General features: G+C 35.1%; 3 protein-coding genes and 2 pseudogenes across 4 annotated transcripts; 4 read left to right on the top strand and 1 right to left on the bottom strand.

Annotated features, from left to right (window-relative positions):
- Positions 1-7,702: 7,702 nt before the first annotated feature.
- Positions 7,703-142,773, bottom strand: GABRR3 (gamma-aminobutyric acid type A receptor subunit rho3). The gene is given in 10 exon segments (XM_074192787.1): positions 7,703-8,043; positions 8,046-8,252; positions 9,402-9,540; positions 9,542-9,600; positions 18,585-18,657; positions 18,659-18,741; positions 26,626-26,676; positions 26,838-26,930; positions 29,394-29,590; positions 142,742-142,773. Coding segments are annotated over 10 exon segments (1,275 nt in total).
- A 981-nt stretch (positions 142,774-143,754) lies between these two features.
- On the top strand, positions 143,755-144,723 carry LOC141492342 (olfactory receptor 5AC1-like; annotated as a pseudogene).
- A 36,555-nt stretch (positions 144,724-181,278) lies between these two features.
- Positions 181,279-182,193, top strand: LOC141492023 (olfactory receptor 5AC1-like; annotated as a pseudogene).
- A 25,008-nt stretch (positions 182,194-207,201) lies between these two features.
- On the top strand, positions 207,202-208,125 carry LOC141492024 (olfactory receptor 5AC1-like). Its single transcript, XM_074192688.1, has one exon. The coding sequence runs from the start codon at positions 207,202-207,204 to the stop codon at positions 208,123-208,125; it is 924 nt and encodes a 307-aa protein (XP_074048789.1).
- Positions 208,126-214,523: 6,398 nt separating this feature from the next.
- On the top strand, positions 214,524-216,636 carry LOC141492026 (olfactory receptor 5AC1-like). 2 transcript variants are annotated; one of them, XM_074192689.1, is made up of 2 exons: positions 214,524-214,533; positions 215,708-216,636. In XM_074192689.1, exons 1-2 carry the CDS (start codon positions 214,524-214,526, stop codon positions 216,634-216,636), a joined length of 939 nt encoding a protein of 312 aa, XP_074048790.1. The 2 variants fall into 2 exon arrangements, with proteins under 2 accessions (XP_074048790.1, XP_074048791.1); XM_074192690.1 differs by lacking the exon at positions 214,524-214,533 and having other exon boundaries at positions 215,698-216,636.
- The last annotated feature ends 33,672 nt before the right edge of the window (positions 216,637-250,308 follow it).

Genomic DNA, 250,308 nt, shown 5'->3' on the forward strand with positions numbered 1-250,308 from the left:
GGTTCCAAAATGGATTCTAGGTGCCATCAATCTCTTCTTCTCAGATAACTCCCATGAATTCCCATGTCTCCTCTTTAGCCTGGGATGGGAAATTACATCATTGCTGCTGCTGTTATGATACAACTTCCAGTTTCTTCGGGCCATCTGCTCTCCCTACACTGTTATTTGTGATGATTCCAAGAAAGTTAAAATTAAACATCCCAGGGGTTGTGTATTTAGTCCCTAGAGGGAAAGCTCATCCTATGGGAATGGATTCCAACAAATTCTATAATTGATAATGATTGAAAAAATAGTGTACCCTTTTAAAAGCCAGATTTAATCTTCCTGTTAAGATAGTGATGAAGGGGGGCAGGTAGGTGGCCCATTGGACAGAGCACTGGTCCTGGAGTCAGGAAGACCTGAGTTCAAATCCAACTTCAGATGTTTAATAATTACCTAGCTGTAAAACAAACAAAAAAAGATGGTGATGTAAAAGTTTGAAAAGAAGTACACACGTGCCCTAATGAACCCACATAGAACAATGACAAAGCAAACTAACATGGAACAGAAGGAAACTATTCCACCTAGCCTAGAATTGAACAAAGAGATGGTAATGTTGCCAAGTTATGGTTTTAAAAAAAGGCAAATTAGGATTGTTTAAGGAACTAACTTTAGAACAAGGTAAAAAAAAGGTAGAAAAATAATGTTGATTTAAAAAATTCCCTATAGTACATTCCTAGACTCGACATTGTTTGACTTTAAATGGATACACAATAGAATCAAAATATAGACTTAATCCAATTGAAATAGGAGACTACTAAGAGGAATTTTCCAAAGGACCCCCCCCCCAGTATATTATTCTGGTCCAAAATTTTAAAATCAGAATCCAAATAAATTTCTATCCTCATCAAATCTAGTTTTAAAAAAATTAAAAAATTATCAAACCACAATAAAATGAGAGGTTTTTTGTTCACTTTTTAAATGATTTTCTAAATTTGCCAATGTCTGTAATACATTTTCGTAAATTAAGAGATGTTAAAAGTCGATTGTAGATCATCATAATGGTCCAGGAAAAAGGAAGAAGTGTAGGACAAAGTAGGAGTTTGTTTCACATTTTCACCCAGATACGTGAGTTGCTGATCCTCTCATTTATTGAAAGGCAAAAACAAGAGCTATTATTAGGAAGTTAAACATGAGTGTGGATCATAGGAGAGGATAGTCATATTTTGATTAATTTCATGGTCATTCTTTGAAATGATCACATGAAAACAAAAACCCAAATTGAAAATGATTCATACTTTTCTGGAGAGAAATTTGGAACTATGCCCAAAGGGCAACAAAAATGTGCATACCCTTTGATCCAGCAATACCAGTACTGGGTCTATACCCTGAAGAGATGATGAAAAAGGGTAAAAATATCACTTGTACAAAAATATTTATAGCAGCCCTGTTTGTGGTGGCAAAGAATTAGAAATCAAGTAAATATCCTTCAATTGGGGAATGGTTTAGAAACTGCGATATATGTATGTCACAGAACACTATTTTTCTATTAGAAACCACGAGGGATGGGAATTCAGGAAAGCCTGGAGGGATTTGCAAGAACTGATGCTGAGTGACATGAGCAGAACCAGAAAAACATTGTACACCCTAACAGCAGCATAGGGGTGATGATCAACCTTGATGGACTAGCTCATTCCATCAGTGCAACAATCAGGAACAATTTGAGGCTCTCTGCATTGGAGAATACCATCTGTATCCAGAGAAACAACTATGGAGTTTGAACAAAGACCAAGGACTATTACTTTAAATTTAGGGGAAAAAACTGATATCTTATTGTCTGATCTTGCTATCTCTTATACTTTATGTTTCTTCCTTAAGGATATGATTTCTCTCCCATCACACTCAATTTGGATCAATGTATATCATGGAAACAATGTAAAGACTGACAAATTGCCTTCTGTGGGGGATGCGGGAGGGAAGTAAGATTAGGGGAAAAATTGTAAAACTCAAAATAAATAAAATCTTAAATTTAAAAAAGTTATCACAGGAAAGGAGAACATCTTCAATTTGGGAAATAAATGTTGATCATTTGAGATTTTCTAAATGAAAATTTCATTAATACCCTGTTGCCCTGATTTACTTGATTCTACCAAAGAGACTAAGGTTTTGAAAAAAAGGCAATCACAGACATCATAGACATTTTTCTAGGATGATTACTTCAAATAATTTTTTGAGCTCCATCTTAGTAACATATTCAGTAGTTTGATATGAAACATTACTATTAGAGGTACACTTTGTCCAGACTATTGATGTATCTTCCAAGATTTGCATGGTGTAATAAACCCTTTGCTTAGCTATTTAAAAGAAGACAGTGAAGTAAGAAGAGACTTTTAAATGGATTTGAGGTAGTTTTGGCATCTAAGGTCTCTCTTTATTTTTTTAATATTTATTTGTTTTCCAATTATATACAATAGTAGTTTCTACCTGTCATTTTTGTAAGGTTTTGAATTTTATACTTTTTTCCCCAACCCTCCCTTTCTACCCTCTACCCCCACCCAAGAAGGCTGTCTGATAATCTTTACATTGCTTTTCCTGCTATATATTGATTGAAATTGAATGTGTTGAAAGAGAAATAATATCCTTGAGGAAAAAATAAAATAGTAGATATAGCAAAATTATGTAGTATATTAAGATATATATATATATATATATATATATATATATATATATATATATATATATATATATATTTAAATTGAAGGTAATAGGCTTTGGTCTTTGAACTCCACAGTTCTTTCTCTAGATGCAGGTACTCTAAAATTGTCCCTGATTATTGTATTGATGAAATTGCAAGTCCTTTTTTTTAGGTTTTTGAAAGGCAAATGGGGTTAAGTGGCTTGCTCATGGTCACACAGCTAGGTAATTATTAAATGTCTGAGGCCATATTTGAACTCAGGTAGTCCTAACTCCAGGGCCGGTGCTCTATCCACTGCATAACCTAGCTGTCCCTCAAGTCCTTTTTTTAATGGTTGATCATCACCCCCAGATTGCTGTTAGGGTACACAATATTCTTCTGAATCTGCTCCTCTTGCCCAACATCACCTCATGCAAGTCTTTCCAAGACTTCTCTGAAATCCCATCCCTCCTGGTTTCTTAATAGAACAATAGTGTTCCATAATATATACCACAATTTGTTTAGCCATTCCCTAATTGATGGACATTCACTAGATTTCCAATTCTTTTCTACCCAAATATGGTTGCTATGAATATTTTTGTACAAGTGATTTTCATAATGTCTTCAGGGTATAGACCAAGTAGTGGTATCAAAGGGTATGTATATTTTTATTACTCTTTGGGCATAATTCCAGAAAGGTTGGATGAGTTCACAGCTCCATTAACAATGTATTAGTGTCCCAGATTTCTCACATCTCTTCCAACATTGAACATTGTCCTTTCTGGTCATATTGGCCAATCTGATAGGTGTGAGATTGTACCTCAGAGATGCTTTAATTTGCATTTCTCTAATCAGTAATGATTTAGAGCAATTTTTCATAGGACTATGGATAGCTTTGATGTCCTCATATGTAAATTGCCTTTGCATATCTTTTGACCATTTGTCAATTGGGGAATGGATTGGTTTTTTTTTTATGAATTTGACTCAGTTCTCTATATAGTTTAGAAATTAATCTTTTGTCAGAAATGCTAGTTGTAAAAATTGTTTCCCAATTTATTATATTTCTTTTGATCTTGGTTACAGTGGTTTTGTCTGTGCAAAAGCTTTTTAATTTAATGTAATCAAAATTATCTAATTAGTTTTTAATGATGTTCTCCATCTCTTCCTTGGTCACAAAATGTTTCCCTTTCCATTGATCTGACAGGTAAACTATTCCCTGATTTCCTACTTTTCTTATAATGTCTTTTATGTCTAAATCCTGTACCCATTTTGATATTATCCTGGTATAGAGTGTGAGATGTTGGTCTAATCCAAGTTTCTTCCATACTAACTGCCAATTTCCCCAGCAGTTTTTTTTTTTTTTTATCAAAGAGAGAGTTGTTATCCCAGAAGCTGGATTTTGGGGGTTTATCAAACAGCAGATTACTATAATCATTTCCTGCTGTTTCTTTTGCATCTAATCTATTCCACTGATCCACCACTCTGTTTGTTAGACAATACCAAACAGTTTTGATGACTGATGCCTTATAATATAATTTTAGATCTGGTAAGGCTAAGCCAACATGGTCTCTCTATATATACTCACCACATTACTGGAACAAAACTGCTTCATGTCTACAATTCTGAGAAGAGGAAGGTGGGCAAACTGATATGCTCACTAGACTGAGAAATAAGTATCTTTATTTGCAGCATTTGGCATTGCTGGATCCCTCATTAGCTATAGAACTTAAACTTAGGAAGTATGGAGAGTTAGTGTTTGAATCCAGAGGGAATTAAAATATATTTGCTCCCCAGAAATTTATTTCTAATTGTTAAGCCAAATTCTCTCCATATCCAGATTATTTTCTTTCATTAAGTTTGGTAACTTTCCAAACTATTCCTTCAGGTTTCTGGTAAGGTTGTTTAAGTGACACCGAGTGTTTCTGTTTTGGCCAGAATTCCTGAAGGTCTTCCCCTCCCAGATTGATTTTTTGGGGGACTAGGTAAATAAGAGGTCTTTCTTCATTTTATTGCTTACCTAATTTTTTTTATCACTGAACAGGTATTGCCTCAAAACTTACCTGGGAAAGACTTCAACTTAAAGGCCAAATTCTTCTACTGTATCTGGGGTCATCTCCAATAGTCCTGGTATATAGGTTTCCACTGGACCCAGATGACTCTGGAGGAGAGAGGGAGTGACTTTGCACAGCCCTCCTTCACTTAAATCCAATTCACTTGCACATCATGGCATCACCTTCCTGATTTCATGGTATACTTGATGAAGTCTATTCCTCCCATCCCATTGGCAACTAGAAAGCTCAGTAGATAAAGATCTAGGCCTAGAAAATTAGTTTAGCCTCAGATATTTATTAGCCATATGCCCTGAGAAAATCATTTAACCTTGGTATGCCTCAGTTTCCTCAACTGTAAAAAATGAGATATTAGCCCCTAATTCATATACTAATATTTGTGTATCTCAAATGAGATATTAGGAAAGCTCTTAGTATTTAGTAGATGCTTAATGCCTACATGTTCCCTTCCCTTATTCCCTTCCCCTCAGGGCATTCCTTCAGTTCTGTTTTTACAATAATTTAGATTTTAGGACAATCTCATGTTATGAATCAGATTAACAGACATCTGCAGAAGTGCTTACTACTGGTAGAAAAAAAAATAAAAGTAGCAACCCAGTGTCAAGGGGACTCCTGTAAATATAATTGAAAATTACATGAAGTAAGGAGAAGGTAAGTAATAGAGAACAGAGTACCCCAAATGCCAGGTCAAATGTCTTGTCATTAGGAAGAAAGTGACTCACCTGAAAAACCAGGCTAGGAGCCCCTCAATTTTACTCTTATCATATGAGTTGTATGTCTAGTGAAGTTGAGTTGGAAAGAAAGGAAAGATGTGAATGAGGGAAATGTAAATTTGTGACCTGAGATTTAAAACATGCCACTCTACCCTTGTGAAGAGGAGGGCAGTAATGACAATGTCTGAGGGACTATGGACATGCTGGCTTTCTGTCCCTCTAACCCTAACTCAAGTCTCCTACTCCTAGGTTTACTCTCTCCCTCTCTATTTCTCCTCCCTTCTCCACACATGCACAAAACACACACACATCTCTCTCGATGCATATATACCTCCACACATAATATCTCTATGTATATATACACACACACACACACACAGATATACACCTTTTATACTAGGCTATGATTTGTTGTTGAGGAATGTGGGATAAAGTCCTCAACCAATCTAGCCCTTGTGATTTATAAAGAACAGAGGTGCATGGGTGGGTGAGGATGGGGATGGAATTGAAAACAGTTTCTTTCTCAACAGTTCTCCTATGTTTTTTTCCCATCTGAGAAATATAGTCTTGTTAATACTTGCCCAACCAAAAGAATGTGAAAATAGTAAAGAGCTAAAGTGGGCTTCTGGTCAACCTAAGGCAAATGAAAGATGAAATATTAATGTCAGAGGAGATATAGTGGTAATAATAAAAAGAGGAGATTTATATCCTCAGTGCTTAACACAGTGTCTGCCACATAGGAGGTATTTAATACATATTTATTGATTGGCAGACTGATCAGATGTATTTCTATCCAAGATATCTGCTATGTGATACAATGTGATGGAGAGGGAAGTGGTTTATGCTTGATTAAGAGGGAAATGAATGGTTCATACCATTAACTGAAAGATCTGGCTGAAAAATTTTACCTCTTTCCTTCAGAGAAAGAGGCTTACTAATCCTTGATAACCCCAGTAGGTAGTGAAAATAGTGTTAGGTGATTCTGAAGATAGCTTAACTCTCTCTTTTTTGTTTTCGTAGGTTTTTTTTTTAAGATTTTTTTTTTGCAAGGCAATGGGGTTAAGTGGCTTGCCCAAGGCCACACGGCTGGGTAATTATTAAGTGTCTGAGACTGGATTTGAACCAAGGTACGCCTGACTCCAGGTCCGGTGCTTTATCCACTACGCCACCTAGCCGCCTGTTTTCTTAGGTTTTTTGCAAGGCAAATGGGGTTAAGTGGCTTGCCCAAGGCCACACGGCTGGGTAATTATTAAGTGTCTGAGACCACATTTGAACCCAGGTACTCCTGACTCCAGGGCCGGTGCTTTATCTACTGCACCACCTAGCTACCCCATCTTAACTCATAAGAACTGGTGAGTTGACTGAATTAGTGAGGGTGGCAGGTCCCTTTTTTACTTTAGGCTTATGACTTAGAGGTGTTTTTGAGCCTTTGTTTCATTTGTCTGAGTTCCAGATACAGGTGGTAATCCTTACTGCTAGTCAGCTTGACAGGGAAACCCTGAGAAGCCAAGAGTGCCTGAGACCCAAGTTTCAGGTGGGCTTTGGACTTGGAAATGGGACTGTGCTATATAAGAAGTGAAATAAAGGGGGCGACTAGGTGGCGCAGTGAAAAGAGCACCGGCCCTGGAGTCAGGCGTACCTGGGTTCAAATCCGACCTCAGACACTTAATAATTACCCAGCCGTGTGGCCTTGGGCAAGCCACTCAACCCCATTTCCTTGAAAAAAATCTAAAAAAAAAAAAAGAAGTGAAATAAGTTTTAAATTGAATTCTCTTGTCCCCATAGACTGTGGAGGTATGGGGGAGAAGGGGAAAGGGGTTATAGATTATGTCCCACAAGTTAAAGACAATGTCTATGTATTTGTTGTCATACCTTTAAAGTAAATATTGTTCTGTAAAAAATCTAATCCAGCTATTAGTGGTTAAATGTTCAGGGAACCCCTCTACACTTGAAGAAACAGCATTAGCAGTGACTGGAGCCAATGACAGAATCTGAATTCCCTCAAAACTCCTTAAAGAAGTACCCCCAAAGAACCTTGGGACACTAGTGAAATGTAACATGCCTGACCTTTTTGCAGTGGGGCCCTGGGTAGTCATTATTGCAAATACTTCCTATCCCTGTTTACTCTTCTCTTTAAGTGTATATGATTTTCTGGGAGAGTGAGATTTACATCTGAGAAGAAAATTATTTTATTACTATGTTATTTCCTTAAATGTCTTTGCTTTGAATGAAGCATGTCCTATGGCAAACTATTAAAAGGAAATACATTACTGGGGACTTATGGGCAATAGTATAGAAAGGATTCTGATCCACAAAGTGCCTAGAACCTGGAGTAGCTCTCTTGAGGTAAGGGGGTTCCTGAGTGTTACAGATGCATATCCATTACACACTCCGGATATAAAGTTGGGGTTTCTCCAATCCAGGGGTACTAGGGCAACTACATCTTTTCCAATTCTGTTAATTCTCTGTTGAACAGAGGGATAACTTTTATACAACCTGACTCCTGGTAATAATCTCTCTTCATATACAGCAGCCCCAAATAAAAAAAAATTAAATACAATAAACATGGCAGGAAAAACAATTCTAGAATATGTGTCAATGAAATGTTGTTCTTAAGAATGATTTTGCCACCATGGCCTCTCAAAGACTTCTTCCTCTTCAGCCCAGATGAATCAGTGGTGGGGATGCTAGGGTTTTTGATGTTCACTGAGTACTCTTCTGAATGTATAGAAAAGGGGGGCAGGCCAAAATCAGGCTTGCTGTCTTGGTAACAATCATCAAATACCATTGCTTATACTGCTTCAATATTATATATTCCAGAAAACTGATTTAAAAAAAGTTACTCTTGTATCATGAGTTATAAAATGGAGCAAACAGATACATGGGACAGTTCTGTGGATTAAAAAAAAGTGACAGATTTTTAATCAATCATTGAGGATTTATTGACTTGCCATTTATTTCATCCAATAAATTTTGCTTAATTTAAAGAAGTCTGGGATCTTTTTAAAGGTCTCTGCTTCAGTTATTGATTTTTTTGTGTGTGTGTGACATAAATAAGTTATTGCACTTTTCTGGGGCCAATTTTCCTTTCCTGTCAAATAGGAATAGTCATAACTGATATTCTCACAGAAATTTTTTGAGAAGCAAATTGTCATTGCTATGAAGAATTTTTATGACTTTTAAAGAAATACTATTTGAGTACTGCCATTTGACATTGACCTAATATAGCCACCTGCTAACTTTATATAGTTAATTCCCATTATCTTTCTCATCTCAAAATGTAAGAGTCTATTATTTATCAAATTTGTAGATGACAGAACTTCAAGGATAGTAAATACTTTGGATAACTGAATGAGGATCCAAAGAAATCTTGACAGGTTACAAAATTGGACTGGATCCAGTAAGGTGAAATTTAATTGGGATAAAGTTAAGTATTCTACTGGGATTCAAAAAGTAAACTTCACATACAAAACTCTGTTTTACAACATCTTTTGAAAAGGATCTCAGGATTTTAATGTAATTAGTACTGAATTGAATCCTGGATCCTTGAAGGAGACTATAGAGTTAGAAGCACTGGGTTTGGAATCAGGAAGATTCATCTTCAGGAATTCAGATCTGGCCTCAGATGTTTATTAGCCGTATGATCCCGGGCAATTCACTTAACCCTGTTTGCCTCAGTTTCCTCATTTGAAAATGAGCTGGAGAAGGAAATGACAAACAATTCCAGTATCTTTGCCAAGATGAAGGAAGAGTAATCCTTCCTGATCAAACCAAGATGCTAAAGGACTTTTAGTGTATTCTCACAACAGTCATGAGCATCAAATTATTGTCCTAATTCCATAAATTTGTACCTTATGAAGGAATATGAGAAAGGAAAGACAATATATTGGGCTTATGACATTGTCAGTTAGGGTTTGGACATGAGACTAGACTTTTTAAAAAAATGACACAGGAAAAATATGTACAGTTGTATCTTCCCTCTCCTTTTAAATTGCTTCCTTTCTTCCACTGTGGTGAGGCAGTTCATTGTTGTATACTCAATGACAGACAGGAACACAAAGAGGAAACTGATTCCTAAGTAAAACTCTTTCACAGCTTTGATGTTAAGAAACCTGATGTATTGAGGCACTGTGGATAGTGGACACTGTCAGCACAGTAGTTATACCTGCCAAGTCAAGGAGAATGAATTATAAATCCAGTGAAGCAAGGTCATAGCATCACAGCCAACTAGGTAGTGCAGGTGATAGAGTGCTAGGCCTGTAGTCAGGAGGAGCTGAATTTGCCTCAGACACTAGTTGCATGACTCTGGGCAAATCTCTTAACCTTTCTCACCTTAATTTCCTCAACCATAAAATGGAATAATAATAGGACCTGCTTTGCTGGGAAAATTAATATTTTAAAAATGCCTGGCACTCCATATTTTCAGATGAGGAAACTCAGGTAGAAGAAGGTATAGTAACATGTTTACAGATAGTAACTGGCAGGGCCAATTTTTAAATCCAGGTGTTCTTACCCTAAATTCAGCACTTTTCCATAGTAAGAAATAATAGAATCTCTTGAACATTATATAGGATAATAGCACATTATACCAAGCAACAAATTTCTTGTTCCCAGCCCAACAATTTTAACATCAAAGCAATAATAGCTGAGTAAAGTTTAAAACATGTATTTATTAACTCTAAATTCAACCTTTTTGTCTTTCTTTAGTTATCTTATATTTCTCTTTCTCCAACCTTTTTCCTTACTTCCCTTGATCAGGGATGATTAGCTTGGTGTTAAGGAGGAAGGAATAGTTACCATAGGAAAGTAATTTGTTATTAAAGGAATAGATGGGGGTGAGGGTAAGGCAAGAAGACACCTACCTACACAAATAACGATGATAGGAGTGAGGATTTGAAAAGTGTGAAAGAGATTAGATAAAATGTGAAGAGAAATTTAGAGATGGGAAAAAGTCAGTCACTGGGGTTTAGGGGATATCAGGGAAGGCTTGATTAAGGAAATGAACATGAATAAAGGAAAGGGATAAGCAAGTTCTATTGAAGACTTCAAGGGAGAGTATGAAAAAAGTTATAAAGTAGATGTCAGTATGAGAATGAAGAGATGTAATTAATGTCTTCTAATTTGGTTGTTCCACAAACTTTATAAAAAAAGAGTAGTAGGAGATAGAGGCAACTAGATGACTCTGTGCTGGCCCTGGAGCCAGTAATAGCTAAGTTCAACTATGACCTCAGAAAGTTACTAGATGTGTGGCTCTGGATAAGTCACTTAATCTCTGTTTTCCTTAATCCACTGGAGAAGGAAAATGCAAACTACTTTAGTATCATTGGAGTGTTATGGTACATAGAATCACAAAGAATCGGATATGACTGAACAACAACAGGAGATAAGACTGAAAAGGTAGAGTAGATGAGATTGTGTGTGGGGGTTATATGTATGGGGAGTGAGGGAATTGTAAGAAATGAGTGAACCACACTGATATCATCTGTGACTAAATTCTGGATATAGCTCAGTTTACTTTCTATTTAGTTATGAGTCTAATCTAATTTCTATCTTATGAGAAAATTTTGTTCAGTAATGGGAATTGTGAGAAAACTTTATTTGTATTCTTTGAACCTCACTAAACCTACACTCCCCTTGCCAAAGATTCCGAGGCTAATGTTGGTCCTCACACCACCACTCACCAAAGCCTCCAGGGCCTTAGGTCCTCTGGCTTCACCCCGCTGCTGTCCCTGTGTTCGCACTCTGCTCTCTGTTACCATTTGACTCACAGTCCCCTGAAACAGACCTTGTTGGTAGGTGTTCTTCTGTTAGTTTCTTTTTCTGGATTTTGTCCATTGAATTCCTTTTAAGAGTCTTCTTTCATGTTATTTTTGAGGGGAACCAGTAGCACTTAGCACAATGCCTGTCTTCTCTCCACCACCTTGGCCAGAAGACTGTACTAATCTTTCTTGAACATACTTTACATCCTTGGAGACTGCTCTAGTGAGGCATGTGTTTTTTTGGATTCTATCAAGGTGTAAAGACTTTTCAAGTGATTTGTCTGTTGTTCAAGGATAAGCCCAACTAAGTATCCCATCACCAATTAATTGACTGTTATGTGACATATCTTTTGGCTGTAGCATCTCAGTCAAGTCAACAACCATTTATTAAACATCTATTACATACCAAGAACCATTAACCAAATAGGGGGGAAAACCTATGTATAATAATGGTAAGAAATTATGTAGAACTTTTAAGATTTGCAAAGCATTTCACATGTAATTTATTTCATTTGGATCTCACAACAACCCTGGGAAATAAGTGCTCATTTTCCAGACAAAGAAGTTAAGTGACTTGCCTAGCTCCCAAAGGCAGTTAAGTATAAGAGACAGGATTTGAACTCAGGTCTTCCTAACTCCCAGTCTAGTTCCCTATCTACCATGCCATTTAACTATCTCAACATAACTTTTACAACACAACACTATTTATATAACATAATATAACATTTATATAACATTATATAACATTTATATAACATTATATAACAGAAAACTGACAAATGGCCTTGGTGATTTTCCCAAGATTCTATTTCACTAACATGCTCTGAGCAACACTCCAATATCTGCTATTAAGCAATAGCTTAGGCTTAGCTTCCATCTGGATCTTATTTTCCTTCTTTCAGATAGGAATAACCATTACAAGGCAACTAAATCCTTTGCTTCATGATGTTTGTTACACATTCACATACACACACACACACACACACACACACACACACATACACACACAATTTTGTTTGTATTGCCCAGATCTATGATTTCATTGGTGAAAGAAGCTTAAGATGAGGAAACTTCTGTCAGTATGATCAGCACCTATTTCACAAGAGACTTCTAAAGAGTTTCTTGGGAGTATTGAGAGACTAAGAGACTTTCTCCACATTTATTAGGGGCAGAATTTGAAGATAGGCCTTCCTAATTCCAAGGAGTACTCTCTAGTCACATCATACTGCCTCTTCGTTTTTAATGGCTAGTAATATAATTCTCAATGGGAAAATAAATGGTTTATCATATAGAAGCTTCTATGATAAAGAAGTCTTGTCTCATATGTTATAAAATTAATGAGAGTTGATCCAATAAAAAATGCATTATCTACATCTCTCAGAGTTCAATGAAGCTATAGTCATTTTCTTTTGTAGGGTGCTTAAAGCAACTCATTTACTTTGGCTTAAATTTATATATTTATTTTAAATCAGCATTCAAGGTCTCAGTCCCCTTTCATTTTTTCAACAGTACAATAAAAATGAATTAGATTAGCAGGGAGGAGAAAATAGGGTGGTTGTGGTGGGGTGACCCTGATAGGAAATAATGAATTATGAGAACACTCATATAAATTCCTAGAACAATAGGTCTAGAGCTTGAGAACATTATAGCTCCATTAGACATACTTATGGGTCTCTAGCTACTTCTTAGAGATAAATTAATCTTTAAAAATAGTATTTCTTTCAAAATCATTGTACTTAATATCTCATCAAAAGAGTTTTGAATGATCCAAACTGACCATTTATTGAAGAAAGGTTTTTCTCTTGGTATCAGAAACATCTTTCCTTATCCACTGACAATACTACAAAGTTGTAGTAATACTAATAAAATGCGTTTGGTAAAAGTATTTTATAGAATTCAAATCATTTGGGTCATTGCTTTGTCTTCTCCAGTGAATGGAATATTGTAGTAAAAAAAAGACCTGGATTCTAATCCTATCTTCCCAGCCATTTGACCATAATCTATTTGTATCTTAGTTTCCACTTCCATAAAATAGTGTAATAATACCTATAAATATCACTTCAAAGGCTTATTGTGAGGTACAAGTGAGAGAATGTGTGAAATGCATTTTACAAATCTCAAAGAGCTAAATGTCAGTCACTACTGCTGCTGCTGATACTACTTCTATTACTACTGCTGCCTTATAACTAATACTACTCTACAGCAATCACTTTCATGCCTACTACTATTATTACTACTACTACTATTCAACTTCTACTACCACCACTACTACTTTTACTACTCTTACTACTACTGCTCTAATACTGTTACTATAACTATGTTGTTGTTATCATTCAGTCATTTTTCAGTTGTGCCCCCTTTAGGAGTTTTCTTGTCAAAGATACTGGGATAGTTTGCTATTTCCTTCTCTGGCTCATTTTACAGAAAAAGAAACTGAGGCAAACAGGGTTAAAGTGACTGTCTAGGATCACACAGCTAGCAAGTATCAAGGTCAGATTTGAACTCTGAAAGAGGAGCATTCCTGACTCTTTGCCACCTAATACTACTTTACTACTATCATTTTCACTATTCTCACAAATCCATGTAACATTATTAGAGACTTTAGTTTACTTCACATACTCTTTTTTTTAGGTTTTTGCTAGGCAATGGGGTTAAGTGGCTTGCTCAAGACCACACAGCTAGGTAATTATTAAGTGTCTGAGGCCGGATTTGAACCCAAGTACTCCTGACTCCAGAGCCGGAGCTTTATCCATTGTGCTACCTAGCCGTCCCTCACATACTCTTTTAAGTAGAGTAATCTTTTATGTCTTTGAGATGAGAGTATATTACCTGGAAATGAAAATTAGTGAAGAAAATGAAGTATAAATTCCCTAGTCATACAAAATTCAAATGGACAGAATTTAGAGTATGATTGAATAGTGTCTGTGTTATTTCCCTGCTTATTACCTCTGTGAGCAAATAGAAACTTTTCCATTTGGCAAGCTTTTCACAACCTGGGCCTTAACTTATCTTTGCAGTCTCATTATACATTATTTTATTGTATATACTTTATGACCTAGTCAAATTTGTTTTTCTACTCTGCATATATGGTACTGCATTTCCAATCTCAATACTTTTTGCTGTAGGTGTTTTTTGCTGAAAGCTAAAAACATTTCCAGGTATCTCTTCTACTTGGTGGGTTTAGGGTCATGGTGCCCCCACCATCTGGGAAATCCATGTAAACTTTTTTGGCTCTCCTTTTGTACCAGAGAAGTCTGAATTATTATAGTATTAAAAGATAAAATATGTTAATATTATTCAACTATATATATATATATATATATATATATATATATTATGCATTTCTGAGTTTCTAAACTTTTTCTGTGTCATCTACTGAACTTCAAGTGTTGTCTATAGCTTCTGCAAACTCCAGGAAAATCTTATTTAATTTTTTTTGATATATCAAAACTGCAATGGGGAAAGTTGTAATGTGGAAGGGATAACTGTACCTATTTAAATCTGAGATCACTTTGTTCCTTAAAAGCCTCAGTCTAATGTCTCTCTCGGGGAGAAATCAGGAACCAAGAAGAGACCTGTGATATGGAAGAAGCAGAATTAAAGGCACAGAGGTGAAAATTATGTTGATTTTTTTTTTTTTTAGTTTTTGCAAAGCAATGGGGTTAAGTGGCTTGCCCAAGGCCACATAGCTAGGTTATTATTAAATGTTGAGGCCAGATTTGAACTCAGGTACTCCTGACTCCAGGGCCGGTACTCTATCCACTGTGCCACCTAGCTGCCCCAAGTTGATTTTTAAATTCACAAGATTTCAAGAAAAAAGGACCTTTAGTAGAAAAAGATTTCTAGTCTGATAAAAATTTGCTCCAGTCTATTGTGTTAGTTGGAAAACATTTCTAATGATCCACCTCCCCTAGAGATTTACTTCAAACACAGACTTCAACCATCAGAGGGGAAAAAGACAAAATAATACAAAAAAAATCAATGCTCTCATGGAAATGAATATAACCTTTTCCCCCTATAGGCTTGGAAGGAAGAGAGAACCATATATGTATGTGGAAAGGAAAGTGAGCTAGACATCCCTCTCCTGTCTTTACAAAACCCTACATCATTCTGTCCACAAAGTGGTTGCCCAAAACCTTATTGAATATCTGTGCACAATTGAGCTTATTGATTCCTTTCAGTTGTATGTCTAAGTGCATATGAAGGTTGAATAAAAAGCCCAGTTCCAGCTTCCCAAATATTATTTCCTCAAGTCATAAATATGGCTAGATGGAGGGGAGATAAACTGGATGCCAGCTGAGGGAAAGAATTATATCCGTTAGACAAGATGCATGCTTTAGTGAAAAACTTCTATTGCTATGTTATACACAACCTAGTCTTGATAGTTATTGTGAAGCAGTGGATAGAAAACTGGGTTTAGAATCAGGAAGACCTGAGTTCAAATATGGCCTCATACTCTTATTAACTGTGTGACCCTGGGCAAGTTACTTAAACTGTTTGCCTCAGTTTCCTCATCTATAAAATTGGCACATCTGTAAAATGTAATAATAATACTTACCTTCAAGGGCTGTTTTGAGGATCAAATGTGGTATTATTTGTAAAGACGATAGTAAATGTAAATGTTATGATATGTTGATGATGATGTCCCTGATACAATAAAACAGTTGACATAACAGTGAACAACATGTACTGTGAAGGTAGGAAGTATAATCCTTTCCAGATCACAAGGGTATTTAGGCTATAAGGGTCATAGATTTAAAGTCTGAAAGCTTTAGGTGCCTACCTAGTCTAATTCTATCTTTTTTTTTTTATTGGGCGGGACTGGACAAGATTAACATCCTTAAGCAGTTGTCGATAGTCCAGAAAACTCATACATATTTATGGAAGGAAGAATATAATTCCAAATTAATTATAACAGTTTTTAAACTACATATTCATGAGTGTAGCTAATATATTTTAAGAAAAGTTGCTTGGGGCAGCTAGGTAGGAATTAAACTATGACCTCAGACACTTTCTAGTTGTGTGACCCTGAACAAGTCACTTAACTCTTAACCCTGATTGTCTCAAAAAAGAATATAAAAGTTTTATCACATAAATCAGATTTGATAGTGTTAATCCTGAGTTTACATCCAGCCCCAGACACTTATTGATTGACTGATCATGGGCCAAGTTCCTTAACCTGTCTGTTCATCTCAGTTTCCTCCACTGTAAAATGGAGATAATAAAAGGTACCCACCTTGCAGGGCTGATGTGAGGACCAAATGAAATAATATTCGTAAAGCATTTAACACAGTGCTTGGTAGAAGGTAGGTAGTATATAAAAGCTTTGCCCTTCTGCATTCTTTCTTCCTTACATAGACATACTAAAGATGACCTCTGAGAGTTGCTGGAGCTGACAAATTCATCCCATTGAAGCTAACTTGAAGAGCCTTTGCAAACTTAGCTTAATTGTACCTCAGATAGAGAACACAGACATAATAGTCTATAGTCAGCTACATACCTGAAGTCAGCGATCTAGTAGGGTTTGCCAGAGTTTTTGCTCTGAGGCATAGCCCTCAAGGACCCAGGATCATTTGGCTGTCACAAAGAGGTATTGGAGTGATTCTATATTGGAGGAACAACAATAATAAAGAAAAATTAATAATAATAATACCTGCATACCTCATTTTATTGTGCTGGACAGATACTATCTTAAGGTATATACGTTGGTTTTTTTGACACAATATTATTGCATATTTAACAGCCTACACTGTTGTATAAATGTAACTTTTAAATGCATTTGGAAACAAAAAAAATTTCATTACCTTCTTCTGAGAGTAATTTTATTGTAGTGTTCTAGAACCAAATTCACAATGTTGCTGAAGTATCCCTATATAACCTAGTAATCTTTTGAAAAAATGCCAACAATTCATGAACATTTAATTTATAAGACAATTTTTCTGGCATATTAGACATAAATTTGATGATTGTGAACCATTAATTTTGCCTGACTACTATTATATGAGAAAGAATAAAATTGATAGAAATGAGATGATTTTTTTGGTACAATGGAAACAGTACTGGATTCAGAGAGATTTGAGTTTGAATTTCTGCTCTTCTATTTACTACCTACATAACTTCGGGTAAATTACTTAACTTTTCTGGGTCTTAGTTCCTTCTTCTATGCACTGTAAAATGAGAAGAGTTTAATTAGATGATGTCTAAACCAATTTTTATTTCTTATTCTATGATCTTAGGATCTTCTACTCCTGGTTTTACAAGTCTGTGAATTACAATGAATTTTAGTTTCTATTTTTTTCATAATTAGATATGTTTAAGAGTAGCAAGTAGCAAATTCAATAGAATAATTAATTATTTATTTGGTATCCTGCTCTGAAAAGCATTGAGAAAGTCCCTTTTGTCTCAACTGACTCCCAACTCAGACATCAAGTATCTGAAATTATACCATTTGAAATAAATGTCTTTGTGTTCAATATTGTGTCTTTGTATTAAACATGTGTGTCTCCCTGTGACACACCCTTTCAAAACTTAAACGCATTGGGGAAGGGTGTCAGAAATCCCTTAGCATTAAATAATTGATCAGATAAGTTTTCTCCTTGTGTGGGGGAACCAGACCCAGGCAGTATGAACTGGAAGAAGAAAAGGAGGATGAAGAAAGGAGAAAGATAAAAATGGGATTTCCCAAATTAAATTTGGCTTACTTCTCAGTTTTGCTCAAGGTATGCCTGATTATATGGGAATAACTCAGTATATCACCTCTTTACTATGCTAGAGCTTTCATGCTTCTAGTCAGATTATCACCTTCACTTCCTTCCCACTCATAACCTGGATTCTATTTCTGGATCTGATGGCTCACACAGGTAAATTTCAGCACAATCTTTCTGAGTTTCAGGTATCTTCCTAGCTACTTCCTGCCTGCTCAAGGTCATGTTGCTTCATCTGTTCCTCTCTCCCTTTCTAGTTCTCTATGCTTTGTCTTCTCCCACAAGCCTCCTTGAGGCAGGGGCTAACTTGATTTCTTGTATCTCTAGTAATTAGCATGGTGCTTGGAACATGTCATACTTATGCTTTCTTTTTTAATCCCACTTTCTTCATATATATTTATATGTATAAATATTTGGATATATATTCATTTAACTATATATGTATATATTCCTATAAACGAATAAATGAACAAATGAATAAAAGCATCTCCAAACATCACTCAACCCCTGTGGCTAATGGATTATTTCAATCTCATTCAGTCATTATTATTGTCTAGACTAGAGGAAGGAGCCACACAGAAACCATTTAAACAACATCTATATTCCAAACTAAATCACTCCTGTCTTCATTTCTCTCAATTGTCTATACAGTTATTAACATTGTACAAAGGTTCATGAAGATTTACCCAATGAAAATGTAGTAGGAACAGCTCTTGCATCAATCCAAAGTGAAACCCATGACAGCATCACCATCAACATTGGCTAGGAAATAGGATTGCAGGACAAAAAAGAAAATATTCCTTCTTAGCACAAAATTAATGAAAAGTCTGTTGTACCAACTTGCTGGGGAAAGGTAAGGAATTTTCATTAGTATAAGTACTTAAGCCCTTCTTTCCCCCTCACAATTATCAATAAAGTATTTAAGTGCTTACTATGTATCAGACTCTGTCGGAGAAGCTGAGGATACAAATACACAGAATAAAACAATTCCTACTTGCAATGAGCTTACATTGTTGCAATAAGCAACAAGACATACTAACATGATCAAGAACATAGTAAATTTTTTCTAAGAAGAAAATAATGAATTAAATGAAAGTATGAACTTTTAATTTCTAGGCCAAAAGATCTCAAGAAATTTTGCTACTGTAATTCAGATAGCGTATTCTGCAGACTTTCCTTTGTAGACAATCCTTACCGACACTTCATAGTTAAATTTTTCAAAACTATTTGCAAGTTTTCTACAAACAATTTAGCTTGCTCCAATACTTCAATGTAACTATTGGATAGGGGCAATCTAATCTATAAGGTCTTTGCTTTCAGGGATGCTTCTCCAATTTCTTCCTATCCTTCAATGCTTAGCTCAATTTTCCCTCTCCATTGTTAGTACTTTTTGTCATCTCTGGATGATGTCAACACTTTGTAGTTCTCTTGTATTTTCACTTTTTACCTTGATCAGAATATTCCCAATAAAACCTTCTTAGGGTTAATATTCCTAATGAAATCATCTCAGGGTAAAGAAATATTAAGAAAATTTCTTAATTTTTTTAAATTCTTAATTCTTAGATTATTCTTAGAAGAAAGACCTTGCATTCCAAATGAGACTTGTAATGCCACCTGTTTTCTTGATAAGGATATTTTTTACTAACTGGGAGGATAATAGACTGTTCCTAGACCTTGTGTTCCAAGACAAATTACATTACTTCAATAAGATAGTTATTATCCTGGAATATTATTCCCACCATCTGGATGGTGAGGTAATATTTTATGAAAACCTTTCATTCTTTTCTTTGTTGCTGGGGTAGATTTTTGCGTATAGAATGTAACTCTGAAGACTAACCACTGAATCGACAGAGAGAGAGGATAGGGAGGAGGAGGGGATTGAGTTAGGCCATATAATCTTGCTTGACTGTCAGTTTGGAGGCACTCCTTGATCTTCACTACCTTTGTGAGACATGGAGTGTGCCCTTCTCTCAAGAAAAGCAAATAAAAACTTTCTTTTACTCAGACTAGTCCCTGAAGATTTTGTTTAGTGTATTTTTATCACACACAACCTTATTTTAGAGTCATATACATGTATGCCTCCTGTTTCATTATTTTGTTTGTATTCCTAGCAGAACCTAACAGAGTACCTGGAAAATAGTGGACATTTATTGATGATGATGATGATGAAGATGATGATGATGAAGATGTTTGTCCTTCATCCTTCATTTTTGAAGAGGACCATGACATCAGAGAGGTGAAGCCATGAGAAGCATTTTTTATTATTATTTTTGAGATGACAAGGTACTGTGGTATGTCATCAGCTTCACTTTCTCCTCCAGAGCCATCTGGATCCAATGCCATTTCTGCTTTTTAAAGCATTCTTCTCTTCAATAACTTTTTGAAGTGTTTTATCCATTTGACCTAAACTGGTTTTTAACATGTTATTTTCTTCAGCATTTTTTTGGATCTCCTTGACCAACTTGTTTTCATGTTTTTCTTACATCTCTCTCATTTCTTTTCCCAAATTTTCTTCTATCTCCCTTATTTGATTTTCAAAATCTTTTTTGAGCTCTGTCATTGCCTGAGCCCAACTTCTATATTTCTTGGAGTCTTTAGATGCAGAAGCTTGGACTTTCTCATCTTCAGATTGAGTATTTTGGTCCTCCATGGGACCAAAGTAATTGTCTATGGTCAGGTTCCTTTTTTCCCCCCTGTTCACTCATTTCCCCAGTCTGTGCCTGGTTTTGGGATTATTGGGATACCCCCACAAGGACCTCAGTGTGTGAGACTCTGACTGCTCTCCTGGTCTGTGAATGACTACAAGCTCACCCCTCTGCCACAGGGCTGTGTGTGTGGGGGTGGTGGTGGGGTGGTGGTCCCTGTTCTATGGGGGGCCTAGACTGCAACCATGGTCTGAATGTGGTCAAAGCCCCAGAGTCCTGTTCCAGGGACAGAGGACAGACCTTGGCAGTCTCTCTCTACTCCCTGACCTTCTGTAGGTTGAGCACTCAGGGAGCAGCTGCCTGGAGACTCCTGCTGGGTGACTCCACTTGCCTGATTGCATTTCTTGGATATGGGCTACTCTGAGTGCCAGCCAAGCTGAGAGCCTGGGCTTTGCACGTACTCTGGCAGAGGTCTCCCTGCTGATTTTCCAAGTTGTGCTTGGTGCTCCCTGGTCGGGAAACTGTTTCTGCTGCTGGGAGCCGGCATTCCCAGGTGGCCTGGTGCTATTCCCAGGAATCTGAAGTTCCTCACCCCTCCAACCATGTGGAACAGAGTTTTTCCACTATTTTCCACATTACCTTGGGCTAGAGAATTGCCTCACTTGATCTTTCTGTGGGTTCTGTCTCTTGGACATTTAGAGTCATACTTTTAAGGTTTTTTGAAATATTTTGGAGAGAGCACCTAAGAGAGGCTCTTCTCCTACAGCCATCTTGGCTCTACCCCTGGTAGCAGTAATTTCTAAAGGAACATAACTTCTGAGCTTTTATTGCTTCTTCTTAATTCTGCCCTGATTTATTTTTGCCTCTCTGGGTAATTGCTTAGCAGTAATTGTATCAACTCTTTTCCTTTTCCTTTAAGTCTTCAAAAACAACTTTATATCCCTGTGCTTATAGCAGGTAATTTATGTATCCATCAAAAGTCCTCAACCCAGTGCCTTGCATTAGTAAGTGCTATATAAAAACTCATCCCCTGTCCTTCAATGAGAAACTGTAGTTCTCTGCATCATTACCCATTTTCTCTTCAGTCCCTTCTGTCACAGAAGAAAAACTTAATTCTCTAATAGGTATCTAAAATATCCTTATCCCTTCCTACTCTTATACCTCCATGACTCTGGTTTTAACAATTATCCTTTATCATGCATTTTCTTTTTTTTTCTTTTTTCTTTTGTCTTTTTTTTTAGTTTTTGCAAGGCAATGGGGTTAAGTGGCTTGCCCAAGGCCACACAGCTAGGTAATTATTAAGTGTCTGAGGTTGGATTTGAACTCAGGTACTCCTGACTCTAGGGCTGGTGCTCTATCCATTGTGCCACCTAGCCGCCCCTATCATGCATTTTCAATGTCTCCCTGACTACTGCCATTATCTTTCCAACTATTTACAAATAGGTTCTTGTCTCCCAAGTCCTAAAGACTCCCCTCTATCCTTCCACTCCATTCATATTCCATTTTATCTCCCTTCATAGTCAAGCAGACTATACACAATGTTTCAGCTTTGTCACCATATACTTCTCTTCAACTCTTTAAAATCTAACTTATAGCCATGCACCACCATCAGTACTAAAGAGATGAAAGAAATTTAGCATTATTAAAAGAACTCTGAAATATCCCAAGGGTAATTCTGTTCTCTTCTATTTAACTCTGAATTCAACTTATTTTCCATTTATTCTGTCAAAGATGTAGATAAACAGAGATAAGCCCTTTGTAATATCCATCTATTATGCATGTATTCCATGATATTCTTTATCTACTTGATATTTTCTTGTGTGGATGATAGCCCAAACTCTTTTGTGTAGTAACACACATCTTATGGGAGGTTCTACAATACTCCAGGACTTAATACCATTGACAAATAGAAGCAATTGAAAAATCTCAGCATCTGTAGGAATCATACAATTCTAGAGAGATAGATTTAGAGTTGGAAAGGACCTCAAAAGTCACCTTGTTTTTATAATCTCTCTAGAATTGTATGATTCCATATTTTATAAAAGAAGACCAAGTCATCATTCAAATTATATTAACTTATTAACTACAGAGCCAGCAATTATAGCCCAAATAATGGATTAGGAATCATAAAGAACTGTACTTAAATCCCACTTCAGACATTAATTTGATCCCAAGGAAAGTCACAACATCACAATAAGAGCAGAAATTATAAAAGTTGCTTAATTTTTTGTTACATATATATTTTGTTCATAGGAAGCTCTGTATATACCAGTAAAATCAAAATTCTGCACCAAAAGAAAACTTTTTAAAAATTAAAACTAGCAAAGCTCTTAAAATATGAAGAATCTTTTTAAAAAACACAAAAATTTCTTCATTTTTCTTAGAAATCACATTTTTTCTCTTTTTGATGATAAGATTTTGAAGTTCATTTTGAAATAACTAAAACATATCTTTTAATGAAACAATTGGCACATTCAAGCACATGGTCAGAAAAAAAATGGAAAATCCAAATGAAATACATTATCTAAGTTCAACATGGCAGACTAGGACAGGTAAAGAGAATATTATATAACTGGCATGAGTTATCTGGGAGGTTAGGAATCGATCTTTCTTCTTTCAGTTCCTGGAGGGGATCTATGTTGGCTAGATTTGGAGAACAATTATTCTGTGCTTATTTTATACAACAGTGATATTAAACTCAAACAGAAATGGAGGCCACTAAACCATACATAAGGAGTGCTGACTGAATATATATCTTAGAAAACCACATAACATTATATAGTCCATTATTTGGAATTGATTATCTGTACCCCAAGAAGATTTATTGAAGGTCTGATATCCTTGAAAGGATATCTACAATGAAGTGTCTCCAAGTATCTATACATGAATCTCTGACAATATTTTTTATCAATGACTTGGATGAACAAATAGAAGTCATACTCTTTAAATTTTTGCAGATGACTAAAATCTGGCAGGAATAGTTAGCATGCTGGTTGATACTGTCAGAATTCAAAATAGTCTCAACAGACAGGAACCTTGGTCTAAATGTAATGAACATATAATTCATTTAAAAATAACTTTACAAATTCAAAATGGACAAGGGGTGGTTAGTAAATCATCTGGGAAAAAGCTTAAAAAGTTAATTGTAAGCTTAATAATGTGTCAGTGATTTAGTATGGCAGCCAAGAAATCTTTGGCAGCATTAAAGGAGACATAATAAAGTTCATATGAGTGGAGCTGATACTTCTATTGTATTAAGTATGTCATGAAGAATGAGATGTGGGAGAGGATGGAATAGATAAAAATGGGAGGTATTCTAGAGCAATATTTTTCAAACTGCTGCAAGGAACCTTAAACACCCCCAAGTTTTTTTAAATTAACTTTATGCCATTAATAGAAAATAAAAATAATAATTTTAGATAGTTTTACTTTAAGGGTTTTGCCAAGGTTTTTGGTTAAACTAAAGGGGTTTTATGTGAGTTTGAGAATTTTGAGAATCACTGCTTTAAAAGATGATGTTATCACAGGTGTTGCTGTTATTGCTAATATGGAAGCCACAAAAAAGCTTTGGTAGAAAGCTCTAGGTTGGCTAAAAACAAAATAATCTTTTCCTTTCCCTATTTTTTTTCTACATTGCACCCTCTTCAAAAGCATATAGCAACTCCAATGTCCATCTTTGTTTCATTAAAGTTGATATTTTACATTGTTGTTTACCTAAGTTTTAGAAACTAGAACCAAAATAAAACTGATAAATCCAAGGTATTATTGATTTGGAGTATTTTGTACACTTAAGGGCAGTTAAGGGAAAGGTTATAGTCATCTTTGTAGAAAAGACAAAGGAAGCTCTCTTTTTGAATGTAGACTGATTCCTTTTCTAGGGTCTCAAAACAAACCAAAGGATTTTTTTTAAATTAATAAATAGTTATAAATACTTCAAAGCAGGGTAAACCAATGGGTAAAGAATGAGTTAAGCAATGGTGTTACAGGGAAGAAGAGTTAGTAATTAAGACAGAATACATATGTAAAATTTATGTAAGTATATGTGTACTTTATTAACCTTAAAGCATATATAAATATCTATCATTCTTATTTTTTTCTTCATAGTAGTAGTAGTTTGTAGAAGGTTGGCGTTGTTTTCCTCAGGTGCCTTAAGTGGTCTCAAGAAATCAGATTTTCTTCCTATCCTTTTATTATTCAGGACTCCCTCCACTCATTAATTCCATTTCTATGGTTAGATTAAAGGCCTTGACTAAGAGAAAGTCATGCTCTTGGAAATGCCTTGAAAGAGCAACACCACCCAATAAGGATGGAGACCATTCAAGAAGTAGTTAGCTTTTCTTCTAAACCTGGCAACTCCCATCCTCAACCAGTCACTTTAACAACTTTTTTTTTTGTAAAAAATCAGAACTGAGCTTATGATTTTAATGGTTGAGGAAATTTCCACTGAGGAAGTTGCATATACACTGACTGATCTGTAGCTATTCTAGAGTCTCAGAAAATTGCCTGGACACTCTCATAGATTAAATGATTTACTCTCATAGATTTAAGTGATGGCCACACAGTAAATCTATGTCAGAGACAGGGTTTGAAACTAAGTCTACCACATTGTGCTCTCACCTAAAAATAAGAACTATCTAAAATCAAATTATATTGCCTCAGGAGTTAGTGGTTCTTTCTTGGACATCTTCAAGAAGACATTTGGTGACTAGTTGTTTGGTATGATGTGGAACTAGATAACTCAGTGGATAGAATTCTGAGCCTGGAGTTAGAAATTATTCTATTTGCCCAACTCTTCATGACCCCATTTGGGGGTTTTCTTGGAAAAGATACAAAAGTGGTTTGCCTTTTCCTTCTCCAGTTCATTTTACAGATGAGGAAATTGAGATAAATAGGGTTAAGTGACTTGTCCAAGTGTCTAAGGCCTAATTTGTACTCAGGTCTTCCTGATGCCAAGTTGGGCATTCTATCCACTGCACTAACTGCCTCCTGGAGTTAGCCTTAATTCATTGAAGGAAATGGCAAACCACTTCAGTATTCTTGCTAAAAACAAACAAACAAACAAACTCTATAGATAGGATTGGAGTGCTATGGTTCACTGGGTCACAGAGTTAGAAATGATTGAACAACAAATGATATAGAGAAGAGGTACAGAATTTGTAGCTGCAAAACTTCAAAGGACTCCCAGAGTAAAACTGCAAATGTTTACATATGTAATGTTAATTTATAGTTTTTTCCATATCACCACATGGCCCATAGTAATCTGTTGCTATTTGAATTTGACTCCATCAATGCAGAAAGATACTTGTTCAGTTTTGGCTTGGATTTAATGGCATCTGAGGTCTTTTCCAACTCCAAGATTTGATAATTCCTGATGGTAAGTAGGCAGGGTTCTGAGGACCAGCAACAATGCAAGCATTTCTCTGAATTCCAAAAGAACTATGGCTATTACCAGATATAAGAATCATGTAAGTATCAAAGATTCTTAGATAAATGTGGAACCAGAAAGTATAATCTCTTACTAATAAATAGTGATGATAGTTGTCCTTCTTTCCCTAAGAAAACCATGACATTGGGGAGTGATGCCATGACAAGCACATGAACTGGATTTGAGTGAGGGGGTCCTTTGCTAAGCCACCAGCCTTATTTTCTCTTCTGTAGCCATCTGGGTCCAGTGGCCAAAGATGAATCAGAATGATTGGAATCAGAATGACTGGAGATGACCCTGGATGCAAGGCAATCTGGGTTACATGACTTGCCCAAGTTTTCACAGATAATAAGTATCAAGTATCCAAGGCTAGCTTTGAACTCAGGTCCGTCTGAGTCTAGGGCTGGTGCTCTATCCACCTCACCACCTAGCTGTCCCAGTTCACAAAAATTCTAAAATTCATAATAAACAATAAACAAAAACAAAAACTCTACAAAACAGTTTTGGATAAATCATTAATTTAGCCAATGAGAGATTAGCAACTTTGTTACTGCTATATGTCAGTTGGCTGACTAGATAAAAATAAGCCAGTTTAAACCAGAAGGTGTATAGAGCATAGTAGATGTTTAATAAACACTTCTTAGTAGTTTAAGTAACAGACTATGCCAGTGCTACTCTAGAAGGCTAGTTCACTAGATGAACTGAACTCTTTTTTTTTTTTAGATTTTTGCAAGGCAATGGGGTTAAGTGGCTTGCCCAAGGCCACACAGGTAGGTAATTATTAAGTGTCTGAGGCTGGATTTGAACTCAGGTACCCCTGACTCCAGGGCTAGTGCTCTATCCACTGTTCCACCTAACCTCTCCTGAACTCTTTAATAAGGAAAGGGAAATATGCTCATCTGAGTTTTAGGCCTTATTTCCAGCATATGCATATAAAAAAGAAAGGAAAATAAAATAAAATACTTAGAACTACATTGTAAAATTTGTGGGGCTGATCCATAGACTCTGAGGACTTTGAACAACTGATACAGGGTAGGGACTCCATATATGCTTCTTGTCTGATTAATTCTTGTGTTCAAAAGAAATCCAAGTTTTTCAATAATTACACTTGTATATATGGCATCTTATAGACAGCTTTCACAAGCTTAGCATAGTAAACTAAAGATTATTTGACATGTTTGCCAAACCTTTGCCTTTAGATCTTTTACCCACTCCTTACATTCAATAGCTTCACTAGAATGAAGACCTTCTTTGGGATTCATGTAAAGAACCTTGGATTAGTGGAGGGATATGACTATGATCATAGGGCCTTGAAATGGTTTTAGATTCAGAGCTTGAAATGACCTTAAGGGTCATTAAGTCATAGGATTATATGAAATCACAGCTCATAGATCTGGTTAGAAGAGGCTTTAGAGCCATCCACATTTTACAGATGAGAAAACTGAGGTCCAGTGAGATGAAATGATTTGCCTAATATCCCATTAGATAGTTAAGTGGCAGATCAGGAATTAGAAGCCAAGTTCTTGAATTCAAAACCTAGGACTTTACCTCAGAGTAACTTTATTTTCCAAAGATGGTTTTGAAGTATTTTATTATAATTAGAAATTCTCATAAGACACTGAAAAAAATGGAACAAAATTGGAATTTATAGACAAATATTGTAAATATAGCAAGCCTTGACCTGTACAATTCCATGTAATACCATGTAATAGAATGAATACTAGACTTTACTGATATGTTTTAATGTACCCTAAATCAAATACTTACCTGGTTATTAATACTTTTCAAAGGGAGCAACTTTATAAGAAGCAATTAGTTCAATAGGAAAAATGCTGGGTATGTAGAATATGTACCTTGGTAGCCAGAATGCAAACTAAAATCATCAAAAGGTATTTATAGATACCTGAGACAATTTAATCTCTGATTTCATTGATTTAATGTCAGTAAACATTTTTGTGGGTAGCTAGTGGTGCAGTGTCTTGAGTTCTGGCCCTAGAGTCAGGAAGACCTAAGTTCAAATCTAGCCTTGCAATACATATTAGCTGTGTGACCCCTGGAAAATCATTTAACCCTCTTTGCCTCATCTGTAAAGAGCTGGAGAAGGAAATGGCAAACCACTCCAGTATCTTTGCCAAGGAAATCCCAATGGAATCATGAAGAGTTTGATAGAACTGAAATGCTTGAACAAAAATTTCAAAAATGAAACGCTACCTGCTCTCAAGAGCCTTATAAATCTACTAGCAAGGATAGAACATGTACAAAGAATATATAAACTAATTTCAGGAGAAGGTGACTATGGGTGGGTGAAGGTACCAGGAAAGACCTTACTTACAATAGGAGATAGCACCTGAGAAATAGAGGGATAGGGACTGGATTTGAAATTTCATTGATATAAAGAATTCTCAGGTGAGGAAAACTGTTTACCAATGCACACCTTCCCAGAAATGCAATCTGGGGTAATGAGACATTGAGTGATTTGCCCAGAATAACATACAACCAGTATATTTCAGAAGCAGGACTTGAGTCCAGAATTTTCTGACCTCAAGACCAGGTCTCTTGTGATCCATTATTCCCTCACTGGAGTTATGTTTTATATAGGAACAATGAAAAATTATTCCTTTTCAAATATATAAGGACTTTAGTAGGTCTGTCAACAGCTTAAGTATGAATCATTGTCAATGTGATACTGGTAAACACAGTACTAACTAACTCAGGGTATCTTTGACCATCTGATTCATATCTTGAGTGGTGACCAAGTGATCTAACAACGGGGCTTCATGAGAAGATGGCAGAGGGGACAGCTAGGTGGCGCAGTGGATAGAGCACTGGCCCTGGAGTCAGGAGTACCTGAGTTCAAATCCTGCCTCAGACACTTAATAATTACAGCTGTGTGCCCTTGGGCAAGCCACTTAACCCCATTTGCCTTGAAAAAAAACTAAAAAAAAGAAGGCATAGAAGTGATAGACTTAGGGAATGAGACATATTGAACAGGACCAATAAGGGAAATTGTTTTCTTCAATTTTATTAATTAGTTACAAGAACCTTATTTTTCTTTTCCCTCCAATGAGATGAAAATTGGGAGGGAGAGAAAAATAAATTTCTGTTAGTTAAAAGCTTAAAATTTTGTTAAAGAAGAAATGTTTAGGACTTCCGGCCAAGATGATGGAGAGAAGACAGGCACAGTTATAAAGTCTCCTGATCTTTCCCCATCTATCATATGAAACAAACCTCTTAACAGAAATCCAACCCACAAAACCCAGAAAGAAAAGCCAGGAGAAAGAACATCTACCTCAGGATTTGTCTCCCTCAGCAGCATTGGGTGAATTCAGGAGGGTGAGTCTGGGTGCAGAGGGTGGATCAGCCCTGGATAAGCCAGATTAGTGGATGAATTGGAGCCAGGGAGCCTGGAGGCCTGAGCTCTGGACCTGCTGGATAAGCAGTGGGGCTAGACAGCGGGGGCTTGAGACAATTAGTGAGCAGAGACTGGTTGGTGCTGACCTGCTGGAGCTTGTCCACAGGGCTGGGGGGGGAGAGTTCTGGTGCAGGAGAGCTGTGGACAGTATCTCTGGGCTCCTCTAGTCTGAGGAACTCTGAGTCAATGCCTCCATTACAGCTGAGACCTCTTCACAGAACAAACAATTAGAGACTACTTCTGCCTCAGGCACAGGTGTGTGAGCAGAAGAACCAGCCCAGCTGATAATAGGGAGAGGAATGACCTCACCCCAGGGTAAAGACCAGCATTGATTGAAGGCAAAAGGATTCAATGGCTTTAATCATTCCCTTTGAGCTAAGGGAGAAGGCCTCAATCAAGGTCACAGACACTCCAGAGAAGGCAACCAGCACCTCCTACTAGCCACCAAGAGAAATTGCACTCAGGGTATAAAGCCTCTAGCAATCCCAAGCCCCGTGAACCAGCCCCTCCCCAACTCAAGGTCTTAGCAAAATGAAGAAGGGTCAGCAGAAAGGTGGATCCATAGAAAAAATCTTGGAAGGAAAAGACCCTAACTCAGAGAGAACTAAAACCTCTGAGGAGAATACAATCTGGTCTTCAGCACAGAAAGACTTCCTTGAAGAAATAAGGAAGGAGTTAAAAAATCAACTGGAAAATTTGGGAGAGACAATTACTACCTTGCAACAAGAAAAAAAATCCTTAGAAAATACAATTGGACAAATACAAAATGAGAATAAATCTCTCAGATCATCAATTGGACAAATACAAAATGAGAATAATTCTCTCATCCTCAATTGGGCAAGTACAAAAAGAAAATAATTCTCTCAAAACCTCAAGTGGTCAAATCGAAAACTCTTTCAAAAGTAGAATTGACCAATTGGACAAGGAGTTGGAAAAGGTTAATAAGGAAAACTCCTCCCTAAAAAAAGAATGGAGTCTACAGAAACTAAAGACTCCATGACACAGCAAGAGGCAGTTAAACAAAATTAAAAAATAGAAAAAATAGAAGAAAATGTAAAATACCTCATCAGCAAAACCACTGACCTTGAGAATAGGTCAAGGAGGGGCAACCTGAGAATTATTGGACTTCATGAAAACATTGAAGAGAAAACAATCCTGGACTTAATATTATAGAATCTAGTGATGGAAAACTGCCCTGATATCATGGAACCAGAGGGCAAAGTAGTTATTGAAAGAATACATAGATCCCCTCCAGAAAAAGATCCTAAAATGAAAACACCAAGGAATGTTGTGGCCAAATTCCAGAACTATCAGATAAAAGAGAAAATCCTGCAAGCAGCAAGAAAGAAACAATTTAAATATCAAGGAGCCACAGTAAGGATTATGCAGGACCTGGCTGCATCAACATTAAAAGATCTAAGGGCCTGGAATGAGATATTTCAAATAGCAAGGGAACTTGGAATGCAACCAAGAATCCACTATCCCACAAAGCTGAGCCTTCTCTTCCAAGGGGAAAAGATGGACATTTAATGAAATGGAAGAATTCAGAAAATTCCTGATGTAAATACCAGAGCTAAATAGAAAATTTGGACATCAAACAGGAGGTTCAAGAGACACATGAAAAGGTAAAAAAATGGGGGGGAATGGTAAAAGAAAAAAAAACTTCTATCCAATAAGTTGAAACTGGCTATATCCCAGCATGGGGAAAAAGATTCTCATAAATCTTGAGAATTGTAACTCTAACAGGGAATATACCTAACCAGAAGTGATGGACATTCAGGACCTATCAATAAGACTTCTATCCAATGGGATGTAACTGGCTTTAACCCCACTTGGGAGAAAGACTCTAATACTCTCAAGAATTTTAACTCTATTAGATAGAATGTACTTAGCTAGAAGTGGCAAATACTCAAAATTTTCTGACTCAGAATGATCTAAAAAACACTACCTCCTTAAAAAGGCAGACAGGAAGGAAACAGGAGGAGGGAGGGGATTGAATGGGGGTAAATCTCATTACACTAAGAGGTACAAAAAAACCTATGGTAATAGAGGGAAAGAAGGGACCAGATGAGAAACACCTGAATCTTCTTCTCATCAGACTTGGCTTAAAGTCAACTTATACATAATTAGCTAACTTAAAAAACATCCAACCTTTCAAGGATTAAAAGGGGAAAAGGGGAGGGGGGGATGGAGAAAGGGAGGGGGAGTGGGTAAAAAGGGGGAACTAACAAAAGGAAGGTAATGGAAAAGGGGAAAAGGGAAAGGGGAAAGAAAGGGGAGGGGTGATGTAGGAGGGCAAACACACTGAAGGGGGTGGTATTCAGAAACAAAATACTAGGGAACACAGATAAGGGGGAAAGGGGGGAAATTACAAACAGAGGGAAGATAGCATGGAGGGCAATAAAGAATTAGTAATCATAACTTTCAATGTGAATGGGATGAATTCCCCCTTAAAACGTAAGTGAATAGCAGAGTAGATAAAAAAAAACCAGTTCTATAATATGCTGCTTACAAGAAACTCATTTGAAGCAGAAAGATACATATAGAGTAAAGGTAAAAGGTTGGAGCAAAATATATTTTGCTTCAGCTGAAGTAAAAAAATCAGGGGTAGCAATGCTTATCTCAGACAAAGCAGCAGCAAAAATAGATAGCGTTAAAGGAGATAAGGAAGGAAACTTTATCTTTGCAAAAGGTACCATAGAGAATAAATTTATTTCAATACTGAATATATATGCACCCAATGGGACAGCATCCAAACTCTTAGAGGAGAAGCTGAAAGAACTACAGGAAGACATAGACAACAAAACTCTACTAGTGGAAGACCTCAACTTCCCACTGTCAGATCTAGATAAATAGAATCATAAAATAAACAAGAAATAAGTTAAGGAGGTGATTGTTAGAAAAACTAGATATGGTAGACTTATGGAGGAAATTGAATGGGAATAGAAAGGAATATACCTTTTTCTCTACAGTACATGGAACTTATACAAAAATTGACCAGGTACTAGGACATAAAAACCTAATGATTAACTGCAGAAAGGTAGAAATAGTGAATACATCTTTCTCATATCACAATGCAATAAAAGTCATATGCAATATTGGACCAAATAGATATAGACCTAGAACCAATTGGAAACTGAATAACCTCATTTTAAAGAATGAGTGGACCAAAAAACAAATTATAGAAAGAATTAACCATTTTATCCTAGAAAATAACAATAATGAAGCAACATTTCAAAACCTATGGAATTCACTCAAAGAGGCTCTCAGGGGATATATTATAGATTTAAATGCTTACATGAATAAATTGGAGAAAGAGGAAATCAATGAACTAAACATGCAACTAAAACATTAGAGAAAGAACAAATTAAAAATCCCCAATTAAATACCAAATTAGAATTTCTAAAAATTAAAGGAGAAATTAATAAAAGCAAAAACAAAAAACTATTGAATTAATAAATAAAACCAAAAGTTGGTTTTATGAAAAAACCAATAAAATTGATAAACCTGTGGTCAATTTGATTTAAAAAAAGAAAACCAAATTGCTAGTATAATAAATGAAAAAGGTGAACTCACCACCAATGAGGAGGAAATTAAAGTAATAATTTGAAATTATTTTGCCCAACTCTATGCCAATAACTTTGATAATCTAAGTGAAATGGATGAATATTTAAAAAAATATAAGTTTCCCAGGTTAAATGAAGAAGATATTAAATACCTAAACAACCCTATCTCAGAAAAAGAAATTGAAAAAGCCAACATTGAACTCCCTAAGAAAAAAATCTCCAGGGCCTGAAGGATTCACAAGTGAATTCTACCAAACATTTAAGGAACAATTGGTTCCAATTCTATATAAACTCTTTGGAAAAATTGGGAAAGATGGAACTTTGCCTAACTCTTTCTATGAAACCAATATGGTGCTGTTACCTAAACCAGGAAGAGTTAAAACAGAGAAAGAAAATTATAGACCTATCTCCCTGATGAATATAGATGCAAAAATCTTAAATAAAATCTTAGCAAAATGATTACAACAAGTTATCACTAGGATAATACATTATGATCAAGTAGGATTTATCCCAGGATTGCAGGGTTGGTTCAATATTAGGACAACTGTTAGTATACTCAATTATATCAACAACAAACCTATCAGAAATTATAGGATCATATTAATAGATGCTGAAAAAGCTTTTGACAAAATACAGCATCTATTCCTCCTAAAAACACTAGAGAGTGTAGGAATAAATGGACTGTTCCTTGGAATAATTAGCAGTATCTATTTGAAACCATCAACAAGAATTGTATTCAATGGGGAGAGGCTAGAGGTATTCCCAATAAGATCAGAGGTGAAACAAGGGTGCCCATTATCACCACTACTATTCAATATCCTATTAGAAATGTTAGCTTCAGTAATTAGAGAAGAAAAAGAAATTGAAGGAATTAGAATTGGGAAGGAAGAGACAAAATTCTCATTCATTGCAGATAACATGATGGTCTACCTAGAGAATCCCAAGAAATCATCCAAAAATCTACTGGAAACAATTAGCAATTTTAGCAAAGTTGTAGGTTATAAAATAAACCCTCATAAATCCTCAACTTTTCTATATATGTCTAGCAAGATACAGCAGGAAGAGCTAGAAAGAGAAATCCCATTCAAAGTACCCTCAGACAATATAAAATACCTGGGAGTCTATTTGCCAAGACAGACTCAGAAACTTTTTGAAAGCAATTATAAAACACTTCTCATACAATCAGATTTAAATAACTGGGCAAATATCAACTGCTCATGGATAGGTAGAGCTAATATAATAAAAATGACAATTCTATCAAAACTAAACTATATGTTTAGTGCCCTACCAATCAAAATTCTAAAAAAATTACTTTAATGATTTAGAAAAAATTGTAAATAAATTCATATGGAGAAATAAAAAGTCAAGAATTTCCATGAATTTAATGAAAAAAAGTGCAAAAGAAGGTGGCTTAGCCCTACCTGATCTAAAATTATATTATAAAGCATCAGTCATCAAAACTGGTATTGGCTAAGAAATTGAGTGGTGGACCAGTGGAATAAACTATGTGCAAAAGCAGGAGATGATTATAGTAATCTGCTGTTTGATAAACCGAAAGAAGCCAACTATTTGGATAAAAACTCTTCGATAAAAAAAATGCTGGGAAAATTGGAAGTTAGTATGGAAGAAACTTAGATTAGAGCAACACCTAACACCCTTTACCAAGATAAGATCCAAATGGTTATAGGATTTAGACATAAAAAACATACTATAAGCAAATTAGAAGATCAAGGACTAGTTTACCTTTCAGATCTATGGAAAGGGGAGCAGTTTTTAACTAAGGAAGAGTTGGAGAACATCACCAAAAACCAACTAGATGATTTCCATTACATTAAATTAAAAAGCTTTTGCACAGATAAAACCACTGTAACCAAGATCAAAAGAAACATAGTAAATTGGGAATCAATCTTTACAACTAATGATTCTGACAAAGGACTCATTTCTAAAATATACAGGGAACTGAGTCATATTTTTAAAACAAAAAACCATTCCCCAATTGACAAATGGTCAAAGAACATGCAAAGGCAATTTACAGATGAGGAGATGAAAGTAATCCATAGCCATATGAAAAATTGCTCTAAATCATCAATTATTAGAGAAATGCAAATTAAAGCTTCTCTGAGGTACCACCTCACACCTGTCAGACTGGCCAATATGACCAGAAAAGATAATCATCATTGTTGGAAGGGTTGTGGGAAATCTGGGACACTATTACACTGTTGGTGGAGCTGTGAACTCATCCAACCTTTCTGGAGAGAAATTTGGAACTATGCCCAAAGGGCAACAAAAATGAGCATACCCTTTGCCCCAGCAATACCACTACTGGGTCTATACCCTGAAGAGATGATGAAAAAGGGTAAAAACATCACTTGTACAAATATATTTATAGCAGCCCTGTTTGTGGTGGCAAAGAATTGGAAATCAAGTAAATATCCTTCAACTGGGGAATGGCTTAGCAAACTGTGGTATATGTATGTCATGGAACACTATTATTCTATTAGAAACCAGGAGGGATGTGATTTTAGGGAAGCCTGGAGGGATTTGCATGAACTGATGCTGAATGAGATGAGCAGAACCAGAAAAACACTGTATATCCTAACAGCAACATGGGGGTGATGTTCAACCTTGAAGGACTCGCTCATTCCATCACTGCAACCATCAGGAACAATTTTGGGCTGTCTGCAAAGGTGAGTGTCATTGGTATCCAGATAAAGAGCCATGGAGTTTGAACAAAGTTCAAGGACTATTCCCTTTAATTTAGAAAAGAACTGGTATCTTATTGTCTGATCTTGTTATCTTTTAGACTTTTTGTCTCTTCCTTAAGGATATGATTTCTCTCTCATCACACTCAATTTGGGTCAATGTACAACATGGAAACAAAGTATAGACTGACAGATTGCTTTCTGTGGGGGCTGGGGGCATGGGGGAGGGAAGTAAGATTTGGGGGGATATTGTAAAGCTCAAAAAATATCTATAATAAAAAAAAGAAAAAGAAAGAAATGTTTATCCAGGAGTATGTTTGTGCAGACATTATGAAAATATTGGAAGCAGAATTTCAAGTTGAAGTTGTAACTGATGGTTGTTTAAGGTAATGGACAAGGATTCTTCAACATTTGTTTCTGTGGCTTTGTCTTTTTGGGGTCTGATAATTTTTATAGGTCCTGTGCACATGCAATATGGGTAGGCAACATGGCACAGTAAAAAGACATACTGAATTTAGAATCAGAGAACTTGGATTCCCAACCTAGTTATATGTTGCTTAAAATCTCTATAACCTTGAACAAGTTACCTAACCTCTGTAGACCTTAGTTTAACATCCTATAATAAAGGGATTGGACTAGATGTTTTTGAAGATCCCTCTCAATTCTTCCACTTGGCTTCTATGATTCTAATGCAGAATTGGTTACTAGATGTAGTATTTGGCTAATGAAACTTTCCCCTCCACCCCCCCAATTTTGGGGGCTGGCCTTCATAAAGGTTATTGGTTCATAGTGAATGTGTTAATTCTAAACTTGTTAAGTGTTAAATGGGAAGAGGATGATGATGTTTGGGCATCAGAGGCTCTTTACTCAACTAGGTTAAATGCCCTTTTAGAAGCTCTATATTTTGAAAAAGTTTCATAAAATATAATAGAAATTGAAGCATTTATAATTATGTTAAACTATACCTTTCTGAAAGTAGTGCTTGAAAAAGACTATGATTTACCTTTATAACTAAATAACCCTGTTTAAAAAATAAATTCATTTGGCCTGTAGCACTGATCCAACATGGTTAGTAATGATATGATTCTCAACCAGTATATTTAAATATGCTTTAAGTACAGAGACTTAGACATTAAAATTAGATAGACTTACAGCTTTGAGTGTCAAGAGGAAACCAGCTGAAATTCATAAAGTACATGGCAGAAACAGTTATCCTATGAGAGAAATAATATAGGGGAAAGTAAAGATCACTTTATAATGTAGATCCATGGGTATACAAGATGACTTGTGTTCTCCTGTCATTTGTCTGGTCTCTGAATAATCTCAAACATTATGCAATTATTAATCTTCATTGTAATAAATTGACTTGGAACTAGGTATACTATAAATCTGAGTAGAGAAGATAGCTGTGGATGCTACACCATCCATGGGATGCCTTCTATGAAATTTTCCCCCATTTCCTGTTAATGAGAGGGTCATAAATATGATACCCAATTTTACTTTCATAGGGTACATTTAAGAACATCTGGGAGCAATTTGCAGCACAGTTGATCTCTAGAACACTAGGCCTGGAGCAAACAAGATCTAAGTTCAAAATCTTACTTCAGATGTTTACTATGTGACCTTAGAAAGTCACTTAACTTCCATTTCTCTCAGTTTCCTCAACTATAAAATGGGGATAATGATGATGAGGAGGAGGAGTAGGAGAATGTTTATCTTTCATTCTCAAAGAAGACCAGGGAGGTGATGCCATGACAAGCTCATGAATTGAGTGAAGAGGGAGTTTCACTTTCTCCTCCAGTGCCATCTGGATCCAGTGACCAGGTATGAATCAGGACCACTGGAGATTGCCCTGGATGTGAGGGTTAACTTCTTGCACAAGGTAACACACCTGTATCCACTGTACCATCTAGCTGCCTTGGGGATTATAAGCACCTACCTCTCAGAGTTGTTAAGAAGTAATACCTGGCTCATAGAAGACTCTATGTTATCTCCTTCCCAGGTGGTCCTTTGATGAACATAGATTTGATATGATTAAAAAAAAGACTTGCTTGTTGTTAGTGAGCTAATGGGGAAGGGGAAGCAGTGGACTATGCACTTCAGATGTCACCTGTCACAGTAATACAAGAATAGATGAATGCTTCATTCCCCTACTAGACTGTAGACTCTAGGAGGGTAGAAGAGGCTACAAAGTCACCAGCTTTGCCAAAGAGCCCTATTGCTATATGGGTATTCTTATGTACATATAGGAGTAGAATTTGTTGTCTGCTTGCTAGCATCCCCCACATAATATATATCAGTATAGAAAGAGCATTGATGAAAATCAAAGCTGATTTTTATCTGATAAAACTGGTTCCAGTAGTGGATAGCTGAGCTTTCTTTAGGGGTTTTTGTTTCAGGAGATATCCTGGATGGAAAGGAATGAAGTGAGGAAAACAGGGAGTTAGGAACCTAACTAGTCACCTGAACATTTTACTTATCTGTAAAGGAAAAACAAAATGATATTTTAGGGATACAAAGTTAATTAAGAGTGTCCAATTAGAATTAAATATAGAGATCCTTATTTGCAAATCAAATGCTATTTGGAGTTATGTAGCAATGCACTTCATATTTGAAGTTTATTTGCGTTTCTTGCTTTGCTTAGGACTCATTCTGAGCTATAAATAGCACTTAGTTCCTATCTTCCTCAGTTTCTAAAGCAATTTAAACAAATTATTTCAAAATGTATAATTCATGTGATTGTGTCAATGGCTTACATAATAATGAAGTCTGTTTATTGCTTATTCTGTTCTCTTCTGCATTTTCCAAGCTTGAGGCAGGAGTTATTGTTCTGATTCTGTCTAGTAGAAGAAGTTCAGGTTGGGAATTCATTAGAACAAAAGCAGATCAGAATAGACAGTGTGTCCCCAAGCCTATTTACAAAGAACAAAAGACAAAAGATACTTGACTCCATCAATCTTGTGAATTGATTAGATGAATGGAAAGTTTATCTCCAGGGGCAGAAAATAAAGTATAGTGTTCATCTGGGGAAAAAACTAAGAGCCACAGGCTATTATTCATATGACAACATTCCTCTTTACCCCCCAAAAGTTCAGTTAAATGTATTTGGCTATCACAATAATAGGGGTAACTTAGGGGACCTACTGGATTGTACATTGGACTTGGAATCAAGAAGACTTGAGTTTATATCTGGCCTCACATATTTGATAGTTGTGTGACTCTGGGCAAGCCATTTAGCCTCTTTCAGTTTCTGTTTCCTCATCAGTAAAATTACGCCTACCTTCTATGATTGTTGTGAGGATAAAAAGAGATAATCGTGAAGCATTTTGCAAAACCAACAAGTGGTAGCTATTATGAATGAGTAGATTGAACCCACTGTATTGATGATCTAATCAACTAAGTCATTTTCAAGTTATTAAGACATTTCTGTCAAAAAGTGTGATAGGGGAAAAATAGTAGGTCTATGCTCAAATGCTGTTGTAGTACTCTTGATTCTGATAAGGATTGGGACTGGTGCTTTTACCACTTGGCTTTTGAATAACAATTTAAGATACAGATGCATATTCTTATTTTCTTCTATTGTTTCAGGCTGTTCATGGCATAAAACAATGAAAGTCATTGTTATCTTGTATTAAACTGAACCAATTTTTTCATCATCTAAAAATATCTTTTCAATATACATGAATAAAAAAAGTTGAAATGTCTAAGTTTTACTGAGGCACTTTATGTAATTGATCGTTGATAAAGCATTCAATGTAAACAAGATTTGAACTATAGGGTGATATATTACACTCTAAATAACATGGCAAGGATATAAGATCGGAGGAAAGAGTACTTATCCATTTTAGAAATAATTTTATGGGCAGCTAGGTGATGCAATGGATAGAGCACTGGCCCTGGAGTCAGGAGTACACCTGAGTTCAAATGTGGCCTCAGACACTTAATAATTACCTAGCTGTGTTGCCTTGGGCAAGCCATTTAACCCCATTGCCTAGCAAAAACCTAAAAAAAAAAGAAGTAATTTTACATTTAATTTTATATTCATATAACATGTTATTTTCAGTGTGTTAAATTTTATTTCTCAAACTAAGTTGCAAGTATGCTCTTTGAAGTCAGAAAAATGTGCAATACCTTGTTTTGGGAATGAATCCCTTGTAGTCAAACCTTTTTGTGTATAGGACCACAGCAAAATTAGACACGAACTAAATATTGTTAGGTTTATGAATAGTACTTTTTATTTGGATGTTTTCATTTTCATTCATATTTGGTAAAGATACTGGAGTAGTTTTCCATTTCTTTCTTCAGCTCATTTTACAAATAAGGGAACTGAGGCAAATGGAGCTAAGTGACTTTCCCAGAGCCACACCATTAGGAAATGTCTGAGGTCAAATTTGAACTCAGGAAGATAAGTCTTCCTGAATCCAAGTCCAGTACTCTATTTACTGCACCACCCAAATTCCCTTTTATGAATAGAAGGGATTTTGAAAATGCTAGTTCTATGACTCATGGTATTATTTTTAATCTTTTCCTCATGTTTCATTCTGATGTAACAATGACTAATGGTACTCCTAGTTGGTTAATGCCTTGATCTCTTGTATCTGTCCTTCATCAGTGTAGAAACTCTTTCTATAGATGTAAACTGCAACTCCTTTATTTTGTTATTTTGCACTGTTCTTGACCACCATAAATGTTCCATAAAGATTCTACCTAACATTCTGAATTCCTTCCTCTCAATCTTAGGGGAACCAATGTACTACTGACTGTTATTTCTCATCCTCTTTACATGATTGGTTATTTTCCTGTTGTACTCATAATATTCTTGAAAATTTATTTTGTGCCATATATGAAACTGAATAGAAGTTTTATTAAATATTAGAAGTTTTGCTTCTGAGAAAGAATTCAGTAAATGATACATTGTCTTTGGGTGATATTTCTCTTCTGTTACCTTTATTCCTTCCCATACCTGATTCTTCTTTTAAAGTGGGGAAAAAACCAAAATATATTTAAAAAGGTGATATAAACCAACATGAACAAATCATTAATGATGTTTATGTAGATTTGACCTCCTTGTGGCAATTTTCAAAGAGACATTCTTATTTCATTGAAATCTGCTCTGTACTTAAGTGCATTAAATGTTAAATAGAGGACAAAAGTTGGAAAGTTGGAAACCACCTCCCAACACCCAAATACTAAGTATTTGATATGGCTAGATGAAGTTGAAGTTATAAAATCTTGACCAAATCATTTTATAAGATTGAAAGGCTTGTATTTGGCAAAATGATGGTTGTGTAATGAAACTTAGAACATTCCTCAACCCCTGCCCCAACATAATTCAATGAACATAACAGCTGTTTGAAATTTCTAGTTTATATTTAGAAAGTCAGACACACTCCTGATTTGATTTACTCTGAAAGAGGTTAGGAAAAGAAAAGCATTTTTCATGTCCATGACAGGAAAATTTTGTTCTTACTGGAAACTGAAGAGGACATTACCATTGGAGTATACTTGGAGAATAATGTTCTCTACCATTGTATCATGGATGAAAGATCTTTTGGAATGTACAAGAAATACATCTGCACCCAAATCTTTTGAACTAATCTACCATCAAGAGCCGTTCATCTTTCCAATAATGTCTGAAGTAAAAGGTCATTGTAAAGTCCTAGGTAAGAGAGAAAAGAAAGTCACACTTAGCAGGAATCTTTTTCTATCTGATCTCTTGGAACCACTCTGGGGACATTCTACCCCAGATCTCAGACTAAATAGCCTCTCTAGAGGTTTTCCATGAAAAGTATTTTGCTAGAATTATCTTCCTAAAGCACAAGTCTGACCATGCCACTATTTTATTTAGGAAAATCTTATTGACCTCAATTGGACCCTCAATGCTGCAAGACAATTTTTTTAAATACCTTCTTAATTTAAATATTGAGTGCAACTAGGTGGTTTAGTGGATAGGGCATGTCACTTAATCTGTTTTCCTTAGTCAACTAGAAAAGGAAACAACAAACCACTTCTGTATCTTTGCTAAATAAACTCAATGGACAGCTTTATTGAGAATCACAAAAAATTGGACATGACTGAGCAACTGAACAAAAAATTTTCTTATTATCCCAGTAATCACAGAGATTTTTTTCAAACATTGTTATACCTCCTCAAGCCTACTATGACTTCTTATTCTTTCACCCTCTCAGCTGAGAACCTTCCCTTATTATTCATTTTAAAAGTTGGGGTAGTTTACTGAGATATTTCTTCTCCCCTTTTCCTCATCTCATATCACCTAGATGCGTTTTGCCATTTTTCCTACTTTGCCACTCTTTTCTAATGGCTAAGACAAATAGTTCTATATGTACAAGTGATCCTATTTCATCACATTTTCTTCAGCAGATTACTTCCTCTATCATCCCCACTTTGTCACTTATCTTCAATCTCTTCTCTACTACTTACAAAAATACTCACTTGATCCTATCTATTTCCACTATCTATCATCCCATTTTTCTCTTCTCTTTTGTAGAGAAATTCCTTGAGGTTGTCTACAATTGATGCCTCCACTTCATTTTCTCCCATTCTCATTTTAAATATTGTATTTAGGGTTTCCAAAGTTATCTTTTAATGAAATCTGTTTTCTTCAAAGTTAATAGCAATATGTAGCTTGAAAAATTTTTTTTATTTATTTTGACATTAAAATTATTTTGAGTTCCAAATTCTTTCCCTCCTTTCAGTCCATTTTCCATCCACTGAGAAGACAAGAAATATGATACTCTAAAGAGTGAAACATATTTTCATATTAGTCATGACCCAAAAAAGCAAGAAAATAAAAAAGGTGAAAAAATCACATTTAAATTTCAGAATTCATCAGTTCTCTCTCTGGAGATGAATAGTAATTTTCATCATGAGTCCTTTTGTATTGTCTTAGATAATTACAGTTGATCACCATTACAATACTCCTGTATCTGTGAATAATGATCTCCTAGTTCTGCTTATCTTAACTTTGCATTAGTTTATATAGACTTTTCAGTTGTTTTCTGAAACCATTCCCCTTATCATTTCTTATAACATAATAGCATCCCATTACAATCATAAAGTACACCTTATTCATCCATTCTCCAATTAATTGGCATCCCCATAAAAAAGAACTGCTATAAATATTTTTGTACATATGGGTTCCTTTTTTATACATACAGGTCCTTTTCTTTTTTCTGTGATATATATGTAACAGTTTTATAGCCCTTTGTTCTCCAGAATGATTGGACCAGTTTAAAACCCCATCAATAATTTATTAGTGTTACCATTTTCCTACATCCCTTTCAGCATTTATCATTTCTGATAGTTTTGAGGTTGTACTACAGAGCTGTTTTAATTTGACTTTCTCTTATGAATAGTAATTTAGAGCATTTTTATATTATTATAGATAGTTTTGATTTCTTATTCTGAACCATGCCTATTTATATCTCTTTAACATTTGTCAATTGGAGGGAATGGCTCTTATTTTTATAAATTTGGCTCAGTTCCCTACATATTTTAGAAATGGAGTCTTTATAGAGAAATTAGCTGTAAAATTTTTTGATAGTTTTTGATAGAACTACATTGTATATTGTATCTTTTAGCAAAATTTGGTTCCTTTCTTTTCTTGCCTTTTTTTTTACTTTGGCTGAAAAATAAGAGTTTGTTTTAATTATTATTTTTTCTTAATTTCTTATTTAATTCTTATTTTAATTCTATGTGAATAGATTTCTGTTTCAAGTATGTCTTTTGTAAAAAATTATTGTTGGATTCTGGTTTTTAATCCATTTTCCTATATTTTGTTTTATAGGTGAGATCATCCCTTTCTCAGTTATGATCACTAACTCCGTATTTCCTTCCATCCTATTTTTTAATTTATCCTTCTCCCTCTTTTCATCCTGTCCTTCTTCAAAAGTCTGTTTTTATCTTCCTTAATCTGCCCTCCCTGTTATCACTTTCTCCTCCATCTCCTTTTAGCATATTCTTCCCCTCTTATTTCCCTGTTGGGAAAGATCAGTTTCTATACCTGAATGTGTATATTCTTCTCTCTTTGAATCAATTCCAATGAAGAATGAAGTACAAGTATTGCCCACCACTCTCTCCCCCATTATCTCCTTCATTGTAAAAACTCTTCTTGAGTGCCTTTGTGAGATAATTTCCTCCATTCTTTTTCCCCTTTCCTCTTCTTCCAGTGCATCCCTTATTCTCACCTCTTTATTTTTTAAATAATCTCTTTAATTGCTAAAATCGGTCCACATCCTTTTTGACCTCTCTGCAGTTTTTGACATCATCAACCACCCTCTTCTATTTGATATTCTCTTTTCCAGATGTTTTAAAAATTATATTATACTCTCTTGAGTTTCCTCTTCCCTATTTCTTCTCAATATCCTTTCCTGGATCTTAATCCAAGTTACACTTGCTAAACTGAAGGTGTTCCACAAGGCTTTGTTCTGGGCCATCTTCTCTTTTCTCTCTCTCTAAAATAGCTTTCATTAGCTCTCATGGATTCAATTATCATCTCTGGTCTAATGATTATTAAATCTACTTATCTAGAGCTTTCCTCTCTATTGACTTCTACTCCTACATCCAGATGTGAGAAAGGATAGGACACAATGAGAGAATGAGGGTAAAATAATTTGACTAAGTTGTAGCAGGCATGCATATTGAGACAATAAGACTGGAAAGGGAGATTGAAGCCAGGTTCTTGAGACCCTTGAATGTTATATGAGTCAAGCAGTAGGGAACCACTGAAGATATTTGAGAAAAGGATTGTAAAAGAAAAGCAAAAGAAAGCATAAAACACAGTTTGCTCTCAAGAAATTTGTATACTAATTAAGGAGATAAGGTATTAGCATTGAAAGATCTTCAAAATGAGTTAAATGCTAAGATCATATTAAGCCATCATATGATAAATATCAAAAAGAATATTAAGGATATGATCATATGTACTATGTAAGTTCAGAGGAGGAATTGATTACTGTAGGGAAGAAGGGGTGGGAAGAAAATAATCCATATGATGTTCCTCACCCTAAGTGTTTTTTATGAATATTATCTCATTTGATCCTCACAACAACCCTTTGAGATGGGACTATTATTATCCACATTTCATAATCAAAGGCTAAGTGATTGATCAGTTTCACATAGCTGAGCCCCTATTTGAATTCAGATCTTCCTGATTTCAGGCACAATACTCAATCTATTACACCATTAGTTGTCTTGTCAAGGCAAGAGGGGCTTCAGCTGCATTTCTTTCTTTCTTTTTCTTTTCTGACTTTTCTTTTTCTTTCTCTTTTTTGGGAGGAAATCAGGTTTGAGCAAGTTGCCAAGGTACACATTGCTAATAAGTGTCTGATTCAGTATTTGAACTCAACTCTGTGATCATGGCACTCTTTCATTTAAGAAAATCCAATTGATCTCAACTGAACCCTCACCGCTGCTTTTTATACCTCCTTATAAGTTAATTATTAGAAGCAACTAGTTCAAAGGAATGAAGCTGGGAGATGGAATATTAAATAGTATGAATGCTGCCATGGAAATGCTAGGCAGAAAACAAATGTTAATTTCTGTGCCTTCTCTAGTGCATACTGAGAAAAATACATTTATGGACTATTCCTTACTACCTCTTCTGAGAAACTGTCCTCCCCTATACCAGACCTTGAATTGATAAGAGCCATCTGGGTACTCTGTGTTTGCATAATAGGAACCTACCACTGGGAGGAGTCAAGGACAGGGAAATCAAGGCAGAAGTCCAACATGATAACTAAATATTAGCTGTTGCCCAAATTTAGTGTTTGTTACCCCTGAATAACCTGACCTAATCCTTTGCATGATGCTGATCCTTACACCTTTCTCATCACTGTAGGCCATTCCTTGAAACCTATATAAATCCTAACTTTTCCCCCCTTGCTAGGGGCTCTTTATACACTAGGGGTAGAGGCTGCATGCAATATCCTTGCACCTGTGAAAGAAAACTCATCTGTCCCTTATCACCCTGATTTGTGAGTCACTGAAATTCTCTATTCGAACCCTAGGTCATCATCTGAACTCCATCTGGCATCTTGAAGAATGAGAGAAATAAGCCTGGAAAGATAGATTTTGAAGAACTTTAACTAGTAATCTGGGTTTTTTTTCCCCTTCCTTCTTCCATTTTTCCCTTCCCCTTTGCCCCTCCTCACTTCCCTTGACCATTCAGGGGGAATTTTGCCTCAGATATCTCTTTATACCTTTAATAGCACTTTGCACCAAAGGCTCATTCTTCTAGGAGAAAATCTAAGAAAGTCTGGAGTTTACATTTTCCATTTCTGTGTGGGAGAGTTATAGAATCATTTATAAAACTAGACTATGACTCAATAGCCTCCAGGAAGGTCTTAACTTCCCATACTAGAACTTCAGGGTTCTAGCAAAGACAGTGAAATTTAAATACTCTGAGCTGTCCTTCAAGTTGAGATCATTCTGATTTCAAGTAAGGGCATGCTTACAGATAATTGGCAAATTTATAAAAAAGAGAATCAGGATTACAAAATACCATCAGCAGTAGGGGTAGTAAAGAGGACCTAGCTGAGCCTTTCTAGCTCTCTTTATTTAGAAAGGAGAAATATATTAATCTTGGCTGCTGTATTCCACAGTTTAAGAGCTGCTGCAGCTGGGGTCCTTTCTCCAAATGATGCAGCAATCCCACTCTCTGCCTGATAAGGATGGTGACCACTAGCCATGCAAGGGAAAGCTTGATTTTTTTTAACTCTATGAAATAGTTTTGTTTCCTGATCTGGGCAGGCCCCACCAGTCTCGAGCTTCTCCTCCTGTACCCCAAACTTTCTGATGCTTAAGAGCTCATCCCTTCTTTACCAAATCCTAGACACCCTATCTTCCAGAGAGCCACCCCATTGATTTATGAAAGTCTATAGGAGGGGGAGCAGTTAGGTGGTGCAGTGGATACAGCACAGCCCCTGGAGTCAAGAGGACCTGGGTTCAAATTCGACCTCAAACACTTAATAATTACTTAACTATGTGACCTTGGGTAAGTCACTTAACCCAATTGCCTTGCAAAAATCAAAAAAAGGAAAAGGGGGAAAAAAGAAAATCTATAGGAGGGGATACATGTTGATATCACCATCATGCATCTTTTCAGTTATTGAGTCTCAAAACCTCAGAGTCATCTTTGATTCTTCCTTGTCACCCTTGCCTTCTGTAGTCAATGAATGTCCAAATCCTAACTCTCCAATCTTTCTTTCCTCTGGCTGTTTTTTAATCCTATCACTGCCACCATAGTTCAAAGTCTCATTATCTTTCACCTGGAACATGATAATTGGAGAAAGAAAGAGGAACTGAAGAAGAATTTATATAGTTCCAGTCACATGTGAGGCACTATGCTAAGCATTTTACATATCATTCCATTACTCCAGGACCTTAAGTGACCCCTTATTACTCATAGGATAAGACGCGACTTAACTCTTTTCTTCTCCAGAATGACTCCAATTTTTTTTTCTACTCTACTTTTACTTTCCTCCACTTCATGCACTATTTTTCAGTCCAACTGTATTAGCTGTTGTCCAGTCATCCCCTATTTATCCTTCCTCTAGACAGTCACTGAACTAGAATTTGTTAAGAAGGTATTTTCTTCAGGTATCAGATTATGGATCTTCTCTAATGCACAAAATGTACTCTTATCTGCATCTTTCTGACTATTGAAATCTTTCCTCCAGGCTCAATCCAGGTGCTATATTTTCTCTTCGTCTATCTCTCCATCTTTGTTACTGTCTCTGTATCTTCTTCTTAATCTTATTCTCTCTCTTCCCTAACACTTTTTATGTTTCTTATTCTAGCTATATTTTACACTCTAAGTTGTACTTATTTATGTATCCTAGTAAATCGAAAGTTCCTTGGAGATAAGTACTGCAATACATAATAATAATAATAATAATAATAATAATAATAATAATAATAGATAGTATTTAAACTGTATACTTTTATATGTTGCAGACACTTTGCTAAACAGTTCTTTCTCTTTTTAAATCTATAAGAGTGCTCTTGTGCATAATAGGTATTTAATAAATGGGAATTGAATTGAATTGGATGAGGAAAAGAAAGAAAAAAGAGGAAAGGAAATAGAAATTAAAATGTAAAAACACTCCAGACTATCTTTTAATAAGAGGTGCAAAATGAAACACAGAAAGCTAGGAATAGATGTTATCAAATTCATAGAATTGTAGTAGGGAAAAATAACAATCCAAGCACTTTGTGTTAGCTCTCTTCAAAGAGGGGGCCATAATATAATCTCTTATGGGAGTGTGATCCACCAATTAGTATATGGGAAGATGGGTTGCGTAACACTGTTTACAATTTATTACCTTAGTCTTGTTCCTAGGACGATTATAACTCTTCAGCTACTATCCTCCCACCACTAGCCTCTGCATGTTAGTCCTCAGGGCAATTATAATCTAATCCCAACCCTGGAACTTGAAACAGCTGGCAAAAATATTCCCTCCTCTGCCTTACAGTGCCCCCTCCCCCCAAACACACACACCAAGTTAGTTTCAAATCTCCATATCATTTCTTGTTTTTCCACCCTTCTGTTTACACAGTCACCATTCTATTTGAGGGTCCTCTTTTTTTCCTGGATTATTTCAAAAGCCTCCTAATTTGTGGTCCTCCCTTCTCATTCCTCTCTCCAATCTATTCTCAAAGCTGCCAAAGTGATTTTTTGGAAGATTGGACAATGTTATTCTGTCACACAATAAACTCCAATGACTTCATATTGATTCTAAGATTAAATACTATTTTATCTTTTTTCATTCTTTTTACTGCCTATTTGAGGCAGCTAGGTGGACTAGTGTATGTATGTAGGATCTAAAGTCAGGAAGACTCATCCAGTTTCAGAAGTTTCTTAGTTGAGTGATCCTAGGCAAATCACTTAAATCTGTTTGCCTCAGTTTCCTCATTTGTAAAATGAGTTAGAGAAGAAAATGGTAAACCACTCCAGTATCTTTGCCAAGAAAAATCCAAATGGAGTCATAGAGTCAGACATCCTCAAAATGACTAAATGATAAAAAAGTCTATTTTTGTTTTATAATGTATATATTATTATAATGTAATTTAAAAAGCAAATATAAATATGCAGATGATTCTCAGATCTATCTGTCTAGCCTGGGTGGTGATTGTCCTTGTTCTTAAGGAGAAACAAAATGCCATTACTATTTTGGAGCCGAGTTACGATGTGTCCAACTGTGGTTGATCAGACCAATGTGAGCTCCGAATACTCTACCTACCATAGGTAGAGTTTCATTTCATATGAATATTTAGGGTATCCAGCCCTAATTTTTCTTCCATCCTGTAGTATTCCATCTCCAACTGCCTGCCTCTTGATGTGCATACCCTATAGACATCTTTAACTCAGCATATCTAAAACTGAACTCATCATCTCCCTTCCCTCAAACCCTTTTCTTTCCTAGATTCAGTATTACTTTAAGAGTACTAGCTTGGCAGTCAAGTGGCACAGTGGGTAGAGAGTCATTCTTGGAGTCAGAAACACCTGAATTCAAATCTAGGTTCAAATACTTATTAGATTAAGCCCTTGGTCAAATCACTTAACCCTGCCTATCTTGGTTTTTCAATTGTAAAAGAAACAATAAACCTTCCATGGTTGTGGTGAGGATCAAATAATCTGATTTTTTTTACTTAGTTTAACTGTCAAATTGATTAAACTAAAACCCAGTTCTGATAGTATCATACACACATTCTCTCCCTACCCCAAATCAATAAACTCAAATGATTCCTATAAAACCCTGAGAAAGCTAGACAAAAGTTTGAGATAGCAACTCTAGAAAACTCTATTGTGAGCGCCCTCAGAGATCATCTGATACAATAATTATCTACACTTGGAGGTCTTTACCCTAATAAATGGTGATCTAGCTTCTGCTTGAACACCTCTGATGATGGGAAGATCATTTACCTTTGAAGAAAAACTCTGTTAGACAATTCTTTTTTGTCAAGCTGAAATCTGTCTCCTTTAACTCTCTTTGCTTCTAGTTTTGTAGTGTAGCAGAAAATGTTGTTTAAATTATAAACCAATTAACAGTACAACTGAGATAATAGAAGAGAATAATAAGGAAAAATAAAGCACCTTATTAAAAAAAAACAACAGAAGAACTCTGGACTGAGAATCCAGACATCCTAGCTCTAGTTTTGACTAGCACCAAGTAAATACCTGTCTACTTTTGGGCAGGTTGCTTTCATGGATTTGTTTCTCATATTTGTAAAATGAGATTTCTAAAGTTCCTGCACCAAGCCTATGATTTTATGATCCATTTAAATGAATTAGTAGGGGGAAAGGGAAGGGGGTATAGGGAGGGAATTTTAGGGACACTCATGGATAGGAATAAAGATGATAGTATAAAGGCAGACCAGTCTATAACAAATGTGAAAAAATGTGTAAGAATGTAAAAAATGCTTTAAAAATGAATATTTTCTACATCATTGTCTTTTCTGTGTTATTCTGTATTTATCCTTTTTGTGAAAGAATTCATATCAGATCATGATACTTATTATATTAACTTCTGAAATTCTGTCAATACTTTCTTTTTTAAAAAAATATTTATTTATTTTTGAATTTTACAGTTTTTCACCTAATCTCACCCCCCGCCCCATAGAAGGCTGTCTCTTAATGTTTAGATTGTTTCAGGCTATACATTGATCTAAATTGAATGTGTTGAGAGAGAAAGCATATCCTTAAAGAAAAAAAACAAAATATAAGAGATAGCAAAATTACATATTAAGATAATGGGTTTTTTTAAAATGAAGGTAATAGTCTTTGGTCTTTGTTCAAACTCTGCAATTATTTCTCTGTATACAGATGGTATTCTCCATTGCAGATACCCCAAAATTGTCCCTGATTGTTGCACTGATGAATGATCATCAATCCCATGTTGCTATTATGGTATACAATGTTTTTCTGGTTCTGCTCATCTCACTCAGCATCAGTTCATGCAAATCCTTCCAGGCTTCTCTGAATTCCCCTCCCTCCTGGTTTCTAATAGAACAATAATGTTCCATAATGTACATATACCTCAATTTGTTCAGCCATTCCCCAATTGATGGACATTCACTCAATTTCCAATTCTTTGCCACCACAAACAGAGCTGTTATGAATATTTTTGTACAAGTGATGTTTTTACCCTTTTCCATGTTCTCTTCAGGGTTTAGATCCAGTAATGGTATTGCTGGATCAAAGGGTATGCACCTTTTTATTGCACTTTGACTATGATTCTGAATTGTTCTCCAGGAAGGTTGGATAAGTTCACAACTCCACCAACAATGCATTAGTGTCCCAGATTTCCTACATCCTTTCCAACTATTGATTATTGTCTTTTCTGGTCATGTTGGCCAGGCTGAGAGATGTGAGGTGGTACCTCAGAGATGCTTTAACTTGCATTTCTCTAATAAGTAATGATTTAGAACAATTTTTCATGACTATGGATTGCTTTGATTTCCTCATCTGCAAATTGCCTTTGCATATCCTTTGACCATTTGTTTAATTGGGGAATGGCTTTTTTTTATAATTTTGTCAATACTTTCAATCTGAACATCTGTAACCACTGGTACTGGTGCCCCTGCAATGCAATGAAAGAATTGTACATTCAAAAGGTATGAAGGTATGAAGTAAGTACAAAACAGTTTGAGAGGTTAATTGGAAGGATGGCATTAGCAATGGGCAGAATAGGACAGGGGATAGCAGTTGAGCTGAGTCTTGAGAGAAGTTACGAATTTATGAAGCAGAGGGAGGTATTGCACTCTAGTCAGGCATGGGGACAGAGGCACCAAAGTGGGATATTAAATTTTATTCATGGGGAACAGCTAGTAGATTAATTTGGTAAGGAAATAGAGGCAACAGAGTGAAGTAGTATATAATCAACTGGGACAGACACATTGAAGCCAGGTTTTTAAATACTTAATGGAGATATTTCTATTTCATCTTAGATGTAATGGGGAATCACTGGAATAGTGGTGATATAGTCAATTTTGTGCTTTATGAATCTTCATTTGGTAACTGTCTGGAGAATGATTTGGACAGTATAGGAAGGAATGAGGAGAAAGATATCTGAACTATGATAAGTTGTGGTGTAGATGGAAAGAGGATTTGGATTCATTAGGTATTATATACTTTTTTATATACTTTTTTTTTGCAAGGCAAATGGGGTTAAGTGGCTTGCCCAAGGCCACACAGCTAGGTAATTATTAAGTGTCTGAGACCGGATTTGAACCCAGGTACTCCTGACTCCAGGGCTGGTGCTTTATCCACTGCACCACCTAGCCGCGCCTCATTAGATATTATAAAGGTAGAATTGATACAGCTTGACTTCATATTGAATATGAGGGAAAGGGAGAGTAAAGAATTGAGGACAACTCCAAAGTTATGAACTAAGGTGACAAAAAGATAGTGATACTTGCAACAGAAACAGAAATTAGGAGCAGGGAGAGCTAGGTGATGCAGTAGATAATGTGTTGGAGCCTAGAATCAGGAAGACCTGAGTTAAAATTCAGCCTGGGTAACTGTAACCCAAAACCCTGTTTGTCTCAGTTTCCCTATCTGTAAAATGAACCAGAAAAGCAAATGGCAAATCACTTTAGTATTTTTTCCAAGAAAATCTCAAACGGGGTCATGAACACATCTGAAATGACTGAAAAATAATGGAGACTTTTGGGAAAAAGATAATGAGAAGTTTTGGATTTTTTGAATTTAAGATCATCCAGTTGAGATACTGAGTTTTTCCATTGTGAATAAATCTGACCAGCCCTTTCGTGATTGAAAACCCTGTCTATTACCACTGTGATAAAATATATATGATTATCCCTTAGGAATGAACACCTAGAGATCTCTGGGATTCATCTTATTTCTCCATTCAAAGCTTGGGATAGGTTTTATTATAATGAATTTATTCAACATAATATAGACTAGAAAAGAGAAGGAGATCTGGAGTCAAAAGACCATTCCTGATTCTGTTATTTACTAAAGTTAGACAAATTCCTTTATCTCTCTGGACCTCAGTTTTCTTTTTTAAAGTATGTAAGAGATAGGGTAGATCATCCACAATTCCTTTTTAGTTCAAAATCTCTGATTCTCTGAACCTTTAAATCTGCACAGGAGATATAGGCTGTCAGGATTTTCCTAAAATGACCCAGTCCTAGTTTCCATTTGCCTATCACAAGTTTGGTGATAGCCATTGAAATCCTCATTGAGTTTAGCTTAGCAGGCACATTTTCATATGTTTCTTGGACAACAATCTGCTTTAGGAGTATTCTGGGTCCTGTCATTCAGATTTTATATTGGAAAGGAATGAGACTCCCAAATTACCCAATATTTAACAAAAGCAGAATGTAGCATTAATTTGACATCGACTGGGCTTAATTCCTCTATCTTCCTATTTATCAAGGTAGATGGGTCTGGTTAGACAGTGAGTTCCAAGTCAGATGATGGTGGACCTAGTAATAAGTGTGTGTCAAAATTAAAGTAAAAAGATCTAAGTTCATTGTTAGCCTCAGACATTTACTAGCTCTGTGACCCTAGTTGTTTTTCAGTAGCATCCAATTCTTCTGTACCTCTTTTGGGTTATTCCTGACAAAGATACTGAATTGGTTTGCCATTTTCTTCTCCAGCTCATTTATTGATGAGAAAACTAAAGCAAACAGGATTGAATGACTTGCACAGGATCACACAGCAAGTAGGGATCTCAGATCAAATTTGAACTCAGGTCTTTTGATTCCAGATCCAGTGCTCTATCCACTGTACCACTTAATGTGACACTGGCAAGGTAATTGATCTTTGTTTGCCAGGGTTTACTCATTTGTACAACTGGGATGATAATACCTGCTTCACAAGGTCTTTGCAAGGATTCAGTGTCGTAGTATGTAAAATGCTTTACTAGCTTTAAAATACTAAGTTAAAATATAAGTTATGATGATTATTATTAAGAGCTACTCTCTTCTCCTCAGTCCTGTATTCTTGAGATTCCATGACTGAATGCAAATTCCTACTGTGTGCATCTATTTGTGCAGTAATCTTATAAAAAAAAGAATGGGCAAGACAGGGAGGCTCATAAAAATAATGAAATCAAGAATTGTACAATTTTAGAACTATAAGCAAAACCTCAACTAGGACTGGGCTTCAGTAGACTTAGTTTCAGGACACTGACTTGACTCAGGAAGGTATGCCTACAAGTCCCTCCTCTGCTCTGTCCTGGATCTTTTCCCAGGTTCAGGAAGGCACCAAGTCTACTACCTGGTACCAGTCTGATTGTCTTACTTGTTGGGAGTAGTAAATGATCCATCCTCTATTGATAAGTCTTCAATAGGGGAGGGGAAAACATACATGGATAATTGTAGAATGAGAGCTGCAAGAACCCATAGAAAATAGCTAGTTCAAAGTTCTCATTTTGTAGATGAGGAAACTAGAACCAAGAATGGTTATTTACTTATTAGGGTCATATAGATAGATGTGGTACAGACAGGTGTTAACCTGAGATCCTCCTATTCCCAAGCAAGTTCTCTATCTCTGAACCAACTCTGCTGTTCTTGTCAATCACCCTTTCTCCCCTCTCTGCCCTTCCTCCCTCCCCCCACATCCTCCCCTCTCTCCCCACACCCTCAAACCTTCCTTCTCAAGGCTTCTCTGCTTCCTGCCAACTGACTTCCTCTATTTCCAGCCAGAAAGGGACCAAGAAGTCCTTGTTCTAAAAGGGCATGGTAATTGTAACTTCTAGTTAAAAAATCATCTTTTGCCATGGGTGGAATTTGTTTTAAAACATTAATAAAATGATCTAGAGCTTATCGACATTTCAGGCAAATAAACTACTTGGTGTCAAGTATGAAATAGCCAAACTAACAAGGACATTGTCCTGTTGTTTCCTAAACCACTTTTCAAATATGGGTGGAGTTCCTACTCAAGTTTGGCCCTGATTATACTTAAAAACAATTGTTTTTTTTTTACTTTCCCCCAACTTTATTCTAGTTGTTTCTTACTAATAATAAGACATTTTATGGAATAATAATACATGCACATAATATGTATCTTAATGTATGTGTATACATATGTCACAGCAAAATGTGAAGAAGGCAAAACTCTTTGGAAGGCAAAACTCTTAAATCAATTTGAAAATTCCTAAATTACCATCTGAAGTCAGATAGTCCCTAGTTACCTTATAAATCATGCTTTGTTGTGGGTAGGGAATAGGATGTTGGAGAAGGGATCTAAGATAAAAAAGGGACAAAGACTAGATCTGTGATTTCATTGATACAAGGAATTCCTGAGAGGAAACTTTCAGCCAATTCAGGATAGCACTTGCTCCGAAACTTACAGTCTTAGAGAACTGCCCAGCCCTAAAGCACACAAAAGAAGTTAAGTGACCTTGCCAGGATTATACTGCCAATGTGTGCCTCTGGCAGGATTTGAATCTAACTTCTTGGTTTTGAGTTCCACTTTCTATCCCACAAGGCAAATCTTTTCTTTGTGTGTGAAAGTCATTTTCAGTACAAAGTTCTCTTTTCTGGAATTCCCAACCAAAGTTATAAAGATTTGATTTTCTTTTTTTCTGTCTTTTCACAAAAAAAATCATCCCTTTCATCTATCTACCATCTGCATATCCAAGTCCTTTCCATCAAGACTGAAAGGGAATAAGAGGAAAATTTCCAGAATAGTTTCAAAAGAGACTTAAGTTAACAGATACTGCTCCCTTATGATAAAACAGGAGCTAAGCAATCATTTTCTCCTGGCTCCTGATTAATCATTTTGTAAGTTACTCTTTGGCTTATAGTACTAGTTATCTCCCCAGCTCCCCATACCATGAACCTTGAGATGGGTGTTATCATAACAAACTGGAGAATATCAAAGGAATCTGGAGTACAAAAAAGATCAACTGAGTTTGTCCAGCAGAAGAAAACCCCAAGAAACTGGGGATCTGGGAGACATGGTGACCTATACTCCCAGCTGTTGATATTTAGGTTGCAGATCCTAGGGTCTGCCTGACAAACAAACTTGGTGAGATTCACTCTCCTGGTTGATGTGGCACAAGCAAACCTATTAGCCAGTTCTTGAATCAAGAATTAAGAATTCAATTAATTGGATGTTCCCCAGATACCAGAATTATTGTCTATTTATTATTATTTAATTTTTAATTTAATATTTAATTTATTTTAATTATTTAATTTAATTTAATATTTTATTTTAATTTAATTTATCTTATCAATCACATGAAGATTTTGTATTCAGCTATAACTAAGATAAATCAGATAATAATAAATAGACAAATATGAGGCACCATACGGAAGATCTGGTGACTACAGTGGATATAGTTCTGGGACTGGAATGATTCATCCTCCTAAATTCAAATCTGGCCTCAGATACTTACTAGCTGTTGTGACCCTGGACTAATATCTGAATCCTGTTTGTCTCAGTTCTTCTTTTGTAATGTGAGCTGGAGATGGAAATGATAAACCTCTCCAGTATCTTTGGCAAAAAAAATCCCAAAAAGGATCACAAAGAGTCAAACATGACTGCAAAAATGATTAAACAACAGGAAAGAACTAGTCAAATAAAAATCTCAGAATCATAAAAGTGGAAGCAGATTGAGGGATTTTCTATCCCAATTAGTATTTGAATATAGATTTAATATCCTCATATCATATATTTATATATATGCATATACATTAATTCAACAGAAACTTAAGTACTAAGAGCATTAAATTGATTCATTTAAATCATAAATCTAATTACCTTATTTAAATGTTAATTAAAATTAAATTCCCCTCCAAATAGCCACAATTTTCAAAGTTTCCAAAAAAATAAGAAATTCACAACCATAGAGTTGGAAGGGACCTCAAATGCAATCTTGTTCAATTCACAGCTAAATAAGAATTCTGTCCCTCCCAATCCCCAATTTTTTTTCTACTTAAACAACTTCATTGGTAGGAAACTTAATACCCAGTAAAGCATCTTATTCTATTTCTGGATATCCCCAAGTGTTAGGAAGCTCTTCTCTATATTGAACAGAAACAATTTCCCATATAATTTCCCTCTGGATTTGCTCTGAATAAATCTGATTCACCTTTCTAGTATCTTAAGATAGATAGCCAATATTTTCCTTGCTAAGTCTCATCCTTTTCCTCGTTAAAAATGCTAGATCCAGGGTGGCTAGGTGGTGTAGTGGATAAATCACTGGCCTTGAAGTCAGGAGTACCTGGGTTCAAATCCGGTCTCAGACACTTAATAATTCCCTAGCTGTGTGGCCTTGGGCAAGCCACTTAACCCCATTTGCCTTGCAAAAACCTAAAAAACAAAATCCTAGATCCTTCAACCATTTCTCACATGACCTTTTATCATCCTGGACATTCTTTTTTCTAATGTGTCTTGGTAAAATGAGGCAAGCTAAGGTGACTGCAATGTTGATTATGTGGTCTTGTTAGTACAATCTCTTCACTTGATAGATGAAGAAATTAAGAGCCAGAAAAGCTGGTGAAAGTTTGTGACTTATCTACTCAGATAGGTAGTGGCATAAAGCTTTTTGATTAATTTTCATAAATATATAGAATTTTAGAGATATGGTGAAACTCAATAGCTTATATAGCTCAACCCTATTTTACAGATGTACTTTACCCTGTTTTACAGATAAAAAATTAAAGTCTAAATAAATTAAATGCCCGATGTCACACTTTTTCACTAATTAGTTCAAGAGCTGGATTAAAACCCACATTTCCACGGTCAAAAGAGTTTGTCCCTTTACTATTACATCACTTTAACTTTCTAGATAAATGAATAAAGACTACTTTCTATACACTTAGGAGAATCAGATGGAACAATAACCTTATAGCTTTATAGTGCATTTTATTTATAAAAGCATTTTGTGTACCATCTCATTTAATTCTTGTCGTAGAAGCAATATTCTAAGAAAAAAATGATCAGCAATGTCAAAGGCTTCTGAGAAATGAATGAGAATGAATATTAATAAAAGGCCATTAAGAATATTGAGGGGGTGGCTAGGTGGCGCAGTGGATAAAGCACTGGCCCTGGAGTCAGGAGTACCTGAGTTCAAATTCAGCCTCAGACACTTAATAATTACCTAGCTGTGTGGCCTTGGATAAGCCACTTAACTCCTTGCAAAAAAGCCTTGCAAAATCCTAAGAACAAAACAAAACAAAAGAATATTGAGAAAAGGCAGTTAAGTGACTGTTGGAGAGACTAGTTTTAGTTAAAGATGGAGTTGGAAACTAGACTGTACAGATTTAAGAAGATAATGAGAAGAAAGGAAGTGAAGATACCTAGTATACATAGTTTTCTCAAGGAGTGTAGCCAGAAAAAGGTATAAAGATATGATATGAAAACTAGTTGGGATAAATGGATTATAATGAAGGTTTTTTTGAGGATGGGAGAGACATGGGCAGAAGTGAAATAGTTAATGAACAAGAAGAGATTGAAGAAAAATAAAAGTGTGGAGTTGGCAGAGGGGGTAATTTGCTTGAGAAGATGGAATAGAATGAGATCACTTAAGTATGTAAAACGATTTTTTTGGTTTTTTTAATTCTTTAAAAATTTTACAATTTTTCTTTCAATCTTACTTCCCTCCCCCCCTACTACTCACAGAAGAGTCTGATAGTCTTTACATTGTTTCCATGCTATACACTGATCAAAATTGAATGTGTTGAGAGAGAAATCATATCTTTAAGGGAAAAAATAAAATATAAGAGATAGCAAAATTACATAATAAGATACCTTTTTTTAAAAAAAAAATAAAGGTCATAGTCTTTGGTCTTTGTTTAAACTCCTCAATTCTTTGGATACAGGTGGTATTCTACATTGCAGATACCCTAGAATTGTCCCTGATTGTTGCACTGATGAAATGAGCAAATCCATTAAGGTTGATCATCACTTATATGTCACTGTTGGGGGTATACAATGTTCTTCTGGTTCTGCTCATCTCACTCAGCATCAGTTCATGCAAATCCTTCCAGGTTTCTCTGAATTCCTATCCCTCCTGGTTTCTAATAGAACAATAGTGTTCCATAACATACATATACCACAATTTATTCAGCCAATCCCCAAATGATGGACATTCACTCAATTTCCAATTCTTTGCCACCACAGACAGGGCTGCTATGAATATTTTTGTACAAGTTATGTTTTTACCCTTTTACCCTTTTTAACCCTTTTTCATGACCAATACCAGTAGCGGTATTGCTGGATCAAAGGGTATGCATATTGTATTGCCATTTGGGCATAATTCAAAATTGCTCTCCAGAAAGGTTAGATGAGTTCACAGCTCCACCAACATGGATTAGTGTCCCAGATTTCCCACATCCCTAAAAGGAGTTTTTCTTTGGCAAGGAGAAGGGCTACTTCATTATATAAAACAGAGGAGAAGGAAGAAATAGTAGCAGAAGGCATTTAAGTAATGAGACATAAGGAAGAGGATAAAAGAGGAGCTCTTGGCAGATAGTCTCAATTTTTTATAATAAAATATAAGACAAGATTCTCAGATGAGTTGGTGGGGGGTCAAAGAAATTGTGGAAGTTTTAAGGAAGGTTGAATAAAATGGAAGAGCTGCTGAAGTGAGTGGAATGGCAAATGCAATAATAAGAAGTATAAAATGATTGCCTTGAGCAGTGAGGTTCCAGTTGATATTCTGTAGCATAAATTTGTAGTGGATCTAGTCATCTTGTTTTCATTATTTTTTTCCAGTTTTGTTCATGTGTAGAAATGAAAGTACCAGGTGGTAGGAGTGACCCTAGGCTGTGGTTTGGCAGGACAAGATTGGCAATTCAAGGGGGCAAGGGACTGGAGGGAAGAAGAAAGTGTGGAGTTGAACTGATTCAGCTTGGGTTCTTCATTGGGAAAAGGATAGCTAATTCAGGAGTGATGGGAAAAAACTGAGGAGTCAAGGTCATAGTATGGATGAAGAATGGGACTTGGGTTTGCAAGGCAGTGGGACATCTGATATTTGTAGATTATTCAACATAAAAGAATATTGACTTGATCAACAAGGATAGGCATTGAAGGTAATCTTACATGATTTAGTTGAGCATTTTCACTCATTTCTCAATCTACTGAGCCAGGTAAGGGAATTGGAATACTCCTTTCTCCCTCTTGCCACGTCCAGGTTCTCCCTCTAACCTTTCTTTCTTTGAAGTTCATTTAATCCATATCTACCAGCCATTCAAAATCTGTAGCTGCTATTTCTCTACCTTTATGGTGCTTCACTTATTTCCTCAATGAGCACATACCTGACTTTTTGTCCTTCTCAACATACAAATTGATAATCCCTCAAACATCCTAATCCCAAAATTCCACAGCTTTCTCATTTCTCATTGTCTATTTATTCCTCATTTCTCATTGCCTACTACTACACACAAAGATGCTCCTGCCCATGACCATAAATGTATGTATTAATGAATGGAAATTGAATGGCTGGTAGATATGGATTAAATGAACTTCAAAGAAAGAAAGGTTAGAGGGAGAACCTGGAAGTGGCAAGAGGGAGAAAGGAGTATTCCAATTCCCTTACCTGGCCCAGTAGATTGAGAAATGAGTGAAAATGCTCAACTAAATCATGTAAGATTACCTTCAATGCCTATCCTTGTTGATCAAGTCAATATTCTTTTATGTTGAATAATCTACAAATATCTCATTTTGAACTGGGCAGCTAGGGGGCTCCATCTAGTGAATAGAGCAGGGAACCTGATAACAAGGAGACCTGATATCAGGGAGACCTGAATTCACATCTGGCTTTAGATACAGCCTGGGCAAGTTATTTTGTCTTCTTTGCTTTAGTTTTCCTCATCTGTAAAATGAGTTGGAAAAGGAAATGCAAACTGTTCCATTATCTTTGCCAAGAAAGCCCCAAATTGGGTTACAAAGAGTCAGACATGCCTGAACAACCACAATCATCAATCTTTTTGTTCCCCAAGCATATTTAAACTACCAGGAAACTGGTCTAATCCAGAACAATCTTTACAACAAACTCGTAAGATCACTTCCTCTTAAATGTGAGCAAACCAAATTAGAAAGAAGTTAAGATACTTGAACAGAGTCATACAGCTAGGTAATGACAGTCAGGAGTTTGAGGCTCTGAACTGCCCAGACCAGTTTTAATTGGAGGATCACAGAAGTCCTTGCTATAGCTGGTGCTTTTAATTTCAGAGACCTAGCTGCCAGAAGCTCCATATGCTATAATTGATTTCAATTCAAAGGAGCAAAGGAAATAAATCTCACATCCATAAGACTTATAAAAAAACACCCTTAATTATGGGAGATTGCAATTTATAACCCAAGTTAAATAAAAAGCTTACCCTAAATTTCCATCCTAATGTTTTCACATAATGAGTTAATTAATCTCCTAATGCTTCATAAAAGTAAAAACCACTGTAGGAGCAGCTGATTTTAATGTTAAAACTAATTAGGAAAACACATTAAGACAAGAGAAGTGCTTACCTTTAAGTCAAAAAGAAGTATGTACATGCATACATGCAAATAGAGAAATATTCAAATGAAGAGAAAAAATATTGTAAATTACTTTCATCTCCTTTAGCAAGATTTGTTTGTGTCCAAGTATATGTACAGGTAAAGGAGATTTTCTGTAGGAGGACATTAGATCAATGGATCATATGACCACTGGATTAATAACTATTTGGAACTTTATAGACTCATTATAAATTCAGTACTGATAATGCTGAATTTGGATTATGCCTAAGAGCTGATTGTTAAATTTCCACTGGGAGCATTTATAGCTCAGAAACTGGCAAATACTAAAAATCAGGGTTTGATATATTGTTTGATCTAGATGTAAGAAAGTAATGGAGAAAATGTTAATAATGTAAATTTAAAAGTGTGTGGTTCATGATTCCCCTTTTCCTGTTCCCTCCCTTCTCAAGCCAGTTGTTAAATTTATCAGCAAATCCCTGACTGGAATGAATTTCGAATGTCATTTAGTCCAACTCTTTTGTAGACGCACAGGTTGAGAGATGGAACAAATTCTAGATTTGTCCAACCCCTCATTTTAACAGTTGGGAAACTAAGACCCAAGGGTCAAAAGACACACAGGATATCTGGTTTATGCAACAAACAACCCCTTTATTTTTCATACTAGGAAACTAAAGTCAAAAGAAGTTGCTCAAAGTCTCACTAGTAGTAAGTTCCAGAATCACAATTGAAACTGAGGTCTTCTGATTCTAAATTTGGTGCTCTTTTCTCTTTAAATATTGTTTACGGAGACTATAGGTCTTAGAACTGAATTCATTGAATATTGTGACCATTTGAGCTAAAGGTCACAATGTACAATTAACATAAGAAAACTTTCTTTTCCAGAAATCTTTTCCAGAACAATATAGTACTCTTGACCAATTAACTGCATTCAAATACAGATACATATACATATATTTCAGGATGCTATGGTATTTAGATTCTTAAAGATACCCAAATTAAGCAAAGTGGTATGGAAAGATTCAAAAAAATTGGTAATATGAGAGTAAATAAAAATCTTTTTAAAGAAACAAGTGAAGGTTTAAAGTCTTAATAATTTGGATTGCAGTATGTCATAGTCCAAATTCACAAGACATTTACTCAGATATCATAATATATCAAGCCCTGATTTTTAGCATTTCCCAAGTTCTGATTTCTTGTAGGGTGTGCTGATCTTAGAATTTAGAAGATCTGTGTCCAAATCCCGCTTTGTATATGTTCTTGGGAAAGTCATGTAAATTCTTAAAGTATCAATTTCCGCATTGCATGTTGAAAATAATACTTGCTCTATCAACCATTTTGTTGTTTAGTCATTTTTTCAGTCATGTCTGACTCTCTGGGAACCCATTAAGGGTTTTATTGGCAAAGATACTGAAGTGGTTTGCCATTTCCTTTTCTGGTTCATTTTATAGATGAGGAAACTGAGGCAAGAAGGGTTATGTGACTTGCCTAGGATCAGGGTTATTATAAGACTCAAATGAGATAATGCCTGTAAAATGAATTATATAAATGTTCATGTTATTATTGTTCCTTGTTATATTTGACTGTAAACAGCCCTTTCCTCCAGAATTTTAACAGATGAATTTAATTGAGAAAAACCTAAACTTATCAAGGCAGGAAGCTAGCTATTGTGGAACTCCTATTACTGAAAGAGTAATAGGTTTCAGAAAAGGTTCTGTCCTATTTATTGGTGCCTCTCTTATTATTGCTCATGAAATGAGAGCCCTCTGGTGGTCAAGAAGGACCACAACTCAGGTTTCTATCTATCTTCAGGCCTTTCAATCATTCAGTTTATCAATTAGTATTTATTAAACATTGGCAAATAATATTAAGGCTTAAATCTGGAGATACAAGAACTGGAAACAAAACAAACAAAACACACTTTAAAAAATCAAACAAATCCAACACAATTTCTGTTCTCATGAAGCTCACACTAAGGAATTTCAGGGAAACTTTGAATAGATTAGTAAGTTGCTGAATGAGATTCTGAGCAATTCATTGGCAATGGCAGTTCCTGAAAAATAAAAGGGGTGTGTATGTGTGTATGAAAGAAAAATCTATTTCCAAGTTTAAAAAAATGATTTTTTTTTTTTCCTGCGGGGAATGTTAGCACAGGTCCTGCTATTGGGTAGGCTGATGGTGGTAGAGTTTTGGAGTTCTAAGCTGCAGCGGGCTTAACTAATCAGGTCTAGACTAAGCCTGTTAGCTAATAAATATGAAACAACTGGCTAAGGTTATGATCCTAATACACAGTTTATATTTGGAAGGGACTATAAAGGTCATCTAGGCCAAATCCTACTTGATAAGAATCCCTTTTATAAAAATTATTAGCATTTGGTCTTCTAGCCTTGACTTTAAGCTATCAGGGAAGGGGCCAGGTAGGTGATACAGTGGAGCAGGAGGATGTGAGTTCAAAATAGACCTCAGACATTTGATGCTTACTAGCTATGTGACTTTGGACACGTCACTTAACCTTGATGCCTCACAATAACAACAAAAAAAATAAAGGTAATCAGGGAGGGTAAACCTTCTGTCTCCTGAGACAACCCCATCCAGTCTGAGATCTTTTTAATTCTAAGAAATTAAATTAAATAAAAAATTTAGCTGACATTTATTAAACATCTAATATGTGTGAAGTACTTTATAGATAGTGTGTCATATTATCTTAACTCAGGGAGAGGTAGGTGCTATTACTATCTTCATTTTTCACTGAGGAACCTGAAATAGACAGAAATTAAATGACACACATAGTCACCCAGTTCGTAAGTGTCTCAGATCAGATTCAACCTCATAAAGCCCAGGGCTTTATGATCACACCATCTAGCTGTCCCTTGGAAGGAAGCTGAAATCTGCTTTTTTATAATTTTTATTCATTGCTCAATTTAAAGGGTTACAGAGAGAGAGAGAGAGAGGAGACTTTGAAAGGTCATAGATTTAATTTCTTTGTTTTTAGTCAGGGTTTCTTTCTCATTCATCATAGATAGGAGGTCCTTTAAAAAATTCAAAAAAGGAGCATTTTCATGCATAGAGCAGAATGAAAAAAGGACATTCTATATGAAATTGCAAATAGTGAACAGCCAAAAACAAAAACTAAAAACAAAGGACAAACTCAAACTAAAATAAAGTAAACCAAACCTAAATAAAACAAAACAAAAATATTTCTAACTATGCTTTAATTTTGCATGGCCAATAAAGTTGAGATTCAAGGGCCTATGGGAATTTTTTTTAATATATTAGTGATTGCAGGCATACATTTCATCATACCCACTAACAATTAGATTTAAGATTATAGATTGAGAGCTGAAAGGAATCTCAGGGGTCACTTAGCCCAGCCTTCCCATTTTACAAATGAGGAAATTGAAGCCCAGAGAGGGAAAGTGACTTTTCTAAATACATAGAAACAATAAGTAACATAGCCAAGAATCAAATCCAAGTCCTCTGATTATAAATCCAGCTTTCTTTCCATTGAACCCCATTGAATGGATTATATGAGAAAGCATATAGCATCCTATATTGTGCTCATCTGCCTGCTGTCCTTTACAGGCCCCAAATTGTAACCATGACAACAGCTTTACTGAAAAGTTATAAGCTTCCTTCCTCCCACAGGTCCCACGATTATGATTACGGATGCAGCTGTGCTTGTTTAATTGCAGGAAAACCCTTTCTCCCACATCCCTTAAACTCATGTTTCCAAACAACATTAAAAATAACGGTTAATAGTTTAGGAAATCTTGGAGTATGAGTGGACCAGGAATAAACATGTTGAGTCCTTCCCTCTTTCAGGGAGTCTAAAGAATGAAGTGGGATTTATTTTGCCAGTTGGTTCTTTATTTTCATTGTGTCCCTATTAAAAATACAATCATACGTCTTTCTCAACATGTGATCATGTTCATTTCAGAAGAATCATAAACAGGAGAGACTTTGAAAGGTCAAAGATTTCATTTATTTGTTTTTAGTCAGGGTTTCTTTTTCATTCATCATATATAGAAAAGTTGAGGATTTATGAGGGTTTATTTTATATCCTGCAACTTTGCTAAAATTACTAATTGTTTCCAGTAGTTTTTTGGATGATTTCTTGGGATTCTCTAGGTAGACCATCATGTCATCTGCAAAGAGTGAGAGTTTTGTCTCTCCCTTCCCAACTCTAATTCCTTCAATTTCTTTTTCTTCTCCAATTGCTGAAGCTAACATTTCTAATATGACATTGAATAGTAGTGCTGATAATGGGCATCCTTGTTTCACCTCTGATCTTACTGGGAATGCCTCTAGCCTCTCCCCATTGAATATAATGCTTGTTGATGGTTTCAGATAGATACTGCTTATTATTCTAAGAAACAGTCCATTTATTCCTACACTCTCTAGTGTTTTTAGTAGGAATGGATGCTGTATTTTGTCAAAAGCTTTTTCAGCATCTATTGATATGATCATGTAATTTCTGATAGGTTTGTTGTTGATATAATTGAGTATACTAACAGTTTTCCTAATATTGAATCAACCCTGAATTCCTGGGATGAATCCTACTTGGTCAAAATGTATTAAAGGAATTATTTTCTTCCTTATGTTTTTTTTGGTTTGGTTTTCTTTTCTTGAGGGGGAGAGGGTTTTTGAGACAATGGAGTTAAATGACTTGCCAAAGGTCACACAGCTAGAAAGTATGAAGTGTCTGAGGCTGGATTTGAACTCAGGTCCTCCTGACTTTAGGGTCAATGTACCACCTAACTTCCCCCTTCCTTAAGTTTTTGATTTTCTATTTCCAGTTCGTTGACTTTTCATAATTTTTTTGATTTTCTTGGATTGCTCTTTCCCCCCTAATTTTCCCTCGATCTCTATCATTTGATTTAAAATTTTTTTTTCAGCCTCAGACACTTGTTAGTTGGGTGATGCCAGGCAAGTCTTTTAGCCTCTTCTTGCCTCTCAATTGTAAAATGGGGATAGTAATAGGGATGACATATTGGCATGAGAAAAAGAATCTGACACAGGGTTGAGAACTACATCAAAAACTTGGAAAGATTTACGTGAACTGATGCAAAGTGAAGTGAGCTGTATCAGAGAACATTGTACACAGTAACAGCAACATTGTAAATTGATCAACTATGAATGATTTAGTTATTCTCAGCAATACAATGATCCAAGACAATTCCAAAGGATTTATGAAGAAAAATGCTGTCTATTTCCAGAGAAAGAAATGACAGAATCTGAATGCAGATTGAATCAAACTTTTTGAATTTTTTTTTTGCAGCATGGTTAAGATGGAAATAAATTTTTCATGACTGCACATGTATAATCTAAATCAAATTGTTTGTCTTTTCAAAAAAGAGAAGTGAGAAAGAAAATTTGGAACTCAAATTTTAAAAACTGCTAAAATCATTCTTACATATAATTTTTAAAAAATATAAAATTTTTCACAAAAAAGAATATCATTGAAATTATAACCTTTACATCAAGTTACTTTACTAAAGCTTTAAAAATATCTAAAAGACTTAAGAATCATGACAAGAATTATGAGATATATGTGAAAGTGACTGAGAATATTCAGTATAAAATATATTATATATAATATAATATTATAACTGACAATCCAATAGAAAATAAAGCAGTGCTTCTAACTTCACACTTCACTAGTTCAAGAACATTTAAAAAATTACTTACAATTAGTCACACTTAGAATTTTTTATGGTTATTCTAAATTTAACTTTACACTAATAAGCTTTTAATATGGTTTATATCTATATAGTTCTCCCAAGTTGTGTTTTGCTGTATGCAAAAACTGCTGACACAAGCCACAGGCAGACCTGAACTTAAAGCCTTTCCAGCACAGTAGGATTTGTTGGAATTCATACTCTCCTACAAGGGCTGGGAATCGCCTGACCCCCGAAATTATTTATTCTGGTGCTGCCAAGGCAATGGCAGGAAGCTCAAAATTCAATAAATCAAGGAGCTTTTTAGGGGTCATTTAATTAAATGTTTTCTACTGGCATAGTTTTTGAGGATACAGGATCATTTGTACAATATGATAAAGCAAGAAGTAAGATTTTAGTAAATTTAATTTAAAAAGAAATCTTCTGTATCAATTGTCAATTTAAGTCATATTGCAATTTCACCTTGAGGGGTAATGTGATCTTATCTATAGACAAAGTATAGTGAAAGTATGAGAATTTATTTTTTTAATTTTAGCATAAAATTTATATGAAAAAGAAATCCTTAGTATTTCTGCTTTGTTCTCTCTAAAATAGGAACAATAATGCTTGATTTGTCTACCACTCAGGGTTGTTGTGGAAAAAATGTTTTATATACTCTAAAGTGCTAGATGAATGTGATTTATGATAAAATTTGAGTCATCATTTAACAAAAACATCTGCTTCAGAACCAGTTTTTTAACTTGTATTCTTACTTCAACTGAACATTTCTATTTGAGTTAGTGCCACATTGAGGAAAACTTGAGGAGGAAATTGATTTTCTGATATAGTGGTTCCCTAAAACTTTTGCTTACCTCCAAATCCAGGCCTCATTGCAAAATCATAGTCCTCTCTGTGAAAAAGTTGATCACACTGAGATGGCTGTACTTTTGTACTGTCTTTCTTCTTCATTTTGATGTCTGTTTTGCTGTAAAAAAATAATAAAATAAAAATAATGACAAAAATGTCTTGAGATGCTATCATTCTATTGTTGAATTTAACTTACATAAGTGTGTGTATTGAAAAATATTGTGAAAGAAACCCAGAGAAAGAATGGAAATTTATATTGCACATGATTAGTGGTGGTATCCTGATATTTTACTAAGTATTAACTTGGAGAGAAGGATGGGGGAGCTAGTGGAACAAAATTCTAGTCCCTATTCTACTGAATTTTGCCCAACTGAGTATGTTTATGTATCTATATCTATCTATCTATCTATCTATCTATCTATCTATCTATCTATCATCTCTCTCTCTCCATATATATATATATATATATATATATATATATACATATGTATATATATGTATATATATGAAATGTTATCCCACAGATTCTGAAATAAGATGAGAAAAGTTTGAAATAAGATTTGGGTACCTGTATTCATTGCCCCAAAAGAGCGATATCAGTTGCTCTTTTGAGTTCTAAAATTGACTTTCTTAAAATTGCCTTGGATACAAATGTGATCATTAGGAGAATAATAGAAATAGTCTCTGTGTAAACCTCCATTTATTACAGTGTTGTTTATTTGTTTTTCAGTCATGTCAGACTCTTTGCAGTCCCATTTGAGGTTTTGTTTTTTTTTCTTAACAAAGATACTGGAGAGGTTTGCCATTTCTTTCTCCAGCTCATTTTACAGATGAAGAAACTGAGATTAACAAAAAACTGATGCAAAGTAAACAGAACAAGGAAAACAATGTAAAAAAAAAAAAGGACTGCAATGATGGAAGAGTTTAGAACAACCACAACAAAATTTGAAACTGAATACAGTAATTATAAGGACCAAGCTAGGTCTCAAAGAAAAAGTATGAGAACGTATTTCCCATATTTCTTTGCATGGATAATCAATTATTTATATAGAATAATGCATATACCAACCTTAGTTACTATTGCTGTTACTTTTTCCTCCTTTTCTTCTTCTTCTTTGCTTTAATTGTTTTTTTGGGTCATGAGAAGGGTATATCTAAAATAAAAATTAGGTAAAGATCTGTTTAAGGTCACATGGCTAGTAAGTATCTGAGGCTATCTTAGGAAGATGAGTCTTCATGATTTTAGATCTGGTACTCTTTTCCCATTCATCACTTAACATTTTAATAAGTAATACAGTTAAGATCCTTGGAAGGAAAGGAATATTTGAAGATGTGGTAGTGAATAAAATTGTCAAGGAAAGCATGTAGAAAAAGAAAAAATGATCAAGGGAAAAAATAAGAGAAATATCCACCTTAAGGATTTAGGAAGAGAGTAATGGAGATTGATGAAGAACATCTAGAAACACAAGATTATAATTCCATAATGGAAAGGGTCCTTAGTAGTCATCAATCAAACTCATCTTATAGATGTGGAAACTAAGGCCCAGAGATGTTTAGTAACTTGCCCAAGATTACAAAAACAATAAATGTTAGGGGAAGGATTCAAACTCGGGTTTTATAATACAATTTTTTCTCTCCAATCTGTCATTCATATTGCTGCTAGATTAAATTTCCTTACACACAAATCTAGTCTATATTACTATTCTACTCAAAAATTTTGCTTGGTAAGAAAAGTTCATTCTCCTCAGACTAGCATGAAGAAAGTATTTTCAGTTTTTATCTTTATTTAGAGTCATATAAAACTTATGAAAATCATCCCATGCCTTTCTGTATTTTTCATATGCATTGTTTCCATCAGGTTTAGAAATATTTGATCATATTCATGTATAGCACCCATTTTTGGGACTACTTTCCCATTTCCCACATGAATTGACAATCACTCTCCAAAGAGTGACTGACTTCTTTAATTAAGAGGAACTTGAGGATGGTCCTAAAGACATTGTCACTTACTGATCCATTTAAGTACTTCCTATTTATCATTAACTGATGTGAATTAACTTTTGAAAAAAAATCCAACCATTTACTAAATAAGTATAATGAGGATAATTGTTCTAGAAACATCTCCTTAAAATGGTAGCACACTCTTTCCTTGCACACCCTGGGGAAAATGAGATCAAACTTAAAATTTGTGTTTCTAACACACTCCTAACTTCTGGATCCTAGAAATCCTATTTCTTCCTATATGAAATTCTCATGAAATTCCTCTTCAGAATAACTCTGCTGAACTCCAAAGGTAGAGACCTTAAACTGATTTTTCTTCATGTGTCCCTCAATTCAGATGCTGCCATCCACCTCTGCTTCTCTGGGGACATTTCTATTAGCACTGGTGGATATGTCTAACAGTTTCAACGGGGTCTCCATGTCTTCTGACTTTTTGAGTTTTTGGGATAAAAAAGGCTGCTGGGAAAATTGGAAATTAAATTCAAATTATTTCCTTACACCATATATGTAGTTTGTTTTTGACTGATTCAAATTGAATTGCATAGGCATTACATTACATTAATTGGAGTAAGAGGAATTTCTAACTTTTTACATGTACTGAACTTTAGGTAATTCCTAGCTAATGAACATCTTTCTTTTTCTTCCTTCTCTTCCTTCCCTCCCTTCTTTCTTCCTTTCCTTGTTTCTTTCTTTCTTTCTTTCTTTCTTTCTTTCTTTCTTTCTTTCTTTCTTTCTTTCTCTTTCTTTCTTTCTTTCTTTCTTTCTTTCTTTCTTTCTTTCTTTCTTTCTTTCTTTCTTTCTTTCTTTTTCTTTCTTTCTTTCTCAAAAATACCTTAGTCTTGAGTTTGTTCTTTTACAAGTTAGTTTTAATCCCTTTCCAAATTTATCCATAGCTTGATTCTCTCTCTCTCTCTCTCTCTCTCTCTCTCTCTCTCTCTCTCTCTCTCTCTCTGGCACTGAGAAATGTGTCAGAGGCAAAACTTGAATCTAAGTCTTCCTGATTCTGAGTAGAATTTTTTATCAACTGTCCTGTGCTGTCCCTGTAATATTGTATATTATTTATAAATGTTATCTTAATTTTTAATTGTATATGAGTTCTATAAGGGTAAGAGCCATATCTTATGGAATTTTAATTTCAAGATGGAAGTGAGCTGAAAGACCATCATGTCTAATTCTCTCAATTTATAGTTGAAGAAGCTGAGGTTTAGAGGTTAAGTGTTTTTTATCTAAACTTTGTCTCTATCTCAGCACTCAGAACAATGACTCTCTGAAAGAACTCACTAAATATTTAGTGAAGGAAATTTAATTGAAAGGAATACAAACATTGAGAATTGGACATTCATATTTACCTTATCCATATTGCTTTTATAGGATTGATTAAACTGTCCCTTTTCAGTGTTTACCTTCCAGATTAAAAAAATCCTAATTATTTGATAAGGAGCAATGATAAATGTCTAGTGCTCTAGAATCATGGGAGTATGTATGGCTTGTTTTGTGGCCCCACTTGACAAATGGGGCCACTGAAAGTTGCCTCAAAAGATCTTATTCTTAAAGGGCAAACTTGTGCTTCAAACTCATATACCACTTCTACATCAGTCAGACTAAGTCAAACATGGGCATTACCATTTCTGAACCTGTACCTAAAAGTGGAATATTTATTGTTTTTGAATCTTCTCTTTCTTTTTAAGTCTTGCCCATTCTTTAAAAATCATCTGAAGCCAACACTGGAGTCAGGAGGACCTGTGTCAAATCTGGCTTCAGAGACTTACTAGCTGTGTGATTCTGGAAAAGTCACTTAATCCCAATTGCCTCCAAAAAAGAAAAAAAGAAAGTAAATGCAGGTGAAGTCCCACTTGTCTTGTCAAGGCAACTATTGGTGTAATGGATAGAGTGTTATGCTTGAAATCAGGAAGATTTGAATTCAAATATGAGCTCAGATGATTACTAACTGTGTGAATCTGGGCAATCACTTTGCCTCATATTGCCTCAGTTTCCTCAACTATGAAATAGGAATAATGATAGTGTCAATCTCAGAGGGTTGCTGTGAGGAACAAATGAGATAATAGTTGTAAAAAGCATTTAGTATAATTCAAAAGATTGAAAAAATAGAAGATCAAGGAATAGTTTACCTGTCAGATCTATAGAAATCTATGGAGAACAATTAAAAATAAATTAGATAATTTTGATTACATTAAATTAAAAGGATTTTATACAGACAAAACCATTGTAACCAAGATCAAAAGAAATGTTGTAAATTGGGAAACAATTTTTGCACCTAGTATTTTTGACAAAGGATTCACTTCTAAAATATATAGAGAACTGAGTCAAATTTCCAAAAAAACCAAACCATTCCTCAATTGACAGATGGTCAAAGGATTTGTAAAGGCAATTTACAGTTGAGGAAATCAAAGTGATCCACAGTCATATGAAAAATTGCTCTAAATCATTTCTTATTAGAAAAATTCAAATTAAAGCATCTCTGAGGTACCACCTCACACCTCTCAGAGTGGCCATTATGACCAGAAAGGACAATGATCCATGTTGGAAGGGATATGGGAAATCTGGGACACTAATACATCATTGATAGAGCTGTGAACTCATCTACCCTTTCTAAAGAACAATTTGCAATTATGCCTAAAAAGGCAACAAAAATGTGCATACCCTTTGATCCAGCAATACCACTACTGGGTCTATACCCTGAAGAGATTATGAAAAAGGATAAAAACATCACTTGTACAAAAATATTCATAGCAGCCCTGTCTGTGGTGGCAAAGAATTGGAAATTAAATGAATGTCCTTCAATTGGGGAATGGCTTAACAACTTGTGGTATATGCATGTCATGGAACATGATTGTTCTATTAGAAACCAGGAGGGCTGGGAATTCAGGGAAGCCTGGAGGATATTTGCATGAACTGATGCTGAGTGAGATGAGAAGAACCAGAAGAACATTGTATACCCTAACAGCAACATGGGGGTTATGATCAACCTTAATGGACTTGCTCATTCCATCAATGCAACAATCAGGAACAATTTTGGGTTGTCTGCAAAGGAGAATACCATCTGTATCCAGATAAAGAATTGTGGAGTTTGACCACAAAGACCAAAGACTATTAAAAAACAACATTATCTTATTATGTAATTTTGCTATCTCTTATTCTTTATTTTTCTTCCTTAAGGATATGATTTCTTTCTCATCACATTCAACTTAGATTGATGTATACCATGGACACAATGTAAAGACTAACAGATTCCCTTCTGTGGGGGGTGGGGGGAGGGAAACAAGATTAGGGGAAAAATTGTAAAACTCAAAATAAATAAAATATTTCTTTTATTTAAAAATAAGTGTTTTAAAAAATCATTTCCAATATTGACTCAGTTCCTCTAAATTCAGAAATTGCATTTGGGGTCAGGCTTTTAATAAATGTTTTTGAAATTGAAATGAATTTAATTGAATATCCCACACCCTCTATTATAATGCAAGGCACTGGGTAGGTAGTCAACAACAAATGTAGGAAATGAGGAGATGTTTGATCTGTGCCCTTCATGATTTAAAGGGCATGGAATTCATCATATATTGATGTTATCAAATTTTTCTTGAGCAGCTTCCCTGTGCCTTTGTACTCATAACCATGAGGGGCTATATATGAGCATCACAAAGGAAGACAAGTCTTCTGTATTAACTTCTGTTATTGAGGAGTTTTCAAACTAGTTGGGGTGTCAAGACATATATATATATATATATATATATATGCAAAACGTGAGTAATTTGTAATTGTGTCAGAGAAAATCATGTGACTTGGTTTAATAACTTCACTCTCTGGACCTCAATTTCAGCATCCATAAATAAAAGACTTGCATAATATTATCTCTGAAGTCCCACCCATAATTAACAGAGAATAGATGAATCTGCATGTCATAAACTATAATATAAAAATGCTGAAATAACTTAATGTGCTAGACATTTCATTGAGGCATGAGTCATTAGAGAAATTGTTTTCTAAGAATCCTAGATCTCAGATGTGGGTTTTTTTTTTTTGTTTTTTGTTTTTAGTTTTTTCTAGGCAATGGGGTTAAGTGGACTTGCTCAAGGCTACACAGCTTGGTAATTATTAAGGGTCTGAGATCAATTTGAACTCAGGTACTCCTGACTCCAGGGCTGGTGTTCTATCCACTACGCCACCTAGCCGCCCCCAGATTTGAGGTCTTAAAGATTGTCTAGTTCAACCTGTTTTATGTTTGAGGAAAGCAAGGCTGAGATGTTGTCACCTAGTCCCAGTCTGTGAGTCCATGTGCAACAGTCTTTTTACTATACAGCCAATTCTTTTTTTTCTTTTATCTCTATAAATATTTTATATTTTTTCCTCTAATTACAAAAAAAATTTTAACATTCTTTTTTCAAATTTTGAGTTCCAAATTGTCTTCCTCCCTCCCTTTCCCCATTGAGAAGGCAAGCAATTTTGACATAGGTTATACATGTGTAGTCATGCAAAACAAATTTCCATATGACATGTTATGGAGCACCTCAAGAAAACTAGGAAGGAAAGAAAAAATTATTTAGAATTTGTATTCAGGCTCCTTCAATTCTTTCTCTGGAGATGGTCAGTACATTTAAGAACTTAATTCTTGAACCAAATCTTTTTTTTTAATTAAAGATTTTATTTATTTTGAGTTTTACAATTTTCCCCCAATCTTACTTTCCTCCCCCCACCCCCACAGAAAACAATTTGTCAGTCTTTACATTGTTTCCATGTTGTACACTGATCCAAATTGAGTGTGATGAGAGAGAAATCATATCCTTAAAGAAGAAACATAAAGTATAAGAGATAACAAGTTATCAGGTTTTTTTCCCCAATTTAAAGGGAATAGTCCTTGAACTTTGTTCAAACTCCACAGCTCAAACAAAACAAAACAAAGCAAAACAAAAAAAGGGGCAGCTAGGTGGCATAGTGGATAGAGCACTGGCCTTGGAGTCAGGAGTACCTGGGGTTCAAATCTGACCTCAGACACTTAATAATTACCTAGCTGTGTGGCCTTGGGCAAACCACTTAACCCCATTTGCCTTGCAAAAACCTAAAAAACAAAACAAAACAAAACAAACTCCACAGCTCCTTATCTGGATACAGCTGGCACTCTCCTTTGCAGACAGCCCAAAATTGTTCCTGATTGTTGCACTGATGTAATGAGCGATTCCTTCAAGGTTGAACATCACTCCCATGTTGCTGTTAGGGTGTACAGTGTTTTTCTGGTTCTGCTCATTTCACTCAGCATCAGTTCATGCAAATCCCTCCAGGTTTCCTTGAAATCCAGTCCCTCCGTCCCTCCTGGTTTCCAATAGAACAATAGTGTTACATGACATACATATACCACAGTTTGCTAAGCCATTCCCCAATTGAAGGACATTTACTTGATTTCCAATTCTGTGCCACCACAAACAGGGCTGCTAAAGAATATTTTTGTACAAGTGATGTTTTTACCCTTTTTCATCATCTCTTCAGGGTATAGACCCAGTAGTGGTATTGCTGGATCAAAGGGCATGCACACTTTTGTTGCCCTTTGGGCGTAGTTGAACTAAATCTTGATGGAAGTCTAGTATCTTTATCAGAGGGGAGGAAACTAAGGGAAGGAATGAATATGATGGAACTGTGGAAAGAAGGTTGTATTTGACTTCTGAAGACTGAGGTTCACATCCCCCTCTACCATGTACTGTTTGATCTTGGATGATACATTTTAATGGACTTCAATTTTCTTATAAAGGCAGATGAGGAGGTTGGATGAGCAGACCTGTTAAATCTCTCCTATCTCTCAATCTATGAACTCCTGATCATTCCAGATTGGAGGGGGGGGGAGGAGAAGGGATAAACAAAGATAATAAAACAAGAATGAACATGACATGTATGAAGTATAGAAAGGAGCAGCTAGTGGTTCAGTGGATAGAGTCAGGAAGATCTGAGTTCAAATTTGGCCTCAGGTAGTTACTAGCAGTGTGACCCTGGGCAAATCACTTAACTCTCATGTATACTGAGTGTAAAGTATATTGTTACCCTTCAGTATATTGGGGGGGTAACAGAAAGGAGGGGAGCAAGCCTTTATTAAGCAATATATACCTCACACTGTGCTAAGAATTTTATAAATATTTTCATTTTTTCCTCACAAAAATCCTTGGAGGGAGGTACTGCTATTATCCCCATTTTACAGATGAGAAAACTGAGACAGACAGAGATTAATTAATTTGTTCAGGATCATTCAATTAGTAGTTGCCTGAGGCTATATTTCAACTTTGGTCTTCTTAACTCCAGTGGTCTGTCCTCTATGTCACTGCCCCCTAATATACCCCAGCAAAGAACTTTTGTCAAATTTTAGCTATGTGGAACAGAAATTCTGACAAGTCTTAAACTATTTGACTTGTAAGAGGGTCCAAAGTTGTTAAAGACATGGAGAGTTGTTTTCCTTTCCAGTTTGAAAAGGCATGGGAACTGGAGGGCAGAATTTTTCCATTATGGCAGCTCTTTTAAATCTTTCTGGAGAGGGGCACAGAGAAGAAAATTAAAGAAAAAGAGTGAGGGACAGAGAGAGGGAAAGGACTTGGAATCTTGAGAGCCAAGCAGGAAAGCATTAGTGGCAGAGGGATAAGAGAAAACAAAAATTGTGCTGAATTCCTTCAGAGAAGGGAGAGACTGAGGAGAGCCATGAATCTTATAGGAGCAGTATGCTCAGGCTGAAGCCACCTATTATGACTAACTCTTCAGGAATTGAGAAAAGGTCTAAAAAAAGGCCTACTTTTTCTCCAACTTCTTGTCCTTGTGTCTGTCTCTTAGAACTCAATTTTATCAGAAATGGGGCTGTTAATCCATACAAAGTGATCCTTGTGAGCCATATATTGACCTAGATTTAAAACTTAAAAATTACCCATGTTTTTATTGCATTTATCTATTTTTAAAAAATATTTCCCGATTACATGAACACTTAAGAAAGTCAACATGTTTGAGACCTCTGAATTAACAGATATGGCAGCAGGCTCTCTTTGTTCACTACTTTACACAAATGTTTCTAGGAACCCGAATTTTGTCTTAACCATAAAGAGGTCAAATGGTTCACTAGAGAAAACCATATTTTTTTAAATCAAGGCAGAAATGTTAAGAATTTACCTAACTGGAGGCTTTGAGCAGTTGTGTTTGTACTGAGAATTTACCTAACTGGAGGCTTTGAGCAGTTGTGTTTGTACTACTAAATTTTCATTTCATATGAACTTCACAAAGTAGCGGAAAAGAGGGTCTCATTACTCCAAGGGGCCCATTATATTGCTCTTAGGATTAAAAAAAGGGGAAAAAAACTGAGTTAATTGCAATAGGGTATGGATAATTAAATCATCAAAGTCAAAAGTAGCTGGGAAGAAAGGCTGTTGATCTATCAGAGGTCAACTGCAGCCTCCACATAAATATTCCTCATTCACCAGTGTTATATTTATATCTTCAACAATTAGCACAAATAAGGCAATGACCCAAGAAGAGGAACCAGAATGTTGAAGAGACTGGAGACTATCAATAAATCAATTTATAGAAAAGCATTTTATTCAGTGTCTACTTTGTTCTAGACCCTGTGTTAGGTTCTGGGAATATAAAACCAAAAATGAAACAATCCCTGTCTTAGGGAACATACACATGAGGTCAGGAGAAACAACACATACATGTGTATATATGTACATGCACACATCCACATATATAAACATACATATATAGATACATCTATGTATTTGTGTATTGTTATACACACTTATAGATATACACATATATAGAGAGAAAGACATATACACATATCTATATCTAGATCTCTATATAAATATCCTATATCTATCTATCTATCTATCTATCTATCTATCTATCTATCTATCTAGAGAGAGTGTGCTACATGATTGATTACTGGATGCAAGAACTGAGAATGTTTCACTTAAGGAGGGTATGGTACCAGTCTTCTAGTATTTGAAAGGCTTAATGATTGTCTTGTGGAAGAAGAACTGTACCTATATGCAAAGGCAAGAACAAGGGCTACAAACCCGAGTGGAAGATTTCATCCTGAAATTATAAAAATCTTTCTAACAATTAGAGTTATCCTAGAGAAGAATAGAATGCTTTGGTTGATTCCCTTATCCTTTCAATGGAAGTCTTGAGGTGAAAGCTTAGAAGATCTCTGAGGTCCCTTCCTATTTTGAGACTTTGTGATTCTCTGGTGCCAGACTTACCTCTGTAACATAGGAAATTCCTTTTCTTACATGTATGATTTAGAATGTGCATACATGAAAGCAAAACATGAGGAAAACTTGTGAATTTTGAAAGTGTTCAGTTTATGCAGGAATAGCCTAGTTAAATGTCATTACCTTTTCTTAGTTATATACTCCTTGACTGAGAATGTACAGGAAAAACCTAGACTGAGAATTCTAGGCTACAACAAAAGAAGCCTATTTTTGATTATTTAAGGCAATGTGGAATAATGTTCAGAGTTCCACATCTGAATTCAAAGTTCAGCTCTTCCATTTACTCCACCTTTGTGACCTTAGTTAAATCATACCAGCTCTCTGAGTTTCAGTTGTCTCATCTATAAACTGGACTGAACTATATAGGTATTGAACCCGTACTTAAGAGCAAGCAGTTGATCAGGCAGGTTATGTCCCAAGGAAATTTCCTCCCTCCCTCCCTCCCTCCCTTCCTTCCTTCCTTCCTTCCTTCCTTCCTTCCTTCCTTCCTTCCTTCCTTCCTTCCTTCCTTCCTTCCCTTCATTCTTTGCAATAGGGTTAAGTGACTTGTCCAAGATCATACAGCTAGTAAATATCAAATGTCTGAGGTTGAATTTGAACTCTTATCCTCCTGAATCCAGAGCTGGTGCTCTATCCACTATACAATCTAGCTGCCTTCAAGGAAGTTTTCTTAAATGACTGCTAGTCATAGTGGCAATTCCCATTTCTGTAGCACTCAGAGATTTTTAAAGAACTTTCCCCACAAACAACTGTGTGAGGAAAGCAGGACAATTATTTTTATCTCCATTTTACGGAGGAAAAACTGAATTGCAGAGAAGTTAATTGAATTGTCATGATTACTCAGCTGTTAAGCCTCAAAGTCAGAATGGAAGTTATTTTCCAAATCCATTGATGTTTTTTTCCAGTATAGCTTTGATCCTTCATCTACTATACTAGCTTTGCTTATTGAGGCTGAAGGCTGTCTTTTTCCTGATTCAAGTATTCTGATTCTTATGAAAAGTAAGACATATTTTTTAAAAAAGGGAACATAGCAAATAATGGAGGTAAACATTTGCAAAATATTTTGTTATTTAAATAATCCTTAACTTGGGTCCTTGTCTAAGCTTTTCCATTGACTCAATTTATAGCGTTAGAATAATTTTTTTTGAGCCTTAGTTTCCTTATCTGTAAAATAAAGAGATTGACCTAGGATTATAAATTTAGAGCTGGAGGAGACCTTTGTTTATTGTTCAGTCACTTTTCAGTTGGGTCCAACTCTTTGTGATGATCTTTGGAGTTTTCTTGGCAAAGACACTGGATTAGTTTGTTATTTCCTTCAAATGAATAACTGAGGCAAACAGTATTTAGTGACTTGCCCAGGATCATACAGCTAGAATCTGAGGTCAGATTTGAACAGAAAGATGAGCCTTTCCAACTCCAAGACCACACCTCTATCTACCTTAGAGATGATCTAATCCAACCCATTTTAAAAGTCAGAAAATTGAGGTCCAGAGATATTGTGTTTTGACCAAGGTAAGAAGCAGAGAAATAATTTGAACTTACGGTCTCTACTCTTCACTCTTCATTCTTTTCACTACTATATAGTTAGAAGGTACCTTCCAGTAGTATAATTCCTAAGATCAAAATGATGTGCAATTCTTTAAAATGTAGCATCAAGTGTGACAAAAAAAAAAATTGGGGGGGGGCTCAATTTGACATCTCATTAACAAAACTTTTGCTAGAATTAGCAAGTTCCTCTTATGTTTGGAGCTACTTAGATAGGTCGTAGTGAATTAGACTGACTAAATCTTCTATTTATGTCTGATTCTATTGTTCTTATATAGATCTGATTTTAGTGGATAGCTGAACCCTTAATAAAGGCTTTGGTTAACTACATAACCATTGCTGTGGAAAGATATATTAGCTTTTTCCCTCAGGACAAGAACATTTCTACAGATCCACAATTTTTGCCAACATCAGTCCCTTGACATGTTGATCTCTATTTTAAGAACTGGGGTAGATATGTCTGCCAAATCCAAAAGCTTAATGGTAAAGCCATTATAGGGTAATAGGCTCAAGATGGAGTCAAACTCACTTCATAATTTACTCTCCCAAACCCATTTAAGTATATAGTGTTTTTTTAATTGTTTTTTTCTTTTCTCGATGTTATAATAGTCAATTTACATTGTTTTTTTTTTTTCATTAGAGGAAAGCAGTCTTAGGCCACAAAACTGGAAGGGACCAGAGTGACTGTGGAGTCCAACTACCACATTTTTATTTGTCCAAGATCACATTGGCAGCAAAAATCAAAGGGAATATTTGAACCCAGAATCTTTGATTACAGAAATAGTCCTTTTTTATGCTGTCACCATTCTGTTCTTGACCCTACCAAGCCTCAGTATTTGTGCTTAAAGTTTTAAACTTTTTCCCCAAGAGAATGAAAACTGAAATCTTTCAAAGATGCAGAAGTAGGTCTTGCTATTAACCTGGGGGAAAATGCATAATTCTCTTTGTAAAAAGATTACTTCTGAACCAGAGCCATCTGTTTGCTCTTCAAGGTGCCCTAAGGGTTTTTACACTGAAGAATAAAAGAATCTGAGAGGAAACTAATGAAACTGAGCTCTTTTTCCTCAGAGAATTTTTAGCTGAAGCAGAGTGCAAAGATATAAATATTAAAACAAGGTCCACAAGGAAGCTGAGATCAGAATATTTTTTTAAATTCTTTTTTACTGAATGCTGACTAAAGTTGTTGACATATAACAAGAAACATTAGAGATCGATTGCCTTCCCTTTCTCATCCTTGAAGGGACTGGTCCCTTGTCACAGAATATAGAATCATGATCTATTTCTATTTCCAAAAGTTTAAAAAAATTATTTTAAGAAATTAACAAAAATCCATTTTTGGCCTTCCTATTTGTTTCTCACCTCTACTCTCACATTGGAGATATAAGAAAAACAAAACTTGTGGTTCATTTTCAACCAACAGATTTGATGTTTGCACTGCATGTTCCTTATTTGATAAAGTCCCAAGATTTCAGGACTTCAAAGAGGCTTTTTCTCCATAGATTCCAAAAGAAAAACAACCACAGAAAGTAGAAGAAAAATCCCATCCTACTGCAATTTACTGCACAGTTCATTTGAAAGTACTCACTAACTATCTGGTATAATTGAACTTTTCCTCTCTCAACTTTCATCATATCCCAAAGAAGTCTCTGACGGTTCTAGTAATAAGGTCCTACTTTGCTCCTACTTTTCTATGTTATCTTGGATAAATCAATTAACCTTTCATTACTTCTGTTTTTAATAATAAGTCTCTTTTAAAATTTAGTCCCCCACTTCCTAAAAGTAATCACTAACTCATAGTTTCTTTTTTTAATTAATTTTTATTAAAAATATTATTTGAGTTTTACAATTCCCCCATCTTGTGTCCCTCCCCCCACCCCCCCCCCCCACAGAAAGCACTCTGTCAGTCTTTACTTTGTTTCCATGTTGTACCTTGATTCAAATTGGGTGTGATGAGAGAGAAATCATATCCTTAAAGAAGAGAAGAGAAGTCTAAGAGGTGACAAGATCAGACAATAAGATATCTGTTTTTTTCTAAATTAAAGGGAATAGTCCTTGAACTTTGTTCAAACTCCACAGCTCCTTATCTGGATACAGCTGGCACTCTGCAGACAGCCCAAAATTGTTCCTGATTGTTGCACTGATGGAATGAGCGAGTCCTTCAAGGTTGAACATCACTCCCATGTTGCTGTTAGGGTGTACAGTGTTTTTCTGGTTCTGCTCATCTCACTCAGCATCAGTTCATGCAAATCCCTCCAGGCTTCCCTGAAATACCATCCCTCCTGGTTTCTAATAGAATAATAGTGTTCCATGACATACATATACCACGTTTGCTAAGCCATTCCCCAATTGAAGGACATTTACTTGATTTCCAATTCTTTGCCACCACAAACAGGGCTGCTATAAATATTTTTGTGCAAGTAATGTTTTTACCCTTTTTCATCATCTCTTCAGGGTATAGACCCAGTAGTGGTATTGCTGGGTCAAAGGGTATGCACATTTTTGTTGCCCTTTGGGCATAGTTCCAAATAGCTCTCCAGAAAGGCTGGATGAGTTCACAGCTCCACCAACAGTGTAATAGTGTCCCAAATTTCCCACAACCCTTCCAACAATGATCATTATCCTTCCTGGTCATATTGGCCGATCTGAGCAGTGTGAGGTGGTACCTCAGAGAAGCTTTAACTTTCATTTCTCTAATAATTAATGATTTAGAGCATTTTTTCATATGGCTATGGATTGCTTTGATCTCCTCATCTGTAAATTGCCTTTGCATATCCTTTGACCATTTGTCAATTGGGGAATGGCTTTTTGTTTTAAAAATATGACTCAGTTCTCTGTATATTTTAGAAATGAGCCCTTTGTCAGAATCATTATTTGTAAAGATTGTTTCCCAATTTACTACATTTCTTTTGCTCTTGGTTACATTGGTTTTATCTGTGCAAAAGCTTTTTAATTTAATGTAATCAAAATCATCTAATTGGTTTTTGTTGATGTTCTCCAACTCTTCCTTAGTCATAAACTGCTCCCCTTTCCATAGATCTGACAGGTAAACTAATCCTTGATCTTCTAATTTGCTTATAGTATGTCTCATAGTTTCTTGAAAAGATTGCTGGGGCATAATGAAAAAAATACTGGATTTATAATGTAAAACACTGGGTTGCAAATCTTGATTTGGTTACTTATCACCTATCTATGTGACTTTGGGGAAATCATCCAATCACTTTGGGCCTCAGTTTTTCCATATTTAAAATAGTGATAATGATATTTATAACCTCATAGGGTTATTATGAATCTTACATGAAATAATGAATGTAAAGTCCTACAAATTTTTATTGTAGTATATTAGCTCTAATAACTGGAGGAAATTAACTTGAGAACCCTTATGCTTGATTCAGTAAGGAAGAAGGGGAAAGAGGTCTGGTGATTTCTTTCATGGGCTTTTTATTAAAGCTAGATCCTTAAACAAGGGCTGTAAGATAACCTATCTGGTTTGTTGTAGAGAGTACCCATTTACCCATTTTGGGATCAATTAGACTCTGAGGCTTCTTCCCTCTCTGAATGGTCTTCCTTCTCTTTTTTTGTTTTTCTTCTTGTTGGGAATATGATCTTTGGTAAGGATGATAATGATGAAACTTTGCTTTGAAGTGTAAACCTTGAGATATTTGTCTGTTCTTTCATAGAGGTATATTAGTTTTATGTTACTTATTGTCTTTTAGTATCATATTTACTAGGAAGTATAAGAAACAATATATTCCCATTAGAACTTAACAGAGGAAATGGCAGGTTAATCTAACTCTTACCCATGAAATTTTTTTTAAAAGAAAGATTTTTGTTTATTTTGAATTTTACAATTTTCCCCCTAATCTTGCTTTCCTCCCTCCACCCCAGCCTGAAGGGAGTCTGTTAGTCTTTACATTGTTTCCATGGTATACATTGATCTAAGTTGCATGTGATGAGAGAGAAATCATTTTTTTAAGGAAGAAAATAAAGTATAAGAGAGCAAAATTACATAGTAAGAGAATGTTTTTTTTTTAAATTAAAGATAATAGTCTTTCAAACTCCATAATTCTTTCTCTGGATACAAATGGTATTCTCCATTGCAGACAACCCTAAATTGTCCCTGATTGTGGCACTGATGGAATGAGCGAGTCCGTTAAAGTTGATCATCACTCCCATGTTGCTGTTAGGGTGTACAATGTTCTTCTTTACCCATATTTTGAAAAATTTGCTAGCCCATTAAAAGCTCTAAGATTTGTAGGTAATTTGAATCTAGAATTTATTTTCTAGAAATTCTAGAAATACCATATATTTACATTCTCACCAAATGCTCAAATATAAGTGAATATGGCACCCTCTTCACAGGCATTCAGTAAAAAATAATGTGAATGTAGGGTAGAAGAAACATTTTTACTTCTCCAAGGCCTAGTATGAAATTTTAACAGAGGCCCTAGCTTCTGAAGGTGTCAAACAGCATGATATCTTGAAGCAAAGATGCTATTCCCAGATTCTAGTACAATTACCATAAAACTTTGTTCCCAGTGAAGGGGGAAAACTCTTTGATTTCCAGCCTTTGAGAAATGGCCTGGGAATATCATGATAATGCATGAGTCTGCATTCCAGTAATCTTACCTGGTTAGCTTCCCTGCAGGTGAGTACTCTTGTTCTTGCTTTTTGGCTCCAGGGACAGCAAGGACATTGAAAACCACTGTGAGTGAGAGACCTTTGAAGAGTTACAGTCATGGCACCATGTTTTTAAAGGAGTAGAAATGCAGTAGATACAACCAATTCTATCAGTGATCCTTCATATTAATGTTCTTATTAAAAACTGCATATAAACAAATGATGTCAGGAAGACTGAGGCAGGAGAAAAGACCAATGCATCCCAAAGTCTTAATTGTCTTCAAAGTTGACTCTCTTATAGTGGATGAAAAAAAATCCATATTGTTTGTGGGCCACAAGCTATCATCATATTCAATAACTGGATGAAAACTAAGCAGTTGTCTGCACTTTCCCCCCTCTTTTTCAGGGAAGGTCTTAAGTAAATGCTTTATTCCTTACTCAATAAATTCTTATTTGTTGACTTGAACAGACAAAGAAGTGATGTCAAGCATCAAATCCCCTTAATCCTACACAACACCATATACAAATCTTTCATTACCTTACAAAAATTTAGCTTAATGAGAAAATATTACTAAATTAATCTTAATTGTACATTTTGAAAACTTTTCTGCATGAATTTTCACCCCTTTTCCTAATTACACTAACAAAGATACTATACATGCACACAATTCAAGGAATTACATTTCTTTAATATTTTCACACTGGTATTTTATTCCATTAATATGAAAAGTTGTTTATCTTCTTTGTTTTTGGGTATAGGAAGTTGATATCAAAAAAGGAATTAGTTTTGTTCATTGTGTAAAGCTGATCAAAACATTAAGTCCTCTTTGCTAAAATGCTCTCCAAAAAACAGTGCTATCTGAATACCCAATTCAAAAAATATTTGATAAGTGTAAGGCATTGTGTTAGGTACTGAGTTTGCAAAAATGAAAAAAAAGTGACAAACCCTGTGCTCTGTGAACTCATAATTTCCTGCTAGGAGGGGATGGACATATAATTAAGATGGAATAAGAACAGTCAAAGTGCTGTCTTCAAGCTGAAATCCTCCTGGTGGCAAAATTACTAAGAGAACAATACCTCAACAGATGGTCTGCCTATACTTTTTCAAATATTTAATCAATCTTACATTCCTGATATTATTCAGTCTCTTAGGTTATAGTGTAATAGCTTTACAACTGGGAAGAGCATGTAGAATTCATCTAGTCCAAACCTCTTATCTTTCAGATGATGAGAGTGAGGCCCAGAGAATTTAAGCAACTTATCAAAGGTCACACAGGTAGTAAAGAACAAGTCAGGAATTGAATTTGGGTCCTCTAACTTTAAAGCCAGTATCTTTGTGGGGTTTCCATCAATGTCTTTTTTTATAATTCTTAATTATAATCATAATCCCTAAATGTTCTTTATAATTTCTTAAAAAATATTTTAATTATTTCATTAAATATTTTCCAATCACATGTAGAATTTTTTAAACATGTTTCAAAAATTTGAGTTTTAAATTTTCCTTCCTTCTTCTCACTGCCCTCCCTGAGAAGTCAAGCAGTTCAATATCAATTATATAGATGGGAAGTCATGCAAAACATATTTCCATATTAGCCATGTTGCAAAAAACCCAAACAAAATAAATCAATAAAATAATGAGAAATAAATGTATGCTTCAATCTTCATCCAGAGTTTATCAGTACTCTCTCTGGAGGTGAATAGCTTTTTCATCATAAATTCTTCAGAATTACTTTGATTGAATAGCTAAATCTTTCATAGTTGATATTTCTACAATATTACTATTACTGTGTATAATGTTTCTGGTTTTGTTACATCACTTTGCCTCTGTTCATATAAGTCTTCCCTGGTTTTTCTGAAAATCATCTGCTCATCATTTCTACTTGGTATTGTGTATCTATACAATAATATTCCATCACAATAATATACCACAACTTGTTCAGTCATTCACCAACTGATGAATACCCCTCAATTTCCAATTCTTTGCTACCACAAAAAAAGAGCTGATATAAATATTTTTGTACACATATAACCTTTTTTCCTTTTCTTTTATTTCTTTGGGTTACAGACATAGTAGTGGACATCAATATTTGAAGTTTTGTAATGCTTTGGGTGTAATTTCAAATTGTTCTTCAGAATAGTTTAACTAGTAAATAATAACACCAACAGTGCATCAGTGTATCATTTCCCCCACATCTTCAGCTTGTCATTTCCCTTTTTGGTCATGTTAGTCAATCTGCTAGGTATGAAGTAGCATCTCAGAGTTGTTTTAATTTTCATTTCTCTAATCAACAATGGGGAATCTAGTTGGCACAGTGGCCCTGAAGTCAGGAAGATGTGTCTTCCTGGCCAGGGCCAGACATTAACTAGCTGTGTGACCCTATGCAAGTCATCTAACATATTTACCTGTGTTCTTCATTTGCAAAATTAAATGGAGAAGGAAATGGCATACCACTCCAGTATCTTTGCTTAGGAAATCTCAAATGAGGTCACAAAAAATCAAATATGACTGAAAAGATTGAGAAATAACAAAAATCATTAGTGATTTAGAGCAATTTTTCAAATGTGATTATTATTAGCTTTGCTTTCTTTCTCTGAAAGTTGTCTATCCATATTATTTGACCAAATTTTATTAATTTGGTTCAATTCTTATATTTGAGAAATAAGGCCTTTATCAGAGAAACTTGCTGAAAATTTTTTTCAGTTTTCTGTTTTTCTTCTAATTTTTGTTGCATTTGTTTTATTTGTGCAGAAACCTTTTGATTTCATGCAATTAAAATGATTTGTTTAACTCCTCATAATTCCTTTTATTTTTTTGGTCATAAGCTTTTCTCTAACCTAATAATCTAGCAGGCACATTTTAACATGCTTTTCTGAATGACTTATGAAATTACTCTTTATGTATAAAACATTTTTCCATTTCGACCTTATCATGATATAAGGTGTGAGATGTTGTGCTATGCTGAGTTTTGGGCCAATTATTTTCCAGGTTTCCCAATTATTATTTTGTCAAATATTGAGCTTTCACTTCAAAAACTTGGATTATGGGGTTTATCAAGCACTATCTTACTATGGCCATTTACTACTACATATTGTGTACCTAAACTATTATACTAATCACCCAATCTATGTATTAGCCAGTACCAGATTGTTTTGGTGATTACCACTCTGTAATATAGCTTCAAATCGGAAACTGCTAGACTATCTTCCATCACTTTTCTTTTTTATTGAGTCCTTGATATTCTTGATTTTTTGTTTTTCCAGATGATTTTTTTACTATTTTTTATAGTTCTCATAAAGTGATTTTTTTGGTAGCTTGATTTATATAATATTGAACAAGTAAATTAACTTAAGTAGAAATGTCATTTTTTATTATATTGCCTTGGTCTACCTATGAACAACTAATATTTCTTTAATTGTTTTGATGAGTATTTCTGTGAAAAGTGTTTTGTAATTGTGTTCATATAATCCATATTTTGGCAAATAGACTCCCAATTATTTTTTATTGTCTGTTGTTATTTTAAATCTTATTTTAAATCTAATTTCTCCTACCTCATTGCTAGATTTTATCAGTGGGTAAAAAATGCTGCTGAATTATGTGGGTTGATATCCTTCAACTTTGCTGAAGTCATTGTTTCAACTAGATTTCAGTTAATTCTCTAGGGTTCTCTAAGTATGCCATCATATCATCTGCACAGAATGATAGTTTTTTTTCCTCATTGCCTATTTTTATTCTTTTAATTTCTTTGTTTCTAGTACCAATATTGAATAATAGTGGTGATAATGAACATCCTTGTTTTACTCTTGATCTTTTTAGGAAGACTTCAAGACTTCAAGTTTATCCCTATTATGATAATTCTTGACCTTAGTTTTTTAAAGTTTTATGAAGATACCACTTATCAGTTTAAGAAAGGTTACATTGATTCCTAGACTTTCTAGTGTTCTTAATAGGAATGGGGAGGTATATTTTTACATGCTTTTCCCCACATCTATTAATGTAATTACATGATTTTTGTTATTTTTATTACTGATATGGTCAATTATGCTTATAGTTTTCCAATTATTGAACCAATCCCGTATTCCTGGTATAAATTCCAATAGGTCATAGTATATAATCTTTATGATACATTGTTGCAATCTCCTCGGTGGTATTTTATTTTAAAATTTTACATTGACATTCATTAAGGAAATATTTTTGTTTTGTTCTCCTTAGTTTACATATAAAAGCCATATGTGTGTGTCATAAAAGGAATTTGGTAGGATACCTTCTTATCTGTTTTTTCCTACTAGCTTATATAATATTAAAATGAATTGTTCCTTCAATGTTGTAAATCCATTTGTTCCTGGAAATTTTTTTTAGGCAGCTCATTAATGGCTTGTTCAGTCTATTTTTCTAAGATAAAATAATTTAAATATTCTATTTCTCTTCTATTAATCTGGGAAGTTTATATTTTTGTAATTATTCATCCATTTCACTTAAATTATCAGTTTTACTGGCATATAATTGAGCAAAATAGTTCCTACTAATTGCATTGGTGATGCATTCACCCTTTTGATTTTTATGCTTCTTATTTATTTTTCTGATTTCTTTTTAAAAATCAAATTAATCAATGATTTTTCTAACTTGCTTTTTTCACAAAAAATATCCCCTCATTTTATTCCTTAGTTCAAATTTTTAAACTTTCAACTTCACTAATCTCTCTTATTTTCAGGATTTCCATTTTGGTACTTAATTAGATATTTTTAATTTATTTTTTCATTTTTTTTAGTTGATGCCCAGTGCATTGATATTTCTTTTTTCTCTTTTTATTGATGCATGCATTTAGAAATATAAATTTTTCTCTTAGTGCTACTTTGGTTGCAGCTTACAAATTTTAAAATATTGCCTCATTATTTATCTCCTTTTTTTTTTCTATGTTTCGTTCTTTGACCAATTTATTCTGTAGGGTTAGATTGTTTAGTTTCCAATTAACTTTTTTAAAAAAATTATTTATTTTTGAATTTTACAGTTGTTCCCCTAATGTTGCTTCCCTCCCCCCACCCCCACAGAAGGTAGTCTGATAGTCTTTACATTGTTTCCATGCTATACATTGATCAAAATTGAATGTGTTGAGAGAGAAATATCAATTCACTTTTTAGATTTTTTTTTTCAAGGCAATGGGGTTAAGTGGCTTGCCCAAGGCCACACGGCTAGGTAATTAAGTGTCTGAGGTCGGATTTGAACCCAGGTACTCCTGACTCCAAGGCCGGTGCTCCATTCACTGTGCCACCTAGCCGCCCCTCCAATTAACTTTTAATCTATGTTTTTGCAACCCTGTATTAAATGTAATTTTTATTTCATCGTGATCCCCAAGGGTTTAATTTCCTTGTGAGATATTCATGCCCGAATACATGTGAAGGTACCACATACAGCAGAGAAAAAGAAATACTCTTTTCTGTTCCCATTCAGTTTTCTCCAGATGAATATCATATTTAACTTTTCTAAGATTCTATTAATACCCTTGCCTTTTTTCTTATTTATTTATTTATTGGTAAAATGTTTCTACCTTTAAGAAGGGAGGGTTGAGGTATATTTTTATTATTTCCTCCTTTAATTAAACTTTTCCTTTAAGAATTTGGGTACTATGCCATTTGGTGCATATAGGTTTAATATTGATAATATTTCATATGTTTTATTTTAGGAAGATGTAGTTTCACTGCTTATTCTTTTTAATTAGGTCTATTATTTTACTTTTGTCTGAGTGATTACCTTCTCGGTCTTTTTTAGTTCAACTGATGCATAATGGATTCCATTCTAGCCCCTTATTTTAATTGTGGGTATGTCAGTTTCATGTGTTTTTTTTGTAAACAACATACTGTTGGATTCTGGTTTCTAATTCATTGTGCTATTCACTTTCATTTTATGGGTAAGTTCATCCTATTAACATATATATGTGTATATATATATATATGTATATATGTATATATATATTGCAAGGCAATGGAGTTAAGTGACTTGCCCAAGGTCACACAGGTAGGTTATTATTAAATGTCTGAGGCTATATTTGAATTCAGGTCTTCCTGACTCCAGGGCCAGTGCTCTGTCCGCTGTGCCACCTATCTGCCCCCACATTTATAATTATAATTACTAAGTATGAATTTTCCTCCATTCTATTTCTTTTTGTTTATATTTATCTCTCTTTTTATTTTGTCTTTCTTCTTGTCAGTTTTATTTTTTATCACTTTTTTCTTTTATCACTCCTGACTTTCTTTTGTCTCCTTCTCCTACTCTCTTATTGGGTAAGAGAGATTTCTTTGATCAATTGAATACATATATATATATATATATATATATATATATATTATATATATACACACATATATATGTGTCTATATTCCTTCTTTGAACCAATTTAGATATAAGTGAGATTCAAGTGTTGCTCATTCCCTTCCATTTTTCCTTCCACTGTAAACACTCTTCCTTGTGAATCTTTTTATGTGAGACAATTTTTCCTATTCTTCCTCTCCCAGAGTATCCCTCTTTCTTGCCTATTTGTTCTTAAAAAAACATTATCCCAACATAATTGATCAATTCCCATCCCTTCTTTCTTTGTAGAAATCTAGGTGTCCTAATATTGGTAAAATTCTTAGAAAATACATATCTCATCTTCCATATATGAAGGTAAACAGTTTAACTTTATTGAATCCCTTATAATTCCTCTTTTCATGTACTTTTTTATGTTTCTCTTGAGATTTTGTGTTTCACAGTCACATTTTTCTTTACATTGGTAATGCTTGAAAGTCCTATATTTCATTAAATTTCTATTTTTTTTCTTTTGAAGGATTTTACTCAGTTTGGGTGGATAATCACAGTTCTTTTGCCTTGTTGAATATTATGGTCCTTCTGTGCTTTAATAATGTGGCTGCTAAATCCTGTGTGATTCTCAATGTGGTTCCCTAATATTTAATGGTTTCCTTTCTGAGTGTTGAAGTATTTTCTCTTTGAACTGGGAACTCTGGAAGTTTTCATTTTGGGATCTCTTTCAGTTTGATGGAATATTTCAATATCTATTTTATCTTCTAGTTCAAGTATATCAGGTACCAAGGCAATTTCCCTTGATGATTTCTTGAAATATAATGTCTAAGCATTTTCTTTGATCATAGTTTTCACATAATCCAATAATTCTTAAATTATCTCTTTTAGAACTATTTTCCAGGTCAGTTGTTTTTCTGGTGAGATAGTTCACATATTTTTCCTAGGTTTCCATTCTTTATTGTTTTTTAAAGTTTCATGACATCATCAGTTTTCACTTAACCCAATTCTAATTTTTTAGGAATTATTTTCTGCAGTGAGCTTTTGCACCTCTTTTCCCTTTTGTAAAATTCTATTAATGTGTAATTCTCTTGAGCATTTTTTGTGCCAGTTTTTATTGTTTGGTTGTTTCAGTTATGATTGATGTTTTGTAACCTCCATGGACTCTGTCCATGGGGTTTTCTTGGCAAAAATGAAGGAGTGGTTTAACAGAGGTCAAATGCCCAAGGTCGCATAGCTAGGAAGTTTCTGAGACTGATTTGAACTCATGTCTTCCTGATTCCAACTCTAGTGCTCTATCCATTGAGGTATCTTGTCCTCCTTGGGTCTCTTTTGCCATGTTAATTGTATTTTCATAATTTTTTCCTTTGTTTTCATTTCTTTATCTTTTGACCTCTGTTTTAATTTCATTTCTTCTACCACTCATATGATTTTAAAAATAATTTTTTTATCTCTTCCAGAAATTCTTTTTTTTTTTTCAGTTTTTGCAACACAATGGGGGTTAAGTGGCTTGCTGAAGGCCACACAGCTAGGTAATTACTAAGTGTCTGAGGCTGGACCTGAACTCAGGTACTCCTGACTCCAGGGCTGGTGCTCTATCCACTGCGCCACCTAGCCACTCCCTCTTCCAGAAATTCTTAATGAGCTTGTGTTTAATTCACAATTTTTTTGAGGTTTTACTTATAGATATTCTGACGTCATTGTCTTCTGAGTTTGTCTTGATCTTACCTGTCATCACTGTTGCTTTTTATTTTTTAATTTTTCCATTTATTTATTATTTATATTTTATTTATTTTATTTATTTTTTTCATTTTCCGACCCTATGTTGGATTTGGTTTCCAGTGAAGTAGGGGAAGTGGTACTTTTTCAAGTTTCAGACTTTTTTGCCCTGATGTTTTTGGAGCTATCTGTGGTGGCCTGGTGCTTCCAAGGGAAATGATCTAGGGAAAAATGTGGTCATTTCTGTCCAGGTCTGTACTCTGGTCCTTACCCAGGAAGACATTGATCGCTTGGGATTACAATTAATATTGCTTCTTAAGGGACCCTTATTCCTTGGGACCAAAAAAGAAAACTTCCTCAGGAGTCCCACTCTTTTTTTTTTAATTTTAGAAAGGTTTACTTATTTTGAGTTTTAAAATTTTTCCCCCAATCTTGATTCCCTCTCCCCCCACCCCACAGAAGGCAGTTTGTTAGTCTTTACATCATTCCCATAGTATGCATTGATCTAAGTTGAATGTGATGAGAAATCATATCCTTAAGGAAGAAACATATATAGTATGAGACATAGCAGAGTTACAAAATAAGACAATTTTTTTTTTTAAAATTAAAGATAATAGTCTTTGGGCTTTGTTCAAACTCCATAATTCTTTCTCAGGATTCAGATAGCATTCTCTGTTGCAGATATCCCAAATTTGTGCTTGATGGTTGCCCTGTTGGTATGAGCACCAATGCCATGTTGTTGTTGTTAGGATGTACAATGTTCTTCTGGTTCTGCTCATCTCACTCAGCATCAGTTCATCCAAATTCTTCCAGGCTTCCCTGAATTTCCATCCCTCCTAGTTTCTAATAGAACAATAGTGTTCCAAGACATACATATACCATAGTTTGTTAAGCCACTCCCCAATTGAAGGACATTCACTTAATTTCCAATTCTTTGCCACCACAAACAGAGCTGCTATGAACATTTTTGTACAGGTGATGTTTTTACCCTTCTTCATCATCTCTTCAGGGTACAGACCCAGTAGTGGTATTGCTGGATCAAAGGATATGCACATTTTTGTTGCCTTTTGGGCACAATTCCAAATTGCTCTCCAGAAAGGTTGGATGAGTTCACAGTTCCACCAACAATGTATTAGTGTCCCAGATTTCCTACATCCCTTCCAACACTGATCTTTGTTCTTTCTGGTCTTATTGGCCAGTCTGAGAGATGTGAGGTGGTACCTCAAAGATGTTTTAATTTGCATTTCTCTAATAAGTAGTGATTTAGAGCAATTTTTCATGTGACTGTAGATTGCTTTGATTTCCTCATCTGTAAATTGCTCTTGCATATCCTTGACCACTGGGGAATGGCTTGTCTTTTTTTTTTTTTAATTTGTTTGTTTGGTTTTTTTTGTTTTGCTTTTTTTGCAAGGCAAATGGGGTTAAGTGGCTTGCCCAAAGACACACGGATAGGTAATTATTAAGTGTCTGAGAGCAGATTTGAACCCAGGTACTCCTGACTCCAAGGCCAGTGCTCTATCCACTGTGCCACCTAGCCGCCCCAGAAATTTGACTCAGTTCTCTGTATATTTTATAAATGAGTCCCTTGTCAGAAACACTAGTCATAAAAATTGTTTCCCAATTTACTACATTTCTTTTGATCTTGGTTACAGTGGTTTTGTCTGTGCAAAAGCTTTTTAATTTAATGTAATCAAAATTATCTAGTGTATTTTTAATGCTGTTCTCCATTTCTTCCTTGGTCATAAATTTCTTCCCTTTCCATAGATCTGATAGGTAAACTATTCCTTACTTTCATAATTTGCTTATACTGTTGTTTTTTATGTCTAGATCCCGTATCCATTTTGATCTTATCTTAGTATATAGTGTGAGGTGTTTGTCTAATCCAAGTTTCTTACATACTAACTTCCAATTTTCCTAACAGTTTTTATTGAAAGACAGAGATTTTATCCCAATAGCTGTAACTCTCACTTTTTGCAGATGACATGATGGCATACCTAGAGAATCCCAAAAAATCATCTAGAAATAATTAGCAACTTTAGCAAAGTCACAGTATATAAAATAAACTCTTATAGATCCTCAACATTTCTATGTATGACTAGCAAGATGCAGTAGAAAGAGCTAGAAAGTGAAATCCCATTCAAAGTAACTTCAGACAATATAAAATACCTGGGAGCCTACCTGTCAAGGCAGACTCAGAAACTTTGAAAGCAATTACAAAACACTTCTCACACAAATAAAATCAGACTTAAATAACTGGACAAATATCAACTGCTCATGGATAGGCTGAGCAAATATAATAAAAATGACAATTCTACCAAAATTAAACTACTTGTTTAGTGCCCTAGCAATCAAAATTCCAAAAAATTAGTGAGTTAGAAAAAAATTGTAAGTAAACTCATATGGACAAATAAAAATTCAAGTATCTCCAGGGATTTGGGGTGGCTAGGTGGCACAGTAGATAGAGCACTGGCCTTGGAGTCAGGAGTACCTGGGTTCAAATCCGGCCTCAGACACTTAATAATTACCTATCCGTGTGTCTTTGGGCAAGCCACTTAACCCCATTTCCTTGAAAAAAATCTAAAAAAAAAAAAGAATCTCCATGGATTTAATGAAAAAAAGTACAAAAGATCTAGATCTCAAATTATATTATAAAACATCACTCATCAAAACTGTCTGGTATTGGCTAAGACATAGAGTGATGGAGCACTGGAATAGACCAGGAGCAATAGCAATAGCAATAGCCACAGCCTTGGGCAAGTCACTTAACCCCATTTGCCTTGCAAAAAAAAAAAAAAACCCTAAAAAGAAAAAAGCAACAGCTATTCCATTCTACCCCTGGAATCCAGATTTCTTCTTTTTCCATATCAGATGGGATCATAGTCAATTATCTGGGAGTCAAGAAGGAGAGTTCCATCCTGATTATCAATGCCAAGGTAGCAGTAGAACTATAGATCTTTCTAGGATCGTGATTATTATTATTATTATAGTAATGTAATATTAATCTATAATCATAATATAGCTCAAACCTTTGGCTGCTTGGCTGAATATTTTAATTTTTACCTGGTATTTCACCAGCAGTAAAATGATCAGGACAATGCTAATTTGGGGGTATAATAATAATAGCTAGCATTTATCTAAGGCTTTAAAAGTTTGTGAAGCACTTCCATTATCTCATTTGATCCTCAAAACAATCCTGAAGGTAGGTGTTTTTATTCCCTCATTTTGCAGATGTAGAAACTGAAGTTAATAGGTTAAATGACTAGCCTTGGTTATATAGCTATATTAAGAGGATGAGACAGGATTTGAATGCAGATCTTCCTGATTCCAAGTCCATGGTCGCATGGATTGTGACATATACTCCCTGTTCTGTCTGTCTGGCCTTGGAGGCAAGAGGACATCATCTCAAATCCAACCCTAGCCATTTATATGACCCTAGACAAGTCATTTAACCCTGATTGCCTTCTCGCATCCAGGGTTATCTGCAGTTGTCTTGATTCATATCTGACTACTAGACTCAGATGGTTCTAGAGGAGAAAGTCAGGCTGATGACTTAGCACTGCACCCCTCCCTCTGATCCAATTTCTGTACTTTCCATGGCATCACCTCCCTGATGTCATGGTCTCCTTCAAGAATAAAGAACAAACATCATCATCATATTTCAATTTGGAAGTCAGAATTCCTCACATTGAACCTGAGTATTTTCTCTTCTTTCCCCCATGTATCTCCACCTCACATAGAATGATTTAGAACCAGATAAAGACAATGGCAGTGAGGTGTCTTGCTTTATTTATGTGAGAGAAAAGGGAAAAAGCCCTAAATAGTAAGGGAAAGTGTAATAATACAGTATGACCACACGATGGAAGCACAGGGTATGGAATGGACACTATTTTGGGAGGGAGTGTTTTCTGAACTGATTGATCCTGAAAGAAAAAAAAGAAAATAAAAATGCAAACCCAAAACTTAACATTGTGTAGTCAAAATTGAAGGAAAACATTAAAAATAATATATTATATAATATATGATCCAGGCAAAAAGGGAAAGGAATTAAAAAGCTTCTGCTTTTAAGGAGAAAAATGGTTATTTATTTTTAATGATTGTGGTTGATTTTTTTTAACTTTAATTGAATTCCATGGAATTTCCTTGATAATTGTTGAACTCTTAAAGCCATATTTTTAGTAAAAAAGCTAGATGGAAAATTGGTAGTCCAAGGGTTCTTAATTTTTTTCTTTCATGGATTCTTTGTCAGGATCATAAAGCTCCTCTTCAGGGAAAAAATACATAGAATAAAATGCATAGGAGTAACAAAGGAAACCAATTATATTGAAATATAGTTATGATTTTCTTAAAAAGTATATGGGTCCAGGTTAAAAACTTCTGGCATAGCAATAAGATCCATTTAGAAAAACCAAGGTTCAAATCATGCTATTGCTAGCTTCCTGTGTGACTTTAGGCAAATCTAGTGGCCTTCAGTTTCTCCATCAATAAAGCTTTTGGAGAAAAGAATTAGATCAGCAATCACTGAAGGTCCTTCTTGCTCTAAAATTTCTATATTTCTATGAATTCATCACCTTTACCAAAGGTCCTAAAGGCAGCAACTGGGCCCTACATTTCTGAGTGAGGCTTGAACTGGATAAAATGTAATGGGGAAATGTTTAGCAAAATAAACATATTATTCTGTCAATTGTTAAGTCAATACACAGCAGCTGGATCCTCTTCTATTTGAGTTTGACAGCACTGCTCTATGAAATATACCTCCATAGGGAGGAATATTTTCACAGTTGAGCATTGTAGTTATCTAGAATGGATCCTTGGATTACAAAAATTCTGTGACCTCACTTAAAATAGCAGGAATGAGGTATGTGGGAGTACAAGGAGGACTAGGATCTCTGATGTGAGGGCTTGTTGCATCCTTTTTAGAGATACACATTCCACCTTTGTTATACACCTCGAGTTCAACTCTCTCCTATGGCTCCAAGGAAGGTTTAGCACAGTGGTCACTTCCCAGTAAAAAATATCTCAGCAGATAGGCTAAACCAGGTTGGGGGTAACCCAGAGGCTTCAAACCCTTTCAGGAGTTAGTGAGGATGTCCACCTCAAGCATGTGAAAACTTTCTGTGGTGGAATGGGCAGATGAGAACAATTTGTTCCAATAGTCATGAAGCAGGCACTGTGGAGTGCTTAGAGCTTGGTCAGAATTGAAGATGCCAAGGTCATTCACTGCATCCTGGGCCTTGACCAGTTGTCCTGACTTTTGACTTGCCATTGTACTTCAGTGACTCTGAAAGAGAGAGGAAGCCTGATGACATTTGCAGCTCTATCTCACTTAAGTCCAATTTACAAAGGAGTTAAGATATCACCTTTTGATGTCATTAACCCTCTTCAAGAATGAAGAGCTAACCACTATAGCAAGAACCCATCTTATTCCAGAACTATAATTTTTTTTAATGATTTATTTTTCTCATTACTACAATAATCTTATTGGGAAAGTAAACATAAACCCTCTTTCCCCCACAAAAGACAAAAAAACCTCAAGAGAAATGAAGTGAGAGAAAAAAAGTTTCCGTCTGTTCAGACACCATCATCTCTGTCTCTGGGATGGGTTGCATTCTTTATCATAAATCCATCAGAGAAATTGCTTCAATATTTTTCTCCACAGTTGCTATTGTTAATTGTTCCCTCCATTCTAGTCCTCCCCACTCCCATTTATTCAGTTCTCTCTCTCTCTCTCTGTTTAATCTGTTCCTCCTCAGAAGCAGTGTTATTAATTTCTAAGGAATTCTAACTCTTGGTGAGGGATCGAGGGAATAGGTAAAGAATAGGATTATACACAGAATTAGAGCTGGGAAGAGACCTTACAGATGATCATTTAGTGCAACATTCGTTTTTAAAATGGGGAATCTAAAATCTAGATGGTGAAGTACTGTGCAAAGGTGCCTAGGCATTATTAAGTCCTTGGTTAAGTACAATTGAATGTGAAGCAAGTGTGTAGATAATAGTTTTATTAGTAATTCAGTGACTTATTCATTTGATGAATGTGGAGGGATGTGATAAATAATGAAGAACTGGGCAGGTCTCAATGACCCATTTTTGAAAAGTACCAGGCTGAAGTATCATGGCATCTTTATGGCATCTTAGTTTTTATGCCATCTTTTTTAGTCTCATCATTTGTCTGAGAGCAATGATTCACCATAGTCATTGGTTAGATAAGTTAATAAGTCTGTCAATCAAATCTACATATTGAAAATACCTCATTCAGAACTGAGATTGTACTAGTGGAGGTTTGAATTAGAATTAGGAATAGATATTTTGGGAAGATTACTATCATCATAAAGGTCTTCCTCTAAAATGGACTTGAAAAATAAATTTAGATTCTAGGTGACTAAAGCTTCACAGTGACTTTGATGAATTAGGTTGATTAGTCTTGCATAGCTCTAGTCATTTCCTGGTTTTAGACATAAAATCTAGTCATTAGTTTTATAGAAATACTTTATGAATATGTGGCTTGTGTTGTGGCTAAATTAGTGTGATGACAACTTTCTGAGATAATTAGATGGTTACCTCATAAAAGGTAGTTTTTGTGAGCTGGTAGTCATTATGACAATTTGAATTCCTCAGGCAGTTTCTTAGCTAACCACCCCTCTACACCCACTTAGAACATGGGACAGTCAGAGATCCTTCCTGGTTAATGATGCAATTTAATCTTCATGATAAAGTATGTCAGAACTATCTTCTTATAGGAGAAAAATAAATTTCAAAAGGAGCTGGCAAAATATAATTAGAGTTTTGTTGTGATTATGACTCAGGGAATTTACATTTCAGATTATTCTTTAAAGCCTGTGCATAAGCAAATAGACATACATTTCATAGGAGTCTCTAGTCTTACATACAGGATGATATAATTATGGGTGCCAATTCATCCTGTCTTAGACAGACTAGATGCCAATATAACTTTTAAAGATGCACATAGAAATGACTATGGAACTCCTTAACTCTTCTAAGAATGGTAAGAACTTCTTTGTCAATTTTTACATAGATCCTAGAGTTGAAAGAGGTCATCTAGTCCAAACCCTTAATTTAAAGCTAAGAGTTGAATAAGTTCACCAAGGCTGTGAGTGACAGTGGGATTTAAATCCAAGTCTTCTGCCTTTCCTCAATTCCATCTGTTCACTTCCTCATCCATTTTCTCAATCCTACTTTGGCAGTTTTGAAGTCAAACTTCAAATTTATGATGCCTTCTGGAATTCAAATTCCATACTCCTATCTTTTGGTGTTCAATGAAACTTAACTCCCTTTGGATGTCAGTACATCATTGACCTTCCTTTCTAGTACTAGCAGCTCTTTCTCTCATGACTTCCCTTCTGGTCATTGTTTAGACTAGATTGACTCAGAGTGAATGTAAATAACAATTGATTCTGGTTTTGGCTAGAAACCCTGAGGTTCTTTCCTACTCAGATTGATTTTCTTTTTCGGCTAGATAAAGATGATGCTATGATACTATGATTACTTCGTTTCTTTCTAATCTAGCCTAAGTACTGAATAGGCATTGCTTCAGTCAAACTGAGATCTGAACTTAAAAAAAGACCAAGGTCTCCCACGTATCCAGGTCCATCTCAAATCATCCTGATCTATATCTAGTCACTGGACCCAGCTGACTTTGGAGGAGAAAGTCAATATGGTGACTTTGCACAACCCTCCCTCACTTAAATCCAATTCACATGCATATCATAGCATCATCTTTTCCCTAATGTTCTCTTTGAGAAAATAAGACAAGCAACAGCAATCCGTAACAATCCATATTCCCTATTCCCAACTCACCAATCCCTTTGGAAGAGTCAATATACCTCTTTCTCCCCACTAACATTTCCAGACTCTTTCTTTAACATGTTTTCCCTCTGTCATTACTTTGCAACCTTTCAACTTTGAGCAACTTTGCTCAATCTAAGTCTTGTGGCCATTATGTACTTACTTCCCAGTGTTCCTCTTTTTTCAATGAGTTCAAGGTTTGGTTTTTGACTTCTGCTCTCCTACTAGGAAGCTTTGACATATAGGCTGATGTTCCCTCAAATATTCTAATTTTCCAGTTCCCCTATCTGCTCAATTTCCATGATCTTCTCTTTTACTTTACCTCAATTATAATACAGCCTAAAGTATATCTTTGGCCTAATCATCACTTACAGAATGTTCTACTTTGTGGAAGCACAAGTTCATCCCTACATCAAATGTCATTCTCTCCTTCAGAAATATTAAAAAAATAATATTTTCAGTGTTTTATTTGAAATCTTTGATCTCACTAGATTAAAAAATTTCTCAGTTTCTTCTAAAATTGAAGATAAGGAGACAGTATCCTAGTCTTAAAGTTTTTTTTGTTTCATTCTTATTAGAGACCCAGCTTGATCATATAAGGAAGGAGTCCTTGCTAAAACTGATTAGGGTAATACTTAGCCTAAAAGAAAGAACAACTTTGATTAATGCAATTAAAAGGAGAATCTTTTGACCAGCTAAAAAGAAGAATCCTTAAAGGGAACTATTAAAAAAAAAGGATTGAATGGTTTTAGGAGAATGATTCTCCAGTATGGTCCTAAAATTAAATTACTATTGAAATGATTCAATACAACGAAAGTTGGATGAACTTAATATTAACCTAAACCTGGTACTCATTTATCTTGAGTATGGAATTTGAACTTTGTCTTTGAACTCTATAAATTGTGGGTAAAAAAATTCTTTGATAGAGATTTTTCAAAGGCAAGATAGAAATCTGTCCCTTTGGATTCTCTCTCTCTGAGCAGAGATACTTACAAGTATTTAATTAACAAATTTGTCTTTGGCTGTTTTGTGCTTTAAATGCCTTCCACATTTCCCATTTTAAAAAAATTCCAAAATTCCTTTATCTGGTCATAATCTTTTACCTTTGCATCCCTCCTTATGTCTTCCTCTCCCTGAACCTACATCCTCACTGTGGCCTTCTATCCCTCTACCAATAAGTATTTTGTCAGCCCTTCACCCCTTTTCTTTCTATTTAGTCCTCTCTACCAGTAATAAATAGTCCCTTAGTGAACCAATACACTATTTTCTGCCTCCCTCCCTTTTCCTTGTGCTATCATTGATCAAAGAGGCAGCTAGGAAGAGCCTGGAGATGTGAAGACCTGGGTTCAAATTTGACCTCAGACACTTTGTAAACTATAAAACAAACCCATAGTCTTTTCCCCAAATTTGCTCCCTTCTGAATTTTAATCTCACATGAGAGTACCACCATTCTTCCTTTTGCCAAGTTCAAAATTGTTGCTTTTGATTTTTCACTCACATCTCCTGTAAGCATTTGTTTGGCAGATCTTGTAATTTGTTTTTCCACAACATCTCTTGATATGTCCCCATCCTGGTTCAATCACGATCCTAGTTCAGGCTCTCATCCTTTCTCACTTAACCCATTGCCATAGTGTCTTAATTGGTTTCCTGACCTGAAAAAAAATCCCCCCTCTAATTCTACCCATATGCTTAAGTGATTTTCTTAAAGCATGTCACACCCCCCAAAAACCTTTAACGGCTCCCTATTTCCTTCAGGGACACTTATAAACTCTTTTTGATACTCCAAGCTTTTTGACAACTTAGCTCCTTCCTATCTTCTTACTTCTATTCATGTAACTTTCTGATCTAGCTATACTAGGCTATTTGCTACATTTACTGTATCCTTTTCTGTGCAATGGCCATAACTCTACAATTCCATACTCTCCTACCTCACTTCTCCTTAAAATCCCTGGCTTTCTTCAAGATTCATATCGAAGGTCAGCTTCTATAGGAAGCCTTTGTCTGTCTTCAACTACTACTGACTTCTACTTTGGTATTACTTTCTATCTACTTGGGAATGTATTTTGTATATCTCTATGCATATGCATGTTGTTGCCTCCACTGGAATGTAAGCTTTTTAGTAGCAGGGACTGTTTTTTGACTTTTTTTCTATCCCCAGTATATAACACAGTGCCTGACAAATAGTGTTTAATAACTATTGATTGATAGAATGCTTGCATATGTTTGCTGTTAGAGCTTTGAGCTTTAAATATTTTTTAAATTTATTTTCATCCATTTGTACATGCATATTTCCAAGTTACAAAGTTTCCCTCCCCCTCCCTTCCCACCCCCTTCCCCTCAATTGGGAATGGTCTGATTAGCATTTTACATATATATATATATATATATCTTGTTAAACATATTTACAAATTAGTAGTTTTTGGCGTGAGGAATTAGTATTAAGGGAAAGAGGTACATAAGAGATAATTTCATCAGATTCCATAGAGGTGTTTTTTTTTTTGGTGTATTATGTTTTGTTTTTCTTCCTCTGGTTGGGGATAATATAGTCCTTAATCTGTCAAATATGGTTGTCCTAGCTCTCTGGACGGCTGAGAGGGGTTGCTTCCATCAAGGGTTGTTCATCTCATAATGTTGATTAGTAAATTGTTCCCTTGGTTCTACTCCCTCTGCTCAGCATCAGATCCTGTGAGTCATTCCATGCTTCTCTGGAGTCCAGCCATTTATAGTTTCTCATAGAACAATAATATTCCATAGTATTCATGTACCATAACTTGTTTAACCATTTCCCAATTGATGGACATCCCCTCAATTTCCAATTCTTTGCCACTACAAAAAAGGGTTGCTATGAATATTTTGGACCATGTAGGACTTTTTTCTATGTTTTACAATTTCTTCTGGATATAGTCCTGGAATTAGAATTGCTGGGTCAAAGGGTATGAATAGTTTTATTGCTCTTTGGGCATAGTTCCATATTGCTCTCCAGAAAGGTTGCATCTGTTCACAACTCCACCAGCAATGCATCAATGTCCCAGTACTCCCACAACCTCTCCAACATTGATCATCTTCCCTTTTTCTTATCTGGGCTAATCTAATAGGTGTGAGATGATACCTCATTCTTGTTTTAATTTGTATTTCTCTAATCAAAAGTGATTTGGAGCATTTTTTCATATGCATGTATATATAATACATATATATATGTGTATATATATATACATATATATGTATATATATATATATAGCTTTAATTTCTTCATTTGAAAACTGTTCATATCTTTGGTCATTTATCAACTGGGGAATGACTTGTGACCTTATAAATTTGACGCAATTCTCTATATATTTTAGAAATGAGTCCTTTATCAGAGCTCCACATTGTGAAGATTGTTTCCCAGCTTTCTGATTTTCTTCTAATTTGGCAGAATTAATTTTATTGTGCAAAACCTTTTATAATTTAATATAGTCAAAATCATTAATTTTTCAATTTATAATGTGCTCTAATTCTTGTTTGGTCATAAATTTATTATTTTTCCATAGAACAGATAGAATAGTTTTGGACTATTAATTTATCTATGATATCACTATTTGTGTCTACCCATTTTGACCTTATTTTGGTATTGGGTGTGAGATGTGGATCTATGCCTAGTTTTTGCCATACTTTTTTCCCAGTTTTCCCAACAATTTTTGTCAAATAGTAAATTCTTATCCCAGAGGTTGATGTCTTTGGACTTGTCAGATAGTAGATTGCTGTAATCTTTTACTTCATTTTCTTTTGAACCTATCCTAATCCACTGATCCATTACTATTTCTTAACCAGTACTAGGCAGTTTTGATGACTGTCACTTCATAGTATAGTTTGAGATCTGTTTTCTATTTTATTAGTCTCTCCCTTGATTTTCAGAAATTCTAGTATGGTATTTAATTGAGGATGTTTAATTTGTTCTTTTTCTAGCTTTTTCAGTTGCATACCCAATTCATTGATCTCCTCTTTCTCTATTTTATTCATATAGGCAGTTAGAGATATAAAGTTTCCCTTCAAAACTGCCTTGACTACATCCCATAAATTTTAGTATGATGTCTCACTATTATCATTTTCTTGGATATAATTATTAATTATTTCTATTATTTGCTGTTTCATCCACCCATTATTAAAGATAAAGTTATTTAATTTCCAATATGTTTTTGGTTTATCTTTCCCTGGTCCTTTATTACATGTAATTTTATTGCATTGTGACCTGAGAAGTATATATTTATTATTTCTGTCTTTCTGAGTTTGATTTTAAGGTTTTTTTTGCCCTAGCACATGGTCAATTTTGGTAAAAGTGCCATGCACTACCAAGGAAAAGGTATATTATTTTCTGTCCCCATTAAGTTTTCTCCAGAGGTCTATCATATCTAAGTTTTCTGAGATTTCATTCACCTTCTTAACTTCCTTCTTGTTTATTTTGTTGTTAGATTTATCTAGTTCTGAGAGAGGGAGGTTGAAGTCTCCCAGTGTTAAAGTTTTGCTATTTCTCCCTATAATTCACTCAACTTTTCCTCTAGGAATCTGAAAGGTATCCCACTAGGTACATACATGTTTAGTAATGACATAGCTTCATTTCCAATGATGCCTTTTAAGAAGATGTAGTTTCCTTCCTTATCCCTTTTAATGAGATTGATTTTTTGCTTTTACTTTTCTGAAATTAGAATTGCCACTGAAGATTTTTTTTTACTTCAGGTGAATCATGATATATTTTGCTCCAACATTTTACCTGTACCCTGTATATATGTCTCTGTTTCAAATATGTTTATATCAAATATGTTCAAATAAAGAATGTCAGCAAGCCCTCTGTCTTGTAAACAACATATTGTAGGATTCTAGTTTTTAATCTCTTCTGCTATCTGCTTCCATTTTATGGGACAGTTCATCCCATTCACATTTACAGTTAAGATGACTAATTCTGTATTTTCCTCTATGCTATCTTTCTCCATTTATATTTATCTCTTTTTTTTATCCTTTTCTCTTATTCCTCCTTTACTACCTTTCCCCCTAAAATCTTTCATTCTTCAGAGGACTCAAAGATTCCTCTGCCTCTTTGTAGCTTTAGCATTTAGAAGAGTGACTAACAATATAGGCATCTAATATATGTTTATTGATTGATTGATAATTGATACAGGTATCACATCTGCCTCTGCCAAAGTTTTTATGGTGGGACAAAATCACCACCAACTGCTCTGCCATGATGCTCATTACAAAAATCACTGCAGGAGATTAAAGGAATAAAAAGGTTGAAGGGTAGAGTTACTCTATAGTAAACTCAATTTGGAGTAACCAAAGCCAGGGAGCAGGATACTAAGCATATCTGACATATGTGGGGAACAATATTAATCTCCATAAAGGAGTTTAACTATCTCATTTAAAGCTGTTTAGTTGTCAAAACAGTATGCAGGTCTTAGTAAGTTTTGGTGAAAAGCCCTAGAGCATTAAAGATAAAAACAACTCAGAAGCAAGGGAAGATAATTAGAATGGATTTTGGCAATAAAGTATGTCAACAAACCCTTGGTCCTTGGAGCTGGAGACAGGACAGTGTTCACTGAAAAGTGAATGCTTTCCTGCTCCCTTGAGAATGCTTAGATGAGTCTACATATAACTCCCACAGGTGCCCAAATATGTGACCTTGGCAAAGTAGGGGCAGTGTGACTGTGAGGAGAACTTTTTCTCTGTAGACCAGTGGAGATTTTTTTTTTTTTTGCAAAGGGGAATCCTTCCCTTCATGTCACTCCTGGGACAAGATTTTTGCAATTTTCTCTTCAGCCTCTGGGACAGAAAATTGGGACAGATAATTGGAAAGACTGAGAGTATATACCCTTCAAAAAGTCATTGCAGTTTTCTCTTATTCCAAGTTGTTAATGATCAAGTTTACTCATCTGGAAAGTAAGATAACAAGGTGTCATGAGAACAATAATCATTTGTAAGCACAAAACCCACAGGAGAGATGCTTGTAGAAGTTTGGTGAGTGATAATTAGATAAAATTCATTGGAAGGAAGTCCTTATAATATACAAACAATGAGCAATGGGAATCATTAGGAAGTGAGATTGTAGTATTCACTTTTTTAAATGATTTTTTGGCTGATTATGAGAAAACTTTAACCTAGATAAGACTACTTCAGGTATTGGCTAACTCTGGTTGATATTAGTGATTAACAATAGATTTGACTCTTCTACTAATTCTTATCCAAATTAAGGACTTGTCAATTGGAAATTAAAATTTTCTTCTCCACACCACTCTATTCTATTTTATTCCTCTGATATGTGATGAGAAATTGATTTAGGGTCTTTTAAAAAGCTTTTGTCAGGGCAGCTAGGTGGTGCAGTGGATTAAGCACTGGCCTTGGAGTCAGGAGTACCTGACTTCAAATCTAGTCTTATACACTTAGTAATTACCTAGCTGTGTGGCCTTGGGCAAGCTGCTTAACCCCATTTGCCCTGCAAAAACCTAAAAAAAAGAAAAAGCTTTTGTCATCAATAGATTTTGATTTCCAAGTAGACTCTTATTTTGAAAATTTTCATTAGCTTTCCATCATTCCATATAAACTTTGTATTTTTTATTCTTACTATAAGACCTTTATCCAATAGATATAGATTAAACTACTTCCATTTTTATCTTTATTAAAGCTCAAGTGTTTTTAAATTTATGTCCCTCATTTTCTTAAGTTTAAATTCTCCATATTCAAATATCAGGCTTTCCTTCCTCTCTTTCTCCCTTGCTTCCTTCTTTCCTTTTTTCCTTCCTTCTTTCCCTTGTCCCTCCTAGCTATTCTTTATTTTGGAAGATGTCAACATTCATATTGAGGATCCTTCAAATTTCTTGACTCCTCAATACTGAATATCATCAAATTCTTTGGCTTACTTCAATCTACCTAGGTGCAGTTGATAATGCAATAGATAAGAGTACTGGGCCTAGAATAAGGAAGACTTGACTTCAAATGCAACTGCTGATACTTATTTATAATCTATGCGATCTTGGATAAGTCACTTAGCCTTTACTCATCTCAATTTCTGTTGTTGTGAGGTTTAAATGAAATAATATTTGTAATAAGGGCTTACTTTGTAGGCCCTCTATAAATGCTCATTCCCTTCTCTTTCCCCTTGCTTTAGCAGTATGCACTGATGGTTATCCCTTCTCCCTCATCATTATCCACAAAACGTTCTATTTCTGTAATAAAAAAACTCTGATATTTCTTTTATCATTCCATTTCTGCTTATGCCTCATGTCTTCTAAAACCCTTTCTTTATTTTCATCACAAACTCCAAACCTTATATCCTTCATTACTTTCTCAGGCTATTATATTTGCTTTGATTTTACTCTTTTTTACCTTCTCAGCCTTGACCTAATGCAAATCTTTGCTTTCACTTGCACTCAAATTCCTTCAATCCCTTGCCAAATCCTAGTCCTGGATTATGCTCATCATCAGTGATTCAGATGACAGTCCCATGGTCTGACAGGAATAGAGACAGAGCAGATGGTGAACACTGAAGGACAGGGCAGATGATAAGGCTTGTTGGTCCTCCATCTCATCAGAAGAAATGCAATTATTGATTATTAATTATTGATTCTCGGCTGCCCAGAAGCATCCTGGGTGACTTGAGATAAAAAATCAAGGGGAAGGGAGCCCCTTGATGAGTTGTTCCCTTTTTCAGTTTTCTTTTTATGTGTATGCACATATAGAGAGATAAAATGGTAAAATTAGAGGATAAGGGCTTCTCCCCTAACAAACAAATGCAAACTACTTCTGCCTCAGGCCCAGGTGTGTGAGCAGAAGAACCAGCCCAGCTGAGGAATGACCTCAGGCCAGGGTAAAGCCCACCACTGATTGAAGGCAAAAGAATTCAATACCTCCAACTCCTCCCTTCAAGGAAAAGGAGAGGGCCTCAACCAAGGTCACAGACACTCCAGACAAAGCAACCAGCACCTCCTACTGGCCAGCCAGAGAAACCGCACTCAGGGAGTAAAGCCTTTAGCAATCCCAAGCCCTTGTGAACCAGCCCCTCCAAAACTCAGGTCTCAGCAAAATGAAGAAGGGTCAGCAGAAAGGTGGATCCATAGAAAAATTCTTGGAAGGGAAAGACACTAACTCAGAGAGACCTGGAACCTCTGAGGAGAATACAATCTTGTCTCCAGCACAGAAAGACTTCATTGAAGAAATAAGGAAGGAGTTTAAAAATCAACTAGAAAATTTGGGGGAGACAATTAATACCTTGCAACAAGAAAACAAATCTCTCAGATCTTCAAATGGGCAAATGGAAAAAGAAATTAATTCTCTCAGAACCTCAATTGGTCAAATGGAAAGCTCTTTCAAAAGTAGAATTGACCAATTAGAAAAGGAGTTGCAAAAGGTTAATGAAGAAAACTCCTCCCCCCCAAAAAAGTATGGAGTCTACAGAAACTAATGACTCCATGAGACAGCAAGAGTCAGTTAAACAAAATCAAAAAATAGAAAAAATAGAAGCAAATGTAAAATACCTCATCAACAAAACCACTGACCTCGAGAATAGATCAAGAAGGGGCAACCTGAAAATTATAGGACTTCCTGAAAACATTGAAGAGAAGAAAGCCTGGACTTAATATTACAGGATCTACTGATGGAAAACTGCCCTGATATCATGGAATCAGAGGGCAAAGTAGTTATTGAAAGAGTACATCAATCCCCACCAGAAAAAGATCCTAAAATGAAAACACAAAGGAATGTTGTGGCCAAACTGCAGAACTATCAGATAAAAGAAAAAATCATGCAAGCAGCCAGAAAGAAACAATTTAAATATCAAGGCACCACAGTAAGGATCACACAGGACCTGGCTGCATCAACTTTAAGGGATCGAAGGGCCTGGAACGAGATATTTCAAAGAGCATGGGAGCTTGGAATGCAGCCAAGAAGCTACTTTCCTGCAAAGCTGAGCCTTCTCTTCCAGGGGAAAAAGATGGACATTTAACAAAATGAAAGAATCCCAAAAATTTCTGATGAAAAGATCAGTGCTAAGCAGAAAATTTGGGCATCAAACAGGAGGTTCAAGAGATACATGAAAAGGTAAAAAAAAAGGGGGGGCGGCAAAAGAACAAAAAATTGCAATCCAGTAAATTGAAACTGGCTATATCCCAGCATGGGGGTAAAAAAAAATTCTCATAAACCTTGAAAAATGTAACTCTAACAGAGAGAATACACCTAGCCAGAAATGATGGACATTCATGACCGATCCATGAGACTACTATCTAATGAGAGGTAACTGGCTTTAACCCCACTTGGGACAAAGACTCTCAGGAATTTCGACTCTATTCGATAGAATATACAGAACTAAAAGGGACAGACACTTAGAATTTTCTATGACTTAGATACAATGATCTAAAAAAAAACACACTACTGCCCTAAAAAGGGGGACACGAAAGAGATGGGAGGAGGGAGGGGACTGAATGGGGTAAATCTCATTACACTAAGAGGTACAAAAAAAACTTATGGCAATAGTGGGGAAGAAGGGAGCAGAGGAGAAACACCTGAATCGTCTTCTCATCAGACTTGGCTTAAAGTCAACCTGCACATACTCAGTTAACTTATAAAACATCTACACTTTCAAGTATTAAAAGGGGAAAAGGGGAGGGGGATGGAGAATGGGAAGGGGAGTGGGGGAAATGGGAAATAACAAAAGAAAGGGAAGGGAAAAGGGAAAAAGGGAAAGGGGAAAGAAAGGGGAGGGCGTGATATAGGAGGGCAAAAACACTGAAGGGGGTGGTTTTCAGAAACAAAAGACTGGGGAATATGGATAAAAGGGGGGGAAAGGGGGAAAAATACAAACAGAGGGAAGGTAGCATGGAGGGCAATAAAGAATTAATAATTATGACCTTGAATGTGAATGGGATGAATTCTCCCTTAAATGCAAGCAAATAGCAGAGTGGAATAAAAACCAGAATCCTACAATATGCTTCTTACAAGAAATTCATCTGAAGTGGAAAGATACATATAGAGTAAAGGTAAAAGGCTGGAGCAAAATATATTTTGCTTCAGCTGAAGTAAAAAAAGCGGGGGTAGCAATCCTTGTCTCAGACAAAGCAGCAGCAAAAATAGATAGCATTAAAAGAGATAAGGAAGGAAACTTTATCCTCCTAAAAGGTACCATAGACAATAAAGTCATTTCAATATTGAATATATATGCACCCAGTGGGACAGCACCAAAATTCTTAGAGGAGAAGCTGAAAGAATTACAGGAAGACATAGACAGCAAAACTCTACTAGTGGGAGACCTCAACCTCCCGCTATCAGATCTAGATAAATTGAATCATAAAACAAACAAGAAAGAAATTAGGGAGGTAAATAGATTGTTAGAAAAATTAGATATGGTAGACTTATGGAGGAAACTGAATGGGGATAGAAAGGAATATACCTTTTTCTCTGCAGTACATGGAACTTATACAAAAATTGACCATGTACTAGGACATAAAAACCTAATGATCAACTCCAGAAAGGCAGAAATAGTGAATACATCTTCCTCAGATCACAATGCAATAAAAGTCATATGCAATACTGGGCCAAGGAGATATAGACCCAGAACAAATTGGAACCTGAATAACCTCATTTTAAAAAATGAGTGGACCAAAAATCAAATTATAGGAAGAATTAACCATATTATCCTAGATAATGATAATAATGAAACAACATACCAAAACCTATGGGATTCGTTCAAAGCAACTCTCAGGGGATATATTATAGCTCTAAATGCTTATATGAATAAATTGGAGAAAGAGGAAATCAATGAACTAAACATGCAACTAAAAACATTAGAGAAAGAACAAATCAAAAATCCCCAATTATGTACCAAATTAGAAATTCTAAAAATTAAAGGAGAAATTAACAAAATTGAAAGCAAAAAAACTATTGAATTAATAAATAAATCCAAAAATTGGTATTATGAAAAAACCAATAAAATTGATAAACCTGTGGTCAATTTGATTAAAAAAAAGAAAGAAGAAAACCAAATTGCTAGTATCATAAATGAAAAAGGTGAACTCACCACCAATGAGGAGGAAATTAAAGTAATAATTTGAAATTATTTTGCCCAACTCTATACCAATAAATTTGATAATCTAAGTGAAATGGATGAATATTTACAAAAAAATATAAGTTGCCCAGGTTAAATGAAGAAGAGATTAAATACCTAAACAACCCTATCTCAGAAAAAGAAATTCAACAACCCATTACTGAACTCCCTAAAAATAATCTCAAGGGCCTGATGGATTCACCAGTGAATTCTACCAAACATTTAAGGAAAAATAGGGAAAGATGGAAGTCTGCCTAACTCTTTCTATGAAACCAATATGGTACTGTTACCTAAACCAGGAAGAGTTACAACAGAGAAAGACAATTATAGACCTATCTCCCTGATGAATATAGATGCAAAAATCCTAAATAAAATCTTAGCAAAATGATTACAACAAGTCATCACTAGGATAATACATTATGATAAAGTAGGATTTATTCCAGGAATGCAGGGTTGGTTCAATATTAGGAAAACTGTTAGTATACTCAATTATATCAACAACAAACCTATCAGAAATCATATGATCATATCAATAGATGCTGAAAAAGCTTTTGACAAAATACAGCATCCATTCCTATTAAAAACACTAGAGAGTGTAGGAATAAACAGACTGTTCCTTAAAATAATGAGCAGTATCTATCTGAAACCATCAACAAGCATTATATTCAATGGGGAGAGGCTAGAGGCATTCCCAATAAGATCAGGAGTGAAACAAGGGTGCCCATTATCACCACTACTATTCAATATTGTATTAGAAATGTTAGTAGCAGCAATTAGAGAAGAAAAAGAAATTGAAGGAATTAGAATTGGGAAGGAAGAGACAAAACTCTCACTCTTTGCAGATGACATGATGGTCTACCTAGAGAATCCCAAGAAATTATCAAAATAACTACTGGAAACAATTAGCAATTTTAGCAAAATTGCAGGTTATAAAATAAACCCTCATAAATCCTCAACTTTTCTATATATGTCTAGCAAGAAACAGCAGGAAGAGCTAGAAAGAAAAATCCCATTCAAAGTAACCTCAGACAATATAAAATACCTGGGAGTCTATTTGCCAAGACAGACTCAGAATCTTTTTGAAAACAATTATAAAACACTTCTCACTCAAATTAAATTAGATTTAAATAACTGGGCAAATAACAACTGCTCATGGATAGATCGAGCTAATATAATAAAAATGACAATTCTACCAAAACTAAACTATCTGTTTAGTGCCCTACCAATCAAAATTTCAAAAAATTACTTTAATGAGTTAGAAAAAATTGTAAGTAAATTCATATGGAGAAATAAAAAGTCAAGAATTGCCAGGAGCTTAATGAAAAAAAGTGCAAAAGAAGGTGGCTTAGCCCTACCAGATCTAAAATTATATTATAAAGCATCAGTCATCAAAACTGTTTGGTATTGGCTAAGAAATAGAGTGGTGGACTGGTAGAATAGACTAGGTGTAAAAGCAGGAGATGATTATAGTAATCTGCTGTTTTATGAACCCAAGGAGTCTGGCCATTGGGATAAAAACTCCCTCTTTGATAAAAATTGCTGGGAAAATTGGAAGTTAGTATGGAAGAAACTTAGATTAGACCAACACCTCACACCCTTTACCAAGATAAGATACAAATGGTTACAGGACATAGACATAAAAAACTATACTATAAGCAAATTAGAAGATCAAGGATGAGTCTACCTGTCAGATCTATGGAAAGGGGAACAGTTTATGACTAAGGAAGAGTTGGAGAACATCACCAAAAACCAATTATATGATTTCGATTACATTAAATTAAAAAACTTTTGCACAGATAAAACCAATGTAACCAAGATCAAAAGAAATATAGTAAATTGGGAGAAAATCTTTACAACTAATGATTCTGACAAAGGACTCATTTCTAAAATATACAGAGAACTGAGTCATATTTTTAAAACAAAAAGCCATTCCACAATTGACAAATGGTCAAAGGATATGCAAAGGCAATTTACAGAGGAGATCAAAGCAATCCATAGCCATATGAAAAAATGCTCTAAATCATTAATTATTAGAGAAATGCAAATTAAAGCTTCCCTGAGGTACCACCTCACACCTCTCAGATTGGCCAGTATGACCAGGAAAGATTATGATCATTGTTGGACAGGATGTGGGAAATTTGGGACACTATTACACTGTTGGTGGAGCTGTGAACTCATCCAACCCTTCTGGAGAGCTATTTGGGACTATGCCCAAAGGGCAACAAAAATGTACATACCCTTTGACCCAGCAATACCACTACTGGGTCTATACCCTGAAGAGATGAGGAAAAAGGGTAAAAACATTACTTGTACAAAAATATTTATAGCAGCCCTGTTTGTGGTGGCAAAGAATTGGAAATCCAGTAAATGTCCCTCAATTGGGGAATGGCTTAGCAAACTGTGGTATATGTATGTCACGGAACACTATTGTTCTATTAGAAACCAGGAGGGATGGGATTTCAGGGAAACCTGGAGGGATTTGCATGAACTGATGCTGAGTGAGATGAGCAGAACCAGAAAAACTCTGTACACCCTAACAACAACATGGGAGTGATGTTCAAGCTTGGACTTGCTCATTCCATCAGTGCAACAATCAGGAACAATTTTGGGCTGTCTGCAAAGGAGAGTACCATCTGTATCCAGATAAGGAGCTGTGGAGTTTAAACAAAGTACAAGGACTATTCCCTTTAATTTAGAAAAAAACAGATAGATATTGTCTGATCTTGTTTCCTCTTAGACTTCTCTTTAAGGATATGATTTCTCTTTCATCACACCCAATTTGGATCAAGGTACAACATGGAAACAAAGTAAAGACTGACAGAGTGCATTCTGTGGGGGGGAGGGGGGAGGGAAGCAAGATTGGGGGAAAAATGTAAAGCTCAAATAATAACTTTAATAAAAAATAAATTTAAATTAAAAAAAAGAGGGAAAACTAGAACTACTAAATAATATCATAGCAAGTGCTGGAAATGAGGACTTCTTGTCTTGACTCCATGCCTTCAGGTAAGTCACTTACCACTATTATGATTAATAAAGTATCACTTGCTTGTCTCACTCAAAAAAAAAAGAAGAAGAGCATCTGATAAAATTGTTTTCATTCCAAATTAAGTGAAAGAGTGTTTCCTATTAGTAAAGAATACAAGGGAATTTTGTGGTCCCTATTTGTTCCAACATAGACTACTGAAACTCAGGGGGTTATAGTCTTCCCCCTACCAAGAACTACTAGTTTGTGCTACTTAAGGTACTCAGATGAATTGCTATGATTTGTGTTTAAGGAGTAGAAAGATTACTCCTGGCGGAGCCAAGATGGTGACAAGAGCGGATCTTGTCTTAGGCGTTCTCTCATAAATCTTTGAAACTAAGAACTCTAACTAAATTTTTGAGAGACAGAACCCACAGAGGGACCCAGTGAAGCAGTTCTCCTACTCAAGGTAACCTGGAAATGAGCAGAAAGGCTCTGCTCCCTGGGGTTGGAGAGGAGGCCCGCCAGAGGGGTGGCCTGCCAGAGCAAAAGAACTTCAGACACCGGGAGGCAGCCCCAGGGCACTGAGAGCCGTGGCTCACAGCAGTGGTAGCAGTTTCCTGAGCTATGCCCCGGGGAGCACTGGGCACAAATTGGGGGAACAGCAGAGGGATCGCTGCCAGAGTGGGCATGTGAAGCCTAGCCCTCAGGACACACAGCGAGCAGCATGGCCACCCCAGCCCAGATCCAGGAAACAGTAGCAGGTGGCACTGGTAAACAGGAGCCCCCAGGGCATGAACCCATTGAACCTACTGAGGGGAGTGAAGAGAGAGAGACTGCAGAGCTCGGCCCTCTGCCCCTGGAACAGGACTCTGGGGCTCTGACCACATTCAGATCCTGATTGCAGTCTAGGCCCCCCCATAGAACAGCAGGGACCCCCTCCACCTCAGCCCCGTGGCAGAGTGGGGCACATATGGTCATTCACAGACCAAGAGGGAGGACAGAGACTCACACACTGAGATCCTTGTCAGAGTGTCCCAAAAGCTCAGGAAGCACCCCCAAAACAGACTTAGGCTGGGAAAATGAGCAAGTAGAGAAAAATGAGGAACACCATTGAGAAATACATTATCTATGATCTCAAGAAGGATCAAAATACTCAGTCTGAAGATGAGGAAGCACAAGCTCCTGCATCTAAAGACTCTAAGAAAAACAGAAATTGGGCTCAGGCTATGACAGAGCTCAAAAAAGATTTTGAAAAGCAAATGAGGGAGTTAGAAGAAAAATTGGGAAAAGAAATGAGAGAGATGCAGAAAAAACATGAAAATGAGGTCAGCAGCTTGGTCAAGGAAATCCAAAAAAATGCTGAAGAAAATAGCGTGCTAAAAACAAGCTTAGATCAAATGGATAAAACAGTTCAAAAAGTTATTGAGGAGAAGAATGCTTTAAAAAGCAAAACTGGCCAGATGGAAAAAGAGATAAGATAACTCTCTGAGGAAAATACATCCTTCAGACGAAGAATAGAATTCAGGGAGATTGATGAATTTATGAGAAATCGGGACTCAATACTTCAAAACCAAAAGAATGAAAAATTAGAAGAAAATGTGAAACATCTCATTGGAAAAAAACCAACTGATATGGAAAACAGATTTAGGAAAGATAATTTAAAAATTATTGGAATACCTGAAAGTCATGATCAGGAAAAGAGCCTTGACATCATTTTCAAAGAATTACTACAGGAAAATTGCCCTGATATCCTAGAAGCAGAGGGCAAAATAGAAATGGAGAGAATCCACAGATCGCCCCGAGAAAGAGATCCCAAAAAACCAACCCCTAGGAATATTATAGCCAAGTTCCAGAACTCCCAAGTCAAAGAGAAAATATTACAATATCATGGAGCTGCAGTCAAGATCACACAGGACTTAACACCAACTACATTAAAAGCTCATAGGGCTCAGAATATAATATACCAGAAGGCAAAAGAGCTTAAAATGTAACCGAGAATCAACTACCCAGCAAGGCTGAATGTCCTCTTCCAGGGAAAAAGATGGACTTTCAATGAAGCAGGGGAATTTCAAATGTTCCTGTTGGAATGGCCAGAGGTGAACAGAAGGTTTGATCTTCAAATACAGGACTCAGATGAAGCATAGAGAGTAGAGGAGAAGGGTAAAGTATGAGGGACTTAATGATGATGAACTGCATGTATTCCTGCATAGAAAAATGACACTGATAATACTCATATGAACCTTCTCAGTTAATAGAGCAGGTAGAAGGAGCTTTTATAGTTGAAGTACAGGAGAAAGCTGAATTTGAAGATAAAATATGGTGTAAAAATGGAGTCAATAGAAAAAAGGGAAATGTAATGGGAGAAAGAAAAAGGAGAGGGGGAATAGGCCAAGATAGTTCATATAATAAGATTTTTCTTTATTACAATGAGCTATTGCAATGATATGGAAGGGGGGAAGGCAAGGGGGAATGAGGGAATCTTCACTCTCATCAGAAGTGGTTAGGAGAGGAAACAGCATATATACTCAATGGGGCATAGGCATCTGGAATAAGAAGGGGGGGACGGGGGAAGGGGGAGATGTGAGTGATGGAGGATAGGATGGACCATGGGGGAAGAGTGGTTAGTTATAACACATTTTCTTTTTTATTTTTTGCAAGGGGCTGGGATTGGAAGGCCTGTTTGGGACTATAGGGCCAGGTGGATGCTGGGCCTAAGAGGTGGTAGTGGGGCTCGGGGCCTCTTGGCCCCAGGGCCAGGGATCTGTCTGCTGTGCCACTCAGCTACCCTACAGCAGAGTCAGAGTGAAAGGAGAGAGAAAATATCCTACATGGTAGCGGAGAAATACGAAAGGAGGGAGTTGCAATCAGCAATGGCATTGGTGGAAAAATATGGAAGTAACTTTTGCGATGGACTTATCATAAAGAATGTGATCTACCCACTATAGAGTTGTTGGTGTTGGAACAAAGACTGAAGCACATTTTTTATTATTATTATTTTGGGGGGTGGTGCAGGGCAAATGGGGCTGCGTGGCCTGCCTGGGGCTGCATAGCAGGGTGATTGTTGGGTGTCTGAGGCCAGATTTGGACCCGGGTGCTCCTGGCTCAAGGGCCAATACTCTGTCCGCCAACCAGCCACCCCTACTATTATTACTATTTTATTTTATTTTATTTTGGGTCTTTTTTTTTCTTTTTTTTGGTTTTTGCAGGGCCATGGGGTTGGGGTGGCTTGCGTATCACATTGTTGGGTATATGGGGTCAGATATGGGCTCAGGTGCTCCTGGCTCCAGGGCTGGTGCTCTGTCCATTGTGCCACCTGGCCATACCTACAATTATTACTATTATTTTTTTTATTTTAATTTTTTCCTCTCCCCTTTACTTTATCGTTCAAGCGAGTCTATATTTTTGGGGTTTGGGGGCATTTTGTTTACTCTTAAACAAGAATATTTTATGAATGTATAAAAAACATTATTTGTACAAAATGAGAATAAATAAATATTAAATATAAGATTTCTCCTTTTTTTTTCCTTGATCTGACTTGGCTTGCTTTTGTCTCAAGGGAATATTTATTTCCATTAAACCTGAAGATATAGATATATGTTATTATTCTCTTTTTCCCTTATTGCCTTCCCTATTTATCTAAACTTGTTCTTACCTAGGGAGCATGACATCAGTCTGTAACCATTATATTTGGTACTTCCATATGTAGAGAAAATGTTCTTTCTCACCTCCTGTTTGACTGTGTTGAAATAGGAACATATATCCTATTACTCTGCAGGAATCCAAATATCTTCCTTATTCTCTATTGGCAAAAGGCAAGGATTTAGACGGGGAATAAAAATGATAGCAATGGGGGCAGCTAGGTGATGGAGTGGATAGAGAACCAGCCCTGGAGACAGGAGTACCTGAGTTCAAATCCAACCTCAGACACTTAATAATTACCTAGCTGTGTGACCTTGGGCAAGTCACTTAACCCCACTGCCTTTCAAAAACCAAAAAAATAAATGATAGCACTGAAAAAAGATGAACATTATTAAGAAAATATATGGGGGCAGCTAGGTGGCGCAGCCTTGGAGCACCGGCGTTGGAGTCAGGAGTACCTGGGTTCAAATCCAACCTCAGACACTTAATAATTACCTAGCTGTGTGGCCTTGGGCAAGCCACTTAACACCATTGCCTTGAAAAAAATCTAAAAAACAATTAAAGTTTTATATGGGTTTAAGAATAAATTTCACAACTACAAGTTAGGAGATTGATAGTTATGTAACTATTTGATTAAAAACTGGAGATGATACTTGACTCATTTAGAGAAAGGGGCAGCTAAGTGCTGCAGTGGATAGAATAATGGTCCAAGAATCAGGAACACTCATTTTTCTGAGTTCAAATCTGACCTCAGGCACTTACCAGCTGTGTGACTCTGAACAAGTCACCTAACCTTTAACTTTACCTCAGATTCCTCATCTGTAAAATGATTCAGAGGAGGAAATGGTAACACTCCAGTATTTGCCAAGAAAGCCTCAATTGGAGTCACAAAGAGTCAGTTATGACTGAAAGATGACTCAACACAACAACAACAACAACAACAAAATAGTCAGAAAATGAATGTAATGATTTATTGTATTCTATCTTGAACAAACTACTTTTTGAGAACTGTGTTCATTTCAAGGTGCCAAATTTTAGGGAAAAATTGATAAATGGCAGAAAATTTAAAAGAGGTGAATCAGAAACTTGAAAGACCTTCTTGACATATGAGGATCAGTGGAAGAAACTTGGAATGTTCTTACTGGACAAAAGAAGACTAATAGAAGACATGATAGCTGTCTTCAAGTAAATGAAGGATTCCCACATGGAAAGGACTTAGATTTGTTATTACTAGTCCCAGGGGGAGAACTTTGAATGGAATTTACAAAGAATAAATTTTAGTTTTGATGCATGTGAAAACTTATTAACAATTTCAGCTATCCAAATGGAAACAGGCTAGCTTTGGAGTAATGTGTTTTCCCTCATTGGAAAATTTTAAGTAGAACCTGGATGACCATTTGTCAAGTATTCTGTAGAAGGGATTCTTATTATTCCAAAATAAGTTTAACTAAATGGTCAGAAATTCTATAATTTTGAGAAGTTGTATATGATAACTAAAAGAACAAAGTGAATTTGAAGCAAGAGAATAGCTGAAAAGGAAAGGATGGACAACAGAATCACATGCTGTACAGAGATCAAGAAAGAAAAGTAATTGAATATGGCAAACAGAATGACTTTTGAAATAGCAGTTTCAGTAGAGTTGTGAGGTGAAAAACTATATTATAAATAGCTGAAGAACTACTGAAAGGTAAGGGAACAAATGTGGCAAGTTTAAATTACTTTCTAAAAGTTTGGTAATGAAAATGTAATAAGGTTTGAGAACTGTTTGGTGTCCCATAATCTGTAGTTCAGAGGGAAAACCTTGAGAATGATTTGGTATTATTGTGATTTTTGAACCTGAAGTAGGTCTTGAGACACAGACTGCAACATATGGAAGTTACAGAGATTTCAAGAACTAAATGGAAAAATGACCCATCAGCTCCTTAGAGACATGTTGTGGAATTGGGTCAAAGTTATCAGTTTTAAGCACCTCTTCATTGTACTGAGAGAAATTGCTTCTCAAAAGATATACTTTTTTTCTGCATTTGATAAATGGTCAAAGGATATGAACAATCTGTTTTTAGATGAAGAAATTAAAGCTAGATATGGTCATTTGAAAAAATGCTCTAAATCACTGTTAATTAGAGAAATACAAATTAAAACAACTTTGAGGTACCACCTATCAGATTGACTTAATGTGATTAAAAAAGGAAAATGACAAATACTGAAAGGGAGATGGGAAAACTGAAACTCTAATTCATTCTTTTTTAAGCAAATATCTCCCATATCCTGATTTTTTGCCTCAAACCTAAAAGAGGACTGGGCTTAAATAGAGATTTAAAAAAAAATTAAATTAGGGCAGAGAGCCAAACTTGTATAAGAAGTTTGTTAAAAATTGGGGGCTCTGAGCTATTGTGATTTTAATAACTTTTCTTCTAATATAAGCTCCATAAGAAAGAGAATGGGACCTGAAATACTGTTAGATTTCTGATAGGCTAAAAAACAAGTTAATTGTTTTAGCATAGAGAGAAGTTGAATTTCACTCTCCAAAGTGACAGCAACATTATGGAAGGAAAGAAATCATATTATAGTTTGAGGGCATCAGAAAACATTTTAAAAAAAATTAGTGAAGACTTGAATATGATTGTAAGAAAATGGTTAATGGAAAGAGATAGAAGGTGCATGAAAATTAAAAAAATAAAATGAGGTCTATAAGAAGGTAAAAAAGGAAAGATCAGTGCATAGGTGGAGTTATTAGACCTGACTAAAAGGAAAATCACTTCCTCTTTTGAACTAAGAAGTAAGGATAAAATGTGGATAAAAACAGAGCAATTTTAATGAGTAGATGTGTTAAGGGGGTTTTAATCAGTATGTTCTCTGGAACATGAGGCATGGCTATTTGCAGAAGTGGTAGGAATTAGTATGAGTTTGGACTACTAACAATTGGAAATGAATTGTTAAGTTTTCTATAGAATCCCTCCTTTCCTTCCTATGTATTCTAAATGTAGGCATAGGGAATAATGATGGGATGATTTCTATTTGAAGGGTAAATGGGAAGTCACTCTTGAGTCACTGATTTCTTTAACTGGATTTTAGAAACTGAAAAAATTGCAAGCAAAATCTGTCACTTTTAAAAATATATGCCTGGAAAAAATAGCATAGTTGGCATTTGTTTCTATATGTCGTCTCAAAGAAGTCTAGATTAGTTTGTGAGGCATTACTAACTCTATGTGAAGGCAGACTAAAACTAGTCCCATTTCCCCTTTAGCATTCGTCATTTTCCTTTTTTTAATCATATTAGCCAAACTGATAGGTATGAGTTGGTACCTCAGAGTTGTTTTAATTTATATTTCTCTAATTAACATTGATTTAGAGTGTTTTTCAAATGACCATATCTAGCTTTAATTTCTTCATCTAAAAACAGGCTGTTCATATCCTTTGGCCACTTATCAAATGCAGAAAAGAGCAGACCTTGGTAAGAAGGAATTTATCTCAGTACTTGAAGAAGTGCCTAAAAGTGACAGCTTCGGCCCAACTCTTCTGCAACATTTGGTCTAGATTTCTGCACTTCTATTTATCTTGAGAAGTAGCCCAAAGGAAATGTGAGATGTGAATGTTTAGCTCCACATTTGTGCCCAAACTATGGTAGAGCATTTCAAGCTCACTGGTTCTGTTCCACCACAGTTGGATACGCTGTAAGAGGCTAACACGATGATGTCATTTTGGTCCAGTTGGAGAACAAAGGACAACAATCAACCAATCCTATAGTTTCATGATCTAGAAGTTATTTTCTTGGTCTAAAATAGTTTTCTCATTCTATGTAGAGCATTTATCAGGAGATAATGATCAACTTGATGAAGTTAAAAGGATGAGGTCATCAGAATTCTGATTATGTGAGAAAAACAATTTTTCTGTCCCTCAGAAGAATGAAGAAGTTGGAATGCAATATATATATATATATATATATATATATGTATATATACATATATATACATGCATATAATTTTAAAACACAGATTTTGATCATTCAATTAATTTCTTAAAAGGTTGGTAATTCTTTTTCGTGGAGAAAAATCCATACTTTCAAGATTCATATTGGAAGAACTGATAGGCACACTCTTGTATTTTTGGTGGATATGTTAATTAGTGCCACTATTTTGTTCCTGTTATACTAGCTGCTCAGGGAGTGTTAGGTTCTTGCCGGCTGCCTATCGTTGCCCAGGTGAACGTTGAAGGGGTGGGAGACAAAGATGGAAAGTTCTCCAAGATCTCCTATATCTCCAAGTACTCCATGTATTTTTTTATTTATTTTTATTTTTTAGATTTTTGCAAGGCAATGGGGTTAAGTGGCTTGCCCAAGGCCACACAGCTGGTAATTATTAAGTGTCTAGGGTCAGATTTGAGCTCAGGTACTCTTGACTCCAGGGCCAGTGCTCTATCTACTGTACCACCTAGCCACCCCAAGTACTCCATTTATTAAACCAAGTACAAGTGCTTAAAGATCCTCCCCAGTCTGGGGGCAGCTAGGTGGTGTAGTGGATAAAGCACCAGCCTTGGAGTCAGGAGTACCTGGGTTCAAATCCCATCTCAGACACATAATTACCTAGCTGTGTGGTCTTGGGCAAGCCACTTAACCCCATTTGCCTAAAAAAAACCTAAAAAAAAGATCCTGCCCAGTCCCTGGTCCACTCCCACTCCCACTCCCATGGCACTCTACAATCAACCAGTAAAACAAGGCTCTGGTGCTCAAGGACACTAGATGATAAAAGTTTACAGTACTCCCCCCCACACACAACAGTCCCTTACATATCCCTCTTTTTTTCCCTGAAGCAAAATTCCTTAATTCAATCACATAATGAATGCCATATAAGTTGTAAACAAAAGTTCAAAAATAGTATGCACAAATGTCAATTAAACAATAGTAAAAGCAACTAAGCTTTCAAGTCTATTAACATACCTTTCAAAGTAATCAAATTCAAAATTCAAACTAAAAGGAGTAATATTTAACATAAGTAACTGACAATTATATCAATTTAACATCAAAACAGGTCAGATAGTACAGATATAGATTTCTCTTTTCCAAAAGAAATCAGTAAATTATATGATTCAATATTCCCAAATTCCTAGAAATATAATTTATCCTAATAATTTCCTTTTGAATTACCCCCACACATAGACACAAACAACAGAAGCAACTCTATTGACATATATTTATCAAGCCAAGATTGATATCCTGACCAGTACCAGATCTCAGAATATAGAAACATTTTCCCACCTCTCCAGGCCAGTAGAAAGATGTGAAAACGTCCTTTTGATGATTAAATACACATATACATAACATACCAATTAAGACAAGTCAACAGAACTATAAGCCATAGCCACTTCCATGGCACTCTACAATCAACCAGTAAAACAAGGCTCTGGTAATCGAGGATACCAGGTGATGAAAGTTTACAGTACTCCCACACACAACAGTCCCTTACATACCACCATTCTGGAAAAGAATTTGAAATTATGTTAATAAAGTGAATAAAATTTCCATTCCCTTGGACCCAGAAATTACCCAGCAAGATCAATGGAGAAAAAATTTTTGTAGTAGTAAAGATTTTCAAACAAAATAGTTGCCTGTTGTTTGACTAAACAATAGTTAAACAAATCGTGTTGCATGATTGTAATAGAATATATGTGAAAGCACTGTGTATGATAAACACCAAGATTCATGAGAACACATATTAAGTGGTGCAAAATGAAAGGAAAGCCAGGAAAACAATATGCATAATGATGCTAACAATCTAAATGGAACAATAAGAAACCACAAAAAAATGAAAAATATGTCATTTTAAAGATAATTGGTCCCAGAGAAATTTAAGAAAATAATATCTTACCCACTGAGCAGGAGGGTTGGTGGTGGTAGTGGAGAGAGGGTGGGTCATAGGTATAGAAAAATACATATAGCATCAGATTTAAAAAAATATTAATTGGTTTTTGCTAATTTCTTCTCTCTTTTTCTTTTTAAAAAATTTTTTTTATTATAAGGATCAACTTTTTGATACGACAAGAAAATTATAGAGGAAAATCTAAAAAATATAAGAAAAACTGGACTGAGCTGAGTATGATGGGGTGATCTTAAAAAATAAAACAATAATAAAACAGCAAGAGATAAAAAGGAGTAATTTCTCATAATAATAATAATAATAACAATAATATTTGTCTTTCATTCTTGAAGAAGACTGTGATATCAGGGAAGGGATGCCATGACAAGCACATGAATTGGATTTAAATGATGGGGTGCTGTGCTAAATCACCTGTTTCACTTTCTACTCCAGAGCCATCTGGGTCCAGTAGCCAGATATGAATCAGGCTGACTGGAGATGGTCCTGGATGAGAGGCAATAAGGGCTGTGACTTGCCCAGGGTCATAGTTAGTGTCAATTGTCTGGATTCGAACTCCTGTCCTCCTGACTCCAAAGCCAGTGTTTTATCTACTGTGCCATCCATACAAATGAGACCAAAGAAGGGGAAAAAATAGAAACAGAGGAAGCTAACAGTGCTGGAATTTACTCTCATTAGGAAGAGATTAAAGAGGTAAATATATCTATGTATAAAAGTTTTCTAAATTCAGAAAGAAATAAGAAGATAAGGGGAGAGGGAGAGAGAATAAGTGAGGGACTTTGAGAAGGATGGCTAAGTTAAGGAATGGGAGGGAAAGGTACTGAGTAGAAGTAAAGCAGAGGAGTGAGGGTAAATAGGGTGAAGTAAAGTGAAGAAAAATAGGAAAGAAGAAAATAAACAACAAGTAGCTGTAGTTTACAATGTGAATGGGATGAATTTACTCATAAAACAGAAATGGAAAGCAAATTAAAAATTTGAATTCAACAATATATTGCTTCCAGGACACATTATAAAAATGAGAGGTACAAGGGGCAGCTAGGTGGCACAGTGAATAAAGCACGGTCCCTGGAGTCAGGAGTACCTGGGTTCAAATCTGGTCTCAGACACTTAATAATTCCCTAGCTGTGTGGCCTTGGGCAAGCCACTTAACCCTGTTTGCCTTGCAAAAAAAACCCCTAAAAAAATGAGAGATACAAAGATAAAATAAGGGGTAGGAGCAGAATTTATTATGTAAAAAAAGGAAGGGATAGTAATTAGAATCTCAGACCAAATTAAAGTTAAAATAAATTTAAACAAATGTGAAAAATCAAGACACTACATTATGGTCAGTAATTACTATTCAATATAGTTTTAGACCATTTAAAATGCCTAGACCTGAACATATATCTGCTAAAACAGACACAAATTTAAAACCATTTTTATACAAATTGGGATCCAAATAAATTGAAGTAATATTTATTATGTATGAGAGCTAAAGCCAATATAATTTTTAAAAAGGATTTTACCTAATCTGTTTATTCAATCATGCCAATTAAATTACTAAAAATTATTTTTCTGAGTAAAAAAAAGTTTATTTGGAAGAACAAACTTCAAAGAAACTAGGAAAAAAAATATACAGTAAAGGATGTAGATACAGCAGTATCAGATCTTAAACTATAAGAGAGAACATTGTGAAGAATAAAAAGGAGAATTTCAATTATTTTAAATTAAAAATTTTCTAATATAAGTAAAACCAAGAATAAAAAGAATGCAGAAAATGGGAAAAAACTTTCATAGGCAAAATTTTCATTGTGCTGGAGTACTACTGTGTATTCAAAATGATGAACTGGTTGATTTAGAAAAGCATGGAAAGACTTGGACCTATGAAGAAAGATACTATCCACACTCAGATGACAGGTAGAAATAAGCATAATACAGTTTTAAATATTTGTGTGTGAGTGTATGTGTGTTTGTTTATGGATAGACATACACACATATATCTATACTTATTTGCATCCTTCTTTAAGGTAGGTATGAGGATGGAGGGAAAAAATAAAATAAAAACTGCAAAGAAGAGAACAAAAGAACCCCACAAGAAAGGAAAGAAAAGCTGGACAGCTTTGAAAACAATATGTAGTATTTATTATAAATAGGTTTTCTTGAAATGAAAACTTATTGTTTTATGTTTAATCCTCTCCTGTGTCTTCTGTGTACATGGCAATTTTTTTTCTCATTTTGTTTTTAAATTTAAAATTAAAGAAAAGAAAAAAGGAAAAAATAAGAAAAACAAAATATATGAGTAAAAATTTTTTGGATTGTATTGAATAAATTTCTTAATGATAAAACTAGGCTTGTAAAAGGGGAAAGAAGATAAATTGAGGGAAATATAATTAATAAGGAAAAAGGTTTTAGACAAAGACAGGGAAAAAGAAAAGATTGGAAAAAGAAATTAGAGAAGGGAATGTTCAGATTAACAAATGAACAAACAAAAGACAGGTAAAAGAGATGACATGGGGCATATGCAGTCCTCATATCCTGAAACTATCTCTCATAAACAGTATAGGTTAGAGATCCTTGTAAATTTCAAAACATAAAAACATAGGAGTTGTATTTAGTATTGCTATACATTAAAAGTTGTTCTGCTCAGCTATCTTTGCCAAAATCCTAAAATATCACCTAGCTCCCAAGAAATCTAGTTATATGGAATGGAATTGTAATGGATAATGCCTCTATCTTTCTTCCAAACTCAGTTCTAACCAACAATGTACACTCCAAATACTAATTGATGGACTAAGGAAGCAACTTTCTGCAATGGATTTAAGAACCCCTTGATTCCAAACTATATTAGATCCTGGAAAACATTTGTGAGGGAGCTTTAGTTCTATCACACCTTGGAATGCAGAAGGCATTGCTTCCAATTCTCAGCAAAGAAGAGCTAGTTCCAAGATTCTGGCAAGAAGAATGCATGACTGAGACTCATTACAATTAGTGCTTCTCCTTATCCCCATTTCTCCCTCACCCTGCCTGTCTGTCTGCTGATTGAGTAAGAGATGATCTCTTTCTTCCCATAGTGACTGAAATTTTAACACAAAAGGCTGGTGACTAGCTGCTCCTCTCCTCTCTTGTAGAATAGAGTATGGAGCATCGTTGTCTCTTGCCTTATATTAAATTATCAGTGGTCTGAAGACTGCTCTCCTGAAGGATGGAGAATTATTCAGTCATCTCTCTCTGTCTCTGTCTGTCTCTGTCTCTTTTTCTGTCTCTGTCTCTGTCTCTCTGTCTCTCTGTCCCCCTGTCTCTCTGTCTCTCTCTGTCTCTGTCTCTCTCTCTGTCTCTGTCTCTCTCTCTGTCCCTCTGTCTTTCTCTCTCTGTCTCTCTGTCTCTGTCTCTGTCTCTCTCTTTCTCTCTCTCTCTCTCTCTCTCTCTCTCTCACTCTCTCTCTCTCTCTGTCTCTGTCTCTCTCTCCCCACCCCCCCTTTCTGGAATTTGGAAGTCTTTGTAACCTCATATTACTATCACCATCCATATTGGCAGCTAGGTGGTGACTAAAACATTGAGTCAGGAGTTAGGAAGACCTGAGTTCAAAAATGAAGTCAGATTTTCACTAGGCTGTGTGACCTTGGGTATGCTACTTAATATATGTTTGTCTCAGTATTGTGAGCATCAAATCAGGTCATTGAAAAGAGTTTAGCACAGTTTCTGATATACAGAAAACTCTTTTATAAATGTTGCTATCCTCTTTTCAGTGATAATTATCTGACTTAATAATCAAAGGATTATTTTTAAAGCTCTAATCTAATTATATGACTCATTTTTGATAGATTTGCATGTGTATATTAGAAATCTCTATGCTTGATAATTTTCATTAATTGTCATTCTATGTGACTTAGAAATTTCTATGCTTGATATTTTTCATTAAATGCCATTCATTTTTGAAAAAAGTTGTCTAGTATTAGCTTAATTGAATTAACTTTATAGGTAATATAAAGTCACTGCCAGTAAAGGTTCTTACATTAAAAGAGTAATGACCTTTAAATTAATTGGGAGGTTGCAGACAAGTAAGATTTTGTTGATAGGATACATATAATCAAATAATTTTTTGGTAAAATCTGGAAGTCTTATTAACGTAAGTTATGTTTAGTTTAAGTAGTAAAAAAGATGGCATTATTTTTGACACCAATAATAATAAAAAGAATAAGAATACAGTGAAGATGAGTCATAGTTAGCAATTAAAATGTCAAAACTATATTCATGGATCCACATTCTCATTAATGGTGAAATCCTTTCACCTAGTTATCTTGCAACCTACATCTATCTATCTAGCTAAGCTGGCTAGCTAGCTACATTCTTATCCTATTTAATTCTATTCTGATTTTTTGACAATATCCTCCATAATGGATCTAACCAAAGTCCTGAAGAACTTCTTTTCTTTTTAGGGTTTTTTTTTTTTTTGCTAGGCAATGGGGTTAAGTGGCTTGCCCAAGACCACACAACTAGGGAATTATTAAATGTCTGAGGCCAGATTTAAGCTCAAGTACTCCTGACTCCAGAGCCAGTGCTCTATCTACTGCACCCTAGCTGCCCCTCTGAAGAACTTCTAACAATGAAAACAAATTAAAACAAAAAACTCTTATCCTTCCTATAACACTCAGGTTGTCCATTATTACATCATTGTCTCTTGCCTTATCATTAAGCAACAGTAGGTTGAAGATGGCTCTCCCAAAGGATGGAGAATTATTCAGTTTTCTCTCTCTCCTAAAAATCTCATAAAAAGAAAAAAATAAGAAGCAGTAGTTAAAAAAATTCAAAGAATTTTAATTTGTATAAACAATAAAAATGGAAATAATTCATATGCATTTTGAAATTATACTAAATTAAGTATCATATAATACTGTAACATAATATTCTGGTTCCATAAAATGACCATTGGATATACAAGCAAATATTGAAGGTATATATTGTGGTATAAAATGAATTTAATAAACTGAGAACTCTATTTAATTGAATAACTATATTGCATTGTATATAAAAAAACCTGAATTAGCAGTTTTTCAGTGTCCTAGGAAAGATGATAGAATAATATTATGCCTTGCATTTTAAATGTATTCATTTCTATTTTGTTAATTACTCAAAGTTTATGTAATATTCCCCCTTTTATGTTTATTTGTCTTTTTGTCAATAACTATTATGTTCATGATAAGTTTTAAAAATAAAATTTTTATATGTATGTATTATGATATAGCAGTGAATTATTGATAATGGCACACAGTTTTTCAAAAGTAATCGTACCCAGTATTGTCCAACCTGGATTCAAATCTGGTCTCAGACACTTGATAATTACCTACCTGTGTGGCCTTGGGCAAGCCACTTAACCCCATTTGCCTTGCATTGTTGACAAATTGCTGGACATGCCCAGCGAGGATTCAATTCAAGCCTTAACCTGAGACCCACCTGTTTTGGGTGCGGAAAGCCAGGGCACCTCAAAGCACAGTGCAGGCAAAAAAAAATTAGGGGCCCGGCCGCGGGGCCCCCCCCGTGTGGCCTTGGGCAAGCCACTTAACCCCATTTGCCATAGTTTTTGTCAATAACTATTATGTTCATGATAAGTTTTAAAAATAAAATTTTTATATGTATGTATTATGATATAGCAGTGAATTATTGATAATGGCACACAGTTTTTCAAAAGTAATCGTACCCAGTATTGTCCACCTATTTGATTCTATGACTGGTTCATTATCCTTTTAAAAAAAATTTAGGCTGCTAGGTGGCGCAGTGGATAAAGCACCAACCCTGGAGTCATGAGTACCTGGATTCAAATCTGGTCTCAGACACTTGATAATTACCTACCTGTGTGGCCTTGGGCAAGCCACTTAACCCCATTTGCCTTGCAAAAACCTAAAAAAAAAATTAATGTAATGTAATTTTACTTATTTTGAATTTTACGATTTTTTCCCCTAATCTTGCTTCCCTCCCCCCACCCCCACAGAAGGCAATCTGTTAGTCTTTACATTGTTTCCATTGTAGGCATTGATTTAAGTTGAATGAGATGAGAAAGAAATCATATCCTTAAGGAAGAAACATAAAGTGCAAGAGATTGCCAAATTATGTAATTAGATAACTTTTTTAAAAAAATTAAAGGCAATATTTTTTGGTCTTTGTTCAAACTCCACAATTTTTTTTTTCTGGATACAGATGGTATTGTCTGTTGCAGGTGCTCTAAAATTGTCCTTGATGGAATAAGAAAGTCCATTAAGGTTGATCATCACCCCATGTTGCTGTTAGGTATTCTTCTGGTTCTCATCTCACTCAGCATCAGTTCATGCAAATCCTTCCAGGCTTCCCTGAATGTCCATCCCTCCTGGTTTCTAATAGAACAATAGAATTCCATCACATGTGTATACCCACAGTTTGTTAAGCCATTCCCCAATTGAAGGGCATTCACTCAGTTTCCAATTCTTTGCCACCACAAACTGGGCTGCTATGAATATTTTTGTACAAGTGATGTTTTTACCCTTTTTCATAATCTCTTCAGGGTACAGACCTAGTAGTGGTATTGCTGGATCAAAGGGCAGGCAAATTTTTGTGGTCCTCTGGGCATAATTCCAAATTTCTCTCCAGAAAGTTTGGATGAGTTCAGAGATCCACCAACAATATATTAGTGTCCCAGATTTCCCACATCCCTTCCAACATTAGTCATTGTCCTTTCTGGTCATATTGGCCAGTCTGAGAGATGTGAGGTGGTACCTCAGGGATGCTTTAATTTGCATTTCTCTAATAAGTAATGATTTAGAGCAATTTTTCATATGACTATGGATCACTTTGATTTCCTCATCTGTAAATTGCTTTTGCATATCCTTTGACCATTTGTCAGTTGGGGAATGGCTTGTCTTTTTAAAAATTTGACTCAGTTCTCTGTATAGGTTAGAAAGGAGTCCTTTGTCAGAAGTACTAGCTGTAAAAATTGTGTTCCAATTTACTACATTTCTTTGACCTTGGTTACAGTGTTTTTTTCTGTGCAAAAGTTTTTTTTAATTTAATGTAATAAAATTATCTACTTTATTTTTAATGATGTTCTCTAACTCTTCCTTGGTCATAAACTGCTTCCTTTTCCATAGATCTGACAGGTAAATTATTCCTTGATCTTCTAATTTGCTTATAATATTGTTGTTTACATCTAAATCTTGTATCCATTTTGATCTTATCTTGGCATAGGGTGTAGGGTCTAATCCAAGTTTCTTCCACACTAACTTACAATTTTCCCAACAGCTTTTATCAAAGAGAGAGTTTTTATCCCAATAGCTAGACTCTGGGTTTATCAAACAGCAGATTACTATAATCATTTCCTGCTATTGCACCTTGACTATGCCACTAGTCCACCACTCTATTTCTTAGCCAATACTAGATAGTTTTCATGACTGAAGTGTTAAAATATAATTTTAGATCTGGTAGGGCTAAGTCACTTTCTTTTGCATTTTTTCCCATTAAATCCCTGGAGATTCTTGACTTTTATTTCTCCATGTCAATTTACTTACAATTTTTTTCTAACTCAAAGTAATTTTTTGGAATTTTGATTGGTAGGGCACTGAACAAGTAGTTAAGTTTTGGTAGAATTGTCATTTTTATTATATTAGCTTGGCCTATCCATGAGCATTTGATATTTGCCCAGTTATTTAAATCTAATTTTATTTGTGTGAGAAGTGTTTTGTAATTGTTTTCAAAAAGTTTCTGAGTCTGCCTTGGCAAGTAGACTCTCAGGTATTTTATATTGTCTGAGGTTACTTTCAATGGGATTTCTCTTTCTAGCTCTTTCTGCTGCATCTTGCTAGTCAGATATAGAAATGTTGAGGATTTATGAGGATTTTATTTTATATCCTGTGACTTCGCTAAAGTTGCTAATATTTCTGGGAATTTTTGAGAATTTTGTCTCTTGCTTCCCAATTCTAATTCCTTCAATTTCTTTTTCTTCTCTTATTGCTGAAGCTAACATTTCTAATACAGTATTGAATAGATAATGGGCATCCTTGTTTCACCCCTGATCCTAATTGCATATAATGCTTGTTGATGGTTTCAGATAGATACTGCTTATTATTCTAAGGAACAATCCATTTATTCCTTTATTCCCTAGTGTTATTAGTAGGAATGGGTGCTGTATTTTGTCAAAAAGCTTTTCCAGCATCTATTGATATGATCATATGATTTCTGATAGGTTTGTTACTGATATAATTAGTTGTACTGACAGTTTTTCTGATATTGAACCAACTCTACATGCCTGGGATAAATCCTACTTGGTCATAATGTATTATCCTAATTATAACTTATTGTAACTGTTTTGCGAAAATTTTATTTAAGATTTTTGCATCTATATTCATCAGGGAGATAGGTCTATAATTTTCTTTCTCTGTTTTAACCCTTCCTGGTTTAGATATCAGCACCCTATTGGTGTCATAGAAAGAGTTAGGCAGAGTTCTGTCTTCACCTATTTTTCCAAAGAGATTTTATATAATTGGAACCAGTTGTTCCTTAAATGTTTGATAGATTTCACTTGTGAATCCATCTGGCCCTGGAGATTTTTTCTTAGGAAGTTCAATAATGGGTTGTTGAATTTCTTTTCCTGAGATAGGGTTATTTAGGTATTTAATTTTCTCTTCATTTGTCCTGGACAACTTATAGATTTGTAAATATTCATCCATTTCACTTAGATTGTCAAATTTATTGGCATAGAGCTGGGCAAAATAATTCTGAATTAATACTTTATTTTCCTCCTCATTGGTAGTGAGTTCACTTTTTTCATTTATGATATTAGCAATTTGATTTTCTTCTTTTTTTAATCAAATTGACCAGAGGTTTATCAATTTTATTGTTTTTTTCATAAAACCAGCTCTTGGTTTTATTTATTAGTTCAATAGTTTTCTTGCTTTTGATTTTATTAATTTCTCCTTTAATTTTTAGAATTTCTAATTTGGTATTTAATTTGGGGTTTTTAATTTGTTCTTTCTCTAATTTTTAGTTGCATATTTAGTTCACTGAATTCCTCTTTCTCTAATTTATTCATGTAGGCATTTATTTATTTATTTGATTGTTTGATTGTTTGTTTATTTATTTATTTATTTATTTATAGTTTTTTTTTCAAGGCAAATGGGATTAAGTGGCTTGCCCAAGGCCACACAGCTAGGTAATTATTAAGTGTCTGAGACAGGATTTGAACCCAGGTACTCCTGATTCCAAGGCTGGTGCTTTATCCACTATGCCACCTAGTTGCCCCATGTAGCCATTTAAAGATATACTATATCCCCTGACAGCCACTTTGTATCCCATAGATTTTAGTATGTTGTTTCATTATTATCATTATCTAGGATAAAATAATTCTTTCTATAATTTGTTTTTTGATCAGCTCATTCCTTAAAATGAAGTTATTTAGTTTCCAATTAATTTTGCATCTGTATCTACTTGACCCAATATTGCATGTGATTTTTATTCCATTATGATCTGAGAAAGATGTATTTACTATTTCTGCCTTCCTGCAATTTATTATTAGATTTTGATGCCCTAGTGTATGGTCAATTTTTGTGTAAGTGCCATATACTGCAGAAAATAAAGGATATTCCTTTCTATCCCCATTCAATTTCCTCCATAGGTCTATCATGTCTAGGTTTTCTAACAATCTGTTTACCTCCTTAACTTCCTTCTTATTTATTTTATGGTTAGATTTATCTAAATCTGAGAGTAGGAGATTGAGATCTCCCACTAGTAGAGTTTTCTGTCCATGTCTTCCTGTTACTCCTTTAACTTCTCTACGAATCTGGATGCTATACTATTGGTTGCATACACATTTAGTATTGAAATTACTTTATTGTCTATGTTACCTTTTAGGAGGATATAGTTTCCTTCCTTATCTCTTTTAATGATATCTATTTTTGCAGCTGCTTTGTCTGAGATAAGGATTGCTACCTCTTATTATACTTTTTCAGTGACTTCAGTATCTAGCATGGATGAAGATTTATGTATAAAGTCACTACTGCTCACTCAAATGCAGATCATAACAGCTATTTTTCATCATTTGTTTTTTCTGGAAGGATTCTTAGGTTTTATCACATCTTTTTTTAAGTTTATTTTTATTTTATTTTGAAATTTTTTACAATTTTCCCCCTAATCTTGCTTCTCTCCCCCCACCCCCACAGAAGGCAGTCTATTGGTATTTACATTGCTTCCATGGTATACATTGATCTAAGTTGAATGTGATGAGAGAGAAATCATATCCTTAAGGAAGCAAAATAAAGTATTGTGTCTGGTTGTTGCACTAATGGAATAAGCAAGTCCATCAAGGTTGTGCTGCTAGGCTGCATAATGTTCCTCTGGATCCTCATCTTATTCAGTCCATGCAAATCTTTCTGGGCTTCCCTGAATTCCCATCCCTCCTGGCTTCTAATAGAACAATAGTGTTCCATCACATTTTGTTTAGCCATTCCCCAATTAAAGGATATTTACTCAGTTTCCAATTCTTTGCCACCATGAACAGAGCTGCTATGAATATTTTTGTACAAGTGATGTTTTCTATACATTACTAAAATATTCTTGTTTAAGAATAAACATAATACCCCCTCCCCCCCCCCCAAAATAGACCCTCATAAGAATAAAGTAAAAGAAAGAGAAAATAAATGTGTTTCAGTCTGTGTTCTGATACCATCAGCTCTGTCTCGGGTGGATCACATTCTTTATGATAAGTTCATCACAAAAGTTACTTCCATATTTTTCCACTGTTGCTGTTGATGATTGAAATTCCTTCCATCCATACCTCCCTACTACCATCTATTATATTTTCTCTCTCCTTTCACTCTGTCCCTCTTCTAAAATGTGCTGTAGGGTAGTTGAGTGGCACAGTGGTCTGATCACTGGCCCTGGGACTAAGAGGCCTCAAGTCAACCCCTGAGACCTAGCAGCTACCCAGCCCCATGGTCCCAGACAGGTCACCTAATCCCAGTCTCTTGCAAGAAATAAAAAAGAAAATGGGCTATATCTGACTATTCTCTCCTATGATCTACCCTCTCCTCTATCACACACATCCCCCCTTCCCCCTTTCCCCCTTCTCTCCTTTTTACTGTAGATGTCTATACCTTATTGAGTGTGTATGCTGTTTCCTCTCTGAGCCATTTTTGAAGAGAGTGAAGGTTCCCTCATACACCCTTGCCTTCCCCCCCTTTCATATCATTGCAATAGCTCATTGCAAAAAAAATATATGTATATATCTATATCTATATCTATCTATCTATCTATCTATCTATCTATCTATCTATCTATCTATCTATATCTTTTATAGCCTATTCCACCTCTCCTTTCTTTTACTCACAGTACATTTCCCTTTTAGCCATTGACTCCATTTTTACAATATATTATATCTTCAAATTCAGCTCTCTCCTGTGCTTCATCTATAAAAGCTCCTTCTACCTACTCTATTAAATGAGAAGGTTCATATAAGTATTATCAGTATCATTTTTTCTATGCAGGAATACATGCAGTTCATCATCATTAAGTCCCTCATATTTTACCCTTTTCCTCCACTCTCTATGCTTCACCTGAATCCTGTATTTGAACATCAAACGTTCTGTTCAGCTCTGGTCATTTCAATAGAAACATTTGAAATTCCCCTGGTTCATTGAAAGTCCATCTTTTCCCCTGGAAGAGGATGTTCAGTTTTGTTGGGCAGTTGATTCTTGGTTGTACTCCAAGCTCTTTTACCTTCTGGAATATTATATTCCAAGCCCTATGAGCCCTTAATGTAACTATAACTGCTGCAAAGTCCTGTGTGATCCTGACTGCAGCTCCATGGTATTTGAATTGTGTCCTGGTTACTTGTAATATTTTCACTTTGACTTGGGAGTTCTGGCACTTGGCTATAATATTCCTGGGGGTTGTTTTTTTTTTTGGATCTCTTTCTGTGGGGAGATTAGTGGATTCTCTCAATTTCTGTTTTGCCTTCTTCTTCTAGGATATCAGGGAAATTTTCCTGTAGGAATTCTTTAAAAATAAGGTCAAGTCTTTTTTTCCTGATCATGACTTTCAGGTATCCCAATAATTTTTAAATTATCTTTCCTGAATCTATTTTCCAGATCAGTTGTTTTTTCAAATGAGATATTTCACCATTTTCTTCTAGTTTTTCATTCTTTTGGTGTTGAATTATTGTGTCTTGACTTCTCAGCTTCCTTTGGCTCCTTTCTACATCTGAAGGATTTGTTTTCCTCAGAGAACTTTCTTGTCTCCTTTTCCATCTGGCCAATTCTGCTTTTTAAAGCATTCTTTTCCTCAATAACTTGTTGAGCTATTTTATCCATTGAACCTATGCTGGTTTTTAACATGTTATTTTCTTCAGTATTTTTTGGATCTCCTTGACTAAGTTGCTCACTTCATTTTCATGCTTTTCCTGAATCTCTCTAATTTCTTTTCCCAATTTTTCTTCTAGCTCCCTTTTGATTTTCAAAATCTTTTTTGAACTCTGTCATAGCCTGAGCCCAACTTCTGTTTTTCTTGGAGTCTAGATTCAGGAGCTTGTAATTCCTTATCTTCAGATTGAGTATTTTGATCCTTCTTGGGATCATAGACAAAGTATTTCTCAATGGTGTTCCTTTTTTCTGTTTACTCATTTCTCCAGCCTATGCCTGGCTTTGGGGTGCTTCCTGAGCTTTTGAGTATTATTTGGACTCCCCCCACACAAGGACCTCAATGTGTGTGAGGCTCTGACTGCTCTCCTGGTCTGTGAATGACCACAAGCACACCCTTATGCCATGGGGCTGTGGGAGGGTCCCTGTTCTATGGAGGGCCTAGACTGCAATCAGGATCTGAATGTGATCAGAGTCCCAGAGTCCTGTTTCAAGTACAGAGGACAGACTTCAGAATTCTTTCTCCACTCCCCTACCTTCAGTGGGCTGAGCACTCAGGGCTCAGCTGCCTGGGGGCTTCTCCTTGCCACTCCGTGCCTGCTTCCATTTCCTGGATCTGGGCCATGACCATGTCCTGAGGACCTGGGCTTCATGCTAGCTCTGGTAGAGGTCTCCCTGCTGATCTTCCAAATTGTGCCCAGTGCTCCCCAGGGTACAGGTCAAGAAACTGCCCCTGCTGCCATGAGCTGCAGCTCCCAGCCACCCTGGGGCTGCCTCCAGGAGGCTGAAGTCTCTTCACTCCAGCTGGGCCACCACTCTAACCCCCTGGAGCAGAGCCTTTCTACTATTTTCTAGATTACTCCAGTCTGGAGAACTGCCTCACTGGATCTTTTTGTAGGCTCCGTCTCTTGAAAATTCAATCAGAATCATAATTTTAAGATTTTTGAAATATTATGGGAAGAATACCTAGGAGAGGCTGCTCTCCTGTCACCATCTTGGCACCACCCCCCGAGTTTTATCACATCTTAAGTTGACTATGAACTTTTGAAAAATCTGTAATATTTTGAGACTTAATGCAAGGAAGATGATGCTATATACAAATAGAATGGTTATCAAGAAGACAACTATTTAATCACCTCCTTCAAATATTTTGTATTCTTTTGCTTTTCTTTTGTTTATATGGAATAAATACCTGTACCACACTTGATTTATATTGTGCATACTTTTTTACTCCCCACCCCCTTTAGGGAAACTAAACCTGATTCTAAATATAAGCTTTAAAAAGTCTGTTTCCAGTGTATCAGGAGATGTTTTTGTTATTTGTTCTTGAAGCAGACCACAATATCAGGGAAGTGATGCCATGACAAGCACATGAAATGGATTTTTGAGTAGGAGGTGCTGTGCTAAGTCACCAGCCTCATTTTCTCCTCCATCTGGTCCAGTGGCCAGATATGAATCAGGATGACTGGAATTGGCCCTAGATGCAAGGCATTCAGGGTTAGATGACTTGTGCAAAGTCATACACCTAGCATGTACCAAGTGTCTGAGGTCAAATTTGAACTCCTATCCTCCTGACTTCCAGGCCAGTGCTGTAGCTACTGTGCCACCTAGCTGCTCTCAATATGCTAAGATAGGGATTTGATAAACTTAAGAGTGTGACATTGAGTTGTTCTTTCAAGTGAGGAGTCATAGACTCTCTAAAAACACTATTATTCTCCCCATGAAATACTACATGTGAAATTGTAGTTTAGATTCCCTTAGGGGCAGGGGGAAATAAACTGCCAATGCACATAGATGCTACTATGTTCTTACTTATTAATATGTAGAAATGTGAGTCTGGATGAATATTCTTTTTTTTTTTTGCAAGGCAATGGAGTTAAGTGGCTTGCCCAAGGCCACACAGCTAAGTGTCTGAGGTCAGATTTGAACTCAGGTACTCCTGACTCCAGGGCCAGTGCTCTATCCATTGCACCACCTAGCTGCCCCTAAATATTCTTTTGAAAATATTGATTCATATTTTTTCTCCAAACTGTAGGTTTTTTGTATCTTTGAAGCAAATTCTTTATTAATATAATTTCCAGAAGTATAAAATATAGGGATCAGGTTAATGGTTACATTAAATTAATTATTCAACTTAAATAAATTTCAAATTTTGCTGTCCATGCCACACTACTAGTGTACAAATGTAAAAACTTTTTTGATTCAGTCTTCCTCCTTCTATCTAATCTTAAAGAATGTAGTAGCTTCTACTTGTGCCTGTGATCCCATGCCCTTCCCTTCTCTGTTCCAGGATTTTGCCCCATTCGTTGATCATTTTCTGTCTTCAGTTTCTTAATCTCTACTGGCTGCTCCCTTAGGGCAACTAGGTTGCACAGTATATAGAGAGAAAGACTTGTAGGCAGGAAGATACAACTTACTGAATTCATATCTTGTCTCAGGTACTCACTAGCTCGGTGACACCTGGGGAAGTCATTTAGCCCTCTGCTTATTCTGTAAAATGAGCTAAAGAAAGAATTGGCAACCTACTCCAGTATCTTTGCCAAGAAAACTCCAAATGGGGTCATGAAAATTTTTACATGATTGAACAACGACAAAGAAACATTAATCTAAACCTAATTGATAAACAACACAAGACCCCACTTAATTCAGGACTTCTCTCTCTGTTACCTCCATGCCATCCCTAGATTCCACTTAACCAAAAGAAACAAAAACAATTAGATGAAGAATTAGACATGTCTGAAAATGACTGAACAAAAACACTGGTTCCTTCCCCACTACCTACAAACATATGCAGCTCTCTTCTATTATTTCATAATCTTAATAACTAAAATATAAAATAATTCACAAATTCATTAGTGGGTGATAACACAAATTAAGAATATTCATTTTAAACTTAAAAACAAAAAGAAGAAAAGCATTTTCATGTACACTACAAGGATTCAATATAAACTCTTGAATTTACATTTCATAGTCTTTTTTAAAAAACCCTATGTAATATCATTTTCAAAGCTATCCTGCTTTTCTTTGTTTCCTTCTAAATTTTCTTTTGTTTTTTGTTGTGTGTATTTTTCCTCCCTCTCTCCATAGTCCAACAAAGAGGTGTGCAAAACACAAATATATTTGTGTATGTTTATAAATATATATGCATATATATAAACCATACTATAAATAATTATATTTATTAGTTCTTTCTCTGATTGTGGATAGTATCCTTCTTCATAGGTTTTTGTGGTTTGATATGAGTATAAAATTCAAAATTATTTAGTTACTTGAGTTATTCTTAGACAATATTGTTGTTATCGTATACAGTGTTCTCACTGGTTCTGTTCATTTCATTCTTCAGTATTTCATGTCTTTCTATAGTTTGTTAAAGTCATTGAGTTTATCATTTCTTATAACACAGTGATATGCCATCACAATGATATGCCACAATTTGTTTAACCATTTCCCAAATGAAGGACAATCCTTCAATTTCCAGTTCTTTGCTATCACAAAGAAATTGGTTATAAGTATTTTAGATCATAAGTTCTTTTCCTTTTTTTTCCTAATCACCTTTGGACACAGATCTAAATTGGTATTGCTGGGCCAAAGGGTATATATACTTTTATAACTCTTTGGGGATAATTCCAGATTGTTTTCCAGTAATGCAAATTGATAAATGATATTTAAGGTGGTAAAAGAAATTAACAAGTAGATGAAATGAGGAAAAACTTCCCATAAGAGTTAGGATTTGAGTTCTACTTTCACAGATGATTAGGATGAATTGAGGCAGAGAGGACATTTCCGTCAGGCAGGAGTGAGAAGAAAGTTATGGTGAAGTGTTGACTATATTTTAGGGAAGAAAGGTAGCTTGCCATGAATAGAGTTGAGTGAAGGGATTAGTGCCCGAAGCAAGCCTTGAAAGGAAGGGCATTCATAAATTTTGATGAGTTTTGAACAATGATAATAACTCACATTTATGAGAGAAATAGTACCATTATCATCTATAGTAATGTATTGAGAAGGAAGGAGCAGAGATGTAACTTCACCAGTGTTATGTCTAGGAAGGAGTAGTAATGATCTCAGGTCTTCTGGCTTCAAGTCCACTACTTTTTTTTCATGCCATTTACCAGGGAAAGGAGTTTGACCTTTATTTTGATAATAGAAAGTCATGAAGATGATCTGTGCAGTGGGGAAGATTAGTTTGGCAGTTATGTGAAGTATAGAGAAGAAGAGTGAATAATTAGAGATGGAAAACCAGTTGGAGAATGGTTCAATTTTCCAGACCAGTTTTAATGGGAGTCTGTCTTAGAGTGGTGGCAGAAGGAAGAAAGGAAGGAGACAGGTTTGAGAGATTTTTGATAAGGTAAAACCTTTAGGATCCAGTAACTAATTAGATACAAGAAGCAAGGGAAGGAAAGAATCAAAGATAATGCCAAAATCTGAAATGTGGAAGACTGAGTAAATGGTACTAAAGACAACTAGGTGGCTTAGTGGATGGGACCTAGAGTCAGAAAGATCTGAGTTCAAATGCATCCTCAGACAGTTACTAGTTGTCTAACCTTGGACAAGTCACTTAATCTCTGTTTGCTTCAGTTTTTTTAACCTCTAAAATGAGGATATAATAATAGCTCCTATATCCCAGGGTTTTTGTGAGAATCAAATGAAATATTATTTGCGATGCCTTGGCACATTGTCTTGCACATAGTAGGAGCTGTGTAAATGCTTAAAGCAATAATTAATAATAATAATAATAATAATTTTTGTCCTTTTTTTAGGTTTTTGCAAGGCAATAGGTTTAAATTACTTGACCAAGGCCACACAGCTAGGTAATAATTAAGTGTTTGAGGCTGGATTTGAACTCAGGTTCACCTGATACCTAGCATATTTTACAAATGACTCTTAGCAAATGTCTATTGGATTCTATTAATTCTGCCACATCCTGTATACTGTTTTACTTGTACCTAATATGGCTCCTTTAATCCAAACTTAGTGGATATCTTTTCAGAAATGATGAATAGTTTTAGCTTCTCATTCTATGACTCAATACATTATTTGAGTGGACATGGACAGCCAAGATGACTGTACTTGGTTGAATAGAAAACGATGACTATATTTGCCCAATTCTCAATCTAATAAATCTTTTTTTTTTAGGTTTTTTTGTAAGGCAAATGGGGTTAAGTGGCTTGCCCGAGGCTACACAGCTAGGTAATTATTAAGTGTCTGAGACCAGATTTGAAGTCAGGTACTCCTGACTCCAGGGCCAGTGCTTTATCCACTGTGCCACCTAACTGCCCACAATCTAATAAATCTAATCAACCCAAATCAAATACTTATAAATGCACAAATATAAAGCAAAGAAGTCTTGAACTAAAGTCTATACTGAGATTTTTAGGGATGTCATATCTTTAATGACCCTGATAACACTGAGAGCTGTTTTAACGGATATAATTGGGTCCATTTTGGCATGATTTAATGATTAGCTCATAGAACTCAGTGAAATAACTTTGAATCCATCCTATAGGAAGTGCTTTGTGGGGACTGAGAGAATTTCAATGTTTTTTTATAAACATATTTGGAAATTAATGGGAATAAAAATAACTCCCTTTAGATCTGGTATCACCTGAGATAATTAATATAATAGGATTGAATGCTTATTGGCTTTTCCATTCTTACCCATACTATATTTCCAAAAGAGAATCATTCATAGCCTCTTATGCCATGCAATCTAACCTTGTCATTTTACAGATGAGGAAACTGAGGGCTAGGGAGGTTGTGACAATACTAAGTCTAGTCATTTATTAAGAATCAAAGTGGGAATTTGAACACAGGACTTCTAACTCCAGAGTGAGTATTTGTTTTCTTTATTGGTCTACAACATTCAGGTAAGAATGTAGCATTCTAATGGGTTTCATTATTCCTTACAGAGATGATGCAAAAGCAACACAAATTCCTTCACTTCTAGCAACATTTAGCTGTTTCTAGGTAGTAATGACACATATGAGTAGAAAGTAGAAAGTCTTCATTAACTGTAGAGGTTTTTCTACATGGTTCCAAAATCTGGATGCAAAGAGCATTCAAATTATTTTTATTTTCCAGTCTAAAATTTAAGTGTCATGTAAAGAGAACCATGGTAGTGTTTTTGGAATCAGTCTTCATATTCATTAAGAGATTATTATCTATCAGACACTTTGCCAAGAACTGGGAATCCAAAGATAAATCATAAAATGTCCACTGATCTCTGAATTTGAATCTGAATCTGAACATATGTAAAGGACTTGGTAAAAATTAAAATTCTCTATCAATATCATTTATTGTTTTCTAATGGCAAAAGAAAATGGTGTAAAATGAAATGATCATCAAAAGGACAGTCTAATAACATCTTGGATTGCATTTTATGATGTGTAAATCTTTTTTTTGGTCAAGGAAACTATGAAACTTATCTGCTCAATAATATATTTGTATTTTCATAGAGTAGAAATAAATTAAAGTCTGGACTTTTGAAAACTGAAAGTTTAAGCTTCAAATTTCCTGGGATCATGGAAATAAAAGTTATCTACTCATCTGTAGAAATTAAAAAATATATTTGTATTTATTTTCTTAAATAAATAAATAAAATAAATAAATAAATAAATTAATTAATTAAATAAAAATTTTTTAACATTCATTAAAATTTTTTTACTTCCAAAATTCTCTCCCATCCCTTAAGAAGATAAGCAATATATCAGTTTTATATATATATATATATATATATATATATATATATATATATATATAAGCAGTTGCAGACAGTTTATCTTGCCTGGAAATCTTAAGGCATGTTCATAATCTATCTTAATAAAACATCCCCAAAATATAATAATTATTAGACTGTGTTCATAGAGCAAAGTTTACATTAAAGAGCATGACTTTTCCCCATTGATTTGGAATTGAGTAAAAGTCTAGATCAGCTCCTTCATTATAATAAATTTAGCAATATGATATGATGATATAGGTTGTTATTGTTTTTCCTTGAGATTTGGCCTACCTATTCTCATCCATGTTGCAGAGGTTACTCATGCACCCTAAAAATGAAGTTATAAAAATGATTAACATGAAAGCTTTGGCCTACTCTAATTTCAACTCTCCACTGACCTTCCACTTCTGGAGGCTCCATATTTCTGTTAGACTTAGACTAGATAGGTAATTGACTTTAGCCTTTTGACAATTCAGAACTGCTGAGTTCCCCCATCTTCAACCTCTTCCAATAGCAGGTTTTATAGGTGTGCATTGCCATCCCAGACATAGAAGATATAGTATTGGGTCAGAGATCAGAAAGAGATAGGATCAAATTGCAGGTCTGACACAAACACCCTCACCCTTTTTTCTCATCTATAAAATGAATATAATAATTTCTGTAATACTTCCCTCAAGGTTGTTTTAAGTTAGCTAAGTTAGTGTATTTGAATTGCTTTGTAAATCTTAAAAGAGTTATTTGTTGTTGTTGTTCAACCATTTAATCCTATCTGACTCTATATGACTCCATAGACTTTACCCATGAAGTTTTCTTGCCTAGAAGAGTTTGCCATTTCCTTCTCAGTGTGAACCCATTTTACAGGTGAGGAAATGAAGCAAATAGGGGTTAAGTGACTTGTTCAGGTAAGTGCTTGAGGCCATTTTTGAACTAAGATCTTCCAGATCCCAGGCTCCATGCTCTATGAACTGCACCACCCACAAACATCATTCTATTATATAGTGTTTATAGAATAAAGGATCAATAGAGAATTGCCTATTAAGTTTCATTTGTCTCTATGCTACTTATTACTAGAATTTCTTAATATCCTCTTTTAAAGTTAACAAATGTTTCAAGTTCATTTTATCTTATTATAATCCCAGGAAAAGTAGAGAAAAATTATTTAATTTTTTTAAAGAAAGAAAATTAAACCTGAAAACATACTGATAAGAGAGAGATAATGTGCAGAAAAAAATTATTGCAAGGTATATTTTGGTGGGTGTTTTTATTTCTCATCTCTCCTTTCAGTGAACATCTACAATGGAATCATGATGGAGGCAAATATAACATTGGTAAGAGAGTTTGTTCTCACTGAACTTACAGATTGCTCCTAGCTTCAGTTCCCCTTGTTCTTTATATTCTTAGCAATCTACCTCACAACCATGCTGGGAAATACTGGGCTGGTTGTGCTTGTTTGGATGAACTCTCACCTTCACACACCCATGTACTTTTTTTTTCCTCAGTAGTATAGCTTTTGCAGATGCTTGGGCTTCCTTTTCAGTGGCCCCTAAAATGCTGGTGAATTTCCTAACTAAGAAGAAAATAATATCCCTTTTGGAATGCATGGCTCAATTTTATTTTTTTGGTGCCAGTGCAACCACAGAATGTTTTCTCTTGTCAGTAATAGCATATGACCAATATGCTGCCATATGTAATCCTTTCATTTATCCAGTGAGAATGTCCAATAGACTGTGCAGGCAGCTGGTGATTGCTTCCTATACACTTGGTTTTCTTCATCTCATGATTCATGTGGGTTTATTATTTAGATTAACTTTCTGTAAATTGAACATAATACATCATTTCTATTGTGAAATTTTACCATTGTTTAGGATTTCCAGTACTGACCCATTTCTTAATGCATTAGTGATTTTCATTTTCTCAATCTCTATATAATCGTTTACTATTATGATAATATTAGTTTCATAACCCATGTCCTCCGTGCCATTCTGAGAATTAAGTCTGAACAGGGCAGGAGCAAAGCCTTCTCTACCTGTAGTGCACATAGGTTCTCTGTCTCTTTATTTTATGGCACACTCTTCATTATGTATGTGTCTCCAGGGTCTGGTGTTGCCAGCAATCAGAACATAATGTACTCCTCGCTTTACACAGTCATAATTCCTCTATTAAACCCATTCATCTATAGCCTGAGGAACAAAGAGGTTCTTGGTGCCTTGTGGAAAATAATAAAAAATAAAGATTTCTCAAGTGAGGCTGGAAATTGTTCCTTTTTAACTTAATGAAATCTCCAAATCTTATAGAGGAGAATTGGTTGTGACAATTAGAGATAATTCTAAATGTCCAAAGGAATTGTTTAGTATGAAAATACTAAATACTCTGCATGGTGTATAAGTATTGCTCCATCACCAGAATTCCTGACTACAGTCCACAAAGTATCTCTTATAATGAATACATTCAATTAATCACTTATGATCTTTAAAGGAAACAAGTATTAGGAAGATTTACTTAGTGTATGCTCTGACACAGCAGCCAGTCAGTTATAGAAATTAGTTAATTGAGTAACAAGACTAGAAACATATGTATCAAGTCAAATTGACTATGATTTAAAAAAAAAAGGATTAGGGGTGGCTAGGTTGCATAGTGGATAAAGCACTGGCCTTGGAGTCAGGAGTATCTGGGTTCAAATCCAGTCTCAGGCACTTAATAATTACCTAGCTGTGTGGCCTTGGGCAAGCCACTTAACCCCATCTGCCTTGCAAAAAAACTTAAAAAAAGGATTAGTGGATGGCTGATACAAAGCTATAATGAAATATTTTAATTTTTATCTCCATCAAAAAAGAATTCTAACATCTTATATGATTGTGCTCTAAAAATGTTTCATTGATAAATTTTTATTTCATCTACCTGTGTTACTTCCCAATAATTCACTCCTATTATGGAACCTTCTGTTAGCAAAGCAAAAACATTTAGCCAAACAAATATAGGAATTGTGACTTTCAATATATGTATCCATCTACACCTGTGGTCTACCATCTCTTTACTGAGATAAGTATATTTCCAAATCAATTGTCTTGAACCAAAAGTCTACATTGTTTATAATAGGGGTTCTGATATCTCTAATATTTTCATTTATATTACTTTAGTCATTATTTTATGTCGTTCTGCCTCTGCTTTCTTGGCTCTGCATCATAGGATCATTAAATGATAAGATCAGAGAGCTAAAGTTGAAAGAGATATCAGAGGTCATTTAGACCAGCCTCCTTATTTTAGAGATAAGGGTCTTCTCAGGGACTGAGACCACTGGGGGAAAAAAGTAGAATATTTAAGGTCACATAGTTTTTGCTGTTCAGTCATTTTAGTCATGTCTGACCCATCATGACCCCATTTGGTTTTATTTTGGTAAAGATTCTGGAGTGGTTTGGCATTTCCTTCTCCAGCATATTTTACAAATGAGGAAACTGAGGTCAATGGGGTCACACAGCTGGTAAGTATCTGAGATCAGATTTGAACTCAGAAAGATGAGTCTTCCTGACTTCAACTGCTACACTCTATCCACTATGGGACCATTTAACAGATCATATGATAGGTATGGACAAAAGTTATCTGATTCTAGTCAGTGCTCTGGTCATTGCATGGTGCTTCTGTATTTGTATGAGTCTCCCAAATTGTATAAACTCCTCAAATTCATTTCTTATGGAATATTAATATTCCATTCTATTTATAAACCTATTTTTTCATTCATCCTTTAATTAATAGGTATCCACTTTATTTACAGATTTTTGCTAATACAATATAGTTGGTATAAGTAAGATGTCCTTGGGGTAGATTCAGAATAGTGAAAACCATGGGTGAAAAAAATGAATAGTCATGTTTTTAATATTTCTGAATTGATTTCTAGAACAGCTGAATCAATTGCCATCAACAGAGTTTTATTCTGTATATATTTCCACAACCCTTTCAACAAGATATTTCTCCAATTAGGTATTTTTTGGGTTTTTTCTTCTTTTCCAAGTTAGTGCAAGTGAGGTTAAATCTCAGTTATGTTTTCCATATTATTAGTTATGTGAAACATTTTTTCATATGTACAATGATATTTGAATGTTCTTTACCCATATCTATCGGTGAATGACTTTCATTTAATATTTGTGTCAATTCACCATATATCTCAGCATCAAACTTTTACTAGATATATTTAAACAAAGATTCCCTCACCCCCACCTCATTCTTCTGTTTCTCTTCTTGTTTTGTCTACATTTTATCCTTGTGAAGACTTTTATAATTTATATCAATAATTTTGAGAGGCAATGTGGTATAGTGGTTATAGAGCTATCTTTTTTCTGTATTCTATTTATTATTTTATTTTTTCATATTACTACAATAGTCATGTTGTAAAAGTAAACACAATCCCCCACACACACACAAGAAAAATATCAAGAAAAATAAAGTGAGAGGAAAAAAGTGTACTTGGTCTGTATAAAGCTATCTTGAGAGCTATGAAGACCTAGATTCAAGTTCTATCTCATATCTCTCTTTCTCTGTCTCTTTCTGTGACTCTCTGTCTCTTTCTGTCTGTCCGTCATGTGTGACGCTAGGTTAGTTATTTCATTTTTCATTGCTTTAGAAAAATCAACAAAACTCCATTTTTCAAAAAAAGATAGATAATAGCCTTCATTAGTAGAGGAAGTTTTCCCCTCTTTGAGTTTCAGATGCCAATGAAATCACAAAATATGGTCTAATTGGTCTAATTTGCTTTTGTCATTATCTCATATATTTATTTGGTTATTAATTCTACCCATAACAAGAGAAAGAAGATGTACTTTTTATTCTCTATTAAAAATGATGTGTTCGGGGCAGCTAGGTGGTACAGTGGGGGGGGGCAGCTAGGTGGTACAGTGGGGGGGGGCGGCTAGGTGGTGCAGTGGATAGAGCACCAGCCCTGGAGTCAGGAATGCCTGAGTTCAAATCTGGCCTCACACAATTATTATTTAGCTGTGTGGCCTTGGGCAAGCCACTTAACCCCGTTTGCCTTGCAAAAACCTAAAAAAAAATGATGTGTTCTATTAATTTATAGTTTTTTATGGTAATATGATATTCTAAGTCCATTTTTCTGTCAAACTTCTTTTTTAGTTTTCCTAGTAATTTTTGTAACAAATAGAGCATTTCCTAAATAGTTTGTCTTGGTAGATTTATCAAACACTGAACTATTACATACAATTGCTTTTATATCTTGCTTGTCCAATTTGTCTTATAAAGTTAATTTTCTATTCTGTAACAAAGAATTTTGATGAATCTTGTTCAGCAATATAACTGCTGATCTGGTTATACTACATCCCCTTCTTGACATTTTTGATCTTTTATTTCTCCGATTGAACTCACTTCCCCTCCCCCCTCCCCCATTGTAAAAAAAAATCTCCTTTGGACATTTAACTGATATAGTATTGAATATATAAATTTAATATAATCATATTTATCTTATATCAGTTTGTTCAAGTCATGAATCATGAATAATTTTGTAATTACTCAGATTTGTGAATGTGAGCTGTTTCTTTTCCTTATATAAATGGACCATTACACTTTGAAAATGAAGTGATAGGAGACAGAATGTAACCATAAAAAGAAAATATATTTTTCCTATTAAGGCCTGGATTTAAATTCCAGTCTGCTACTTATCAGTTGCATGACCTTTTGTAACCACTTCTCTGTGGGCTTCAGGTTTCTCCTTTATAAACTAATCCTAGGGAGTTAGTTGAGTAACCTAGAAATTACAAGGCATGTCCCAAGTTTATACAGTTAGTAAGTGTCAGAAGCAGTATTTATTTTCAAGTTCCTCTTGACTAAATCTAGTACTCGATGCCTAGGCTATTCAAATTCAGACTGGTTTTGAAGTCACCATCTTTTATCCTCCCATTGCATATTTAGCTTTGTAAGGAAGTTTATTTTCAGATGCAGCCCTTGATCTCTTAATCTGGGAAAATAGCATATGCCACCTTCTGTTGTTTGTAGGAAAATCTTACAAAATTAAAATGGATATTTTAATATGATATGCCTTTCTTTGCCATTGCATGCTCTATAATTGAAATTTGGCAATACTGTATCACAGTGAGTTAAATTTGGGTGCTATGTCCCATGGCATTTTGTTCACCATTTTCAATATATTTTTATGATGTCTGGAAAGAAAGATCTTATACAATCACTTCCACTTTGTGAGTTTCAAATTTCTCATTTGTAAGTTAATCTTTTTTTCTTTTTTTTTGGTTTTTGCAAAGGAGTAGGGTTAAGTTATTTGCCCAAGGTTGTATAGCTAGGTAATTATTAAGTGTTTGAGGCCATATTTGAACTCAGGTCCTCCCGTCTCCAGGGCTGGTTTATCCACTGTGCCACCAACCCTGTAAGCTGATCCTAAAGGAATGACTTCTTGGAGGAAATCATACAAATATATTGAAAATCTTGAACAAGCCAGTGAGATACCAAGATAAAAATTTTTTTCAACCTCCCTCTCTTCCTCCCCTACCCCTTTTTCAAGATGACAAATAATCTGATATAGATTATACATGTAAAGATATTTTCATATTAGTTTTATTGTAAAAGAAAAATAGAACAAAAAGGAAAAACTACAAAAAACAAAAAACACAAATAAAAAAGTGAAAATAGTATGCTTCTCTCTGCATTCAGTCTTCATAGTTCTTTCTCTGGATATGGATACCATTACTAAGTCTAGACCCTAAAGAGATTAAAATATAGGACACAAATGTATAAAAATTTTATAGTAGCATTTTTGGTATTGGAAAATAACTAGAAAATAAGGAGAATGGAGAATGACTGTATGGTATGGGAAGGCAATGGAATACTATTTTTGATATAAGAAATGATGAAAACTGTTTCAGAGAAAAACAAGGAAGACATACAAACTTATACAGAGGGAAGGGTTTAATACACAGTAGGTGCTTAATAAATGTTTATTGACTAAAGTTAGTAGAACTAGGATTATAAGTTATGGAATAACAACATTATAAGAATAATTTTGAAATACTTAATTAAGAACTAATCAATATAGGACACAATTAGAATGCCAAAGGATTGATTGCATAAACAGTGAAGGACAGTAATAAAGATTACCATTCACTCCTTGAAAGAGAGATGATGGACCCAAACTGCACAATAAGATAAAAGTTTTAGACAGGATCAATGTGAAAATTTGTCTTTCTTGACAATTTATATTTATTATAAGAGTCTTTTTCTTTGAGGGTGGGAAGGGAAAAAAGAATAATTCTTAATTAAAAATTAAAAATATATTAGATAATTTTATCATAATTTTCAAAAAGCCCAACAATCTTAATATTCTTTCTTTTTTTGTCTATCTAATCTATCACTTCTGTCTGTATTGTTAAAAATATTTTTGTAGTTGAATAACTTTCTAGGCTTGTTTTGCTGTTTTCATATTTACATTCTGTCTACTTTCAACAGAAAATTATTTATGAAGTCAACTCTTACATTTTCTAAACTGTTGTGCTTCAGTATCTTGTCTTGAGATTAGTCACTCATTTCCTTTATTTCATCTCACTTCCCCCTAATTTCATGTAGTAGTTTTGCTGCCTTTAATTTTTTTTATCTTTTAAAAAATCACTTTTGTATAAATAGTAATTTTCCCAATTACATGTAAAGATAGTTTTAGCATTCATTTTTAATAAGATTTTGAGTTTCAAATACTTTCAAACTCCCTCCCTTCCTCCCCTACCCTCTTTCCAAGATGACAAATAATCCAATATAGGTTAATCATGTGCAATCATGTAAACATATTTCCAAATTAGTCACATTGTGAAAGAAGAAACAGAAAAAAAAACGTCCAAAAAACAAAACACATGCAAACAAAGAAAAAATTGAAAACAGTGTGCATTCAGAAATCTGCATTCAGAATTCATAGTTCTTTTTCTGGATATGGATAACACTTTCCATCATCTTTTGGAACTATCTTGAAGCATTGTATTGCTGAGAAGAGCTAAGTCAGTCTTACTTGATTATCACACAAGGTTACTGTTACTGTGTACAATGTTTGCCTGGCTCTGCTCATTTCTCTCAGCATCAATTCATGTAAATATTTTCAGGTTTTTCTGAATTCTACCTGCTCATCATTTCTTATAGCACAACAGTATTCCATTACACTTATTTATCTCAACTTGTTCAGTCCTTCCTCAATTGATGGACATTTCCTCAATTTACAATTTTTTGTCAACACAAAAAGAACTGCTATAAATATTTTTGTATCTGCAAGTTCTTTTCTTTTTTATGATACTTTTGGGATATGAACTTAATAATAGTATTTCTGGATCAAAGGTATGTATAATTTTACAGCCCTTTTGGCATATTCACTCAGTTCTCTATATATTTAATAAATGAAATCAGAAACACTTGTTATAAAAAATTATTTCCTATCTATCTGCTTTCCTTCTAATCTTGGTTGCTTATTTGTAAAATTTGTATAAACCCTTTTTAATTTAATGCAATCAAAATTACTCATTTTGCATTTTGTAATGCTCTGCCTCTTGTTTGGTCATAAATTCTTCCCTTCTCGATGGATCTGAGAGAGGAAACTATTCCTTGCTCTCTTAATTCACTTATGATACCACCCTTTGAGTTTAAATCCTGTACCCATTTTCACTTCATCTTAGTTATAACATGTGAGCTATTGATCTATGCCTAGTTTCTGGCATACTATTTTCCAGTTTTCCCAATAGTTTTTGTGAAATAGTGAATTCTTTTCCGAGAAGCTGGAGTCTTTGGGTTTATCAAACAGTAGATTACTATAGTTGTTTTCAATTTATGTACTAAATCTATTCCATTGATCCATCCCAGTCCCAAATAGTTTTGATACTGCTGTTTTATAATATAGCTGTAGATCTGGCATTTAATTCCATCAAAAGTAAAGTCCAAGTGAAACTTAGAATGATGCAGGATTCTTGGATCAGTAAGAAGGCAGATGAAATTCAGTTTTCTGCTGATAATATTCATCCAAAGTACTGTTATGATGCGCTGAAGGCCATTTATGAACTAAAGAAACATAGTTCATCCTAACTACTCAGTGTCAATGGAGACTCATATATTAACGATAGGAATTCTAGAGAGATGGGCTAAACACTTCCATAGTGTTTTTAACAGACCATCTTCAATCAATGCAGAAGCCACTGACTTTACCTCAAGTTGAAGTCAATCAGTCCCTAATTGAAGTTTCAACTGAAGAAGAAATTTTTAAGGCTATCAAGCCTCCTTCTGATGATTCTATTTCAGCTGAGATCTACAAGGTGGAGGGTCTATTGTTTTTACAAAAGCAGACTGAAATTTTTCAGGTTATATGATATGAAGAGGTTAGCCTCAAGAATACAAGGATGCTTCCATTGTCCATCTCTATAAAGGTAAAGGGAACAGATTGTCCTGTGACAATCATGGGGGTATTTCTCTTAGTCATTGCTGATTAAGATTCTTGCCAGAGTCCTTCTCAATAGACTGATCCTTCACCTGGAAGATGGTCACCTCCTGGAGAAACAGTGTGGCTTCAGAAAGGGTTAAGGAACAATCATTATGGGGTTTGCTGCCCAACAACTCTAGGAAAAATGCCAGGAGCAGAACAGAGTCTGGATATGTTTGGAGATTTGACCAAGGCTTTTGATATTGTCAGTCATGAGGACTTAGGGAAAATTATGTCAAAATTTGGTTGCCTGGAGAAGTTCCCTATCACCAGTGGAGTGAAACAAGGAACATTCTTTTTAGCATGATATTTTCAGCCATATTATCAAATACCTTCACTAAAGATGAATGTGACCTCAAGGTTAGTTACCACACTGATGGCAAATTCTTCATCTTGAAAGGTTACAAAGCCAAGACCAAAGTGGAGGGAGTGTTGGTGAATGATCTTCTGTTTGCAGATGATTCTGTGCTCAATGCAATGTCTGAAGCTTAGAGATGCAACAAAGTATGGATCAGTAATCTGCTGCTAATTTTGGTCTAACAATTAACACCAAGAAAACCCATGTGCTTTATTGGCAAACCACACCATCCATATGTGGAAACCTCAATCACAGCAAATGAAGAAATTTTGAATACTGTGGACAAGTTGGGAGTGTCTACCAGTGACTATCAGTAGCCTACCATTCTACAGTGCCAATTGATTATCTTGACAGTGTCCTTTCCAGGGAGGTACACCATTGTTAATGAGACTGACACAAACATTACCAGAGCTAGCTCAATATTTGGGAAGCTCTGAAAGAATGCATAGGAGAGAAGTATTAGACTGACTACCAAATTGAAGATCTACAGAGCCATTGCACTGATCTCATTTCTATATGCCTATGAAACCTGAACAGTCTACCAGCACCATGTCAGGAAACTGAATGGCTTCCATTTAAATTGTCTTAGAAAGATTCTGAAAATCACCTGGCAGGAGAAAACAGACACTGAGGCCCTTTCTCAAAATAATCTGCCTAGCATTCCAACATTACTACAGAGAGTGCAACTACGATGGACTGGACACATTGTTAGAATGCCAGATGTACACTTGCCAAACTCACATGGAGAACTCACACAGGGTAAGCGCTCACAAAGGAGTCAGAAGAAGCAATCCTGGGATACTCTGAATGTCTCTCTTAAGAACTTTATAATTGATTGTACAGCATGGGAGAGGTTGGCACAGGACTACCCAGCATGGCCTGCCGTCATGTTGTGAAAGAAGAATCAAATAAAAATAGAAAAATAAATAAAACATTAGAGAAAAAAAAAGACATAATACCAAAGACAACTTTTAAAAATTGAAGAAAGGAAACTTTGATCTGCATTTAAACTATACTCTCTGGATATGGATGATATTTTCCACCTTAAGTCTTGGAATTGTCTTTGTTTATTATTTTGGTGAAATGGACAAGTCCATCATAGTTGATCATCACCCAATGGTGCTGTTAATGTATACAATGTTCTTCTGTTACACTTCCTTCACTGAGCAAGTCTTTCCAGTGTATTCTGAAGGCCCTTCCCTCATGATTTTTTAAAAATTTTCTTTATTTACACATTCCTAAAATATTCTTGTTTAAGAGTAAACATAATACCCCTTCCCCCATAAAAAGATGAAACCTCATGGGATATAAAATGAAATAAAGAGGAAAAAGAAGTTTTTCCAGTCTGGATTCTGAAACCATCAACTCTGTCTCAGGTGGATCACATCCTTTATCATAAGTCCATTATAGAAGTTACTTTCATATTTTTCCACAGTTGCTGTTGCTGATTGTAATTCCCTCCATCCATTCCTCCCTACTACCATCTATTTTATTTTCTCTCTTCTTTCACTCTGTCTCTCTTCAAAAATGTGCTGTGGGACAGCTGAGTGGCACAGTGGACAGGGCACCAGCCCTGGGGCCAGGAGGCCCCCAAACCCACATCTCACTTCAAAGACCCAGCAATCACTGGGCCCCATGGTCCAAGACAGGAAACCCAATCCCACCACAAAAATTATAAAAGAAAATGTGTTATATCTGAATATTCTCTCCCATGATCTACTCTCTCCTCTATCACTTACATCCTCCCCATCACCCTTCTCTCCTTTTTCTTCTAAATTTCTATACCCTATTGAGCATGTATATGCTTTTCCCCTCTCTCATTTCCAATGAGAATGAAGGCTCCCTCATTCCCCCTCACCTTCCCCCCTTCCATACAATTGCAAAAGCTACATGAATTATCTTTTACATGAAATATCTTAGCCTATTCTACATTTCCTTTCTCTTACTCCCAGTACATTTCCCTTCCACCCATTGACTCCATTTTTACAATATATCATATCTTCAAAATCAGCTCTCTCCTGTGCTTCATCTACAAAAGCCCCATTTACCTGCTCTATTAATTGAGAAGGTTCATATGAATATTATCAGTATCATTTTTCCATGTAGGAATACATATAGTTCATCATCATGAAGTCCCTCATAATTTACCCTTCTCATCCACTCTCTCTATGCTTCACCTGAGTCCTGTATTTGAAGGTCAAACTTTATGTTCAGCTCTGGTCATTCCAACAGGAACATTGGAAATTCCCCTGGTTCATTGAAAGTCCATCTTTTCCCCTAGAAGAGGATGTTCAGTTTTGCTAGTTGATTCTCAGTTGCTTTCCAAGATCTTTTACCTTCCAGAATATTATATTCCATGCCCTATTAACCCTTAATGTAGATACTGCTAAGTCTTGGGCAATCTTGACTGTAGCTCCATATTTGAATAGTTTCCTTTTGGGTGCTGGGTAATATTTTCTCTTTGACTTGAGAGTTCTGGAACTTGGCTATAATATTCTCAGGGGTTGTTGTTTGGTTTTTTTTTTGTTTTTGTTTTTTTTTGGATCTCTTTCTGCGGGAGATTTGTGGATTCTCTCAATTTCTATTTTCCCTCTGATTCTAGGATAGCAGGGCAATTTTCCTATAGAAATTCTTTTAAAATGAGGTCAAGACTCTTTTCCTGATCATGACTTTCAGGTATCCCAATAATTTTTAAATTATCTTTTCTGAATCTGTTTTCCAGATCATTTATTTTTTCAATGAGATATTTCACCATTTTCTTCTAGTTTTTCATTCTTTTGGTGTTGAATTATTGTGTCTTGACTTCTCATGAAGTCATCAGCTTCCTTTAGCTCCTTTCTACATCTAAAGGATTTGTTTTCTTCAGAGAACTTTCTTATCTCCTTTTCCATCTGGCCAATTTTTCTTTTTAAAGCATTCTTTTCCTCAATAACTTTTTAAACTGTTTTATCCATTTGACCTAAACTGGTTTTAATATGTTATTTTCTTCAACAATGTTTTGAATCCCCTTGACTAAGCTGCTGACTTTATTTTCCTACGTCTCTCATTTCTTTTCCCAATTTTTCTTCTACCTCCCTTACTTGATTTTCAAAATCTTTTTTGAGTACTATCATAGCCTGAGCCAAACTTCTATATTTCTTAGAGTCTTTAGATGCAGAAGCTTGGACTTTCTCATCTTCAGATTGTATATTTTGGTCCTCCATGGGACCAAAGTAATTGTCTATGGTCAGGTTCCTTTTTTTTTCCCATTTACTTATTTCCCCAGCTTGTGCCTTGTTTCGGGTGCTTCCTGAGCTTTTGAGTATTATTGGGACACCCCTGCAAGGACCTCAGAGGCTCTGACTGCTCTCCTGATCTGTTGAATGGCCACAAGCTCACCCCTCTGGGGCCCCAGCCTGCAACCAGGGTGTGAATATGATGAAAGCCCCAGAGTCCTGTCCCAGGGACAGGAGATAGACCTTGGCAGTCTCCTTCCACTCCATTACCTTCCATGGGCTGAGCACTCAGGGAGCAGCTGCTGGGCGGCTCCTGCTTGGTGGCTCTACAGGCCTGCTTCCATTTCCTGGGATCTGGGCTGCCCTGAGGGCGGTGGCCTCGCTGAGGAGGGCCACACTAGCCTGGGCTTCGCATTCACTCTGGTAGAGGTCTCCCTCTGATCTTCCAACTTGTGCTTGGTACTCCCTGGGGTCACAGGTCAGGAAACTGCTTCTGCTGCCAGGAGCAGGGGCTTAGGGACCCAAGCACCCTGGGGCTATTACCAGAAGGGTCAAACTCCTTCGCTCCAGAGGCTGCTGCCCCTCCAACCCAGTGGGACAAAGCCTTTCCACTATTTTCCAGGTTACCTTGGGCTGGAGAATTGCCCCAGTGGATATTTCTGTCTCTTGAAAATTTAGTTAGGGTCATAATTTTAAGGTTTTTGAAATATTTTGGAGAGAGCACCTAAGAGAGGCTGTTCTCCTGCCCCCATCTTGGCTCCACCCCCCAATTGTTTAAGATTTGACTTTATTTGTCTGAAAAGTGCTTTGTAATTGTAATTGTAATTGTAATTCATATAATTCCTGGGTTTGTCTTGGCAATTACACTCCCAAATATTTTTTATTTTCTACAATAACTTTAAATGGAATTTTTCTTTCTATCTTTTGCTGATGTTCTTTGTTGGTATATATAGAAAGGCTGACAATTTATGTGGGCTTATTTTTTTTCATTCTGTGATTTTGCTAAAAATTGTTAATTATTGAAAGTAAATTATTAGTTGATTTTCTAGGTATACTGTCATATCATCTGTTAAGAGTGGTATTTTTATTTCCTTGTTACCTATTCTAATTTCTTTTGCTTCTTTTATTGCTAAAGCTAACATGTCTGTCACAAAATTGAAGAATAGGGGTGATAATTGTCATCCTCTTTCACCCTTGATCTTATTGTGAAGACTTCTATCTCATCCCCATTTCAGATATGTTTGTTGTTGGTTTTAGACAGATATTACTTATTTTAAAAAAAGCCCCATTTATTCTCACCTTGACTTACAGATCATCCAATAATTCTTAAATTCTCTCTTCTATTTTCCAGGTCATTTTTTTTCAATGAGGTATATATTTTCTTCTATTTTTTTCATCCTTTTGGTTTTCTTTAACTGATTCTTGATGTCTCATAGAGTTATTAGCTTCCACTTTCCCAATTCTAATTTTTAAGGAATTATTTTCTTCAGTAAACTTTTATAACTTCTTTTCCATTTGGCTAATTCTGCTTCAGTCAATTTTTATGTTTCATTTTCCAAATTCTTGACTTTTTTCATATTTCTCTTGCATAAATCTCATTTCTTTTCCAAATTTTACTTTTATTTCTCTTACTGAATTTTTAAAATCCTTTTTGAGCTCTTTCACAAGGACGTTTTGGGCTTCAGAACAATTCATATTCCACTTTGAGGCTTCTCATGTAGAAATTTTAACATGGTTATCCTCTTTTGTTTTGATCTTCCCTAGTTTTCTATGGTCTGGGTTCTTCGCTTTATTTGCTCAATTTTTCAAGTTCTGTTCCTGGGGCAAAGGGAGCACTTATCCTAAGCTTTTTGCCCTGTGGTTAGGGACCTGTTCAATGGCTTTCTTCATCAGGGACTCTGGAGTTGGTAACTTGCCCACTTAGGTAGGATGTCCCAACCTAGTTACACCTGATGTGTTTTGGTTTCTAGGGCTGCCTTGGGGCTGGAAGCCTCACAGTTGGCCTGCTGAGTCAGGATCAAGATCTATGCTTTGGCTATAAACCTCCCATTGACTTTCCTGTACATCACATGCGCTGGACTCTGCTCCCCTTTGACCCAAGTGAGGCATACCTTTTGTAATGCTTTTCTAAGTTAACTTGGGCTGGAAAATTGTTACAATCTGCCTTTTTATGGATTCTATTGCTCCATAATTCTTTTATAGACTTGATTTAATGTTGTTTCTGAGGGAATCTGGGGAAAGCTCAGGTAACTTTGTGGCTTTTCTCCCCATCTTGGCTGTGCTTCCCCCATCTTTTGTTTCTGAAGAGATATAAGTTAGTTAAGCTTTTTTTAACCTTTCATTCATATTTCTAATTCCCTATAATTTCTTTCATCACAAAGAAAATTTAATATTCAATTTTCTTTGTGTGTATGTGTATAAGTGAGTGTAAATACACCATCTTCATCTTAATATTGAAGACATGTTTTAAAGCATATGTTGGCTTGTTTTTGTTGCGGTCGACTCTGGGCAGCCAGGTCTCAGTTTATTTCACACAACTCTTCAGGGAGCTCCGCCGGACATGTCCTGCATGTTCAATAATGAAAGTCAGCCAGTGAGAGATAAGCAAGGAGTTTATTGCAGGTATATGCTACATCTCTGACTCACATAGTTGAAATAAGGGTATATATAAGCCTAGTCCCCTTGTATCAGCATCCCTCATCTCCAGGCCTGTGGAAGTATAACGAGCATGCCACAAAAGGTCTGTATCCTGGAAAAATGTGGAATCTTTAACAATATAAAGATGAAAGGTAGAGAGATAAGTACCAGAACTCCTTCCTGGGACAGTTGAACAATATGAGGATGAAAGGCAGAAGGATAAGGACAAAAGGTCCTTCCTGAGAATATTCAACAAGATAAGGATGAAAGGCAGGAGAACAAAGGCCAGAGCTCCTTCCTGAGTTCAGAGCACTCTGGTATGGACCTTCCTGTTGTCCCAGGTCTCAATGACTCTCAGGATGAACTCCTCATGGCCACATACTCTATTATCCCCTTACAATTCCCCTTTCTTGTTTAAGTGCAAAGCGCCCTATAGATTCCCAGAAAAGGGTTGTCTTGGAGGATCAACAAAAACATCAGTCAGAACCTTTCTTATGCATGAGATGAGGACTTGCATCACAAGGGGCACACACAAGCAAAATAATAAAAGTCCAATACCAAACAATATATAAGGTAAAAATACATGCAACAGACCACCAGATTGAGCATGAAAAAACTGAATCAGCTTATCTGAAACCTGATTAGGTCGTAGATCAGAATCTGCTGCCTGGTCAATATAATCAGTATTTGAGCTAATTTTGACAATTCTAATGTAACATTTTCCATACTCAATCCATGCAGCTGGGCTCTAATAACATCCCATTCTACTTGAGATTCATTATATTGCGCTTTGGTCAAACAATATTCATTATATCTATAATCACATTGTAACCTTTGTTGTAATTCCAAATATTGTACTTCTTCTCCCAGAAACATAGTGGCTTTCTGCAATTGATATAATGCTTTATAAAATTGCTCATCTACCTGAAGCTGATGTTTAAATCCCACTGAAACATTCTGCATTAATTCTTGTAAGCCCTGTGCTTCAACTATTTGATTTTGAGTATTAGATATTGACATAGCAAGAGCTGTAGAGGCCACAATGGCTTCTACCAATAATGTAATGCCCAAAACAACACAAGAAATACATCTTTTCGAATGAGTTTGAATTGTGCTCATATGATCATCCAAAAGGCTAAAGATATGATCACTTTTAGTTCTAAACCAATCATTTGCTTTAACTACAGTGAAGGCATAATGAGGTCTAGTCACAATAAATATGTGACTCCCAATAGAGAGATGCTGTCCCAAACATGTTATGACTATGCAGTTTATACAAGTTATATTATATACATCTGGAGAATAATTGGTCAAGGTCAGTGAGGAATTATCTTCTGTAGCTACGAGGAAAGCATATCCTTTTCCTATGCATGCTCGGCCCATTATGGAGATGTTATTAGCAATGTTATTGGCTGGATCTAGACCAGATAATTCTGGCATACCCTGCACTGTTGGCCCTCCTACTGCAGCTATTACTTTTTCAATCCCTTTCACTAATTTTCCTGTCTTATGGTAATATTGTTGTCTCAGATATTCTGCAGCCCCTCTATCTATTAAATCCCGAGTAGTATTGTGACATGATACAAGGTACTCTGTATCATTCTGAAAATTTAATGGTATCTTAACACACTGATGTGTATGACAAGTAGTATAGGGCATGAAACCTGGGTATTTGGCTAGTAAAGTAAGATTATGTGGTAAGACATTGTTACAAAAGGGATGGGCCCTGTTGTGCAAATATTTCTTGGTTTTGTTTATAGGGATATCAATTCCTTCGAATCTCCATATGTATAAATGATATCTTCTAGTGTTAATCTGTATACTATCCTTTTGTTGTTTAATAAACAAATCTCCCAACACCATATATCCATCACTGACTTGGGCACACCATGGCACCAGTCCACGTATTTTTGTAGTAACATTCCATTGCTCACCAGTCCAAATGCCTCCGGACTTCTTTTGTATACATAATGGGAGGCCTTTTGTTAGTCCTGTGAATACAAATCCTTTGGTGCTCTTTATTAAAGCTTTCTCAAAAGTTATTCCTTCAAACCCTCCTTCTTCATACATTCTGGATAGATTACCATACAACTGAAAAGAAGGCATATCATCTGTCCATGATAAAGCTTTCAACCAGGGTGGAGAAGGTACAAACGCCCAACGATGTTCTTCAGCATTAGTTTTCTCAACAGTTATTTGAAAAAGGAGAAACATTTTCAAGAGGGCCAACATTCTTTTCTTTTTGTAGTGATTCTTTCTTCCTCGTTTTCCTCTTCTTCGTATCCTCTTGTTCTTCTTGTTCTTCTACTGTTCTGATTCTTTTAATGGGAATCCACTGGTCCCCTGCATCTGTGGAAACACAAACATACCCTGGACCCCATATTAATACAGGAAAAGGGCCTGACCATTTATTGTTCAGATCTTTTATCATAACCCTTTTTTGATTGTTTATTGAATTGTCTCTTATGTGTCTAGATCGTAACGTCCTTTTTATGGTCACATAATGTCTCATAGCTGGTGTCAAATTGTCAAATTTCGAAAATTGAAGGTAATTGTATGTATACACAGCCTTATCCAGGTAACTCTGGCATAGAGGACCTCTTCCCCTTTCTTGTTTAGCGAGGATCACTTTCAGGGTATGATTAGTCCTTTCCACTATGGCCTGTCCAGTAGGGTTATACGGAATACCTGTGATATGTATCACACCCAACTCCCTTAGCCATTCATGAAAAGACCTGGAAGTATAAGCCGGTCCGTTATCAGTTTTTATCTCACAAGGGAGGCCTGATATGGCGAAACAATGAAACAGATGGTTTTTCACATGTCTCAATTGTTCACCACGTTGGACTGTGGCCATTAAGAACCTAGAAAACGTATCAATGGTCATATGGATATTGACACCAGACAAATGAGTGACATCCATTTGCCATATTTCATTAGGGGCTAAACCTCTTGGATTAACACTAGTCGAGGCAGGAGGTGTAAAGGGAATACATCGAGTACATCTTTTTACTATACGATGAGCTTGTTCCCTAATAATGCCATATAAACAAACTAAAGAATGAGAAGACATATGAAATTTAGAGTGTGCTTGTTCAGCTACTTGAACTGAACAAATGAGTGAAGGAGACAATGCAGAATCCACTAGCTTATTCCCTTCAAATAACGGACCAATTCCGTCTGTATGAGATCTAACATGCATAATGTACAATGGATTGGACAAACTCCTGACTATATTTTGCAACTGATTTAACAGACTTCCTATGGAAGATTTGTGATCTATCAAAATGGACTGTTCTATTTTTTTGTACTATATTTACAGCATAAGCACTATCAGATATAACGTTGATGGGTTCTGTGTACCTTCTTATAGCCTCAATTATAGCAAATAATTCATTCTTTTGTGTACTGTTATAGGGAGTTGTTAATACAATCATATCATTGTTTTTCTCATGATATATAGCAGCCCTGTGATCTTTCGTGAATGAAAACATTGTTCCCTCTTACTGGGTGTATTCTAACAACTCTTCTTGTAGGCATGCCCCATTCTTCACACAACTTGTGTACAAGAAGGGGTGATTGGGTATTTTTAAATTCTCCCCATTGAGACAATATTGCCCAATAAAAATCATTTTGACACAATTCTTCTATTTGATTCATAGTGTATGGGACAAAGAACAAAGGCTTGGTCCCAAATATCATAGCTGTCCTTTTTGCTGCTTCTAATAATACTCTTCCTACCTTTTCCCATATGTTTGTTAGTGTTCGATCTTCCCTGGGGCCATACACCCATTCCAATATTTTTATATCCTGATATATAGCTGCATAGGGAGATTTGCATCGGATTAGAGTAATAGCAATTGCCTGCTTATCATTTACCCTGTATGTTTTTTCCGAAGAACATAAAGTTATTATATCTTCACAGGCTCTTCTAGCTTCTTCTGTCCATTCCCTAACTGAAGTTAAATTAGAATCCCCTCTCAATATATCATATAGGGGTCTCATTAAAGATGAAGGTATAGGAGTCCATGCCCTTATCCATTGTATGGACCCCACTAATTTCTGAAAATCATTCAATGTTTTTATTTTACTATAGTCAATTTGTACAGGTTTCTGTGATATATAATGATCAGAAACTGTAAATCCTAAATAAGAATACGGAACCTGAGTCTGTACCTTATTCCTTGCTATAGTTAATCCAAATTTTTCCAGTTCATGAACAATACAGTCACTTAACAGTTTTAATTTTTCTTGACTTTTGTGTGCAACTAAAATATCATCCATATAATGACATATGTAAGCCTCAGGCCATTTTTGCCTAGGTTTTTTCCAAGGCTTGATCCACATACCATTGACATAAAGTAGGACTATTAGCCATGCCCTGAGGAAGAACTTTCCATTGATATTTCTGCATTGGTGCTTTGAAATTAATTTGTGGTACAGAAAATGCAAATCTTTCTTTGTCTTGTTCATGTAATGGAATGCTATAAAAACAGTCTTGTATATCAATAATCCAAATTAGGTAACCTTCCGGAATAGCATTAGGTGATGGTAAACCTGGCTGTGAGGTTCCTAAAGGATGCATAACAGCATTAACTCCTCTTAAGTCTGTCAACATTCTCCATTTTCCTGACTTTTTCTTTATTACAAAAATCGGAGAGTTCCATGGGGAAAAAGTAGGTTCAATGTGTCCCAATGCTAATTGCTCTTTTACCAGGTTTTGTAATGCAAGAAGCTTTTCACGGGTCAGGGGCCATTGTTCTTTCCATATAGGTTTGTCATTAATCCATCTCAAAGGTGGACAGGTTAAGTTACAGCTTCTTGCAACAACAATGGCCCCTGTTAAAAAGACTCATTGGTTAATCTTAAATGCCAATGTTTCATAATGTCTCTGCCCCATAAATTCATGGTCAATCCCGATACTATCAATGGTTTAAATGTTCCCTTCTTATTTTCCATATTCCACTCTATCCATTCAGCAGCTTGTAAAGCTGATTGCATATCTCCTATACCCACTACTTGTGCACCAGCAGATTCTGTGGGCCACCCTTTTGGCCATAAATCTAAAGCTATTACCGTCCGGTCAGCTCCCGTGTCTAACAAACCTTGAAAAGGTTTCCCATTCAATTTGATTGTTAACATTGGATGTCCCAATGTAATGTCCTGCACTAAGCCCACCTGTATATTTTCTGTTTCTTCACGGATAGGTACTGCAATAGCTAAAGGCAACATATTAGTAATAAAGGCAGGAACATCATGAGGATTAGTAAGGACAAGATAAGTAGCTCCTTTTGGTAAAATAATGGGATGAATAATACAAGGAACATATTCTATGGAAGATAAAATCAAAGCAGCGAAGGGGATGGGAGCTATTGGTATATTAGCTGTGATAAATGGAGGAATTTGTACCTTGTTTATGCTGCATAAGGGTCGAATGTCTCTTTCTGTGCTGTGAGATGTTTGTATTCGCTCTCCAGTGTCTGTACTGGGTAGGTCTGAGATACATATTGGGTAGGGGCCCACGAGGGGCCCCTCACCCCATTTCCCTGCTTCTTATCGGAACGACACTGTTTGACATAATGTCCATGTTTTCCACATTTAAAACAAGTAATTATAGGTTTGTTTCCTTTCTTGCAATCCTTTTTTAGATGCCCTAATCCTCCACACCCATAACATCTCTTAGCTTCTTGTTGTTTGGAAGTCATAGCTCCTGCTAACAATTCAGCCCTATATACCTCTGAACCCACCCTTTCACATCTATTCAACATTTCTTCTATCCCTGCCGAAGATGGCAATCCAAGCATAGCCTTTTTGCAATCATGATTAGCATTTTCCCTCAGCATAAGTTTTAAAATAGTTTCAGCTCCCTCAACAGGCCCCATACACCTGGCCACAGCTTCTTGCATTCGAACAACAAAATCAGGGAATAACTCTTTTGGGCCTTGCTTAACTTGTGCCAATGTTTTTCTGTCTCCTTGCTCTGAAATTAATTTGCCCCATGCCCTTTTTGCACAATCAGAAATTAGCACATATTCAGCGGGACCGTAATTTAACTGTGCCTCTGTTGTTTCATACTGTCCATGTCCAGCCAGAGAAGCAAAAGCTTGTGCTATACCTTCTGGACCATTTCCCAATCTTACAGCTTCTACTTTAGTGCTTTCCACAAATTCTGCCCTCCATACAACTGCTTGTCCTGCTGTTAAGCAAGCTCTAGCTAAAAGTTTCCAATCATTAGGACATAATATGAAGGTTTGAGCTAATTGATCCAACTGAGCCAATACGAAAGGAGCTGTAGGACCATATTGGGCCACTGCAGCCTTTAAGTCCTTAATGTGCTTCCATGGTATGGGTGTATGAGCTCTCCTAACTTGCCCCGGGACATTAGGATCCGGTACTTCAGTGACTGGATACACATTCCATCCTGTCAAATCTTCTCCTTTTTCCAAAGCTAAACTTAAAGCCTTTTCTAATGCTGATTCAGCTTTATCTTTGTCTTTTATTAAGTTTTTTAAGTGCTCTGTATTTCCAGTTTCCTTAGTGGTCTTAGAGACACATAGATCATAATCCGGACAGGATGGATAACGGGGTGTTAAAGAAAAAGGAGGAGGAGGAAACCAACAATCTTTCCCCTCTTCAAATGCCACAGCTTTATTTTCAATTTGACTTTCTGCAGCAGACTGCCCTTTCAGCTGCTCAGAGCCACTGAAGGCATTCTTTACTATGGAAAATATACTGAAATCTAATTCTTTTAAATACGACAGACATTCTTGTTCATATGCTGTCATCTGTTCTCCTATTACCTGCCATTTTTCTTTTGTTATTTCTATATTCTGGGCCCATGGTGATATAGTCTGTATTTTTTCAATGAATGTCTGTAAATCTTTTAGTTGTATAGTAATCCCTTGTTTCTTGATAACTTTGTATAACTATCTGGCCCAAATTTCACTTTCCTCTGGCTTAACCATGGGTAGTATTCCCCATCTTCCCCGCCTACTCAAATAGCGAAGGTACTTTCACTATCTTCTTGTCCTACTGACAAGGTCCCGGTTCTCTTTCCTGCCCTTACCTTTAGCCCCACGTTGGACGCCAATTCTGTTGTGGTCCACTCTGGGCAGCCGGGTCTCAGTTTATTTCACACAACTCTTCGGGGAGCTCCGCCGGACATGTCCCGCATGTTCAATAATGAAAGTCAGCCAGTGAGAGATAAGCAAGGAGTTTATTGCAGGTATATGCTACATCTCTGACTCACATAGTTGAAATAAGGGTATATATAAGCCTAGTCCCCTTGTATCAGCATCCCTCATCTCCAGGCCTGTGGAAGTATAAGGGGCATGCCACAAAAGGTCTGTATCCTGGAAAAAATGTGGAATCTTTAACAAGATAAAGATGAAAGGTAGAGAGATAAGTACCAGAACTCCTTCCTGGGACAGTTGAACAATATGAGGATGAAAGGCAGAGGGATAAGGACAAAAGGTCCTTCCTGAGAATATTCAACAAGATAAGGATGAAAGGCAGGAGAACGAAGAGAGAGAGGAGCCAGAGCTCCTTCCTGAGTTCAGAGCACTCTGGTATGGACCTTCCTGTTGTCCCAGGTCTCAATGACTCTCAAGATGAACTCCTCATGGCCACATACTCTATCTATTATCCCCTTACATGTTTTAGAGATGTCATCAGGTTCTTCAGAGAATATCTGTCTTTATCCACTGTAATAGAAATTGGCATATATTTATCCCATATTTTCATTAGCTTCTATTATGTCCTTGTGTAAGAGGACGTTTTGGTTTTGAGACCCATTCATATTCCACTTTGAGGCTTTTCATGCTGATACACACAAAAGAGAAATAAGTCTTTTTCTGGTTACCCAGATTTCTTTCCCCAACTGGAGGTTCAGAACTAGACAGAAAGATGTTATTGATACATACATTTGTAACTTCTTGCACACACAGAGAAGTGCAAATAAATCTAAATAATAGCTATTCCTAAAGGGTTTGCCTTACTAATGAGCATGAGGGAAATAGCTTCCTTCTGAGATGGTTGCCTTCGGTATTTCTGATTTCCCTTAGAGGTTACTGCAGGAGTTTTGAAAAGAATGATCTTACTCACAGGGTTCTTGTTGAGGCTGCTGTCTAGAAAGTCATAAAAGGAAAGGCATTTTGACATAATTGTCCTCTTTTGACCTTCCCTAGCTTTCTATAGTCTGGGTTCTTTGTGATTTTTTTTTTGCTCATTTTTTTCAAATTAAGCTCTATTCCTGGGGCAAAGGGGCACTTATCCTAAGCTTCTTGCACTATGGATTAGGGACATGTTTACTGAATATAATAACTCTGAACCATACTTTAGTTTAGCTGTACCTTCTTTATATTGCCTAATTTCATTAACAAAAAATATTAATAATATAAGTATTTTCATTTCCTCTAGGAGTGCATTCATTTGTTTAATTATGGAGAAAACTTTACATGTAGATTACAAATAGCTAAATTAATACTTCCACCCATTAGGGTAGAAGTAGATATTGACTGCACAGTACAAAGAACCATTTCATGTTTTAATCTGTTTCATGGATTACTATGGTCAAAGAATTTATTGCTCAGAAGCCATCTTTGTGGTAATATATCATTCTAAACTTAGGGTAGGTAGACTGATTCTTGAAAAGCAGACACACAGCCTTTCATCAAACTATTCTTAAAAAAAAACCTTTCCAGCTTGGTAAAATCTACCAGAGTTTGTGATCTGCTTTCATCATCATCATAATAATAATTATAAATTAGGATATTATTGCTATGACAGCTATAATAAAAATAGGATTATCATTGTGACAACATGACTACTTTGGAAAATCTAACAAATGGAAGAAATTATTGAAGAACAAATGATGTATGTATAAATTTTAAACTTTGCACAATAACAGAATAAAAAGAAAAGCAGCAGATTGAAATTTTAAGTTTTGGTAAATATATGTTATGAAGTCTTATATACAGAATCTATTAAAAACTAAAACAAATTTATAATAATTGGGCCCATTTTTCTAATGAACAAATGACCAAAGGATAGGAACAATTTATAAAAAAGGAACAAATTGGTGATAGTATGATTTTAGTAGAATGGGGAAATAGAAGGTATTTGACTAAGCAAAAAAAAAACTAATACTTCCTCTTGGTTGTCTCCCCAAAATCACATTGGTAGAGAGCCTTATTTCTATTTTTTCCTTTTGTGAGTTTCTAGAAAAAGCACATAACTGAAGAATAGATTCACTTGGATCTGTCTTCACAGTATCATGCAATATCATGTCATCATACTCTTTACTCTATCTAGATTACACTCTGACCAGATCACAGATTCTGTGTTAGGGTCATAGCTTTACGGTGGAAGGTGTAAAGGTGATGACAGGGGGTGTGATGGTCTTCATGCTTCCCCTCACTCTCATGACTTGGTTTTCTTTTTCTGTCATTCTGTCTCTCTCTGTCTGTCTTCCCCCCCCCACCCCCCCCACACACACTCTGTTTTAGTGGCCAGAAACTTCTCACAAACTTCTTTCTCATGTCCTCTCCTTTTGAAATTTCAGCTCTTCTCTCTTTTCAAGTTAAGAGTAAAGGGAGTTGGGGTGGCTAGGTGGCGCAGTGGATAAAGCACTGGCCCTGGAGTCAGGAGTACCTGGGTTCAAATCCGGTCTCACACTTAATAATTACCTAGCTGTGTGGCCTTGGGCAAGCCACTTAATCCCATTTGCCTTGCAAAAACCTAAAACAAACAAACAAACAAACAAAAAGAATAAAGGGAGTCTGTCCCTTTTAGGTACAGCCATAGCATCTACAATCTTTGAATCAGAACACACTGACTTTTTCTGTTCTGACCCAAGGGTTTCCATTTCTAATTGTACTCTGAATCCTCGGCCAAATTATTTAATAACATGGGAATCTTTTTTTTCCTAATTAAAGATTTTATTTGAGTTTTATAATTTTCCCCCATCTTACTTCCCTCCCCCCCCACAGAAAGCAATTTGTCAATCTTTTACATTGTTCCCATGTTGTACATTGATCCAAATTGAGTGTGATAAGAGCGAAATCATATCCTTAAAGAAAAAACATAAAGTATAAGAGAAAACAAGATCAGACAATAAGACAGCAGTTTTTTTCTAAATTAAAGGGAATAGTCCTTGAATTTTGTTCAAACTCCACAATTCTTTATCTGGATACAGATGGTATTCTCCATTGTAGACAGCCCCAAATTGTCCCTGATTGTTGCACTGATGAAATACGTTGTCCATCAAGGTTGATCATCACTCCCATGTTGCTGTTAGGGTATACAGTGTTTTTCTGGTTCTGCTCATCTCATTCAGCATCAATAACATGGGAATCTTAAAGAAAAAACAATTCTGAGTTATAGCTTCAACTTCATCAAATTGATTGAAGTCATTTAAAAGCTAAACATAGATTGATAGTAAAGAAGACACATAATAGGTCCTAAGATACATAGTGGGTATACTTGGGTAATACATTACCAATAATTATTTGTTTATTTAAATTTCCATGAAATCATTATTAAAGTTATGTATGACTAGGAAAGGGCAACTAGGTGGCACAACAGTAGATAGATGTGAGCCTGGAATCAGATTCATCTTTGTGAGTTCAAATGTGGTCTCAGATAACCTACTAGCTGGGTGACTGAGCAAATCAACCCTATTTACCTTAGTTTTCTTGTCTGCAAAATGAGCTGGAGCAGTAAATAGCAAATCATTCCAATATTGTTGCCAAGAAATGCCCAAATGGGATCACAGAGAGTTAGACACAACTGAAAATGACAACAATAGTGACTGAAAACAGGGATAGCTAGGTGGCACCATGGATGGAGTGCTGGGCCTGGAGTCTGGAATGTTCATCTTTCTGAGTTCAAATCTTGCCTCAGATATTTGCTAGATGGGTGACCCTGATATAACCCTGTTTGCCTCAATTTTCTTTCTCATTTGTAAAATAAGTTGCATTAGGAAATGGCAAACCACTTTGGCATCTTTTCTAAAAAAGCCCTAGTTGGAGTTATAAAGAGTTGGATATGATTGAAATGACTGAACAACAAAAATGACTGGAAAAGAGGGTAAGTTGATGATGATAGTAGTGAGGAGACAATAGGTGGGTAGTTTGAGTATATATCGTAATCTTCAACATGTTTAAAGACTAAGAAGAGGGTCTTCAGTGCATCTTGTAAATGTCTTAGAATGTATGGAAGGGCACAGAAGAGAACTGCAGAAGATATAATGCCATGGTTGAGTTTTAATATGAACTCAAGATCAAAGTATGTACAAAATTACAAAATTTGGCTTTAGAAGGCCTCTACAGGGAGGTAAGCATTCTATTACATTATTGGTGGAATTATAAAATGGTATAACCTTTGTGGATTGCAATCCGTTAATGAATAATAAATTACAAAAGTAATTCACATTTTGTGGATAGAGCACCGGCCCTGGAGTCAGGAGTACCTGAGTTCTAATCTGGATTTAGACACTTAATTACCTAGCTGTGTGGCCTTGGGCAAGCCACTTAACCCCATTGCAAAAACCTAAAAAGAAAAAAGAAAGAAAAGTAATTCACATTTTGATTGGATGATCCTGTCCAGGATGAATGGGAGGCAGGAAGAAACATTTTCACTAGATATGACCTTCCCAAATCTTCACTCTCTCCCTCTTTCTCTATTCAGTTCCCGGGAAGCCCAGAAATCACCAGAGTTTATGACAGCTTACACAATTTAAGAGAGGTAGATATCACCTACTCTGTTTCTTCCAGTGAGATGAAAAACCATCAGGCTTTACCTCTGCCATACCTTTGTGCCCTCAAAACCTAGGCTTTATCATCTGATCTATTAATTTAATCTAAGGTTCTAGGGCATTGACATCCATCTTACTATATTCTTAGGTCAATTCAAATTGGGAGAGTTTACCCACATGAATGAAATAAGGAGAACACACTGGATGGAGACTGGTGAGTTAAAATCTGTGAAAAACAACTTTTCAAGGCTTCCCCTTGAGCTCCCAGTTGGTCTCCAGAAATGCAATTAGTTGGCCCAATTCCAAAAAGCATTACCAGAAAGGATCTTTGTAAATCTCAAGGATAGGGATGCCACCTCCAATAATCTTTTTAGAAACCTAATATCACTTTGGTTGAGTTTAATAGATCAGAAAGTAAATTGGAGAATATCAGTTATTCAGTGGTTTTGAGATAAGCCAAATAACACAATCAGCTTCTTCATTTGAATAAATTGTTTGAAAAATAAATTGTTTTTTTACAAGATCTATTTTTCAGGAGAGAATGGTAAATAACTCCCATTTATACTTGTTTTTTGCAGAGCTTGAAGGCAATAGAAGAACTGGAGGTTTTTGAGTAGGGCAATGACTTGGTTTTATCAGCACTTGAGGAAAATTACTGACAGCTGTGTCAAGATAGATTAGTGTGGGGCAAGACGAGGTAGGGGGGATTTATTAGCAAACCATTGCAATAATGCAAGGGAGAGAAATTATGAGGACCTGAATTAAGATAGTAATTGTGCTAATTGAGAGAAGATAGTTGTTGTTGTGTGAGCTGTAGAAGGAAGACATGGGAAGATATGACAACCAATTGAATATATAGGATAAAGGAAAGTGGGAAATTAAAGATCATTCTGAGGTTATGTACTGGGGAGGTTGAAAGAATCGTCTTACCCTTAGTAGAACTAGGAGAGTTCAGTGGAGGGGAGAGTTTGAATTCTCAATAGGCAGTTGGTTATTTAGGACTGTAACTATATGAAGAAACTGGGTATATCATTTGCATAGACATGATTTTTAAACCTGTGGTGGCTATCACAAGCTTTGGTTGATCACCAAAAGCAAGACTGTAAAGGGAGAAAAAAAGAGAGACAGGTCATAGTTCTGGGGTATAACTATAAGTATGGGTGTATATAGATGATGATCTAGCAAAGGACCCTGAGAAGGAGAGATCAGACAGATAGGAGAATCAAGAAGAGAACATAATGAAAGTGTAGATGATATTCAGCAGGGGTGAGTAGTCAAAAATGTTAAATGCAGTGGAGAAAAAAAAAGTATTAGGACTAAGAGAAGAATATCATATGTACATGATAGACTTTTCTAAATCATTCCATTTGTCCTCAAAACTTTCCATAGCTTCCCCTTCCTCATTAACTACTATAAGGTATATCCTTTCCCTTTTGTGAGCTAAACTCCTTGAGAAGATCATTGCTACAGTTAATTTCTGCTTCCTTTTCTCTCATTCTCTTCTTAATTCTACAGTCTGACTTTTGATAGCCCTCCTTTAAAGATACCAGTTATCTCTTAATTGCTAATTTAATGAGCTTTTCTCAAACCTCATCCTTCTTGACCTTTCTGCAACCTTTGATATTGTCACTCACCCTCTTCTCCTTGATATTTTCTTTTCTCTTAGGTTTTGCAACACTGTTATCTCCTGAGTTTCCTCATGTAGGAGGAGTCATTGCTCCTTATTCTTTGTTGAATCTTCATTCAAGTTCTATCCACTTAACTGTGGGTGTTTTCCAGGGCTCTATCCTGAGAAGTCTTCTTTTCTCCTTCTATAGTAAAATCATAGGTCTGAGTTGAAAACAAATATGCAAATAATTTAGGAAGGCACTGATAACATAAACATGGTGGGGGGCTAGTTCTTAATGAAAAGAAATGTTATTAAGTGAGGAACTCCCAGAAGATAACTCCAGAAGTGAATAATTCTCCCACAGCTACATTTGAATGTCATAAAATAGAATGGAACCTTGATTATGAGTCAAAACCATATTAAAGAATTAAAGCATAAGATTAATTAGATATATTATTAGTAAAAGAAACTTAAAAGTAAAACTGATAGATTAGAAATAAAATAAGCCCTCCTATAAATTTGCAGAATTATACATACATTTTTGTATGTGCCCAATAAGAGAATTTGTCTTTCTTGACTGAAAGATTGTTATGAGTTTTGTTTTTATTGTTTTCTTTTTTAATGATAGCAGAGGTAAAAGGGAGAGAAAATAAAGACTTAATAGTTTTAAAAAATTGTTATAAAAAGAATAATGGAGAAGAGACATACCAGAGCAAGAAATAGTAAGAAACTAAGAGTAGAGGATATGAAAATATTTGTTTTTAAATTTTGAAAATCATTTATTTTTTTAAAAATCACATGATTATATTAAATTAGGCATAAAAATCTTTGACAAAGTATGGTACTGATTAAAGGTTGGAATACTAAAATTATAGGAATATAAATTTTCCTTAATAGGATCAATAAATACCTAACTAAAATTAAGATTAGTATTAGTATTATTGTACAGGACTGGAAGTCTTCCCAGTTAAGGTCAGGATATACACAAGAATAACAATATCTTAAATATTATTTGACTTAGTGGTAGAAATGCTCCAAAGCACAATAAGACAAGAAAAAAGAAATTGAGGGATATAAGCAAAGAGGAAGCAAAATAATCTCTAATTGTCAATGATAGATGGTTTACTTAGAGAATTATGGAGCATCTTAAAATAGTAAGACAATTAATAGCATTAGTAAAATAGCATGATACAAAATGATCAAAGTAATTCTGAATATTACTAGAAAAAAAGGAAGAAAAAGTCTATTTAATATAGCAACCATTAAATATATGTGAATTAACCTCCTAAACTATATATGAATTATATAAACTCAGCACCAATATTCAGTTAAATATGAATTTTTTTAGAGACAGAGTAAGCTTTAAATAATTGAAGTGATATTCACTGCTTTTGACTTGGTTATGGCATGATAGAAAAATGTGACCTTGTAATCCAAATTACTTTACAAACTTAGTGCAATACTTATCAAATTATCATACTTTATAGAATTAACACAAAATAATGAAAAAATTATTAGAGGTATTAAAAATCCAAGAATATTAAGGGACAAATTCATTTAAAAGTAAAAATAAGAGGGTTTAATGCTCCCAGATCTCTAAGACAAAGCAATAAGTACTGAAGACATCTGTTAGTGGATTAAAAAAACCAGAAAAATAGAATAGTGAAATATATTAGATAACTAAGACCTTGAAACTCCATAGTCTATTATTTGAGAAATCCAAAAATTATTCAGGAAATATTTCAATAAACTCAAAAATTAGTATGATAAAATTTTGTTTAGATCATCATCCTATACATTATGCTACAATAAATTCCTAAATATTTAAAAGAGAAAACACTTAGAGACACATTGCCAACAGGAAATAAAAAGTTGGCTTTCAGTTCATGAATACAGAAAAAGAAGGTATTTTTAATTAGTTAGTTTTAAAAATACAATTTTAGTTGTGCAGGCAGCCCAATCTTGAGTTAGACTAATGCAGAATGTTCAAACATGTGCTAGTTCTCCTTTCTTCCAGAAGCAGACTCACATAATCTTCCATATGGGTGATGCCGTTTTGGATAAACATAAGCAATGTGCAAAACTCACATTACACAAGATTATCAAAATAAAAACTGGAAAGGGAACCAGTAGTTTTTCCTGAGTTTTTATAATCATTTTCACAGTCCACAGTCCCATAATTGCCTGAAAAGCATTAGAGAATACATGATCTCTCTGTGTTTATTGCTCATTGATTTCCAAACAAAGTTTTTGATTCAGAAGAGCAAAACTCAGTGCAAAGGGTTTTTCTAAGGCTTTCTCATAACTTGTTATGATTATATAAAATTCCTTGAAAAATTCTCAGAGAGGTTCATTTAACAGTTGTATGTTTGTAAATAACAATGAGATACAATATAGGAAAATGTCAATATAGGAAAATGTCATACACTAAGAATTGAAGTGGGATTCTCAGGAGTCCTTAATCTACAATTGTAGAACAATGGGTAGATTTCAGGGTGATGTCTGTGAATTTGCATAAGGAAAAATTTCATATTTTTATTTCGGTATAATTGGATTTTTATGGTAATTTTATGCATTTTAGCTTATGTCTTTAAACAAATTGTTCTGAGGAGGTTTTTAGGTTTCATCATCCTGCCAAATAAGTCCATGGCACAAATAAGAATTTTTGATACAAAGGACAGCTACATGATGCAGTAGATAGAGCACTGGCCCTGGAGTCAAGAGGACCTGAGTTCAAATTTGATCTCAGACATTTAATAATTACTTAGCTGTGTCACCTTGGGCAAATCGCTTAACCCATTGCCTTGGAAAAAAACCTAAAAACAGAAAAAAAAAGAATTTTTGGTACAGATGATGAGAAATTTCAAGCAATTTTTTGCTTTTGGATTACACTGTGCTTTTCCTCTTCAAATACTGCTAGTCCTCAAAATCCGTAGTAACTAAAAGAAAGGAGTATAATAATCCATATAGGATGGAAACATATATAGTCTGGGAAATAAGTTGCAATTAGGTAGAAATGCTACTTAGTCCACAAATACTTAAGTCATGGTAGATGGACAATGAGTTGTTGTGTCCAGAAAGTCCAGGTCCAGACATTTTAGAATAAAATGATCCAGAATAACTATGATGCTGTTTATTTTATAGCCAAAGCATTTGTTTCTACCATATTTCTATCATATATGTCTTAAAGGTCAATTAAAAGATTCTTGGTTGATTTAAGCATAAGTAGGTCATGACATATTAATGTTGATGACTTCTATCTAAGAATCAACATAAAAGACATTATGAAGGACTTGTACACTAGAAAAGGAGGGTAGGTCCTGTTTCAAAGGGAAGGGATATTGGTATCCATGATACAATAGAAAGAATCAGAAGAGAGTCTCCAATATGTCATTTGGTTCTTCTTCTTGGAATTTGGGACCATTAAATGCAATAAAGGCAAATTGTAGTACATACACTGAGCAAGATCATTTATTAGCAGTGATGTGCATAACTGGTAACAAAGTGGGTCAGATTAGCCCCTTCATTAAGGCCAGTGACCCAGTGAGAGGGAAGGACGTCTTCTTGACATTCAGGAAAGGAGGGGTGTGGGAATTTAGGGAGCATTCCATTTGGATACAACCGGGAAAGTGGATTGGCATTCAGGTGTGGCTAATCATGCCCATCTCTGACAAATAAAGAATGTTACTTCTTAAATAGGATCCATCTGCCTCTTGTAATCTTGGTCAGGAGACCAGAACTTCCAGGTTTGTCATCTTATTGGGGGAGATCAAACCTCCCCTAAATGCACAAGAATAGTTAAGAACAGATGATTTGTCTTTAGGGAGATAGATGGTACCAGATCAAGCTGGTTGAGGTTTAGAAACCACAAGTAGATGTCAGAGGGACTGAGTGATAACATTCCCTTTCAATTACACCTTTAAACTAGCTTGGAGGGAAAACTGAAGCTGAGCAGATACTAACACAATTATAAAAATCAATACTGCATAAAACCAATTACATTGTAAAACCCACATAGTAGAAATCAGAGTTAATTTTAATTTTTATCTTTTCACAGATTTACAGAGAAAAGGGGACAAGAATTGTATAGAATGAAGAGGCATAAATGGATTACAATTTGCACTGATGCAGGGAATCTATATACTGATGAACTCACATATCCAAAGAATTCTGTTACAAAGATACATGCTGTAATGAGGGCAAAAAAGAATGTGAGACAGCAAGATTAATTAGAAAGACATTATAATAATCTAGTTACAAGGTGAAAATAGAATGAATAGAAATGCTCACAGTGGAAAATAGAAATGGAGTAAACATTGTAAAGAGAAAAAAATACAATCTTAGTGACTGTATTTGGGGTAGAAGAGCACATATAAACAATAATGTACATTTTTTAGCCTGGGGAACTAGGTGAACAACAGGTACCATTTTCAAAGGAGAAACTCATGAAAGGAAACTAATGAAACCCAGAAGTCTTTATGGTAGTGTTGCCTTGTATTTGGAGTGCACCCTGAAGACACATAGTCCAGTTTTAATTGTTACAACTGGGTATGCTTTGGCTTATTTGATGATTGCCCACAATGCCTGCTAGAAAATTTTGTCTTTATTCATTAGGGAATGTTAGTGGTGCAGAGGGACTTTAGATATTGCTTCCACAAATAGATTTAGAAACCTATAGAAGTAAATACCAGTTCCCTCAGACTTGTTATTGGCATTGAGAATTCATGTAAAAAGAATCATGCCTTTTGGCAACTTAATTCCTGCATATTTACCATTTTCAAAGGGATGATGACCTTTATTCTATGATTCTGAAATACTTTAAAGGACATTGATAAGCATACAACAACTAAAAAAAATCCTTGTTATTTACACAGAAGATATATTCATTTGCAAAATCACAGTGTCCAATTATATCTATGCAAAAACAAAACATCCCAATTAAGACCAGAAAAGCTGTTTATATGAAATAAAATCTGAATTGACAGATGATCCAGATGATTGATGGGAATTTTTTTTTAGTAAGAAGTTTTTGTATCATGTAGATCTAGCTGAAACAGAGTTTGGGTGGAAGAAGTTAATTTTGTTTTTACTAGGAGGAATAAAAAGGAAATGGAAAAATTTTAACGAACGTGGAAAGAATGATTTCATCATTTTAGAGATAAATTCACTATTTGTACATTTTTCCTTGGCAAATATAGAGGACAATTCTGTTTTTAGAGTTGTCATCAGTCTTTGCCATGAAATCCTGAAACTCATGGAAATACTAGCTTCTCTAATTTCCTAAAATCATGAGAATATAGGGCCTCTCAATGACATCTGCTTCATTTTCCTGAATCCAGACTAAACTACTCAAATGAATTCTGTATGACACTCTGTACACCATGTAAATCTTCAGGAAAAGGGAGTTTACAGCCTTCCCCTACAATACTTTCCAAAATGTGATCACTCAGGTAAAGGTGTAACAGCAGAAGATAAAAGTAACTTCAGTATAATAAACATATAGAGCAACTACTTCATTATCATAATTAACTTTGGAGATTTGAAGATATATGCTTACAGAACCATTTCAGTAGAGAATTTTCAGTAAATCACCTTCCTTTTTTGTGTTACAAACCACACTCCTCTCTATTAACCTGTCCTTTTTTTTTCAGAACTAAAGCAGTTTAGGCAGGACATTGATAGGCTGGAGAACATACAGAGAATGGTAACCATGATGGCATTGAATCTTGAATTCATGCCACATACATTAGCAAGGTATGTCTAATGAATAAAAAAGTTAGGGTAGGCATGATGTTGGTGTCCAAATATCTATCAGGCTTTCATTTTTAGTTCAGTCATTTTTAGTCATGTGAATTACCCCACTTGGGGTCTTCTTTGCAAAGATACTAAAGAAGTTTGTAATTTCCTTCTCCAGCTCATTTTATAGTTGTGGAAATGAGACAAACAAGGTTAAGTGACTTGCCTAGGATCACATAGCTTGTAAGTGTCTGAGGCAAGATGGGTCTTCCTTATTCAGATCCTGTACTCTGTCCATTGTATCATTTAGCTACCGCTTTCATTTAGAAGAGGTAATAATTTTGTTCTGTTTGGTCCTAGAAATTGGAACCTGCAAATGGAAGACAAAATGGAAGAAATGTTCACTTAGATTTGAGGTCAAGAAACAAAGTCTTAATAATTAGAGCTGTTTGAAAATAAAATAAACTATTTTGGAGCTTGAAGTATTTCCTTTAAGTAGAGGTCTTCAAAGGAAAGCTGGAAATTCACTTGGAAGGTATATCATAGTGAGGATAGCTTTGAGATATGAGTTTGATGAGTTAGCTGCTGTATTACTTTCCAGTTCCAAATTTCTGTGATTATATTAGCTCTCAATGGAAAACTCATTCAATTTAATTCATTAAACAATTATTGAATGCATAACATGTTCATGGAACCAGGCTAACCAACTAGGATACAAAGACAAATATCAAAACATTTCCTGTTTCCAAGAATTTTTTCAGTAGATAATTCTTCTAATAGATTTTATTTTATAATTAAAAAAACAATACTCTTCTTTGACATGTCTGTGTCACACAAATTTTCTGCAGCTTTGCTTTTTGGAGATGTTTCAAAGTAGACACATTAAGCAATGGAATAAATACTATTTTGAGGTTCTGGACAGAGTAGAATATAATGCGGATGCAGTTAGTTCTTTCATCAGGAATCAAGGAGAGGCTTTTAACATTTGGTTAGATTTCCCATCGACTAATTCAATCCTAGCAAAGAGTGAGCAGCTATGCCAACTCTCATGCCTTCTTTTCAATGCACACATATATAGATAAGCTGCAGTCAATTGAACGGACCTAATTTTAGGCCCAGTTCAAATTCCTTTAATGCAAGCATGATGTAGATATAATGTTTTTGGCTTAGTACTATGCTAAGTATCAGGAAAGAATTATTATTAATATTTGTAGTTGCTGTCTCTTCGTATTTCATTCATATATCCCATGAATGAATCACATTATTGGTTTATTGCCAGTTTATGAGTCATTGTGACCACATGTTAATTTCTACTATAATAGGATGCTTCTATTTATAATAGGATGTTAATTTCTAATATAATAGGATGCTTTTCTAATGTTAATATGGATCAGTTTATATCCTTAAGAAAATTTCTAATTTTTTAAATGCACTTAGAATGCAATTTTCCAAAAATTCTGTCTGTTTTTTTAATCTTTTACAACTCTTTATCACAAAATTACTTTGTGATTATTTTCCTCCACTTTAAACCAATGATCATTGAATGACCAGGACTTTAAAGATATCTGGAGAAATCATTAATAGTTTGTTTTCAAAACAAATGTAGAATTCAAAGTATTTTTAAGTCAAATGTGGTGTGGTGATTGTGTGAATTCATCTCTTAAATGATTTATATTTCTTCAGTTGCTGTCATCATCTTTTCTGAAATTACTTCCCATTTATTCTGTACATATCTTATTTGAATGTGGTAATTTCTGTGTTGTCTCCCCAGTTTTCTTCCTTGAAGAAAAGGAAAGTGTTTTTGATCCTTTTTGTATCGCCAGTGCATAGTATAGTTCTTTTCCTACACTAAAGATTTAATAAATCCTGGTTAATGTGACCTCATTTATCCCTAGAAAACAACCTCAGGTATTTATGAGTAGTTGAGAGGAATGGTTCACATAACAATATATTTAATGTCTTTTGAGATTAGAAAATGATTTCAATTAATTGAGCAATAAATCAATATGTAATTATTAAAATCCTACTAGTTGCTGAACACTGTCACTAGGAATATATTTGAAAGAAATGTTGAAAGGTTGATTATTACATTAGTAATTCAATTCAATTTAAAACCATTTTAAAGCACCTATCCCTATGATACTTTTGTACAGTAAGGGGGACACATACATAGACAAATAATACATAATACAGAAATGATAAATGCAATGGAAATATATAAACAAAGAGCCATGTGAGAACTGAGTAATTTCCAACCTATGATATCTGATATGATATCTGAACTTTAAAGGATTGGTTGCAATCCTTTAATTTAATTTAATAATCCCAAATAAATAAGAATAGCTTGAGCAGAAGCATGGCAGTAAAGAAGGAAGGAATGAAGAAGGAAGGAATGAAGGAAGAAAGGAAGGAAAGTAGCTAAGAAGGAGAGAGAAAATGAAAGAAAAAAATAAGACAGGTTGGAAAGAAAGCAAAGAAAAAGGGGGGAAAAGTTAAGAGGGAAGTAAGGAAGAAAATAAAGGTGATAGGGAAGAAGGAAACAAGATAAGTAAGAAGGGAGTATGAATGATAGAAAGGAAATGTATGATGCATTGTGCTAAACAATTTACAAAAATTATTTCATTTGATTCTTACAATAATCTATTACTATTCACATTTCACAGTTGAGAAAATTGAGCCACAAACAGGTTAAGTAATTTGCCTTGGGTCACCCAAATAGTAAGTGTCTGAGGCTATATTCTTATTCAGGTCTTTCTGACTTGAAGGGTATGTGCAGAGAATGTGGTGTTCAATTTTGGGTGAAGCACAGCTTGTTTGGAGACAAGTATATGATAAAAACTAGATAGATGGAAGCAGATTGTAAAGGTCAAGTTCATGAATTTGTACATTATTTAGAAAGCAGTAAAGAGTTATTGAAGTAATTTGAACAGAAAAAGATGGCCAGATAAATTAGTTTATTAGAGAATTTATCTCTGCAACATTAATAATGATAATTATTGATATATTTTATATTGTACTTTAAATTTGCAAAGTACTTAATATCTTATCTAAATTATCCTAACACAGGGCAGCTAGGTGGCGTAGTGGATAAAGCACCCGCCTTGGAGTCAGGAGTACCTGGGTTCAAATCTGGTCTTAGACACTTAATAATGACCTAGCTGTGTGGCCTTGGGCAAGCCACTTAACCCCATTTGCCTTGCAAAAACCTAAAAAAACAAAAACAAAAAAAACCAACAACAAAAAAAGCAAATAAATTATCCTAACACTCCTGTGGAGAGACTGCAAAATGGAAAGGAGTCTAGATACACAAGTATAGCTTGAAGACAGTGGTATAGACATAGTCATACACAAAACATACAGACATAGAAATAGATATAGACATAGTCATAAATTAAAAATGAACAGCATGAGCAAAGGCATAAAGATAGACAGAAATATAAATGTAAAAAAGACATTAAAAGAGAGAAGGCACTGCAATGAAGGGAGGTTAGGAAAACTAGGAAGAGCACTAGAGAGAATTCTGAACTTGGAGTATGAATCTTGCCTCCGACACACTAACATATGACTTCAGCTAAGTCATTTAATTTCTCTCTGCTTCAGGTTCATCCATATGTAAAATAGGAATAATAACAGCACCCTCCTCTCAGGGTTGTTGTTTATCCTTCATTCTTGAAGAGGATCAATGACACCATGAGTGTGATGTCTTGACTTGCATGTGAGTTGGAATTTAGTGAGGTAGAGCTATATAAAAATCATCTGTCAATGATTTTTGTGAAATGCTTTGCATCCCTTAAAACATCATATAAATGTTAGTTATTATTATACTTAAATAATTTACTTTGCTTTAATTTTCTCAATTTTTTACAACCAGGTTCTAAAAAGGATTAGTATTCTTAAAATATATTTATTAAAGAAGATGAATTGATTCTCAAACCATTCTAATTAAAGTATATGCAGCATCAAGTAGAATTTGATTTTATGCATGAGTGCTCCTTTTCACGACTTTTGATGAATGTATTCCTTGACTTAATTTCTCGTATTCTAGCAGCAGGTACAGTGCAGACATGGCAGAGGAGAACAAGACATTGGTGACAGAGTTTGTTCTAACTGGATTTACAGATCTCCCTGAGCTTCAGATGCCTCTCTTCTTGGTATTCTTAGTGGTCTATCTCACAACCATGGTGGGGAATATTGGGTTGGTTGTACTTGTTTGGATGGACTCTCACCTTCACACACCCATGTACATATTTCTCAGTAGTTTAGCTTTTTCAGATGTATTGACTTCCTCTTTGGTGACTCTTAAGATACTGGTGAATTTCTTAAGCAAGGATAAAATTATATCTATTTCTGAATGTATGGTCCAATATTATTTTTTGGTGCCAGTGCAACTACAGAATGTTTCCTGTTGGCAGTGATGGCATATGACCGATATGCAGCTATATGCAACCCACTCATTTATTCTGTGAAGATGTACTATACAGTGTGTAGGCAGCTGGTGATTGCTTCCTATTCACTTGGCTTTCTTCTTCCATGTGGGTTTATTATTTATATTAACTTTTTATAAATTGAATATAATACATCACTTCTATTGTGAAATTTTGCCATTCTTTAGGATTTCCTGTACTGACTCATCTATTAACACACTGGTGGTTTTCATTTTTTCTGTCTTTATTCAGACTTTCACTTTTACAATCATCATAATCTCCTATACTTTTGTCCTCTCAGCTATCCTGAGGATTAAATCTGAAAAGGAAGGAGGAAAGCCTTCTCAACATGCAGCGCCCATCTGTTCTCTGTTTCTCTATTCTATGGAACTCTTTTCTTTATGTATGTGCGCCCTGAGTCTGGCACTACTAAAGATCAGGATATAATGTATTCCTTGTTTTATACTATCATAATTCCTCTGTTAAACCCATTTTATCTATAACCTGAGAAACAAAGAGGTCCTTAGTTCCCTGAGAAAAATAATAAAGAAATAGGTGTTTCTCAAGTGTGCATCCAAACTGTTCACTTTTTCAGTTTTTGTATAAACAAATTACAAGATTAATCCCCTGCATTGTCATTCTTTATTTGTTTAGACATTTACCTCCAACATGCTAAAATTTTCCTCTAACTTCAAAATGCAATTTTTATTCTTCCTTTCTTGAGTTTTCATGCCATCATTATACTTCCTTTCACTGATAAACTTCTTTTAAAAGTGCAAAAACTATAGATTTAAAGTCTCCATTTCTCCACTTAGCCAAACCTAGTTTTGGTCCTTATCATTCCAAATAAATAGTGCTGCAAATAGTGGACAAAGAACTGAAGAACAGAATTGAAGTCCTACTCATATATGCTGGGTGTGTGACACAATAGTTGCTATTTCTATCAGTGGAGGGAGTTGCCTCATAGGGAATTTCTTATGAAATCCCAGAGCTGGGATAAAAACCACACCTATCTATCTATGCTAAATCCCTTATTTTCAGACTAGAAATGAAGGACACCTGCTGGGAACTACTGAATGGAAGCTAATCATTTCCCATTCCTGGCCTCTGGCTCATATTCTTTCCCACCATTGTCTTTACTGTGACCACAATATATGGATTTTTGTTGTCCTGATTCTCTATGACCCCCTTTCTTGGGTTTTCTTTTTTTTTTCCTGAGCAAAGACACTGATATAGTTTGCCATTTATTCTACATTTCATTTTATAGATGAAGAAACTGAGGCAAACAAGGTTAAGTGACTTGCCCAGGGTCACACAACAATGACATTTGAAATCCTGCACATGAATCTTCTTGATTCTAAGCCTAGTGCTCTATTAATTGTACCACTTAGCTGTCCTAATATGTAGAGATCTTCTAATACCCTTTCAGTATAGAGTTTTGGACTTAACAGCCATCTTATTGAGCTTCTCTCTATTTCTACTACATATTATAGTAGTTATGCCTTAGACCTAAGGATCATCCCAAAGTACTCCCCTTTCATTTTGTTGACAAAAAATTTAGGTCCTTTTTAATCTCTTTTTCATCTACTCATCATATTTATGTCATTTATCCCTTTAATGAACTGTCCTCTCTTAATTAATCCCTTTGATTCAGTATAATACTGTTCTGGATGCTGTTACAGAGTACATTGAAACTATTAGGAAAGTAGGGAATCAGAAAAGGGAATAAGCATTTAATACAGGACCTGTTATGTTTAGTTGTAATTTTTACAAATATTATCTCATTTTGATCTTCATACGTATCTTGCTAACTGAGGAAACAGAAGTGACTTGCTCAGGGTCATATAGCTAGTAAGTATCTGAGGCCAGACTTGTACTCAGGGCTTCCGAACTCCATACTGTGCCATCTAACTGTCTCTGATGGCCCTAAGACATAAATTTCTTCAAGTTATCTTTTCCTTTCTCTCTTCTAGTCTATCTCAGGGAACTGTTGAAGGAAATGACTACCTGTACTCCTGATTCAATTTCCATTAATTTCCCCTGTCATCTTGCTCCATTAAGGGTCAAAGGAAACATAATTCTACTACACCCCTTCTTGGAGGGGGGACTGAAGGAAGAATGTTCATTTTTGCATTGCTCTCAGCATTTCCTGCCCACACATTCTTTTTATTGACTCTCTTCTCTTTCTGGGTCATTCAGACCTCAAGTCGGAGCCATTAATATTTCCTATCAACTGTATTTAGATAACTTCTAAGGATGTAGATATTCTTCATGGACACAAACACCTTATACACTCATCTTTTTTACTTATTCTTGTTACTATTATCTCTCTATATAAAATACTATTTAATAGTATTTTATTTTTCCCAATTACATGTAAAGACAATTTTTAACATTCATTTATTCAAGATTTTGAGTTCCAAATTTTCTCCCTTTCCCCTTCCTAAAATGGTAAGTATTTTTCTATAGGTTATATATATGCACAGTTGGAAAGAAGAAACAGACTGAAAGGAAAAAAAACCTACCAAAAAAGTAAATGGAAAAAAGCATGCATTTATCTGCCTTTGGAGTCCATCAGTTCTTTCTGGATATGGCTAGTATTTTCTTTCCTTATCCCTTTATACTCATCTTTTCTTTTTTTTTTTTTTTTAGTTTTTGCAAGGCAATGAGGTTAAGTGACTTGCTGAAGGTCACACAGCTAGGTAATTATTAAGTGTCTGAGTTCAGATTTGAACTCAGGTCCTTCTGACTCCAGGGCCAATGCTCTGTCCACTGTGCCACCTAGCTGCCCCCCCTTTGCAGTCATCCTGAACCATCATAGGTTCTGAGAAGAGCTAAGTCATTCATAGTTGATCACACAATGTTGCTATTTCTGTGTACAATGTTTGTATCCAAGTCTTTTGGGGTTTTTCAGAAATCTAACTGTTCATAATTTCTTAATTCACAAAGTATTTCATTAAAGTCATATGCCATATATACCACATCTCGTTCAGCCATTCCACAATTGATGAGCATCTCCTCAATTTCTCTAATATTTTGCCATCACAAAAAGAACTCCTTATAAATATTGCATGTTGTATGTCCTTTACAGACCTAGTAATAGTATTGCTGTATCAAAAGGTATGCACAATTTTATTGCCCTTTAGGGGATAGTTCCAAATTGTCCCTCACAACTCTATCAGTAGTGCATTAGATTCCCAATTTTCCCACCATCCCCTCCAAAATTTATCATTTCTCTTTTTTGTCATTTTAATCAATCTGATAGGTGTAAGGTGGTACCGCAGTTGTTTTAATTTGCATTATTCTAATCACAAATGATTCATAGTATTCATATGATTATATATAATTTTGATTTCTTCATCTGAAAACTGCTTGTTCAGATCCTTCAGATCAGTTGGTGAATAACTTGAATTATAGATTTGACTCAGTTCCCTACATATATTTGAGAAATGAGGCTTTTATCAGACACTTGCTGTTGTTCCCAGTTTTCTGCATTGCTTTTTGATCTTGATTGCATTGGTTTTGTTCATGCAAAATTTTTTTAATTTAATATAACCAAAATTTTCTATTACTCCCTTCTCCACATCTCCACATCTCTGACAGATAAATTGTTCCTTGCTTTTCTAATTTGCCTATGAGGTCACCCTTTACGTCTAAATCATGAAACCATTTTGACTTTATCTTTGTGTAAAGTGTGATGTCACGACTATACCTAGCTTGTGCCATAACATTTTCCTGATTTCCCAGGATTTTTGTCAAATAATGACTTCTTATACCAGAGACTGGTGTCTATCAAACACTAGGCAACTATGGTCATTTACTACTTCGACTTAGGTACTTAATCCATTCCACTGATACACCACTCTGTTCTTAGAAAATACAAGATAGTTTTACTAATTCCTACTTTATTATACAGTTTGAGATCTGGTATTGCTAGACCACCTTCTTTTACATTTTTTCATAAATTCCTTTTATATTCTTGACCTTTGTTCTTCAAGATAAATTTTATAATTTTTTTCTAGTTCCATCAAATAATTTTTTGGTAGTTTGATCAGTTTGGAACTGAATAAATTAGTTTAGGACGAATTGTCATTTTTATTATATTGACTTGAGCAATTGATATTTTTCCAATTGTTTAGATCTGAATTTATTTTATAAAATGCATTTGTAATTGTATTCATATAGTTCCTGGGTTTGTCTTTGCAGGTTAATTCCCAAGTATTTTAGATTGCTTACAGTTATTTTAAATGAAAGAATTCCTCTTTCTTTCTCTGGCTGCTGGGATATTTTTGTCATAGATCTATGTATGTTGATATATTGAATTGATAGAGCAGTTCCACATGTATCAATATTAATTTTTTTTATTGGCAAGGCAAATGGGGTTAAGTGATTTGCTCAAAGCCACACAACTAAGTAATTATTAAATGTCTCGTCGGTTTGAACTTAGGTACTCCTGACTCTAGGGCTGGTGCTCTATCCACTGCACCACCTAGCTACCCCTAATATTAATTCTTTTAGGCAATTTTGATTTATTCTCTATATCAGATTAATTTCTACTTCTCTTCAGAATTTTATTCTTAAGAATAATTCTTCTTGAACTTACTTCCCTTATAAAACATTAAGCTATTCAACCCCATCTATTCATTGCTGAACCCAGTGAAGTCAGCTCTAGAAATATAGGGTATATTTCAGAATATGACTAGATTTCTTATCATTTCTATATCTATTTTTATGATTGATTATTTCTGCTAGAGCAACTTATTTCTCCTTATTTGCCAAAAAACAGCCCCGGATTGTTAGCAGTTCCCTGTGCTGTTTATTCCACTTTTTTTTGAATAATAAAATTGTCATTAAAGCAAGAATAGGACAAGTGAGCAACAAAAATAGACATTTCCTCCAATTTATAACCAGTCTAATACAGTTGTTCAAGCTCTCTGGACTGTTGAGAGGAATTGCATCCATCAAGGTTGTTCATCTCGTAATTTGTTGATGTGTACATTGTTCTCTTGACCCTACTCCCTTTGCTCAGCATCAGATCCCATAAGTCATTCCATGCTTTTCTAGAGTCCAACCATTTACAGTCTCTTATAGAAAAATGATATTCCATAGTATTCATGTACCATAACTTGTTTAGCCTTTCCCCAACTGATGGGCAATTTCCAATTCTTTGCCACTACAAAAAGAGCTGCTATGAATATTTTGAAACATGTAGGATTTTCCCCATTTTTTACAATTTCTTCTGGATATAGTCCTAGAATTGGAATTGCTGGGTCAAAGGGTATGAACAGTTTTATTGCTCTTTGGGCTTAGTTCCATATTGCTCTCCAGAAAGGTTGGATATGTTCACAACTCCACCAGCAACACATCAATGTCCCAATCCTCCCACAATCTCTCCAACATTGATCATCTTCCCATTTTCTCATCTGAGCTAATCTAATAGATGTGAGAAGATACCTCATTGTTTTAATTTGCATTTCTCTAATCAATAGTGATCTGGAGCATTTTTTCATATGAATGTAAATAGCTTTAATTTATTCATTTGAAAACTGTCTGTTCATATCTTTGACCATTTATCAATTGGTAATGACTTGTGACCTTATAAATTTTATGCAATTTTCTATATATTTTAGAAATGAGACCTTTATTAGAACTCCTGGTTGTGAAGATTGCTTCCCATCTTTCTGCTTTTCTTCTAATTTTGGCAGCAGCAATTTTATTAGTGCAAAACCTTTTTAATTTAATATACTCAAAATCATTAATTTTTCAGTTTATAATGTGCTCTAATTCTTTTTTATGTATAACATATTATTTTGCCATAGGGTTCACTCACTTTTGTGTGTATGTGATTTTTTTATTATTTTTTTATTTCTGTACAAGTGATATTTTTTTATACATTACTAAAATATTGTTGTTTAAGAGTAAACATAATACACCCCCCCAAAAAAATAGACCCTCAGAAATATAGTAAAAGAAAGAGAAAATAAATGTGTTTCAGTCTTTGTTCTGATACCATCAGCTCTGTCTTGGGTGGATTGCATTCTTTATGATAAGTCCATCACAAAAGTTACTTCCATATTTTTCCACTGTTGCTGTTGTTGATTGTAATTCCCTCCATCCATACAATTTACCCCTTTTGCATAGATCAGATAGAATATTTTTTGATTTATTAATTTATCCGTGTATCACTCTTTATGTCTAAATCCTGTACCTACTTTGACCTTATTTTGGTATAGGGTAGGAGATGTGGATCTATATCCAGGTTTTGCAATACTATTTTCCAGTTTTCCCCAAACAATTTTTGTCAAATAGTGAATTCTTATCACAGGAGCTGACATCTTTGTGTTTGTCAAATAGTAGGTTCCTGTAGTCATTTACTGCAGTTTCTTTTGAACCTATCCAGATCTACTGATCCATTACTCTATTTATTAACCAGTACCAGGCAGGTTTGATGACTGCCACTTTATAGTGTAGTTTGAGATCAGGTAGAGCTAGGCCACCTTCCTTTACCTTTTTCTTTTATCAGTTCCCTTGATATTCTTACCCTTTTGTTGCTCCAGATGAATTTTGTTACTATTTTTTCTAGCTCAGTAAAGTATTTATTTGGTAGTTTGATTGGTATGGGACTGAATAAGTAATTTAATTTAGGTAGAATTGTCATTTTTATTATATTAGCTTGACCTAACCATGAGCATTTGACATTTTTCCAATTTTTTAGATCTGACTTTATTTAGGTAAGGAGAGCTTAAAATTGTGTTCATACAGTTTCTGGGTTTGTCTTGGGAGGTAGATTCCCAATATTTAATGTTGTCTATAGTTACTTTTAATGGAATTTCTCATTCTATCTCTTATTCTTGGGCTTTATTGTTCATATATAGGAATGCTGATGATTTTGTGAGTTTGTTTTAGATCCTGCTACTTTGCTGAATTTCTCAATTGTTTCAAAAAGTTTTTAAGATAATTTTCTTGGGTTCTCTAGGTATACCATCATATCATCTGCAAAGAGGGGAAGTTTTGCTTACTTATTGGCAATTCTGCTTCCTTCAATTTTTCTTCTCTTATTGCTACTGCTAGCATTTCCAATATTATATTGAATAGTAATGGTAGGGGCGGCTAGGTGGAGCAATGTATAGAGCACTGGCCCTGGAGTCAAGAGTACCTGAGTTCAAATCCAACCTCAGACACTAAATAATTACCTAGCTGTGTGGCCTTGGGCAAGCCACTTAACGCCATTGCCTTGCAAAAAAAAAATAGTAATGGTGATAATGGGTATCTTTGTTTCACCCCTGAATTTATTCCCATTAAATATAATATTTGTTGATGGTTTTAGATAAATACTATTTATTATTTTAAGGAAAACTCCATTTATTCCTATACTTTCTAGTGGGTTTTTTTAGTTTTTTGCAAGGCAAATGGGGTTAAGTGGCTTGCCCAAGGCCACACAGCTATGTAATTATTAAGTGTTTGAGATAGGATTTGAACCCAGGTACTCCTACTCCAGGGCTGATGCTTTATCCACTGCACCACCTAGCCACCCCCTTTCTAGTGTTTTTAATAGGAATGGATGTTGTATTTTATCAAAGGCTTTTTCAGTATCTATTGAGATAATCATATGGTTTCTATTGGTTTTACTATTGATATGTTTAATTATGTTGAGTGTTTTCCTAAAAATGTTGAACGATCCTTGCCTTCCAGATACAAATCCAATCAGATCATGATGTATTATTCTGGTAATAAATTGCTGTAGTCTCATTGCTAAAATTTTATTTAAGATTTTTGCATAAATATTCATTATGGATATTGGTCTATAATTTTCTTTGTCTGTTTTGGTTCTTCATGGTTTAGGTATAAGCACCATGCTTGTGTCATAAAAGGAATTTGGCAGAACTCCTTCCTCTCCTTTTTTAAAAATTGTTTATATAGAATAGGAATTAATTGTTCCTTAAATGTTTGGTAGAATTCACTTGTAAATCCATCTGGACCTGGAGACTTTTTCTTAGGGAGTTTATTGATGGTTTCTTCAATTTCTTTTTTTCTGAAATGGGGTTAAGTAATTTATTTTGTCTTCTGTTAATCTGGGCAATTTGTATTTTTGTAAATATTCATCCATTCCACTCAAGTTGTCCAATTTATTGGCATATAATTCAGCAAGGTAGCTCTGAATTATCTCTTTAATTTTCTCCTTATTGGTGGTTAGTTTAGTTTACCTTTTTCATTTTTGATATTGGTAATTTGGTTATGTTGTTTCTTTTTTAAAATCAGATCAACCAGAGGTTTGTCTATTTTATTGGTTTTTTTCATAAAACCAACTCTTAAATTTATTTATGAGATCAATGATTTCTTGCTTTCCATTTTATTAAACTCTCCCTTGATTTTCAGAGTTTCTAATTTGATATTTAATTGGGGTTGTTTAATTTGTTCTTTTTTCTAACTTTTTTAGTTACATACCCAAATCATTGATCTCCTCTTTCTCTATTTTATTCATATAGGCATTTAGATATATAAAGTTCCCCCTCAAAACTACCTTTGCTGCATCCCATAAATTTTGGTATAATGTCTCATTATTATAATTTTCTTGAATAAAAATATTGATTAATTCTATTATTTGCTTTTTATCCACCCATTATTTAAGATAAAGTTATTACTATTTTCCAATTAGTTCTTGGTTTATTTTTCCCTGACCCTTTATTACATGTAATTTTTATTGCATCATGGTCTGAGTGTGTATTGATTATTTCTGTTTTCCTGCATTTCATTTTAAGGCTTTTGTGCTCTAGTACATGGTCAGTTTGGGTGAGGTTCCATGTACTGCTAAGAAAAAGGTATATTCTTTTCTTTCCCCATTAAGTTTTCTCCAGAGGTCTATCATATCTAAATTTGCTAAGATTTCATTCACCTTCTTAACTTCTTTCTTGTTTATTTTGCTGTAAGATTTATCTAGTTCTGAGAGAGGAAGATTGAGGTTCATTCATTATTAAAGTTTTGTTGTTTATTTCTCCTTATAATTCACTCAGCTTTTCCTCTAGGAATCTGGATGCTATACTGCTAGGCGTATATATGTTTAGTAATGACAAAGCTTCATTTCCAGTGATGCCTTTTAAGAAGATGTAGTTTCCTTCCCTATCCCTTTTAATGAGATTGATTTTTGCTTTTACTTTGAGATTAGGATCACTATCCCAGATTTTTTTACCTCAACTGAGGCAAAATGTATTTTGCTCCAACCTTTTACCTTTACCCTGTGTGTAGCTCTCTTCTTCAAATGTGTTTCTTGTAAACAACATATTGTAGGATTCTGGTTTTTAATCCATTCTGCTATCCATTTCTGTTTTATGGGACAATTCATCTCATTTACATTTACTGCTAAGATTACTAATTCTGTATTTCCCTCTGAGTGGGATAGTCTAGCTTAAGAGTTAATATTCCTAGTGAAGTCCTCTCAGGGCTAAAAATCATTAAAACAAAGATAGACTATTACTCTTAGACTATTCTTAGAAGAAAGAGGGAGAGAGGCCTTGTATTCCAAGCCAGGCACCCTCCTGATTCTGTTGGTGGGGAAATAGTGGAATATTTCCATAGAGATCTTGCAGTTTTAGTTAGTTACCTATTTGATCATAAAACTATTTTAACTGGGAAAACAGCAGACTGTTCCCATGAGAAAAAACCTTGCATTCCGGATGAAGCTCACAAGACTCCTCTTGTTTGATGATAAATAGACTGTTACTTCAGTAAGATAGTTATAATCCTGAAGGTTATTCTCACCACCTGGATGGTGAGGTAATATTTTCTGAGAACCTTTTATTCATTTCTTTGTTGCTGGGGTAGAGTTTTCACAAGTGGAATGTAACTCTGAAGACTAACCAATGAGTTGACAGATATGATAGGGAGGAGGAGGGGATTGCATTAGGCCATATAATCTTGCATGAAAGTCAGTTTGGGGCAGCTCCTTGATCTTTACTACCTTTGTGAGACTTGGAGTGTACCCTTTTCTCAAGAAAAGCCAAAATAAACTTTCTTTTTTTTTCTCAGAGGAGTGTCTATATTTTTTTAAGTGGATTTTTATTCCACACACTTCCATGCTATCTTTCTCCATTTATATTTATCTTTCTTTTTCTCTTATTCCTCCTCACCAAAATTTTACTGTTTCCCCTTTTGACTTTTCTTTTAGGAATTTAACTTTCAGTGTATTTCTCTTTTATCAGTCCCTTCTTCCCTTATCTTTCTCATTCTCTGTCCCCCCCTCCTGAAGATTAAGTTAGATTTTTAAACCCAAGTGGGAATGTATCTTATTCCTTCACTGGGCTAAATCTATTGAATAGAATTTATTCAGTATTCACATTTTCCTTACTTTCCCTCTAACTTTGTGCCTCTTCCCTATTAATCAGGTAACATCAGATGCATTTCGATTATTTGATTGGTTGGTAAGCTTTTATTGTTATCAAGCTATCATCACAGATTGTTTACTTGATTGCTTCATTAGAAGCATTGACTCAAACTGCATCAAATTGTAATTATAATCGTTTTTTACCTTACCTTTTTTCAAATATCTTTCAAGTACACACAATCCTCTTCCTGAGCCAAAACTATATCATTTCTTGAACTATTTGTGCCCCTCCTCCAGGTCTATTTTCTCCCCCCCCCCCACTTAACACCCTGTTAAGTGAGCCAAGGCCAATTGTCTCTCCCCCTTTACCCCCCTCCCACTTTAACCCCTTGTTAAGTGAAGCACCAGACGATGATTTAATTAACTTTTAGAATCTTGAAGATGTCTAAGTACTGGGAGGCTCTGGAGGTTTCACTGAGAAATTTACAAATGATTGTTAAGTAACAGAGACATTGTCTATGATGCCCTCATTAGACAAGGTGCTTAGCACCTTGTGATTAAAGGTAGTCATAGTATAATGAGTCACTTAGTTGAAGTTAACACTCCTGCTTTTTTTTTCAAGGCTTAGCTCTTCACAATATATTATTCCAGTTCTTCTGATCCCTCAATGTTGAGGCTGATAGGTCCTGTGTTAGTCTGATTGTGTTCCCTTTGTATTTGAATTGTTTTCTTTTTGCTATTTGTAATATTCTCTCTTTAATTTGAGAGTTCTGGAATTTGGCTATTAGCCTTTGGAGTTTTTATTCTGGGGTCTCTTTTTGGAGGGGTTCTGTGGATTCTTTCAATTGTTATATTGTTATCTTATTCTAATAAATTGGGGCAGTTTTCCTTATAATTACCTGGATGATGTTTTCCAGGTTCTTCTGTTGGTCCAGATTTTCTAATAGTCCATTGATTCATAGATTATCTCTCTTGGATCTATTTTCCAGGTTATTTGTTTTCTCTAGAAGGTACATTACATTTTCTTCAATTTTTTTCAGCCTTTTTATTTTGTTTGATGGAATCTTGTAGTCTTGTGGATTCATTAGTTTCTAACTGTTCAATTCCGATTTTTAGGATTTTATTTTCTTTAGTTATCTTCTGTGTTTCCTTTTCCAGTTGATTATTTTTCCTTTTAATGGAGTTGATTTCTTTTGTCAACAAGTCAAAATTTTCCTGCATGACCTTCATTTCTTTTTTCCCATTTTTCTTCTTCCTCTCTTCTTTAGTTTTTAAATTCTTTTTTAAGCTCTTCAATAAGCTTTTGTATCTGAGTCCAATTTATAGGCTGTTTTTTTTTAGGTTTTTGCAAAGCAAATGGGGTTAAGTGGCTTGTCCAAGGCCACACAGCTAGGTATTTATTAAGTGTCTGAGACCAGATTTGAGCCCAGGTACTTCGGACTCCAGGGCCTGTGCTTTATCCACTACGCCCCCTAGCCGCCCCTATAGACTGTTTTGATACTTCTCCTGTGAGTAATTTTTCTCTGCTTTCTTCTTCAGACATGACAATGCTATCATCTTTATCTGTGAAGTATTTTTCTATAGTGAGCCCTCTTTTAGCTTTTTTGTTCACTTTTGTTGTGGTAGTTCTGCTCCTGGAGTATAGTTCCAAACTTTTATTTTTGCTGGGACTGGGGTCTAATCCCTGGCTTCTTGTTGACCAAAATGTTGCCTATATAGTCCAGGTCTTGTTTTTGTAGAGTTTGTTTCCTCCTTTATGTTCAGGTTCTGATTTAACAGAGAATTGTTCCTGAACCAGAGCACCCTGGTGCTCTCAGGGTTCAGACTTTGTTTGGGCTCCCTGCTGGCTTGCTATCTAGCTGCTGCAGGGACCTCTGTTATTATTGAGCTGTCAGGACCTGGAATGCACTGTGGCTAAAAGCTCCTGCTGGCCTTCCCCACTCTCCCGCCTTCTGTACTTTACTTCCCCTTTTCCCCCAAAGATACAGACCTTCACTGAAGATCCTTCATGATGTCTACAGTTGAAAACTTCTTTGAATCTTCTCTTTTTCTTGGTGAGATATGTAACATGAATGTCAGAGTAGAGACTTCATTTATCTTTGGTAGGGATCAGGTTAGCTTGGCACCAGCAACTTGGCTCTGTCCCAGACATCCCCAGAACTGCTAACAATGACCCTGAGCTCACCCAGCAGCTCTAGACCATGTCCCGTACTACCAGTAATGAGGTCATAGTAGCCAAGTGCTACATTATAAAATGGTTATGGTGCCACTTGGTTCGATTATCCACCTGTGAAGAATCACACTTTTGGGCCAGGAATGCAGATGTAAAAGAAAAAAGAAAAAGAGGGAGGGAGGGAGAGAGAGAGAGAGAGAGAGAGAGAGAGAGAGAGAGAGAGAAGGGCAGGAAGCCATGATGAGGCTTGAGTTAACCAGGCCACATGGTGAAGCCCTTAGAGCTCCATGTGGGTTAAGGAAGGGCCTGAGAAAGCCACATTCTTCTGGATGGGAGGAAAAAGAAACAAGAAGGCTCCAAGGGGTGGTGCTTCCTGTTAAATAGCCCTCCATTGTAGGCTGGACAGAGACTGGTGCTTGGGAGTGGTCTTTTATACCTTGGAGCAGTTAACTTCCAATAGTAATCTAAGTGATGTCTCAAGGTACTTGATGTCCAATTTTAACATGCCATTTCCTGCTCCCCAGTGTCCAGGCCAAGGTTAGGTTAATGGGGAAATGGGGGATAAGATACAAACATCAGGGTTAAGAGGAGACAGGATATAATCAACAGTGTCCAAAGGAGGCAGAATCTCAAGAGCAAGAACCTCTACCCATCTGACAGATTTTGTTTCTGCTAATTCACTATTCTTTACATTAGCTACCATATTATAAGTTCCCTGAGGGCAAGTACCACCTAGTATTTTTCTTAGTATTCAAAAAAAATTATTAGATATTTATTAAATACTATAAAGTTAAATATCATAAATCTCTTAGCAAAGTTACAACTGTACCTGACTGAAGATGTAACAATTTTAATTGTTACAACTGGACATGTCTGATGGGAATTACTGATCAAGTCTCTTTAGGGCAAATTTACTTCTACCTAAGGAGAAATCTTGGAAACTATTGAGGTATTTTTCACATAAATGAAGTCCCAAAAGTCTTCATATAGTTTTGCATATGATTATTGTTGGATTTGAAGTAAATAGAAATAAATATCTGCTTTTGGAACATAGAGTCATCAAAGAATATCTACACAAAAAAGAGTAATTGCACTTTACCTACTGAATAATCTTAGAGAACTTGGTAAGTATGTTGGATTATAATTTTTTCCATTCTCCTCTTCTGTACTTTCTTCTCTCTTAACTTTTTCTCTTCTCTCCTCTCTTTATCATTCTCTTTGTCTCTACTCCCCCCTTTTAAAGAAAATTAAACAAATAGAAAACACTTTTTCTCACATAACTTTAGGCTTTGAATATATGAAGTCAAAATATGCTAAAGATAAATCAAAAGGTTGGCCAACTGAGTGACTGAGGCATTTCGGTGGCATAATTCTAAAATATGGGGAGACTAATTTTTTACTTTTCCATCAAATATTTGCATAGTAAGTTTTAATATCTAGAGGAAAATAGTAAATGGGTAAATTAAATATATCATAAGTAGAATGATTTCATAAATTCCAATAATTTCTTTATAATTGTTAATTTTTCTTAGAATATTAAGAGAGAAATTCTAAAAGCTATAGCCAGCAATGACTTCTTTCCTTTTAAGAGGAGAAATAATTTTGGTCAAGACTCTTGAAACCTAAGAGAGAAACATGAAAGTATCTAATGTCATAGGATCTTGGAATATGGATAGGGAGACATTACTCTGTCAAACTAAGCCCATCTTTCTTATGTGGTTTCTTTAAAACAATTTCCTAAAAATATCCATATTGGAGACCTTCAGAAAAGGACTTTAAATAAGATTTTATTTATATATTTTATTTATTTTTTATTTATTTTATATATTTTATTTATAGCCCATTCAAAAACTAATGGATTAAAGCAAATAGTCAAGTGATTGAAGGTTGAATATATTAGGTAAGTTATTTGAATATATTAGGTAATATTAATTAATATATTAATTAATTAATTAATATATTAGGTAAGTTATTTGAAAGCTAAACTCCATTTTGGAAGCAGAACTGTTTTCTTTCATTATTTAGAGAGCCCATATACAGATTTGGTGAATCTTTCTTTCTGTGGCAGAATGCATTTTGGCACTTAAATTCATCTTGCTTAGGCAAGATCACTCACAAGTGAAACTTGTAGGCATTTTAGAGGAGCATTTCTATATCTCAAAGAACAAAGATAAAACAGACGGTAGATCACATTTAATCTTCCCTATAGTTCTACCGAGTATGTGCTATTTTTATCCCCACTTTATAGACAAGGGGAAATAAGATTCAGATGGTTCAGGAATTTGCTCATGATCACAGAGATAGTGAAAAGAGGAGGCAGCAGATCATTCCTGTCACTACTATAGCTGCCTTCATTCTCTATTGCCCACCTGAACATTGGTAATTTGTGTGAACTAATAAATACATGTTCCTAAGCTCTATATACCTAAAACCTACTGAGTGTTTTTCACTATAATATTTCATTTATTTTCTATCTTTCTCTTCCCTTCCCTGGCTCCCTCTCCCTAGCTCCATCTCTGTTTTCCGGTCTCAGTGTCTGTCTGTCTGTCTGTCTGTCTGTCTGTCTCTTTCTCTCTCTCTCTCTGTTTTTCTTTTCCTCCTTCCTTCATCTCTAAGTCTCTCAAAATTCCCCAATTTTCCCTATCATGTAGATTTTTGGATTTCCCGATTATTTTATCCCATCCTAAATAACTTGTACTTCATTTAAAGGTATATTTCCTTTCATTTTATTTCCAAGCAATACAGAGAGTAAATACTTATGGTTATATAACCTTCCTTAGAACAAAAATTATTGCTTATATTTATTTCAGGTCAAATAACATTTGTGCATTGTGCCTTTATAATCCATAAATATATTCCTCAGAAGCAACACTGGATTCTGAACACTTTCCAGGTTTTCTCTATGCTTCTCTAACCTGGAAGAGTCCTGGTTCTATAGTCAGGATGAATTGAGTTCAAGTTTAGTCTCAGATACTTCTTTCTAACTGGGCATGTCACTTAACCTGTCTATAATGAGGATAATATTACCTGTTTCACAGTCTTCTTCTGAGCATCAAGCTTGAAACTATTGTAAAGCACTTAGTATAGGGTCTGTCAAATAGTGAATGTTTAAAAATGCTTGTTCCCCCTTCTTTGTTTTATATAATTGGGTTCAGTTTGGGATTTTACAAATGAGAAAACTGGAAAGGGATAAAGGAAGAGTATTGTTTAAGGGGAGTGAATTTATAGCTAATGCAGATATGTTTCTTTAATGCTATTTAGTCTGAAATAAATACATATGATGATTATGTGTGGCATGATGGGCTAGTTGACAATGCAAATTCTTCCTCCTGCTAAGTAGCACTACAGTGACTGGGACAGAACATGTAGAGTTGAGTTCTAGTTTGCTCTTAAATAGTTGTGTGACTCCAGATAAGTCACTATACCTCATTAAGCCTCAGTTTCCCCATCTAGGAAATAGGGATAATAATACTAGCCCTTCTTCAGAAGATTGTGAAAAAGTTCTTTGTAAACTTTAAAAACAGAGTGTCCCAAATGTTAGTGTCATTTAAAGAAAATATTTTGGACACCCTGTATTTTACTAAAATGAGGATAATTCTTGTTTTTATCAGAAATAGCTCAATTGTTCTTTGCTCATATAAAAATATTTGTGTGGTAGCCTCAGTAGCTTCCTAGGTTCTTTGGACTGATAATTAAGCATTAGTTTCTACAAGATAGTGAATTCCTCAAAGGGAGACTTAGTAAATGGTCTTTTCCACAGGTCAGGAGCTATTAAGATAGCATCAAAGTCAGCTTTAGCAAAGTGACCCAGAGTGGCAGTAAAGCCCCTGGCAGAAGGAAAAGTCACTAATTTCTTCTACCATGATCAGTTCTTAGGCACTGGAGGCAAGACAATGCTGGTTCCCCATGAGACAGCGATCAGGTCCATCAAATTAATTCCTTAACAAACCAACAGACTTTGGGGCTGGCTAATCTTATTTCCCCTAATATCCTTGCCTCACAGGAACATTGTATAGTTTATTGGGATTTTTGGGTTGATAGGCCATGGATAATTGAAGATAACAACAAAAGCAGTTTGCAAACAACAGCCCTGTTAATAAACCCTAGGAAGTAGGTGTTATTATTCCCCTCATTTTAAAGATAAGGAAGCTGAGGCAAAGTTTAAGTGACTTGCTCAGACTCACAGTTTAATTTCTGAGGCTGAATTTAACTCATCTTTCTGATATTCTATCCATTCTATCACCTAGCTCTTTTCTGTAGCACTTGATACCCAGGCCAGTGGGCCCATTGTTGTCTTTAGTGACCACAAAAAGCTTGAATTTGTTATGGTGGTCACATCTAGTCTGTTTCTAAATAGGCATTATTTAAAGAACCTCATCTTCTCTGAGTCACTCCAGTGCCACTCAGCAGGATGAAGAATTTTCATTCAGCCCTAGGAAAAAGCCAATGATCCCAGGCTTCATGACAAAAGAAAAAAAGAAAACTCTCTTCCAAGGACTTGATCCTCATGACCTTGTCTAGGCAGCTATGTAGTAGTAGTTCCCAATTCTGGAACAAACCAATGCAGAATTCCACATATGTGCCAGTTCTCCTTTATTCCAGAAGCAGATGTACACCATCTTCCATGTGGGTGATACCATTTTAGATCAATATAAGCATATGCAAACCCCACATCATACATGTATAAACCTATCTTTGATAAAATCAGTAGTTTTTTCAATTTTTTTATAATAGTCATCCCAGTTCACAGTGACATAATTGTCTGAAAAATATTAGAGAATACATAATCTTTCTTTTTACTTTTTGATTTCCAAAGCATTTGAGCTAGAAGAGCAAAAAGTAATGCAAAGGTTTTCTCTAAAAAAAGTATTTCTCATAATTTGTTATGATTATACAAGATTCCTTGAAAAAGTCACAGAAATTCATTAAACAGTTGTATGTTTGTAACTAGCAATGAGACAATATATAGGAAGCTGTCATTGAGGAAATAGCACATTAAGAATGGGAGTGAGATGCTCAGGGGTTCTTAATCTGGGGTCACAGGTCAAAGGATACATTTCAGGGGGGGGGGTTATGTGAATGTGGATGGGGAAAAAACTTACATCTTTATTTCAGGATATTTAGTTTTTTGTAACCTTGTGCATTTTAGTTTATGCCTTTACATGCATTATTCTGAGAAGGGGTTCTTAGGTATCAATACACTTCCAAAGGAGCCCATGGTCCAGAAAAGATTAAGAGCATTTGGTATAGATAATGAGATAGTCCAAGTAATTTTTGCTAGTGGATGACATTGCATTTTTCCCTTTCAAATACTGCTGGTTCTTCTCAAAACCCATAGTAACTGAAAGAGAAGTCTAATAATCCATTCAGGAAAAACCAAGTGAAAGGTAACTAGATGTGCTGGATGTGGGTGGAGGAAAGAGGGAGGGAGTTAATCCACAAATAAGTATATTGGAAAGTTATGGTAGATGTACAGTGAGTTGCTGGGCTCAGAAGGCCCAAGTCCAGACAATTTCAGAAATTGAGAAGTGCTAATAGTGATACTGTTAACCTTTATAGCCAAAGCCCATATTTCTAACATATCTCTGACCATAGATGACTTAAAAGGTCTATTAAAAGAATCGTGGTTGATTGAAGTAGAAGTAGACCATGACATATTTTTGATGATGCCTTCTCCCTAAGAATCAACATAAAAGACATTATTAAGGACTTGTATATATAGAAAAGGAGGGCAAGTCCTCAGTAAAGCTGAGGGATATTGCTATGATATATTTAAAGATACAGAGGAGCATCTCCAACATGTCACTTAGATATTTTTCTTAGAATGTGGAGCAAGTAAATACAATAAAGGCAAATTGCAAAATATATATTCTGAGCAAGATCAATTTATTATCAGTGATGTGTACAAATGTTAACAAAGTAGGTCAGATTAGCCCCCTCATTAAATGACCCAATGACCAATTGAGGAGGGACCCTCTTTATTGACATGTGAAAGGATGGGGTATGGATAGTTGGGGGACATTCTAATAGGCTAAACTGGGGAAAATTGATTGGCATTCAGGTGTGGCTAATCATGCCCCTCTAACAAATAAGGGATGTTACTTGTTTTATGGGACTCATCTGCCTCTTGTTGATCTTTGTTAGGAGATAATAACCATCAGGTTATTGTCTTGTTGGGGGAGATCAAACCACCCCTAATTGCCAAGAACAGATAAGGACAGATGACTTGTCTTTAGAGGAGATGGTACCAAGTTAAGCTGATTGAGGCTCAGAAACAACAAGCACATGTCAGAGGGAATAGTTACCTGAGTGACAATAACATTACCTTTCAACCACACCTTTAAACTAGCTTGAAGGGAAAACTGAAACTGAGCAAATACTAACTCAATTATAATAATCAATACAATATAAAATCAATTACATTGTAAAATCCATACAGTAGAAATCAGTTAATATTAATTTTTATATTTTCACAAATTTATGAGGGGAAGGGGACAAGAATTACATAAAATGAAGAGATATTACTGAGTTACAAACTTGCACTGGTGGAGGGAATACCTATATTGATAAAAATCACAAATCTAATTAAGAATTCTGGTAAAAGGATACAGACTGAAGCCGGAAAAGAAGGAATGTGAGACAGATCAATTGGAAGGATGTTACAATAATATAGGTGAAAATGGTATGAATAGAGATGCTTACAGTCGAAATAGAAATGGAGTAAACATTGTAAAAGGAAAAAAGTATTGGTCTTAGTGGCTGAATTTGGGGAAGAAGGGGGCACTTAAATAATAATGCCCATTTTTAATACTGGGGAACTAGGTGAACAACAGCTGCTATTTTCAAAGGATATACTCATGAAAGGAAACTAATGATACCCAAAAGTCTTTATGAAAATTTTGCATTGTATTTGGAGTGCACCCAAATTACACATAGCCCAATTTTAATTGTTACAACTGGGTATGCTTTGGCTTATTTGATGATTAACCACAATGCCTACTAGAAAATTTTGTCTTTATTCATTAGGGAATGTGTTAGTGGTGCAGAGGGACTTTAAATATTGCTTCCACAAATAGATTTAGAAACCTAAAGAAATAAATACCATTTCCCTCAGATTTGTTATTAACACTGAGGATTCATATAAAAACAATCACTGCCTCTTGGCATCTTAATTCCTGTGTGTTCACCATTTCCAAAGGAAAGATAACCTTTATTTTAAGACTCCAAAATACCTTTAAAGGACATTGGAAAGCATACAACAATTAAACAAAAAATCCCCCTGTTTACATAGAAGATGTATTGATCTGCAAAGCCACAATTTCCAATTATATCTATGTAACAACAAAACATCTGGATTAAAACAGGGAAGCCTGAATGACCCCTAAAGGATCCAAATGATTGTTGGGAATTCTCGTTTTCAGCCAGAAGTTTTCATATCATGAAGCAGAGACTGGGGGGAGAGTGGATTGGAGATATTTTGATATTTTGATTAACTAGAAGGAATAAAAAGGAAGTGGGAAAATTTAAATAATATGGAAACAATGATCTCATCATTTCAAAGTTAATTTCACAATTTGCACATTTTTCCTTGGCAAATATCTAGAAGGACAAGTAAACTTTGAGAGTTGTCATCAATCTTTGCCATGAATCCTGAAACTCATGAAAATATTATATTTCTCTAATTTCTTAAAATAATGAGAATATAGGGCCTCTCAATGACATCTGCTTAGTTTTCCTGCAACCAGACTAAACAACTCTAATGAATTCTATATCAAGCTCTCTTACATGGAAATCTCTAGGGAAGGAAATCTTCAGCCTTCCCAAACCATACTTTCCAAAGTTTGATCACTCCTAGGTTAAGGTGTCATAGCAGAAGGCAAATGGAGAATATTGATTATTTAGTAATTTTTTAAAAAAATCATATAAATATTTCATTTGTTTTCCATTTACATACAATGGTAGTTTCTACCAATTATTTTTTTTGCAAGATTTTGAATTTTACAATTTTTTCTCCCTCCCTCCTTTCCCCCAATAGAAGGTACTCTGATACAGTCTTTTCATTTGTTTCCATGATATACATAGATCCAAATTGAATGTGTTGAAAGAAAAAAACAGATCCAAAAGAAAGAAAACATTAGAGATAGCAAAATTATATAATACATATGACAATTTTTAAAAATTAAAAATAATAATCTTTGGTCTTCATTTAAACTCTACAATTCCTACTCTGGATATAGATGGTATTGTCTATCATGGATTCCCTAAAATTATCCCTATCATTGCACTAATGGAGCAAGCAACTCCATCAAGGTTGATCATCACCCCATGTTATTGTTAGTAAGTACAATGTTCTTCTGGTTCTGCTCATCTCATTCAGCATCCATTCATACAAGTCTTTCCAGGCTTTTCTGAAATCCTGCCCCTCATGATTTCTTATAGAACACTAGTATTTCATCACATATATATATATACCACAATTTATTCAGTCATTCCCCAATTGAAGGGCATCCCCTCAGTTTCCAGTTTTTTACCACTACAAAAAAAAAGAGCTGCTATGAATATTTTTGTACATGTGGGTTTTTATCCCTTTTCCTGATCTCTTCAGGATAAAGACTCAGTAGTGGTATTGCTGAATCAAAAGGTTTGCACGTTTTTATTGCCTTTGTGCATAGTTTCAAATTGCCCTCCAGAAAAGTTGGATCAGTTCATGGCTCCACCAACAATGCATTAGTGTCCCAGATTTCCCACATCCCCTCCAACACTGATCATTATCCTTTCTGATCATATTGGCCAATCTGAGAGGTCAATCTGAGATGCCAGAGATGCTTTAATTTGTATTTCTCTAATCAATAATGATTTAGAACAGTTTTTCATATGACTTTAGTTTTTATTTCCTCATCTGAGAATTGCCTTTGCAGATTATTTAGTAATTTGAAATATAATAGATATCTATAGCACCTCCTCCATTATCATTGATACACTTTGAAGATTTGAAGGTATATTCTGAATGCTTACAAAGCCATTTTAATAGAAAATCTTTAGTAAATCACCTTCTGTTTTTGAACTACAAACAATTACCCTGTCTAGTAAGTCTTTTATTTTTCAGAACTAAAACAGCTTAGTTAGGATAAGCTGGAGAACACACAGAGAAAGGTAACCATCATGGCAATGAACTTTGAATCCATGCCACACATATTAGCATGTGAGTATGAGTATGCTTAACCCAGAGAATAAAAGACTTAGGATGAGTATCCAAATATCTTGTAAGTTTTCATTTAATTGTTCAGTCATTTTTAGTCATGTCCAACTCTTCATGACCTCATTTGGGGTCTTCTTGGCAAAGATACTAAAATGGTTTTTAATTTTCTTCTTCAGCTCATTTTATGGATGTGGAAAATGAAACAAACATAGTTAAATGACTAACTTAGGATCACACAGCTTGTAAATGTCTGAGGTCAGATTTGAACTCAGGAAGATGAGAGTCTTCCTGATCCAGATCCAGCACTCTATCCATTCTGTTCGACCCAGAAATCAGAACTTGCAATGAGTTAAAGTGGAAGAGACGTTTGTTTAGATCTGATGTCAAGAGGCAAATTCTTAATAATAAGTGTTGTTTGAAAGTGCAATGAACTGTTTTGGGAGCTTGAGGTATTTCTTTTGACCAGAGGTCTTCAAAGGAAAGCTGGAAAACTACTTGTAAGGTATATTACAGAGAAGATAACTTTGGGATATGATTTTGACTAGGTCATTCTTGAAATACTTTCCAGCTCTAAATTTCTGTGATTCTGTTAGCCCTCAAAGGAAAACGCATTCAATTTAATTCATTAAACAATTTCTGAATGTACAATCTATAATTGGCTCATGGAACCAGGCTAACTAACTGGGATAGAAAGACAAATATCAAAATGCTTCCTATTCCCAAGAATTCTTCTAATAGCTAATCATTCTTCTAATAGGGTATATTTTACATTTTTAAAAAAGTATTACTATCCTTTGACATGTCTGTGTTATGCAAGTTTTCTACAACTATGCTTATTGGACTTGTTCCCAAGTAGTCACATTAAGCACTGAAATAAATACCATTGTGAGGCTCTGGACAGAGTAGAATGTGATGTATTTAAGACTTTCATCAGGAATCAAGTGTAGACTTTTAACATTTGTTTAAATTTTCCCTTGACTAATCTGGTCTAAGCAAAGCAGCTATGCCAATTTTCATGCCTCACTTTTTTTTTTAAGTTTTTGCTAGGCAATGGGGTTAAGTGGCTTGACCAAGGCCACACAGCTAGGTAATTATTATTAAGTGTCTGAGGCCAGATTTGAACTCAGATACTCCTGACTCCAGGGCCAGTGCTTTATCCATTGTGCAACCTAGCTGCCCCCCATTTAAAGATTAAAATTTAAAAAATATAAATGAAAGCATATTGTAAAAGTCCAGGCTCATGAATTTGTACATTATTTAGTAAGCACTAAAGAGTTATTGAAGGATTTTGAAAAAAAAAAAAGATCAGATAAACTAACCTATTAGAGCATTTATCTTTGTGAAATTAATAATAATTGACATATATGTTTCATATTTGCAAAGTGTTAAAGACACAGGTATAGACATAGTCATATACAAATCATACACAGACATAGAAAACTATATAGACATAGAAATAAATTATACATAGACAACATGAATAGGGCATAAAGATAAAAAAAATAATATGAAATGTAGAAAGATACATTCTAGCTTTTCAAGTGATACCTTGCATAAATACTAGCATTTTTAGAGATGGCTAATGGTCATATTTTAATCAGAATTGAACTCTTTTCAATTTAATCAGAATTGAGCTTTTTATGCCTTTTTTTAAAAAATATTTATTTTGAATTTTACAATTTTCCCCCTAATCTCACTTCCCTCCTCCCACCCCCCACAGAAGGTAGTCTGTTAGTCTTTACATTGTTTCCATGGTATACATTGATCTAAATTGAATGTGATGAAAGAGAGATCATATCCTTGAGGAAAAAAATTAGGAAAAGTATGAGATATCAAAACTACATAATAAGATGATTTTTTTTATTAAAGATAATAGTCTTTGACCTTTGTTCAAATTCCACAATTCTTTCTCTGGATACAGATAGTATTCTCCATTGTAGTTATCCCAAAATTGTGTCTGATTGTTACACTGATGGAATTAGCAAATCCATTAAGAGTGATCATCACCCCCATGTTGCCGTTAGGGTATATAATGTTCTGGTTCTGCTCATCTCGCTTAGCATCAGTTCATGAAAATCCCTCCAGGCTTCCTTGAATTCCCATCCCTCCTGTTTCTAATAGTACAATAATGTTCCATCACATACATATACCACAATTTATTAAGCCATTCCTCAATTGATGAACATTCACTTGATTTCCAATTCTTTGCCACCACAAACAGGGTTGCTATGAATATTTTTGTACAGGTGATTATTTTACCCTTTTTCATAATCTCTTCAGGGTATAAACCCAGTAGTGGTATTGCTGGATCAAAGGGTATGTACATTTTTGTTGCCCTTTGGGCAAAGCAAATGGGGTTAAGTGGTTTGCCCAAGGTCACACAGCTAGGTAATTATTAAGTGTCTAAGACCGGATTTGAACTCAGGTACTCCTGACTCCAGGGCTGGTACTCTATCCACTGCTCCACCTAGCTGCCCCCAAAGTGAACTCTTTTAAAAATGTTTTCATGAAAAGTATTCCTGGGTTTTCCTACAACTTGCATATATTCTTTTAAGTCAAATATCAATGAAGTATGCTTTCTCCAAGTTTATATAACTAATTTTCCCCTACATAATGGGGGACAGAGGCTGCTCTATGAATACTCAACTAGATCAGTCAGTTAGTAAATAAATATTTGTTATCTGAGTGCAGCTAGATGGTAGATGGTGCAGATAGAATATTGATCCTGAAGTCAACAGGACCTGAGTTTGAATTTGACCTGAGACACTTGGTACTTATTAGCTGTGTGACTTTGGGCAAGTCACTTAACCCTGATTGCCTTGCATTCAGGGTCATCTCTAGTTGTCCTGCTTCATATCTGGCCACTGGACCCAGCTGGCTCTGGAGGAGAAAGTGAGGCTGGTGACTTAGCACAACATCCCCCTCACTCAAATCTAATTCACATGCTTGTCATAGCATTTCCTCCCTTATGTCATGATCTTCTGAAACAAAGGAAAAACATTTATTGAAAGAAGCACAAAGGTAATCCCTACCCTTGAGAAGCCTAAAATTTAATGAGGAAAAAAAGCAAACAAATAGGTACAAACAAATTATGAACGGTGTAAATAGGAGGTAATTGAAAAAAAAGAAAAGCACTACAGGGAAGAGAGGTTGGAAGACTAACCAGAGAGAATGCTGTAACTTGGAGTCTGAATCTTCCTTCAGACACTAGCCAAGGATAAAATGAAAGGATATTTGTGAAATGTTTTGCAACTCTTAGAATACTATATAAATGTTAGCTATTATTATTCTTAAATAATTTACTTCACTTTAATTTCTCAGTTCTTATAAGCAGGTTCTAAAAGGGTTGATATTCTTTTTTATTTTTTTGGTTTTAGCAAGGCAATGGAGTTAAGTGAATTGCCCAAGGTCAAATAGTCAGTAAGAATCAAGTGTCTGAGGTCAAATTTGAACTCAGGTCCTCCTGACTCCAGGGGTGGTGCTCTATCCACTGTACCACCTAGGTGCCTCAGGGCTGATATTCTTAAAAATATATTTGGTTTTTTGTTTGTTTGTTTTTTACTTTTTGCAAGGCAATGGGGTTAAGTGGCTTGCCCAAGGCCACATGGCTAGGTAATTATTAAGTGTCTGGGGTCAAATTTGAACTCAGGTACTCCTGACTCCAAGGCCAGTGCTCTATTCACTGCGCCACCTAGCCGCCCCCTAAAAATATATTTGTTAAAGAAGATGAGTTGACACTTAAACCATTCTAATTAAAGTATATGCATTATTGAGTAGAATTTTATTTCATGCATGAGTATTCCTTTTCACCACTTTTGATGAATGCATCTTTTATTTAATATCTCTTATTTTAATAGCAGGTACAGTGCAGACATGGCAGAGGAGAACAAGACATTGGTGACAGAGTTTGTTCTAACTGGACTTACAGATCTCCCTGAACTTCGGATACCTCTCTTCTTGGTGTTCTTAGTGATCTACCTCACAACCATAGTTGGGAATATTGTACTGATTGTACTTGTTTGGATGGACTCTCACCTTCACATACCCATGTACATATTGCTCAGTAGTTTAGCTTTTTCAGATGCATTGACTTCCTCTTTAGTGACTCCTAAGATGGTGGTGAATTTCTTAACTAAAGAGAAAATTATATCCCTTTTGGAATGCATGGCCCAATTTTATTTTTTTGGTGCCAGTACAACTACAGAATGTTTCCTGTTGGCAGTGATGGCATATGACCGATATGCAGCTATATGCAACCCACTCATTTATCTAGTGAGGATGTCCAATAGATTGTGTGGGCAGCTAGTGATTACTTCAAATGTAGTTGGCTTTCTTCATGCAATGATTCATGTGGGTTTGTTATTCAGATTAACCTTCTGCAAGTCATCAAGAATACATTATTTCTATTGTGAAATTTTACAATTATTTAAAATTTCCTGTTCTGATTCATCTGTTAACACACTGGTGGTTTTCATTTTTTCTGCCTTTATTCAGACTTTCACTTTTACAGTTATCATATTCTCTTATACCCATGTCTTCTCAGCTATCCTGAGGATTAAATCTGAAAAGGGAAGGAGCAAAGCCTTCTCAACATGCAGTGCCCATCTGCTCTCTGTCTCCTTATTCTATGGAACTCTTTTTTTAATGTATGTTCACCCTGGGTCTGGCACTACTAAAGATCAGGATATAATGTATTCCTTGTTTTACACTATCATAATCCCCCTGTTAAACCCATTTGTCTATAGCCTGAGAAACAAAGAGGTCATTAGTTCCCTGAGAAAAGTAATAAAGAAATAGATGTTTCTTAAGTGTGCTCCCAAATTCTTCATTTTTCAATTTTTGTATAAACAAATTACAAGATCAATCCCCTGCATGGTCATTTTTAATTTTTTCAGGTATTTTCACATTTACCTACCAACATGCTGAAATTTCCTCTAACTTAAAAGATGCAACTTTTGTTCTTTTTCCTTTCTTGGGTTTTTATTCCATCTTTGTTCTTCCTTTCACTGATAAACTTCTCAAAAAAATTGCAAAAAACTATAGATCCAAAGTGTCCAGTTCTTCACTTAGCTAAGCCTAGTTTTGTTCCTTATCAATCCATTTGTGTATATGTGTGTATATCTATATATCTATATCTATATATCTATATATCTATATACACAAAATGCAGCATAAATAGCTGGCGAAGTGATGAAGACCAGAATTGAAGCCCCACTCTTATTTATGCTGACTGTGTGATGATACAACAGTTGCTAATCTTATCAGTGGAGGAAGTTTCCTCATAGGGAATTCCTTATACCCATGAAATCCCAGATCTGGAAAAAAGCCACATCTGACTTTCTAAGCTAAACCATTTTATTTTCATCCCAGAAATGAAGGACATCTGCTGGAAACTACAAAATGAAAACTAGTCATTTCTCATTCCTGGCATTTGGCTCACATTCTTTCTTGCCCTCACTTAAGACCAGAATATATAGGTTTTTGTTGCTCAGATTTTTCATGGCCCCATTTGGGCTTTTTTTTTCCTGGGCAAAGATACTGGTATGGTTTGTTGTTTCATTCTCCAGCTCATTTTAAAGATGAAGAAACTGAGGCAAACAAGGTTAAGTGACTTGCTTAGGGTCACATAGCAGTAAGGGTCTAAGTCTGGATTTGAACACATGAACATGAATCTTCTTGATTCTAAGCCTAAGTGATCTATCTGCTGCACTACTTAGCTATCCTAATATATAAACATAAACCTTCTAATTCCCTCCCAGTATAGAGTTTTGAACTTAACTACCATATTGTTGAGTTTCTCTTTATTTCTACTACACATTATGGTATAACTAACTTAGACCCAAGGATCACCTCAAGGTGATCAAGATTTCAAGATTCAAGTCATTTCCTTTGCTGACAAAAATTTTATGTTCTTTTATCTCTCTTTGTCTCTGTCTCTATCCCACTCTCATCTACTCATCATATTTATGTTATTTGTCTCTTTTATGATCTGTATTCTCCTAATTAATCTCTTTGATTCAGTATAATACTGTTCTGGTCTATATTACTGAGGAATATTGAGACCATTAAGAAGGTGGGAAATTAGATAAGGGAAAAGTAATATAGGGCCTAGGATGTTCAGGTACACTTTTTACAAATATTATCTCATTTTGATCTTCACAACAACTCTGTTAAGGGTTAAGATAAGTGAGGCAAACAGAAGTAAAGTGACTTGCCCAGGGTCACATAGCTAGTAAATATCTGGCGCCAGATTTGTACTCAGGGCTTTCTGATTCCATATTGTGCTATTTAGCTGCCTCTGATGGCTATATGACATAAATTTCCTCAAATCATCTTTTCCTTTCTTTATTCTCTCTCAGGGAACTGTTGAAGGAAATGACTTTACCTGTACTCCTGATTCAATTTCCATTCATTTCTTGCAACCTTGTTACATTAAGGGTCAAAGGAGGAAGCATAATTTTATTATACACCCTCTTGAAGACTGGAAGAAAGAATGCTTATTTTTTATATACTCTCCTTAATTCTGAATCATTCAGATTTCATATTATATCCATTAATGTCTCTGGTAAGCTGTATTTAGACAACCTGTTGGGTTATAAATATCCTACGTGGTCATACACACTTTACATACTCATCTTATTTTACTTATATTTGCTTCTATTATCTATCCATGTTTTCATAGTATTTTATTTTTTCAGTTACATAGGAAGATAATTTTTAGCATTCATTTATACAGGATTTTGAGTTCTAAATTTTTCTCCCTACCCTCTTCCTAAAATTATAAGCAATTTGAAATAGGTTTTATATATGCAAAGTTGTAAAAGAAGAAACAGACCAAAAGAAAAACAACTAAAAAAAATGAAAAACGTATGCTTGGATCTAGATAGCATTTGCTATCAAGAGTCCTTTGTACATGCCTTGAATCATTATGTTACTAAGAATAGCTAATATCACACAATGTTGCTGTTACTATTTTCAGTGTTTTCCTGATTCAGTCATTTCACTTTGCATCAGTTCATTTAAGTCTTTTCATTTTTTTTGAAATCTGCCTGCTTATCATTTATCATATAAGTCTTTTCATTTTTTTTGAAATCTGCCTGCTTATCATTTCTTATTGGATATAATATATACTATTAAATTCATATAGAATAACTTGTCCAGTCATTCCCTATGGACATCCCCTCATTTTCCAATATTTTACAATCACCAAAAGAACTATCAATTTGATTCAGTTTTCTATATATTGGAGAAATGAAATCTTTATCAGAGACACTTGCTGTAAAGATTATTCACAGCTTCTGTTTCCCTTCTAATCTTGGTTGCATTGGTTTTGTTTGTGCAAACTCATTTTAATTTAAAGTATCTATTTTACATTTTGTAATGTTTTCTGTTTCTTGTATCACTTCCCCACAGTTCTGACATGTAAACTATTCCTTGCTTTTCTAATTTGCCTATGAGTTCACCTTTAATGTCTAAGTCATGAAGCCATTTTGACTTTGTCTTGGTATACAGTGTGAGAAGTTGGGCCAACATATTTTCCAGTTTTCCCTGCAGTTTTTGGCAAATAATGAGATTGGTTTCTATGGCTTTATCAAACACTTGGTCATTTACTACTGTCACTTAGGCACCTAATTCATTCCACTAATACATCACTCTGTTTCTTAGACAGTACCAGATAGTTTTGATGATTATTGCTTTATTATAATTTTGAGATCTGGTATTGCTAGGCTATCTTCCTTTGCATTTTTTTCATTAATTCCTTTGCTATTCTTGACCTTTGTTATTCTAGATGAATTTTATTAATTTTTTCTAGCTCCATCTAATATTTTAGTAGTTTGATTAGTATGGCACTGAATAAATAATTTTAGGCAGTTTTATCATTTATATTATATTGGCATATCATACCTATGAGCAATTGATATTTTCCAATTGTTTAGATCTCAATTTATTTTAAATTGTTTTTAATTATTTAAAATTGTTTACTATTTTAAATGGAATTTCTCTTTATATCTCTGGCTCATTTAAAAAACTGAGTTGATAAAGGAGTTCCTTGTGTACCAATATTAGCTCTATTTATAATTCTCTATATTAGATTAATTTCTGCTTTTTTTCAGAACTTTATTCTTGAAAGTTATCCTTCTTGGATTTACTTCTTCTAAACAACATTAGGTTACTCAATCCCATCTATTCTTTGTCTGAATCCAGGGAAATCTTCTCTATATAAATTTAGAGTATATTTCAGACTATGTCTAGATTTCCTATCATTTCTATCACTAATTTTATGATTGAGTATTTCTACTAAAGCAACTCATTTCTCCTTATTGGTCAAAAACAGCTTCAGATTGTTAGCAGTTCCCTGTGTTGTTTGTTCTACTTTTTTGAATAATACAATGATCATTAAAGCAAGTATAGGATAAGTGACCTACAAAAATTAGACATTTTCTCCAATTCCCACAACCTCTGAAACTTTCCAAAACGTAACTTATGAGCTAAAAGATAAAGCAACTTCGACTATCTCTACTGTCTAAGAAACCAAGAATGCAAAAGATTAATTCCCCTTCATTCAAACTCAAACTTATTGACCCCGAGGACATTTACCACTTCTACCCCATGACTCATACTACCAGTAATAAGGCCACACTAGAAGACCTAAGGGTATTAATGCAAGCTTACATCAAAACCCACCCTGCAACCCAGTGATCCTCCATATTTCCTTTTAACTTATTTTTACCATATCATTTGCTTTGAACTGTCTCTTCTTAGTAGGCTGAGGCAAATCAATACATCAACAAACCTTTATTATTCACTAAGATGGTGCCCCGATATAAAGACAAAAGTGAAAAAGTACTTAATATCAAAGGAGCTTTCTTGACACATTTTTGTTTTTCTCTTGCCTGTATGATGACCCACAGTCTCACAGCCAGCACCTCATTATGATCAGTGGTCATGGATCTGTAAGATGCACTGCTAGAGTTAGAGAAGTGTCACCTGAGAGAGAAAAAAAACTTCTCTGTATAAAAGTAGCCATATCTAAAAGAAGTAAAAAGACAGTTCTCTTGACTATGTTCCAGTAAGCACATAACAAGCACTTTTGTGCTACTATCACATAGAGAAATGAATTCAACTCTCTCTATCTCCTTCCCTCCCTTCCCAAAACTCTTGGTGTCTCTGCTATTATACTGTCAACAGCTACCTTATTATAAGTTTCCTGAGGGCAAGCACCACCTAGTAGTAGTCTTAGTATACAAAATAATTTATTATATATTTATTAAATGTTGTAAAGTTAAGTACCATAAACCTCCTAGAAAATTTACAACTGTAACTGACTGATGATGTGTACAATTTCAATTGTTACGACTGGGCATGTCTGGTGGGATTTACTGATCAAATCTCATTAGGGCAAATTTATTTCTACCTAATGAGAGATCTTGGGAACTATTAAAGTATTTCTCATATATGCAGAAAGTCCCAAAAGTCTTAATACAGTTTTGTAAATGATGATTATTGGTTTTCAAGCAAATTGAAATAAATATTTGCTTTTTGAAGCATAGAGTCATCAAAGACCATCTTCACAAAGAAGAGTAACTGCACTTTAACTCCTGAATCATATTTGAGGAGCTTGGTGAGTATGCAGGGACTATAATTTTCTCTCTCTCTCTCTCTCTCTCTCTCTCTCTCTCTCTCTCTCTCTCCCCCCTCTCTCCTCTCTCCTCTCCCCCCCTCTCTCTTTCCCCTCTCCTTTCTCCCCCTCTCCTTCCTCTCCCCTCTTCTCCTCTCCTCTCCTCTCTTTGCCCTCTCCTCTCTCTTTCTGTCTCCCTCCCCTTCACGTTTTTAGAGAAAATTAAGCAAATAGAAAACACTTTTTTTCTCATATTAACTTTGGACTTTGTCTATATGAAGTCGAAGTTCCTAAAAAAAAAAAATCAAAAGATTGGCCAACTCAGCAACTGACTTGTTTTCACTGCACAACTCTAAATTATGGAGAGATTATCTTTACTTTTCCATCATGTATTATAGATTAAGTTTTAACACATAGAGAAAAAATAGTAAATGAGTAAATTAAATGCACCATAAGAAGAATGGTGTCCAATAATTTCTTCATAATTGTTCATTTTTCTTAGAATATTAAGAGGTAAATTTTAAAAGCTATGGCCATCAATGACTTCTTTCCTAAGAAAGAAATATGAAATTCTCTATTGTCATAGAATCATGGAATATGGAAGGACTTGTTTGTCAAAAATACTCTTTTATATACTCTTTTCTGTGTAACTTCTATTTTTTTTTTTTTGCAAGGCAATGGCTTGCCCAAGGCCACACAACTAGGTACTTATTATGTGTCTGAGGCCAGATTTGAACTCAGGTACTTGACTCCAGGACCGGTGCTCTATCCACTGCACCACCTAGCTACCACTGTGTAACTTCTTTAAAACAATTCCCTAGATACATATTGGAGACCTTCAGAATAGAACTTTCTAACAACAATTTATCTATAGTCCCTTCAAAAAACTTAGTGATCAAATCTACAACAGAAATAAGTTATTTAGTGAATGAAAGTTCAATGTGTGTGTGTGTGTGTGTGTGTTATGTATGTATGTATTAGGTAAATTATTTGTTTTGTTTTTGTTTTTGATTTTTGCAAGGCAGTGGTGTTATGTGACTTGCCCAAAGTCACACAACTAGGTAATTAAGTGTCTGAGGTTAGATTTGAACTGTCTTCCTGATTCCAGAACCAGTGCTCTATCCACTGTACCACCTAGCTTCCCCATAGGTAAATTATTTGAAAGCTAAACTCCATTCTGGAGCAGAACTATTTTCTTTGGCTATTTACGGAACCCACATCCAGATGTGGGGAATCTTTCTTTCTTTCTCTGACAGGATGCATTTTGGAACTTAAATTCATCTTGCTTAGGCAAACACCAAGAGACAATACCACTCACAAGTGAAACTTGAAGGCATTTTAGAGGACATACCTGATCTCTCAAAGAACAAAGAAAAACTAGCAGTTTATCTCATTTGATCTTCCCCATGGTCCTATAAAGTAAGTGCTATTTTTGTGCTCATTTTATAGACAAAGAAAATAGACTCAGAAGGTTTAGAACTTGCTCATGATCACAGAAACAGTTAAATGAGGAAGCAGAATTTAAATTCACATCACTCCTTCCACTATTACAGCTGCCTCATTTTCTATGGCCCAAATGGGCATTAGTGGTTTATGTGAACTAATGAATACATTTCTAGACTCTACACACCCATACCTACAAAAATTCCCCAAGTTCAGTCTCAGATACTTCTTTCTAACTGGGTACATCACTTAACCTGTCTCTCTATCTATAATGAAGATAATAATAGTACCTATCTCACAGGGCTTCTTTTGAGCATCAAGCTTGAAAATATTATAAAGCACTTAATATATTGCCTGTAACATAGTAAATATTTTAAAAATGCTTGTCCCTTCTCCTTTGTATTGTATAATTGGGTCTACTTTGGGATTTTACATATGAGAAAACTGGAAAGGGATAAGGGAACAGTATTGTCTAAAGGGAGTGAATTTATAGCTTAGGCAGATGTTTCTTTTAATACTATTATATAATACTATTATATAATACTATTATATAAGAAATATATTCATATGATGAAAAAGGGATACTATGATTTGACAATAGTTGATCTGCTGAGTGGCACTGTAGTGACTGAGACAGAGCATGTGATTTGAATTCTAGTTCTGCTCTTCAATAGCTCCAGATATACTCCCATTGGACCTCAGTTTCCTCATCTATAAAATGGGGATAATAATACTTGCCCTACTTCAGAAGATTGTGAAAAAGTGCTTTCTGAACTTTAAAGTGCTATATAAATAAACTACAGAATGTCCCAAAAGATATAGTATAGTTTAAATGAAATATTGGAGACACCCTATATTATACTAAAATGGAGATAATAATTTTTGTTTTTAACAGGCATAGCTCATTTTATCTTTGTTTTTATGTATGTATGTATATATATATATATGTATATATATATATGTGTGTATATATATATATATTATATATGTATATATAATATATATATATATTTGGGTTTTGGTGGGGTTTTTTTGGCAATGCAATAGGGTTAAGTATGCCTAAGATCACACAGGTAGGTAATTTTTTTTTTCAGTGTCTGAAGGTAGATTTGAACTCTGGTTCTTCTGACTCCAGGGCTGGAGCCATCTAGCTTCCCCTTCAAATATTTTTTTTAAAAAATCAGATCTTTAAATATGTTATTCAAGAAGCAACCACAGAAAAATTATTTTTTCCATTCCATTTCACGTCCTTTTCTGACTATCTACCTTTACTTTCTTTTAATCTAGCTATTACATCCTGTGTAGACAAGATGGAAGAAAATGAGACACAAGTAAAAGAACTTGTTCTTATGGGATTTACAAATCATCCAGAGCTTCAGCTTCTCCTCTTCATGGTGTTCTTGGGGATCTACCTCATAACTATGGTTGGAAATATTGGACTGATTATGCTTATCTGGATGAACTCTCACCTTCACACTCCTATGTACATTTTCCTTGGTGATTTAGCCTTAGCTGATGCTTGTACTTCAACGACAGTGAGCCCTAAGATGTTGGTGAGCTTTATAACTCAAAATAAAATGATATCTTTTTCTGAATGCCTGGCACAATTATATTTTTTTTCATTCAGTGCAACCACAGAATGTTGTCTTCTGGCTGCAATGGCATATGACAGATATGTAGCCATCTGTAATCCCTTGCTTTATCCAGTGGTGATGACTAATAGATTATGCAGCCAATTATCAATCTTTTCATATGTAGTTGGTTTTCTTCATTCCATGTTTCATGTGGGTTTGTTATTTAGATTAAGTTTCTGCCACTCCAACAAAATCCATCACTTTTTCTGTGATATTATGCCTTTATATAAAATTTCCTGTACTGACCCTTCTATTAATGTTTTGATGGTTTTTATCTTCTCTGGGTCAATTCAGGTCTTTACCATTTTGACTATCCTAATCTCTTATACTTGTATCCTCTTTGCCATTTTGAAAAAGAAATCTCAAAAGGGAAAAAGCAAAGCCTTCTCCACTTGTGGGGCTCACCTGTTTTCTGTTTCCTTATATTTTGGCTCTCTCCTCTTCATGTATGTGCGTCCTAGGTCATTGCAAGCAGATGATCAAGATATGATGGATTCTTTGTTCTATACTATTGTAATTCCTCTGCTAAATCCTTTTATCTACAGTCTGAGAAACAAGGAAGTTATAGAAGCCCTGCAAACTGTATTAAAACGAATATTATTTCCTAAGTGAAAATTATCAAACTGATCCTTATCTCATTTTATTAAACAAATCACTAAATGATTAAGTAATACTTTGAATTTGTATTTGTTAATGTGAAGATGAGTTTCTTTTGATCAGAGTAATTTCTGTTATAATAATTTATATTATTAGCACCTAAGATTTTAATGACTATACTGAACTACTCAAAAATGAAGCAATTAATTATAATCTTAATATAATTTTCTAGATTAATTAAAAAAGAAAATAGTGTAACCTATCTGTTCATTAAAAAAATTAGTGGGGGTGGCTAGGTGGCACAGTGGATAGAGCACCAGCCCTGGAGTCAGGAGTACCTGAGTTCAAATCTGGCCTTAGACACTTAATAATTACCTAGCTGTGTGGCCTTGGGCAAGCCACTTAACCCCATTTGCCTTGCAAAAACCTAAAAATAAAATTAGCTGTCTTGAAGAGTACTTCACAAATAATTTATGTTAACAATATGTTAGTGATACTTATTTTGACAAGACTGGAACAATAACAACTTAATTGACTCATATCAGCTATAATTCTGATTGGCTCAACATAGTGGGGATTGAGTTACCAGAGACATATCATTTGCTGGAGAGTCATGAACTCCCCTTTATGAAGGTATAATTTAAAGAAAAAAATAATGACAAGAACTTATTTTTTGTTGCCCTTTAATGTTTGCAAACTTACATTTACATAAAATTTGTATTGTTTTACCTTGTATTTACATATCTCAAAGCAAATGAACTGAGGCAATCTGCATTGTCTAGTGCCCAGGTACATGAGAAATAATATTTTTTTTAACTAGAAAATTAGAATTGGAAAAAATATTCAGTCCATTGTTTGGAGGATATTTACTTGATTATAGAAGCATCCCAGTTTTACACAAGTCCCTGGGTCTTATATACTGCTATGGAAATCTTCATGAAAAGTTCTGGAAAACTCTAGATATTCCACAAATTGTAGAGTTTTACATTAAAAGCTAGAATTTAGAAATGTTGATTGTTAGAAAGAAAAGGAAAATAATTGAAGTTTATTTTGTGATATTAAATTATAATAATCAGTATCATATAACTACAAGGATTTCTAGGATGAGGTAAAGATACTGAAAATCACAAAAATTCAAACAATAGTCTTTTGAGGAGAAACTAAATTCTATTTTATAATGCAGATAAAATGTCAATGTTTTCTATTATTTTAAAATTATTTTACATAAATAAATTAATTTTTAAAAATAATATAAATAAATAATTTAAAATTATTTTAAATAAAAGAAAAATTCTTGTATTTGTATTTAGGCTATTTTGGTTTTGATTACCAGGTACTATCTTATTTTCACTAATTCATTAATTTATTTATAACTTAAAAATTTTTTGAACTAAGACACCAAAAAAAGCATTTTTATGTGCACAACAGAAAAGGAACATATGTAAAATCTAGAATAGTCACAGTTTAAAAAAAAACATAATAATTCTCACAGTCTCACAGATTACTTTAAAAACTGTCCTGCTTATCCATTCTTCTTGTATTCTTTTGTCAATTAAAAAAAGTTTTGATAGGATTTTTTGGCATAGTATTACTAATCTTCCTCTTTTCCATCATAAAAAAATAAAAAAAATCTAATTTCAAATAATCAGTCATGTGAATAAACCATTTCCAAAATGTATCTCTTGCTGCACTTCATCTTCCAAAAAGGTGAGATAACATGGTTCATCATAGATCCTCTGGAGACATGACTGGTCACTGTTTTGATCATAGTCTTTAAGTCTTTCAAAGTTGTTTTCATTTAAAACATCATTTTTCTTTTATGAATTGTATTGCTTGTTTGGATCACTTCATTCTGTATCAATTCATATTATATATGGTTCTTTGAAATAAGCTACTTTTTGTCCTTTTTAATAGTTAAATAATATTTTATTTCATTTATATATATGCTATAATTTTGTTGTTCATTCCTCCATTGGTGAACACCTTAAATCTTTTTTAAAATTTCCTTTTACTTATCATCTCAGAGTTAAAAAGTTAGTTTTTCTTGAGATTCTCCCTTTCCCTGTACTAGTCTTCCTATTACAATTCCTCATTTTTCTCTTCAGTTTGATGCATTTACACCAAACTGTTTTGTGTGTAGATGTGCTCAACCATTCTGTTTCAGAAAAAAGTGAAGTTCATATGATACTGCTTTCTTCCTCTATGCTTGTATATTTTTCATGAATGTCACTTTTGAGAAATAAGTTATTCAAATGAATTCTTTTTATTTTTTCTTATTTCCCACCCTCTTTAACCTTCAGAATATAAAATCAGCCCATCTTGAGGTAAACTGTTTTTCTTAGCTATCTGTATTACTATCTGTGTAACCTTGAACAAGGAAACCCTTTTTCTCAGTTTCTTCAACTGTAAAATGAGCTAAGAAGGAAATGGTAAAATCACTCCTCCAATATTTTTGCCAAAAATAGAAATAGAAAAGAAAACCCAAACCCCCTTTGGAATCAAAAAGAGTCAGACATGACTGAACAACAATGATCCTGAATAAATCTGCTTTTCTAAAACAATTTCAATGCCTTTTGAAGACATAAAGATTTTGCAAGGACTCATTTCTTTCCCTCTATTATAATGAAAGAACTACATCATCATAACATTGTCCTTTCCAATTGCTCAAATACATTTATTTACCTTTCTATGCTTAATTTATTTCTTGTATTTACATTTCAAAGTTCCTAATCAGATCTGATCTCTTAATCAGGAATGATTTTAAAATGCTTTGTTTGGTACCTGTTCTCTCAAAGTTGCCTCTGATAACTCACTTTTTCCTCCATGCATTTGAGTCTTCCATATACCCCCAGAAAGTGGGATAACTGCAATTCTCTGATAGCCACCTGAAAAACCAGTATCTTTTTTCCTAATCTCCTGTAATCTCTTGATTTCCTTAAACTAATTTCACCTCTCCCTCTTTCTCTCCCATGAATTATTTTGGGGTGAGATTTGGGCCTCTCATTCTCTTAGTTGAACTGAGATAGCTCACTCTTAATGGGAGAACACTTATTTACTTAGTTCATTTGTGGTGTCTATTCTGATTTATTACTCTTGTCTGTCCTTTTATCTCTGAGAGGACTATGATTAAATCCATAGGAATTGGATTTAAGTGTATATATCTTGAGGTGGTTAAGTGGCGCAGTGAATAAAGCAAAGGCCTTGGAGTCAGGAGTACCTGGGTTCAAATCTGGCCTCAGACACTTAATAATTACCTAGCTGTGTGGCCTTGGGCAAGCCACTTAACCCCATTGCCTTGAAAAACCTAAAAAAATAAATAAATAAAAATAATAAGTGTATATCTTCTACGATTTCTGTTTGATATGGATAAATTTGTTGTGTTTTTCATTGTTCAATTGGCATTTGGTGAGAAAGGAGTCAAGTCTATCTATTTACCTATCAACCAACCAACCAACCACCTATCAATCAACCAACCAACCACCTATCTAGAGAGAGTGCTTATGGTATGTCATTCTTTTTAAGGGAGAATGATTAAGAATTCAACTCAAAACCAGAAATTATTTCCTTTTGATTAACAGTGTTCAGGAGGGATGAGGTAGATACATATGTCTAGCCCAGTATTCTTTCCCTGAGCTTCCTATTCCACTCCTGGCAGAAATCAAAGTTTTCCTTGAACAAAGATGAGTGAAGAAGACTGAAATTCAGGCTTTCCTTGAAACCACATGTAGGCAGACCCATGTAGACATATAACCTACATGGAGAAAATACAATATACAACCCATTACATATTGTCATTCTCCTTTCCTTAAGATAAATCCAAGACAGAAATTAAATGGTAAAAACAGAGTATAAGTTTAAGAATATGCTACTGTGGATGCCTAAAGTTATAACTAAATTAAGAGGAGTGTAAATGACTGTTGAAAACCTTAAAATTTACCTTTACATACAGTGAAATTCCTTTTTATCAGAGATCTAATATTTCTACTGAATTAATGCAAGTTCTACAAAATTTCAGCATCATTGAACTAGGAGAGGTTTTATTTGTAGGGGGAAAAGTTTAAGCAAAAAAGAGTCAATGTCCCTTAAATCACATGGTCCAGATGGTAGCATAGAGCATCTATATGTAAATATGTACCTATCAGTTTGGTTTAGCAGTCTTTGTGGGCAGCCACTGACAAGGCTCCATAAATTTCTGTTTTATCCCCCATAATTATACTGAGAAATAGTTCTCAGTAATTATATCCACATCCAGACCACAGGCCCTTTCTTTTACCTTCCATATAAACAGTTCTGAAGTGTTTAATCAATGATATATTTACATTGGCCAAGGGTCTGGTCTTTTCAGATTCCTAAATGCTGATATTTCTTCAAAGGGCTTAGTACAGGTCCAGTACATTTCCTCTCTAGTTTGCTCCATTGACATTGGTCACTTAGCCCTTCCTGACCCTGTAATTGATTTCCCAAGCACTAACATGGAATTAGTTCTAAAGGTTTGAATTAGGAGATCTTTAAATTCAATAAATATTTATTAAGAACTCACTGTGTTAGACACTATGTTAAGAACTGGGAACAAAAAATAAGGAAAAAAGATAGTCCCTGCCTTCAAGGAGTTTATAATCCTGTGTGTGTGGGGGGTGGGGTGGGGGGGAAACAATACACTGAAGGAAACTAGAAAACATGGTTAGGGAAGGACACTAGGGAGTTCCCCATGTAGGGATATCAAGAAGTTCCATGGAGTTGAAACTACACAAAGCTGCAAATAGAAGGTGGAGTAAGCTGCAAAGTGCTGGTATTGTCCTTTATAAAAGAAAGCTTTGGGTCAAGTTTGGTATTCTACCTCTCAGTCCTCCAATCAGAGGGAAAAAGAGACTGAAGGAGGTGGGAAGGTGCATGCTAAGAATGGAGTATAGCTTTTGCAAAGGTACAGTTACAGGAGATCAATTATGCCATATATATTCCAAAACAAACCAACATCTCTTCTATGATAGAAAATGAAGTTGAGGACATGAAGTCTCCTCATGTAGTATTAAAATAATCAATGAAATCTAATCCTAAGGTATTTTTACTCAAATGTTTGATCAATATTCTTTTATTTCAAATCATTAAAGGATTCTATAGGTGATATAATAATCCATTCAGAGAACCCCAATTAAACTTTAACAGAAAAATATCAGAAAATAGGCAAGCTATAAAATCAATTCACTTTAATCTTCATCATATTTGTATATTATTGACAAAAATCATGTGGAAGAGATAGAGAAATTCTATTTAAAATAAATGTATATTATAAAAAGTACTTGGACTTTTTACCAAGATCTAAACAGAGAACTCTATGAATATAAAACACAGGAATAAAGACCAAACTAGATGAAAAAATACTAACTGGCCAAGCCAAAATAATAACGACAATATTTCTTATCTGGATTCATTTGTTCAATGCTGTACAACTACAAAAAATTGCTTATGATACTAGAAAATAATGAAATTCATATAAAGGGACGAAAGTTCAATAATTTCAAGGGGAGAAATGGGAGACTTTCAGGGCTGGGTCAAAATGGCAATGTGAAGCTAGCATGCTCCTGGAACTTTAAATGAAGTCTCTACACAGACTTTAAAACTACATATTCCAGAAAAAAAAAGAGTGAAACAAGTTATCAAGTCAACATATTATGGAGGATATTCAGTAAAGGTCTGATTCTACATGGGTAAAGGAGAAATACATAGAATGAGGGTATGGGTATAGAATGACCACAAAGTGTTGAGCCTTTAACTAATACCTTAGTTAGTGAAGGATGAATACACTTGGAAGGATTATAATTAGAGGATATGGGTTTAAATGAATCAAGAAGGGATGTTGATTATTACAAGGGTTGTATTTCTATTGGAACAGAGGGAAGGAGACTAATTAGAGGATCTATAAATAATTAAATCAGGGCAGCTAAGTGGATCAATGGATAGAGCACTGGTCCTAAAGTCAAGAGGACATGAGTTCAAATCCAGACACTTGATTCTGTGTAACTTTGGGCATGTTACTTAAACCTGATATTTTATTTTTTCCTCAAGGATATGATTTTTCTATGAACAAGTTCAATTTTTATCAATGTATAGCATGGAAACAATGTGAAGATTATCAGACTGCTTTCTGTGGGAGGGGGTAGGAGGAGGGAAGGGAGGATGGGAGAAAAATTATAAAATTCGACACCTTGCAAAAAATGATAGGCAGAAACTACTGTTATGTATAATTGGAAAACAAAATATTTATAAAGAAAGAATAAAGGACAAATAACAACAATATAATTAAATCATGAGGTGATCTTACTTTCCCCAATACTTTAGTAAACAAGGGTTATGGAATAATAGGGAGAGAGGGAGAGAGTATACTTAGAAGGGTTGGACATAAATTGATCACCAAGTGATCTTGCCTTAGTCCATACTCTGCTTAACAAGGGTTGTATTGCTCTAGTTGTAGAGGGACAGAGAGAAAGAGTGTACTTAGAGGGACTGGATATAAATAGATCATAAAGTGATTTTGCTTTACTTGACGTTTTAGCTACAATTAAAGGGTGTATTTAGAGAGGAATTGTATAAATGGTTCATGAAATGATTTTGACTTACATGACACTTTAGTTCATGAGAATTGTGTAATCATAGAGGGTACTTGATTATAATTTGATGTTATTTATGACTGTTAACTATTTCTAATATGACAGTAGAGGGGAGTGTATTTAGTAACTATGAGGCAATGTTGCTTTTTTAATCAAAGTCATCTCATGAGAAATATACTTCTATCAGGACAGATAAAAGGAGCATATTTTGACAAAGGGGTTGTAGATACAAGACAGGATTAAAACAATAAAAACATGAAAAGAAAAACTACTAGAAGAAGGCTAGACATTAGAGAATTAATAACACCACATGAAGAGGAACAAAGATCTGTTATAGTAGTGGGAAAGAAGGGAGAGTATGAACACTAAGCAAATCCTAATTTCAACAGATTTAGTCCAGAGAGGAAATAAACCCAATTGGATTTAAAAATCTATTTTATGGGGTGTCTAGGTGGCGCAGTGGATAAAGCACCGGCCCTGGAGTCAGGAGTAACTGGGTTCAAATCCAGTCTCAGACACTTAATAATTACCTATCTGCCTGGCCTTGGGCAAGCCACTTAACCCCATTTGCCTTGCAAAAACACCTAAGAAAAAAAAATCTGTCTTACCCTACAGGGAAATGGGGCTGGGGGAAAGGGAAAGAAAGGGGAAGAAGGGACTGATAAAAGGGAAGTGAAAGTAAAAGCAAAGTTAAAGTTAAAAAGAAAAGTTTAAGGGGAAAGGGAGCAAAACATTGTGAAGAAAGGATAAGGGAAAAGGAAAGAGAAAAATATAAATGGGGAAAGATATCATGGATTAGTAATCTTAATCATAAATGTGAATGAGATGAATTCTCCAACAAAATGGAAGCACATAACAGAATCCTACAATATGTTGTTTACAAGAAACATATATGAAAGAGAGAGACACACAGGGTAAAGGTAAAAAGGCTGGAGTAAAATGTATTACACTTCAGCAGAAATAAAAAAAAATCAGGGACAGTATTCCTGATCTCAGACAAAGCAAAAAATAAAAATCAATCTCATTAAAAGGAATAAGGAAGGAAACTACATCTTCTTAAAAGACACCATAGGCAATGAAGTAATATTATTATTAAACTTATATACACATAATGCTATAGCATCCAAATTCTTAGAAGAGAAACTGAATGAATTACAAGGAGATATAGACAGCAAAATTTTATTAATGTGGAATCTCAACCTCATCTCAGAATTAAACAAATCTAACCAAAAATAAAGAAGGAAGTTAAGAAGATGAATATAATCTTAGAAAATATAGATATGATAGACCTCTAGAGAAAACTGAACACGGATAGAAAAGAATATACCCTTTTCCTCTGAAGAACATGTCATCTATACCAAAATTGACCATGTACTAGGCTAGGACTGTCCAAAATGCAGCCCATGGTGCATTTAATGCCACCCCTTATGGGTTTACTAAATGCTTTAGTAAATGAAACTGAGTTACTGCTGAGCTCTCACTAAAATAACAATATAAAATATATTGTCTATTATTTCAATGAAACCTTTAAAAATGAGGTTGAACAGTCCTGTACCAGGGCATAAAAACCTTAGAATCAAATGTAGAAAGGCAAATTATTAAAAAAAAAAACATCCTTTTCAGATCATGATGCAGTAAAAAAATGTAATAAAGAAACATGGAAAGTTAAACCAAAAATTAATTGGAAGCTAAATAAAGCTTAAAAAGATGATCAAACAACAGATAATAGAAACAATCAACAATTTCATGCAAGACAATGAAAATAATGAGACATCATATCAAATTTATGGGATGTAGTCAAAGCAGTTTATAGGGAAAATTTTATATCTCTAAATACTTAAATGATAGTATTAGAAATGTTAGTTTTAGCAATAAGAGAAGAAAAAGAAATTGAAGGAATAAGAATTGACAATGAAGAGGTAGAACTTTCACTCTTTCCAGATGATATCAAAGAACCCTAAAGAACTAATTGAAACAACAGCTTCAGCAAACTAATAGGATATAAAATAAAGCAACATAAATCATCAACATTTCTATATATGAACAATCAAGTCCAAGGATTCCATTTAAAGCAATTGTTAGACAATCTAAAATACCTGGGAATTTACTTTTCAAGACAAAGACAAACTATTTGAACACAATTACAAAATACTTATCACACAAATAAAGTCAGATCTAAACAATAAAAAACAATAAGAGCTTACTATTCGACAAAACTGCTGGAAAAACTGGAAAATAGTATGGAAAAAACTAGGCATAGATCAGCCATGATTCTGGAGGACTGTTTATGAAAAATATATATTACCAACCTATCGAGAGAGAGGTCAATGACTCAAGGTGAAATATAATACATACATTTTTGAGGATGCAACTAATAAAAGAATTAATTTTCCTTGAATATTTAAACAAAAGGGAATTAGGGCAAGGAGACTAATAGGTGGTTCCCGAATGATGTTCTCCCGGGCACCAAGTAACCTCACAAGGATATTTTAAATTTTTCTTGGAAACATGCCACTATTTAACAATTATCAGCATCATATATTTCAACATTAGATTATTCTATATTCCTTTTATTCATTAAGAAAAATTTTATTTATTTTGAGTTTTACAATTTTCCCCCTATTCTTGCTTTTCTCCCGCCAGCACCCACAGAAGTAGTCTGCTAGTCTTTACCTTGTTTCCATGGTATACATTGATCCAAATTGAATGTGATGAGAGAGAAATCATATCCTTAGGGAAGAAAAAGTATAAGAAATAGCAAATTTACATAATGATATAACAGATTTTTTTTTTTTTTAAGAAATTGAAGTCTTTAGTCTTTGTTCAAACTCCACAATTCTTTCTCTGGATACAGGTGGTATTCTCCATCACAGATAGCCCAGAATTGTGCCTGATTGTTGCACTGATGGAATGAGCAAGTCCATCAGGGTTGATCATCACCTCCATGTTGCTGTTAGGTTGTACAGTGTTTTTCTGGTTCTTCTCATCTTGCACAGCATCAATTCATGCAAATCCTTCCGTGCTTCCCTGAATTCCCATCCCTCCTGGTTTCTAATAGAACAATAGTATTCATGATATATATATATATCACAGTTTGTTAAGCTATTCCCCAATTGAAGGACATTCACTTAATTTCCTATTCTTTGCCATCACAAACAGGGCTGCTATGAATATTTTTGTACAAGTGATATTTTTACCCTTTTTCATAATCTCTTCAGGGTATATACCTAGTAGTGGTATTGCTAGATTTTATTCACCTTCTTAACTTCCTTCTTTATTTTTTGGTTAGATTTGTCTAATTCTGAGACGAGGTTGAGATCCCATATTAATAAATTCTATCAACACATTCAATTTCGATCAATATATATCATGGAAACAACGTAAAGATTATCAGACTGCCTATCAGACAACATAAATCATCACCATTTCTATATATGAACAATAAAGCCCAAGGAAAAAAGAAAGAGAAATTCCATTTAAAGCATTTAAATTCCATTTAAAGGGTATGCACATTTTTGTTGACCTTTGGGCATAATTCCAAATTGTTCTCCAGAAGTTCACAGCGCCACCAATAATGTATTAGTGTCCCAGATTTCCCACATTCCTTCCAACATGGATCAATGTCATTTCTGGCCATATTGGCCAGTCTGAGAGGTGTGAGGTGGTACCTCAGAGATGCTTTAATTTGCATTTCTCTAATAATTACTGATTTAGAGCAGTTTTTCATATGACTATGGATTGCTTTGATCTCCTCATCTGTAAATTGCCTTTGCATATCCTTTGACCATTTGTCAATTGGGGAATGGATTATTTTTTGAGAATTTGACTCAATTCTCTGTATATATTTTAGAAATGAGTCCTTTGTCAGAAATGCTAATTGTAAAAATTGTTTCCCAATTTACTGATTTTCTTTTGATCTTGGTTACAGTGGTTTTGTCTGTGCAGAAGCTTTTTAATTTAATGTAATCAAAATTAACAAGTTTGCTTTTAATGATGTTTTCCATCTCTTCCTTGGTCATAAACTGCTTCCCTTTCCATAGATATGACAGGTGTACAACTCCTTGATCATCTAGTTTGCTTATGATATTGCTTTATATGTCTAAATCCTATATCCATTTTAATCTTATCTTGGTATAGGGTGTGAGGTGTTGGTTTAATCCAGGTTTCTTTCATACTAACTTCCAATATTCCCAACAGTTTTTATTGAAGAGAGAGTTTTTATCCCAAAAGATATGCAAAGGCAATTTACAGATGAGGAGATCAAAGCAATCCATAGCCATATGAAAAATTGCTCTAAATAATTAATTATTAGATAAATGCAAATTAAAGCTTCTCTGAGGTACCACCTCACACCTCTCAGACTGGCCAATATGACCAGAAAGGATAATGATCTTTGTTGGAAGGGCTGTGGGAAATCTGGGACACTATTACACTGTTGGTGGAGCTGTGAACTCAACCAACCTTTCTAGAGAGAAATTTGGAACTATGCCCAAAGGGCAACAAAAATGAGTATACCCTTTGTTCCAGCAATACCACTACTGGGTCATTTGTCAATTGGGGAATGCCTTTTTACTTTAAAAATATGACTCAGTTCTCTGTATATTTTAGAAATGAGTCCTTTGTCAGAGTCATTAGTTGTAAACATTGTTTCCAAATTTACTACATTGCTTTTGATCTATCCCCATTCAATTTCCTCCATAAGTCTATCATATATAAATTTTCTAACAATCTATTTACCTCCTTAACTTCTTTCTTGTAAATTTTATGGTTAGATTTATTTAAATCTGAGAGTGAGAAGTTGAGGTCTCCCACTAGTAGAGTTTTGCTGTGTATGTCTTCCTGTAGCTCTTTCAACTTCTCCTCTAAGAATTTGGATGCTAAGGGGTGGCTAGGTGGCACAGTGGATAAAGCACTGGCCCTGGAGTCAGGAGTACCTGGGTTCAAATCTGGTCTCAGACACTTAATAATTACCTATCTGTGTGGCCTTGGGCAAGCCACTCCATTTGCTTTGCAAAAACCTAAAAAAAAGAATTTGGATGCTATACCATTGGGTGCACACATATTTGTATTGAAATTACCTGATTGCCTAGGGGACCTTTTAGGAAGGTATAGTTTCTTTCCTTATCTCTTTTAACACTATCTATTTTGTAGCTGCTTTGTCTGAGATAAGGATTGCAACCCCTGCTTTTTCCACTTCAGCTGAAGCAAAATATATGTTGCTTCAACCTTTTACTTTTACTCTATATGTATCTCTTTGCTTCAAATGAGTTTCTTGTAAGCAGCATATTATAGGATTCTGGTTTTTAATTCACTTTGCTATTCACTTACATTTTAAGTGAGAGTTCATCCCATTCACATTCAAAGTTATAATTACTAACCCTTTATTGCCCTCCATGCTTTCTTCCCTCTGTTTGTATTTTCTGCCTTTTTCCCTTTATCCATATTGCCCAATATTTTGTTTCTGAATACTGCCACCTTCAGTGTGTTTACCCTCCTATATCAACCCCCTCCCCTTTCTTTCCCTTTTCCTTTTTCCCCTTCCTCCTTCCCTTTCTTTGGTTAGTTCTCCTTTTTCTCCCCCTTTCTGCCCCCCCTTCCCCTTTATATACTTGAAAGGTAAGACAAATTTCTTAACTTAACTTAACTGAGTGTATGTAAGTTAACTTTAAGTCACGTCTAATGAGAAGATTCAGGTGGTTCTAACAGACTCCTTTCTTCTTCTCTATTGCAATAGGTCTTTTCTACCTCTTAATGTAATGAGATTTACCCCATTCAATCTCCTCCATCTTCCTGTCTCCCTTTTTAAGGAGGTATTGTTTTTAAATCATTCTATCTGAATCAAGAAAAGTCATGAATGTCTATTACTTCTGACTAAGTATATTCATTCTAATAGAGTTACATACAGTTCTGGAGAATTATTAGTCTTTCTCTCAGGTAGGGATATATAGCCAGTTTCATCTTATTGGATAGCAGTCTCATGGATAAGTCAGGAGTGTCCATTACTTCTGGCTAAGTATATTCTCTCTAATAGAGTTACAATTCTCAAGATTTATGAGATATAGCCAGTTTCATCTTATTGGATAGCAGGTTTTTTCCCCCCCCCCCACCTTTTTAATCTTTTCATGTTTCTCTTGAGACTCCTGTTTGATGTCCAGATTTTCTATTTAGTTCTGGTCTTTTCATCTGGAAATGTTGGACGTCTCCAATTTCATTATATGTCCATCTTTTCACCTGGAAGAGAAGGCTCAGCTTTGCCAGATAGTGGATTCTTGGCTATATTCCGAGCTCCCTTGCTCTTTGGAATATCACATTCCAGACCCTTTGATCCCTTAATGTTGATGCTGCCAGGTCTTGAGTAATCCTTACTGTGGCTCCTTGGTATTTAAATTGTTTCTTTCTGGCTGCTTGCAGGATTTTCTCTTTTATATGATAGTTCTGGAATTTGACTACAGTATTCCTTGGTGTTTTCATTTTTGGATCACTTTCTGGAGGGAATCGATGTATTCTTTCAACAACTATTTTGCCCTCTGGTTCCATGATATCAGGGCAGTTTTCATCACCATATACTTTAATATTAAACCCTGGCTTTTTTTCTCTCCAATGTTTTCAGGAAGTCCCATAATTCTCATGTTGTTCTTTCTCAATCGGTTCTTGAGGTCAGTGGTTTTGCTGAGGAGGTATTTTATATTTTCTTCTATTTTTTCTATCTTTTGGTTTTGTTTAACAGAATCTTGTTGTCTCATGAAGTCATTAGTTTCCACAGATTCCATTCATTTTTTTTTAGAGAAGAATTTTCTTCATTTACCTTTTGCAACTCCCTTTCCAATTGGTCAATTCTATTTTTGAAGGAGTTTTCCATTTGCCCAAGTGTAGTTTGAGGGAAGTGTTTTCTTTTTGTATTTGTCCAGTTGTATTTTCCAAGGATTTGTTTCCTTGTTGCAAGATGCTAATTTTCTCTGGCAATGTGTTAATTTTCTCTTCAGTTTCTTTTCCCAGTTCTTTCAACTGATTTTTAAAGTTCTTCCTGATATTTTCAAGGAAGTCTTTCTGGGCTTCATATTCTCCTCAGAAGTGCTAGATCTCAAAGCAATCCATAGCCATATGAAAAATTGCTCTAAATCATTAATTATTAGAGAAATGCAAATTAAAGCTTCTCTGAGGTACCACCTCACACCTCTCAGACTGGCCAATATGACCAGAAAGGATAATGATTAATGTTGGAAGGGTTGTGGGAAATGTGGGACACTATTATACTGTTGGTGGAGCTGTGAACTCATCCAGCCTTTCTGGAGAGAAATTTGGAACTATGCCCAAAAGGCAACAAAAATGAGCATACCCTTTGACTCAGCAATACCACTACTGCATCTATACCCTGAAGAGATGATGAAAAAGGGTAAAAAAAAAAATCACTTGTACAAAAATATTCATAGCAGCTCTGTTTGTGGTGGCAAAGAATTGGAAATCAAGTAAATGTCCTTCAATTGGGGAATGGCTTAGCAAACTGTGGTATATGTATGTCATGGAACACTATTGTTCTATTAGAAGCCAGGAGGGACAAAATTTCAGGGAAGCCTGGAGGGATTTGCATGAGCTGATGCTGAGTGAGATGAGAAGAACCAGAAAAACACTGTATACCCTAACAGCAACATGGGGGTGATGTTCAACCTTGAAGGACTTGCTCATTCCATCAGTGCAACAATCGGGAACAATTTTGGGCTGTCTGCAAAGGAGAATACCATCTGTATCCAGATAAGGAGCTGTAGAGTCTGAACAAATTTAGAAAAAAAACCCCAGATATCTTATGGTCTGATCTTGTTATCTCTTATACTTTTTGTCTCTTCCTTAAGGTTATGATTTCTTTCTCATCACACTCAATTTGGACCAATGTACAACATGGAAACAAAGTAAAGACTGATGGATTGCTTTCTGTGGGGGGTGGGGAGGGAACTAATATTGGGGGAAATTGTAAAACTCAAATAATATCTTTAATAAAAAAAGAAAAAAAGAAGTGCTAGATCTCTCTGTGTTAGAATCTGGTCTTTCTAAGTGTTTCTCCAGGGGTCCCTCTTTTCTATGGTTTTTCTTCATTTTCCTAGGATCTTGTGTTGGGGAGGGGCTGGCTTTCAGAGGTTTGCTTTTGAAGACCCTAGAGGTTTTGTTCATTTGGCTTAGTAATTCCAAGGGCCGGCCAATAGGGGGTGCTGGTTGATTTCTCTGGAGCAATTGAAACCCTTTCCATATCCTGGAGGGAATGGGGGTGGTGGTGGTGAGGAAGGAGTGAGAAGGGGCAGCAGGTTTTCAGCTGACCTTGAACAATGGGCTGGAAGCCAGTCTCTCTTTCAACTGAGATATCTTATGGTCTGATCTTGTTATCTCTTATACTTTTTGTCTCTTCCTTAAGGGTATGATTTCTTTCTCACAACACTCAATTTGGATCAATGTACAACATGGAAACAAAGTAAAGACTGATGGATTGCTTTCTGTGGGGGGTGGGGAGGGAACTAATATTGGGGGAAATTGTAAAACTCAAATAATATCTTTAATAAAAAAAGAAAAAAAGAAGTGCTAGATCTCTCTGTGTTAGAATCTGTTCTTTCTAAGTGTTTCTCCATGGGTCCCCCTTTTCTCTGGTTTTTCTTCACTTGGTTTAGTAATTCCAAGGGCCAGCCAATAGAGGGTGCTGGTTGCTTTCTCTGGAGTGATTGAAACCCTTTCCCTTTCCAGGAGGGAGTTGGAGGGGTGAGGGGTGAGGAAGGAGTGAGGAGGGGCAGTAGGTTTTCAGTTGAGCTTGAACAATGGGCTGGAAGCCAGTCTCTCTGAGTTTGCTATGTAGTCCACACCTGAGCCTGAGGGAGTGGGGGGATGGCTGCCATTTGTTCCTGGAAGAATGCTCTACTAAAAATATGGAGCTTAGTTCAGCACTGAGCTGGAGGATTTCCAGGCATGTAGACCTCCCCTCCCTCTGGCCAAAGACTCCATGGCTAAAGTTGGTTCTCAGCTACCACTGATCCTCTGATTCCCACCCCACACACACACACACACACACAATGAAGTTGCTGTCCCTGCACTGGCCTTCTGGTCACTGCTCCCAATTCATCCAAAGTCCCTTGAGACAGACCTTATTGGTAGGTGTTCTTGTCCTAGCTTCTTTTTCTGGGCTTTGTCGATCGAGTTTCTGTTAAGAGGTTTCTTTCATGTTATTTTTGAGGGAATGCCAGGAGCACTTAACACAGTGCCTGTCTTCTTTCCTCCATCTTGGCTAGAAGTCCTCTATATTCCTTTTGATGATATTCTATGTGTCTGAGATAATGTTTTTGTTTACTTGTCCTTTCCACTAAACCACTAACTTCTCAAACTTTCTTGATTGTGATGTCATAGCCATGCAAATCTGGGTTTTCAGTGATTGCTGTGATAAAAAGCAAACCCATGAAAATCAACATAGAAAAGGAAATGGAGGTAGTGATATTTCATCTGGTTTCAAGGTTTAAGAAGTATTAACAGTACTTGGCAGATAAACTCACTCCATTAGTAATTTTAGTTATTTAAAAATATCATTCTTTCAATTTATATATTATTTCTTTAAATGGCTACTAAGTGTTAGGACACAAATACTTAAGTTGTTCAGACATTACTTAATAAATGAAATTATTTGATATATCTTTTAACCTAGTGTATTACACAAAATGATGTGGTGACCCAAGAGAATCTGGAAACCTCTGAGTTGGGGGCCTTTTTGAAAGAAGTAGAAATTCCAAAAGACAGAGTGTAAGAGTCAGTGCAGACCAAGTAAGGGGATGTTGATTCTACAAAGTAATGCAGATATGAGATAGAATGTTGGTTGAGGAACAGCAAGAAGGCTGGTTTGGTTGAACTGAAAAACAGATGAAGAAGAAGAAGAATGTAAATTGTATTTTGAAAGGTAGTTTGTGAAGGGCTTTGAATGTTTTAATTGTCACAACTTGCTGTGTCTGAGGGGATTTGTTGATCAGGGCTCCAAGTCCTTAATGCCTAGTAGAACAACATTCTAATGGGAATTCAAAGAAACTATTGAGGGATTTCAATGTTTATCTATGTGTCTGCTGATTACTGGATTTGAAGCAAATAGAAATAAATATTTAATCTTGAGATTTGGTGCCACCAGAAGAGAATCAGTATAGAGATGTGACCACTGTTACTTTATCCCTTCTTTTCCAAAGGTAAGCTTCCCTTTTCTCTGGATCCCTTAACTGGATCTGAGCAAATGTGTAGTGATTTCCATGATTTCCATTTTTCTTGAAAACATATGAAAACCCCATTCCCTGTTCATAGAAATTTTAAGTTATTTCCTCTTGAAGTAAAATATGGAGATAAAAATTAAAATGTTAGACATCCACTAGGACCTTTTAAAGAGGAATAACATAGGCTCTTCTCAGAACTGAAGTCTATTCATTCATCTGTCATTTAAATCATCTTCCTCCCTGTGCCCATTTCCCTCTCTCTCTCTTTCGTTTTCTCCGCTTGTTCATTTTTTTGTGCCTATCTTTTCCTGTCTCCCACATTTCAATATCATTATCCTTACCTCATTTCTCTCTTTCTATCTTCCCTCCCTTCTCTAGTTATCTTTTATTTCCATAAATGTAAATGAAATATACTTATATATGTGATGAATATATCAATCAATAACTAGTTGCACACTATGTGTCTGTCAGTACCATACATTATAATAGGGGTGTTACATGAGCCATATATATGTGTGTATATATATATATGTATATACACACATATATATGCATATATATACTTGGTACATGAAAAATGAATGCAAGATAGTTTGGGGAGGGAGTAAATTAGTAGCTGTACTAATAGCTGTACTAGTAACTTCTTGTAGAAGTTGGGGCTTGAACTGAATCTTGAAGGAAACCTGGAATTTCAAAAGATAGTAGATGATGAAGAGGGAAGAAATTCCATTCATGGAGGAGATCTGCTGCAAAAGCACAAAGATAAAAAATGGATTGTGTAGCCAATAGACCAGAATAGCTATAGTGCTATTGAACAAAATTTTATTTTTCATTATTCATTTAAAATACATGAGAGTACAATATTGTGGATGTCTTTTCTCTCATCCCCCTTCCTATATAAATAAGTTGTATACTGTTATGCCAAAACCAAAAATTTATTGTTTTACCTTGATCTGGAAAGTTCTCTACTCCTTAACCTAAAGAATTGCTAAAAGTTCCCAACTTTTCTTTGGGCAGGATATTTCTACCTTCTCTGTTAGCACTGACAGCTAATTGAAATCTCCAGAGAAGCAGTTTAAGACTTAGTTCTGTTTTCAATGAATCTGTAAAAAAAAAATTGATCTTGTACCTAACATACATTCATTGTCATGAAATGTCCCATATATTATTGTCATAAGTCATAAATTCATTCTTTAATTATTAACATCTTCTGGACTCTTTGCATTTTCTACTCTATGCTTTCATATTTGGGTGGCTCAAATTTGACCCATTAATAATGTAGCTGGATATGACTTTGAGCAAGGGACTTAACATTATTGAGTGGCAGTGTAGCAAGTTGTGACACAACTCTGTTATTGACTGTATCAGATTGGTTCCTTCAACCTCACAGAGCTTGGTTTCCTTATTTCTAAAATCAGGCCTTTTTTTTGATGTTAGACAAATCACTTAACTATGCTGTTTCCATTTCCTCATCTAAAGTGAGTAGGCTGAACTATCAGGGGTTCTCAAAGTGTGGTCCAGGAACCTCTGGAGAGTCTTCAAATCTTTTCAGGGGATTGATGTCAAAACTATTTTTATAATAATAATAATTTTATATATAATTATCTAATATTATATAATATACAAAACATATAATTTATAAAGTATCTATAGTAAATATATAATTTATATGATCTAATTAATATATAATTATATAATGATAATTTTATAATATTAAAAAAGATGTTTACATTTCAAATAGTAATTGTCAATAGATATAACCCACATAAACAAAAACTCTTAGGGGTATCCTCAATAATTTTTTTAAATGGAATGGGGAAAGTTGAGATCAAAAAGTATATGATCTCAAAAGTTTTAGAACTTCCAGTTGCATTCTTATAATTCTATGCTATTGATTGAATGACCAACCTCAGAAAGTTGTTGTGAAGAAGGCACTTGTAAAGGCCTATTGTTTTTATTCTCAACAACATCAGTAACAAAATTCAATGACAAATAAATCCTGTTTGGTGAAGAATATATTAAATTGGGCTTTTGTGTGTGAGTGACTGCATGTTCTCACATAGGATTTAATATTCATCTTCTGTTTCATTAATATTTAATTGGATTGCTAATATGCATTATTTGAAGTAGAGAACAATACAATTTATACTACAATTCACTTGAAATAATATGAATAAAAGGAGTATTTTATATGAATTTAAAACTAAACCATATGTCACAACTTCTGAATTATTCATTCTTCTGAAATTTTTAAAGACTGAGAGTTGATCCTTTTGATAAGAGTTAGATCTTGTGACTGGCAAATTATTTTATTAAAAAAAGAATTTAGATCATTAATTTTTACTGAGCATTGAATTAGGAATCAGAAAATCTGTGTGCTCAACCTTGGGAAAATCCTGAAATAACTCTTATTTCTCAGCTTCCTCATCCTTAAAATGGAGGGATTAAAATACAATAGCTATAATGGTCTTGTTGTAAAATTGTATTGTAACTTAAATTTTTTGTTATAAATTTCACTGAGCCTTTGAAGGATTAAAATCCTTCATTTTGGTTCCAGTCTTTCTTTACTCATCTCACTTTACTGCTCTCACTGATTATTTGTTCTAGTCAAATCATGCTACTAATCTTTTTTCCAACTTATTCTTCTTCCTCTCACTTTCCTCTGTTTTGTGGAGGCATATCATATGGTCCCACCTTCCATCTCTCTATCTCTTAAAATCCTTCCTTTCTTTCTTAACATAGTTCACCTTATACCTCCTTGAAAGAATCTTCTCTGATTCCACTACCTCCTTAAATTTTGAATATCATTACTCAGTTGTATACAATTTGTACAGTTTAAGCTGACTCTCTAAATCCTATTTCAATTAAGTGCATTCTTTAAAATTTTATTTAGGATATTATTGTTTTAAATTCTATGCAATGAATTTTCATTTAATGTTTTGATGGTTTTTGCTCTCTCTGAATTGATGGGTCAATCAACAAGCATTTATTAAAAGCTTTAATAACTGTTGTAAGTACCTCAAACTCAAAAGCCAAAATGGAATAGTCACTATCATTAAAAAGCTTGCATTCTGCTGGGGAGATGACATGTGAAGGAGCTTAAAGGAAAGCTAGAGATTCTAAGAGGTGAGAAGAGGAGAGAGTGAGTTCCAGGCATGGCTTTTGACCAGTTTAAAGACATTCGCTTTAAATATTCTAATTATAATTTAAAGAATGATCAAGAGGGAAGAAGCAAATCCTTAAAAATAATATCTGCCAGTCTCATCTGTTCTCTAGCTCATATTTTGGTTCTCTATTTTTTTCCCCTTCCATAAAAATAAAAAAAGTACTTGGTATTTTGAGTAAACTTTTAAAAATAAATTTTGTTAATAATAGGCATGAGTCCTCAGACAAGGCACAAGTAGGATAATATAACCTACTTGAACTTTTTTATTTTCTAGTATTTCTGCTTATATTGGTTGTGATTTTGGGGGGAGAAAGGTTGCAAGACAATGAAGTTGTAGTAATTATTAAGTAAGTACCACTTCATAATATTTGCTTTTGCTACCTTGATGTTGGTTTAGTTATCTTGTTGACCTAGTTCTTAAGAAACACTAGATTCTAGAATCTAGAAGATGGAAAGTAAGTAATAAGTGTCTGAGGTCAAATTTGAACTCAGGTCCTCCTGACTCCAGGGTCAGTGTTCTATCCATTGCATCACTTAGCTGCCCCATTTTTATTAATTAGCTGTGATCTTAAAGCACAGTATGATGGGATTAGATTGATACAGAAATTCTACAGGATATGAAGTTATCCTTAATACCATTTTATGGGGGAGAAATGAATTTGGCCTGAGAAATTAATGAGAAAAAATAATTCACATTTTTATTATGCTTTAGAGTTAACAAATAATTTCTTTCCCATCAATCCAGAGAATAGGTAATTTAGACATTTTCACTAATCCCATTTTTCAGAGGAAGAAACTGAGGCTCATAGATATGAAATATTTTGCCCATAATCACATATGATTTCATCATTAATTATTGTATAGGAAAGGAAATTGCTTAATTGAAGAGAATAAGGAGAAGTTAAGTCCTCTAATTCCAAGTACAGAATTCTTTGAATTACAAAAATTTAAGACAAAGAGAAAAATGCAATAATAGAAGTAGATGGAATGGGAGGAGGAGAAAGAGGAGTTAACTTAGCAATTTTACACTTTAAAGTCAGAACCCAGCTCATATAATTCAATGCACTTTTTAACATTGGGAAATAAGGAAAAGATTGACTTCTTAATGATGAGATTGGCATTTCAACAGAGCAATTGAAGGTTCTACAAAATGTCAGCCAGGGAGGTCTAAAAAAACCAATTGGGGAGAGACAGGAGAATGGCCTTATATCTTCTTAACCATGCCCTATGGACAAAGGGAGGGCCATATTTCTGTGTGAGTTGCTCAGAAGGAGACAGCAACATCTGCTGTTAATTAGCAGTGCTGATTTTCTTTCCCTGTGATTTGTATGGTTTGAGCAAAACAAATACTTCAGATACTTCAGACTGAGTAGTCTATCAGAGTAGTTAGAACTCTTATGTCAGAAATTCTGACATATTCTTGACAGTTGGTATTGCCTCTTATAATATTTGTTTTTGCTACTTTGACTATTCATTTACTTGTCTTGTTGACTTAGTTCTTAAGGAAACTCTAGAATTTAGAATCTGGAAGATTAAATGTTAACTATCATTGTCATTACTGAATTTGATGCTTTTATTTTGAGAATACTGTGCTTTATGTTTGCTTTCATGTTGTTTTAGCAAGTTGTCAGTGATACAGAAGAAAGCAATTCTTAACGATGTCAACAAATTCAAGTAATATTTTCCCAAATGTCATTAATTGCCTACTTAGTGAGAAAGCAAAATTTTCAAATGTTTGTTTTATTCCTTGAGACATTGACAGACATTTTAAGCCATCTGGTATTGAAAATTCACAGCTCTAAAAACAGCAAAGATCTGAGAAAATTCACTTTAACAAATATTCACTAGGTGCCTTATAAGGTATTCACCATCATTCATGTTCTTGTGAAGGACTAAAATATATAGTTTAAAAAATAATTCCTGATTAATTGCATATGATTGAATTGACAAGGTTAAATATTGTATATAAACATGGAAAATGAAATAATACTTGGTGGAATAAGAACAATATTTAATTGCATCTCTTCAGATTTATTTAATTGTGGGTGCCTTGTTCTACAAAGGATATTGATATACAGAATGGGGTAAACAGAATGGTGACTAGCTTTGAGTCTGTTTCATATGAAGATCAGTTGAAGGAATTAGGAAATGTTCAAAGTACAGAAGTCTTGGGGTGGAGGGTGAAGTAGGGATGGGGACACAAGAGTTGTCTTCAATTATTTGAAGGGCTGTTATGTGGAGAACTGATTACATTTGTTGTTCTTTTGGTCTCTGAATTAAGAACAAGGTGCTATGGATAGATGTTGCAAATTTGGGCATGCTGTCAGAAAAAAAACTTCCCAGCAATTAGAGCTGTCTAAAATTGGAATGGGCTGTCTAAAGAAGTGGAAATTTCTTTCTCCTTAGAAGTCTTCAAACCACTCCTGAATGCTACTTATTGGGCGTGGTATAGTAGTGATTCCTTTTTTTTAAATGATTTGGAATAGATGGCAACATAGTTATTACTATTATCAACAGGGATTATAGAGGAAGTCTAATTAGATAGAAGATCTAGGAATGATTCTGTCATGCCTTGATGATTTTTTTAAAAAATTATTTTTTTCTAATTACATGTAAATATAATTTTCAGCACTCATTGTCTATGAGATTTTGAGTTCCACATTTTTCTACTTCTTTTCCTTCCCTCCCCCTTTCCCATAATACCGAGTAATCTGACATAGGTTATATATGAAGAATCATGCTAAACGTATTTCCATATTAGTCATATTGTAAAAGAAAATCAGGGAAAAAAGGGAAAAATTAAACAAATATTTAGAAAGAGAATATAGTATGCTTTGGTATGCATTCAGACTCCATAGCTCTTTCTTAAATTGTGGATAGCATTTTCCTTTTAGAATTGTCTTTCAGAATTATCTTTGATCATTGTACTGCTGAGAAGAGCCAAGTCTACCACAGTTGATCATCACACAATGTTACTGTTAATGTGTGCAATGTTCTCCTAATTCTTCTCACTTCACTAAACATCAGTTCATGAAAGTCTTTCCTGACTTTTTGAAGTCCCATTCATCATGATTTCCTATAGAACAATAGTGTTCTATAGCACAATTGTTCAGCAATTCCTCAATTGATAATCGTCCCCTTAATTTCCATTTCTTTGACCACACAGAAAAGAATTACTATTAAAATACTTGTACATGTGGGTCTTACCCTTTTTTTTTATGATGTTTCAGAATACAGACCTAGTAGTGACTTTGCTGGATCACAGAGTTTGAGCATAGTTCCAAATTACTCTAGAATGGTTGGATCAGGTCACAATTCCACCAGCTGCATTAGTTACAATTTTCCCATATCTCCTTCAACATTTATCATTTTCCTTTTTTCATATTAGTCAATCTGATAGGTGTGAAGTGGTACCTCCGAGTTGTTTTAATTTGCATTTCTCTAATCAATGATACTTTAAAGCATTTTTCATACATATGTCTTGACTTTAAAAGAAAAAATGGAAAAAGAGGGAAAGAAGACTATATTGAGGAGCAATGATTAAAAAATGTTATCTAATATAATTGAGGTGCATGAGTACAGGAGCAGCTGACATTTGAACCTTCCTTTCATCGAATTCAAAGGGGTGAATACATACGCCTATGCACATGTATAGACAAATAGATTACTGTCAACAGGAAAATTTAAGGGAAAAGGAAGAAGAGAGCAGGGGAATTGGAGTAAAAATAGATTAAAGTAGGGATAAGTTCAAAGCAAAATAAGTTCTAAATAAGATCATTCAAAAATATATCTCTGAGGACAAAAAATACATCTTCTGAAGACAAAAAATGGGAATCTGAGGGGTTGCCATGCAATCAGGAAATGATTGACCAAGTTATGGTATATTAATGTAATATAATGCTGTAAGAAATGATGAAGGGAATGATTTGAGAGAAATATAGGAAGACTTGCATGAATGGATGTGCAATGAAGAATAAAACTAGGTGAATAATTTGTAGAATGATAGCAATATAGTAAAGGTAAGCAACTGTGAAAGACTGAGAACTCTCAACCACAATTCTAGAGAAATAATGATGAAAGTTGTTACTCACTTAATGATAGGTACTCAACTCTGAGTGTATGCTTGCACTTATATACCCTCATATATATATATATATATATATTATATATATATATATATATTATATATATATAATATAGATATAATCACACATTTTATAGCAAATATGTACACATACATACATGCATATATACATGCATTCTTTGGGGCATGACTAATGCATAAATTTGTTTTTCGAGACTATACATGCTTATAACAGTGTTTTTGTTTTTTCTTGTTCTCATTTGGAAGGGGAGGACAAAAAGATAAGATAGATGTTTTCTACTTGAAAAAATTTACTTAAAAAAATCTGTAGAAAATTTAAAGATAATCTAGTACAACCACTTCATTTTAGAGAGGGGAAAACTGAAATCCAGAAAGATTATGGGACTTTTCTGAAGCCTGACAAATAGGATATGACAGCACAGAAATATAAACCCAAGTCTACTAGCTTGAAACTCAGAGATCTCTTTCTGCTGCACCACCCTGAATCCCATATCCAGACACATTTACTTGAATTTCTTTTAATTAGAGCCCCTTGAAACCAATGACTACCACTACCACCACCACTATCGCCACCACTACTACCACCACCACTGCCATCACCAACCACTACTACAACTACTACCACTTCTCCTCCTCCTCCTCCTACTGAGTTGCCCTTGTATTTAGAGTATGTAAAGGGACCTGAACATGTCAAGAACAAATAGCCCTCATATCCCCAGCTGACATAATTTGTTGTTTGGCCTCCCTATGTCCAGACAGATGTCAGTCAGTCTGCCCTAGAATGGGAAGTCATTTATGTAATTGGAACCTGTAGATAAGCAGATCATCTTTTCTTCATAGTCTAGCAGTTCCCTAGGAAAAAGAAGATTGTTTTTGCCATGTTAATTATTCATGACTTATCCACTGCCACTTGGATTTAAGTGGAGATTTTCATTTCCTCTCCTCTTTTTATGGCAATTTCATAAATATGCAAGCTTCTGTTTGAATTGTAAACTCTGCTTGATTAGGGTTCCACATGCACGTTCATTTTTCTTCTAATACATTTAATTGCAATGCAGTGTTTCATGGTCTTGTGGTACTATTTTTGGTTAACACTAGTTGCCATAGGCATTGTGCTAAATACTTTACAATTATTATTTCAATTAATCCTCACAATAAACCTGGGAAATAAGTGTTATTATTTTTTCCATTTACAGATGAGGAAATTAAAGAAAACAGAAGTTAAATGACTTGCCCAGGATCAAAGAACTAATCTGAGACTGGATTTTTAACTCCATTCCTCTTGGAGGAGCTACAGCAGCTAGGTGGCACAGTGGGGAGTTAGGAAGATTCATCTTCCTGAATTCAAATGTGACCTCAGACATTTACTAGCTGTGTGACCTTGGGTAAGTTGCTTAGCCCTATGTGTCTCACTTTCCTCATCTGGACAAGAAAATGGCAAATGACTCTAGTATCTTTGCCAAGAAAATCTCAAATGGGATATTGAAGAGTTGGAAATGACAGAAAGAACTGACCAGCACAACACACACACACACACACAGAAACAGTGATCTATAAGGTAATGAGACACAGGACTGTATTGAGAATTTAAAAATATTTTTTGATTTCTGCATAATTTGTTTTCGTTGTAATCCTATGTGCTTTATTTTATGTATTTCAAAATATTCATCTGACAAAATCATAAGATTCACCAGACAATTGAAGTTGTCTATGAAACAAAAAAGACAAATATACTAGATATTACGTGTGATTAGAGAGTAATATATATATATATATATATATATATATATATATATATATATATATACATACATACACATAAATTTTTTAAAATTTGTTTTTAATTGTTGAGGCAGTAAAATACTTGTTGGTTCATGGAACTGCAATATACAGAGAGGTGAAATAAATAGCATATAAATATATATAAATATAAATATGTATATATGTATATATTAAAATGTATATGTATATATTTAAAATATATATATGTGTATGTATATATTTAAAATATTCCCTTATCATTGGTGTACTAATCATTTGAGTCTCTGAATATAATTAGCACCATGCTCTAGAACTGAGAGCAATGCATAGCCATGCAACTAGGACAGAGTCCTCTGTCATCCGAAGGTTGATGTGCTGAGAACTCCAAGGACACATCATCCCCACTTGGTGTTACCATCTTGTCTCTATGCTGTTTGCAGTGGACAATAAATAAATGACTGCAAACCAGAGATTTTTGTTTGATGGAAGGATCTGAAAAGGATGGGGAGAGGAGAAAGGTAGTCTGTGGAGTGTTTGCTTTTTGGTGGGGGGGTTGTTGGGGGTTTTTTTTCAACAAATTTGGAGGAAAGGACTTTGGTTTACCCTGCTTGTTGTTTCCTTTAATAAAGTTCTCTGGGGACCAGTTTAAAGTTGTCTGTTCCCAAAAGAGAAATGAGCACCCAGTCCACTGGATAGGAGTCTTTTGTTGTGGGTGGTTTCAAGTCAACAATAAATCCTTATCACTTCCCCTACATTTGGGTTCAGTTTTTTTCCTTTTAAACACAATGTTACAAAAAATAGAACTTTTTTCTTATTTTAATGTAAAAATATGTCTCTGATGCAGTTTGTGTGTGTGTGTGGCTTATGGTTGCACCATCCTGGTGGGACTAGTGGGGTTGGCTGCTCTAGCCAAGGTATGTGGGCTGGATTTCCCTTTTTCACTTGGTTACCATTGTATATTTGAAGGGCTTCTACAATTCAACTTGGCCCTTGGGGTAGCACTTCATAAAATGTACATCTTGCTGATTCTCCTGAGTCTTGGGGCCCCTCTTTGGTTTCCCCTTGGCGAAGCCCACATACTAGTCTGTGTATTTGGCAGACATCAGTGCTGTTAATTTGCTGGTGCCATCAGGCTGCCTCACAAGTTTACCTTTCCTAGTCATGCAAAGGTAGAAGTCTGTCTCCTTGCCTTTGATCTGGACTTGGCTGCCAAATGTGTCTGTTTCTACAAGAAGCTGAGATATTTTGCATTTGTCCTCCAATATACAGCCAGTCACCATCTTCCCTTCCTTAGCCACACTCCTGGGGCTCCTTGGGTCTCTGACATTTCCCCAACACATAAAATTTTTGAGGAAAAAAGTTACAAGAGTTGGTTGAAAAAGAGATGTCATGGCTAACTTTTTTAAAAATATATATTTCTGGGGGGCGTAGCCAAGATGGCAACAAGAAAGGATCGTGTCTTAGGCACTCTCTCATAAAACTCATAAGCTAAGGACTCTAACTAAATTTTCCAAAGACAGAACCCACAGAGGGACCTAAGGAGGCACTTCTCCTACTCAAGGTAACCTGGAAAAGAGCAAAATGGCTCTGCCCCCGGGGGTTGGAGGGGCGACCCGCCAGATGGGTGGCCCACCAGAGTGAAAGAACTTCAGCCTCCCGGAGGCAGCCCCAAGGTGCTGGGAACTGCAGCTCACAGCAGCAGGGGAGTTTCCCGACCCACGCCCCCCGGAGAGCACCGGGCATAAATTGGAGGAACAGCGGGGCACCTCTGCCAGAGTGAGCATGTGAAGCCCAGCCCTCAGGGCACACAGTGAGCAAGTGTCTTTAGGCAGCCCTGATCCAGGAACAGAAGCAGGCAGAGCCGGTAAGCAGGAACCCCCAGGGCGTGAACCCATTGAACCTAGGGAGGGGAGTGAAGAGAGACAGCAGAGCTGTGTCCTCTGTCCCTGGAACAGGACTCTGGGACTCTGACCACATTCAGATCCTGATCGCAGCCTAGGCCCCCCCCCAAATAGAACAGCAGGCCCCCCCACCTCAGCCCTATGGCAGAGGGGGCGCTTATGATCATTCACATACCAGGAGGGAAGACAGAACCTCACACACTGAGACCCTTGTGGGAGTGTCCCAAAAGCTCAGGAAGCACCCTAAAAACAGGCTAAGGCTGGGAAAATGAGCAAGCAGAGAAACAAGAGGAACACCATTGAGAAATATTTTGCATATGAGCCCAAGAAGGATCAAAACACTCAGTCTGAAGATGAGGAAGCACAAGCTCCTGCATCTAAAGACTCCAAGAAAAAACAGAAATTGGACTCAGGCTATGACAGAGCTCAAAAATGACTTTGAAAATCAAATGAGGGAGTTAGAAGAAAAACTGGGAAAAGAAGTGAGAGAGATGCAGGAAAAACATGAAAATGAAGTCAGCAGCCTAGTAAAGGAAATCCAACAAAATGCTGAAGAAAATAGAATGCTAAAACCCAGCTTAGCTCAAATGGATAAAACAGTTCAAAAAGTTATGGAGGAGAAGAATGCTTTAAAAAGCAAAATTGGCCAGATGGGAAAAAAGATAAGAAAACTCTCTGAGGAGAAAAAATCCTTCAGACAAAGAATAGAATTCAGGGATATTGATGAATTTACCAGAAATCAGGAATCAATACTTCAAAAGCAAAAATATGAAAAATTAGAAGAAAATGTGAAATATCTCATTGAAAAAATATATATTTCCTGGGGAAATTATTTTACTCATACTCTGTAATTTCTTTTTGTTCTTATTCTTATCCTTTTTGTTCTTCCTCTTCTCCTTCTTTGTCTTCTCCTTCATCTCCATTTTGTTCTTCTTATTCTTGTTCTTCTTCTCTTCCTTCCCCTGCTCCTCCTTCTTTCTCTTTTTCAATATATATGTATACAGGTACACCTATGTTTGTATATACATTTCCCACTCCCCAGAGAACTAACTGTTCTGTGTATGTGTCTGTGTGCTTATATATGCATATACTGAACTCAGGATTATGTTGGTAAAAATTTAACAACTAGTTGTCTAGGGATAGGAAATCTATGTATGACACATCTTTAAGTTTTAACTTCATGATTAACATTGTCCCCATCACTGTCTTAAGTCTAGACAATCACAGGGATCAATCTAGTCCTGACTTGTAGTGTGTTCTGATTTTCAAGATGTAAATGTTCACATTGAACATAAAGCAATCTACCCTTGTCAGTCCATTTGAGTTGGCTCCAGCACACTACTTCTTATTTTTTAAAGATTTTACTTATGGGGTGACTAGGTGACACAGTGGAAAGAGTCCAGCCCTGGAGTCAGGAGCACCTGAGTTCAAATCCGGCCTCAGACACTTAATAATTACCTAGCTGTGTGGCCTTGGGCAAGGCACTTAAACCCATTTGCCTCGCAAAAACCTAAAAAAAAAAAAAATAAAGATTTTATTTATTTTGAGTTTTAGAATTTTCCCCCTGATCTTACTTCCTCCCCCCCCCCCAACAGAAGGCAATCTGCTAGTCTTTACATTGTTTCCATGGTATACATTCATCCACATTGAATAGTATGAGAAAGAAATCCTATCCTTAAAGAAGAAACATAAAGTATAAGAGATAGCAAGATCAGACAATAAGATATTCGTTTGTTTCTTTTTTTGCTAAATTAAAGGTAATAGTCCTTGGTCTTTGTTCAAACTCCACAGTTCTTTCTCTGGATAGAGGTGGTATTCTTTATTGCAGACAACCCCAAATTGTCCTTGATTGTTTCACTGATGGAATGAGCAAGTCCATCAAAGTTGACCATTGCCCCAATGTTGCTGTTAGGGTGTACAGTGTTTTTCTGGTTCTGCTCATCTCACTCAGCATCAGTTCATGCAAATCGTTCCAGGCTTCCCTGAATTCCCATCCCTCCTGGTTTCTAATAGAACAGTAGTGTTCCATGACATACATATACCACAGTTTGCTAAGCCATTCCCCAACTGAAGGACATTTACTTGATTTCCAATTCTTTGCCACCATAAACAGGGCTGCTATGAATATTTTTGTACAAGTGATGTTTTTACCCTTTTTCATCATCTCTTCAGGGTGTAGACCCAGTAGAGGTATTGCTGGATCAAAGGGTATGCACATTTTTGTTGCCCTTTGGGTGTAGTTCCAAATCAGCACACTACTTCTTAAAAGTGTACCTGATATTTCCCTCTGGTAGAATGTGAATTCTTTTATGCTAGCAGAGACTGGTTTTTTTGGTTTGGGTTTTAATTTTTCTTTATATGCTGATTAGCTAGCATAGTAACTAGCACATGATAGGTGGTCAATAAAGGTTTATGGAATGAAATGAAATTTCATATTCCAATGTTTCTTTCTTCAAAATCTCTTAGTTTTTCCTTCTTTTTTTTTAGTTTTACTTATTTAAGGCAATGAGATTAAGTGACTTGTCCATAGTCACACACCTAGGCATTTATTAAGTGTCAGGCTGGATTTTAGCTCAGGTCTGCCTGACTCCAGGGCCAGTGCCCATTCATTGTACCACCTAGTTGCCCCTAAATTCTTAGTTTTTCAACTCATATCCTTGTTAAAACCTTTAAATTTTGTTGTGACCCCTCTAAAAAAATCAAACTTCATATATACTCCGGGACTTCATGAAAACTTTTCATGTAGTCAAACCAATTCTGAATAAAAGTGAAGTATCACCCCCCCCCCAAAAAAAAAGACTGGTAAGGACATCACATTATCTATGGATATTTTCTCTGTTCTCATGCTTCATGACATTTGTGTAGCATTTGAAACTGCTGATTGTACTCTACTTGTAGATACTCTCTCCTCTGACTTTTCATGTCTCTGCTCTTTCTGGGTTCTCTTCCCACCTTAACTAATCACTCCTCTTCAGTCTACTATGCAGTCATCATGCAAAACATATTCCTAAATGTTATATCACTTAGTGCTATATTCCTAAATGCTATATCACTAAATGCTTAGGGCTTCATTAGTATCTTCATGCCAATGATGCTAGATATGCATATTCTGTCCTAGTCTCTCTAATGTTGTTGCAAACTGAATGTCCTATAATCCATGTAGTCATTATTATATGAAAAATCATATTACTGAAATTTTGACTTCAAAAATTTAACTGAAAATTGTCATCTTTTTCCATCTTTCAAGATCATTATTTTCAATACAACCTCTCTAATCCTCTAGTTAATCTAACAATATCAAAACTTTCCAAAATTCTTCATTTCTTTTCTAAGAGTTCTAATGGTATTTTCATACCTCTCCATTTTCCTCTCTTTTTAGATCTGACAGAATTAAAATTCTTACTCTGTACTTACTCTGAATATTTCTTCTTATTCTTGCTTTTATTCTTCATCCTTTTATTGTTTTTGTTCCCCTTTTCTCCTCTTCCTCCTCCTCCTTCCTTTATTTTCTCTCCATACATATATATATGTATATATATATATACATATATTTTTCTTCTTCCTCTTCTCCTTTATCTTCTGCTTGGCATTCCTTTTCTTGTTCTAGGTCCTGCTACGATACAGTTATAGACTGCAGGGGACAGATGATAGGAAAATTTCAAGGTGATGTTTAATAAGCAGATAGTATAGACCAAACTGCATTGTGGACAAATAATGAAAACTAATCCTAATTTTTGTATTTAGAACATGGCAGATTGCATGGGCAGTTGCTTGAAAACTGTGGTCTAAATGTGATGGGTAAGCTGAAAATATCACTGAATAAACATAATTAGGGTTTTAGAAGCAAAACAAACATTCTACTTTATAACAAAACATGAATCTTTATTCTTGAAATTCTGCAGGGAGTGACCCTGATGGGTCTCCAGAAGACACAGAATAGAGGAGGGGAAATGCCCCCAAAGGGCAACTGAAATCATCAAGATAATGCAAGCTCTTCCAACAATAATGCCCTAAAAAAAAAGACAAAACTAAGAGGGTAAGTAATATTAAAAATTGATATAAATGATAAGGGATAAAGTAAGGTAACATGATGAAATGGAGAGAACCAATCTCAGAAATATGAGCCTTCTGATATATGTTTTATATATGTATATATATATATATGTTTTATATATATATATATTACATATATATATATATATATATATATATATATATGTTATATATGATATATATGTTATCTGTGTGACCCTGGACAAATCACTTCACCTCTCAATGAGTCTAATAGTATAAGTTGCAGTTCTATTAATTTCTCCTTTAATTTTTAGAATTTATAATTTGGTATTTAATTGGGGATTTTGATTTGTTCATTCTCTAATTTTTTTAGTTACATGTTTAGTTCATTCATTTCCTCTTTCTCCAATTTATTCATATAAGCATTTAGAGCTATAATATATCCCCTGAGAGTCACTTTGAATGAATCCCATAGGTTTTGGTATGTTGTTTCATTATTATCATTATCTAGGATAAAATGGTTAATTCTTTCTATAATTTGTTTTTTTGGTCTATGCATTTTTTAAAATGAAGTTATTCAGTTTCCAATTTGTTCTGGGTCTATATCTCCTTGGCCCAGTATTGCATATGACTTTTATTGAATTGTGATCCGAGAAAGATGTATTCACTATTTCTGTCTTTCTGCAGTTGATCATTAGGTTTTTATGTCCTAGTACATGGTCAATTTTTGTATAAGTTCCATGTACTGCAGAGAAAAAGGTATATTCCTTTCTATCCCCATTCAGTTTCCTCCATAAGTCTACCATATCTAATTTTTCTAACAATCTATTTACCTCCCTAATTTCTTTCTTGTTTGTTTTATGATTCGATTTATCTAGATCTGAGAGTGGGAAGTTGAGGTCTCCCACTAGTAGAGTTTTGCTGTCTATGTCTTCCTGTAGTTCTTTCAGTTTCTCCTCTAAAAATCTGGGTGCTTTCCCACTGGGTGAATATATATATATTCAATATTGAAATGACTTAGTTAAAGTTAACTGAGTATGTTTAGGTTGACTTTAAGCCAAGTCTGATGAGAAGAAGATTCAGGTGTTTCTCCTCTGCTCCCTTCTTCCCCACTATTACCATAGGTTTTTTGGTACCTCTTAATGTAATGAGATTTACCCCATTCAATCCCCTCCCTCCTCCCATCTCTTTTCTGTCCCCCTTTTTAGGGAGGTAGTGTTTTTTTAAGATCATTCTATCTAAGTCACAGAAAATTCTGAGTGTCTGTCCCTTCTAGTTCTGTATATTCTATCAAATAGAGTCAAAATTCCTGAGAGTTATTAGAGTCTTTCTCCCAAGTGGGGTTAAAGCCAGTTACATCCCATTAGATAGTAGTCTCATGGATAGGTCATGAATGTCCATTATTTCTGGCTAGGTGTATTCTCTCTGTTAGAGTTACATTTCTCAAAGTTTATGAGAATCTTTTTTTTCCCCCATGCTGGGATATAGCCAGTTTCAACTTACTAGATTGCATTTTTTTTCCTTTTAATGCCCCCCCCCCATTTTTTACCTTTTCATGTGTCTCTTGAACCTCCTGTTTGGTGTCCAAATTTTCTGTTTAGCTCTGGTCTTTTCATCAGAAATTTTTGGAAATCTTCCATTTTGTTAAATGTCCGCCTTTTTCCCTGGAAGAGAAGGCTCAGCTTTGCAGGAAAGTAGATTCTTGGCTGCATTCCACGCTCCCGTGCTCTTCAAAATATCTCATTCCAGGCCTTCGATCCCTTGAAGTTGATGCAGCCAGGTCCTGTGTGAACCTTACTGTGGCTCCTTGATATTTAAATTGTTTTTTTCTGGCTGCTTGCACGATTTTCTCTTTTATCTGATAGTTCTGGAGTTTGGCCACAGCATTCCTTGGTGTTTTCATTTTAGGATCTTTTTC

Source organism: Macrotis lagotis, chromosome 6 (genome assembly GCF_037893015.1).
Source record: "Macrotis lagotis isolate mMagLag1 chromosome 6, bilby.v1.9.chrom.fasta, whole genome shotgun sequence".
NCBI classification, from domain to species: domain Eukaryota; kingdom Metazoa; phylum Chordata; class Mammalia; order Peramelemorphia; family Peramelidae; genus Macrotis; species Macrotis lagotis.

Coding starts and splice junctions, on each gene's coding strand:
- LOC141492024 (XM_074192688.1), top strand. CDS start 207,202: ATGGCAGAGGAGAACAAGACATTGGTGACAGAGTTTGTTCTAACTGGA.